This window comes from Nuphar pumila, chromosome 17 (genome assembly GCF_984573655.1).
Source record: "Nuphar pumila chromosome 17, dmNupPumi1.hap1.1, whole genome shotgun sequence".
NCBI lineage: Eukaryota > Viridiplantae > Streptophyta > Magnoliopsida > Nymphaeales > Nymphaeaceae > Nuphar > Nuphar pumila.
The window spans coordinates 21,245,961-21,534,318 of record NC_143265.1 but is presented as its reverse complement, the minus strand read 5'-3'; the positions used below and the strand labels follow the sequence as shown (position 1 = coordinate 21,534,318).

At 36.3% G+C, this 288,358-nt stretch overlaps 2 protein-coding genes across 4 annotated transcripts; both read left to right on the top strand.

Annotated features, from left to right (window-relative positions):
* The first annotated feature begins 99,296 nt into the window (after nt 1-99,296).
* LOC149811782 (serine/threonine protein phosphatase 2A 57 kDa regulatory subunit B' theta isoform-like) lies at nt 99,297-169,137 on the top strand. Of its 3 annotated transcripts, none has more exons than XM_089993286.1 (3): nt 99,297-99,552; nt 99,898-101,389; nt 129,508-130,340. In XM_089993286.1, exons 2-3 carry the CDS (start codon nt 100,127-100,129, stop codon nt 129,889-129,891), a joined length of 1,647 nt encoding a protein of 548 aa, XP_089849412.1. In that variant the 5' UTR covers nt 99,297-99,552; nt 99,898-100,126; the 3' UTR covers nt 129,892-130,340. The 3 variants fall into 3 exon arrangements, with proteins under 3 accessions (XP_089849412.1, XP_089849413.1, XP_089849414.1); XM_089993287.1 differs by lacking the exon at nt 129,508-130,340 and adding an exon at nt 168,916-169,137 and having other exon boundaries at nt 99,318-99,552; XM_089993288.1 differs by lacking the exon at nt 129,508-130,340 and adding an exon at nt 111,200-111,411 and having other exon boundaries at nt 99,318-99,552.
* A 29,222-nt stretch (nt 169,138-198,359) lies between these two features.
* On the top strand, nt 198,360-235,746 carry LOC149811781 (putative carboxylesterase 11). Its single transcript, XM_089993374.1, has 2 exons — nt 198,360-199,906; nt 235,002-235,746. The coding sequence occupies exons 1-2, from the start codon at nt 199,029-199,031 to the stop codon at nt 235,537-235,539; spliced, it is 1,416 nt and encodes a 471-aa protein (XP_089849500.1). The 5' UTR covers nt 198,360-199,028; the 3' UTR covers nt 235,540-235,746.
* The last annotated feature ends 52,612 nt before the right edge of the window (nt 235,747-288,358 follow it).

Below are 288,358 nucleotides of genomic sequence, written 5' to 3'. Positions count from 1 at the left end.
GTACAATTATTAGTTTTCAAAAAAGAGCTTTTTGAAACTATCGTATACTTTTATGATATAGTTTTTATGAATGAGTATGTAATATGAAATTTGCATGTTCCTGAAGGTTCTGTTACATATGACTCTAAAGAAGAAAAAAAATCTTCATCTTGAGGTAGCCGATCTCTTCAGTTGATCTTTAGGAATGCATGACTCATCAAGCTTTTTCTTCAAGGAGTATGATTGCACTAGTTGTACTTGAACAGGAAGTCTCCATCCTTTTTGGGTGAGATATCCTTGCATCAAATACTCGTTAGATTTATGGCAAAACATATTCAGTCATAGTATAACATTTTTCAAGAGGACATATTATCATATCATATAAAATCAAATACGACAATGCATCATATTATGTGACATCAAAACAGAGTTTCTCAACATGCTTCAAATTTTTGAGATATGAAAAATCACACCCCTAAGGGGGCTATTTATAATGCCAAATGGTGGCACTTTGGGCATAGGGAATTATGATATTTCTTTAAGTTTTAGGGCTGAGGTGGCAAGAGGCTTACATGGGAGGGTTGGCGCCAACCCCATGTGGGTAATTATGATCATTGCAAACAAAGTTTTCTTTCTTTTTAGGGAAAGAAAAACTCTCTCAAGGTTCACTTGACCTTTTGAAAAGATTTTAAAAAATTACTCGCCTCCATTTTTAGAAAATACGGGAAAATGGGGAGACGAGGCTCGCTCATCGATACGAGGTTCAATCGTTCCTAGCGCCTTTACTAAGGGTAATTGAACCAAGGACGAAATGTTATGCCTTTACTTTGCCTAAATTTGTCTAAAAAATTATTCCAAATCCTAGAAATGCACAAAGAATCATGCTTGTGCTATGATTTTATGCTTGAAAATATGTATACTTTTAGAAATATTAAATATAGATTTTCAAGTGATTTTGAAATGGATTTGAAAATATCCTTTAGGAAATGATTTTAAAGTTTAAAAATTTAATTTGAATTGAACAATTGGAACTTAGATGAATTTGAAATTGAAGTCAAAATTAGAATTTAAAATTGAATTTGAATCTGAAATAGAAATTGAATTTTGAAATGGAAATCAGAGTTTGAAATTGAATTTTAAGATTGAAAATCTAAGGATTGAAGTTCGAAGGTGAAAATAAAAAGTTGAAATTGAGAAAAGAAAGTTGGAGTTTAAAATTAACATTTGGAATTAATTTAAAATTAGGATTGAAATTGAAAATTTAAAATCGATTTTGCAATTGGAATTGATTTTTTTTTTTTAAATCAAAATTGAATTTAGAAATCGATTTTGGAATTTGAAATTGAATTTGGAATTTAAAATTAAAATTGAAATTGAAATTGAAATTAAAAATTAGAACTAGAATTCAAATTGAAATTGAACTTTTAATTTTTAAAAATTTAAAATTGACAAATTAAAATTTGAGATTGAAAATGTAATTGAATTTGAAAGTTAAATTGAAAACTAAAAATCGAATTTGAAATTGGAAAATGAAACTGGAATTTGGAATTGGAAATTCGAATGAAATTGGAAATTCAAATGAAATTCAAAATTTATTTTGGAATTAAAGTTAAAATTGAGAATTGAAATAAAATTCAAAATTGGAATTTGAAGTTCGAAAATGAAAAGATAAAATAAAAATTGAAATTTGGGATTGGAATAGAGAATTGAAATTAATATTTGAAATTAAAATAGAATTTAAAAGATTTAAGAATTGAAATTTACTTTTTTAAAAAAATGTTTTGAAAATTAACTTGGGAAATATTTGAAAAATACTTGGATTTTAAAAATAATTTCGAAAATACTTTGGATTTATAAATGATTTGGAATTTCAAAAATGAAATTGGAAAATACTTTTGAATTTGATAATAAAAATCAAAAATGACTTTGAAATTTGTTTTTGAAATTTATTTCAAAAATTACTTGGAAAATAAAAAATTATTTGAATAATGGAAAATAATGATGAAATTCTACCTTAAATGATGAATGTGTTCTTTTTTTTAATAATTATTTGAATTTCAAAAGAATTTTATACTTTATAGAATTAAAACAAGATTAAGTTTTATATATTCATGACTATGAACACAAATATATTTTAAATTGATCTTTTTTAAAATTCTAATAAAGAAGAAAAGTAGATTTTTGTACCTTTATAGAATTAAAACAAGATTAATTTTTATATATTCATGACTATGGCTACAAATATATCTAAATTAAACTTTATTTAAATTCAAATGAAAGAATAAAAGAGAATTAATTTTGAAAAAATGATGATTTTTGAAAATAACCTAAGAGTGTAGGTCTATTTTTTATTTAATAAAGAATAATAATTTTAAGTATTATTTGTATTTCGACTATGGCCGTAAATATAAACTTTACCTAGCTTTATTTATCCTTTATTAAAATAGTGCACATGCCATTCGATTTTTTTCATAGTGTATTTAAAATAAAATATAAAAATGCAACAATTAATTATGAGAAATTAAAATTAATCTATATACTCATTCATTCTAAACTAAGCATACAGTAAATTTCTCATTAATAGAATTATTACAACCCTTGAATTAATTATAATAATTGAAAAAGAAAATAAAGAATGGAAGTTCTTGCAAAATTAGCAAATATGTTAGAAATAAATGTAGGCATTTATGGATTTTCTTCAATTATTGAAAAATTGAAGAAAATATCCAAATTAGCCTCTTATGCCCCCAAAAAATTAGAAATTTTGAAAATAAGTGCAAATGATGCATGGCCTTTGTAAAAGCATTTTGAAAATATATTTTGGAGTTTTAAAATTTTGAAATTGGGGTTTAAAACATGTAAAATTATCTTAAAACTTGAATTTAAAATAAACTTAACTTTGAAATTGAGGTTTTTATGAAAAATATATTGCAATTTATTGAAATAAAAGGCAAATAAACTCCAAAATTTGTTTTAAATGAAGTTATGACATTCTAAGTTGATAAAAGATATTTTCAATTCGTGAAATACATGAATTATGTTTGAAAATTGAATTTAAAAGTGTTAAAATGCCCAATTTAACTTCATTTTAACCAAACAATGCCTTTTACAAAATTGGTTTTTGACAAATGTAATGGATGAAAGGTCAAATGACCACAAAAATTTATAAAATTTGGTATGGAGACTCCTAACAACCTTAAAAACACTCTAGAATTAAAAAATGTAAAGTAAGTTTGAAAAAAAATCTGAATTAAGGCTTTTTATCCAATTAAAACAGGAGTTTATAAAATCAGGATATACAAACAGACCTTGTCAGAGTATTTTGAATGAATGAAGGTCTAAAACAGCTCAAATAGAACTCAAAATGAATCCATGGATTCATGACACATCAAAAAAATATTTCTTATTCACATAACTTCAAAAACATTTTTAAAACTTGAGATATGATTGAAACATTAGAGAATTAATTTTAGAAACAAAGAATTAGATTTTGACAGACAAATTTCTATAATTTTAGAGTTTCAGTGGCTAAACCGATTCAAATTCTTTCAAATTTATGGGAGAAGTTGCTCAATTTAACCAATAAATAACTCCAATTTACAGAAGAAAAAAAATCAATCCTGGTTTGGAAATGGTGACTTTGGGAAGTCACTATTTTCAAACAGGAAATGGTCATGTTACAAAACTTGAAGTTCTGTAACCAGTCCCGATTTTTAGCCAAATTGAAATATCAAATGAGAATAAAAGTTTATGAAAATACTTTTTATAGATTTTGAAACTGAATTTTCATTAGAGAGAGCTAATCTAAATAAGTTGAGATAAAATTTAAGCAAGGCTTAATGAGGCTAAATGACAGGGTTCTGATTTTTTATCAGAATCAGATATGAAAAATCCATAAAAGTTGTGAATAATTTGCAAAGCTAAATTAGACATGCAAAAAAAAAAATATACAGTTTACAGATCTAGAAAATGATCTCTCATTGGGGAGATTCAATCCAATCAAGTTGGGTCAAAACTTGAGAAAAGCCTGTGAAAGAAAATCGACAAGGTTCTAGTTTTTTATCCGAATGACAGATAAAAAGGAGATGAAAGTTTATTAAAATTTACATGCATAAAATAAACTTTTTAAGAAAGAAACTCCTTTTTATAAATCTAGAAAATGATCTCCCATTGGGGAGATATGAATGCAACAAGTTGATCATGGGACTAAGCAATGCCTGGGATTGCAAATGGATATGGTTTTGACTTAAAATGCAAAAGAAATAGAAATACTCCATAGAAATGGTGGAAGATTTATATATATAAATTAGACATTTAGATGAAGAAAAAACTTTTTATAGATCTCAAAAATGATCTCCCATTAGGGAGATATGACTCTGACACAATGGGCTAAAAACCGAACCATAAAAATGAGATAGTATAATAGGGTTGCGGTTTTTAACCTAAATTGAGCATGAAAACACAATAGAAATTAATACAAATTGGCATGGATAAACTACATTCAATAATGAAGATATCCCTTTTTACAGATTTGAGAGATCATCTTTGGTTAGGGAGAAATCATTCTGACAAGTTGGCCCAATTCCAGGGAAAATCCAGACGACCTAGAATGATAAGGTCTGAATCCCAATTTTTTTTTTGTGAATCAAACCAACTCAGAATGATCTTATTTTTGGTGAAAATCCCGAGAACACATAAAGAAAGCTGCAGTAAAAAAATCAAATTAAAATAAGACCTAATTATATGCAAATTGATGAAATAAAAAATAGACCAGAATAAAAAATATCTACACATGATTGAATGAAATAAAACCTCATTAATGAATTGATCTAATGATCAAGCATGAGATCTATCATTTCAAATCATGGATGATGATGAAAGTGATATAAAAATAGAATTAAAGCATCTAAAAATGAAATTAAAAACATTGGGACGTAAATTAAAATTGATTTAGCCCATTGACTATTAGATTTGATCTATTGAAGATCAAATCTCATAATTCTAGATGGCTAGAATGAAAATGCACAAATCAATTAATAATTTGAAAAGCATAAAATAAAAATTAACATAGAAAAGAAGTAGATCTACATTGCTATTCATGGAATTAGAAAGAAATTGAAAGAAAAGATCTAACTAAAAAAATTGAAAAATTATAAAAGAAAAGAAAGAGAAAAGAAAAAATCAAAAAGGGAAAAAAAGAACTTAACTTTGGCTGAAGAGGGAGGCCTTGTCCTCCTCAATTGGTGCCAATCCCAAGGAGAAAGTAAGGAGAGAGAGAGAGGGAGAAGAGGAGAGAAAGAGAAAATTCTTTTTTATTCTCTCAATTTCTCAATTTTCAAGTTATAGAAAAGAGACCCCCAAGGGGTCTTATTTATAACCCATCTTGGGGCCTTTTTAGGAACTTCAAAATATAGATATTTTGGAGGCCTAGGGCTGAGGTGGCAAAAGAGGCTCACATGGGGTTGGCTCCAACCCCATGTGGGTAATTTGAGATTTCTAAAGTGGGCAAAGTTGCCCTTTTGCAAGAAAAGTTGACACATGGCACCCTCTTGCAAGTGGGTGCCCATGTGTGTCTTTTTCAATTTTTTAAAAATGGGCAAAAGGAGTATTTAGCTAAAGCTTTGACACATGGCATCACCTTGCAAGTTATGCCCATGTGTGTTTTTAAAAGTAAAAAGGAGTTTTTAAAAGTGGATTTAAGAATGACTTTGGCTTGTTTTTTTTAAATGCCAAGTGGCGCCCCTTATTTGAAAATATATATTTTTTCTTTTTGATTTTGAAAGAAAGAAAAATAAAAGATGAAAGACAAAAGGGGAATTTGAAAATAATAGATTTCAATTGGATCCAAAATCCAATTTGATTTTTGAAATCCAAATTGAGTTAAAACCGGATCCAGATTGAATTTTGAGAAATCTTGCAAAAATATTGAATTTAGATTTGAAATTCAAAGATTATTTTTGAAATTGGGATAAAAATTGGATTTTGATTATGAATTTGAAATCCCCAAATTGATTTTGAATAAAAATTGGATTTTGAGACTGGATCTGGGTCCATTTTGATGTTTCAAAATCCAAATTGAATTATGAATTGGATCCAGGGTAATTTTTAAAAGATTTTTGCAAAATGATGGATTTGAATTTGAAATTCAAAGATTGATTTTGAATTTAGGATAAAAATTGAATTTTGAAAAAGAATCTGGATCCAAAGTTTTGATAAAAATTGGTTTTGGATCTCGATTGGGGGAAATTGGTCTGGAATGGCAATTGAAACCTGAATATGGATTTCTGAAAATTGAACTGAAAAATCCAAATTCATGATGAGAATTGGGATTTGGGTTTGGATCTTGGATCCAGTTCATAGAATGGAATTGGATCTGGATCAGAATTCAAGAAGTGAAATTGAATCTCAAATATTAGATAAATCTGAGTTTAGAAATTGATTCAATTAACCTTCTGAATGGATCAGGAGGTGGATTCAGATTGAAATGGATCTGAAATGATTAATTGGATTCTGGATATTTGATGTGATATTCCAGGTTCAATGAATAAATTGGACTCTAGATATGTATTATAGAATGAATCAGATGAAAAATCCTGGTCTGGGATGGAAATCAGACACCAGATCCAGCATTGGATTCACTATCCAAATTGAAATGGATTGGATATCGGATATTGATGAAATATCAGATGAAAGAATTGATCCGAGTTCAAATTTGGGACTTGTCCCAGTTCAAAAATTGTTAGAAACGCTGTTCTGAAAAAAAAATATTTTTTGGTTTTCGCCCTACAGGAGTAGAAACACGGTACTAGACTGGTTTGAACTAATTTGAACTGGACTGGATCAGAATGAACTGAATCAACATCCAGTTATACTCAGATGAACTAAATTCAGAGCTAAGACACTAGCTCAACCAGTTGAGGTTAGCTCAATTTGGACTGAGTTGAGCTTAAATAAGCTAAAATGAGTTGAAATAAGCTAAAACGAAGGTTCGAGTATATAAAAAGTGACTTTGAACTGGACCATTCAAACTCTTAATGAACTCGGATTAAACTCCTAAGGATAGGATCTACTGGATTTGGCTGACTTGGAGTCAGTCTGGCTAAAATTTAAGCTATAAATGAGCTTATTTCGCGAGTAATAAACTAGTTTTAGCTGAAATGGTCAGAAATGATCAGGATTTGCTCGTCGTGAGCTCAGGGGAGCTAGAAATGTTAGACATTCTAACTATTCTGAACTTAAAAATGAGCTTGTCTAGGTCTGACTGACAAAAAGGCTAAGGGTGACTTAGGGGTAAAATGGTAATTTTATTAACAAGATGAGGACAGACTGATCTCTAGACTGGGGTGGACCTAGGGATGAAACTTGACACTGTTCTGCAGGGGATTGGCATCTGTGAAATAAAGGTGTTCGAAATGGACCTAAAAAATTTGGGGTGTTTATAGATGCCCCTCTTTGCTGCTAAGCTGGTTGAAAGCCGAGCTTAGTGGCAAAGAAAAACACACCAAATTTCAAAAATAAAAATACCCCAGTTAAAAAAATCTGACTGGGTATGAAAGAATTGATTGTGAAAATGATCCTCACGGAGTGAGGTTGCAAAAGGTAAAAAAATGAAACTTCCCTAAAGCTTGGAAAAGAGAGATTGATAGAAGACATGTCTCGTGATTAAGACAAAATAAGCTTTTGACATGACTTTTTGACAGAAAGTTCAGGTTTAGCCCTTAACCTAGATAGGACAAAAATACCTCATGGAATGAGGCTCAGGTTTAACCCTTACTTGAACGGGAATGAAAAATACCTTGTCAGAATGAGGCTTAGGCTTAACCCTTACCTGAACGAGAATGAAAAAATATACCTTGTCAAAATGAGGCTCAGGTTTAACCCTTACCTGAATGGAAATGAAAAATATGGATTCTTCGAATGAAGAAACCATGATGGGACTTCTGAATTTTGCACAAAGAATCCGAAAGGGGTTGCAAAAGGTAAGAAAAATGAGGGTCCCTGAAGCTTGAAAAAGGATTGGAATGGGGCATCTCATGACTAAGACTAAAATGAGCTTTTGAAATGACTTTTTATGAAACCCGGTTCGATCTCGAACTTGAAAATAATTGTCTATGGTATGACAGTGGGGAAAGTAGGAAAATATGCAAATCTGAGAGCCCAGGTACTCAGACTAAATAGAAGGGAAGGATCTTGAAAACTCCTGTTATCAAGTCCTAAAGAGGAATGAAATGGGGTGCCAAGATATATCAAAGGGAAATCAAGTTTTTTCTTTATGTCAGGATAGCCAGAAAATATTGCCGATAAGATAAAACTATAGCTGATTCAAATATTGAAAATACGCATGTATGCGTAAAAAATATTCTCTCTTTTACCTAGAGTATTTCCTCCAACGAGGTTAACTCCATTGATTTAAGGGTCAAATTCAAATTTTGTTGCTATTGGGCTTCTTCAAGGAAGCTATCAATTTTCTTGATATGAAAAGAGAGAAATTATCCTCAGTTTCATAAAAGCAAATGATGAAAAGACATTAATGAAAGAATTTCACATAAGTAAAGATAATTTTTGGCAATTTCAGCAATTTGATATCTGGGGTTTTCCCATGATGATCTTTTTGCACTATTTTTGAGACATAGAAATTGAACTCTTCTGGGGTTTGGCAAAAAGTTTATCACATCATTCTTCATTTCGAAGATGTTCTAATTTTCTTTAGAAGGGTATGTCACATGCTCCTTCAACTTGGAGGTGATTCGAGTCTTCTTTGTCCCCGGGAATTAGATTGATGATATTGTCTCTTTGATTGAAAATCTTTTGACGATAACATAAATCAAATATCTTTTAGGGTTTGTTGGGAGGTTCATCACATCAGCCTTCAATTTGGCTATGATCTGAACTTTTCCTGGAAAGACTCATCACATGCTCCTTCAACTTGGAGATGATTCAAGTGTTCTTTGTCCTCGGGGGTCTAACTCGCTTATCGATCTTCAACTTGGTGATAGTAGAGAGATCCCTTTTGTAGATAATTAATTATGCTTGCATTATTGAGAAAATTGAGTGGATTCTTTATCGTTCAGGATATTTTCACTGCCTTATTGCCATAAAATTTATCTTTAAAATAATACGCCATGGCTATGATCAATATCAATTCATTTCTGGCTTTTTAAAATCATTGAATATTCCTTTGCGGTTATATCAAGGATTTTTTCTTCATCCTTTCGATTGACCAACAAGAAATTAATTGAATTTTGCTCTTTTTTGTAAAAAGTTTCACTTTTTGAGAAATAATACTAGAGGTAATTTGAGGTGATTCTTTTGTGCAATAAAATTTTTGAAATCAATAGATAGTTTTAATAACAAATTGGCAAAATGTCCTAGAATCTTTAGTGAAAGAATTTCCTGATATCAAATTGATAAATTCATGGCTAGAAATTACTTCTCTTTTTCCCAAGAGAAGTTCAGGTTTAACCCTTGGCTTGATGGGGCGGCAAAAAATGCTCTTATTTTCCCTAAAGAGGAGGCGTTTGCAAAATAGAGTTTTCGAAGAGAAATTAAGTTTTCATCAAAACTCTCTACCCTTAGGCTTCTCTTCTGGAAAGGTGGCCAAAAAATGGGGTCGGAAATTATCATAGAAGAGCGAGTCTATCACATTCTTCCTGGAAAAGGATCCTCTATGACAGGGAGGCTAAAATGAAAAATTGGGGAGCCACAAAAGAAAATGAGCTTTTGTCAAAGCTCTCCCTGTAAGAAAGGGTTTCTTTGTGTAAAAATAAGAATTGTTGTTTTGCAAACAGTTCGCGAAGAAACAAGTCACTTCAAACTCTCCTTGGAAATAGAGTTTTTGCGAACGAAAGAAAAGAAATGGGTTGCCTGAGAGGAACGAGCTCCCTTGAACTTTCCCTGTAAGAAAGGGTCCTTCGCAAGCAAAATGATTGATTGAGATATTGGGCCAACTTGAAAAATGGGTTCAATTCGAATGTTAAAAAGCCATCATTGGCAAAATTACAACCCGAAGGTCAGAAAAATGATTGAAATTGATAAAATTGCAGCCCAAAGGTTAGAGAATGATTGAAATTGATAAAATTGCAACCCGAAGGTTAAAAAATGATCAAAATTAATAAAATTGCAACTCGATGGTTAAAATATGACTGAAATTGATAGAATTGATGACCTAAAGGTCTGATTGTAAAAACATGGCATTAAGCACAAAGTTGAATTTGGGAGTTCGACCAACTCAAAAGTTGGATTTTAAAGAAAAGTATTCCATCTAAAGGTTGAATCTTTAAAAATCGCCAGTGCGAGGACTGGGTTTTCAGAAAAAAAAGGGTTTTATCTAAGATCAAAAATTTTGAAAAATGACCAGGGTTGGGATTGATTTTTGAAAGATGGTTCGATCTAAGATCAAAATTTTTGAAAATGACCAGTGTTGGGACTGGGTTTAGAAAATGATTCGATCTAAGATTGAAATTTTTTAAAATGACTAGTACTGGGACTGGGTTTAGAAAATGATTCAATCTAAGATCGAAAACTTTGAAAATGACCAGTGTTGGGACTGATTTTTGAAAAATGGTTCGATCTAAAATCAGATACTTTGAAAATAGTTCCATCTAAGATCGAAAATTTTGAAAATGACCAGTACGAGGACTAGGTCTTGAAAAATGGTTTGATCTAAAATCGAAAAATTTAAAAATGACCAGTGCAAGAACTGAATTTTGTAAACGGGATCGACCTAATGATCAAAATTTTGAAAATAACCAATGTGAAGACTGGTTTTCAGAAGAGGATTTGATCTGAGATCAAAAAAATTGAGAAAATCGATATTATAAACTGAATCTGGAAGGTACCAATTTTCTGAAGACTTTTGATGATTAAGATGAGAGCTTCATGAAAATTCTTGATCCAAGATAGTTCATGATTTGAATAGAGTCGCCTTGTTCATGTGGAATGATTTCAGGATTATCCCTTATCATGAATGAGAATAAAAAGAAATTGATCAAGATATGATGAAAATCGACGGTGAGATAACCTCTTAATCCTGTATGAGCACAGGATGTTATGGGTGAAAATAATGTTTCAGGATTGTCCCTTATCCTGAATGGGGTAGAAGAGGATATCGATGAAAATTAATGATGAAGAATTTTATTTGGATTTTGCCTGCATATAGAAATTTTGAAGTAAAATGAACTTCCATAAAAGATGCCTCAGTAAAGAAGAGAAGAAGGTTGGAAATAAAAGATCATTGTTTATTGAAGAAGACACTTTGAAGGATACTATAAACACCTCAATTTTTTCTCGTCCATTCTTAAACACCCCCTCTCGCAGATGCCAACCCCTTGTAGGTCAGTGTAGGAGTCTAGCCCTAGGTCGATTCCAATTTAGGTGTTATTTCACCCCCTTTTCATTAGGAAAATTACTATTTTACCCCTAGGTCACCTTATATCTCTATCAATCAGAGTCGACCCAACTCATTTTTAAGCTCAGATTAGTTGGAATGTCTGTCATTTCTAGCCCACCTGAGATCATGATGAGCAAATCTTGTTCATTTCTGACCATTTCAGCTAAAAAAGGTTCATTTCCTAAAAAATAAGCTCAATTCTAGCTCTTTTTATAGCCAATTGTCTCTGAGTCAGTTAATCCCAGTTGACCCTATCCCCCTGAGTCTAACCTGAGCTCACCAGAAGTTCAAGTGGCTCGGTTCTAGTTCAAAACCATTTTCCATAGTGTTAGAGCTCATTTCAGCTCATTTTAGTTGAAATTGAGTTGAGTTCAGTCAGTTGAGCTAGTGTTTGATCTTCAAAATTAGTTCATCACAATATTACTGATCTTTATTCCAGCTCAAACCCTGTGTGATCTCGTTGTGCATTTCACTCCAGTGGTCATTTCTCACCATTTCTCTGAGAATTGTACCATTTCTCTGAGAATTGTACCATTTCTTAATCATTCAGCCTGGAAGTTTAGTTGAGTTAGTGTCATTTTAGTTCACCTGAGTTCAGAAACCTTAGGATTCAGTTTAAACCTCGTCTCCAGTGTCACTCTATGCCCTGCAGGGGAAAAATCATTTCTCAGATCATTTTGTCCACAATAGCATTTTTATTATTTCCCAGCTGGTACAACCATTAATCGGAGCTCAGATCAGTTTCTTTCTTGGAAATTTTAGTTATATTTGAGATTTAATTTACATTTGGATCGGATCTTGTGTCTAATCTAAATCCAATTCTCAATTTTCATCCTCGAACATAAATGTTCAACTCTTTATTTCTGCTAGGGGTCTGGGACTTCAAATCCCTCACTCAGGGTTTATATTTTGCAATCATCTCATATCATTTCTTGTCATTTTGTGACATTTCATCGCATTGCATGTCATCCTCGAGATCCAATATCCTGGTTTTTCAAAATCTCTAATCCAGATTCGAGTCTTAAAACCTTATTTTCGAAATCAATTTCAAATACTTGGGTTTTAGATCAATATTTTACCATTTGTCAACCCCCGGGATCTTATATTTTAAAATATTTTTCTTAGAAAGCGATCTGGATTTGTTTTAAATTCATTTTTTAATTGATCTCAATTCCTGGATGAGACCCATCTAGGTGGTGTCGCTTCTGGATCACTTCTTTCATCCATATTTCTCAAATTTCAGAGTCCTAGTCAGATTAGGACTTCGTCTTTTCACCTTTTTAAACCTTTTTCAAAATTTTATTTTGGTTTTAAATTAGAGGTAGCCTTACCCCTTGTCCATTTCTTTCATTTTGGCCAAAATTTTAGAGTTTCAGTCAGACCATGACTCTATCTCAGAGTTTCAGTTGGATTAGGACTCTATATTTCATCTCTATTTTTACCTGTTTTCAAGAAAATCTTTCGAAATCAATCAGATTTTTAGAGTTTCAGTCAGATCAAGACTTTGTTCTAGAGTTTCAGTAGGATTAGGACTCTAATCCTGACTTTATTTTTAAGAAAATCTTTCAAAAAATTCTTCATTTATCTTTTAAAAAATCAAATTTCAAAATTCTAGGACTTTATTTTAGAGTTTCAAAATTTTAGGACTCTGCCCCAGAGTTTCAGTTGGTTCAGAACTCTACTTTGATTTCATTTTTTACTTCTATTTTTACTTGTTTTTCGAGAATAGACCCAATTTTCAGAGTTTCAGTTGATTTAGGACTCTAACCCTGATTTTGTCTTTTTGTTTATTTTCACTAATCTCTGAGAAGATCTTTCAAAACCTCTCTGTCTGTCTTTCAAAAACCCAAATTTCAGAGTTTCAAAATTTTAGGACTCTAGTCAGGAGTTTCAGTTAGTTCAGGACTGTGATCATGCAAAATTTTTCCTCTCGTTCATCTTTTCCTTCTCTTCGCCTTTCTGGCCTCTATTCCCTTTTGAAGGGGAATAAAAGACAGAAAAAAAGAGAGAATGAGAAAAGAAAGAAGAGAGAGGAACTCTTTTGCAAGGTCGCATTTGACCAAAATTTTGAAAATGTTTTAAAATTACTCGCCTCTGTTTAAAAATTTGCCGAAAAGGGATTCGCTCGTCGGTACATGGTTCGACTGTTCCTGGCGCCTTTACCAGGGGTAATCGAACCAAGGATCGAATTCATGCTTTTTTGCTTTTGTCTTAATATTGTCTAAGAATTTATTCTAAGTCTAGAAAATGCACAAAGAATCATGCTTGTGCGATGCAAATGCAAGGATGTATGCTTTTGAGAAAACGATCTGGAAATTTGGGATTTTCTAAGTGGTTCTAAAATAAATTTGATAATGGAGTGAAGAAATGATTCAAAGATTTGAAATTGGTTTGAAAAAGTTAGATTTTGAATCTAACTTAGAATTTGAAATACATCTGGAAAGAGAGACTTGGATTTCCAAGTCTTAGAGTGATCAGAATTTGGAAAGATAAGCCTTCAGGTGAAGAGAAAAAGGAGTTTAGAATTGGAATTTTGAAATAAGAATGAATTTTCAAAGTCATAATATACTTTGAATTTGGATCGATTTTCAAGAATCGATTTAGAATTCAAGACCTAAAACAAGAATTTGAATTTGAATTCAGATTTGAGAAATAAGTTTAAACTTAGCTTTGGAAATGAGAATTGGAAATAGAAATGGATTGTAAATCTAGAATGAAATTTTGATCTAAAATCTGAAATGGATTTTTGATCTGAAATTTGGCGTCCAAGATGGAACTGAATTCGGAATCTGGAATCCTAAATGGAATTTGGATCCAAAGTCTGGAATCCAAGATGGAATTGAATCTGGGATCTAGAATCCTAAATGGAATTGGATCTGAAGTTTGGAATCCAAAATGGAGTTGGATCCGGAATCTGGAATCCTAAATGGAATTGGATCCGAAGTCTGGAATCCAAAATGGAGTTTGGATTTGGAAGTCTGAACCCAAGGTGGGACTGGATTCTAAATCTAGAGTCCAAGATAGAGTTGGATTTTGAAAATCCAAATGAGACTTATTGATGGATCTGGATTTTGGAAATCCAGATTTGAATTTAAAACTTAGAAAAATTTGGATTTTGAGATTCAGAATCAATCTTAAGACTTTGATTTTGAATTAAGAATCAAGACTCAATGAAAAATAAAGGATAGACTTGATTTAAAGCTTGAGTTTTGAAATCAAAAGATGAATCAGGAATTGAACTTTGAAAATTGGATCCAAAATGCTTAAATTGACTTCGATTTTGAATCCTAGAAATGAAAATGAATTTAAACTTTCAAAGTTGAATTGAACTTTTAAATTGGATTTAGATTGAAAATTGAATTTTAGAATACAGGAATGAATTTGAAATCTCAAAGTCAAATTGGACTTTGAATTTGAAATTTGAATCTTTGAAATGAGATAGAAGGATGAATTTGATTTGAGAAATGAAGAAGATACTAAAAAATAACTTGAATTTTTTGAGAAAGGATTTTGAAAATATGATGTAATTCTATCCTAGATGATGAATGAATTAAAGGAATTTAAAATTTGGTTTTGAAAAGCATATTTCATTCTTTAAATGAATTGAAATAAGATTGAAGATATAATACACCCCTGACTATGGTCATTGAATGTATTATATAGTAATCATATTTAAATTTAAGTGAAGAATAAAATACATTTTGGTGCCTTTATAGAGTTTAAAATGAAATTAACTCTCAATATATTCTGACTATGACCATTGATATATATTTTGAGTTAATTTTAAGTTGAACTCTGATAAAGGAAAAATATTTAAAAAAAATATGATGATTTCTAAAAAAGATCCAGTGTTATTCCATAAAAGATGAAAATCCTAAGTTTTGTTTACACCCTGACTATGATCATTGATGCAAATCGTCAACTTAGTATTTAATCACCTTTTATTAGAATTGTGCATGTGTCATTTGTGTTCCCATTCGTGAAATTTTAAAATAAAAGGTAAAATGAGATGAAACAAGCAATTTCTAAGATATATACATGCTCACACATTCTAATCTAGTGCTTGAAATGTAAAGAATTTTCATTATATCTAACTATTACATTTATTGAAATAAAATGACCGAGTCCTAATCTAGAAAGAAAACTTGATATATTACATCTTTCTTGCAAAACAGGGTTAGTAGGCAAGGGTGCAAATATGAGACAAAATCTAAGCATCATGTTTATATTGAACAGGAAAATATTTATATGAATACACTTATCTAAGTGAATATGGGAATATAATGGAAATGCTAGGTATGTAAATGGTATTGCAGAATCAGCAGATTACATGTGGATGTAAACGTAGTATGGGGTTGGGGATATGGGTCTATTTTGAAAACTCCATCCAGCATAACAATTTCAGAAATATTGGATAATGAATTATCAACACATATCCCATAAAATGAGACCATGGATTATAACAACACTTTGATTTCAGCAAGGTGAGATTGGCAACACAATATCATAAGGATTTCATATATCCCAATAATACATCGATTTTAACAAAGTGGGATCAACAACACAACTGTATGTTTATTCTTAGCAAAGTAAAGCAATGATCCTTATAACAATACAATTACTCCAGCAAGATGAAGGCAGTAGGTGCAGTATATACTGTGTGCTGAAATATGTGGATGAATGTGCACAGTGGAGCAGGTATTAGGTGGTTGTAAAACATATTGTGAACAGTGTTGTTTTGCAAGTGGAGTGACAGTGATGTGCTAAGTGGTGAATACACATGAGGTTCCTAGGTGAATGATATAGGAAATGGATATTGATGAAACATAGTGCAGCAAATGAATGCTATAATGGGTTTGAAATAGTAAGCAGCAAATGAAAATGCAGTGAATATTGATAGTAAAGTACAACTATTAAGAGGAATTAATGTAACAGATGAGGTGTGTTGTATAACAGGTGGCGAATAGTACAGATTGCAGAAAAAAAAGAAAGAGAAAAAAAAAAAAACAAATTTTATTGTCACATATTATGAGTTGCAGCCATATCCATGTGACAAGATTCATGAAACATGAAAGATAAAGAAACAGGAGCTTCTCTAGCAGTTCAGTCGAAAATGAATCAATCGGGGAGATCATTACCTCTTCAAACACTTGTTGTTAGTACAGGAACAAGAGATATGGTGCTCAGGTGAAATACAATAGGCAAGTATGTGCTGATGGTGTTACAGCAGGAGATTCATGGAAAAGCACTGCTAAGGCTGAAGTCTGACCATAATACAAAACAGAGATGTATCCTAACAAAGGGAGAGGTATAAAGGTAACAAGGATCGGATGTATATACAGAATGACTGACACGTAACTCCAACAATGACTCAGCGGCATAAGAAATGACAGGGGATTATTGAAGGAACTTTGTTAAAGAAAAAAAAACAGAGATAGCCACATCCCTATGATGCATTCCAAGTGAATAAAAAATTGAAGCATAACAAGCTTGTTTCATATATACATATATATATATATATATATATATATATACTCCCAACCACAGGAGCTGGAGCTTCTGAAGATGTAACATCGTGTATTACTGATTGTACAACCAAATTGCCAGATGCCAATTGAATGATCGAACATGACGCACAGATGATGCTACTGGAATATTTGCATCAGCAATACTAATTGGTACAGAGACAACATCTGTTGCTTCCCTACTTTCAGATTATTTTTTTTTAATATGATGAACCACTGTGCTTTCCACAAGATACAGGAAATGAGGTGTGTGTGTGTGTGCATAATGAAAGTGAAACAAAAACAAAATAAACAAACCAGGAAAAATGCCTAACATTTGATCACTGATATAGGTTGTTTTTACAGATTCAGTAGAACACAATGTTTCATCAGAACATGCCTTTGCTTCAAAATGCTTCAGCATTATGGCTAGCAACATAAATCGAGAAGATTTTTACTTCTGATGGATTTCCAGACATGGACTCAAGAATAATTTGAGGGGCTTCATTGTTCTATAAGTGGCTGGGACCTAATTTCTCCCATAGCCTGGATCGGGAAACCGGTCATTCCTTTCTGATTCAAGATAAAGTCGGGGAGGATCTAAAATCTCAGCACATCATCAACCGATTTGGAGTCTGGGCATTCCAACTCACCCCAGTTAGATTGTTTGCTTCATTAATGCAGTTTGATTTAGAGTTGACTCTCGAGTGATCAAAGTAGAATTAAACCATTTTTGTTTTATTCTTTCTTTTCCTTTGGATTATTTATCATCAGACAATAAACCTATTTATGACCTTGGATCTAGCAACATAAGATCATTATAAGGCTGATACACAAAATATGATGCAGTCATATATAACGCTACTATGTATAAAATGAAATGAGTATAAAATGGTCAAAAGTATAACGAAGCATCTCAATTAACGCATATGCAATGAAGCACTTCAGCAGATGGACATACAAGGAAGCAAAATCAGTCAGATAAAGGCTAATGCAAAAGAAATCACATGACGTTGTTCCGAGTTATTGCCGACGTTTTGTAACCTGATTACCACAGTAGCCAAGCTTCCAGATCGTTTTAGCAGATGAAAAATCAATAACAGCTTGTTGCTGAATATGAAGATGTTGATCATACGAATTGCAAATAAACATAACTCGGATGACGATCTTGTAAACCACTCAAGGAAAAACATGATAAATCTAAAAGGGAAATTATAATGAAACGGACAGCCCTAGAATGAAAGGAAAACACAATGACGTGCGATGATGATGTAGCAGATTACCTAGCAAATCCAGATTAGACACTGGATTTCACTGTGGGCTAATTCTGCCTTTAGATGCTAATGACGACTCTTATGCCGATGACGTAAATGGAAGGAAGCAGAGAGGATTGTGAATGTTGAATCACAAATAGATCGAGAAACGTGAACAAATGACGAGAAATAAAAAAAAAGATGGTGATTCGTCTACAACTAATGTGCAATGTAATGAAAATTCGTAAAATGCAGAATATCAAAAGTCTGTAAAAAAAAAAATAAATAACAATGAAGTAGATATAACCCAAAAGAGGGTTGAATTTCTTTTGTAAAATGCAAATCGAGGCTGCTATATGCAGATCGATACTACATATGATGCGTCAAATGAATGAAAAAAAATCTGATGAAAGAAGGAAGGAAAATGTGAATCAGAAAAAGGGGAATAATCCTTACCTTGGCTTGACAGAGTTTGAGGTCGAAGAAGTGATTTCTCTTGTTTATTGTTGCTGAATTATGATTTCTTCACAAACAGGGGGAGCGTTGAACCGTGGCAGGAGAGGGGACCAGGGGAAGCAAGGAGGGAAGAAGGTGAAGAGGAGAGGCGAATCAGTGGCTTAGTGAGTTGAAAACGGATGTAATCTTTGATCGAAGGGGAGGATGCGCTAGTAATGGATGATCTAGGTTGATCCCTTGCAGTTGCTTATATAGAGGATGGAGGAAGGCTCGAGAAGGAGACAGTTAAAGATCAGTGGATGAGGCCTGAAGGAAGAATATTAGAGGGTAGATGAAGGAAGGATGCACATGGGGGAGGCTAGGGAAGGATCGAGAAGAAAAAGGGGGGGGGGGGGGGGAATGGTCGACGAAGCCCCTCCCACGGCCTCTCCTCTGCAACAAGGGGCCATTGGGAAAATTTCTCGTTACGCTTAAAATGTTTAAAAAAAATCTTTGGAAAGAGGCACCTTTTAAGAGTTTTTCTAAAAAGTGGTTTTTCATAAAATGATTTTCAAAATGGGCTTTCAAACAACCATTTCTTTTCCTTTTGTTTTCGATTTTTTGCTCTTTTTCTTCATTTTTTGTATTTTTGAAATAAAATTCTAAAAACTATGGGAAAATAAGAGATTTAAAACTGTTTTTTTGTATTTTTGAGAAATATTTACAAGAGAGGGGTTTTTTGAGAATTCGGGTTTGAATTCTTCAAAAAATGGGTTTAGATCCGACTTTTGAGGAAATATTCAAGTTTTTAACCTTGAATTGAGAATTATGGAGCCGTGGATCCAAATGGATACCGGATGGATCGATCTGAGCTTGTTAAAATTTATTTTTGATATTTTTGTAAATTTTGGTTTAAAATTTGGATAATGAGGCTCAGATTTAGATTTTGATACTAGATCCGAATCCGAAATTGAGTCAGATATAGAGAATGAACTTGATTCCCATAAATCTGAGCAATAAACTGGAATCTTGAGTGAAAATGACTCAATTTACTCAGAAAATGAGGCTTCAGTGGCAAAGAGGAAATATTTACAAGATTTTGAAAAATTTGGGGTATTTACAAGGACTCTAATTTTCTTGAATTTATTCTTTGCTTTTATTTTCATCTATTTTAAAAACTCTTTTTAACCTTTATTCTAACCTTTTTAAAAACTCAGACGTGGGACCCACACAATTGGCGCCACTTTTGAGAGAGTTACAACTCGTTTAGGACTCTAGTTGATTTAAAACTCCGGTTTTTGTCTTTTGTTTCAAACCCCTTTTGAAAACCTTATTTTTAACCCCTTTATTTTCAAATTTTAAAATCGTTTTCTAAAAAATCAAATGAGGCCCACAATAGGTGGCGCCACATTTGAAAGAGTCTAGGCTAATCAAAGTTTAGTTAGTTTCCTAATTGAATTAGAAGTTCAAAAAAGCCAAAATTGATTTTAAAACTCAACCTTTATTTTGACATTTTAAAAACTCTGTTTTTAAAACTTGTAATTAGGGTTTTAAAAACCAAATGTGGGCCCACATGGGTGGCACCACATTTGAAATTTACTAAAGCTAATTAAGAGTCTTAATTAAGGTTAGTTGTTTAGAGTTTGGTTAGGCTAAAACTCTCAAGAAAAAACCGCCCCCCTTAATTGGATTAATTAAAGAGAGTTTAAAAAAATCAAACTCTTTAATTAAGAGTTGAAAAAACCTATAAATAGGGGCTATAGGGAGTCAACCAAGCATGTTCTCACATCCTATCTCTCTCTCAAATTCGTGACTTTCTCTCTCTCTCTCCTTCCTCTATTGCTGCAAAAAAAAGGGTAAGCCTTCTCTTCTTCTTCCTTTTCTTTGCTTTATTTTTTTCATGAACTTTCACCATTCCCACCCCTCTATGCATGAGTTCTTTTTATTTTTTTTGTTCAAGCCCCATGCTACACGATTCAAGATGATAATCCACTGATCATCCATGATTCTTTTTATATTTTTGATCCATTAGATTTGTTGGAAATATGTTTATTATATTAAATGCCCAAAAAAGATCAAGATTTGACCTTTCGATAGGTCGAATCCCTCTTTTAATGGCTAAATCAAATTTTTAACCAAGCTTCCCTGATTTTTTTTGTTTATTTCATTATATATATGTTTATTTTAGTTATTTAAGTATCAAATCCTGATTCATTGCATTATTTAAACATTTTTTTATATTTTTAGCATAAATAATTTATGTTATTTCGTTCTAGGGTTTTAGATTTGTTATTTGTGATTTTGTCCATTTGTTAATATATTTAGTTTGCAGGTTTATTTTCACTAGAAAAAACAGATTTTTTTATGGTTGAATCATGCATTTGTCAATGTTTTTTAATAAAAAAAATGAATTATTTTGAGTTCTGTAACCCTACTTAAAAAATCAGAAACCGAAACCTGATTCCTGCACTGTGAAAATGCTATGCAGAATCAAGGACGGTTTGTCAAGGTCATATCTCCCTCATCAGAGATTCGATCGATAATCCATAAAAAGCAGTGTGTTCGTCAGGATGTCTAAAATATTCTTTGAAATTTTAATATTTTTATATGGTCATTTCTTATTTTACTTTATCAGAAATCAGAATTTATTTCTCAGAGACCATTATACATTGTTTAAGTTTTGGGTCAACTTGCGTAGATTGTATCTCCCTAACCGGAGATTGTATCGATGATTCGCAAAAATAAGTGTCTTCATGTTCATGTCTACTGTCTCCTTTAAAATTGTTATAAATTTTGAAGTTTGTTTGTTATATTTTCATATACCCAAAACCAAATCTGCGTGTTCCACATCATTATGCATAAGCTAGAATCAGGTACGTATTGTCGAAATTGTATCTCCCGAATCATAGATGCTTTTTCTGATCTGTAAAAAGGGATATTTGTGTTCACTTGTCTAGTTTTTCTATGTGAAATTTTATAGTTTTTTATTACTGTTTAATACCCGATTCAGGTCCGACACCGTGACAAATATGTGACCGCATGCAAATTGCATATTTTCTTTTCTTTATTTAATTTTATATCAAAATAATCCCAAAAATTTTATGTTTTAATTTCATTTTAATTTTGGGGTTATTATAAGTGTCCATGTCAATTTTTGTGAATTTGGAATTTATTTGATACATTATTTAGTTATTTCATAAAAACAGGATGCTCGTGGAGTCCTGATTCAACCAAAATACGGGCAAAAATTGTTTTTTTATAATATTTCATTTTTTTCATGAAAAGTTTCATATTTTTAGGGTTTTATCATGTTCATAATCATATTAGGGTGACCTCTACCCGATTTTGCATTGTTTTGAATTTGTTTGATCCCTGAATTAAGCTTTTTACAAAAATGTTTTCTGAAAAAAACCCTATTTTGTAATAAAGGTCAATTTTCAAGGGTATTTTGGTCATTTTCTCAAAATTCCAAATTTCAAAGTTGTTTATTTTTATTATTTATTCAATTATGCATCATCTTTTATTATCTTTATTTCAAGAAAATATAGAAAAAGACTTATATCTGGATAAATCCCTCAATTCTAGATATTGTTGGATAAATCTAGAAAAGTTGACATTTGTCTACTAACAAGTTTGCTAATTTTGCAAGGACACTCAAGATTGTATTTTTTATTTCATTTTCCTTTATTTCAATTCAATTATTGATATAAATTGTAAATTTGGAATAAGAATTTACTTTTTATGCTTAGAATAGGGTTGCATTGCATATAGTTTATTTTTTAATAATGTCAATGTGTGATGGATGATGATTCATGCATATTCAAACTCACAATGGTCTACACGAATGGCACGTGCACTTGCTTCTAAGGAGTTAATAAACTCGATTGAGTTCTTATTTGTGACCATAGTCATAATACGAACAATATCCACATTTGTTATCTTCATCTAAGCCACAAACGGCCTACACTCTTAGGCTATCTTAAAAAATTATTGCATATTTTCAAAGTTTTTCTAAGTATTTCTCCCTTTTAGAATCAAATGAGTTATATTCAAAGCATATTTGTGGCCATAGTCAGGAATATGTGCTGGATCTATTTCATCTAAATTCTATAAGGCACAAAAATCCTTTTCCAATTGATTTTCTTTAAAATTCTTTAGAAAATATTTTCTCAAATTGCATTCATGCATCACTTAGGTTTAGATGACACCATAAAAGGATTTCACAGAGCCACGGCCCACTCTTCTGAACAATTCAAAGATCCTATCTTAGAGAAATAAACTTTCTCAAAGTCATTTGAGCTTTCTTTAAAATATATTTTCTCAAAACATCTGACTTTTCTTCAGAAGTCAATTTTCCTTTTCTTTAAAATACTTCCCAGATGTGGTTCATGATTTTTTAAGTGTCCTCTTTTCCAAAGAAATCACAAGTATTTGAAGCAAACATCATGTTTTCAATCTACATTTTTTTTCAGAATTTCATAGCACATGCTTGATTCTTTGTGCATTTAAGAATAGAACATCGATTTAGACAAGTTGAGCAAAGCAAAGCACTAGATTGATCCTTGGTTCGATTACCCCTCGTTATGGCACCAGAAACAGTTGAACCTTGTACTGACATGTGAGTCTCATTTCTTGGAATTTTCCCGTATTTTAAAACAGATGCGAGTTATTTTCAAAATCTTTTTCAAAGGTCAGTTTGACTTACAAAAGTAAAATTTTGCAATGATAATAGATACAAAGGATAAAATAAACATCTTTAGGTGTAAAATTTCTTCAAATGTAAGGCATTGATAGGATCCGACAACTCCGCTCCATTTGCGTTTATCAGACGATACAAATTATGGGGTAATGCTTCCTTAACTACGTAAGGGCCTTTCCAATTAAGTAACTATTTGCCACACGAACGGTGCTTGAGATGAAACATTGACCTGAGGGCCAGATCATTAACTCAAAATCTTCTCTCGATGATAGATTTAGCATAATGTTGGGTTATTCTCTAACAATAAGATTGAGCATATTCAGCTGCCTTGAGCCTTCTTTCATCTAGCAGATCAAGTTGTACTAACCTTTTTTGTTGATAGTGATCAAGCGACAATTCCAAGAATGACACAAATTTGAGGGCAGATTTTGAACGTGAAGAGGTAACACTACCTTAGTCCCGTAAACAATATATGAAGGAGTAGCATTGGTTTGAGTCTGAATAATAGTTCGGTATGCTCAAAGTGCATCATGAATTTTCTCGTGCCAATCACGGCCTGTTTCCATAGTTCTTTCCAAAATGCGAATCAAGATCTTGTTGGTGGCTTCTGCCTGACCATTCCCTTAAGGATAATAAGGGGCTGAAAATGATGATGAATCCTGAATTTTGAACAGAAGACTTTCATCCTTTCATTTTTGAAGTGGCTACCATCGTCTGAAACAATGTCATGGGGTATGCCAAAAGGGCAAAGAATGCTTTTGTGAATGAAAGAAACCATGTGGTGGCTTTCTACTGTACGTAGTGTGTCAACTTTAACCCATTTTATAAAATATTCGGTGGCAGCAAGGAAATATTTATGACCATTGGAAGCAGAAGGAGTGATTGGGCCTATGACATCGAAAGCCCACATATAAAATGGCCATGGAGAGACAACAAATTGCAAATATGTGGCTGATGCATGAATGTAAGGTATGTGCATCTGACATTTGACGCACTTCCTTACAAAGCGGTAGCAGTCTTGTTGCATGGTCTTCTAGTAGTACCCTGCTCGAATGATCTGCTTGACAAGAGTATGGTAACCAACGTGGCCACCGCAAATACCTTCATGTGCCTCTTGTATAATTTTCATGGCTTCATCCCTGTCTAAGCATCTGGCATACTCAGAAATGAATCCACGGTGGTAAAGGACATCGGCAAGGATGAAATATCGGGCGGACATGCACTAGATTGCTTGTCTCTCCTTTTTTGGCATTTTCGGTGGAAAGTCACAAGTCTTAATGAAATTCTTGATATCTTGATACCAAGGCTTCCCTTTTTGTTTGACTTGGTTTATCCATATGGTTGAAATGAAGATAGGTTGATCAAGTCTGCAAACTTCAAAAGAATAGCAGGATTCGCCTCCTTTAAAAGACATGATGGAGCCCAGGCTGGCCAAGTTGTCGGCTATTTGATTGTATTCTCTTTTGATATGATTTAGTTGAAATTTCTCAAAATTGTCAATGAGGGCTGAAACAATTTTTTGATAGAAAATTAATTTGTGATCTTTCACTTGTCACTCAACCTCGACTTGACTGGCGACGAGCAATGAGTCGCCAAAAGCATACACTCTTTTGACATTAAAATTTTGCAGAATTCTTAGGCCTTGTATTAGAGCGTCATACTCGGCCATGTTGTGAGTACATTGAAAACCAAGCTTGAGAGAATAAGGGATCATTTCTTTCTCAAGTGTGACTAGTAAGATTCTGATCCATATTACAACCATGTTTTTAGAGCTATCGAAAAATAAATTCCAAATTGGAGATTGTTGGATATTGTAGATAAGGTCATCAGGAAAATCATCTTCTGCTTTAATTTCTTCTGTCAAGGGAAAATTTGCCAGTTGATCTGTAATGGCTTGGCCTTTGATCGACTTTTGAGAAACATACTCTAAGTCATATTGCATCAGAAGAACTTGCCATTTAGCAATTCGCCCATTGAGAAATGGTTGTTCAAGAATGTACTTGAGAGGATTGAGCCTTGATAGAAGCTTGATTTCATATGCCAACAAATAATGTCTTAATTTCTGGCACATCCATATTAGAGCTAGACATGTTTTCTCTATCTGAGAATATTTTTTTCCATAATCGACGAAGGTTTTGCTCACATAATAGATGGCGTGCTCTATCAGACTGCCTTCTTTATAATGTGCCAAAAATCCATCACAGGCATTTTGATTGACAGAAATGTATAATAAGAGCAATTTTCCCAATTATGATGGCTTTAGAACTGGTGGATTAAGAAGATATTGCTTGATGCGCTTAAATGAATGATGACACTCTGGTCCCCATTCGAACTTCACTCCTTTTCTAAGCAAATGATTGAAAGGTTTACATCTCATTGCCAAATTGGATATGAACCAACGAATGAACTGAATGCGCCCCTGGAGTCTTCGTAGTTTCTTAAGATTGGTTGGAGGTGGCATGTTAATGATGGCTTTTGCTTTAGCAGAATTCACCTTTATTCCTTTTTTGCTGATTATGAAGCCAAGTAACTTACCAGACTCCACTCCGAAGACACATTTCTAAGGGTTGAGTCTCAACTTGTAGAAAATAAGTCTTTCAAAGACTTAACCAAGAGCATCAAGATTATCCTCTTCTTCTTTGGATTTGACCAGAATGTCATCCACATAAGTGTTCATGATCTTATGCATTTGGTCATGAAAGATGATGGGCATCGCTCTCTGATAGGTTGCTCTGACATTCTTGAGTCTGAATGGCTTGATTGTGTAGCAAAATGTACCCCAGGGTGTGGTGAAGGAAGTTTTTGACTAGTCGCGAGCAGCTAGTTTGATTTGATTATAACTTGAGTATCCATTCATAAAAGAAAACATGGCATGAGCTGCCGTGTTGTCGATCAAAAGATCAATATTGGGGAGTGGAATCATCTTTTGGAGTGGCCTTATTAAGATCTCTGAAGTCAATACAATTTTGGATTTTTTCATTCTTTTTAGGAACTGCCACAATGTTTGCCAGCCAATCTGGATAATCAATAGTTTGAATGAAGCATGCTTTTAGTCAATCTTCAAGTCCTTCCTTGACTTGTTGCTTAATTTGGGGATCCAATTTCCTTAGTTTTTGCTTGATTAATTTAGAATCCAGTTTTAGCATGAGACAATTCTCAACCAATTTGAGATCCAAGCCTGGCATATCCTCATAAGTCCATGCAAAGACTTCTTGGTGTTGTTTGAGAAAATGGATGAGCTTTGCCTTCTCATCTTTATTCAGGTTGAAACCAATTTTGAGGATCTTAGGATTGTCTTCTGAGCCAATATTGATATCCTCTGTCGAATCTTGAACCAAGGATGATGGTTCATCCTGCTTCTAAATGTGAGCAAACTCTGGCAATTCTTGAATAGCTGAGTCAAATTTTGCAAGCTCTTCAACTTGCTCTGTTGGTTTGCTAACTTTTGCTCTTGCCTTTATCTTAAAGATCCTGGTTGGTTTTGAATTATTTGAAGAAAATCTTGGATTGAGAATGCGCCTTCTCATTGACTTGGGAGGCATGTTTTAGTAGTCTTGAAAATGAAAAGAAGGGTTTTTAGGAGAAACTGCAAACCTCAAATTTATTGGAAAGCAAAGAATATGACATAGAGATAAGAGAAATGGGGCATCAAAATATGAAGAAAACATCATTCTTTCATTGATAAAAAAAACTGATAACAAGGATTGAATATTTATAGGCATTGACCAAAGGACACAAAAGATTGTGACTGATTTATCCCTACAAGATGACTGGAAAAAAGGAAGAGAGGAGAAAAACTTTGGCATTTATCTTTCTCATTTTGCTCCTTTGACGAATACGGTTCTTTTGTTGGATCTTTGACCTTTGAATCTCAACCCTGCATTGGTCGAGTGTCGAGCAAGGATGATTAGATTTACTCTGTCATCTTTATTTTTGCCCATTCCTTGGAAAGGATGATAATTGTGCTTGAGCAGAAGATCAAATCCCTTTTTAGCTTTTAAGAACCAAGGAAATAGGGGATGATCTTTGAAAAGGTGATAGTCGATATGTCCTCCCAACTTGAAGAATTGCGGTCCTTGCAATTAGACTGTTGCTGCAACATTTTTTGTAGGTTGCCCCTCTTTTAGCTTGAGCATCTCCAGGCTCTCGCTAAGATTGATTTCATCACTCTCCCTGATGCTGAGAATATCTGCTGTGAATGTTGAGCGAGGAATCATCGGTTGTGGCAACCTTTCTTTGGGGTCCTTACCCATGATAGTGGTGATTGTTCCTCCTCTCAACCACTTGATGCATTGATGCAGAGTTGAAGGAACGACATTGGTATTATGGATCCAGGTGCGCCCAAGTAAGAGATTATATGTAGGCAACACATTTACCACTTGAAAGAGGATGGTGTGAACTGAGTAGTTAATGAAGACCTCTAGAAAAACTTTTCCTCTTGTCGCTTGACCATGATTGTCAAATTCGTAAATGGTAATCAGGTCTGGTACATATTCCTCTTCTTTTAGGCCCAATGCTTTTACAGTTATTTTTGGGCAGAAATTGAGGTTGTGGCCTCCATCGACAAGCACGTGTGGAACCGTCATTCCTCTGGTTCTCACCACGATGTATAAAGCATTATTATGGAACATGTGAGGTCTTGTCAAGTCATTGTCTGAGAAAGTGATGGGCGCATTGGTCATCGCCTGATTCACTATTTGTGTCATGTCCTCTGGAATCGTGCTTCGCTTCACTTTGATTTTTCTTAGTAAATCATCCAGAGTTTCTTGGTGCTTTACAGAAGCATGTACTAATTAAAAAATAGATACATTGTACAGGGCTGTGAGCGGCCTCTGAACAGCGTTCGCGCATTCTCCTAATGTTTCTTGCTTCTTGATGAACTTTTAAGGGAAGGCCAGAATTCTTTTGGCTACACTGGTTGATGCTCCAACGGGATCAACTGCTGAATTTACCTTGATCAAGGCCAAAATAATGTTTAATTTTCTCCCAGTGTGTTGAGATTGGAGGACCAAGACTTGATGTTGGGACAAGATGTCTTCATGGGAACACGACCGAATGTGGTCTTGGTGTTGGAAGAGCTATTTAGTAATCACTGCAGTTGTATGGTCTGAGAATGGTGCTGCTAAGATGGCTGGCTTTTCTTCTTCCTCAGCCTCTACTAGAAGATTTTTGTCAATGTAATCTTGAACAATGTTTTTTAGGACAAAACAATGTGCAGTGTCATGTCCCATGGCTCTGTGAAATTTATAAAACTGCTCCTTAAATTTTCCCATTACCAGCGGGGGATCAACAACTCTAGGGAGTTTGATCATTCCCTAGCTTAACATATAGTCCATGAATTTTTCCAAAGGTTGGTCCAGGGGTGTAAATTTTAGATTGTTACCCTAATCCTTGTGCTTTGGTCTTTCAGGAATTTTGTCTTTTTGCTGGGGGTTGGCTTGTAGAGGCTTGTTGTTACCTTTGAAGAACTTCCCTTTTTGACCCTTGAATCCTTCTGCATTGTTGATATGGTTATTCTTTTTGCTTTTACTGTTGAAAGAATTGGCAGAACAGGTGAAGTGAGCTTTCTTCTTGTCATCCTGACTTCCCTTTGCAATAGTGATGCCTTCATAGACTTCATTTTCCATCCCCATCTCAAGCCATTCAGCTTGTTCTGTCAACTCGATAAAAGATCGGGAATGGATGTATTGATCAAGCTCCTCAGCGGTTAAGCAAAGTTATTCAGAATGATTTGGAGTGCATGTTCTTCTAAGATCGGGTTCCTCATCTTGTTGTAGATAGACCTCCACCTGCGGATGAAATCATGAGCTTTCCCATTGTCCTTCTGCTTTAAATTACACAGATGGTTCAGAGTGGGCAAGGCCTCTATGTTGAACATGAATCTTTTAATGAACACTAACTAAACCTAAACTAACCTAAACACCTTCAAATGTGGCGCCACCTACTGTGGGCCCCATTTGACTTAAAAAAAATGATTTTAAAAACTTGAAATAAAGAATGGTTAAAAATGATTTTTTTTTTGAAAAACTTCAGAAAGACACCTAGACTCACTAATATTTTTATATTTTTGAAATGTGTAAGACATGAAAATGAAATGGAATTGGATAAAAGATGAAAAATTAGGGTTTGCGCCCTTGCAGGGTGGGCCTCACTTGAAGAAAGTTGTAAAAATTGGAATTTTTTTTGAAAAGCGAGTTCAAAATGAATCCAGCTCATTTTTCTAAGAAAATTGTTTTTGAAATAAAGGAATATAAAGCCCTGGGGGTTAGCCAAATGACAAATATCAGTTTGAAACCCAGGTTTTTGAAATTGATTTCAAAATAAGGTTTTAAAACTTGAATCTGGATTGGAGATTTTAAAAAACCAGAGTGTTGGACCTCAAGAATGAAATGCAATGGCATGCAATGCAACAAAATGACATAAAATGATACGAAATTATATGAAATGATACGTAAAATGCAGACTCTGGGTGAGGGATTTGAAGTCCTAGACCCTTGGCAGAGACAAGGAATTGAGAATTGGATTCAGATCCGACACTATATCCAATCCAAATATAAATTGAGTCTCGGATATAACTAAAATTTCAAAAAAGAAATTGATCCAAGCACCGATTAGTGGTTGTACCAGCTTGGAGGATGAGAAAATGATGTTTTTGACATAATGATCGAGGAATGATTTTGCCCCTACAGGGCATGGAGTGACACTGAAGACTAAGGTTTGAGCTGGTTTTGATAGAATCCTAGAGTTTCAAAACTTAGATGATCTAAAAAGACACTGAATCAACTAAAATCCTAGACTGAATGATTGAGAAATGACATAATTCTCACGAAAATGGTGAGAAATGAACACTAGAGTGAAATGGGTAACAAGACTGCATTGTATTTTAGCTGGAACAAAGGTCATAAATACTAAGGTGAACTAATTTTAGAGCTCAAACACTAGCTCGACTGACTGGATTTAGCTCAACTTCAACTAAAATGAGCTAAAATGGACTTTGACACTATGAAAAATGGAATTGAACTGGATCTGGGCCACTTGAACTTCTGGTGAGCTCAGGTTAGACTCAGAAGAATAGGGTCGACTAGAATTGACTGACTTAGAGACAATTGGCTACAATTCGAGCTATAAATGAGCTCATTTCTCAGAAAATGAACCAATTTTAGCTGAAATGTTCAGGAATGAACAAGATTCGCTCATTGTGAGCTCAGAGGAGCTAGAGATGACAAACATCCTAACTATTTTGAGCTTAAAAACAAGCTTGGTCGACTTTGACTGACTGAGATCTACGGTGACCTAGGGGTAAAATGAAAATTCTACTGACAAAAATGGCAAAATGACACCTAAACTGGATTGGATCTAGGGTTAGACTCCTAAGAGGATTGGCATCTGCTGAAAGGGGGTGTTTGAAGATGAACAAAGAAAATTTGGGGTGTGTAAACACCCCAAATTTTCCACATCCATTCTCAAACAACCCCCCTCATGCAGTGCCAACCTTGTTAGGTCAGTGTAGGAGTCAAACCCTGAGTCAGTTTCAGAAAATCACCATTTTACCCATTTTCACTAGGAAAATTACCATTTTACCCCTAGGTCATCCCAGACCCCAGTCAGTCGGAGTCAACCAATCTCATTGGTGAGTTCAAAACATTTAGAATATCAGTCATTTCAAGCTCATTTGAAATCATAGTGAGAAAGCCATTTTCATTTCTGACCATTCCTGCCAAAATGGGATCATTTCTTCAGAAATGAGCTCATTTCTCACTCAAATCCAAACAAATTGTCTTTGAGTCAGTCATTCTCAGTCAGTCATGTTCCCCAGAGTCTAACTTGAGCTCACCAGGAGTTCAAGTGCTCCAGTTTCAGTTCAAAACCATTTCCAAGTGTCTAGGAGCCCATTTTAGTCCATTTTAGCTCTTTCAGCTGAAATTGAGCTGAGTTCAGTCAATTGAGCTAGTGTTCAAGCTTTAATTTTAGTTCATATCAGTATTACTGACCTTTGTTCTAGCTCAAACCCAGTTCAGGTTCGTAATTCACTTCACTCTAGTGATCATTCCGTACCATTTCTCTAAAAATGGCAACTTTTCTTGAAAATTCAGTCGGAAAGGTCAGTTGAGTCAGTGCCTGGTCAGTTCATTTGAGTTCTGAAACTCTAAAACCCAGCTCAATCTAGCTCATCTCAGTTCAATCCAGCTCGAACCCCAATTTTTAGTGTCACTCTGACCCAGTAGAGTCCCGAAAACCATTTCTTGAGCTATTTTGCAAATTTTATCAATTTTAATGCTTTTTAAACTGGTACAAGTGTCAATCGGGGTGTGACATCCAAAATTCTTTATTCAAGGTTAGCATTTCGCATAACATTTCATGTCATTTCTCATCATTTCATATCATTTCTCAGCATTTCATAACATTTCATCACATTTCATCACATTTCATCACATTTCATTTCATTTTCGAAGTCCAGAACTCCAGTTTTATAAATTTCAATCCAGATTGAGTTTTAAAAGTTTTCAGAAATCGATTTCAAACCCCGGGTTTTCAAAATTGACATTTTTACCCCTGGGAGTCTAAATTTGGAAATATTTTCTCAAGAGAAATAATCTGGATTTATTTCAAACTCAAATTTTTGAATTCTACACTGGATTTGCTCCGCAACGGGATATTGAACTTCAAAATCCAAGCTCGCTTCAAAAACTGCCAAAAATAGCTTGTTTTGTTGGAAGCATTTTCTCGAGAAAAACAATCTGGATTTCTTTCAAAATTACATTTTCAAATTCTACACTGGATTTGCTTCGCAACGGGGTATTGAACTTCAAAATCCGAGCTCGTTTAAAAAAACTGCCAAAAATAGCTCGTTTCGTCTGGAAACCTTCTGAAAAGACTATTTTACCCCTCTAATCTTCAAAATGAATTTCAAAATTGAAATTTGGACCCGCTCTGAGATGGCCCATTCATTTGCATTTTTTATTTTATTAAAAAAAAAAAGATGCTTCTTTTTATTTGTTTATTTTTGTTTTTATTGATTTTTATTTATTTTATATTTTTATTTTTTTAGAGAGGAGGTGGGACCCACAAGGTGGTCACCCAAGCCTCCAGCCCCACTTTCCATTTTCTCATTTTTTTCTTTCCTTTTTCCTTTTTCCCTCCTTTTCTTTCTTTCCTTTCTTTTTTCCTTTTCTTTCTTTTTCTTCTTCCTCTTCTTTCCTTCTTCCCTTCCTTCCTCCCTTCTTTTCCCTCTTGCCCAGCCATTCACGTAGAGGCCCTTTCCTTTTCCTTCCCTAATTAAAACTAAAACTTAGGGAAAGATAGGATCTTTCCCTAAGTTAAGAAAACCAAAAAAAAAAACAAAAGAGGAAGCTACGGTTGATCTCAATTCACGTCTCTCTCTCTCTCTCTCTCTCTCTCTCTCTTTTGGGTTGCAGTCTCCATTGCTGCACTTTGAGCATTCCTTCAAGCAGTCCAGCAACTTCTTCCAGCCAAGGCAGCAGCCACCGGAGGGGAGCACCAACCAGCAGCCACTCCTCTCACTTAGCACCACCGCAGGCCATTATTCCAGCCACATCTCCATCATTGCCCAACCAAAGCAGCCTCCCTTCCTTGACAGCCTCCATTGCAGCCCATCTCCAGCATCAAGGCAGCCACCAAAGGGGAGCACCAAGATGCAGCCACCTTCAACACAGCTTCAGCCACTTCCTTCACGTCAGCCACCCTTCTTGGCAACAAGGCAGCACCACTTCTCCTCTCTCCCAAACGTTTGAGTATTTGGTAGCAGCAACATCCTCCAAGCCACACCTCCATTCACGACGGCAAAACCTCCATCTTTTTCAAGTTAGCAGTAACACCATTGCCATAGCTTACCTTCAGCCAGCCCAAGGTAAGATCTTCACTTTTTTTTTTTTACTCTTTTATTTCCTTTATTTTCATGCTTAAGGCTACGTGGAGTAGGGAATCCGCCCAATGAATGGACTGGATCTTCCTTTTTCACAGCAACATCAAACATAAGAGTTCATGTATCCCCTCGTAATGGTTTTGATTTTCATATTTTATATAATTTCATATTAAAAAATTGCATTTTCATTATGCATTTTATTCATTTTATATAGATTCATTAGTAGTTGATGTAGAATCCATAGAATTTCAGTTTTGTGCAAAGTCTATACGTTATGTCATATGAGTTATTGCACCAGTAAATTCTGTAAATTTTAGAATAATTGGTTTTACATGTCTTTGTTTTTATGCCAAAAACCCAGGTTCGTTTGGGTTTTGGAACCCTATCAAACAAATCAAACCCTAAATCGTGTTTTCTGTCATCCAGAAATTCCAATTCCTGCTTTAGCAGACAAGAACCTCCGACACCACCCTTGTAGAAGATCCGAATCGTCCTTCAAAAATCACAGTGGATTCATAATTGAATCTACTTGTGATCTGGAAATTTTTATGTTTTTCCAAGCAGTTTTGCCCTCTTACAAAAATCGGATTTCCCAGACCCCTGGGAAAATCTCGATTTTCCTTTGTCAGGGTATAGACAGGCCCTAATGCACAGACTCCTCCAAATCTGTAGTCTGTCTGCAAAAACTTTCAACATGAAAGTTGTTCCTAACATGATTTCCTGTCATTTCCCAAACTTTTGGAATTTTTGGATCTGTTTCATTATTTTTCCCGGATTTTCTCTTTCTTTCTAATAGATTCCAATGTCCAGAAATTCCAGAGATTTAGGTCTCTGATAACAGTGTGGTCTTTTCCAAACCGTAACCCTAATCCCAATAGTGTCAAAAGATAAAATCTTCCTATGTTTGTCAGGGACCTTTTCCCACAATTTCAGCCATTTTCCCATCTGTCTGCTATTTTTACCACATTTTCTACCGAAACCTGTCTGTTTCCTTCATTTACTAGAGTCGCCGGATTCCGATCCGATTTGCCGGAGTGGTACAGCTCCGACCATAGGTCAAAAACAGAAAGTATAAAAGGCACAAATCCTTGCCTTACTGTCCTATGTCATCCCATAAAATTTGGGAAATTTTTATGAAAGTTTGATATCCTAAATCCCCTTTAGAATCAATATTTTAGGCAAAAATCATAAAATTTAGGGTTTTTATTTGAATTTTCATATTTAAAAGTACAAAAAAATTAGATTTTCGAGCTCCATTCTATTTTTAGGGTTATTTTAGGTGTTCATGCCAAATTTGGTTTAATTCCAAGTTCATTTGCTCCATGTGTTAGTTTATCTTTAAATTCAGAAGCGAAAATCAAGTTAAATTTGATATTTTATGATATTTTCGCCATTTTAGGGTTTTTATCATGTACATAAGCATGCAGAATCATATTAGGGTTCATTTTAATCTCATTTGCATTTCATATTTTTCCATTTTGCAAAATTTATTTTAGAAAACCCTGGTTTCAAGGCCATAGTCTTGTTATCAGGGGTATTTTGGTCATTTTGACCTAAATTTCGAAATTTCAATTTATAATTCTCCAAAATTTCATGCATATCATCATATTTTATCATATTATGTTTGATTTATTTCATTTGATTTTCAAAATTCCAAAATTTATAAAAATTCTTTCATAAAACCCTGATTTCAAGGTCATTAGGGGTATTTTGGTCATTTTGAACCCCAATTTCGAATTTTCAAGTTTATTTTCGAAATTTATTCATTATTCATCATGTTTATATCAAAGGGGGTATGATTTTGGGTTTATATCTGAATAATATCCGATAATTTCCCATATTTTCGGATAAATTCAGAAAAACCTACATTTTGTGCTAACCTTGTTTTCTAGTTTTGCAGGAACATTCAAGAAGAAGACTTAGATTTTATTTTTTTTTATTTCAATTCAATGTAACCTCAAATATAATAATTTGGAATAAGAGTTACTTTTCTGCTTAGAATAGGGCTGCATTGCATATAGTTTAATTTATGCAAATTTCGATATTTGATGTATGATTCATGTGCATTTATTTCAAATCCACTATGGTTTACACGAATGGCACGTGCACAAGCTTTTATGGAGTTTATAAACTCGGTGGGATTCGTATTTATGGCCATAGTCAGAATACGAAGAAAACCAAGATTTATGATCTTCGTATTAGCCACATTCAGCCTACACACTTAGGCTAACTTCAAAATGCACTGCATTTTTCAAAGTTTTAAAAGGATTTTCCAATTCCTCAATTGAAATTCTCTTTTAAACTCATATTCATTCATTCATATCATTCAAATTGCATTATTTTCAAATTCATTTTCCAATTTCAATTTTAGATAAATCAGTTTTCCCAAAAATTTCCAAGTTTCTCAGGATTGGATTTTCTCAGAATTCCAAATTTTCAAATGAGATTTCAAGGCATTTCCCAAGTTCAAATCAAGATTTTCCTATGTTTTCAAATTCTCAAATTTCAAAATCCCAAGTTTTTAGAAATCGATTTTCTCATATTTTCCAGTTTTCCTAAGAATTCATTTTCCATTTCAAAAGTCATTTTCCAATGAATTTCTTAGATTTTCTCAGAATTCTCAAATCTATTTTCTCAGAAAAGCAATTCCAAATTTCAAAATCGATTTTCTAAAGTTCAAATTTTCCTGAGAAATCACTTTCCAATGCAAATTTCTGATTTCCAATAAAATTCAATGATTTTCCCAAGAATTCCATTTTCAAGCATTTTCCAGTCCTTTTCTAAATGCATTTCAATTTTCCAAAGCAAACATCATATTTTCTCAAACTTGCATTATTTTCAAAATTCCATAGCACAAGCCTGATTCTCTGTGCATTCTAGGAAAAATAGAGCATAATTTAGATATTTGAGTCAAGTTAAAGCACGTAATTGATCCTTGGTTCAATTACCCCTGGTAAAGGCACCAGGAACGGTTGAACCTCGTACCGACAGGCGGATCCCATTCCATGGAATTTTCCCGCAAATTTTCAAAACGGAGGCGAGTAATTTTCAAAACCATTTTCAAAACTTTGGTCGAGTTTGACTCGCGAAATTCGTTTCTCTCTCGCAAGGGAGGAAAAAAATTTTGCGATGATAACAGGGTGTTTACAAGTCCGAAAGGGGTTGCAAAAGGTAAGAAAAATGGGGGTTCCCTAATGCTTTGGAAAAGGGATTGATTGGGGCGTCTCATGATTGAGACTAAAACAACTTTTGAAATGGCCTTTTGCTAGAAAACAAGTTCAACCTTGGACCTGAAAATAACTGTCTATGGTGGGACTGTGGGAAAAAATAGGACATATCAAACTGGACATCAAGTTCTTGCCTTGTGTCGAGATAGCCAAAAAATATTGCCAGTGAGGTAATATTGTAGTTGATTCAAAATGCTTGAAATATGCACATGTGTGCAAAAATTATTCCCTTTTTCTATCTAGAGTATTACCTTTAATTGGGTTGATTCCATAGAATCAAGAATTAAATTCAAATTTATTGTTGTTGAGTTTTTTCAAGGAAGTTATCCATTTTCTTGATATGAAAATGGAGGAAATATTCTTAGTTTCATGAAAGCATTTGGATGAAATGATAATGATAAGAGAATTTCACATAGGTAAAGATGATTCCTAGCAATTTGGTAGTCTGATATCTGAGGTTTTCCCATGATGATCTTTTTGCACTTTTTGAGACACAAAAATTGAGCTCTTTTGAGATTTTGGCGAGAAGTTCATCGCATCATCCTTCATCTTGGAGATGTTTTGATTTTCTCTAGAAGAACTCGTCACATTCTCCTTCAACTCAGAGATAATCAAAATCTTCCTTGTTCCCAAGGATTAAATTGATGATATTGTCTCTTTGATTTGAAATCTTTTTGATAGTAACATAAATCAAATATCTTTTAGGGTTTGTCGCGAGGTTCATTGCATCAACCTTCAACTTGGAGATGACCTAAACTTTTTTTGGAAGGATACGTCACATGCTCCTTCAACTTGGAGATGATCTAAATCTTCTTTGTCCCCAGGGGTTTAACTCGCCTATCAACCTTCAACTTGGTGATGATTGAGAGATCTCTTTTGCAGATAATTGATTATGTTTGCATGACTTAAGGAAATTGAGTGGATTTTTTTACCGCACGAGATATTTTCATTGCTTTATTGTCAGAAGGACCGTCTTTAAGAATGTGTCATAGATATGATCAATATCGATTCATTTCTTGCTTTTCAACATCATTAATTTTTTCCTCTGCCAGTCATATCGAGGATCTTTCTTCATCCTTTTGGTTGACCAATAGAAAAAGCTTGATTTTTTGTTCTTTCTTTGTAGAAGTTTTGCCCTTTTAGAGGGAATATTGAAGGTAGTTCAAGGTAATTCTTTTGTGTAATAAATTTTTGGAATCAACAAATATTTTTGGTAGCAAACTATCAATATGTCTTGAAATCCTTTGTGAGAAAGTTACTTGATGTCAGATTGATAAATCCATGACTAAAGTTTGGACCTTGAAAGTTCGACCAGTGCGAAGGCTGGATTTTGGATTGATCAACCAGTGTAAAGACTGGATTTTGGATTGATCGACCACTTTGATGGCTGGATTTTGGATTGATCGACCAGTGCAAAGGCTATATTTTGTTTGATCAACCAGCGCGAAGACTAGATTTTGGATTGATTGACCAGTGCAAAGACTGGATTTTGGATTGATCGGCCGGTGCAAAGACTGGATTTTGTTTGATCGACCAGTGCAAAGACTGTATTTTACATTGATTGACCAATGCAAAGATTGGTTTTGGGGTTGATCGACCAGCACAAACACTGGATTTTGATTGATCGACCAGTGTGATGGCTGGATTTTAGATTGATCGACCAGTGCAAAGGTTGGATTTTGTTTGATTGACCAACGCGAAGACTGGAATTCAGATTGATCGACCAGTGTGATGGCTGGATTTTGGATTGATCGACCAGCGTGAAGACTAGATGTTAAAGAAAGTCCAACTCGAAAGTTGGATTTTTGAAAGAAAGTCGAAGTTGAAACTCAGTTTTAAGAGAAGTCAGAGTTGAAACTCATTTTTTGAAAGAATTAGACCAACTCAGAAGTTGAATTTATGAAAGAAAGTCTGAGTAAAAACTCGAATTTCTGAATGGAAAAGTAAACCAACTCGGAAGTTGGATAGTATTCAATCTGAAAATCGAATTGCCAGTGCGAGGACTGGATTTTTTGAAGAAGGGTTTGATTTAAGATCGAAGATTTTGAAAATGACCAATGTTGGGATTGGGTTTAGAAAATGATTCGATCTATGATCAGAAATTTTGAAAATGGCCAGTTCGAGGATTGGGTTTTGACTTGTAAGCTGAATTTGATGAAATATTGGCGCTCTGAGAATTTTTTTATGATTGTGATGATAATTTTGTGAACATTTTGGGCCCAGGAAGATTTTCAATTTGAATGAACCATTATAGAGAACTGCGTTACTTCTATGAACGGTCTCAAGATTATCTCTTATCCTGAATGGGAAAAAGGTTCGTGAAAATTCTTGGAAATTGATGAAAATTAGATGAAATATTTTTTATCATGCATATATTTCACATTTTATTAATCATTATTTATGCATGATCCATGTTAAAATCGTCTTAAAAACCCATTTTTATCGTTAGTTTTGAGAAACCGCATTGAATTGAATTTTATCAGAAAATCATGTTTTTCAAAGCTTTTCCTACATTTTTAGTATTTTTATTAGATTTAGAATTTTTTAATTGTAGTTTAGTTAGTTTTGGTCTGTATTAGCTAATTTTTAATTAGTTTAGTAAGTTTCAATTTTTAGAAAAACATATTTTCATAAGAGACCTTGTTTTGAAAATTATCAAAAATATTCAGACTCTTTTGAAAACTTTGTTTTAACCTAATTAGGCCCATAAATAGGATTAAGAGGGCTGGAGAAAATGTTTTTCCAGCAGCCTCTTGCCTGCCTTGCTTCTTGCCTCCATCTTCCTTTGTCCCTTTTCCCTCCTCTCCATAGCCGATTTCTGCTTCTCCTCTATTTTTCCTTCGTCTTCCTCTTCGTATGCTTATTTCATCTATCTTCTAAACCTTGCCTTCATCGGCTCTTCTAATCTACGTCATTGGGGCAGCGTGTGTGCAGCTTGGATCAACCACTTTCTCCTCTCAACCAGTCCGTCGGAAGTGATCTGCGAGGTGAGCTTCTTCTCCTCCTCTTTACACTTTTCTGCATCATTATTTCTTTTATCGTTGGATTTGTTTTGTTTCTCATCTTGCATCGTGTTTGCATTCAGCTTAGGGTTAGGATCAACTTCATATAACATAGTTTAGTTGTTTCATTTTGTTATTCATTGCATTCGCATTTAGTCTAACGTAACTGTCTCCAGCTATTCCTAAAAGAAAAGAACAAAAATATATGTTAGTTCATAATATGCGTGCTTCATTGGTCTGCGTATTTTAATATTTTTTTTAGCATGAGCATTTTATTTGTTTAGTCCATAAACTACATGCTGGTTTTTTTTATTCAGTAGGTGTTTGCTTTCATCATTAGGTTCAGTCGTTCTTCACTATCGTTTTAGCGTTTTGTCAGCGTCTCTTGTTTTTTTTGTTATTAGTCGTTTGGCATCAACATATAGCGTCTTTAGTTGTTAGTGTTTAGATGTTTTCAGCTTACAACACTTTAGTTTTTTTGTAGTTTTTTATTAGACGTTCTCAACTCAGCGTCTTTTAGCAAATAGGTTCAACGTTTTTCTTTACTATTTAGGTCAACGTTTTTTGGTGTTGTTTAGTTATTAATAGTCTTCATAGCAGCAGCATTTATGAATTTGTTTTTTTCTCTATTTCTTTTGATAGTGATTGTTTCTTCTTGACAATAGATGGTTATTTCATTGCTTAGATCGTTGAGTCCATGTTTTATTGTTTACTTTATGTTATTAGTTGTTTTTATTTTAAGTAGGTAATATTATATGGTTTGAGATAGTTTAGCACTAATTAGTTATAGGTATTCTGGTTAGTGTTTTTGTTTTAGATTAGTCAGCATGAGTTAGTGTTTGTTTCTTATTTCACGCCATCCGTGAATTAGTTTTGTGTTCACTATTAAATTAGAAATTCTTTTAGCTGATTGTTTATTCAATGTTTCTCTTCTTTATACTTTTTTATCATCATTAGTAATGGCTTCTTGTAGCATTTAAACTTATTTTCAGCAAGTCGTCAAGTATTTCATAGTTAAATTAATTATTAGTAATCTTAAGTGTAATTAATTTGGATTCACGTTTTTTTATTTATCACATAGTTGTTGCCTTGTTTTAATATAATTAGTTTGAGCTCATATTTTTCTTGCTTCAATTTAGTTAGCGTTTTTAGTTAATTCATGGCCAGTTAGTTCTTTCTTGATTCAGATTAGTTAGTTTGTTATGTTATTTTGTCTTGTAGTTAGTTTGTTATTAATTAGTTAGATCTTTGTTTTGCTGATTTTTTTTAGTCATTAGCTATTAATTTCTTGTCTAGTTTTCATCGTATTGCTTTTTATTTTGTTTTTGTGTTTTGCAGGGAAGCGTTGAAACGTGCGGTAGAGCCCCTTTTCGTACCATAAAAGTACCCTCTGAGGTCTCCTCAGGCCCTCATGGAGCCCTCAGAAAAGCAAAAGTTCAAGAAAACATGCATTACCTCAAGAAGGGACAAGAAGACTAGAAGCATTGAAGTCTTTCCTTTTCTTTTTAGATTAGGGTTTCATTTATTAATTAATTGGGTCTGTATTAAGGCACTTAATCATTTGTTTAAGCCCTCTACGTAGCGCATCACTATCGTAGTTATTTATTTAATTAATTCCTTTTATTTTGGCAATAAAGAGTAGTTTAGCTTGTGTGTTTGAATACAAGTATTTCCCGTTCTCTAAGATCGACCCGGACTCCACCACTCGTGCGAACCGGTTTTATAATTTTGGTGTTTGGCTTTCACATTGATTTTCATACAAAATATTGTTTTAAAAACTATTTTCATAAAACTCACACCAATTTTGATCCTGCTTGCAAACATGATGCTTGAAGTGAAAATAGAGTTTCATGATAAAAGATGCCCTAGTGTAGCAAAAGAAAAGAATTTTGGACAAAAAGAAAGGAGGATAAATGATCATTGTTATTGAAGGAAGCTCTTCAAAGAATACAAAAGATAGAATTGACATTCAGGCATAAAATTTATTTAGGTACAAAGCATTGATAGGATCTGGCAACTCCACCCCATCCGCATTGATTAGACGGTATGCATTGCGAGGTAGTGCTTCTTTTACCACATAAGGGCCTTCTCAGTTTGGTGACCATTTGCCACGCAGGCGGTGTTTAAGGTGAGCCATCGACTTGAGGACCAAATCATGAACTTGAAATCTTCTCTCGATGACAGACTTGGCATAATGTCGGGCTATCCTCTAACGATCAGCTTGATCATGTCCAGTCGCCTTGAGCCTTCTTTCATCTAGTAGATCAAGTTATACCAACCTCTGTTGCTGATATTGATCAAGTGGTAGCTTGATAAGTGATGTAAATTTGAAAGCAGATTTTTGAATATGAAAAGGTAATACCACCTCGGTCCCGTACACAAGCTCTGCAGGAGTGGCATTGGTTGGAGTTCGAATGGTGGTTTGGTATGCCTAAAGTGCATCATGGATTTTCTCGTGCCAATCATGGCTCGTCTCCACGGTTCTTTCCAAGATGTGAATCAGGATCTTATTGGTGGCCTCTGCATGGCCGTTCTCTTGAGGATAGTAAGGAGCTGAAAATTGGTGATGAATCCTAAACTTTGAACAGAAGGTTTTCATCCTTTCATTTTTGAAATGATTGTCAATGTCATAAACAATATTATGTGGTATGCCAAAGCGACAAATGATATTCTTATGAATAAAAGATACAACATGCCGGTTTTTCACTGTACTCAAGGTAACAGCTTCAACCCACTTGGTAAAATACTCTGTTGCGGCAAAAAAATATTTGTGACTATTAGAGGCAAAATGAGTAATTGGACCCACGACATCGAAGGCCCACATAGAAAATGGCCATGGAGAGATGATCGATTGTAAATACGTGGCTGTCACATGAATGGAAGGTGCATGTATCTGACATTTAACGCATTTATTCATGAAGCGATAACAGTCTTGTTGCATAGTCTTTCAATAATATCTTGCTCAGATGATTTGTTTGACATGAGTTTGGTAACCAATATGGCCACCACAAGTACCTTAGTGTGCCTTTTGAATAATTTACATGGCTTCATCTTCATTCAAGCACCTGACATACTCAGCACTGAAACCATGTCGATAAAGAACATTGACAAGAATAAAATATCGGGCAGACATGCGCTAAATCGATCGCTGCTCTCTTTTTGTCAATTCTGGTGGAAAATCACTAGTTTCAATAAAATTTTTGATGTTTTGTTACCAAGGCTTTTTCTTTTGCTCAGCCTGGTTTATCGGCATGATTGGGATGAAGGCAAGTTGATCAAGTCTACCAACTTCAAAAGAACGATAGGATTTACCATTTTTGAAAGACATGATGGAGCTCAGGCTAGCCAAGCCATCGACTATTTGGTTGTACTCCCTTTTGATACAACAAAGCTGAATTTCTTCAAAGTTGTCAATGAGGGATAAGGCAATCTTCTGATAAGGGATCAACTTCTGATTTTCACTTGTCATTTGGCTTTGACCTGACTGACGACGCGCAATGAATCGCCAAAGGCATGCACTCTTTTGACATTGAAACATTGCAAAATTCTCAGGCCTTGTATCAGGGCTTCATACTCGGCCAAATTGTGAGTACATTGAAAACCAAGTTTGAGAGAATAAGGGATCATTTTTTTCTCGGGTGTGATCAGCAAGATCCCGATCCCTATGCTTGCCATATTCTTGGAGCCATCGAAAAACAAATGCCAAACTGGAGATTGTTGGATATTATAGATATGCAAATCAGACAAATCATCCTCTGCTTTTATATCTTCTGCTAGAGAAAAATTTGTCAATTGATGTGCGATGGTCTGGCCTTTGATTGACTTTTGAGAAACATATTCTAAGTCATACTGCATTAGTAGAACTTATCATTTGGAAATCCGTCAGCAGAGAAATGGTTGTTCAAGGATATATTTGAGAGGATTGAGTTTTGATAAAAATTTGACTTCAGATGCCAATAAGTAATGTCTTAATTTTTGGCACATCCATATCAGTGCTAGACATGTTTTCTCTATCTGAGAATACTTTTTTTCATACTCCACAAAGGTTTTGCTCACATAGAAGATGGCGTGCTTTACCAGACTACCTTCTTCATATTGTGCTAGGAGTCCACCATAGGCATTTTGATTGACAAAAATGTATGATAAAAGAGGTTTTTCCAATTTTAGTGGCTTCAGAACAGGTGGATTAAGAATATATTTCTTGATGCGTTCGAATGACTGCTGGCACTCTGTTTCCCATTCAAGTTTTACTCCTTTTTTTAGGAGATGATTGAAAGGTTCGTATCTCATGGCTAAATTGGAGATGAACTGACGAATGGACTGAATACATCCTTGGAGGTTGTGCAGTTTCTTGAGATTAGTAGGAGGTGGCATATCAATAATGAATTTTTCCTTGGAAGGATCCACTTATATTCCCTTTTTGTTGATTATAAAACTGAGCAGCTTGCCTGACTTTACTCCGAAAATGCATTTCTAAGGATTGAGTCTTAACTTGTAGAGGATGAGTTGCTCGAAAACTTGACCAATTACATAAATATGATCCTCATTTTCTTTGGACTTAATCAGGATGTCATCGACATAAACATCCATGATCTTATGCATATGGTCATGAAAGATGGTTGCCATCGCCCTTTGATAAGTTGCCCCAGTATTCTTGAGCCCAAATGGCATCAATGTGTAACAAAAAGTTCCCCACAATGTAGTGAAGGAAGTCTTTGCCTGATCATGAACAACTAGCTTGATCTGATTGTAACCAGAATATCCATCCATAAAATAAAATACGGCATGACCTGTCGTGCTATCGATCAAAAGATCAATGATGGGTAGTGGATAATTGTCCTTTGGGGTGGCCTTGTTGAGATCTCTGAAATTGATGCATATCCGAACCTTGCCATTCTTTTTGGAAATTGCAACAATGTTTGCCAAGCAGTCAGGATAGTCAATGGCTCAGATGAATCCTACTTTCAGCAAATTCTTAAGTCCTTCTTTAACTTGCGGCTCCACTCAGAGATCCATTTTCCTTAATTTTTGCTTGACTGGCTTGAAATCTGGTTTCAAAACATGACGATGTTCGACCAATTTGTGGTTCAAGCCTGGCATATCTTTATAATTCCATGCAAACACTTGTTGGTGTTGCTTGAGAAAATTGAAGAGTCTTTTCTTTTCATCTGCATTCAGACTGGTGCCGATCTTGAGGATTTTTGAATCATCTTTTGAACCAATATTGATATCCTTTGTTGGGTCTTGAACCAAAGATAAGGGTTCATCTTGTTTCTGAATATGAGCAAATTCTGGCAACTCTTGGATGGTTGGGTCAAATTCTACACACTTTGTTGACTGCTCTGCCGCTCTGTTGACTTTTGTTCTTGCTTTTACTCGGTGGATCACTATTGGCCTTGGAACCACTGAGGGAAATTTTGGATTGACAACGAGCTTCCTTATTGTTCTGGGAGGCATTCTAAGAGACCTTGAAAGGAAAAAGATTTTTAAAAAAAGATCGCTCAACATAAAAAGACATATTGCAAGAGAAACAAAGGATAATAATAAACCATAAAGAAGATGGCACCGAGATAAGGAGAAAATTGATGATTTCATTGATGACTGAAATATTTACAAGAGAATGACCAACTAAGAAGAAGAAACTAGGATTGCAACATCCTTACAAGGAAAGAAAACAAAAGAAGAAAGCAAGAAAATATTGGCATTGTCGCTCTTAATCTGCCTTCTTGACGAAAATGGTTCCTTTATGCGATTCCTTGCCAATGAATCCCAATCTTGTTTTCTCTAGATGGTGGATAGGAATGATGGGCTCTAGCCTGCCATCTTCGTTTTTGTTTATGCCTTGGAAAGACTGATAACCATGTTTCAGTAAGAGATTGAACCCTTTCTTAGCTTTGAAGAATTGAGTAAATAGGGGATGATCCTTGAAAGAGGTGCAATCCAGATGCCCTCCCAATTTGAAGAATTATGGTCCTTGCTATTGAACCATTGCTGCAATATTCTCAGTGGATCAGGCCTCATCTAAGCTTCAGCAATTCCAAACTTTCACTGAGAATGACTTTCTCACTTCCCTTGATGTTAGGGATGTCTGTCGTAAAAGTGTGGCACGGGATCATCGACTGAGGCAGCCTTTCCACAGGATCTTCACCCAAGACTGTGGTAATCATGCCACCTTTGGACCACTTGATGCACTGGTGAAGTATTGACAGGACGACATTTGCATTATGGATCCATGTTCATCCCAGAAAGAGATTGTATGTGGGTGGTACATTGATGACATGAAAAACACATTGTGCACTGAGTAATTGATGAAAATTTTGAGGAAGATCTTCCCCTTTGTTGTTTGTCCATGATTATCAAAACCATAAATGGTAATAGGGTCTGGCAGGTATTCTTCTTCCTTCAGTCCCAAGGCTTTTGTAGTTACTTCTAGACAGATGTTAAGGTTGTTGCCTTCATCAATGAGTACATGGGGTAGGAAGATTCCTCTGGTCCATACTATAATGTATAACGCATTATTGTGAAAAGAGTGAGGTTTTGGCAAATCTTCATCCCAGAAAGTGATAGGAGCATTGGTCATGGTCTGATTCACTATTTGTGCCATATCATTGGGGGTTGTGTTTGGTTTTACCTTGATCTTCCTTAGTAAATCATCCAAGACCTCTTGATGTTTCGAGGAAGTATGAGTCAGCTCAAGGATTGACATATTGGAGAGAGCGATAATTGGTCTCTAAATCAGATTGGCACTTTTCTCCATGGCTTTGGCGGTTTCTATTTTCTTTTGCTTGACTCCTTTGATGAATTTCTTTGGAAATCCTGGAATCCTTGCAGTGACTTCAGTTGATGCTCTGGTATGCTCAACTGATGAACTCATTTTGCCCAACGCTGAGATAATATTCATCTTCTTTGAAATAGGTCGGGTCTGATGCAAACCATGACTTGGTGTTGAATGAAAATGTCTTCATTGGAGCAAGGCTGGATGTGGTCTTGTGGCTGAAAGAAACAATCCACAATGACTGCCGATGAATGTTTAGGGAATGGCTGAGACAAGATATCTGGTCAGTCTTCTTCCTCTTCTTCTATGAGGAGGTTTTTGTCAATCCAGTATTGAACAATATTTTTGAAGACAAAATAATGTTCGGTGTCATGACCCATTATCTGATGAAACTTACAGAACTGATCTTTGAATTTCCCCATGATCATAGGAGGATCAACTATCTTTGGAAGTTTAACCATCCCTTTAGCTAGCATATATTTAAGAACTTGTTCGAGTGGTTGTTCCAAGGGAGTAAATTTGCAATCGTATCCCTAACTGTCATGCTTTGGTCTTCCTTGTCGTTTTAATTCTTGTTGGACATTTGAGGGGGTAGGATTGTCATTCTGCTTGCCAATCTTGTCCTTTTGACTTGTGTGGTTACCTCTGCTGGGGTTTGGGTTTCTTGAGCTACCATTGTGATTGTTTTTACCACCCCTTTTGTTGTTGCCATTGTTGTTTCTAGTGGTATTTGCAGAGAAAGTGAAGCATGACTTCTTCTTTGAATTCTAATTGCTCTTCATAAGGGTGATACCATCATAAACTCTATTCTCCATTCCCATTTCAATCCACTCAGCTCGTTCTATTAATTCGATGAAGGATTTGGAGGGAGAAGTAGAGATACGACTCCTTAATGGTTGAGAAAAATTATTGAGAATAATCTGAAGCGTGTGCTCCTCTGAAATGGGAGTCCTTATCTTGTTGCAGGTGCCCCTCCACCTACGAATAAAATCTTGGGCTTTCTTATTGTCTTTATGCTTCAGGTTGCAAAGATAATTCAGCGTCGACAATGCTTTAGTATTGAACAGAAATTGTTCAATAAAAAGGTTAACCACCTTATTGAATTTCTTCAGCTCGATGACATACCATTTTGTCATTGTGCCTTCTATACTGCGCGGAAAGCATATGAATAAGGCCCTGTTGTCTCTTTTGAATCGACTGCACTCTGCGAAGAACATGACCAAATGAGCCTTGGGATTACCAGTTCCATCGAACTTAATGAATTTACGAGGAAGGTCTCCCAGGCTGTCATCCCCTTCGAGGCCATCATAGAAATCTTCGTTGATATAAACTTTCTTTCCCTTATCCCGAGCCTGTAAATCTTTGACCATGCAAGTCATTTCCTTCAATTGTAGATGGATCAGATCTTCTATCGGGATCTGAAACTTGGGTTTGTTCACTGATTCAGGCTCCTCATTGATTTTCTTAGACTAATGTAGAGGGTTTTGAAAAAATGCAGGTTGCTCTTCCTCTGAGTTTTCTTTCGCTAAATCTGTCTTTTCGGAAGCGATGTCTTGCTGATTTTTCTTTCTACAAATTCTAACATGCTTCTTTACGGGCTTTCCCCTTGTTCTGTTTTTGGAAGACAACTTCCTTGGATTTGTCCCAGCCTGTTCTGATATCATCTTTGCCATCATTTTCTGAAATAGACTGCACATGGCTAGATTGATATCATCTTCCACTTCTTGGCCATGTCCCCTGGATGATCTGAGGGAGTTCATTTCTACTGCACCACTATCATTGTGTTGCGATGAAACAGTCTTTTTCCCAGTTTTTGTCTGAACCATGTCACAATGCCAATGTTTTCTCTGCAGAATAAAGTAATGGTTAGACCACAAAAGAAGATTAAGGATAAAGAATTATAGATTTAGTTGATAATTTAGAAAGATTGTCCCATTACCAGAGATTAGGTCGTCACAAGAATTATGACCATTACATTATTATTTTTATAATAACTAAGAATGTGCCTTATTACCTAGGCGAGGTCATCAACCATGATAAAGATATTGAAGAAGAAGAAGAAAGTGTGGAAATTGATTTGACATTTGGAAAGAATATCCCATTACCAGGGATGAGGTCGTCAAAAAAATCATGACAATTGCAAAAGACATTGAGAGAATATCAAAGATGAGAAAAGTAATTTCATTAATGATAAATCAAAGACAAAGAGAGGGTGGACAGACAGTTTGACACCACTCTTGATAATCAGAAGATACATTGTGTCCCGAAAATATGGAAAGAGTAATAAAAGAATCATAACTGTATTTAGCTGCGTGGTATGCTCTAGACCACTGGTCTGACCGTAAATCAAATTCTAGCATAATACCCATTGAAAAATGAGTGTTGACATGGGTCTATCATTGTAAAAACTGTCGGACGCACCTTTCTGGCTAGTAATCGACACAGAAGAATGTACCAAGTAGTTTGTAGCACTTGCCACGTGCATAGATGTAGCAAGGAACTGACTCTTGCCTGTTAAGATAATCCCAAATGATCTCATCTTGATGCAGACTCTCCATCAAAGTTCGATATCGGGGAGTAGACTATGGTGCTTTGCCATTGAATCTGAATGAGCTAGCTTTGATGAAACGTGTCAAAGAAACCATGACTATAGAGCATAGATGCATCCTTCTACTAGAGTAGTTTCTCCAAGGGCAAAGCGGGTCAAACCACGGTAGAGGAAGGCTAAAGCAGCCATGGAAATCGAAAGATGACGAGTCTGCTAACTTCCCCATCTTCACAAGAGTTGCACTACTTTGATATCGATGAAATTTTGGCCATCTTGGAAGAAAGCTAATCCCACTGTGCATAGGACCATGGAATGTTGAATCCTTTCTTTGGCTGCTCGGGATAGAGTGTCAATCTCCTAATATGCCCCATACTTGTGATAGAGCTCGAATAAATCAATGAATTGGCTCCCATTTGCTTCGATGAGTGGCCAAGATCTACTCTCGGTCACTCTGACTAAGGCATCTGGAATATCCAATCCTTTGACATTGATCAGGAATTATTGTTCGATGGGATCATCTGGCTGACCAGCTGATTTTGGTAATCCCATGATGCCATTAAACTCAGCCATTAGCAGAGTCATCTCTCCTCATGGAAACCAAAATGTGCAGGTACGAGGATTTCATCGTTCTGACAGTGAATCAGATTTTTGTTGACGGTCTGCTTGCTCATTGTTGATGCTAGCTCTAATCCGCAGTCATCCAGGTGGTCTGGGAACATACGCAAGAAGTTGGTAAACCAAGAATAGTACCAACATGGGAAGAATAGACAGGTGTGAATGACATGGTGATCCAAGAACCCTTGCCTTATCTCATACGAGATATGGTATTTGGGAAAGATGGTGTCGAGCGAACTGGATGCCATTGAATAATACTGAAGAAAATAGTAAGGATCAGAATGATGATAAATATAGGACTTTGAAGAAAGTAGAAGGTAGAATTGAAGAAAATTGAGATCCAAAAGGGAAGGAAAAGGTATTCACCTGGAGTTTTGGAAAACAAAGGAGATTTGAGAAAAGATTTCCAGGGTTTTTGAGAAAAAAATAATCTAAAGAAGTGAAAGACAGAGGAAATATACACATGAGTTTTGAAAATAGCAGATAAATTTTGAAAGAAATGCCTGGGGTTTGAAAAAATTTATTCTGAAGATGTAAAGAAATATAAGAAACAAATAAGAATTGCAAAATTACAGCCAAACCATACAAACAAGGATGCGTAAACAGCACTCCTTAAGAAGCTGACTCTAACATGCAATATTGAAAAAGTTTGTAGGACCTTAATCCTAACTCTAAGGTTTAGATCATCTGAATTCAATCAAGATATGCTGATATACCTGAGCCGAAGCTTGAAGTATGTATCATAAGAATATCTCTAGTTTTAAGGTAATGGTATTCCAAGATCCTTGACCGCCTGTCGATATACTTTGGACTATGGTCCTTAGTACGTGGTAGGGGGTTATTAGCCCAAATAATTGGCCTAATTGTGAGGCTTTGTCCCGAACTATGGTTCAGTGAGAAAGCCTAGCAACGCGAAGACCAGGACAACATAGGTAGGGGATGTTTTTAGAAATATAATCAACATGCAAGAAAATCAGATGTCTCTAATGCAAAGTCCTAAAGAGGTAGAATTTTGAAAATTTGTAAGAAGCATACACTTGCATACATTGTTTGCATTCAATCCCTAGATTGAGGAAAGTTGTATTAGACCTCAGTCTTAGTGAACATGAATAAATCTCCTCAATTTGGTCCTACCAAACCATACTTAAGCCTATATGCATCATGTCAGCTGAGTTAGAATCTAGGCTCCTAAGGTTTACATAAAAATGAAGTTAATATTTAGGGAATAACAACTTAGAAAATTTGGACAAGGCAAAGGCATTTAATTCGATCAGACGAAGACGAGTCCCATCTTGGTTGCCAAATCTGTGATCGCTGCAAAAATTTTCCACCTTTTCAAGAAGAGAACTCTCGCAAGGTCCACTTGACATTTTGAAAAGATTTTAAAAAATTACTTGCCTCCATTTTTAGAAAATGTGGAAAAATGGGGAGACGGGGCTCGCTCGTCGCTACAAGATTCAACCGTTCCTGGCACCTTTACCAGAGGTAATTGAACCAAGGATCGAATTTATGCCTTTTCTTTGTCTAAATTTATCTAAAACATTATTCTAAGTCCTAGAAATGCACATAGAATCTTGCTTGTGCTATGATTTTGAATTTGAAAATATGTATGTTTTCGAAAATGTTTTAGAAATTTGGATTTTCCAAGTGATTTTGAATTGAATTTGAAAATATCATTTAGGAAATGATTTGAAACTGAAAATTAAATTTGAGATCGTATGTGAAATTGAACCTGAATTTTGAACTTGGAACTGAAATGAATTTGAGTTTGAATTGAAAAGTTTGAACTTGAATTTGAAGTTTGAAATTGAAACTGGAGTTTGCAAATTAGATTTGATTCTGTAATGGAATTTGAAATTGAATTTTAAGATAGAGATCTAAGGATTGAGGTTTGAAGGTAAAATTTAAAAGTTGAAATTGAGAATAGAACTGAGAAAAAAAAGTTGGAATTTAAAATTAGAATTTGGAATTTGGAATTTGGAATTTGGAATTTGGAATTTGGAATTTGGAATTTGGAATTTGGAATTTGGAATTTGGAATTTCGAATTTGGAATTTGGAATTTCGAATTTGGAATTTGGAATTTGGAATTTGGAATTTGGAATTTGAAATTTGGAATTTGGAATTTGGAATTTGGAATTTGAAATTTGGAATTGATTCAAAATCAGGATTGAAAAATGAAATCGATTTTGAAATTGGAATTGATTTTGAAATTAGAATTGAATTTAGAAATCGAATTTGGAATTTGAAATTGAATTTGGAATTTAAAATTGAAATTAAAAATCAAAATTTAGAATCAGAAATTGAAATTGAATTTTGAATTTGAAAATTGAAATTGAAGAATTGAAAATGTAATTGAATTTGAAAGTTAATTGAAAATCGAAATTGAAGAATGAAATTGGTATTTGGAATTTGAAATTCAAATTTATTTCAAAAATTGAAATTAAAATAGAAATTGAGGATTGAAATGAAATTCAAAATTAAAAATTGAAATTTGAAAATGGAAAGTTAAAATTAATATTCGAAATTGAAATGGAAAATAAAAATCAAATTTTGGAATTTAAAAAATTGAATTTAATACATGAAATTGAAATAGGATTTAAAAATTTAAGAATTGAGACTTATTTTGAAAAATGTTTGAACATAAATTGAAAGTAACTCAAAAAAAAATTTGAAAATGCTTGGAATTTAAAAATAATTTCAAAAATATTTTTAATTTACAAATGATTTTGAATTAGAAAATGAAATCAAAAATTAATTTTGAATTAGAGAATAAAATAAAAAATGACTTTGAGTTTTTAAAATGAAATTTGTTTTTGAAAATTATTTTGAAAATCACTTGGAAATTTTAAAGATAACTTGAATAGTTTAAAAAATGCAATTCTATCTTAAATGATGAATATGTTGTTTTTTTGAAAATTATTTGAGTTTTAAATAGAATTTTATACTTTTATAGAATTAAAATAAGATTAATTTTCATATATTCATTACTAGCTTGTTGTCATTGCAAAATTTTACTTTTGCAAGTCAAACTGACCTTTGAAAAAAAAATGAAAATGACTCGCCTTCATTTTAAAATGCAGAAAAATTCCAAGGAATGGGACTCGTCTGTTGGTACGAGGTTCAACCGTTCCTAGAGCCATAACCAGGGTTAATCGAATCAAGGATTAATCATATGCTATGATTTGCTTTGCTCAACTTGTCTAAATCGATATTCTATTCCTAAATGCACAAAGAATCAGGCAGAGAGAAAATGAGAACAGGCCAGTAATGAAAACATGATGTATGCTTCAAATATTGGAAAATACTTGAAAAAAGGACACTTTAAAAATCATGAATAAGGAATTTGATAAGGTGGTGAATTTATTCATCGAGCGATTTATGTTCAACACGGAGGCGCTCCCAACATTGAGTCATCTTTGCAACCTCAGGCAGAGAGAAAATGAGAAGGCTAGGGATTTCATTCACCGATGAAGGTCAGCTTGCAATAAAATGAAGGATCCAATATCAGAGGGACACACATTATCACTGATCCTCAACAATTTTTCGCAGCCTCTGAGAGGTTTAATCTTCACCTCACCATCTAGAACTTTCATTGAGTTGACAGAACGAGTCGAATGGCTCGAGCTAAGCATGAAAAATGGAGTTTATGAAGGCTTTGCTTTTACCAAGAACAGCCACCAGAATGAGCAGAAAAAGAAAGCTCATTTCACTTACTCTGCCAGCAATAACAGTCGCAATCATTATAAGGGACAAAAGAAAGATTACTGCTATGGTGTGAGCAACTCAAATTCCAAGGGCGATCAGAAAGGAAAGCCCATTCCTCATTTCAACAAACCCCCACAACAAGGTCAAGGACTAAAGCCGCGGGAGAAAACTAAGCATGAAGGGTGGAGTTACGAAAGAAAGTTTACTCCTCTCAATCAATCACTCGAGACTGTGCTCGAGTACATGATGTCCAAAGAAATGGTCAAGTTGTCCAGGTTGGTTGATCCCCCTGTACCCATGGAGAAGTTGAAGGATGAATTCTGCAAGTTCCATCGGACAGTGGAACACAATACTGAGAACTGTTTCATTCTCAAAAACATTATTCAGGACTATATTGACAAGAATCTTCTGGTAGAGGGTTCCGAAGAAGAAAAAATGGACATTCTAAATCAACTATTCCCTCAACATTCTGTGGCAGTCATCTCTGAACAGCTATTTCAGCCACAAGATCACATTAAACCATGCTCCAGTGATGATATTCAAGTCCAGCACCAGGTCCTAGTATTGCACTAGGTGCAACCCAATGCCAAAAAGATAGATCTTATCTTAGCTTTTGGTAAGCTAAAGGTATCTGTTGATCCTGCAAGGGCATCCCCAGAAGTTGCCAAGGGAATTCCCGAATTTCCTAAACACTTTATTAAATCCATTCCGAAAAAGGGAGAGACATCAACGCAAAAGCCATTAAGTACCCTATCTAATGTCTCAATCCTGGACTTAGCACAAGCTTCTACCAAGCATCAGTAAGTACTGGATGACCTACTCCGGAAAATCAAAGTAAAACCCAATACAACTCTTGAAGATATGGCCCATATTGTCAATCAGGCCATGACTAATTCATCGATTACATTTTCAGATGAGGATTTGTCAAAACCTCATGCATTCCACAATAATGAGTTGTATATTGTCGTCAGAATCAGGGGAATGATTGTGCCCCACGTGCTGGTTGATGGAGGCAGCAACCTCAATATATGTCTCGAGATGACTGCCAAGGCTTTGGGCCTCAAAGAAGAAGAATACATTCTGGACCCAATCACTATCTATGGATTCGATAATCATGAACAAACAGCTACAGGAAAGATCTTTATCAATTATTTAGTCCATTCGGTCCTTTTTCATGTGGTCAATGTGCCACCCACTTACAACCTGCTGCTAGGAAGGACATGGATCCATAACGCGAATGCGGTGCCATCCACTCTGCATCAATGTATCAAGTGGTCCAAAGGTGGCATGATCACAACCGTATTGGGAGAAGATCTAGAAGAAAGGCTTCTGTAGCCTATGATTCCCAGACCTATCTTCACTGCAGATATCCCCAACATCAGGGAAAGAGAAGAAGTCAGTCTCGGAGAAAGTCTAGAGATACTCCAGACATCAGAGCCATCGATGCACACTGTAGCCATGACCCGATGGAGGGGACCTCAATTTTTCAAGATCGGAGGTTGACTCGACTATTGTTCTTTCAGAGACCATCCCTTATTCCCACAATCTGTGAAAACCAAGAAAGGATTTGACTTACTGCCGAAAGCATGGTTACCAACCCTTCAGGGGTTTGGGCAAAAATGAAAATGATCAAATTGAACCAGTGATCCCCAAGCATCATCCTCACAGAGCATGATTGGGCGTTTTCGGCAAAAGATCTCTGAAGAATATTGTCTTCATCAAAGGGGCACATTAGAAACATCATTTGTCATTCTTTTACATAAAAACAATGTTCCATTGTTATTTGATTAACTCAATTCAATAAAATTCCAAGTTTTCTTTGTCTATCTGGATGCCATCTATCTCTTCGCTCTCTGTTATCAGTCTTTATAAACTTATTTCATGTACTTTTTCAACTTTTCTAAATGCTATGCAACTTACCTCATGATTGGCGATTTTCTATGAATAAAAGTTTCTTCTCCGATTTTCAGAATGTCGTCTTGATCAATCAAGAGGCTTCTTCTCAATCCAAATGTTTTTCCGAAGTCGGCAGTAATCCACCGAGTCAAAGCCAGAACAGAGGACAGCAAGGCTATGAAGCAGTCAGATGAGCTCGCAGAGTTTGATCCATCTCTTCATGAATTTCCAGAGTTCGCCTCAGTTTAGAAACAAGATGAGCCCTCATCCTTAGTCCAAGATCCAACTGAAGATGTCAACATTGGTTCAGAGAAAAGTCAAGGAAGGCCTTGAAGAACTACTCAAAGAAGGATTCATTCAAACTATTGACTACCCAGATTGGCTAGCCAATATTGTCGTTGTTCTCAAGAAGAATGGCAAAGTGAGAATTTGCATAGACTTCAAAGACCTCAACAAAGTAACTCCGAAGGATGGTTATACACTTCCAAACATCAATCTTCTGATTGATAGTACAACAGGACATGCTATGTTCTTTTTTATGGATGGATATTTTGGATATAATCAGATCAAGTTGGCTGCTCGCGACCAACCCAAGACATCTTTCACTACTCCATGGGGCACTTTCTGCTATATCATTATGTCATTTGGGCTTAAGAATGTTGGAGCAACATATCAGTGCGCAATGGCCATCATTTTTCACGATTAGATGCATAAAATCATGGATGCATATATCGATGATATCCTCATGAAGTCCAAAGAGGAAGAAGATCACATCAAAGCTCTTGATCAAGTTTTTAAGCGGCTCATTCTTTACAAGCTGAGACTTAACCCCCAAAAATGTCTTTTTGGAGTCGAGTCAGGCAAACTGCTAGATTTTCTACTCAGTAAGAAAGGAATAGAAGTAGATCCTACTAAAGCCAAATCCATCATCAACATGCCATCCCTGACCACTCTCAAAGAGTTGCGTAGCCTTTAGGGATGCATGCAATCAATTTGGCGATTTATATCCAATCTGACCATGAGGTGTGAGCCTTTTAACTACTTACTCAGAAAGGGAGTAAAATTTGAATAGAGACTAGAGTGCCAACAATCATATCTTCTCAATCCTTTTGTCTTAAAGCCGCCAGAATTGGGGAAACCCCTTTTGCTATACATCTCAGTTAATCAAGTTGCCTGCGGTGGATTTCTGGCGCAGTATGAAAAAAGGTAGCTTGATTAAGCATGCCATCTGTTATGTGAGTAAAACTTTCATCAACTATGAGAAGAAATACTCTCAAATAGAGAAGACCTGCCTAGCTCTGGTCTAGATGTGTCCGAAATTCAGGCACTACTTACTGGCATCTGAAGTTAAGATCCTGTCAAAATTAAATCCTCTCTAGTACATTCTCGAGCAATCTTTTCTCAGCGAACGGATCACCAAGTGGCAAGTCCTACTGATGCAGTATGACTTAGAATATGTCTCTCAGCAATCGATCAAAGGCCAAGTAATTACAAATCAATTAGCTAATTTTCTTTTAGCAATGAAGTGAAAGCCGAAGATGATTTCCCCAATGAGCAGATATGCAATATCCAACAATCTCCAATCTCGAGTTTATTCTTCGATGGCTCCAAAAACATAGCAGGAATAGGCATCAGGATCTTACTGATCACACCTAAGAAGGAGATGATTCCCTTTTCTCTCAAGCTCAATTTTTCATGCACTCACAATATGGCCAAGTATGAAGCTCTGATACAAGGTCTAAAAATTCTGCAAGACTTCAATGTCAAGAGAGTGCATGCTTACGGTGACTCATTGCTCATCGTCAACCAATTCCAAGCAGAACGGCAAGTAAAAGATCAAAAACTGCTTTCCTATCAAAAGATAGTTTCAGCTCTTGCTAATAATTTTGAAGAATTTCAGTTTTTTCACATCAAGAGAGACTTCAATCAAGTTGCAGACAACCTAGCCAATCTGAGCTCCATTATGTCTTTTAGAAGCAGAGAATTTTGTCACTCTTTTGAAATTGGCAGACTTGATCAACCTGTCTTCATGCCAGTAGAACAAGTAAATCAGGCTGAGCAAAAGAAGAAACCCTGGTATTACAATATCAAAAATTTCCTCCAAAAATTGACAAATTTCCTCCTTACTATCCCCAAGGGAATGGCTAGGCAGAAGCTACCAACAAGATTTTGATTCGAATCCTAGAATGAACAGTGGAAACAGGTCGTGACTAACATGAGAAGATCCACGATGCACTATAGGCATACAGGACCACCATTCACACTCCAACTAATGCTACTCCATCAGAATTGATCTATAGAACATAAGTAGTATTGCCTCTGCATGTTCAGAAACTCGCTCTGAAGTTCGCATCACTTCTAGAGTTACCTCTTGATCAATACCAGCAGCAGCGACTAGTACAGCTTGACTTGCTCGATGAGAGAAGGCTAAAAGCAGCTGAGCATGCTCAATCCTATCGTCAGAGGATAGCCAGACTGTACGCAAAATCTGTCATTGAAAGGAGATTCTGAGTCAATGATCTAGTGCTCAGATCCACCGCTTATCTCAAGCATCATCCAGGCGGCAAATGGTCACCAAATTGGGAAGGTCCATACGTCGTCAAAGAAGCGTTACCCCGCAACTCATATAGGCTCATCAATGTCGATGGGGTAGAATTGTCAGATCACATCAATGTCAGACACTTCAAAAAGTTCTATGCTTGAAGCATCAATTCTTCCTTTTGTAATCTCCTATTTCCTTCAATAATGATCAAAATTCTCTCTCCCAGTTACACTGGGGCATTTTAAATTCTTGTCTCTATCCAAAAATGTCCTGTATGCAGGCAGGATAAACAAACATCTCCTTTTGCACACAGGTGCACCCATGTGCATTAATTTGCATTCATTTGCATTTATTCATATTCATTTGCATTCAAATGCATTGATCAATGTTAATTTACCCATTCAGGATAAGGGTTAATCCTAAGACCCGGGCAATCATTCCCGTCGTAATTCTCAAACCTCTTTGGAGCGCCAGTCTTTTTTTCAAAATTCAAATCCCAATTGGAAAACAGTGTCAACATTTTTCAAAAATTCAGTGCTCATACTGGTACATTTTGAAATCCAGTGCTCGCGCTGGTACATTTTTCAAAATCCAATGCTCATACTGGTACATCCTCAAAATCCAGTGGTCGCTCTGGTATATTTTTTAAAATTCAGTGCTCATACTGGTACATTCGCAAAATCCAATGCTTATGCTGATACATTTTTCAAAATTCAGTACTCGTACTGGTATATTTTTCAAAATTCAGTGCTCGTACTGATATATTCTCAAAATCCAGTGCTCATGTTGGTACATTTTTTAAAATCCAGTGCTCGTGCTGGTACATTTTTAAAATCCAGTACTCGTACGAGTACATTTTTCAAAATCCAGTCCTTGTACTGGTACATTTGCAAAATCCAGTGCTCATACTTGTGAACACCCCAAAATTTTCAAAGTTTTGTAAAAATGACCCTTTTGCCCCTAACCCCATTTTCTGAGAAAATCAAGTCAGTTCTTCAGATTCTCTGAATTAAAATTCATATTGATATATTCAAAATCAACTCCGGATCCGAATCCAGCACTTTAAATCCATATTTCCTCCAAATCCGGATCAAAAACCCATTTCTAAAGAAATCTTCTCAAAATAGTTTCTAAAATTCTCAGAAAAACTCCTTTTGTAAATATTTTACAAAAACATCAAAAAAATTAGTTTCAATCTTTTGATTTCTTGTAAAGCTTTAGGGTTTCATTCTAAAAAATACAAAAAAATAGAAAAATAACATGAAAAAGCAAAAATTCGGAGAAACTACAGGAAAAACAAATGATTTCAAGCTTTGCAAAGTTGTCTTTTGCTAAAAACCTCATTTGAAAAGCCATTTTACAAAAAATTTCTTAAAAGGAGTCTTCTCTTTGGAAAAAGAGAAAATCCACAACAAACTCCTCCCGCACTCCTTCCTTCTCCTCCTTCCCTCGTCCAATCTGCAACGGCATGCTCTCTTCTCCACCTTCAATCCTCAACGGGTTTTCTTCTCTCGAAGCTTCCATTTCCTCTTTAAGAAGAGGCCAGCTCCTGTCTTCTGGCATCGATTTTTTTTACGCCCACATCCATTGTCAAGTGGATCAAGGACTCTCTGGCTCTCACATCCCTTCTCTATTTCTCCTTCCCTCTTTTGCTGGTTTGCATCGATCTCAACTGAAGGAACTCAATCGGTTTCACCGTTTCAGCCCTCCTAAATTGAAGTTCAACAACGAAGGCACGATCTGATTTCCCCCGATCCTCTCCCTCTTCCAGCTTTGAAGTTCTAGAACAAAAAGAAGGAAAAAAACAAGGCAAGAACTCATCCTCCCTCATCTTCTTTATTTGTCTCTCTTTGGGTTCTTAGTTTTGTGCGTGGTTTAATGGCAAATCTCACGTATGGTGCCAGGTTGCATATAGCAACCATCGGCTCATACAGAGTAACATCAACAGGAATCCTTTGATTCCGATACTTCCCCTTATTTCCTTCTTTTGTGTTACTAATAACTTTGGGTTCATATAATTCGGATGGGCATTCAGTTGTCATTTCCGCGTCTTCTCTCTTTCACAGTCGACTCCTACTTTCTTTTTTTTTGTTATTTTGTCTTTGATGGCCGGTTGATCAGGAAAATCGTAATGATCTTGACTTTCTGCTTTCCTCTGTTGATCCTCTATCGATTTTATTTAGCCTGATTCTGTTATTGGTTCAAGTCAGGATATTGTAAAAAAAAAAAGGGGAAGGAATATGGCTATGATGAAGTGATTTACCTAGGAGCCTATGCTGAAATACATGGATCCACTGTCGTTAAGATCAATCGTCTCACATTGGGGGAACGTATTTTGCAGAAGATAGTCTGCTACTGATGAGAGTACCCCTGCTCCCTCAACCCCAATTCATCTATAGATCACTTTTATGTCCTGTGATATGCCCTGGGATCTAGTGAAATTGATACGTTCTTAGAAGATGTCAATAAAACTGATTAATAGCATTGAGCCGCTAGTGACCAGTAACTATTTTTGCGTTAGATAGCCTACTAGCATTCATGTATTCATTCTCTGTTCATTTTTTTTTTTTTAATGACTGATCTTTAATGATTCATTGCCCCTTTTACACTTCTGCATCTTTATCATATATGCGTGAACAACATGGGAGTGTTGAAAGTTCATAAAAAAAGGAATATATAAAAATCCTTCTTGCTTCTTCATGGAGACTAAGTTTCATTCTCAGATTTTCAGGTATTCAGGAATCTCCTGTATTTCCATAACATCTTTGAGATTAGCAATTTCGGTAGTTCCAGTTAGCAAATTCTTTTTAGAATCCATAACTTTGTTTCTTTCTTTTCTTTTCTTTTTTTTTTTCCTTTTTTTTCATCTTGCCATTAGATTGATCGTTGTGTTAGTATTATTAAACAGAGTTATATAAGCATTATCACATCAGTATTTGCTTATGATCATTTGGACACCGTGCTCCATCACCATCCACAGGCTTACTTACACAGTTGAAACTGGGTGATCTTGACACAGTGGGTCAGAGAGAATCCTGCAGAAAAATCAAGGCCAAGTTGGGAGTGATAATAGGTATATTCATGCCTTGTTCGGGGGGGTATGTTGAGAGCTCTTTGTTATGTCTGATATTCATGGTAATTGCCATCATGAAAATGGTGAATAAAACTTTTGATTGTGAATTTTTGGGCGTATAACGGTGCGAATCTCAGGACTATTGTAGGCATCAATCAACATTTTCCCAAGAAGTTGATAAGAATCAGGCAATCTGATCGGATCATGACAGTGTTTTTATTACTGTGGGGATACTATTTGCATTCGATCAATAGATAATTCTCATCTTATTGGCTGCAAATCTTATTTACTATGAAGTCATATCTCACTTACTGTAAAATTTTGTCAGGAGAATGTTTATTTTTATCAGCATCTACAATAAAGCCTGCTTATATCCATCTGCTGAACTTCCTCTCATACCTGACACATCACCTCTTCATTTACACTTCACTATTACACTGTATTTCTTGGTTGTATTGCACTGTTCACATTATGTCCACCTGTGGCTTCATTGGCTACAGCATATAGCTTCCATCTTCCAGCCAAAGTGCCTATATAATCCATAGTCACAGATAGGCACGAAAGGTCTCTGCTAGATCTTGTTAAAATACAATTACCCATACCTGCTGACACGGATTGGTAGTCCAGCGGAGTCCAGCATGCTGCTAAACTCAGTCATAATTTCAGATACTCCTTCAAAAAGAGCTTCCAAAAGGTCTGTTCTGTGGCCATCAACTTTACTGTCTATAATAGGAGTTATAATTACCAGACTCAATCTTGAAGCTGACCACCCTTCTGTCATATGTGCGAATTAGGATCATTTTTTTTAGGCCAGTTGTTGTCGTGATTCTATGCTAAGTAACCCCTCCACAGCAACACCATCAGCACACCATTGTCCCACCATTTGCACCAGCCATTGCCTTCAAACCTTTCACGCACCTATCCTCTGCACCTATCCACCTAGACATTGTTGATATGTCTATCTTTTTTTTTTTTTGGATTTTCACTGTGTTGTATGTGTTCACCTTGATGTCACATTTCTGTCACAGCATAATTTCCATCCCTTCCCAGCTGCATTACACCTACTGCTCCTTTTAGTTGCAATAATGGAGTTAAGACTATCCCACTCAATGATGTAGAATGTGTTGGAGAGGCTTCGATCCTACCTGCAGAATTTTGTAAATGTTGTTACAATTCCAGATTTAGGAAATTTTAGGTGTTTTAGCTGCAAGGTTTTTATATATCTCATATTTATTGTCACATACAAACATATACATATATATGTAGGCATGTTGATATATATGTCATTTTTATTCTTCCCATTATAAATATCTTGCTATATGAGCCTCTCTACCATCGATATCCACATGATATGTGTAGATTTTTCTTCCCTTTTCATACTAACCCGGTTGTTTTGTAGGAAACATGTAAAAGATATCATTATTTGGGGTTGTACATTCGATTTTATCCATTGTAATAGTTAGGTTGGAATAAGAATTTACATTTTTGCTTTAGGTAGAATGAATGAGCATTATAGAATACCATGAATGGTTTATTCCATGCATTTTTCCTTTATTTCTCGAAATCCCCACAATGGTGAAACACGAATGGCACGTGCACCATTTCGTAAGAGGTAAGTTAATTCTAAGTTGACGATTTACATCAACGGCCATAGTCGGGGTGTGAACAAAACTTAGAATTCTTATCTTTTACAAAATAACATTGGATCCACACTGGATCCACTTTCAAAATCCATCATATTTTCTCAAAATATTTTTTTCTTTTATCAGAATTTAACTTAGGATTAACTCAAAATATATACCAATGGCCATAGTCAGGGTATATTGAGGGTTAATTTCATTTTAAATTCTATAAAAGCACCAAAAGGGTATTTTATCCTTCACTTGAATTTAGATATGACTATTATATAATACATTCAATGACCATAGTCAGGAATGTATTATATCATTAGTCTTGTTTGAATTCACTTGAAGAATGAGATATGATTTTCAAATTCCAATTTCAAATTTATTCAAATTCATTCATCATATAGGATAGAATTACATCATATTCTTTAAAATTCTTTTCCAAAATCCAAGTGATCTCAAATATCTTTCTCAAGTCTGTAGTTTAATTCATTCATTTATCTTATCTCAAAGATTTAAATTCCAAGTTCAAAGTCCAATTTGACTTTGAAATTTCAAAATTCCATCTTTATATTCTTGACTCATTCCAAATTCAAACTCCAAATTGACTTTGAAGTTCATTTATAAATTCAAATTCTCAAATCAATTTTGAAATTCCAAAATTCCAACTCAATTCAACATCCAATTTCAAAGTTCAATTTAACTTTGAAGTTTCTGATCCATCTTCTGATTCAAAATCAAGTTTTCTTCAAGTTTTAAATCAAAGTTGAGATTGATTCTGAATCTCAATCCAAACCTTCCTAAAGTTCAATCTGGGTTTTCAAAACCCAGATCCATCTTCAAAAGTCCCATTTGGACTTTTAAAACCCAAAATACAAAGTTAATCTCAACTTGGACCCAGATTTCTAAGTGTAAAACTCTATTCCATTTTGGATCTCCCATCACAGATCCAAATTCCATTTAGGATCCAAATCCTTATTCTACTTTGGATCTCCAATCACAGATCCAAACTTCATTTAGGATCCAGACCCTCATTTTATCATGAGATCTCAGATTCAGATCCAAATTCCAACTCTTAGGGTCCAGAATCCAACTCTACTTTGGATCTCAGACTTCAGATCCAAATCCATCTTAGGGTCCAAAATTCCAATTCCACTCTGGATCTTGAATTACATATCCAAATTCCCTTTAGGATCTAGAACCCAATGCTACTTTGGATCTTAGACTTCAGATCCAAAATCCATTTAGGATTCAGATCCCATTCTACTATTGGATCTCAGATTCAGATCCAAATTCCAATTCTTAGGATCCAGAATCCAATTCTACTTTGGATCTCAGACTTCAGATCCAAAATCCATTCTTTAGAAATCTAGAACCCAATTCACCTCGGATCTCGGATTTCAGATCCAAGTCTAGTTTAAGGATCCAGAATCCAATTCTACTTTGGATCTCAAACTTCAGATCCAATTCCATCTTAGGATCCAGAGTCCAACCCTATCTCGGATCTCAAACTTCAGATCCAAATACCATCTTAGATTCCAAATCTTGAATCCAATTCCATTCAAAATTCCAAATCCAAATTCCACTTTAAATTCCAATTCTCAAAGCCAGTCCCATTTTTCATTCAAACCAAAGTTTCTATTTCAGATCCTAAATCCAAAAATCAACTCAAAACTCTATTCAGAATCCATAATTTGGATTCGGATTTCATCTTGAAATTCCAACCGCTCCAAATCCCATTCCTTTAGATCCCCCATATTTCCTTCTAACTTCAAAACTTCAAAGTTAGAATTCAATTCCATTCCAAATATTCATCCAAGCTCAAACTTCCAAATTCAAAGTCCATTTATGACTTTGAAATTTTCTTTCTTTCAGTTTCAAGATCATTTCTCCCAAAGATCCAAATTCATTTTCCTAAGCTCTGATTATTCTAAAAACTTAGAACTTCAAATCTTAAGTTCTAAGTTAGAAAACATTTCTTCACTTTATCTGATTCACTTGGAAATTCTTCAAAATATTTTCAAAAAGAGCATACATCTTTGCATGTGCACAAGCATGATTCATTGTGCATTTTTAGACTTAGGATAAATACTTAGATAATTTCTTAGCAAAGCAAAAGGCATTAATTCGACCCTTGGTTCGATTACCCCTGGTAAAGGCGCCAGGAACGGTCGAACCTCGTACCGACGAGCGGATCCCGTCTCCCAATTTTCCCGCAAATATTTCAAAAACGGAGGAGAGTTATTTCAAAATATTTTCAAAATTAAGGTCAAGTGAGACCCGCAAAAGAGTTCCTCTTCTCTTCTCTTCTTTCTTTTCTCTTCTCTCTTTCTTTCCGTTCTTTTATCTTTTCTCCCTTCAAAAAGGAGGAAAATAAGAGGTTGGAAAGGAAAAGAGAAGGAAGAGAGAGAATATTACGAGAGAAATTTTTTTTGCGATGATCACAATGCTGGTACTCTTCCAAAATCTAACCCTCGTGTTAGTATCCTGTCTATCGGTCGCATTAGTTGATCTCTCAGGTTCAGTCTTCGTACAAAACTCTCATCAAAATTCAATTTTAAATTTTGACCTTCGGGTCAATCAATTCTCAATTTCGATCTTCGGGTCAACCAATTTCAAATTTCGACCTTCAGGTCACCCAATTTCGACCCTCGGGTCAACCAATTCCAAGTTTCGACCGCCAGGTCAGTCAATTTTAAACCTTTAGGTTATCAATTCTATCTCAATCATTTTTGACCCATGAGTCACATTTGTCAATCATGGTCATGTGTGGTTCGACCTTTGAGCCGGATTCATTCCACAATTGGCTCAATATCTAATTTCAATCATTTTCTCTTGCAAGAGACCTTTTTTATAGGGAGAGTTCGAGTGAGCTCATTCTTTTCACATGCTATCATTCTTTTTTCACTTAGCCCCTTTTAGGGAGAGTTGAAGGGACTCGTGTCTTTTTGAACTGTTTGCAAAACAATCTTCCAATTTTACACAAGAAACTCTTTCTATACAGAGAGACTCGATGGAGACTCGCTTTCCTTGTGGCCACTCAATTTCCATACAAGGCCATCTCGTCATGAAGGACCCTCCTTTTGAGGAGAGTGTGATGAACTCGCTCCTTCATGACCCAATCATCGACCTCACTTCTATCGACCCCCTTTCCATAAGAGAAGCCTAACATTAAGGAGCTTTGACGAAAGCTTAATTTCTCTTCAAAAGTTCATTTTGCAAACACCTCATCTTCAGGGAAGAGAGGAGTATTTCCCATTCCCCATTCAGGTAAGGACTAAACCTGAATCTTCTCCTTTGGGGAAAGGAGAGAAGAATTTTTGTCACAGAGGCGTTAAGTCAGACTTCAAATGCTCGCTTTCATCAAGGATTTCAGGAACATTTTGTCAATTTGTCGTCAAATACTTGTTGATTTCAAAATCTTTATTGCATAAATCTTTACCCTAGACTACCTTCAGCATTACTTCCAAAAAGAGTGAAGCTTTTGCGAAGAAGGATTCAAAATTCAAATTCTTTCTATTGGCCAACCAAAAGGATGAAGAATAAATCCTTGATATGGCCAGCAAAGAAAATTCAATGTTGTCGCAAAGCCATAAGTGATTGATATTGATCATAGCTATGGCACATCTTTAAAGACCATTCTTGTAAAAATGAGGCAGTGGAAATATTTTGAGCAATAAAAAGGGTTCACCCAATCCATATCTCCTCAATCATAATAAAGCTGCAATTATATATCTGCAAAAGGGATCTCTCAATCATCATCAAGTTGAAGATTGGTGGATGAGTTAGACCCCCTGGGCCAAAGAAGATTTGGATCATCTCTAAGATGAAGGAGTTTGTGATGGATCCTTATAGGAAAAGTTCAGATCATTGTCAAGTTGAAGGCTAATGCGATGAACCTCCCAACAAACCCTAAAAGATATTTGATTTTCGCTATCATCATGAGACCTCCGACCAATGAGCCAATACCGTCAGTATACTTCCTGAGACAAAGAAGGCTCAGAACATCTCCAAGTTGAAGGAGTTTGTGACGTACCCCTTCCAAAATGAAAGATGATATAATAAACTTCTCCCCAAAAACCCAAGAGAGCTCAATTTCTAAGTCTCAAAAGAGTGCAAAAAGATTATCATAGGAAAGCCTTAGGATATCAAACTGCCAATTTTGCCAAGAATTTTTTTTGATTTTGTGAAATTCTATTATCAATATTCTTCCACTATTTGCTTTCACAATGTTAATTCTTTCTTTTCTGTTCATATCAAGGAAATTGATAGCTTCCTTGAAGAAAGCCATTCACAAACAATTTGAATTTGAATCTTGATTCCACGAAGTTAACCCGATTGGAGGTAATACCTCACGTAGAAAAGAGGAAATATTTTCGTACCAATGTGCATCATTTTTAATTACTTTGAATCAACAACAATTCTCAACATATTGACAATATTTTCTGGCTATCCTGGTGTGAAGCAAGAGCTCAATGTTCGGTCTGACGCATCCTGACACCATTTCCATCCTTCTTTAGGACTTGATAACAGAAGTTTTCAAGATTCCTTCCCTTCTTTTTATAATCTGAGTGCTCGGGCTCTCATACTCTCACACTTCCCTGTGTCTCCATTGTCCCGCCATAGACAGTCCAATTTCGGTTCAAGGACAAACCACCAATCTTTTTCTCGCAAAAGGCAATTTCAAAAGCTATTTAGTCTCAGAAATGAGGCACCCAAAATCAATCCCTTTTCAAGCTTTAAGGACCTCTATTTTCCTTACTTTTGCAAAACCCCTATCGGATTTATTGTGCAAAAATTCGAAGGTTCCATCATGGTCTCTTCTTACGAGGATTCCATTCTTTTTCCCGATCAAGCTAAAGGTCAAACGTGAGCTTCGTCCTATATGAGCTATTTTCTCCCCGATCAGGTTAAGGTTCAAACCTAAGCTTCGTTCCATACGAGGTATTTTCATCCCATCTAGGTTAAGAGCAAAACCTGAACTTCACTCCCGCAGAGTGAATCTTTCCTCTTCACTCCAGCTTCTTTTTACCCAGTCGGATCCTTCTAACTGGGGCATTTTTTTATATATAGCCCAAATTTTGTGTGTTTTTCTTTTCCACTAAGCTCAGCTCTAAACCGGCTTAGTAGCAAAGAGGAGCATCTGTAAACACCCCAAATTTCCACTCACCTCCCACAACACTTTCATATTGTCATCAAGACCTGTTCTCTGAGATCTTCAGGGAGCAACTAAGTCAATTTCTGAGTCTGGACCTTGCAGAAGTCCAAATTTCATTTACAATTCTCAAAATTTTCACATTCTGGCTCAAATCTTTACTTTTAGTCACAAATTTTCAAAGTCTTACTCATACCAGGAGACTAGAATATCCAATTCCTTGTTCAGAATTGAATTCCCCGAAACATGTCATTGCATGTCATCGCACAACATTTCATATCACTTCAGTGCACAACATGTCATTTCGAGGTTCAGAACTCGTGATTTTAAAATTTCCAATCCAGATTCGAATTTCAAACTTTTTTGAAATCAATTTCCAACCCTTGGACTATGAATTTCAAACTCTTTTCCCATTTTAACCCCCAAGACTTTGAATTTCAAAATATTTTCTCGAGAAAATGATTTGGATGCTTTTCAAACTTGATTTTTAAATTTTGTAAACTGGACAGACTCTGCCTAAAGAAGGGGACGAGGCTTTGAACTTAGAATTTCTATTCCAAATTTGCAAAAGGACTTTGAATTTTATAAAATCTCTTTATTTACCCTCTTTATCAACAATTGCAAAATCGTTTTCATAAAAGTGCTTTGAAAAGCACCCTCTTTTAAGATTTTTTGTAATTAGGTTAAGCATTATTTTATAATTGCTAATTAGTTTAGAGTTTTATGAAAAATCCAAAAAGAGGTTTTTAAGTTTTGCTTTTTCCCTTTTAGTCATCATTTTTTAATTTCAACCAATAAAAAGGCAATGTGGGGTCCACCATGAGGTGGCGCCACATTAGCTCTTCTTTAAAATTAGGTTTTTGCTTAGCTTTTTGAAAAGTCTAAAAATGAGGAGTCGTCCACCCTGAGGTGGCACCCCTCCCAAAAAGATTATTATTATTATTATTTCAAAAAAAAAACAAAGTGGGCCCACCCTGAGGTGGCACCACATCTAGAACTTTTTTCTTTTATTTTGTTTTATTTACTTTATTCAAAATCATGTGGGGTCCACCCCTAAAGTGGCACCACTTCAAAAAATTTCAAAAGTTAGGTTTTGGCCTCTTGTTTTAGCCTTTTGAAAAAGTCAAAATAATCAAAGTCGTTTCCTCTGAGGTGGCGCCATCCTACAATTTTCCTTTTTTTATTTTTATTATAATTACTCAAAAAGCAAGTGTGGAACCACCCTGAGGTGGCGCCACATTTGAATTCCCTCAAAAATAGCTAGGACTTTAGTTAGGTTTTTGAAAAAGCAAAAAATCTCCAAAAAGCAAAATCGCCTCTTTGCTTTTCCTAACTTTTAGCCCAAACTCTTTTTAAACTCCACCTAACCGACCCCCCTAGGGCATCCAACATCTTTTGAGCTCTTATTTTCTCTCTTGATCTCTCTCATCGCACACACCCTCTTGGGATTTTCCATCTTTCCTTCCTATCTTGATCACACGCCCTCCCCCTTTGACCTCCTTCCTTCCTCCTCGATTCGAACACTTAGGTGGCAGCAGAGTAATGAGAGAGTCGACCCCCATCCGATCTCCTTCAACCTTTTATCTAGTGTTTGAGAAGCAGTCGAGCAACAAAGAAGTCTCATCTTCTATTGCTACGAGCCCCACTAGCACGAAGGTGATCCCTACAAGTTTGAGCCAAGCACAATAAACGACAAGGTAAAACCCTTGTTCTCTCTTCGTCTCGTACATGCATTTTACAAATTCATGTGTCAATAGTTCCTTTTATATATAAGATGTCCTGAAACCGAGTTGAAATTAACATCAATGTCATCTTACATTTGAGACATCATCCAAAAAGAGAGGTTCGTCCAAATGAATGGACCGAGCCTTCCTCAGGGATGATATATATTAAATAAATAATCAGCTTTTTTGATCTATTTTTCACATCATATCATCATAAACATGCATTCCTCATGTTAGATACAAATTTTTTTATTTATTAGTAATGTTTTTTGTGATTTATTTTGATATATCATGCATATCATTAGTTTCTGTTTCATCTCTCAAGCACTCTGATTTTTTTTTATTCATTCCACTTGTTATTTCATGTTAATATTTTCTTCAATAAATTCTGGAAAATTCACATGACATGTGCATGGTTGTTCCTGATGTTCTACAATAATTTTAGAATCATTTCAAATCATTTGCTTTATTCAAAGTTCAAAATACCAAACTAGATTTTAAGGCCGAGAAAATGCTGGGCATATCAGGTCTTGGATTGTAAATTTGAGATCTCCCTCATGGGAGATCCGATTACCAATCCGAAAAATGCACCAGTCTTGGGATTAGATCTAGTATTGGATGTGATTTTATCGAAGTTTTATGAAAAGTCTTACTATCTTTCAAAAATCAAATAGCATGGGCCACATGTCAGAGCCTGATATGAGTTCCTAGAACTTTGGATCGACTTGAGTCGATTATAGCTCTCATTTTGTGACTCTAAAGTAGAGTCAGTAAAAAGATAAGTCCATGTTTGGGATGTCTACTATTTGAGTTTAAATTTTCAGAATTTTTAGAACATATTTGATATCTTTCTAGTAATTTTAGAATAAGTTTGTAGTTTAGTTGTTCGTTCCTGACTCTGTAATCCATATATTTGTTATCGTATTTAATTTTCATTGTCAGTAGGTCAAATGCCAAATCTGTCAAAATGAAAGGTGTTTATTTGTGCATTATCAGTGTTATCTAAAATTTTCAGGAATTTTGGTCACATTTTACTATTTTTTGTTTATTTTACAGAAAATCCTGTTAAATTTATGCGTGTTAGAGTTTGACCAGTGCTATAGAAGTCGTCATAGGTTGGATTCCTGAACTGTAAAAGCCAAATCTGATTGTAGCATGAAAAATTTTATGAATTTCTATGATGAATTGCACAACTATTGGGTTGAAAATCGTGCTTGGTTCGTGCCCGTGAGCAAAATCTGCATGTTTTAGAACTTTACTCAAATTTTTGCATTAAAATAACGTCATGAAATATGGTTTTTTATTCTATTATGTTTTTGAGGATAATATGACTGCCTATGTCAAATTTGACAAGAATTTTGAAGTTGTTTGATGTGTGATTTAATCATATCATCCAAATAGGATCCCGATTTGCATAAAAAACAAGTAAAATTCAATATTTTTGGCCAAATTCTCAAAAAAAAATCTGATTTATAGTTTTAGCATGCTTATCATCATGTCATCATAGTCCACCTTTGATTTTATCATCATTTGATTCAATTTGAATTTCAAATTTCCTAAATTTTAGTAAAATTTCTTCTAAAAACCCTAATTTCAAAGTCATAACCTTGTTATTAGGGGTATTTCGGTCAATTTGACCACAATTCCAAATTTTAAAATCTTTATTATCCTATTTTCTTGCATTTTCATGATTTTAAATCACATTTATATCAAGGAGGCATAAGATTGGGTTTACATCCAAATAAATCCGATAATTTTTTGATATTATCGGAAAAATCTGGAAATAACTACACATCTATAATAACCCAATTTCTAGTTTTGCAGAAATATCCAAGTAGAGAAGTTCAGCTTGCTTTTTTTATTATTTTATTTTATGTTATCAATGTAAAAATAAAATATAAATTTGGAATAAGAGTTGCTTTTATGCTTAGAATAGGATGCATAGCATATAGTTTATTTTTTGTAATACCTTGATGTATGATTCATGCATTATTCTTTGAAAACCACTATGGATGAACACGAATGACACGTGCACTAGCTCTTAGGGAGTTGACAAACTCGGAGGAGTCCGTATTTATGACCATAGTCAGAATACAGATGAGACCTAGATTTGTCATCTTCGCATTAGCCACATCGAGCCTACACTATTAGGCTATTTTAAAAAATCATAGCATATTTTCATTTTTGCAAAGTATTCTAGAAGTGAATGAGTTAAATTCCAAGTATATTTGATGCCATAGTCGGAAATATATAATGAATTTACCTTGATTCAATTCTAAAATGCACATTTTCAAGTGATTTTCTCAGAATTTCCCAAAATATCTTAGGCAAGTTGCATTCATTCATTTAAGCTAACTTGCATCATGGAATTATATGCATTTCTTTGGTAAAATCAAGAAAATCCTTTTTCAAGAAAATTGATTTCTCAAGGATACCCTGAAGTTCCTTCAAAAATTTCTTAAAATTTGAATTTTCCATTCTAAAAAGGGTTTTCCAGGATTTCTCAATGATTTTCCAAAATCCAAAGTCAAATTTCAAATCATCCAAGTTGAAATTCTTAGGAAATACCTTTTCTCACAAAATATTTCTCGAAACCTTTTTCAATTTTCCAAGAAATTTCAACTATTTTCCAAATCCAATTCCTGACTTTCCAAATGGCATTTTCCAAGGATAAGAAAATCGATTTTTCTTAAATCCTCAGAGTTTTCTCAAGATTATTTTCAATCAAAATCCTTTTATCAGGGTTTCATTAGGAAATTGATCCCTCTTTCTTTTCTCAAAAATATTTTTCATCCTTTTCCAAGATATTTTCAGAGGCAAACATCATGTTTTTCAATGTGCATTTTTGCAAAATTTCATAGCACATGCCTGATTCTTTGTGCATTTAGGATAGAACATCAATTTTGATAATTAAGTTAAGTTAAGCACATTTTAGATCCTTGGTTCAATTACCCCTGGTAAAGGCGCCAGGAACGGTTGAACCTCGTACCGACAAACGAGCCCCATCCTACAGAATTTTCCTGCTATTTTCAAAATGGAGGAGAGTATTTTTAAAATCATTTTCAAACTTTGGTCAAGTTTGACTCGTGAAATCTTTTCTCCACTCTCTCACAGGGAAGGAAAAATTTTTGCAACGAAAACAGTATATCAAGAAAGTGGCATCAGTGGATGTTGATTTTTTTGATGTCCTGATATTAGATATTGATTTCTAATATTTCGATGGATGATGCTGATTCTTGATATCGGTCGAAGAACAAGTGTGGAACCCAATAATAAAATACAAATTGTGTGTTAAGTTATAACTAAGAATCTAACTTAGACTTCGAGAATTGTTGTGCATGTTTTGAGTGTCTGCGGGTTTAATGAAAAGTGGAACTAAAAATTATGTGCATTTAATAGAGATATAGATGCAAAAGAAAACTTTATTAATAACTTAATAAGTTATTCATGCATGTGCATTAAATCATGCATCTTTACTATTTTACATTAGTTCATGCATCTATACTTATTCTGTCATGTATGAAAATTGTTATTGCATGGTACTTTCTTTAAATGCTTGAATGGTAAATTGATTGTGAAATTGTTGTTATATTTCTCTGAATTTATACATGAATTTGGTTTATGATCTTTTCCTTATGTTTGGATTTTTAGAGAAATTTATATAAAGAATCTCTAGTTCTTACATGGTATTTCAAAATGTTTTTCAGGACCAGGAGCTTAGTGATGGGGGTGACTGCCACATGGAGCCTGCGAGTTTGCGTGACTTGTTTCTAATATTCTTGACAAAGTGGCTCTATATTATAGACTTTATTTACTTCTGTTTTTATGACATTCATTTTATTGGTTAATAAAGTTGATTATTTCATTTATTGATTTAATACATGATCTCTTGTGGTTTGGTAATTATTAAGTCTGTGAGGCCCCGGACCCTTGGGTTTGGTTTATGCAATTGTTTAAAAAAAAAAACACTTTTCACGAGGATAAGTTGGGGTCATTACACCCCATCATTGGCTAGGATCTCTTTTTCTCTAGGTCTAAGATAAGGCTCCACAAGCTCAATTATTCCTCCAACCTTTAAGCCTTGAGGGTTATCAAAGTCATATCTGTAAACACCCCAAATTTTCCTCATCCATGCTCAATAATTCCCCTTCGTGCAGTGCCAACCCGGTTAGGTCGGTGTAGGAGTCCAACCTCGAGTCTGTGTCAGAAAATCACCACTTTAACCACTTTTATTAAGAAAATTACCATTTTACCCCTAGGACATCCCGGACCCCAGTCAGTCGGAGTCAACCAAGCTCATTGGTCAGTTCAAAACAGTTAGAATATCAGTCATTTCAAGTTCATCTAAGCTCACAATGAACAAACCATTTTCATTTCTGACCATTCCTGCCAAAATGAGATCATTTCTTCAGAAACGAGCTCATTTCTCACTCAAACCCGAGCCAATTGTATCTGAGTCAGTCATTCTCAGTCAGTCATATTCCCCAGAGTCTAGCTTGAGCTCACCAAGAGTTCATGTGCTCCAGTTTTAGTTCAAAACCATTTTCAAGTGTCTAGGAGCCCATTTTAGCCCGTTTCAGCTCTTTCAGCTGAAATTGAGCTGAGTTTAGTCAGTTGAGCTAGTGTTTGAGCTTTTATTTTAATTCATGTCAGTATTACTAACCTTTGTTCTAGCTCAAACCCAGCTCAGATTCGTAATTCACTTCACTCCAGTGATCATTCAGTACCAATTCTCTAAAAATGACAGTTTTTCCTTAAAATTTAGTCGGAAAGGTCAGTTGAGTCAGTGTCTGGTCAGTTCATTTGAGTTCTGAAACTCTAAAACCGAGCTCAATCCAGTTCAATTTAGCTAAAACCCTAATTTTCACTGTCACTCTAACCCAGTAGAGTCCAAAAACCATTTCTTGAACCATTTTGCAAATTTTATCAATTTTAACATCTTTTGAACTAATACAATTGTCAATCGGGTCTAATATCCAAAATTCTTCATTCAGGGTTTGTATTTTGCAGGACATTTCATACTATTTCTCATCATTTCATATCATTTCTCAACATTTCATAACATTTCATCAAATTTCATTTCATTTTTGAAATCCAGAACTCCAGTTTTATAAATTTCAATCCAGAATGAGTTTTAAAAGTTTTCATAAATCAATTTCAAACCTTGGGTATATAAATTGACATTTTTACCCCCGAGAGTCTAAATTTGGAAATATTTTCTTGAGAAAAACAATTTGGATTTATTTCAAACTCAAATTTTCAAATTCTACATTGGATTTGCTTCGCAACGAGGTATTGAACTTCAAAATCCGAGCTCGTTTCAAAAACTGCCAAAAATAGCTCGTTTCATTTGGAATTTTTCTGAAAAGACTACTTTACCCCTCTAATCTTCAAAATAAATTTCGAAATTAGAATTTGGACCAGCTCTAAGATGGCTCATTCATTTGCAATTTCCTTTTAATATTTATATATAGAAAAGAAAAAAATATTTATTTATTTATTTAAGTGGGACCCACAACGAGGTCGACCCCCTCAGCCCCCTCTTTTTCCTTTCTTCCTCTACTTCTTTCTTTCCTTTTCTTTTTTCCTCTTCTTTCTTCTCCTTCCTTCTTTTCTTTCTTTTCTTCCTTTCTTTCTTTCCCTTTCTTTTTCTTTTCTTCTTTTTCTTCTTCCTTCTAATCTCCCATTCATGTATCCTCCAGCCCCTCCTTCCTCTTTTCTTTCCTTTTCTTTCTCCTTTCTTCTTTCCTTCCTTCTCTTTCCCTTTCTTTCCTTCTTCCTTTTCCTTCTTTCTTTCCCTCCTCTCTTTTCTTTCCCCTTTCCCTATTTCTCCAACCCATTCACGTAAACAGCCCATCTTTCATCTCTCTTTTTCATAAAGCTGATTGCTTTCATTAAAACTTAGGATTTGATTTTTATCAAATCCTAAGTTCAATACAAAAGGAAAAAAAGATACTGCACGGCCCATCCATCTCTCACGCTCAGCCCTCTCTTTCACATTTCTCTCTCCTCTCCTTCTAACCCTCTCTTGCTCTCCCTCCTATGGTTCTAGCTACACCCCTTGGCAGCACAACAACACCACCTCTTCCTTGGCAACCATCTCCACCAAGCACCTTCTTCAGCCTTGGTAGCAGACACAGCAACAAGTGGTGCAGCAGCCTTCTCCATTGGTTTAGCTCCTCCAGCCGCAGCACTACCTCCTTCAACCTTGGTGACTCCACTACAGCAGCTACCGGTGCAGCTCCTCCTTCAACCATGGCGACTCCACTACAGCAGCTATCACTGCAGCCTCTTCATCGACCTCAAAGCAACTCCGACCAACCCTCTATTGGCTCCAGCCTACCAAGCCAAGATAATAAGCTCTCTCTTCTTCTTTTTTTATGTTTTACATGAACTTAGGGATATACGGATCAGCTGGTCCATCCATTTAATGGATGAAACCCCTCATTCCAAATAGCTAAAACAAATTTCAAGCATGCCTCTCCAAATTTTTTTTCTGTTTTCTTATTTTCTATCATATAACTTTCATGTTTTAGACAACATGTTTAGTTTGTTTTTCATTCATTTAGTTATCTTTTTAATAGTTTCATTGATAGTTTGTAAATTTAAATCCATGAGTGTAGTCTAATTATAATTTCGTGTTTAACATTTTCGTTTAAAATTTTTAGAAATTTTATGGTAGTTAGGTTGATCTGTCTGTGTTATCCTTCCAGAAACCCAGATTGATTTGAGTTTCAAAACCTCCTCTAATAAATCAAACTCCAAATCGAGTTTTGAACCATCTAGAACTTTCAAGTTCTGTTTTAGCAGACAAGAACCTTTGAGATCTCCTAGATGGATGATTCAAATCCCCCCCTAAAAATTACAGTAGATTCACGGTGGAATCTACTAATTGTCTGAAAATTTTGGGATCTTTATAAGCAGATTTGACCTCTGTCAAAAATCGATTTTCCCAGACCCTTGGAAAAACCTTGATTTTTCTTTGTCAGGGTATAGACCGGCCTTAATGTGTTGTGTCCGTTTAATCCATAAGTTGTCTGTCAAAGCTTTCAACAGGAAAGTTGTTTTTAACTTTTCCCCCCGTCATTTCTCAAAATTTGGGATTTTTTTGGATTGTCCAAGTATTTTTCCCAAAATTATCTTTTCTGTCTAACAGATTCTAATATCCAAAAATTCCAGAGATTTGGGTCTCTGATAACAGTGCGCCCAATTCCAAACCGTAACCCGAATCCCAATGTTGTAAAAAGATGAAATTTGACTCTATTTGTCAAAGATATTTCCTACAATTTCAGCTAGTTTACCGTCAGTCTGCTATCTTTCCATGTTTTCTCCTGAAACCTGTCTCTTTGCCTTAAATCCTAGAGTCGCCGGATTCCGATCCGACTTGCCGGAGATGTACAGCTCCGACCATAGGTCAAAACCAGAATGTGTAAAAGGCAAAAATCCTTTCCTAACTGTCCTCTGTCACCTCATAAAATTTAGGAAATTTTTATGCAAGTTTGATATCCGAAATCCCAATTAGAATCTGCATTTTAGGCAAAATTTTAATTTTTTTAAGATTTTAGCTATTTTCCATATTAAGAAAATATAAAAAATTAGATTTTCAAGCTCCATTCTGTTTTTAGGGTTAGTATAGGTGTCCATGCCAAATTTGGCTCAATTTCAAGTTCATTTGCTTTATATGTTAGTTTATCTTTAAATTTAGAAGCGAAAATCAAGTTAAATTTGATATTTTATGATATTTTCGCCATTTTAGGGTTTTATTCATGTAAATAAGCATGTCATGTCATGCCATATTAGGGTTAATTTTAATCTCATTTGCATTTCAATTTTCCATTTTTGCAAAAGTTATTTCAGAAAACCCTGGTTTCAAGGCCATAGTCTTGTTATCCGGAGCATTTTGGTCATTTTGACCATAATTTTGAAATTTCAATTTCTAATTCCATAAATTTTCATGCATATCATCATATTTAATCATATCATGTTTGATTTATTTCATTTGATTTTCAAAATTCCAAAATTTATAAAAATTCTTTCAAAAAACCTTGATTTCAAGGACATCAAGGGCATTTTGGTTATTTTGACTCCAATTTCGAATTTTCAAACTTATTTTCGAAATTTATTCATTATTTATCATGTTTGTATCAAAGGGGGTATGAATTTGGGTTTATATCTGAGTAATGTCCAATAACTTCTAATATTTTTGGATAAATTCAGAAAACCTATATTTTTGTGCTAACAGGTTTTCTAGTTTTGCAGGAACATTCAAGAGGAAGACTTAGCCATTTTATTTATTTATTTTATTCAATTCAATGTAAAAAGCAATATAATATTTGGAATAAGAATTTACATTTCTGCTTAGAATAGGACTGCAATGCATGTAGTTTAATTTCAGCAAAATTTCAATATCTGAATGTATCATTCATGCACATTTTTTCAAATCCACTATGGTTGACACGAATGGCACGTGCACAAGCTCTTATAGAGTTTATAAACTCGGTGGGATTCGTATTTATGGCCATAGTCAGAATACGAAGAAAACCAAGATTTATGATCTTCGTATTAGCCACATTCAGCCTACACTCTTAGGCTAACTTCAAAAAAATGCACTGCATTTCTCAAAATTTTAAAAGGATTTTCCAATTCTTCAATGAAATTCTCTTTCAAATTCATTCATTCATTCATTCATTCAAATTGCATTATTTCCAAACTCATTTCCCAATTCCATTTCAGAAAGATTGATTTTCCCAAGAATTTCTAAGTCTTTCTCAGGATTTGATTTTCTCAACAACCCTAAATTTTTAAAGGAGATTTCAAAGTATTTTCCAAAATCAAAATCATGATTTTCCAAGGTTTCCACATTATCACTTTCATTTTCAAAACCCAAAATTGATTTTTCCAAAGTTTCTTGAATTGTTTCAGAAATCTATTTCCTTAGAATCCTCAATTCCAATCTCAAAAATCGATTTTCTTAGATTTCCCATTTTCATGAGAATCCATTTTCCATTTCAAAAAATCATTTTCCAATGAACTTCCTGACTTTCTCAGAACTCTCAAATCTATTTCCTCAGAAAAGCAATCCAAATCTCAAAATCAATTTTCCCAAAGTCCAAGTTTTCCTAAGAATTCATTTTCTGATTTCCAATGAAATTCAATGATTTTCCCAGGAATTTAATTTTCAAGTACTTTTCCAATCATTTTCTAAGTACATTTCAATTTTTCAAGCAAACATCATATTTCTCAAACCTGCAACTTTTCAAAATTTTATAGCACAAGCTTGATTCTCTGTACATTCTAGGTAAATAGAGCATAATTTAGATGATTTAACTTAGTCAAAGCACACATTTGATCCTTGGTTCAATTACCCCTGGTAAAGGCGCATCCCATTCCACGGAATTTTTCTGCAAATTTTCAAAACGGAGGCGAGTAATTTTCAAATTCAATTTTCAAAACTTTGGTCGAATTTGACTCGGAGAATCGTTTTTTCTCACTCTCGTAGAGGGAGGGAGGAAAATTTTTGTGATGATAACAGGTTTGCCGACCGTGATGGGACTTGTCTCTGTCTGATCAATTTTGTGCTTTGACTTAGCTCAATTATCAAAATCATGCTCTATGAACTGTCAACTTTTAATTTTTGATATCATGTGAACCTAAGAGCCTAGACTTGAACCTAGCTGACATAGATTGCATATAGACTAGGCATGGTTTGGTAGGACCAATTGAGGAGAATTATGCATGCTCACATAGACTTAGGTCTGAAATACAACACTCATCAATCTAGGAATTGTATGAAAACAATGTTTGCTTCTTCAAATATTTCAAAATTCTAAACATAAGAACCCGCTCTTGAATCATCCGATTTTGATGCATAAACATGATTTTTTTAAGGTTTTAAAATCAATGGCTCATTTTTCATTGAAAATACATGATCCAATGGTTGATTCCTAGCAAATTCACCATGCCAAACACATCCACATGGTTGGATTTGCAAAAAAGTGTTGGACATGCCCATATTTCTAGTTCGCATTTTATAGTTTTCATATTTCAATTCTCATAATAGAGTAACTAGAATATGAGAATTGAATTATGAGAACTATAAATATGGGCATTTCCAACACTTTTTTTGCAAATCCAACCATGTGGATGTGCGTGGCATGATGAATTTGTTAGGAATCAACCATTGGATCATGTATTTTTAATGAAAAAGTGTGATTTTTGAATGCTTGAATATTTATGAAGATTATGAGCCATTGATTTTAAAGCCTTAAAAACATCTCGTTTATACATCAAAATCGAATGATGCAAGAGTGGGTTCTTATAAAACCACGCATGTAGATCACATTTGTATGGTTAGATTCAAGAGAAAAGAACAAAAAATCTATGAAAAATCCAACCATGTGGATGTGCTTGGCATGGTGAATTTGCTAAGAATCAACCATTGGATCATGTATTTTCGATGAAAAAGTGTGCTTTTTGAATGCTTGAATATTTATGAAGATTACAAGCCATTGATTTTAAAGCCTTAAAAAAAATCGTTTATGCATCAAAATCGGATGATGCAAGAGTAGGTTCTTATAAAACCAAGCATGTACATCACATTCTTACGGTTAGATTCAAGAGAAAAAAACAAAAAATCTATGAAAATCGCAATTTACACATTAGTTCTCATATTTTCAGTTTTCATATTCTAGTTACTCATATATATATATATATATATATATATATATATATATATATATATGAGTAACTAAAATATGAGAACTAGAATTATAGGCATTTCTAATACTTTTTTCTCAAATCCAACCATGTGGATGTGCTTGGCATGGTAAATTTGCTAGGAAGCAACCATTGGATCATGTATTTTTTATAAAAAAATATGATTTTTGAATGCTTGAATATTTATGGAGATTATGAGCCATTGATTTTAAAACCTTAAAAAAATCACATTTATGCATCAAAATTGAATGATTCAAGAGCAGATTCTTATAAATCCAAACATGTAGATCACATCCATATAGTTATATTCAAGAGAAAAGGAAAAAAAAATCCTGATGTTGTGACTGGTTATATATATATATATATATATATATATATATATATATATATATATATATATATATGTGTGTGTGTGTGTGTGTGTGTGTGTGTGTGTGTGTGTGTGTGTGTGTGTGTGTGTCAGCTTATGCCTGTCCTCACGATGTGATCAATTTTATCGAGTTGGGTCTGGTTTGGGATCATTTGACCTACATCTCACAATAGAATATATATATATATATATATATATATATATATATATACATAGAGAGAGAGAGAGAGAGAGAGATGAACATATTAGGTCTCATTTCTTGTTCTGCCCCATTCTACTCCATAGTTTTGAAGTGTTTGATGATAGATTTGAACCGTTAGATGTGTTTAACATGCTCGATTTAGTGGGAATCGACTCTTGGATAATATTTTTCAACTAAAAAGCATGTCTTTATGAGCCAAAAAAATTGGTGTCTTCTGTTTCCTGTCAGATTCCAGTGATCCAAAAACAGGTTCCCACTAAACAAAACCTATAGATCACATCTATGGTGTTAGATGTGAGAAAAAATTCCAAAAACAATGATTTTTGAGGTGGCAGAACGAGAAGGTGGGCAGAAGGCGTGCATTATTTATATATATATGCCCCCATCTTAAACTATTCAATTAAATGATCAATGGTCAACAACGCTCCATAATTGTGATTTGCATAATTTGGTTAATAGAAAACATGTTTTTCATCATTGTGATGTGTAAGAAGGATTCTCGGAGTTTCAAAAATCAATGGCTCAAAAATGCACCAAAATTTTGACATAAATAATCATAATTTTATTTCAAGAAAACATGATCCACGTTGTAATTCCCAGCAAATAAACTGCCTAGCATTCCATTGGGTGGAAGAAATCTTCTTGACCTTGGTGCACGCCTACCACATCACAAACACACACAAAGGGAACCATCCAACCAAAGGCCCAAAATCTATAATTAACAATCATCATATGACATTTTTTTTCCTAACTATTTAGTTTTTCATTGTTCAAACTCTACATATTGGACTTTTATCATTTATTTAGTAAGGATCATGTTTTAAACAATGGACTTTTGATATTTAGATGTGTTTTTTAAAGTGTTAAAAAACAGATGACCCACGATACTTTGTATTTTCAAATTTTAGATGCAATGTGAGCCTCAATTTTTCACATCTTGAAAAACATGTCGAGATCTTGTAAAATATCTATGTAAAGCATATTTTTTAAATATATTATAAAAGCAAATATATAAAATCTAATCTATGAAACACTCAAACATTAGAGAAAGAGAGTCGTTCAATCATTATTGGTTGTAGATTTTAAGCTTTCTTTTGGTTGGATGGTCCCTCTTGTTAGCATAAAATGAATCATGGAAGAGCCATTTATTGGATGCGGCCTTAGACGATTTGATCGACGTTTCAATGGATGCTGGTGGTTGGCGTTCTCCTCAAACAATCGACACTTTCAATGCCCCCAAGCCAGAATGTTGAGAGGTGAGTAGGACTCTTGAATTTAGAGAGAGATCACACATGAATGTGGCACTCAACAACCACGTTTGCCCGCATGGTAGTCCTCATCAAGCTACCACGAAACTCTCCTATTTATAGAAAGATCTAGAGGAGGCCCATAATATATCCATAATGGTCACTAGTGGAGGTTCTTAATAGGCATAAATGGATAATTATGAGACCTCATAACTGTCCAGTAACCTCCAAAATCCAAGAGCCACACCCATATATGTCTTTTGATGTGCCCATGTCAATATGTGTTATATCCAAGTTGGATCTGATTTGATCCAAAATCCAACATTCTTTCAGTTGACTCATCGACATGAAAAAGCACATAATCAAGGTTCTTTATCATTATCTCGATTTAATTTTCATGTGGGTTCATATGTTATCCTTTATCACAAGAATGAATCATACGAGTCATAGAGATGAATACTTTTATATGAGATATCGTATTTTCATGTACTACAATATTATTCATTTTTAGTGTTTAGTATGTTAAGAATACCTTTATGAATGAGTTGGTCTCTAACCCATTCTATTGGTTCTTTTAATATTGTTATTATGATATTTTCTCACATATAACAATAATGCATTGTCATACATCAGAAAAAATCAAATATACTCATTCTCATTACATGTTGAGATTATAATCTTGGTGCTAACCTCTTAGTAAGAGGATCCATAACTATTTTCTTTATACTGATTATATCAATATACACTAAATGATTCTTAGTCATTTATTTAACAACAAAGTACTTTAACTCTATATATCGACATGAGGTAAAACTTTTGTTGTTATTCGAGAAGGATACAACTTCATTATCAGATAAGATCTTTAGTGGCCTTTCAATGAAGTCCACTATACCAAGACTAGAAATGAAGCTTTTAATCCATATGGCCTAAGACAAAATCTCGTTTAAATTAATAATTTTTACTTTAATGGTTTTTAGAAATTCCTTCACTGCCCTGTAGTGCGAGATGACACCTCGAATATTCTTAGCCACTCATGATTGTAAAAGTAGCCACTTACCAGATCTAGCCTTAGACGATCCAAACGATTCTTCGGGGGATGCGGGTGGTTGGCATTTTTCTCAACTAATCAATGCCCTCAATGAGCCCAAGCTAGAGTATCGAGAGATGAGCCGGACCCTTGAACCCAGAGAGAGATCACACACAAATGTATGCTTTCATGATAATCCATATCAAGTTACTATGGAGCTCTCCTATTTACAAGGAGATCTTGGGAGAAGCCCATAATGAGTAATAGTGGAGGTTCCTAATAAGCATAAATGAAGAGCCCTCTTAATTGTCATGTAACCTCTAAAACCCAAAAACCATACCTATATATGTCCCTTGATGTGCCCATGTCAATATAAGTCACATCAAAGTTGAATTTGATCCGATCCAAAATCCAACATCTCTTCTCTATATCTATATATCTATATATATACACACACAATGATGCAAGCATGCTTAATGAAATATGTTTAATAAAACATGTTAAATGTTTTTTTTTTTTTTGCTTTTTACAGTATTCTTTTCATGATTCTAACCCTAAAGATGCATTCAAGATAGTCAAAATTTAAATAATTTTATCCCATTGATTTTCCGAATCCTACAAAAACTCACCCATGTGTTGGAATCTAACACTTCCCTATAAAATCTCTAAAATCAAGTATATAGATCACAGTCAGAATTTAAAAATAAAATGAAAATAGCCCAACAAACTCATTTAGGATGTTTGCATCTGAGTGTGTGTGTGAGAGAGAGAATAGTCAATGAACTGATGCAATTAGTGGTTGCTAGCAGTGGTGGTGCTAAAATTGGATCCAGTTGGTACCTCCTTTTAAAGGGAGGCGGTTCTTCACTTTATATGGCATGTTTTTTGTGCATGTCCTTGCGGTACGTATGCGTCTTGGACTCAGGTTTGGATCTAAGCTTTATTGTATCCGACCCAACTGGATGCAGCAAAATTAGATTTTGATTAGGATTTAGAGTTGACTAACGAAAAAGTAGTACCAAACTTGAATCTGATTAAATATATATTATATAAGTAATCATGTGAAATTATCCACTGGATTCCATTGAGAACCTTCATACAATTTCTTAAACGGATTATTAATCAGATTCTATTTGCTTTACCAAATCTGGCTACTAAGATTCAGATTCAGATTCAGTCAGACATCCGACAAAAAACTCAATCCATCGGCATCCTTACCTTGCCATTGTTAGGTCAATTTTAGACCCTTTGTGACCAAACAAAATCGCCTCATTTGGCTTGCACCATTTCGGCATTGGGTTGGCCGAGTCCAGGTCCAATCTGATGCAGGCGTGGTGTAGGCTGACCGTGACCCAGCTAGTTATGGTCCTTCTCTGTGTAAATCCCTCTTATTTTCTCAGTCCCACGTAGAGACAGTTGGATTCATGACCTGATATAGAACAATGGGTATGGATCTAACTTGAGCTCAAAAGTTACTGATCCAACAACTCGTTAAGCATGAAAAAGTCCAACTCAAGAACCCATCGGGTCATGCTGGTTAATGGGTCAGCGTAATTCACAGCCCCATCCGGGACGTTGGTAGCAGGGAGGGAAGGAGTCAAACAGGTAATGCCGTCAGGGACAGCTTGCCTGTGCTCTTTTTACCAGGTTCCTGGTTGACCCAAATCTGGGGCGCATTTCAGCAGCCCCATGGGCCTAAAGTGATCACAACTACCATAATCTATGTCACAATAATTTGGGTGAAATAAAATTTAAATATAATAAAATATGATTCAAAAATATTAAAATAATTTTGTACATGTCAATGTTCGAGTCAGAGTGTCCGCTCGTTGTCACCAGGGACATGCAGCCAAAATGGTGTGTCCTTGTAACATAAGCCATAATCCTAGTCCACCACCATCTGCCAAACACTATGCTGTAATACTAATACGGCTGCAAATGGATCAGGTTCAATCATTTCTTATTTTACATGGATCCCAATCTAAGATCCTAATGAATATTCAAATTGGATTTGGACTTGATCGATTCAATTCTGTTGGGATACTCACCAGTACTGGCAGCCCAATTAACATTTTTTAGGGGCCCAATCTTGGAACAAAGCCACCTTATTTGAGAACCAAAGAATTATTATTATGTTTGTAATTACTTTCTTTTTTTATATAAGAACAAAACAACATGGTTAATTATAGTAAATGCTGAGGTTAACTTGGGGAAGAAAGAATACCTAGAGATGAAAGTGTATGAGAGGGTTGCATGGGCTCGACATATACCATCAGACATAGAACCCAAAAGGATCCATTTTGTTATTTGGCTTGCAATTGGGTCAGCATGTGTTGCGCTCCATTTAACTTCCCCACTTTTTGATGCAGAAACCAATGAACCTGTCTTACAAGGCATCCAAGACCCTACTTGGGGCTGGATCCACTTGACCTTAACTTGGATATGAATCCGGAACCCTTAATCTTAAGGGCCTGTTTTGAGATCGGTAGCTGGGATGGGCGTTGATGGAGTTTATGCATTTGAGGAAGGGGCAGCTGCTTGCATTCTAAGGGTAGTAGCTGCCAAATCCATCCTTTAGTATAAATACAAAGGAGAAAAGGTCTCACTTCCCATCCCAAATGCATAAACCCCATCTTAGCGCCGAGATTCCAAAATAGACCACCATGGGCGTTTGACCAGTATTTTGCCTCGAGAACACCAAATGCACAAACGCTCATCCGAGCGCCAAGATTCCAAACAGGCCCTAAACCTACCTGTCTCATTGTGACCCCTAAAATCGGCTTTAGGCAATGTGGGAGATTAGAGATGGGAGGGAAGATGAGAATTCACTGAATTCCAACCCGCTGTTGTTTGCAAGCTCAGACATGGGAACATGGTCACATTTTTTTCCATATTAGCTACATGCTCATCAAGATATAGTTGACAAACTATCAAACAGAACATTAGGGCATGTTGGAAATCTCGATGCTAGGATGGGCATTTATGCATTTGGTGCTCTTTGAGGCAAAATCTTGGTCAAACACTCATGATGGTTCTGTTTGAAATCTCGGTGTTAGGATGGGCGTTTATGCATTTGAGGTGAGAAGTGAGACCCTTTCTCTTTTGTCGAAGCAGGTTATATGTTATTCCCTGAAACACGCAGGTGTGTGTTCTCGGGTCTGAATGAGCGCCACGTATGCAATCATGTGGGGCTCATTTCCTCGTGTGTGTCGGCATCACTTGGCATCGGAGTCTGGTGCGTTTGCAAAGACTTAAGTACCCTTTCCCACCATTAGCGTAATAAAATGATGTTTCAAGAAAATGACAAAAATATCCTCCCATCAGAAAGGGTTAAAATAAACATCGTTTTCGCCCTAAGGAGTAAACTCCTCTGCTTTAATAGGAGCTCCTCGCAATATGTCACCCTAAACGTTCTAGATCACCCTTTGACGATATACCATCTGCTGTAACAGGAGCTCCGATTGACGATGCACCCTTTGTCATCATCTGCTGCCGCCGAAGCACCCTTTGTCGTTGTCTATTGTCGTCGGAGCACCCTTTGTCATCGTCTGTTGTCGCATGAGCACCTTTTTCCATCGTTGTCGTCTATTATCGTCGGAGCACCCTTTGTCGTCGTATGTTCGTGAGAAATAGTTGAACTACTAGAAAAACAGTATTTTGTCTATCGCTCATCATGATATCAAGGTGCAAGCGTTGAACTGAGTAGATAGAGAATAATGATTTACAATAGAGATAATGGTGACAACGTCAAACTGAGTAGAGTAGCGATTTACAATAGAAATCAGATAAGAGAGTAGCGATTTACAGAAGAAATCAGATCAGAGAGTAGCGATTTATAATAAAAATCAGATCAGAGAGTAGCAATTTACAATAGAAATCAAATCAGAGCGTAGCGATTTACAATAGAAATCAGATCAGAGAGTAGCAATTTACAGTAGAAATCAGATCAGAGAGTAGCGATTTACAGTAAAAATTAGATCAGAGAGTAGCGATTTACAATAAAAATCAGATCAAAGAGTAACGATTTACAGTAAAAATCAGATCAGAGAGTAGCGATTTACAGTAAAAATCAGATCATAGAGTAGCGATTTATAGTAGAAATCAAATCAGAGAGTAGCGATTTATAGTAGAAATCAAATCAGAGAGTAGCGATTTACAGTACAAATCAGATCGTCACTCAATTTGCAACATCCTTCGGTAAATTGTTGTTTGATTTGTAGTGTCCTTCAGCAAATCGTCATTCGACTTGCTACTTTCTTTAGCAAATTACTATTTCGATTTGTGGTGTCGTTCGACAAATCGCCATTGCGATTTGTAGTCTTCTTTAGCAAATCATCATTCGATTTGCGACATTGTTCAATAAATCGCAATTGCGATTTATATTTTTCTTTAGTAAATCACAATTGCGATTTACAGTGTCTCTTAGCAGAGGCGTATCTCCCTAACCGAAGATCGTATTTTTGATCCATAAAAAATGATGTCTTTATGATTGAATCTAGTTTATTTTTACTAATTTTCAACGATTTCTATGGTTATTTCATGCCCCATTTTGATTAAAAATTAGACCTCTATCATTTTGCATTATTTATATTATACATATTTTAGTTTATTTTCCTAGAGTCATATCTCCCCAATAAAAGATCATTTTTCAGATCTGTAAAAAAGGTTGTCTTCCTTTATGTGTCTAATTTATTTTTGTCAATTTTTATAAATTTTTATAGCTATTTGTTATTTTAATTTTATTAAAAATCAGATTTGATTACAAAACTTCAGGTTCTGTAATAGGTTCATTTCCTGAAATAGAATGGTGACTTTCTGAAGTCACCATTTCTAAACCAGAACTGATTTTTCCATTCTATAACTTGAGAAAGTTTTTTAATCATGTCAGAAAACTTCGCCCACAAATTTGGTATAATTTCAATTTGTATGGCCTCTAAAACATCTAAATTACAGAAGTTTGTTCACTTTTTCTTAAATTTCTGTTTTTGACAAAAGGCCTTCAATTTCGAATTTTCCTTCCATGATTTCTCAAAAATCTTTAATCTTAAATAGTTTTAAGATAAGTCTAGAGTCTTCATAACGATTATGAGCATTTTGATACAACATTTATTTCATTTTGTTTAATTTTCCTTGTTTTGGAGCTTGAAAGGCCTATTTTGGATTATTTCCTTCAATTTTCTAATATTGAAGGAAAATCCGACTAAGCCTACATTTATTATTAATATGTTTGCTCAATTTTGCAGGTATTTATTATCTTTGTTATTTTCCTTTTCAGTTGTTGTATTCAATTCGAGGGTTGTAATTAAATACTTAATGAGAATTTTTACTTTATACTTAGTCTAGGAATAAATGAGCATTTACTTTAAGCTTAATTTCAAGATTACCATATTCTATTTCTTTTTATTTTATTTCAAATACATAATAAAAAAGCATTGATGGCACATGCATCATTCTAATAAGAGGTAAATAACCCTAAATAAATGATTCACATTTATGGACATAGTCAAAATGTGAACAATACTTAGGATTTTTATCTTTCATGGGATAAAATTTGACCTCCACTTCAGGTCCCTTTTTTTAAATCATCATACTTTTCTAAAATAAATTTTCTTTTCTTCCTTTATAAGAATTTAAGATATAAATTAATTTGAGATATATTTGTGGTCATAGACATGAATATATTGAAAATTAATTTTGTTTTAAATCCTATAAAGGCCCAAAAATTATTTTATTCATTGTTAGAATTCAAATGAAGATTGGACTAGAATATATTTGTGACCATAGTCACAAATATATTGAAATTTAATATTTATTTTTAATTCTATTAAAGAATAAAATTTGCTTTTAATTCCAACTTTAAATAAATTCTTTTAATGCATTCATCAATTAAGATAGAATTGCATCATTATTTTCCATCATTTTTAAATTATTTCAAGTTGTTTTCAAATTTCCAAGTGATTTTCGAAATAAGTTTTCAAAAACAAATCTCATTTTTAAATTCAAAGTCATTTTTTATTTTCAATTATAAATTCAAATTTATCTTTTTATTTCAATTTTCAATTTTATTCAATTTGAAGCCCCTATTGAAAAGGCTTCGCCTTTACGCAAAACTACTTTTTCATAAGAACTAAATCACTTGTGCATGGCCTGGATATGGCCCAAGGTTCTATCGAACCTTGATGGATGCAAAGTACGTACAATGGTGTGCATCCATTTCTGAGTTAAAGTGTAGTGATTTCTCTATCAAAGAGGGAAAGCGCTGCTAAAATTTTGAAAAGATGTTCACCGAGCTTAAAGGAAACACACGCTTCCTTAGATAAAGAGAGAGAGTGCTACAGAAAATTTTAAAGCCCCAATTAGAAAGGCTTTGCCTCTGCACAAAACTGATTTTTCGTAAGAATTAAGTCACTTGTGCATGGCCTGGATATAGCCCAAGGTTCTATCGAACCTTGATGGATGCAAAGTACGCACAACGGTGCACATCCATTCCCGAGTTAAAGCGTAGCGATTTTTCCATCAAAGAGGGAAAGTGTTGCTGGAATTCTGAAAAGATGTTCACCGAGCTTAAAAGAAATGCACGCTTCCTCAGATAAAGAGAGGGAGTGCTACAGAAAATTCTGAAATAAAGTCAAAAATTTGGAAATTGAAAAATAGATATTTGAAATAGGATTTAAAATTGAATGAAATTGAAAAATGAAATAAAAAGATAAATTTAAATTTATAATTAAAATAAAAAATGACTTTGAATTTAGAAATGAAAATTGTTTTTGAAAACTTATTTTGAAAATCACTTGGAAATTTGAAAACAACTTGAAATAATTTGAAAAAGATGAAACATAATGTTGTAATTCTATCTTAACTGATGAATGTATTAAAATAATTTATTTGAAAATTGAATTAAAAGCAAATTTCATTCTTTAATAGAATTAAAAACAAAACTTAAATTTCAATATATTCATGACTATGGTCACAAATATATTCTAATCTAATCTTCATTTGAATTCTAACAAAGAATAAAATAAATTTTTGGGCCTTTATAGGATTTAAAATGAAAGTAACACTACAAGAAAAATACGCATTAACGTTTAGTAGGGGTGGCAATTTCTGACACGACCCGCCAACCCGCCTCTTAGGCGGGTTCGGGTTGGGCTTAAGCCAACCCGTTTAATAAACGGGTCAACCCGCGTAACCCGTTTATTAAACAGGTCGGGTTCGGGTTGGGGGTATGCCAACCCGCCAACCCGGCTGACCCGTTTAATAAACGGGTTAGGCGGGTGGGTCAACCCGCCAACCCGTCTGCCAACCCGACCCGCCAACCCGTCTGCCAACCCGCCAACCCGACCCGCCAACCGACCCGTCAACCCGACCCGCCAACCTGACTACCTGCCAACCCGATCCGTCAACCCGCCAACCCGACCCGCCAACCTGAAAACCCGTTTACCCGACCCAACCCATTTATTAAATGGGTTGGCGGGTCGTGTCGGGTTATCTGTTTATTAAACGGGTCGGGTTCGTGTTTGCCACAGCCAACCCGTTTAATAAACAGGTCGGGTTCGGGTTGAGGTATGCTGACACGCCAACCCGCCAACCCGACCTAATTGCCACCCCTAGCGTTTAGCAATGGATTAGCGATGGCTTTTCGACGGATATAGGCCATCGCATATTCTTAGTCGCTAAATTGCGATGAAATTTATCTGTCGCCAATCCATCGCTAATTAGCGATGACTTATGTCCATTGCTAATTTGCGACGGATTGGCGATGGATTATATCTTGATATAATCCATCGCTAGCTTTTGGTCAGCAAGTGAGCAACGGATTAGCGACGAATCACAGTCCGTCGCAAACTATCGTCTGATAGAAATTGGCGAGGGCTTGGCAACGGAAGTAATCTGTTGTTAATCCATCATTAATTTAAAAAAAAATTGAATTACGAAACTCGAGAAAAATTTCTCGTAATACAATTCATATAACCTGCTTATAGAAAATAAAATACATATGCAGGTGAAACAAAATTAACATAGGTACTAAGTTAAACAATAAAATACAGTTTTTGCCAAGTTATAATTAATTACAAGTACATTAAACAAATTAAATACATGAAACTAATCATCGTCAAAATTCAGGGCATCATCCTCTTCATTTTCTCGATCTACCCTTCCCTCCATACCTCCTTCAGCTCCTCTATGTTGATCATCTCTAGCATCCTACAAGAGAACCAAACTGTTAATATTTATAAACAAAATACCCATATGTGTAACAAAATAGTCAAAAACTTGCATATTAATTCAATTGTGCTCATATATGTTCTAAGGCAGTAAAAAAACTTTATATGTGATTTTATCATGTTCATATGTTTTCTAAGGCAGTAAAAAAACTTGTATATTGATTCAATCATGCTCATATGTGTTGTAAGGCAGTCAAAAAACTTTATATGTGATTTAATCGTGCTCATATGTGTTCTAAGGCAGTAAAAAAACTTTATATATGATTCTATCATTCTCATATGTATTCTAAGGCAGTCAAAAAACTTGTATATTGATTCATTCATGCTCATATGTGTTCTAAGGCAGTCAAAAAATTTTATATGTGATTCAATCATACTCATATGTGTTCTAAGGCCGTCAAAAAACTTTATATGTGATTCAATCATGCTCATATGTGTTCTAAGGCAGTAAAAGAACTTTATATGTGATTCAGTTATTATCATATGTGTTCTAAGGTAGTCAAAAAACTTTATATGTGATTCTATCATTCTCATATGTGTTCTAAGGGAGTAAAAAAACGTGTATATTGATTCATTCATGCTCATATGTGTTCTAAGGCAGTAAAAATTTTTTATATGTAATTCTATCATGCTCATATATGTTGTAAGGCAGTAAAAAAACTTTATATGTGATTCAATTATGCTCATATGTATTATAAGGCAGTAAAAGAATTTTATATGTGATTTAGTTATGCTCATATGTGTTCTAAGGCAGTAAAAAAACTTTATATGTGATTTTATCATGCTCATATGTGTTCTAAGGCAGTAAAAAAACTTGTATGTTGATTCATTCATGCTCATATGTGTTCTAAGGCAGTAAAAAAACTTGGATATTGATTCGATCATGCTCATATGTGTTCTAAGGTAGTAAAAAAAATTTATATGTGATTCTATCATGCTCATATGTGTTCTAAGGCAGTCAAAAAACTTTATATGTGATTCAATCATGCTCATATGTGTTCTAAGGGAGTCAAAAAACTTTATATGTAATTCAATCATGCTCATATATGTTATAAGGCAGTAAAAGAACTTTATATGTGATTCAGTTATGCTCATATGTGTCCTAAAGCAGTCAAAAAACTTTATATGTGATTCTATTATGCTCATATGTGTTCTAAGGCAGTAAAAAAACTTGTATATTGATTCATTCATGCTCATATGTGTTCTAAGGCAATCAAAAAACTTGGATATTGATTCAATCATGCTCATATGTGTTCTAAGGCAGTAAAAAAACTTTATATGTGATTTAATCATGCTCATATGTGTTTTAAGGCAGTAAAAAAACTTTATATGTAATTATAACAGACTCATATGTGTTCTAAGGCAGTCAAAAAACTTGTATATTGATTCATTCATGCTCATATGTGTTCTAAGGCAATAAAAAAACTTGGATATTGATTCAATCATGCTCATATGTGTTCCAAGGCAGTCAAAAAACTTGCATATTGATTCAATCATGCTCATATATGTTCTAAGGTAGTAAAAAAACTTTATATGTGATTTAATCATGCTCATATGTGTTCTAAGGCAATAAAAAAACTTTATATGTGATTTTATCATGCTCATATGTATTCTAAGACAGTAAAAAAACTTGTATATTGATTCAGTCATGCTCATATGTGTTTTAAGGCAGTAAAAAACTTGCATATTGATTAAATCATGCTTATATATGTTCTAAGTCAGTAAAAAAACTTTATATGTGAATCTATCATGCTCATATGTGTTCTAAAGTAGTCAAAACACTTGTATATTGATTCATTCATGCTCATATGTGTTCTAAGGCAGTCAAACAACTTTATATGTGATTCTATCATGCTCATATTTGTTCTAAGGCAGTAAAAAAACATTATATGTGATTCTATCATGCTCATATGTGTTCAAAAGCAGTAAAAAAACTTGTATATTGATTCATTCATGCTAATATGTGTTCTAAGGCAGTAAAAAAACTTGCATATTGATTCAATTATGCTAATATATTTTCTAAGGCAGTAAAAAACTTTATATGTGATTTAATCATGCTCATATGTGTTCTAAGGCAATAAAAAAACTTTATATGTGATTCTATCATGCTCATATGTATTCTAAGGCAGTCAAAAAACTTGTATATTGATTCATTCATGCTCATATGTGTTCTAAGACAATAAAAAAAAACTTTATATATGATTCTATCATGCTCATATCTGTTCTAAGGCAGTTAAAATTTTTTATATGTGATTCAATCATGCTTATATGTGTTCTAAGGCAGTCAAAAAACTTTACATGTGATTCAATCATGCTTATATGTGTTCTAAGGCAGTAAAAGAACTTTATATGTGATTCAGTTATGCTCATATGTGTTTTAAGGCGGTTAAAAAACTTTATATGTGATTTTATCATGCTCATATGTGTTCTAAGGGAGTAAAAAAAACTTGTATATTGATTCATTCATGCTCATATGTGTTCTAAGGCACTAAAAAAACTTGCATATTGATTCAATCATGTTGATATGTGTTCTAAGGCAGTCAAAAAACTTTATATGTGATTCTATCGTGCTCATGTCTGTTCTAAAGCAGTAAAAAAACTTTATATGTGATTCAATCATGCTTATATGTGTTCTAAGACAGACAAAAAACTTTATATGTGATTCAATCATGCTCATATGTGTTCTAAGGCAGTCAAAAAACAAAAAATTAATAAACTAACTAGCATAATATCTAACCATTACTCCTCAACATGATATACAAACATATAAGGTAACTAATAACAACTGAAAAACTAAATAAACTAAATACTTAATCTACCTAATCTAATAAATTATGCAACTACGGATGAAAACAAGAACTCGACAACTATGCATTAATTAACGACTATACAAGGCAAAGAAAAATCAACTCTGCATTAAAACTAAAACTAACTATGTATATCAGATTAAAACTAATTAACTAGATAAACCTGGAAGTAATTTTAAAGCCACAACAATTTACTTATTATGGAAAATATTCTATACTATTCTAACAAATGACAATTGCAATAAATGGAAATTTGGCTGAATTAATTAAATGATTTATACACAAATTGATCTAAATTAATTTCTAACTACTTACTCTAATCTAACTGATATGAAAATCAGACTTGGCAGTAATTAAAACTAACTAATTAGAAATTAAAAAAAAATGATAACTCGCTATTTCTAAATCGACTAAGTTAAACTACTTAACTAAAAACGCTAATTGAATTAAAACAACTATTTCTAATCTGATTGATAAAAAGTAATTTCTGGAAATCAATATTAATTTTAACTAACTAATAAGAACAATAAATAACTCTATTCTATTCAATTGAATTAAAAGAATTAAAATAAATAAAGATTTCTACTACCGATTTCTAATTTAAGCTAGTAACTAAATGAAAACTAATTAAAGCTAATAACATTTGAGTGTTCATTATATTCTACTGTTTGAGAGCAACAATTTTGATAAAAAAAATGTATCGAATATCAAATAACAATCATCAAGCATCAAACATCGAATGTGTAGGAATGCTATTTTCTCTTTTTAAGACTAAAAAGCCTAAAAATCAAATATTCATTAAGTGAACACCTTTTCAAACCAATCAAACAACAAAATTGGAAGAACCCAAATTCACAATCCAAGAATCAAAACACATGCAATGTTCTGTTATGTGACCTTCCCATCCATGTAAAATCAACAACATTTATGTCAGAAAAAATACCAGAGAGAAAAGGTGAAAAGAGCTTCGTCGGGCCTCTTGTAGGAAAAAAAAGGTGAAAGGAGCTCCTGCTGGCATGCGCAAGAACGCCAGAGAGGGAGGGGGCGGTCTCCGGAGAGAGAGAGAGGGGACAGGGGAGGAGGCGATGGGTCACCAAGCTCGGAGGCCACCGACGGCTTCAATCGCCAGCTTCCGCAAGGAAGGGGGCCGGAGACGAGAGGCAGAGCAGAGGAGGGGGCAATCAATGACCAGAGAGAGGGAGGGAGGGGGCGACAACCGGAGAGAGGGAGGGGGCGGTTGACGGAGAGCAGAAGGGGAGCGGTCGTTGGAGAGCGGGAGGGAGGGGGCGGTAGCCAGAGAGAGGGAGGGGGCGATCGACGCAGAGCGATGCGGGTGAGAGAGGAAAAGATCGATTTCGTGCCCTAAATGGGCGTTTTACATCGACATTTAGCGACGGATAGGCGATAGAAATATTTTGTCACCACTCCGTTGTTACCTAGCGAGCGCAATTAGCGAAAAAAAAATTTTGTCGCAAACGTCATCGCTAACTAACGACAGAAAATTTCCGTCGCCACATCCGTCGCTACGTGTGACGGGTTTTGTGACATAAATTTTATGTCGCTAATCCATCACTAATTAGCGACAAAAAAAATCATCTCTAAGTTCATAAATATTTTGAGTGTTGACGACAGATGGTTTTCTCTCGCTAATCCATCACAACTTTGCGACAGAAAAAATCCATCGCTAATTAGCATTTTTTTGTAGTGTAATTTTTAATATATTCATGACTATGACTACAAATATATCTCAAATTAATTTATATCTTAAATTCTGATAGAAGAAGAAAAAAATTTTATTTTAGAGAAGTATGATGATTTTCAAAAAGGGACCTGAAGTGGAGGTCAAATTTTATCCCATGAAAGATAAAAATCCTAAGTATTGTTCACATTTTGACTATGTCCATAAATGTGAATCGTTTACTTAGGGTTATTTACCTCTTATTAGAATGGTGCACGTGCCATTCATGTTTTTTTATTGTGTATCTGAAATAAAATAAAAAGAAATTGAACAAGGTAATCATGAAATTAAACTTAAAGTAAATGCTCATTTATTCCTAAACTAAGCATAAAGTAAATTTTTTTATTAAGTATTTAATTACAACCCTCAAATTAAATACAACAACTAAAAAGAAAAATAACAAAGATAATAAAATACCTGCAAAATTAAGCAAACATATTGGTAATAAATGTAGGCTTAGTCAGATTTTCTTTCAATATTAGAAAATTGAAGGAAATCATCCAAAATAGGCCTTTCAAGCTCTAAAACAAGGAAAATTAAGCAAAATAAAATAAATGATGTATCAAAATGCTCATAATCATTATGAAGACTCTAGACTTATCTTAAAACCATTTAAGATTAAGGATTTTTGAGAAATCATGGAAGAAAAATTCGAAATTGAAGGCCTTTTGTCAAAAACAGAAATTTAAGAAAAAGTGAGCATAGTTCTGTAATTTAGATGTTTCAGAGGCCATACAAATTGAAATTATACCAAATTTATGGAATAAGTTTTCTAACATAATTAAAAAACTTTTCCAAGTTACAGAATGGGAAAATCAGTTCTGGTTTAGAAATGGTGACTTCGGGAAGTCACCGTTCTGTTTCAGGAAATGAACCTATTACAGAACATAAAGTTCTGTAACCAATTCTGATTTTTAATAGAATTAAAATAGCAAATAGATATAAAAATTTATAAAAATTGGCAAGAATAAACTAGACATATAAAGGAAGACAACCTTTTTTACAGATCTGGAAAATGATCTTCCGTTGGGGAGATACGACTCTAAAAAAATGAACTAAAATCTGTGCAATATAAATAATACAGAATGATAAGGGTCTAGTTTTTAATCAAAATGGGGCATAAAATGACCATACAAATCACTGCAAATTGGCAGAAATAAACTAGATTCAATCACAAATACACCACTTTTTACGGGTTGGAAATACGATCTTCGGTTGGAGAGATACGCCTCTGACAAGTTGACCATGATTTGAATAGCGATTTGCTGAATAACACCATAAATCACAATAGCGATTTGCTGAAGACACTGTAAATCACTATTGCGATTTACTGAAGACAATTGTAAATTACACAACGATTTAGTAAGAGACACTCTAAATCACAATTATGATTTACTAAAGAAAATTATAAATCGCAATTGCAATTTATTGAAGAATGTCGCAAATTGAATGACAATTTGCTAAAAAGAACTACAAATCGCATTGGTGATTTGTTGAAGGACATCATAAATCAAAATATTGATTTGCTAAAGAAAGTAGCAAGTCAAATGACGATTTGTTGAAGGACACTATAAATTGAACAACGATTTGTTAAAGGATGTTGCAAATCGAATGACGATCTGATATGTAATATAAATCTCTACTCTCTGATTTGATTTCTACTTTAAATCACTACTATCTGATCTGGTTTCTATTGTAAATCGCTACTCTCTGATCAGATTTTTACTGTAAATCGTTACTCTCTGATCAGATTTTTATTATAAATCGCTACTCTCTGATCTGATTTTTACTGTAAATGACAACTCTCTGATCTGATTTCAATTATAAATCACTATGCTTTGATTTGATTTCTATTGTAAATTGTTATTCTCTGATATGATTTTTATTATAAATCGCTACTCTCTAATATGATTTTTACTGTAAATTGCTACTCTCTGATTTGATTTTTACTGTAAATCACTCTTTTCAACAGAGAGAGAATAAAAAAAACAACAATCGCTCAGAGAGAAATCTTATTGCTCTTTTCAATATTTACAAGAGAGAAAGAAAAGAAAACATTTATATAAGGCAAGAGCGACAACCCTAAACCTAAACAAGTTGGGTCTGATCCATAGGAAACCGAGTCTCAAACATAAGCCCCAAGAAAATTTCTTTTGGGGGGGCGCTGCCTCCCACGACCCTCACCTGCTGACCACGCAGTGAGACCCACGCTGGGAGGAACTCTCAAACCCCCTTTCTGTAAGGAAAAAAACTATGAATCAGGTTCTACAACTCATCAAGCAGGAACGAGAAGGCAGCCATGTGTTATAACACACGCTAAAAACAAAGGCGAAACATGCAAATCTATTTACGGGAGTAGGAGAACCTTTTTATCCAACGCATATCTATCTTACGAGAGGATATTTCTGTCAAAAGCATATCTACCTATTTTAAATGTTATTTTATTATAAAGTCATTGTAGGCAACATTGACATATGAATTATCATGGGTCCCAAGATATTCCTCCCTACACATAGGAACACACAAATTTGTGTTTTGGGGAGAACACACACCACCCTCTCATTGTATTTACAGTAAAGGATGGATTTGACAGCTACCACCTTCTAAAGGAGGTGGCTGGCAAAGCAGCTGCCACTTTTTCAAATGCATAAACTCCATAAATGCCCATCCCAGCTATTGATCCTAAACACGCCCTTAAGGTGAGACCAACATTGGAAGTACTCGCCAGTGGGCTGGAAGACCTCAAGGTTAAAAAATGCATCCGCGTAAAATGTGCATTTTCTGAGAAATGAGGTCAACTAAACCTCCATGTGGATACTTTCCACGAATAAAAATGTTCTGCCTTCATTTATAGGGCAAAACGAAAGAGCTTTAAATGAGGAGCCTTTAAGTAATGCCCTTAAGGGTTGGCTGTTGTGTTACCTTTTAGGTCAGATAGACCTTCCTGACTTTTTCTTTTTGAAAGTCAAGCTTGGGGGGTTAGGCATACCCCTACCAGTTATACAACTATACCATTGGGTTTTGCAACAACGTCCCAACTCAAGGTGACGTCCACCAGCTGCTCCTACCAGACAAGCGGAGTCCCTCCCGTTGGTTGGTTAGACCTTTCTGACTATGAGATGCACCAAGTTGCTTGTTCAGCTCTTTCTGAAGCCTCACACAAGCTAAACACACGTAGGAACACATGTCTGCCTTTTACAATCCTGTGGGTGGATAGGCCGATTGGGAAGTCAAATAAGTTGGCTTCACAACATTAGACTATGGCATGTTCTCTGACTTGTTACTACCCTACCCTACAAACCCCAACCACCCAAACAAACCCACACCTCTCTCTCTCTCTCTCTTACGCGCTAACCATGCTAACTTTAAAGACTGATAAGACTTTCTAACCATGCTAGATCCAACCATCACACTTTCTCTCTCCTTCCCGAACCCCTAACCACCCCCACCCACCAAAACGATGCTACGAGCCGCTGAGGTTAGACTGTTAAAAAGTTTAGTGCGGGAGAGGGAGAGATGAAGCTATCAATACGATGACTATGTCACCATTTCTCTCTCTCAAGGCATGAGCTTGGTAAAAGGAATATATATATTTGTTACTATATGATATATATGTACAATCTAGAAAAATCATAGAGGCAACTTGTGTCTACTCGGCATCATAGATGCGTTCAACATGATTTGTTTGTTAGGGATCGGATCATAATTTATTGATGAAGAATATGATTTTTTGAGTTATAAAAAATTGGATACATTGTCTGTGTTCAAACCACAGTAAGGCAGGGATGTGGAATGAGGTTACAGATAAAGGGGGCATGCTATATACATATATACACAATACAACCGGGTAAGGAAGACTTTGTACATTGATGACAATAAACAAATGCATAATACTACATCAATAAATAAATAAGGAAAGAAAGAGATAAAAAGAGGTCGTTTTCAGAGATTGGAAGGGACGGGACGGGTTGTCTTAAGATTCATCCTGGGTGGTCTGTCCGATCATAGATGACTAGAGAGATAGAGAGAGGCAGCCATCTTCTCCCCTCGAGGCCGTGACATAAATATCACAAAAACTCCCCCCTTCCCCATCTCTCTCTATCTCTCTCTAACTTTTTCTTGGTGCGTGCGTGGGGTGGCACTGTGCGTTCTGTTCCTCTATCTGCAGCCCTTTGGAAGAAAACGACCGAGTGAGTGAGACCCATCATCATCTTTCTCCCTCTCTCTGTTCCTTTTCTGTTTTCCTTTTCCTTTTGTTGATAGAAAAAGCGCGCCCCGTTTTTCTTTCCATATCTGCATTGTTTTTATCTCCGATTTCATCAAGAATTCACGAGGAAAGGAAAATATTATTATTTTTTTGCCCTCTTTTTCTTTCGAGCCGCCTCCCTGTGTGTTGGTGCTATCTATCTGTATTATTGAGGTCATTCTCATCTCTTTTCCTGGCTTTTCTGTGCCCATCTCGATCGATTAACGGGTACCCACCTTATTGTGTTTTATTTTTTTTTATTTCGTTTTTGCCTTCTTCATCGTTCCAGGAATTGGAGATTGCGAATTGTAGAGGTATATTGGGCGATACCCATCTTCTGTTTTGCTTTTGTGCCTGCATCTCAAGCGATTAAGGAACATCCACTTTGGGGATTTTGCGTTTTCTGCGCTATTTCATCATTTTAGGAGCTGGGGAGTAGGAAATCCCCATCATGAATAGATCTTTTAGTTGAAGTGATGTTTTTTTGAGGTTTAGGTGGGGAGTGAGAGCCGATAGTTATGTTCAAACAGATACTAGGTAAACTCCCCCGAAAGTCGTCGTCAAAATCGGCGGAGAGCAAAGAAGCAGGGGGGAATGCAGCGGTTCCTCACACCAATCCATCGAAGACCTTGGGGAGCAATGATCCTGTCGGGGCCCGGCATGGAAATTCAGGTGCAGTTAACACTTCTTCTTTACCTCGAGCCAGTGACTCTGTCTTGAATCGGGACCCTGGTGCAAATTCTGAAGCAAATGTGGGTGGTAAACTGCCTTCTGTTGATCACATGAATCTTAGGAAGGGGAATGATTACTTGAATGTCGCTAACTACCAAGCTTTGCCGGGCTTCAGGGATGTCCCGAACTCTGAGAAGCAGAACTTGTTCATTAAGAAGTTGAGCATGTGCTGTGTGGTGTTTGATTTTTCTGATCCTGCCAAGTTTACGAAAGAGAAAGATATCAAGCGGCAGACACTGCTGGAACTCGTGGATTACATTGCATCAGCGAATGGGAAGTTCACCGAGCCTGTAATGCAGGAGATCACAAAAATGGTTGCCGCCAATTTGTTTCGAACACTTTCTTCTTCGTCTCATGAAAGCAAACCAGTAGAGTCTTTTGAAATGGAAGAAGAGGAGCCCATGATGGATCCTGCATGGCCACACTTGCAGATTGTATATGAGTTCTTTTTAAGGTTTGTTACATCACCGGAGATGGACGCAAAATTGGCAAAGAGGTACATTGATCATTCCTTTGTTCTTAGGTTGTTGGATCTTTTTGATTCTGAGGACCCTAGGGAAAGGGAGTACTTGAAGACTATCCTTCACCGAGTCTATGGTAAGTTTATGGTTCACCGACCATTTATTAGGAAGGCTATCAACAACATATTCTATTGCTCTATTTTTGAAACGGAAAAGCACAATGGGATTGCAGAGCTGCTGGAAATTCTGGGTAGTATTATTAATGGGTTTGCATTGCCATTGAAAGAAGAGCACAAACTATTCCTTGTACGTGTTCTGATACCACTTCACAAGCCAAAATGCATTGCCACATATCATCAGCAGTTGTCTTACTGCATTACGCAATTTGTAGAGAAGGACTGTAAACTTGCAGATACAGTAATAAGGGGGTTGTTGAAATACTGGCCAATTATCAGTAGTTCTAAGGAAGTGATGTTCTTGGGTGAGCTTGAGGAGGTGTTGGAAGCAACTCAGGAAGCAGAGTTCCAGCGCTGTATGGTGCCATTGTTTCGCCAAATTGGTCACTGTTTAAATAGCTCACACTTTCAGGTACATTGGTCTTTATTTCTCTGGTTATTGACCATTGTTGTAGATGGATTTTTGTTGGTTGATGATTCCTAATTAATTCATTATGCTTGCTTCAATATGTCCATTATGTTCTGTTTTTTATTCTCCTGGTTTATAGTATTTTGTGCTTCTATGCTATTTTCTGGTGTATTTGAAATTTTTTTGTAAGAATCAACAGGTTTTTCTCCCTTCCTAGTCTTTGCTGTTTCCCTTAATGTAGGTTTGTCTGCTTACTTCCTGTTACCCTATTCAATTTGACTTACGTCTCTGTATTGTGCTCCTTGTTGTATGAGCATCATTTTTTCTAAATAAAATGTGAATTTAGGAACAAATTCTTAGCAATGCCTGTTTCAGTGTTGCTTTAATTTTTCTTGTTAATGCTCCTTGTCTTGGGTATTCATTTTATTCATTTTGAAATTTTGTGAGAATAGGAATCTTCTTGTTTATATATATATATATATATATTGTATGTCATGGCTTTAACTAGGTTTGGTATTTTTCTCGTTTGTGTATGTGCCTCTGTTTGAAGTATTTGGGAAATTTATGTTTGTCCAGAAATTTCTGGAAAAAACTCTAGGAATATATTTGTCCTTTCAGGGAACTTTTCATTGTTCTGCATCATACTGTTGCAGTCGGAACTATTCAATAAATGACTTTATAAGCTTTCCAATGCCCAGAACTAGCTCTGAGATTATGCTGAACGGAACTATGGATTTACTTTTGTCCCTAAGAAGCTTGAAGTATGTGGTGTTTGTTACTTGATGGCCTGACTGTACATATAAACACGTGCACATTTATATGGACACACAAAAATACAGATAAATGCTCGCATATGTGAACATTTGCATTTCTATTATTTAAGGATGTTTGCCGATTTAAGCCTTTCCTGCCTTAAAAAAACTCTTGTTGGGAAAAGATCCCATGTTTGCTAAGTTCTAAGATAGAAACTTGGGTGTATTATGTGATTGATTCCGATGAAGGCTCACTTTACTCTCCCTGAGAGTGCAGAACTGTGTAGGATGCTTGTTCTGTGACTTCTGTCACAGATATTGACACTGACAATATGACAATCCTTTGCCAAGATTTTCCAAAACTAGAACTGCTGCCACACTTCCAAAATACAGCAGGCTAACTATACAAGACAACTTGAAAAATTGAAATCTCTTTTTTTTTCCTGAATCATTTCCAACTTTTGATATTTTCCATGCTTTTAATGTATTTTTTAGAACAATTTCTGAAATATCTACATACTGAGAAATGATTGAATATATCTATATATATCTATATATATCTATATCTATCTATATATATATCTATATATCTATCTATCTATCTATCTATATATATATATATATATATATATATATATATATATATATATATATATAGAGAGAGAGAGAGAGAGAGAGAGAGAGAGAGAGAGAGAGAGAGAGAGAGATGGTCCTACCCCTTTTTTCATTAGGTCCTGTTAGGACAATCCAAAAAGCTTACTTTCAGGTATTTTTTGCTTGATCTGAGCTGCTAGATGTGTTTATTATTGTTTACTCAATAGAGAACATGTATTTGATTAAGATTTTTATGCGCAAATGTGTATTTTAAAGAGGTAAAAAAGCATTGGTTAATATTATACTACAATTTGATGATAAAATATTTACATTTCTCCATCAAATCAATTTGAAAGAAAGCTTGTTTCTTAGTAAATTAGCAATGCTAAACACATCTAACGGTTAAGATCGAGTAAAAAAACTTCACAGTACAATTTTTAAAGGGTTCTAACTGGACCTAACGAAAAAGGGGTAGGACCATCCCCTTTCTCATATATATATATATATATATATATATATGAGAATGTGGTAGCTGCTAACCACCTTTAACACACTTTAAAAAGGGCCAAATCGTATTTTTTGTTTTTTGGGTTTAAAGACCTCTTGAGGACCGACTTCCTCATTTGTGTAGAGCTCATTAGAGGGGTATTCACGCATCCTAGGAGTCGTGAGAGTGATTTAAGGGCCGATCCGTGCGCAAGAGAGAGGGTTTTTGTGGTTTGCTCAAGTAAGAGTGCATTTCCATCATTTTTCCAATCAATAAAGTGGTTTAAGGTAAAAAATTCTTATTTTTTGCTTCTTATCGAGGTTTTTGGAGGAAGATTGCATCAGATTTTTTTAAAATTTTTGTTATTTTTTTCTAATTTTTCTTGTTTTTTTTGGAATTTTTGAAAAAAAATTCTTAAAAAATTATGATTTTTTATGATACGATACGCTATGATACGTAGCTTTTTTTGGGCCTGACCGATGCGAGTAACGATACAATACTTACAACCTTGTTGTGCTAACCGGGCTTTCAAAGGGTTTTTTCCCATGCATTACTTAAATTTGACCATACCAATGTGTTTGACATGGTCGATTTACTAGGAAACATGACTTGGATCATGTTTTTTCGATGAAAAACATGATTTGTTAAGCCTTGAATATTTAGAAAATCTTAGACCATTGATTTTTTAAACCTACCTACGTATTGAAATCAGATGATCTAAGAGTCAATTCCTATAAAATCAAGCATGTAAAATGCATCTGTACGGCCAGATTTAAGGAAAACATAAAAAAACCCTTCGAAAGCCTGGTTAGCACAAGAATTAGCTTGAAAAGTGGTAAACAGCTACCACCTTCTCTCTCTCTCTATATATATATATATATCATAGTCACCTGTATCGTTAAAGGTAGTTTCTTGGAGAGATTTTCAAAAGTTGATAAATCTCGGGAATATATAAAATTCTAAAAAATAAGTAAAAATGGTGAAAATAGAAAAATAAAAGAAAACTAAGATAAAGACCTTAAAATAAACAAGATAAATTGATAAATGAGCAACTAAGTTAGCAGCTAAAAACTAACAAATAATAAATTAGTAACTAGATAACTAACAAGTAACAACTAACAACATAACAAATAATTATAGCATCTATCTAACAATAAGAAAAAGAGAACAATTTAGAACTTAGAAGTAAACATGAAATGACTAACAAATAACAAGTAACAAGTAACACATAAACAACTCCCCAAAAAAATTATAACTCATAACCCATAACTCCATAAGTCATAGCCTATATAACACTAAATTAAAGTTCAAGTTTCAACATCATAATTTCTCAAAAAAAAAAAAAGATCAGTCATCATCTGATGCAAAAGCCAAATCAACTGCTCTACGGCTTTCACAAATATTTCCTCTATGCCATCATCAGCAAATGGATCCACGTGATCGATGAAGATTGGATTTGCATTCTTCGTCTCTATTTATGGAGCTTATCTTTTTCATAAGCATATTCACCCTAATAAACACCAAATCAGTTAGCCTTGCGGGTCTAAGATTTGATCTCTTCTTGGTATTAACTGCATCAAATGCACTCCAAATCCTCTCACAAGCTGAAGCACTGCATTGTTGGCTTAAAATTTTGATTGCTATTCGTTGAGGCACAGTAACAGAGCTTCCAAACATCTCCCACCAAATCCCTATTGTTAAAAAGTAAAAACAAAATATAATAAATCAACAGTAGAGCATAAAATAAGGAACCATAGAGTAAGCGAGAGCAAAAAGAATACTGACGTGGATGTGCAGAGTGAATAAGATCCATGGCTAACCCCTCGTGAAACAAAGAAGGATCCTTGGCATGATATTTCAGAGATCTTTGGCCATTATCTTCCCATCTTCTTAAGAAAAAAACTTATTTTTCACTACATCCAAGCCCTCATGAACTTCATCATCCATCTTTACCATTCTTTCCCAAAACAAATGGTGATTTAGGTAAGCAGCAACTGCTGCATGTATAGGGTTATGAAACTTATGGTTTTATCTCTTATCAATGATATTCCAATATGACATGTTTTTCTTTCTTATCCCCGTTAACACACTTAATGGTCTCTTTAGCTCTATCAAGTGCCTCATACAAATATCCTATGGTAGTCCCATCTCCATCTACCATTTTCAAAACTTTTACCAATGGCTCAATGAACATGATTGCTTCTTTTCCACCCTTCCAAAAAGCATCACCTTGAATAATGTTAGTTACCTCTTTTCCTTATTGTGTTTTAAATTCTTCTAATTGCCTCCATTCATTGGAAGCAACCATAAACCTAAGGTTCTCTTCTTGCTTCAAAATAGACTCTAAACAAATAAATTGAGTTGCAAATCTTGTCACACACGGTTTCTTTAACTCTCTTCTCTTTGTGTGAGCCCTCATCAGATCCAAAACTTGTTGCTTATTATATAAAATTCTGCAATCCACATTGCATTATTCATAATAGGTGATACATGTTCCAAATAATCAATATCTTCAAGCACTAAATCAATGTAATGAGCAACACATGATGTAGTGAAAATATTTCGATAGCGCTCTTCAAGAATACTTTTTGTTCTTCTATAATTGCTTCTATTGTCAGTTACAATTTGAACAATATTTTCAAGTCCAATCTTCTCTGTTGTAGAGGAAAGAAACTCAACTACAAAGTCTGCATGCATATGAGTACGTTCAAGTATGTCATAGGGATTCGGCCAGACAGGTGCCGCACCCGCGTCGACGCGATGTGGGTGCGGTCAACCCGACCCTGGGTGCGTTGACCACACCCAGGATCATTTTGGTCCAATATTTTGATTTTTTTTAAAAAAAAATAAAATTTCCCTATGAAATGGGCTGCGGAATTTAAAAAAAAAAATTTCTGCTGACAGCTGACCGCGCAGCGGGAACCGCCCCTTGCTGGATTTTGATTTTGATTTTGATTTTGGCCTTGATAGCTTCTGTCTCTTTAGAGTTGCCTATTCCCTGACGAGGACTTCCAGATTCTTCACCTCTCCCCACCCCTTGCTGGATCCTTGCAGGTAGTGATGAGAGAATGAATGGACGGAACAACCGAAGCGTGGATGCCTGCTTGCTACCGCTTCTCTTGTTTTATAAAGGGGCACTTGTGTCCACAACATCTGACGAGCTTTGTTGGCATCCCATGCTATTCCTGCCTCCAAACAATGAATTCGCAGCGTTGGAAAACATACTGTTAACTTGGAAATGATGATCCATCTTCCTCAAAAATTAAAACCAAAATTCAAGAGCCTTTTGAAGTCTTTATCCTTCAACCATCCAGATCTTTCTTCGTCAAGGATTTTCTCTCTCCATAATAAATGATAATGGTGGCTATTAGTATTCACTTTTCTCTTGACGAGATGGGTGCTCTAGCCGTAGCCTGGTGTAGACCTCTCTTTTCCACATGTCAAATCCAATAAATTTTTTTTAGCTGTCATCCAGAGTCCAGGCCGGAAATCTGGGTGCAACTGTATATAAAATGAAATTTGAACAACCCTAGGCAGTGGCGTGGCAGTGGCGGTGGAGCCGTAGGCCTCGTGAAGACTCTCTCTCCAACAAACCACATCAAACCTTTCGCTTATATTTTTTTCGTGAAGACCAGGGAGTTTTAGACATGATTGAAACATGACAGTCAGCAGAACGCAGCAGGCTGGGTCGATCAGATTGCCAATCCTTTCGGTTCATCAATTTTGTCCCGTTGCGCCAAAGTACACAACAATTTTGTCCCGTTATAAGTCCTAGGAATATATATATATATATATATATATATATATATATATATATATATATATATATATATATATATATATATATATATATATATATATATATATATTTGCCGCACCCCCGCACTCGGGGTTTTTGGAAGTGCTGCATCCCCGCACCCGCACCCATGTGACATAGACATTCAACATTCTCTGCTTTTCAAAATATAGTGCCCTTTGGGGAGCTCACTATCAAATTTATATATGGTCTATTTCTAGTTGTATTTTTTCAAATATCGGACATAATGATACTGGTTTGAGACCATATAGATTTCATTTCATCAACATATGCTGTGATTTTATTTTTTGCATCAAATAATCTTGTTCTTGCCAATTCACTACTATCTGGTGAAAAGTATCTTGGACCATGATTTGAAACGACAATAACAAAATTCTTAAACTCTTCAAACTGAAGCAAATTAAAGGACAAATTGTTCATTGCAATACAATTAAAAAGAAGAGAATCAATGCTCTTTTTCTTGCTTTCTAAAGAACCCAAGAGCTATTTGTTGTTTTGTTCGATTATCAAACTCTTGAATTGCTTTCAATGCCATTTATGTCACAATAGGTGGCACTTGCTTGCATGGTGCAACATCCTTGCATGCTATGTCACATGGGTACGGGTACGGGTGTGGGTGCGACGCAATTTCAAAAATTTTGGACACGGGGACACGGCTATATATATTTAAAAAATATATATTTGAAAATATATATATATATATATATAAAACAATAATAAGATCCGACCTCGATACCGTCTTGGATCCGGGTCGGGTTCGGATCCGGACCCGACTCGAGTCCAAATTAATTTTAATAAATGGACAAAAATAGACTCGGTCAAAGTTAACCGATTCCAAAATGTGGACAAAATCTGCCCTGGTGTGTTGATCGAGTCCGACACTTAGTTGACCGTGTTCGCCCCGTGTCCGCACCCGTGTCGGTGCGTGTCGACGTAGGTGCGTCGACCTTTTAGCCGAGTCCGTGTGACTTAGCTTGCATATTATGCTCGCTAAATGATATTTGAAGTGTGTGGTTCCTCTGGAATATTCTTTTTCACAATAGTAGCAACATGCTTTCCCACCTTTACGTTCATCTACGTGACTCCAAAAAGGATCTTTTTCCTTAGGCATCTTCTCTTTTTCCCTTTCTTTCTTTCCTTATTTCTTTTTCTCCCTTCCTTTTTTTGTCTTTTCCTTCCTTCCTTACTTTCTTTCCTTTTTTTTCTTTTCCTTCTTTCCTTTCTTCCTTTCCTTCTCTTACTGCGGTCGATCGTAACTCACCCAATATCGAGCTAGTCGAGGTCCTCATATGCCTCTTAAAAAACCTTTTAAAACCTAAAACACGTTTCTACTTTTATTTCCTATTTTACCCTTTATAACTTTTTATAACCCCACATTTTAAAGTTTTGAATAATCCCCAAAATGCCCTTTTTTAGAAACAACTCCTCACGACACTTGATTTGGGGATTTTTTCAAATCTCACTCAATACTCGAGACTTTTTGGAAATCATTCCATTTTTATTAATAGAAATTAATAGTATTTTTTTTTGTTTTTAAAATCCTCCAATTTTCATATTTTTTGAAAACAAGATCTTTTGAAAAAAAATCATGAAATTTGCAAAACTCATTGATTTGATTTAGTTTTTGAACCAAATCAAACAAAATTTTGAGCCCAAGGTCATTTTTTTAACAAATTATAGTGATTTTTCCAAAAAAATTGGGGATTTAAAAAAAATCAAAATCTGAAAATCACACAGTTTTCTGTAACGATATATCTTGCGATAATATTGTGATAATATCGCGAGATATATGATTAGCCAAGAAATTGAAAATATCGTGATATATTCCCGATATTATCAGCTACCTTGAAATCCCTGATAATATCGTGATATTTTCAATTTCTCGGCGATATCGGTGATACCGATATATATAGTAGAGAGTAGCTGCCTACTCCATTTCGTGCTTATCGTGAGCAAATGGGTGGTTTCTGGGTTGTTTTTCCCAAATTTAACCCCGAAAATGCGTTCGCCATGGTCGATTTTCTAGAAAACAACACTTGGATAATGTTTTTTAGATAAAAACGTGATTTTTTAAGCCTTGGAATTTATGATATTTATAAAAGTTTTACACCATCAATTCTCAAATCTCATAAAAACCTACCCATGCATCGGAATCAGATGATGCAAGAGTTGATTCCTACAAAATCAAGCACGTAGAACACATCTGTATGGTCACGTCCGAAAAAAACACAGAAAAGAACCTTTCAAAAGCTCCATAGGCTGTATAGATCGGTGTAGACAGTATATATATGTGGGATTATGTTTGTTCAGGTCACCATGACCTCCGAATGAGTTTTCTTTTTCATTTTTTAATTATTTTTTGTGTCATTTTTCACGAAACTAACCTTATAGATGTGATCTACATGTTTTGGTTGGAGGGAATCGGTTACATGTTTTGGTTAGAGGGAATCGGCACATGTAAGCACAATTTTCTGTCCCTTGAAAAATCAATGGCTTACAATGTGTGCTATTTTTTCGGCTTGCTAGAAGCTGGTTCCTAGCATTTAGACCATGCTCAATTGATTCATTCAGATTGGGTCAACATGACCCGTGCATGTGATTTCCAGCTCATTTGGATGGTCAGATGGACATTACTAAATGTTACCCATATATATATATATATATATATATAGAGAGAGAGAGAGAGAGAGAGAGAGAGAGAGAGAGAGAGAGGTAACATTTGGTAATGGCGGCATGAAGTACAATTTTTTTTTTGTTTTTCATGAAATCAACCTTACAAACGTGATCTACATGTTTGTCTTAGTGGGAATCAGCTCTTAGATCATCCAATTATGACATGTGGACAGGTTTTTATAAGGCTTCAAAAATCAACGGTCTAGAATGTGCAATACTTTCTTGGGTCATAAAATCATGTTTTCATCGAAAAAATATGATCCAAAAGCTGGTCCACACTATTTTAAGTATGCTGAATCCATCCATAAGGTCAGATTCGATCAAAACAACTTGTGCCATGGAGATCCAGAGGTGTTTGTAAGTTTTGGTGCCATTACCAAATGTTACCCCATAGATATATATCCGGGTTCATCTCTTTCTCAAAAGTTTCAGGCTGATTCAATTACTACATTCTCCCTTCATCCTGTAGCCAAATGGATTAACTTATGGGGATAGCTTTGAGCAAATAGCGGAAAAATGTACTGACCACAATGACATCATGAAGTTAAGTTTCACTTTCTAAACATTTGTTCTGATGAGTGAAATTAATTAACTTTGATGGTCAGGGACAAATATAGGTTTTCTTGATCACCTTGGTTGTGTTAATGGAAAATTCCAGGTGCATGGTTTATATTGTGTCATTTGATATTTTTGAAAGGTATCAGAAGGAAGTTAGGGATCGTGATGTACATTTCATTTGGGAATGACTCGTGGATAATGGAAACACTCTTATTGAAGTCATACATATGGTTGGCCTCATGCATGTGTGACCTCAATCACAAGGTTAAAAACTGTTGGTTTGGTGAGGGGCAATCATCTTCTGATGTGGACTCAAAGAATAGGAACCTGAAGAGGGTGGTAAATGTTTGATGGACGCGTTACAGGGTGGGAGTTCTTTGTATATCATGAAACAGATCTCTTTATTTGGATGTGGATCAAAAGATCACAATCTTCATTGAAATGTTATTACAAACTTCTAGTACATCCTTTGAGACTTTCAATTAAAGCAACTTAGGGTAAAGGAGCTTTTTCTAGGGCCGTAACTTTTGTTTAGTTGGTCTTGGATTTTGAACCACTAGGTATGCACAGCCTGGAATTGTTAGGGCATCACTGTCACACTACATTACATGGAAAAGTCATTGCCTCGTTGTGCCTATGTCATCCATATGACATGATGTTGAGCGTACTTTATGGGTAAGGTCAGACATGCTTTAGAGATGGCCATCATTGTCCATGACTACCTTTTTTTTCTTTTTTTTTGTGATGTGGTGATTTTTGGTTGTTGCTATTTTTCTTTGTGGTTGGTGTTAGTATGAGTGTTCATTTTATTTAATGATCTTGATGCTTGCAGATGAGGAATTATTGCCTTATGCTCATGTTCATACACACACATATACACATGCATGTACAAATATGGTTGTATTTATCTAATGATTGAATTGTATTCACAGGATTGCGATGCATATTTTATGCATCTTTGTGTTGTTTGTATTTGTTCCTACTTCCTGTGACATATCCTTGATAGCCATAGCTGACTAGGTGTTGCATGTATTTGGCCATTACCCCTTTTGGCTTGCATGGCCTAGAAGCTGGAAGAGCGTCATGTGTTCACGTGTGTGTACCTGTTGACATCAGCAACCATATCAGCATAGAAAGGAATGGTTGAAACATTTTGACATCAGCAACCATATCAGCATAGAAAGGAATGGTTGAAACATGTACAATCTTTGGTTTGTGTCTCTCCAATCTGCAATATGTTCATTGATTGATTTGAACGTATGATCTGTTCTGTTTTTACCCCATTTTACCCAAGCCTTATTGGGCATCACCTATGTCACATGGATGTGGGAGTGGGATAAGATGCAGATACACTTGGTACAATTCGATCATTTTCAAAAGGAAAATTTAAAAAAAGGCACCTAAAGTTTTAGTATATTGATAAAACAAGGCACCCAAGTTTTGGGAAATTTTAGAAATGCACCTAAAAAATATTGTGGTTAATTAAAAAGGCCCAAGTGTTTACTACCATTAAGGTTGCTGTTAAATGTGATGTAGAATTACCATTTTACCCTCAACATCATGTTTTAAAAAATGCATCTAAAAAAGAGGGAAGGAGTCTTTGAAGGGTTAACTAGTAAATTAACTTTCTTCACTCATCTTGGGTTAGTGATAACCTAGGTTAAATGGATGGAAGTTTGTTTTTGGTTAACAGTGCAAAAATGAGGTGCCTTCTTAAAATTTTCCAAAACTTAGGTGCATTTTTTATTAATGCCCAAACTTTAGTTACATTTTTTGAAAATTTCTCTTTTCAAAAATTAGGACATGGGGATACGGCTGTACAGACATATAGATGTATGTGTGTGTACATGTGTAACATAACAATTCTAAATCACTAAAATTAAGAACATCAAGTACTGAAACTAAGTTGAAATAGAAATATAATGTAATTGATGACAAATTTTAAAAGAAAAAGAACTCTAGTGAATATGAAATAAGTAAATAAGATTATAATATATATTTTAAAGTGAAAGAGGCAATTTTTAAATATTTATATATTTTATATGTTGGGTTTAGTCTCCCATTTTCCTCATCCAACATATCCAGAATCTGAATACATGTTATCTTGGTGAGTTTGGATGCACCCTAATGGATATCCTACCCTTTGACAGCCTATGTTGCATAGACATGGAAAAGGGTATGGAACATGGCGTGGATACTCTCGATATGACTCAAGAGTTTCATACAACTAGGATACGGGGACACACACACACACACACACACACACACACACACACACACACACACACACACACACACACATATATATATATATATATATATGTCCACGGTTGTGCTCCTGTATGCCTTGGGTTCAAAAACATCTCTTACTCAATATAGCCCTATGTCTATATTAAACATAACTTGTTTGCTAGGAATCAGGCCTTGGATCATCTTTTTTGGAAGGGAAATTTTAAAAAATGTACCTAAAGTGTGGGCATTAATAAAAAATACACCTAAGTTTTGGAAAATTTTAAAAAGGCACCTGATTTTTTGCACCGTTAATAAAAAAGACTTTCATCCATTTAACCTTGGTTATCACTAACATAAGATGAGTTAAGAGAGTTAATTTACTAGTTAACCCCTATGTCACATGGATATAACTGTAGATACAGGGATCCAACCATTTTTATGAAATTTCCAATATGACACTTGTATATAAAGGGATATGGAATGACAATCAAAATGGAGTATCCGTGTGACATAGGTTAACCCTTCAAAGAATTGTTTCCTCCTTTTTAGTTACATTTTTTGAAAATATGATGTTGAGGTTTTAATGGTAATTCCACATCACATTTAACAGAAAGTTGATTGTAGTAAACTCCTGGGCCGTTTTAATTAACCATTATATTTTTTATGTGCTTTTTTTTAATTTTTCAAAACTTAGGTGCCTTTTTTATTAATGCCCAAACTTTAGGTGCCTTTTTAAAAATAAAAATGATGATTTTTTAAGTCATGAAATTTTGGTAATTTTTGACACCCTTGAAAGTCTGCTCAGGCTTGGCCTGTTTAAGCTCGGCTGGAATTTATCTAAGTATGTAAATGAGCCAAGCTTGAACACAAGCACAGGCTCAATATATGTAAATCAGCTGAGCTTGATCAGGTAAAGTGAGCCCACTGAAGCTCAATTAATATATTTAAATTTGTATGTAATCTTTTGTTTTGTAAAAAGCAAAAAACCTTGTCCTACTATACATATCATTTTTTAATTAATTCAGTCAGCTGGAGCCAAGCTGACCTTGATTTGAGCTGGTTGAGGTTGACCTGACCCGAGCATGATTTCAAGCAGGGTTGTAAAAAACGTATCATAACCTGTATTGGTCGGGCATAAAAAAAGATCATATGTTTTAAATAAAAAAAAATCAGAAAAATTCTTAACACAAGAGGCAATATTGAATTGCATAGGATAAAACTATAATATCACATATCAAAACAATTCTATGCTATGAATGACATGCATAAGTCGTTGGACATTCAATAATCAAGATAATATGCTATGAGTGGCATGCATATCTCACAAGAAAAAAACAAACTATGAAATAATATGCATATTAAACAATGAATTAAAACTAAGCTAAAGAGTCACTAAAATTGGAATTCAAATCTCAATTTGAATTGAAAAAGAGGAGAGAGAAGCTTTGCTAAGGTTTTTCTCCTCTTGGGTTCCCTTTCAAGTCGGCCGGGCCATGTGATCGCTGTCCTTGCGCTGACGATCTACACTGGATTTGTGCGCCGTGGAAGAGCCTACTGGCTTGCTCCTCCTGCTGGTTGCTTTCCTTCTTGGTAAGAGGGCTAAACTGGGCAGCATTGTGGGCTGCTCCCTTGCTATTGCTGCAAGGTCGAGCGGCCTGCAAGCAGCAGCCGGCCTGCCGTCGAGATGGTGGACGGTATGGATGCTGATATCGACCGTGGTGATGACTCACACCACGTTTCTGGCATCAAGATGTCGTCGGTGCGTTAAGAGAATCCGCTTCTTGTGCACCATGATAGCATGTTCGAGATGCTTTGGGAGCAGGCTGTTAACGTAGTTCTCTCTCCCTGCCAATCGTTACCCTCCATGACAATGGTGGGGAGAGTGGCGTTCCCCAGACCGTGGGAGCAAGATATGATGGCCATGGGAAGCAGATTGCGGTTTTATCACCCGTTAGGTCAGAGGGGATCGTCCCCCCCCCCCCCCCCAATGATGTAGGTGTTGCTGATCGGGACAGTGTTTTCCAGGCTGCGGATGCAGGACATGATGGCTCGTCAGGGAACAATAGCATGGGATGAGATCGGCTGGGCACTAAGGATCAAAACATTGATGAAATCTAGATTCCTCGTTTGTGGGCTCAGATCGTAGGGTGCAACATGATAAAAGCGAATCTAGGTTCGCTGGCCCTCTTGATGACAACAGTAAAAAATCTATTCATATTTCCCAATCGTTCTACGATAAAAAACGGTGAAGGTTCTCATATTCTTTGGTTTGTAAGTGGGATACGCATCCCATGGGGAGGGAGTTCTATGTGGTGGAGCTCTGCAAGTGATGGAAACTGAGCTCAAAACCATCATTTTCCTTGCTTCCAAATAGTGAGTTCTTAGTGCAGTTTGATAGTCAGTAGGTTATGCTTTCGGTACTTCAGAGAGGCCCTTGGATGGTTGTGGGTAGGACCTTGTTGATGTAGCAGTGGGATGGTGCAGGGATTCCAAAGTTTCATGGACTGCGTACTGTTCCAGTGTGGATTCAGGTTTTTGGTCTTCCCCCTGCAGTGTGATGTGATGCTGTGTTTTGCTTGATTGCAGAGGCATTGGATGGAAATTGATTGTTACGGATGATCGCACATCCTCCCAGGTTAGATTCCACTTTGCTAGGCTCCTTGTAGAGGTCCAAATTACTTTGATCAAGTGGAAGCCATACCAATCACCTTAAGTGATTTGTTCAACAGGGATCTCCAATTTGAATATGAGTTCTCTATGAAGGTTTGTGGGCTGTGCCAATCACGTATGCTGTGCTAATTACATATGCATGTGTCAGACCACTGCCCTAGGCATCAGTCCAAAGAAAGTGTTCCCAAAAAGATTCCTGGCATTGGATGGCAGATGGCTTGGAGCAGGACAACTAAGGTATGGGTCCCCAAATCAGTGAATAATAGTAATATTAACTCCTTTGCTTCATTGAACAACATGCAAAATGATGAGGATGAAGTGAGATCTCCCTCTCATGATGATATTATGGTCTCTACACAGAACAATAACATTAATATAGAAGTTCATGCTAGTACCCACCAACAGGGTGGTAGTCCTGGGAAGACCCCCTCTCCCCATGATCAGGAAGTTGAGGTTGTTGAGGAGGTGGCTACTGAGATGGTCAACATAATGGACTGATTTGGAGGTCTTACTCCAAGAGGAATTACATTAGAGACATAAATCACGAGTTCAGTGGCTTTGGGAGGGGGGACAAAAATACTCGTTTCTTTATGGTATCTGTCAAGGGGAGGAGGCAACTTAATAATATAAATAAATTGTTGATAGATGGTTCCATAGTGCTTGATAACCAGCACATTGAAGATGAATGCTTCTTTCGGAAGGGGTGGCTAGAGTTGAGTCTATGCCATGTTAAGGGGATTTGGTTGTATCACAATCAGAGAATGATGCTTTGTTGGCTCCGGTGTCAGATGATGAAATTAAAATTGTTGTTTTTCAGGAAAATGGCAAAAAGTCCCCAGGACTGAATGGCTTCCCAGGTTTGTTTTATCAAAAGTGGTGGGATATTGTAGGGGCTGATATTATAAATGTATTAAAGGATTTCTTTATTAAGGGAAAGATCATTAAAAATGTGAATTCCACTCTTTTGGCTCTTATTCCGAAGGCTCTGGGTGGGAAACTGGGAATCAGTTGAGAGATGTCATGGTTAACCAAATGAGGGGTATCCTCACCAAAGTGATCTCAAAATATGAAGGTGCTTTCTTAAGGGTAAGGATATTCATGAGAGTATTTTGTGTGCACATGAAGTAGTAGATTCCATTGCTAGATTAAAATTTTATGCTTTTTTGCTTAAAATTTGATCTTTCGAAAGCTTATGGTAGAGCCTCTTGGAGTTTCTTGGGGAGCTCTCTTCTTCTTTTGGGCTTCCATTCTATATAGGTTCAACGTGTGATGCTATGTGTATCTATAACTTTATTTTGTGTGGTTGTTAATGGTGTTCATGGTAATAAATTCATGAGTTCTCGTGGCATTAGACAAAGAGATCCTATCTCTCTCTATTTATTTTTGGTGGTTATGGAAAAGTTGTCTAGAAGATTGAATTTGGGCATTGATCAAAATCAGTTGGAGATTGTTAGATTTCATTCTATGATCACCATGTGTTTCACTTATTCTTTGTGGATGATGTTCTTTTTTGCAAACCGTTAGAGGAGCAAATGCGGAATCTCAAAGGGATTTTAAAGAAGTTTGAGGCTGCAAGTATGGTGGTAAATGATAATAAATTTGTCATTATCTCCTTTAGTATTAAGCAGGACCTTCACTTCGGTTATCCCTCGTACTTTGTTGGCAGTTGCATAAGCTACCCATTAAATACTTGGGTATTCCTTTGTGTGTTGGTAAGATGAATGCAAATATGTGCTAACATGTTATTTCTAAAGTCCAACAACGCATATAAGGTTGGCAAGCGAAATTGTTGTCTTATGCAAGAAGGATTTTACTCATCCAAAATACTCTTTCAAGTATTCCAGTTTTTTTGTTCTTTTCTTTTAGATTGCCTAAGAAAATTATTAATCAATCGGAAGCTCTTTTTAGGAATTTCTTGTGGCAGGAGTTTGATTCTAGGAAACGTCCTCATCTTATTTCATGGGAGGTTCTTTACAAGCCTAAATTGGATGGTGGTATTGGTATTCATTGAATTGAGGAATTGAATATGGCATATTTGGCAGAATTAGCCTTGGATATTTACTTTAGTTAGCTCCATGTGGGCTGATTTCATGAGGGACAAATACCTCTGTAATAAGAGTTTTTGGCAGGCTAATTCCTTGGGAGGGTAAGGTGCTTGGAAAGGTATTATGTGGGGATGGTCGAATATTGAAATGTTTATCTCTTGCAAGGTTTTGGGTGGATCTCAAACGAAGTTTGGACTGACCCTTAGAATGGACCGTCTCTTGTTTCTCTTATCTCCAAAAAAGACAAGATGTATTTATCTAATCTTAAGTGGGTTTTGGTTCAGGAAGGACTTGAAGTTTTTGGGTCATGTGTTTGTGCTCCTTTTCCTATGTTGGATATACTATTTGGCATTGATTTTATCATTTCATACCGTGCAAGGAAGGGATAAGTTATGGTGAAAAGGCATATGTAGCGTAGAAAGTGTATCCAAAAGACATGGAATTATGTTCGGAAGGAAGTCTCATCTTATCAGTGACACAAATATGTTTGGGCTAAGAAGGTATCTCCGAAAGCTTCGTGGGTGGTTGTTATCATCGCAAAAATTTCCCTTCCTCTGCGAGTCAAACTCGAGCAAAGTTTTGAAAATTGTTTTTGAAAATTACTTGCCTCCGTTTTGAAAATTTGCAGAAAAATTTCGTGGAATGAGATCCGCCTGTCGGTACGAGGTTCAATCGTTTCTGATACCTTTACCAAGGGTAATTGAACCAAGGATCAAAATTGTGCTTTGACTAAGTTCAATTTTCTGAATCATGCTCTATTTTTCTAAAATGCACAGAGAATCAGGCTTGTGCTATGAGATTTTGAAAAATGCACATATTGAGAAATACGATGTTTGCTTGGGAAAATGCTTGGAAATACTTGGGAAAAGTGATGATTCTGGGAAAATCATGAATTTCATTGGAAATCAGGAATTGCATTGGAAAATAACTTTTAAAGGAAAAATTGATTCTCAGGAAAATTGAAACTTTGAGAAAATCGATTTTGAGATTTGGATTGCTTATTGAAATGCAAATCAATTTCTGAAGAGGATTTGAGAATTCTGAGAAAACCAGTTTCAGAGATAATTCAAAGATTTTGAGAAAAATCAATTTTTGAGATTTGAATCTTGAAACGGAGGATGTTGGAACATTGAAAAATCATGATTGAAACTGTGAAAATGCTTGAAATATCATTTGAAAGCTCAGAGTTCTGAGAAAATCAATTCGTGAGAAAGACTTAGAAAATTCTAAGAAAATCGATTTCTCTGAATTAAATTGAAAGCATATGATTGTTTGAAATGATTGAAATGAATGAATTGCATGGATATGGATTTGAAAGATATTTCTTTGAGGAATTGGGAAAATCATTTGTATTTTTGAGAAACGCAGTGCATTTTTGAAGTTAGCCTAAGAGTGTAGGCTGAATGTGGCTAATATGAAGATCACAAATCTGGGTTTCCTTCGTATTCTGACTATGCCCATAAATATGAATTTCACCTAGTTTGTCAACTCCCTAAAAGCTTGTGCATGTGTCATTCGTGTCAACCATAGTGAATTTGAAAAAATGTGCATGAATCATACATCTGATATTTGAAATTATACGAAAGCAAACTATATGCAATGCATCCTATTCTAAATTTACAACTTGATATTACATTGAATTGAAATAAAAATAAATAAATGAAGTCTTCTTCTTGAATATCCCTGCAAAACTAGAAAACAAGTTAGCACAGAAATGTAGGTTTATTTGGATTTATCCGAAAATATTGAGAAATTATCGGATATTATCCAAATATAAACCCTTATTCATACCTCTCTGATATCAACATAAGAAATAAATGATGAAAATAGATTGAAAATTCGAAAATAAGATTTGAAAATTCGAAATTGGGATGAAAATAACCAAAATGCCCCTGATAACAAGACTATGGCCTTGAAATCAGGGTTTTCAGAAAGATATTTTGCAAAATTGAGATTTCAAAATCTAAATAAAGATAAAATCAAACTCAAGATGACATGATATGATGAAAATACGAAAATTAAAGTTTGGAAATTCGAATTTGAGGTAAAAATGTACAAATACCCCTGAGAGCAAGACTATGGCCTTGAAATCAGGGTTTTCAGAAATAAATTTTATAAAAATGCAAAATTTGAAATTTCGATGAATGCAAATGATATAAAAATCGACTATAACATGATATGAGATGATGATATGCATGTTAAAACCCTAAAAATGCAAAAATATCAAGAAAACACTGAATTTCGCCTTTGCTTTTAAAAGTTAACTAACACACAAAGCAAATGAACTTGAAATTGGCTTAAATTTGACATGGACACCTAGACTAACCCTAAGAACAGAATGAAATCCAAAATTTGATTTTTTTTTGGCATTTTCTAATATGAAAATTCAAAGAAAAAACCTAAAAATGGATGATTTTGTTTTTAGCCTAGATTTGCCCTAATGGAAACTGAATTTCGGGTACTAACCTACCATAGAAATTCAGTAAATTTTATGGGGTGACAGAGGACAGTTAGGCAAGGATTTTGCCTTTTACAGATTCGAGATTTGACCTATGTTCGGAGATTTACATTTCCGGCAAGTTCAGTCAGAATCCGATGACTCTAGAATTGGGGGCAAACTGACAGGCTTTCACAGAAAATCGGGAAAAATGGCAAACAATGTCCAAAATGGTTGAAATTTTAAGGGGATGTCCCTGACACACAGAGGAACTGGTCCTCTTTTGGCAGTTTCGGCATTAGACCTATAGATTGGGAAGGCACAAGGGATTATCAGACCTCTAATTCTGATAAACTGGAATTAACTGGGAATCGACATATGAGTTTGTAAAATCTAGAAATAATAGAATCTAAATCCTAAAACTCATGAAACTCTGGGAAATGATAGAGGATATTAAGAGAAACAATTTCTCTTTTGACAATCGGAGCATCTGACCTACAAATTGGAGTGCCACAACAGACTAAGGTTGATCTAGACCTTGCCAAGGATATAACCAGATTTTCACAGGGTTCTGCAAAACTCGAATTTTAACAGTGATCAAACCTTTTTATAAAATTCCTATAAAATACAGGAAATTAGTAGATTCCACCATGGATCTATTGTAATTTTTAGAGGGTGATTCAGATCTTCCATCTAGGAGATCTCGGGCCGACAACTCTGCTAAAAGGAGATCTTGAATTTCCAGAGGGTTGAAAACTCGGTTAGATATGTGATTTTTCTAATGGGGTTGCAGACATCAAATCGATTCGAATTTTTTGCATGAGATAAAAAACAAGTAACCACAACTATCATAAAATTTTCAGGATTTTTGAACAAAAAATTTCACATGAAATCATAACTGGATTTTATACATAAATGAAAACCCTGGGATTCTAAGTTAAATATTAATAAAACTATGTAAAATGAACAAAATGACTATGAAATAATAAAATTAACCTATATACAACACTTAAACACGACATCTACATGGAATACGAAAATAAAATAAAAAGCCAATCAAGGGGCATGATTCATTTTTTTTGCTTTTGACTCTCAAAATGAGAGATCCAATCCATTGAATGGATGGATCTCATCACTCTTTTAGTCCATACGCATGAGATGTATGTTTTTATTTTTTATTTTTTTTAAGATCATAAAAGAGGTCCTCTTGTCATCTTGGGTCCGATTGATTTTGGCTGCACATCACATTCATGGAGATGAAGCTTGTGGACACTGCATTGAGAGGTGGCAAAGTGAAAATCGCATAAGGGAAAGAAAGAAAATAATGGAAAATCTAATGAGTCAAAGGGGTTTACCTTGGATCGGTTGAAGCAAAGGCTAAAGGGGATCTCCTTGATGTTTGCTGGGATTGACCGAAGGAGGAAGAGCCTTGGAAGGCTTATATCTGCTGGGAGCAATGATAGTTGTAATGGAAGGCACCAAAGTGGGTGCTAGTGGGCTGCTGCCAGGCGTCACCTTGGAGATGGTTGGGCTGCACCTTGTGAACCGACTGAAGGTGGTGGAAGGTTGAAGCAAGGCTGTTGCTGCCTTGGCTGGAGAAGATGCTGCTGAAGGGTGGAAGGAGGCTGCTGGTGCTGTAGCTGCAAAGAGGAGGTGCTTGGAGCTGGAGCTTGACGTGGTGCTGAGCCGATCAAGGAGAAGGCTGGTTCAAGGTCTTGAAGATGGTGAAGGAGGGGCTGAAGGTGCTATGCTGCCGCTAATATGGAAGTGGCTTGGAGGTAGAGATGGATACCAAGGGGAAGGTCTGATGGCTAGAGGCAAAGGGGAACCAAGAGGGAGCTGGGCGTGAGAAGGGAGAGAGATAGAGAGAGAAGAACTCAAGGGGGGGGGGGGCTTGGGCGTGTAGTGAATGGGAGATTTGGAAAGGGGCTGGAGTAATAAGGAGAGGAAGAAAGGAGGGAAAGAAAAGGAAGAAGAAAGAGGAAAGAAGAGGGAGAAAAGAAAAGGAAAGAGAGAAGAGAAGGAAGAAGGAAAGAAGAGGAGAAGAAAAGAGGGGGTGTCGACCAAGGGGGAAGAGGAAGGAAAAGAGGGGAAGGAAGAAAGAAGAAGGAAGAAAAAGGAAGAAGGAAAGAAAGAAAGAAAAAAGAAGGAAAAGGGAAAGAAAAGAAAAGAAAAGAAAGAAGAGGAAGAAGAAAAGGGAAAGAAAAAGAGAGGGGAAAGAAAAGAAAATCAGAAGAAGGAAAAGGAAGGTGGAGAATAAGAGGGAGAGGGGGTCAACCCCTCTTGTGGGTCCCACCTCTCAAGAAAAGTTGAAATAAAAAATAAAAAGAAAAAAAATAAAAAGGGAATAAAGAAACAATTTTTTTTTATTAAAAGGAAATGCAAAATCAATGGTGGCACCACCTTGGTGTGGGTCCACATTCAAATGTGAAATTCATTTTGAAGGCCAGAGGGGTAAAATAGTCTCTCAGAAAATTTCCGGATGAAATGAGTTATTTTTGGCAGTTTTTGAAATAAGCTCAGAATTTGAACTTCCATACCCTGTTGCAGAGCAAATTTACTTTAGAATTTGAAAAATCAATTTTGAAAAGAATCCAAATTGTTTTCTCGGGAAAATATTTTCAAATTTAGAGTCCTGGGGGGTAAAATGTCAATTTTGAAAACCCAGGGTTTGAAATTGATTTTTGAAGATTTGAAAACTCGAATATGGATTGAAATTTTCAAAACTGGAGTTCTGGATCTCGAAAATGAAATGAAATGTGATGAAATGTTATGAAATGATGGAAAATGATGAGAAATAATGAAAAATGCCATGCGAAATGCTAATCCTGGACGAAGAATTTTGTATATTACACCCTGATTGACAGTTGTACCAGTTCAGAAAGTGATAATTTTGACAAAAATGGGCCAAATGGTTCAAGAAATGGTTTTTTATCTCTACCGGGCCAGAGTGACATTGAAAATTGAGGTTTGAGCTGGATTGAACTGAAACAAACTGGATTAAGCTGGATTCTAGGGTTTCAGAACTCAAAGGGACTGACAAGACACTGACTTAATTGGACTCCTGAACTGAATTGTCAAGAAAAATTGCCATTTTTAGAGAAATGGTCACTGGAGTGAAGTGAGCTGTGGACTAGAACTGGGTTTGAGCTGGAACAAAGATCAGTAATACTGAGATGAACTAAAATTGAAGCACGAACACTAGATCAACTGACTGGATTTAGCTCAATTCCAGCTGAAAGAGCTGAAATGGGTTTCTAGACACTTGGAAGTAGTTTTGAACTGAAACTGGAGCACTTGAACTCCTGGTGAGCTCAAGCTAGACTCAGGAGAATATGATTGACTGGGAATGACTGACTTGAAGACAATTGACTTGGATTTGACTGAGAAATGAGCTCATTTCTGGAGAAATGATCCCATTTTGGCAAGAATGGTCAGAAATGAACATGGTCTGCTCATCGTGAGCTCAGGTGAGCTTGAAATGACTGATATTCTAACTTTTATGAGCTTACGAATGAGCTTGATTGACTCTGACTGACAAGGGTCTGGGATGACATAGGGGTAAAATGGTAATTTTCTTAATGAAAGTGGGTAAAATGGTAATTTTCTAAGACAGACTCGGGATTGGACTCCTATACTGATCTATCAGGGTTGACATCCGCACGAGGGGGGTTGTCTGAGAATGGATGAGGAAAATTTGGGGTGTTTACAGTGGTCTATTTAGCTTGCTACAAGAGGTTATTAGCCCAAGATAGGCTTTACGTTTTTAAAGTGTCTCTTCCCAATAGGTGCCCATTGTGTTGCAAGGAAGAGGAGAGCCATACTCATCTATTTTTTAATCGCAGGATATCTCAAGGTATATGAAAATTTATATGCAGCAAGTTTGGAAGTAGAGTTCTCCACATGGATGTTATTTCGGAACTCATGTGGTGGATGTTTGATCAGTTTTCTTAATCATGGCTCAAAAAGTGCTGGGATGTGGTTTTATAGAGAATTGGCACTTAAGGAATACATGTTATCATGAGGGAGAACACTCTAGAAAACAAACAATCATTAATGGTGTTGGGGCTTCTTGTATCGAGTAGTTTTCTTTGATGGAGTGGCCAGTGGACTTGGTTTTGGCGGTGAGGCTTTTTGTTTGAGTTGATATAGTGGCAGAACCTCTTTTGGTGAGTGACCCGAATATGGAAACTTTCAGATTTAGGTCTAATTCGTTTAGAGGATTTGATCTGATATATTTTGCAACTTATGACCATGAGAGGATTCTCTTCATTGGAGGATTGAAACGATCTCATGATAGTAAGCCGGTGGAAGAATGCAGCCATTATTTTAGTGAGTTCCCTGCGGGGACTCGAGTGTAGGTAGTGTCTAACAGCAAAAGATGGTGTAATATGGTTTCAGCTGCTTATGAGGGTTGTGGAAATTCGTCTTCAGCATGAGCTTGCTCTCATAGATTTACTTTTGATAGTATCTTTTGTAAGGGTCCGTTCTTGGCCATGGGCTATATTCTTCTATTTTTATGCACTTGTAACTCTTTGTTTTGGATGGATAAGCCACTGGATTGGCTACCTACTCTGGGTGATTAAATGTAATTGATTCTTTTAATATTAATAGCATTTATCTCTCAAAAAAAGCTAGTCACAAGATTCATAATAGCGTGTGTCTACATAAATAAAAACAATATCATAAAGTGTTTTTCAATATTTAAAATTTTTACGTAACCAATGTGTTCAAAATTCAAACAAAAATAAACTAGATAATTTTAATTATTATTATCATCTTTTTTTTTTTCCAAGAAATCTCCCCCAAATCACTCTCAAGCTATGTCAATGCGATGCAGGTGTAGATACGGGTGCGGATGTGGCAATGCGACACTTTTAAAAAACTTTGGGTGCGGGTGTGCGGGGAGGGTATATATATATATATATATATATAATTTTTAAAAGTTTTAAGTTAACACTACGTGTAAGTGTGTGCATTTATGTATTTATATATAATATAGATAAAACTAGACTTGGTCAGGGTTAACTGAATCTACTTTTGGATAGAAATGAACCTCAGTGTGGTTGACTTCACCTAACACAAAGGAAGCCGTGTCCAAGTGTTTCACCCGCATGGGTGAAGGTGCTACGTGGGTGCGGTGCCCTGTTAGAAAAGCACATAGCTCTCAAGCTCTTTAGGAACGAGCATGAATTGGCCCCAAGGGGCTTTATATGTTAAAAAAAGAGTCAAAATAAGTGCAACATAAACTGCATTTATTGTATATCGTAAGATACACATTGTATCGGGGTGTATTGTAAGATACGGGGGCATATCATAAGATACACCCGACACATGTATGATATACACTCATATTGAAATACAGGTGTATCGTATTGGGACACCCAAAAGATATGACATATGCTACAATACTTACAACAATGATTTCACGGGTGTTGAAGTTTGGCTTGAGCTCAAGCTGAGCTTAAACTTGTGCTTTTTCAGTGGAGCTGATCGGTTTATGTGGAGCCCTCTCAGCACATATTTGATCCATGAAGTGTGATGATGTGCCTATATCGTGTTGTGTGAACATGTGATAGACATGCTAAGTGAAGTGTATAGCTGACATAGTTGATAGCCTTAGTTAATAGTAATTTTAGGTTTTTTGCCTCTGCATTTATTTTTTCTGTGATGATTTTACCATATTTTCATCAAATCCTTCACTATGTGTGTCATCTAGGGTAATTTTCCTTTTTGTTTTTTATTTGACCCATGTAGCATGTGTCTCTTTGCTACCCACCTAGTACAGCGAGGACTGTGAGGAATTCTTTTTACATCTTACTTCAGTTTTGTACTGTTAAAATTGTGCCCTTTGTGGATTTGATTGTTGTCAACTCTATCTTCTTCTTCTTCTCCTCTTCTCTTGCTGAAGCTCTTCTTTCACAAGTTCTTTTTGTTCTTTTCTAGATGAGGCCATACTGGTCCTTACTGGGAGTTGACCTAGTTACTGTCTGATACAAATCTTTCTAGTTTTCATTATTATCCTTTTAATATCATTTTTTTTAACACGAATATGCATATTGGCTGTTAATGTTTCACATGATGCTGATGGGTCAAATATGAGGAAGTATGGTATGGGTGAAATATGCAATAATCAGGATATATCTGTTTCTTGGCATGGTTAAGGAACGGTTCAGAATTTGGTTGGGAGCCATTTGGCCAAGTTTATGATTTTCTGGAATCATGAGATTACCTTTCTGGTGCATATAAACAAGCATGGCGTACCATTATCCTCTTAGGCAGATTCTGTCTTTGAAGCAAATTGATAGCATTAATCAGAAGCATTTTCCTGACTTCCTTGCGGCATGCATTATCCCTTATCTCAGATCTTGAGAGTTTTTTTCCACCAATATGACTTTTAGGTCTGGCTGCTTTAATTCCTGCTAGAGCTTGAGGTCACAATTCTTCATCGTGCACTGTTTACTGCTTTGGTTGGGGTGGTCTCTGGGATGATGCTTGAGGGGATTCTTCTGCAACTTATCTTTATTGAATATCTTGATACCACTTAACTTAGTTCTAGATGCTGCAAGACCAGGCCTTGCTATTTAATCAACTGCATGCACTTCTTCTGCAGCGACAAGACATTCAATTGATGCATGTAATTATTATGTATAACTACACGAGTTGGAATATTATACAATTCCTGCATTTGTGGTTCTAGCTTCCTTTCCTTGAGTCCTAGTGTCAGACCTTCTGATCCTGCTATCCATCAGTTCAGCTGGGGACTGTGGCACATAGCAGCTCTTTCATGTTAGGTTATGGCATTGCAATTTTAGGTGCTTTATGATGCTTATCAGATATTGCTGCTTCCGAGTTTGGTTATTATAATTCACGAGGTTTAGGTATGCTAATCTTGATTCATAAGTCAATGTCACATGACTCGTTTTCCCTTTTCCTGGCATAATCTCACCTTTATTTGCATAGAATTTCATTCCTCCTCTTTCCAGAACTTGTATGCAGGTTTATAAGATCAGTTCCATGGCTTATTCCTATTATCCATGTGGTAGTTTGTCTGTTCATAAATTTTATCCTCCTCCTCTTTTATTAAAGACTTATTCATGTAAATGACGATCTCATTGCTCAAAATTTCTGCATTTCTTTGAATCTTTAGCACTGTTGTTAAAATCAATTCACCAGGTGAATCTGTTTCTTAAAAATCCCCTGAATCAAATCGTTTGTGAATCAGCAACTTTTTGCCATCAGATGACAGGTGTTATTGAACAATAAAAAATATTTAAAAATATTAAACAATGTTTTAACCCATTAAAAAATATGAAAAGATTAGATTGAAGTGACAGATGAATCTTTTCATATTTTTTAATGGGTTAAAACATTGTTTAATACAACAACAACAACTACGCCTTCATCCCAAAACAATTGTGACATATGTTGATGTGTCACAATGTATGATTTATTTTGTTGCTGTAATGATGATGAAAATAAGACCCCATGGTGAATGTGTTTGTGGTTTCGCCTTGTGATTCTCTAATATCTGCAAGCATTTGACCAAGGTGAACTCGTTACGAATGTCAGTGACAGTGGTTATATAAGTACTATTACCTTGACAACAAGCCTTGGAACTCTTATCTTTTGCTTTGCGCTTGGACTTACATCAAGTGTGCCTATCTATATGCATTCAATGTCCAAATATTATAGGAAAAAGTTCCTAAAGCATAATCAGCTCAAACTGCGGAAACTTTAGAATGAGGCTGTCACGTATCGAAAAGATTTTTTCACTGAAGTCTACATTAAGAATAGTTCAAAACTACTGAAAATGATTCATGATGTGCAGTAATATCTTGTGAGGGTGCTCAGAGCTGCAGTCTGTTTAGGGTTAAAAGAGACCATTCCATGTTGGGGGTAAAATAGAAACTGGCCTTGTTAACAAGAAGAGAACTAGGGAGATGAAAAACATATACTGAAGTGCTGAAGAATGGGCCATTGCTTTCATACTGATGGATATATGCAGCAAGGTTTCTATCATCATCCATTGTGGGTGGTAGGTTGCTGAGTGCCTGAAGGCTATGGTACGCCGAGGGCCTTGTTGTTTTGGACGACTGGCTTGTAGGTTGTGTTGCAGCCCACAGTAGAATACCTGGTAACTATGATATGAAGAGAACATAAATAGGAGGGAGAACAGAAAAACAGAAAGTTGTGGATTTTCTATTACAAAATGAAGAAATAATGGATTTAAGGATTTTAGAAGAGGAACCAGATGAGGGATTTTATGATTGAGGTGAAAAGGTTTGGAAGAGAAAATAATTCATCTGCTTTACTTGAGAAGGCGCTTAGGATGCAGCAGCATGGATCAAGTTGCTCTGGTACCATGGAAAATGGTAACACATGTAACTCAAAATGCTTTGGCTTAAATGTCATGAGAATGTACGATTCGGTCATAACTTTCAGTCTCATTCAGCAAATCACTTGCCTTCAACAATCTAAAGTAGTAAGCTTTCCCCTGTAAGTGATGAAATAGCTCTACATGCTTTTGCCCATTAAACTTTTGATCTTAATCCTTGAGCTTGCATGGCTGTGAGAGGGGGACGTACCTTGTAAGGTTAGTGATTGCTCTGAACTAGGAAAATAGATCCAAGGATTGCCAAATGGAACTTTGATCAGTCGAGCATGGTAGTTAGATCAGTAGGTTGACTCTATGCTAGATGGGGCCCCTTGGGTAACCATTGGCTGTCTAATTTTGCATCAATAAAGAACTTTCAATGGGTGTTATAATGACTTATTTACCAACACTGGCAGAACTAAAAGTTGCTAACCTTCAATTCTTTGGAGTTTCCAAAGATTATGGCATATCAGGACTCAGAATCACCTTCTGGTCTTTAGAGTCTGCACCAACCTACTGCTAAAAGGAGTTTCAAGAAAACCAAGAACATTCCGATCAGGTTAGTCAGATTTCTCAGAACCAATGGACACTTAGCATGTCACATTCCTGGGACATGACATCATTAGCTTGTATTTGTTATATCTCCTAATACTGCACATTTGAATGGTTCCAATCACATCCATAAACCTTGTCTCCAGGGCATGGCTGGAAACATCAATGTTACATTTGATTCCCTAACCAAAAGAATCACATCACGTCCCTGAAATTAATGAAACACAAATATCTCAGAAAGCCAGTTAAAATGTTCATACTAAACCTTTCCTTTACACTAGCAAGTTCCTCGAAGTGACACACGCCTAAAGATTAGAATTGAAACCTCCATAAAAACATTCTACTTTTCTTTTCTTAAGAATAATCTGCCTTTAAGCTTTTGTTTGTTGAGTTTTATGCTAATTTTTTCTTCCTATGTGCTTAGCACATCCTTTTCTTTTTCCTTGTTTCCTCAGATCCTATTAAGTTTCTATCATGTATTTTCAAGGAAAAAGGTTCTGTAAAATGCTTCCTTGGCTACCACATGCATACTTTAGAAAAGCAATATCCATTCTACTTAATGCTAACAGCGTGGGACTTTGTTTTGATTTTTTTTAACACGTCCTTTTTTCTTCATTTGGAAGATAATTTGGCCTATGAAAAGGGATGTTAGACAACAAAATAAATCTTTAACATATTGAATCATTTGAGAAAGAAAGATGTAATGTTTGATGTTTAGACTTTAAATGATATGCTTCTGATCGAGGCATGGGCATCTCCTGTTTTTGTGCTGCAAGTATGAAAGACAATGTCTAGAAGACATTAATATCTTTACTCTGGGATAAGGCAATATGCAATTTTTGCTTGGTTGGAGGGTTCATTGATCAATAAATGCTGCAATATGGAATGCTGAGTGCTTGTTGAAGGAACACCTTTTTGTTTATGCAGGTGGCTGAACGAGCTCTGTTTTTATGGAACAATGATCATGTTTTGAACTTGATTAAACAAAACCGTAAGGTCATACTGCCCATTATCCTGCCATATCTAGAGAAAAATACCAGGAGTCACTGGAATCAGGCAGTTCAAAGTCTGACTCTAAATGTCCGGAAGATCTTCTTGGATCTGGATTCCGAGCTTTTTGAGGAGTGCTTGCTCAAGTTCCAGGAAGATGAAGCAAAGGAGAAAGAGATTCAAGATAAGCGCGAAGCCACATGGAAGCGTTTGGAAGAGGTTGCTGCATCCAAGGCAATCAGTAATGAAGCTGTTCTTGTCCCCCGCTTTCTGTCATTTCACACAGCTTCAATTGGCCAGAGGCCTACTGCTGGGAGTTGAACATTTCCAACAGCTTAAGTGGTCATCAAGCGTGATATCCTAGGGGCAGCTGTGCTTCTGTTTGAGTTATCTGGACTGGAGGATGAGACAACAGTGTACAGGGGACAGACGGATTCAAAGATGCTTGATTTCAATCCTGCCTGCACGCTAGTTTTTCTGTAATCCGAACCAAAACGACTGTATATATTATATATCCATATCGAAGGGGCATCATTTCATCTTCTGTTTTCACGTTGACATTGCAAGATGGTAATAGTAGGAACTTGATGGAAGCTTGAAGGTGTTGCAGTGCTGCTATTTAAAGTGTTGGGTCGGTTAGTTCATTGGTTGCGGTTCTCTTTTTTGTTGTCATTTTAGAGAATGTCTTGGTTGAGGCCACTGGTTTTGCCTCCTTACCATCTACGTTTATTTTGTTTCTTGATTGTCATAATCAAAATACTTTCTTTTCCCTTGTGTGCACGCCTTATATATTTTGATTGCTTGATTTGCTGAAAGCCCCTCTCTCTCTCTCTCTCTCTGTATTAAGTTTGCGCATCATGCATATCAAGGTGCAAATTACAAAAGGTTATATCTGTTATACCTGAATGTACAGTACATTCTAACAAAAACAAAGGGGAACGTTGAAGCATTTTCTAAAGCCTCACGGGGTTTTGAGCTTCAAACCAGGTTTATAGGTAAAACTTGGTTTTGTGCTCTATTTGGATGATACAAAACTAGGTTGACAAAGCTTGTTTTATCCACGGTTTGTTAAAACTTGGTAGCTATTGGATTTTCTAGGAAGCCCCAGGGGGTTTGGTGCAGTGGAAGGGGCCTTGGCCACTAGACGGGTGGTTAGGGTTTCATTCCCATAAGTGTCAAACCTCTCACATTAATGAGAGTAAGGGATAAAAGTCAAGGGATAAGCCCCTGCTTATCCCTTGATCAGCCAAAGCCAGGTGACTCTCTAGGGGCAAGGGGTGCGTTGCGGTTTTACACCATCGGAAAAGGGCAAGGGGTGCGTTGCGGTTTTACACCATCGGAAAAGTGATCGTAAGTACCACAAACTTAGTGTGACTAGGTATTTGATTTCGAGGGTGGTTTTCCATCCTTTATGAAAAATTTGATATTTTTAGGAGCTATTTTTTTATTTTAGGAAAAAAATTGGATTGTAACTTCTTCACACAAATATGTTGTGAACCTTCTACTATGGTTAAAGTCTGAGGAGATTTACATATTTGTACAAACCTCCTCACGTTCGCACAAATATGTTGTGAATCTCCAAATATGATTAAACTCACCAAGGAGATTGGTAACATATTTGTTCAGACTTTCTCACGTTCATACAAATATGTTGTGAACCTTCGAATGTGGTTAAAATCACTGAAAAGATTCATACTTAGTCAAAAAAAATTACAAGTATTTATACAAGGATGAAATCATAAACTATAAGATGTCAAAATATTTTGTGCGAATGTTGAAAAGTTCATGTAAATATCATGTGAATATCATTAGTTTTATTTTAATCTTTCAAAAGTTCACAAGATATTTGTGCGAATGTTGGCAAGTCCGTACAAATATCATGCAAAACTTCTTTGACTAATTCTAATCTTTCATAGGTTCACAAGATACTTGTGCGAAGGTCGGCAAACCCACATAAATATCATGCGAATCTTCAGTTTGATTTTAAACATATTTAAAGGTTTGCAACATACGAACGCGAGGAAGTTTGCACAAATATATTGTGAATATCCTTAGTAATTTTAACCATAGTTGGAGGTTCATAACTTATTTGTGCGAATGTGAGGAGGTTCAAACAAATATGTTGTGAATCTCTTCCATGATTTTAATCATATTAGAGGTTCACAATATATTTGTGCAAACATAAAGAAGTCCACACAAATATATTGTGAATCTCCTTAGTGATTTTAACCATATTTGACTGTTCGCAACATATTTGTACGAATGTAAGAAGGTCTGCCCAAATATATTGTAAATCCCTTTAGTGATTTTAACTATATTCGAAGGTTCACAACATATTTGTGTGAATGTCAGGAGGTCCGCACAAATATGCTATGAAGGATAAAATGGTCATAAAAAGTTGAGAATCAATGATTTTGGACATGCGAAGGATTTTGGTATATTTTTAGGTTTTTGCAAGAAAGACCATTTTTTATAGGATAGTACAATCATTTTTTGTATGTATTATATGTAAATATAATCAGCCCGACCCGGCCCATTAAGCTCACGGGCGGGCCATGAGCCAGCCCAAAATGGGCTTTTGGCCCGGCTGGCCCGGTCCATTAGCGGGCCAGGCCGCCCATTGCCCACCCATACTTCAAATCATGCAATTTCAACGTAAAATCATGATAGTTTTGGTTGTAAAATTTCAGTAGCTTTTTTAATTAGAGCAAAACCACCTCGTTCATTGGCGTAGATCCCATGAGTTAGGCATGATGGCAATGACACACCCATGGGTTTCAAGCTTGTGACATACCATCAACTTGGTGACATTCACTAGTCATCCCTACCAGATAGACATAGTTCTGGTGGGTTCTTTTTTTAAAGTCTTAATAAAAGTTAAGTGATGCCTTTGGAAAACCAATAGGGATGGACTAATTTACCTTTGACATATAAGCTAGGCACGTCTATGAATTGTTTTTTTCTAAACTGAAAAAATACTATTGATTTTTTTACAGCTAGCATATGTTGAAACTTCTTCTTTGGACTATTTTAGAGAGCGCAGACGAAGTCCATTAAATCCTCATTATGATCCTAGGGTCTCGGATCTTAGGATCTCAGCTCATTTTGGATTGCCCACACAATATATATATATATATATATATATATATATATATATATATATATATATATATATATATATATATATATGTGTGTGTGTGTGTGTGTGTGTGTGTGTGTGTGTGTGTAATATATTTGCTATAGTCGATCGTAAATACAATCGACTTAGCAAACGGAAAATGACCGTACAGTACAACAAAAATGATGTGTTTCCAAAATACCATACAGTTTTCAAAAATCCATCTGATGTCCAAAATCACAAATGTTTGGCTTTAACCTTCACATAGTGGACCTCTTGAGGTTCGCACAATGTATCGGTGTGCTCCCCGGGTATCACACCCTCTCACTAAAAGGTAGATTTACACATTTTTTTTTGCAGACCTCATGATGTTCACATTATATTTGTGAACCTTCTATTAAATTGAAACCTTGAAACATCACAAATATTTCACTAAATTCACATAGTATGAATATGCGAACTTTCAGTAACTGAAACCTATAAAAACTTCACAAATATTCTACTAAATTTTCATATATAGTTCAAAGTTTGTATAACCATATATGTGATTTCCTTCATGGTTGAAACTTTGCAAACTAACTTCGCATGCATAGTTAGAAGTTCACGTAACCAAATCTACGAACTTTGTTTAACTGAAACCTCTCAAAACTTGTAAGATCCACATGAAAATAGCATGTTCATACAACTTCATTTCATTCATTAAAAAATAAACCTGCTCATACATATATTCATTTCATTCATTAAAAAATGAACATACTGTTACAATTATTTATTCATTACATTTATTAAAAAATGAACCTGCTCATACAATCATTTATTCTCATTGAGAACTTCATTACAAACTTCATGAAAATCATCATCAACTGACTCAAGTTTTGACATTCACAGGGGAGAAGGATTGGAATGTCGAATATGCCCACTGGGAGGCATATATTTTTTCCTACATGGACTCTTTGTGCAATTGAAAGATCTGCATCCTTAATTCTGAAGCACTCTACTTGAGTTCGACAAACTATGTGGCACAGAGTCATTAATTAATAAAATAGGAAAAGATTTAACATCAGCGGGTTCGATCTTTGGCGTCTTAATGTTAGCTAGATTACTATTTTTGTCTGCAAACCCTCTCTTCTCTCAAGCAAATGATTGAGGTAAAACCACATCTACTACAATAAACTCTTGAGCTTGTGAATCCAACAATCTGACTCAGAGAATGCACTTGCTCCACCAATGGCTCATCTTCTACCTCCTCAGCATCCTCTTGCACACTCTCTATAACCAGGGCTTTCTCCTTTGGCTGAGGACCATCAACATCATTCTCCACCATAACATCTCCACCTCCTATCTTTTCTAAAATCTTCTCAACCTAAGCCATGACAATCATTAATGATATGCTTACCATCATTTTTTAAAGGAAAAAATAAACCATAAAATGCAAAGCATCATTTTAAATATTGAAGCATCACATTCAATGCTAGTAGGGACATTCACAAAAATATGGGGAGGTTCACTTTTAAGTCTTAAAAAAATTAATAATCTTATGTGTAATATTTATGAAGTTTTTACAGGTTTTAGATATAGGAAGTTCACAGAATTAGTTGTACGAATTTCATTCTATATATGCAAATTTTGTAAATGATCCTCAAGGAGATCCACAAATATAGGGGATCTTCACAAACAATATGTTGTGAATTTCATGAAGTTCACACTCAGAAAAGAAGTTTGCAATTTAGGCACTAACTTCACAAATCATGTCATTGCGAATATGCTCTTAATATGCAAATTTCTTATGGAATTTTCAGATTTTTTGATACATTGCAAATGTTAGAGATAAATATAATGCAAAATTTCTTCTTATTAGCATATTTTCGTATGAGAGTTAAATGTGACCTTCATTGTATAAAAGATTGAATGTCACACTCAGGATCATTTTCACATAAACTAAGTTTTTTTTGGTCCCCAACGTGCTTCTTATGGTGAATCATAGGCAGCGATTTATGGCAAAAAATCATCGATGACTAGTTTTCCGGTTAGCACATTTTTAACCACTGAACCTGTTATTGTTTTGAAACAACAACTTCAATCAGTTGTTTTTTTAAAACATTAGCATGGTTTTCGGGTTATCTTTGCATTTCAATGGCCTATTCTATTTTTTTATTTGATTAAATCATTTATGTGTGAGTGTCCGTATGATTATATATTATATATCTTGTATTATACAACATTGTTCCTGCTCCGTGGCCAAAATTTTTTGGCCATATTTCTACGACTATTTTTCAGCAACAATTAATGATGGCCCATGAGAGGGTTAAAGTACACTATAGTACCTATTACACTAATTGAAGATTTATATTGGTCTTCAAAAATAGTAACTTAAATGAATTTATGGCTTTGTTGTCTCATAATATCAGTTATACAGACAAGTTATTGAGCTTTCAGTATAATTAGTTTCTAAATATAGATAGTCAGATAGATGTTTTAGATGGTGATAATGTAGAATTGATGTTATTTAGTAGCGATATTTACTTAATTACTTGCAAAGCTTTAGAAGTTGTTGCTTGGAAAGATGAATACAATGTATGAACAAGTTCAATTTTGAATGAATGATTGTATGGACATGTTTATTTTTAATGAATGAATGATTGTATGAGCAGGTTCATTTTTGAATGAATAAAATGAATGCGATGTATGAGCAAGTTCATTTTTTGAATGTGAAATGAATGTAATGTATGAGCATATTCATCTTTTGAATGAATGAAATGAATGTAATGTATGAGAAGGTTCAGTTTTGAATAAATGGATGATTGTATAAGCATGCTCATTTTTGAATGAATGTAATGAATGCAATGTATGAACAAGTTCAGTTTTGAATGAATGAATGATTGTATGAGTATATTCATTTTTTGAATGAATGGAATGAATGAAATATATGAGCAAGTTTATTTTTGAATGAATGAAATGAATGCAATGAATGCAATGTATGAGCAAATTCATTTTTTTGAATAAAAAAAATGAATGCAATATATGAGCATGGTCACTTTTTGAATGAATGAAATGAATACAATGTATAAGCAAATTCATTTTTTGAATGAATGAGATTATAAGAAAGTTTAGTTTTTGAATGAATGAAATGAATGCAATGTGTGAGTGTAATATCTCACAAAAATCTGTGCCAAATGTTAAATTTAATAAATATAATTTTTATTTAATTATATTTTTGTTGTTTAGATTAATATAATATATAATATATCATAATAGGGGGTTGACGCACTTTGGATCCCGATATGGATCTTAGACTAGTTGGTTGATATCCATGATCCATCAACGTTAAGAGAACAAAATAATTATAATGATAAAAGAATACATAATAATAATAATATAAGATATACATATATTATATCTATTTTTACAAGTTGTTAGGAAGGTACTTCTATTTCCTTAGAGAAATAGAATTCCTTCTATTTCAAGAATAGGGATGTCCCCTCCTTAGTGAGAATCCTATTTGTTTAAATGGGCGTGACCCTCTCCATCTTAAGTCAAGACTTTGAGAGAGAGAGGGTTGTATCGAGAGAAAGAGAGAGCCTCGAGTAAAGAGAAGAAGACTGCAGGCAACATGTTCACCTTTATCGTTTCCTTCTTCTTCAACGTCTCCTTTTTCTTTCTTCGAAGTTCAACCCACAACAAGAAAAGGTACGAGTCTCTCTCTCCCATAACGCAGGAGGTTAGCATGGGTCGAACCACACATGGGGTTAAGAAAGCTAGAATAGAAATCAAAACCTATTTTGACAAGGTTTTGGTTTCAGCAGGCTAGGGAAATTACAATCTTAATGGGTTTGGGTTTTATGACAGGTTTTGAACCCATTAAAATTGTGATCGAAATAAATATTTTTTGGCTCACATGTAAGTTGTTAGTTTTAGGGTGTTGATATTTTATAATTTCTGTAGGCTGCTGATAGATTTGCTTTTGATTAATTATGTTGCTTAGTTCTAGTCTGAATAGGTAACCCTTATAGGTAACGAAGAGCACACACTTTTTGCCTATCAAGGTGAGTTTGACTCTGGAGAGGTTTGCAGACTTGTATATCGATGAGATCAATAGGTTACACAGTGTACCACTTTCGATTGTGTCAGATCGAGATCTTCGCTTTACATTAAGTTTCTGGGCCAGTTGCAGAAGACTTTGGACACCAGATTGAAGTTCGGCACAACTTTCCATCTACAGACCGATGGACAATTCGAGCGAACGATTCAGACAATTGAGGACATGCTGAGAGCAAGTATGCTGGATTAAGCAAGAGATTGGGATAAACATGTGAAACTTATAGAGTATTTATATAACAATAGCTATCACACTAGTATTGGTATGGCCACGCATGAAGCTCTGTATGGTAAACCTTGCAGATCCCTGGTGTGTTGGGATGAGGTTAGTATTAGAGAAGTTGAATCTCTAGAGGTGATCCAACATTATTCAGATTAGATGTGATTGATTCGCCAATGATTGATCACAGCACAAAGCCGACAGAAGAGCTACATTGATCATTGGCGCAAGAAACTCAGTTTTACAGTGGGAGAGAACATTTTTGTATGAATATTGCCAACAAAGAGTGTTTTCAGGTTTAAGAAGAAGGGAAAGCTTAGTCCTCGGTATGTGGGAGCTTTTGAGGTCCTTGAAAAAAATGGAGAGTCGGCGTATCGAGTGGTACTTTTACTTCAGTTTTCTCATATCCATGTCTTTCACGTCTCGATGTTGAGAAAGTATATACCCAACCCTTCACATGTTATTCAATATGAGGCAGTCAAAGCACAACAGGATTTGACAATGGAAAAAAGACCGATGGAGATTGTGGATTGCCAAGATTGGGTGCTTCGAAGCAAAAAGATTTCGTCAGTGAAAGTGTCGTGGCAATATCACGGATTAGACAAATGCATCTAGAAGCTTGAGAATGATATGTGCTTGCATTACCTATACTTATTCGATATGTTATAATTTCGTGAGCGAAATTCTCTTAAGGGGGTAGGGATGTAATATCTCATAATTTTTTTGCCTAATTTTAAATTTAATAAATATTGTTTTTTATTAAATAATCATATTTTTGTTGTTTAGATTAATATAATATATAATATATTCATAATAGAGGGCTGACACACTTTGGATCCCGATATGGATCTTGGACTCGCTGACCAAGATCCATCTATGTTAAGAGAAAAAAATTGCAATGATAAAAAAATAAATAATAATAATATTGATGATAACAATATATATATATATATATATATATATATATATATATATATATATATATATATATATATATATATAGGTTGTTAGGAAGGGACTTCTATTTCCTTAGAGAAATTGAATTCCTTCTATTTCAAAAAATAGGGATGTCCCCTCCTTAGTGGGGAACTCTATTTCTTTAAATGGGTGTGACCCTCTCCCTCTCAAGTCACAACTATGAAATAGAGAGAGAGCATCGAGTAAGGGGAATAAGGTTGTAGGCAGCGTGCTCACCTTCATTGTTTCCTTCTTCTTCAACGCATTCTTCTTCTTTCTTCGAGGTTCAGCCCACAACAAGAAAAGGTACGGGTCTCTCTCTCCCTTAACGCAAGAGGTTAGCATGGGTTGAATCACACATGGGGTTGAGAAAGATAGAATAGAAATCAAAACCTATCTTGATAGGGTTTTGGTTTCAGCAGGCTAGGAAAATCGCAATCTGTATGGGTTTTGGCTTTTTAAAATTGTGATCGGAACAAATTTTTTTGGCTCACATATACGTTGTTAGTTTTAGGGTGCTGATATTTTATAATTTATGCATGCTGCTGATAGATTTGCTTTTGATTAATTATGTTGTTTAGTTCTGGTCTGAATGGGTAACCCTTATAGGTAACATCAGGCCCCAAGAATATATATATATATATATATATATATATATATATATATATATATATATATATATATATATATATATATATATATATATATATATTGCTTTGTTTATGTTTGATTTCTGTTGGGTTCTTAAGTTAATCCCAAAGAATCTGTCTAAGAATCATATTCATATTTGGGATTTATGGATTGAGACCCATTAGAATGCAAAGTTTTGAGCTATCACATGCTTTGGACTCTTTTTTCTTAGGATCAGATTAACATGGTTTTGAACTTTATCCATATACAGTATATCATGTGTTCAGAAACTCTATTTTGCATAAGTCGAGTTGAAAATATATTCATATCCATAGCCTGACCACATTTAGGTTTTGTTTTTCTTGAAATCTGCCTTCTTATTTCTATTTATATTAATCCTTGATATGATTGCACATTACGCAGATTTTTACCATGCTTTAATGTTGCGTTAGTATATGATTTAGTCAGCTTCTTTTGATCTTTTTCGTGTTCTGTCATGCCCTATGCATGGGCGTTGGATGTATGGTAAGAATCAAGCATGCTGTTGGTGTTTTCCGTTAATTGACAGTTTGAATAAAATTGAGTTTCTCTTATTTTGATAAATCTGATCACCAGTGATAACCAAAATCTCAGTCTTATTCTTGGTTTGTTAAATCCAATTTCTTTGATTTCCCATATCTCATGATTTTGCTATGAGAAGTCTTGAATGCTTTCATGGTAAATCTGATTATTAAATTGAAACTTTTATTAAGTATGTAACGCCCCAAAAATTCAACTTGTGATTTTGAAAACATGGATGAAAAACCTTTCAAAGATTAGGATTCTTGACTTTTAAAATCGACAACGAGAGCAATTTAGAAAGGACCACAAATTGACAAATTTCGGGCACGTTAGCTTTAAAATCATCATCATTCATAAAACAACTACTCAAAAGAAGTGATGAACAAAATCATAGATTTATTAATAGAATTTGGAGTTTATTACAAAAATAAGAATTCTTTTCACAATCCAAAAATCTAAAGGAAACCCAAGACATAGAGCCAAGACGCTAGCAAAAAAGAAGGAAATCTTGAGCCAAACTGCATCGCGCCATCGACCGTCTATAAGGTCCTATTCGTCACCTGCCCATGAAATGGGTCAGTTTCATAACAAACTTGTAGGTGCATGAATAAACAATTAAGAATAAATAAGGTAGTATAGTCATACGATAAGCAATTAATCTCATTAAGTGCAATAATAGCATATATAATTGAAATGCGAGAAATTTAAATCTATTCTAACACTCAAGCATGAGCATTATGTGCAAAGAACTATTATACTGAAAAGAACATGCATCACAAGATATAAGCAGTATCATAAGCAGTATGAATCTTATTAATCTACAACTATTGTGAACAAAAAAACCTTTAAGTTCTAATATTTAACTGACCAGTGGGTACGCACAGACGTGAAATGTAGAAACAACTGAGACCGATCTGGGGGTTTATTATGTCAAGTATTTTTCATTAACCCGGATGACTGACATAGTCTGCTCCTAAGGAGACGGTCAGTGATCAAGAGAGTAAATCCCCAAAGGCATTCGTGGCCCATGTATGCATTCAACTTTTGCAGAAGTAGTTGGGAGTTACCACCTAGGATAATTTATGGTAATCTCAATTTTCCTAACTCCGATGACTGAGGAAGCCGAGTCTTTTGCCTGTGGGGTGGTTGTTAACAACCTATTCATTGAAGTTTTTGTACCATTCATCCTCTCTCTTGATGAATTGTGAAGGTCGAATGGTCACGACGGGGGTTTCTTAACCGTCGCCCCATTCCACATGCTCTAGTCTGCTAGACCTACTCGAGCATCTTGTCTCTAAAGATGAATTGTCACCATTTATGTGATCTCAACATTATGCTATATGCATGCTTTGAGGTTGCCACAACCTTATCATCCAAACATCGTAACACCAACATGACGTACTTGTTTAAAAGTACAGTTGTACCTATTTAGAGGTACGAATATGATGAGAGGGTAAACCTATAATATGTTGCAATTCATTTATTTCAAACTTGACATGCATTACTCTTTGAGCATTTGGCCTGTGGAGGCGAATATCATTATTTTCATTTATTTCAACAGAGCGTGCATTGCATACTTCAAGGTGCTCAACGACCTCTCATACTACTTATCATAATGTATATATCGTACCTGTCTCAAGGTCCGACCATGATAGTAGGTCATGGGTCTCTCGAGGGATAACCCAACACAACATTTTGTATGACTAAAAAGCATTAATATAATTGGCATGCTCAATCACTATGAAACCAAAAATCTCAAACAAGTCTTGGGATCGCCGTAGATCCAATCATTCCTTCCGAGTAACCGACTCAGAGTACAATTAGTTGCATCTAGAAATGCATAGTGGAACACAAGCTTTATAAACATGATTTTATACTCGAGAAGTCGGGCCTTGTACAAGGAAGATCCTCTTCTCGAGCTTGTAGCGCCTATACATAATGTCACACCTTTCTGAAAGGCATGAAATATGGTATGTGCACTCGCACGCCCCTCGAGGCTTGCCTGAGAGAAGCAGCTAGAACAAAAATGTAATATCAAATCTAAGCATATTTAGTACAACGACAACAAGAAGCAAGTAAAGAAGATTACTGACAGAAAACTAACTGCAAAACTAATACTATGCATGCAGGACATGGCGACTACAGGAAACATGTAATTTCAGAGAAATAAGGACAATGAAAGAACATGCCATCACCAATCATATTCATCTATATGTACGCATGCATGAAAATATCAATTGTTCTTATCTGAGGATTCAACTACTTTATTTAATTCATCCAGACTCCTCGTGCGGCTTTCCCCTACCTCGGGAGGTTGCGTCGCTGTGAGCGCCTACGAGTGTAGGTGATGTGGGGCTCTGGTTGCAGAGCACGAACGAGATCTGTCGCATAAACTGAAAAAGGTAATAGTACTTAGCATGATATAGCCATAATAGTGTTCGGAAAAGGGCAGGGGTACAACCCCTACACGCCACTCTGATGGCAACATAAAAGGAAAGGGGGCAGTGGTACTGCCCTTGCCCACTGTTCTGCCCGCAACAAAGGCAGGGGCAAGGGCAGCGTGCCTTTGCTAGCCTAAGGACAACAAAAGGGAAGGCGGCAGGAGGTGCATCCCTGCCTGCCGACAAGACAAACAAAGGTAGGGGTTGCACCCCTACCTTCAGAAAACATGACAGAGGTAGGGGATTGCGCCCCTGCCTTTTAAAAGTTGAGCATCGGTAGGGGCCTTGCCCCTGCCGACTGGGAACACACAGCAGTAGGGGCGTGCCCCTACTTTCTAGGAAGACAAATGGCAGCAGAGGCGTGCCCCTGCTTGCCAGGAAGAGCCACAGTAGCAGGGGCATACTCCTGCCTGCTGAGAAGCGACACAACAACAGGGGTGTGCCCTTGCCTGTCGGGAAGACTCATGGCAGCAGGGGTATGCCCCTGCATGCTGGGAAGAACCACAGCTGTAGGGACGTGCCCCTGCCTACCGGGAAGCGCCACGATAGTAGGGGCGTACCCCTGCCTGTCGGGAAGACCCACGGCAGCAAGGGCGTACCCTTGCATGCCGGGAAGAGCCACAACAACAGGGGTGTGCCCCTGCCTGCCGGGAAGCAAATGGTAGCAGGGGCGACTGACCCTACCAAAGCCATGAACATGCGACAGAGAGAGAGCGGGAGGGCACGACAGGGGGCCACTGGCCTCCTGCCAGCCCTCCAACAACAAAGGGAAACGAAGGAGGGAGAAAAAGAAGACAAGGGGAGAAAGAGAAGGGGGAGGCACGACAGGGGGCCACCGGCCTCCTGCCAGCCTTACGACGAACACAGAGCGTGAAAAGGAGGTGCGACAGGGGCCGACGACTTCCTGCTAGCCTTCCAGCAAACAGAAGAAGCAAAAGAAGATGAAAAGAAGGGAAGAAGAAAAAGAAAAATACATGGAAGAGGGAGCACCATCGTCGCACGTAGGGAGCGAGAGAGGGAGTGGAGGAGGCGGTGGCGATGTGAGTCCTCCCTCCCCTCTGTGTTGCTCTTAAAGAGCTCGAGGGGGGGGGGGGGATTCGGGAAACTCTTAAAGGGTTTCCCTTTTCAGTCAAGGGAGAAAGCGGTGCGGGGGAGGAAGAGGGTTTTTTTTAAAAACCCTCGCCTCCCTGCATCGGGTGTTATAACCCTAATGGGTTATCGGATCCAGATCCGACCCAGGTCTGATTTTTTTTAACTCATGGGTTTTACATCCTACCCCTCTTAAAAGAATTTCGTCCACAAAATTTTATTACATTCAAGACACAAAGTATAAGTCAGGGTATTTTTTCCTGATATCATTCTCAGGTTTCCAAGTACATTCATCAATCTCGTGATGTTGCTGTGATCGTTGTAAAATTTTTTCCTTTTCCTCTTTCCTTCTTTTCCCTTTCAGTCTTTCTTCCTTTTTTGAAGGAAAAAAAGGAAGAAAGAAAAAAAGAATAGAGAGAAGGAAGTAAACACTTTTGCAAGGTCTCACTTGACCTTTAATTGAAAAAGATATTGAAAATTACTCACCTCCGTTTTAAAATTTTTGTGGGAAAAATGGAGAGACGGGATTTGCTCGTTCGTACGAGGTTCAACCGTTCCTGGCGCCTTTACCAAGGGTAATTGAACCAAGGATCAAATTAATGCCTTTTTGCTTTGCCTAAATTTGTCTAAATGATTATTCTGAAATCTTAAATGCACAAAGAATCATGCTTGTGCAATGATGATTTGAAGTCTGATGCATGCTTTTGAGAATATTTCAGAAATTCGGATGTTCTAAGTGATTTTGAAACAAGTTTGGAAAGTATCCTTGAAGAAGTGGTTCAGAAATTGAACTTGATTTAAAAAACTGAAATTTGAATCTAAACTTGGAATTTGAAGTGGATTTGAGTTTTGAAAAGGAAACTTGAAATTTAAAGATCAAAATTTGAGGAGGATTTGAAATCCAAAATGAATTTTGGAAAAGAGTGAAACCTGAAGAATAAAGATTGGATTTTGGAGTTTTGGATTTGATAAATCAGAATTTTGAAATTGAAATAGAATCTTGAAATTGAAAATTTTGAATCTGAGATTTGGAATTAAATTCTAATTGAAATCTGGCTTTGAAATTAGAATTCAAGATTAAATTTAGAATTCAAGATTGAATTTAGGAATTGGAAATTGAAATAGAATTTGAAATGGAAATCGAATATAAATTCAAATTGGGACATTGAATTGATTTTGAAATTGAAATTTAACCTTGAACTTGGAAATTTGAAATAAAGTTTAGAATTCAAAATTTGAATTTGTAATGAAAATAGAATTATAAATTTGAAGTTTTGAAAAGAAATGAAGAATTTGAACTTAACATTTGAATTTGAAATGAAATTTAGAGTTTTAAAATGTGAAATTCAGAAAGGCGAAATCCAGAAATAAGAATTGAAAGTTGGAATTTGAAATAAGATGAAATTGAGAATAAAAGATGAATTTGAATTTATAAATAAGAGTTGAAAATGATTTTGGATGAAAACTGTGTTTTTGAAAGTTTTTTTCAAAAATCACTTGGAATTTTGAATATGCCTTGAAATAACTTGAGAAAGAATGCAATTCTATCCTGAATGATGAATGCTTTAAAATTTATTTTGGAATTTAAAAGCATATTTTATTCTTTAATAGCATTAAAATAAGATTAAATCATAATATATTCATGACTATGGTCACAAACATATTATAATCTAATCTATATTTAAATTCTGATAAAGAATAAAATAAATTTTGTGCCTTCATAGGATTTAAAATAAAATTAACTTTTAATATATCCATGACTATGGCCACAAATATATCTCAAGTTAATTTATATCTTAAATTCTGATAGAGGAGGAAAAAATATTTAGAAAAATATGATGAAAATCAAATGTTATTCCATAAAAGATAAAAATCCAAAGTATTGTTCACATTTTGACTATGGCCATAAATGTGAACCATTTACTTAGAATTATTTACCTCTTATTAGAAAGGTGTACGTGCCATTCATGTTCCACCATTGTGAATTTTTGAAATAAAAATAAAGATAAAATGAGATGTCACAAGCAATTATAAGAACTATATGCTCATACATTCTATTCTAAGCTGAAAATGAGAAATTCTCATTAATATCCACTTATTACAGTCTTAAATTGAAATTGAAAGATCAAAATCCCTAGTGTAGGAAAGGAAATCAATATTTTCTATATTTTTCCTGCAAAACGAGTTAGCACGAGGCAAGATGCAAGATATAGAAGAAAAATGGAAAATACTATGCTAGGAACCAACATGCATATGATCATGCTTATGCTAAATGAGAGATGCATATGGCATGCCTTATGCTAATGAGAAAATGTATATTAGAATGCATATGTAATGCACTACACTAATGAGAAAATGTATATTAGAACGCATATGAGAATGCAATGCATGAGAAAATGCATATAAATATGCATGTGCAAGGCTAATATTAATGGAAAATGCAATATGAGAGTGCATTATGCCTAAGTCCTTTTTACAATGAACTGCAACAAAAGAGTTGACAAACATATATTGTGCAAGCAACAAATGGCAAATACTATAAAATTTCAACCTCTAGCAAATATTAGTTCAGCAATATCACAATAAGTTCTTCAATTTTAATCTGTCTACCCATCAGCCAAAGCTAAGAAATCTAGGCTATCCTATTTCAAAGAGCCAAATCATTTGAAAGGGATAAAATGAATAATTTGCCTACTGTGTGAGAAAAGAAAGATGCAAAAGAAGTGATGTCGGGCATGCGGGTGCAAGTGTAGGAGGTGGATAGTGCAGGTGGTGCTGAGATGAATACAGAAGATAATGGGCAGGTACAACAAGGGTGATTCAGTGAACGTGCATAGTGAATGGTGTATAATGCAATGAGGTGTTAGTGAAGAGGTGATGCTGGGTGTGAAGAGTAGAAGTGCAGGGGATGTGAATACACAACAACTTATAGGCTGTTGTGAACACTCATAACAGGGTGTTGTGCTGTTGGTGGTGCAGAGACAATGTGCAGGTGATGGTGCAAAGACAAGTAATGAGGTGTTGTACATGTGATGCTGTAGGTGCCGCAGGTGAAATGCATGTGTAGGTGAGGTGGCTGGAAGCATAGAGATTGATGTGCAAAATGCCACAGGTGACAGTGGGTGTAAAATGGAAAAGTGCAAAGTGTTGTGCTGTGCACAAGAAATGATGATGGAAGTGCTGCATTGATATACAATGAAGTGAATAAGTGAAGAATGTGTTGTGTGCAAGTGACAACGTGAGTGCAGTGAAGATTGTAAGTGCGAGGGTATGATTGGGTGTTGTGCATTTGTGAAGTGTAATGCAGAGAATGGTATGCAGTAGTTGCATAATTGGAGATGTAGGCAGGCAATGTCATACGGACAACATGAATTGGCTTCACAACAATTAAAACAGAGTAGGTACTCTGAAATAAGTCATAACTACAATGTTGCACAAGAAACCAGAAGAATAATGGTGCTATGCAGTGGATTGGATGCAAGGTGAATGAATCACATTAGATGGGACAAATAATGCAAGTGAACTAATGTAAATATGCATTGGCTAACATAATATGAGATGCAAATGACTAATGTACAACACATGCAGGTGTATAGAACGAATGGAATGTACAGGGAAACAACTATAAGCGCTGGGTGATACGCAGACAAAATACATATAATGTATAGGTTTTATCTGATCAAACTGTGCCTGAGGCTAATCCACTTTCGCCATGCCTAGAATTCTGCAAGGATGAACTTCCATGAGCTCTTCGCTACTCAGGAGCACTTTGAGTCATCTCCTGACAACCACTTGAAATGGATGGATCAAATCCACTTAGTGGCCATTTGCACATATCCAGCTCACAGGATGATAGCAAAAACTCTCTTGTGTATGAAAATTTCATGCGTTTTTGGTGATTTGCAACATCAGTGCTCCCAACTGACAAGGGCAGGTCCCGATTTTCTATTATCATATCTCAAATAACCCAACAGAGATAAGGAATGGATGAAGCTAAACTAAGCTTTCGCTACTGCATCGAATCACCAACAAACCAAAATCTAGCTCGAACAGGAGGTCACTATGAAAGTGAAATGGAGTATTGACAAATGAATAGCATAGTCCAATTGGTTTATTCAAGGTTCAGCCACAACATTCATATCTAATATTACTTTCTCTGAAATTCCTAAACAAAAACTAACGCTTCAAATCCACAACCCAGCACAATAAACCAACCAACCATAATCTTCAATTCGAAACTGCAAAGATGAGTTGTGAATGCTCGGGCTACAATATAAAAAAGAAGAAGAAATGGGATGCCATGGGGGTGAGGCACGGTGATATCAAGGTGTTGGTAAGTATGTTGTAATATCAAGAACCCATGTATAAAAAGTCTCTGTTAAAGATAAAAGGACACAAAATCTTTACACAATATCAGAGAATCATAATAAGTTTCACAATAACGACGACAAATCTTTGGGAATTCTCAATTTCAATGAGTAGAATTAACACAATATCAAAGAGTCATAATAAGTTTCACAATAAATAAAATTTTACAGCAAATCCAAACCAAGGATTTAAATCAAACAAGCAATTCATAGCAAAATGTAAATGCTGGGAAGGGAAATGCTATGAGGGATCCAATGGCATGCCGTGGATCGAATTTTCTTCATAAAATAAAGAAATGTCCATTCGCCCTTCTCTCCCATTCAGAGTATGCAATGATGATTGTAGGAAAGATAAATTTGATATGGTAAAAAGCAGTAATTCAGCAACAGATGCCAAAGATACCAGATCTAATAACTTATTGCTGTTTGCAATAGCACACCGTGACCTCTTGATTCCAACATTATTAGTTGGGGTGTTTTGAGGCTAAAATGCAACCAACTTGGGATATATTCCAAGATTAAGCGACCTGAGCCCCATTGGGCAAAATGACACACCCTCGAGATGATCACCACCAAAACTTGCTGAAAATCGGGATAGCCGAACTTGAGTTTCTCTTTTTTTTTTTTTACATGTCACAACAACCAACTAGTGAAGGGTTTAGACAATGAGGCATTTGCTGAATCCCACTTCTATCAAGTTCTTACACAAGTAAGGCTTATCTTTTGCAACACTTGCAATAAGCTCTTACAGTAAGCTCTTACAATAAGGCTTATCTCTTGAAACACGATTTTGTATCCGCTTGAAAAACCATACGCATTGATTGCTGAAAAGCCATTAGAGTATTCCGAAAGATAAACAATTTTCATGATTTTCTCAATAAGGTGAACAAAAAACTACCCAGAACACAGATGTCAGAGTTAATCTTTATCAGAACTCGGGTGTGCGTGTGGGTGTGGCCAATGAACTACAAAGGAGTACTGAATCTGAATAGCATAAACAGATATCTAGACTTACGTAAATCGAAGAAATTCAAAAATAAATTATAAAAACAGAGAGAAGATGTCGGAATATGAGCATTCCCAGTGTTATTGCGCATATGTAGATCGATATTTCTATAAGCAAATTGATGCTACAAAGGGTAATGGAGCGATGAACAGGAAAACATCGAGAAAACAAAATTCGAAAGAGAGAAGAAGAGGATTCTTACCGTGAATCGGTTTGGATTGGGAGGAGAGGATGGTCCCTTCTGAGTGATTATTGCTGCTGAATCGATTCCTCCCAATCAAAGAAGCTAGAGGGAAAAGAGAAAAGAGGGAAGAAAAGAGGAAGGAGGCGATGAAGAGGTTGAAGATGGATGAAGCGAGATGGGGAGGTGAAGAATGGATGATGATCGACCTCCCTTACGGCTTCTTTTATAACAAGAAGCCGTTAGGGATTTTTCAGTAGGGGTCCTTTAACTTTTTAAAAATTTTCAAAAAGAGGGTCTAAAAAGGAGAGTTTTTAAAAATGAGGGTAGAACCCCTTTTCTGAAAGTTTTCCATTTAAGTTTTTTGAAGGAAGACCTTAAAAATTCGAAAGAGATGATCCAGATGAGGCTTTTAAGAAATTTTATAAAATATTTTTGTTTTAAAATTTAAGGATTTTTTTGAAAAAGAATTTTCTGAAATAACAAAATTAATTTTAGAAATTGAGTTTAAAAAATGGATCTGGATATGAGATTTTGAATAGATATTCGAGTTTGGATCTCAAATTGAAGAAAAGAGAGGAGTGGATCCAAATGGATATCGGATCTGGATGAAATATCTGAGCTATTCAAAAAATTGATTTTGTATTTTTAAAATTTGAAAATAGGGAAATCTAGCACAAAATTGGATTTGGATATTTGATCTAGATCCGAAATTGGGCCAGATGTACGAAATGAAATTGGATTTCAGATCTTCAACCAGTGAATCCGAGAAATGAATGGAAATTAACACAATTGCCCTTCTGAATATCTCAGAAGGTGAATGCTAGGGGCAAAAAGGAAAATTTTTAATTTTTTGAAAAATTTGGGGTGTTCACAGCTGCCACCGAACCTTAACAAACAAAATGGTCTTTGATCTTAGTACTTGATCACGACGATCGATGATCTCCATTGGTCTTTCTTCGAACGTAAAGCCCCCTCGAATGTCCACATCATCATAGTGAATAATGTGTGATGGATCGTGAACGTACTTCCTCAGCATGGACACGTGAAAAACATTATGGATTTGAGCGTACTGAAGAGGTAACGCTACATGATAAGCTGTTTCTCCAATTCGTTCCAAGATCTCGAATGGTCTGACGTATCTAGGACTTAGCTTTCCCTTTTTCTTGAATTGGAAAATGCTCTTCGTCGGGGATACCTTAACGAAAACCATCTCACCAATTGCGAATGTAAGCTCTCATATGAGTCTATCGGCATAACTCTTCTGCCGACTCTGAGCAGTATAGAGTCATTCCCGAATCATTTTCACCTGTTGAGTATAGTGTTGCAGAACTATGGGTGCCTCCAGCTTTCGTTCGCCGGCCTCGTTCCAGTAGATAGGCGATTGATAAGGCCTCTCATATGAAGTTTCGTATGGATCCATCCCGATACTAGCGTGATACCTGTTGTTGTACACAAACTCTGCTAGATTGATGTGGGAATCTCATTCCTCCTTCTAGTCCATCATACAAGCTCAGAGCATGTCGTTCAAGGTCTGAATCGTACACTCACAGACTGCCTGTCAGTCGGAGGGAGAAAGGCAGCATTGATCTTCAACTTTGTGCCCAAAGCTAGCTAAAGCTTCCCCCAAAACCTTGAAGTGAATCTCGGATCACGATCTGAGATAATCAACATCGGAACACCATGTAGTTTTACAATCTCTCTAACATAGAGATCTGTGAGACTATCTAGCGACTGCCTGAAACAGATAGGCAGAAAATGGGCAGATTTGGTGAGCCTATCGACGATCACCCAAATTGCGCTGTGCTTCCTTTGCATACTTGGTAGACCGACTATAAAGTCCATGGTGATATCTTGCCACTTTCATAGTGGAATCTCCATCTGTTGCATTACCCCACCGGGTTTTTGGTGCTCGATCTTGATCTGCTGGCACGTCAAACATTTCAAGACGTACTCAGCCATGTCTCGCTTCATACATTTCCACCAATAACTCCATTGTAGGTCCTTGAATATCTTCGTGCCACCAAGATGAATAGTATACATGAATGTTATCATTGCAAAATTTTACTTTTGCAAGTCAAACTGACCTTTGAAAAAGATTTTGAAAATAACTCACCTTCATTTTAAAATGCAGAAAAATTCTGAAGAATGGGACTCGCCTGTTGGTATGAGGTTCAAACGTTCCTGGTGCCATAACCAGGGGTAATCGAACCAAGGATTAATCATGTGCTATGCTTTATTCAACTGTCTGAATCGATGTTCTATTTCCTAAATGCACAAAGAATCATGCATATGCTATGAACTTTGGAAAATGCAGATTGAAAACATGATGTATGCTTTAAACATTAGAAAATACTTGGGAAAAAGATACTTTAAAAATCATGAATCACATTGGGAAAATACTTTTGAAGAAAAGGAAAATTTATTTCTGAAGAAATCTTGATGTTTTGAGAAAATCGATTTTGAAGAAGAGCCAGGTGATTTTAAGAAAATCATTTTTTCTAAGATTGAACCCCTGAATTGACCAAAAGGATGAGCATGTAGCCCTGTGAAAATCTTTTCATGATGCAATCTAACCTAGATGATGCATGAATGCAATTTGAGAAAGTATTTTTTGAAGAATTTTGAGGCAAATAATTGATAAGAAGGATTTTTGTGTCTTATAGAATTTAGATGAAATAAATTCGCCACATATCTCTGACTATGGCCACGAATATGTATTGAATATACTCCATTTGATTCTAAAAAAGGCAAATACTTAGAAAAACTTTGAAAATATGCAATGATTTCTGAAGATAGCCTAAGAGTGTAGGCCATTTGTGGCTTAAAAGAAGATGATAAATCTAGATATTGTTCGTATTCTGACTATGACTACAAATACGAACTTAATCAAGTTTATTAACTCCTTATAAGCGAGTGTACGTGCCATTCATGTTGACCATTATGAGGTTGAACATGCATGAATCATCATCCATCACAGAATTATATTATTATGAAAAATAAACTATATGCAATGCAACCCTAACCTAAGCAGGAAAAAAAAATTTTATTCCAAAGTTTACAATTCACATCAATAATAAATTGAAATAAAAAAAAATAAAGAAAATACAGTCTTGAGTGTCTCTGCAAAACTAGCAAACTTGTTAGTGAACAAATGTCGACTTTTCCGGATTTATCCAACAATATCTGAAATTGAGGGATTTATCTAGATATAAGCCTTTTTTGAAGCTTCCATAGACTAAGAAAATCATGAATAAAGTATTGAATGCATACATGATTGAATATAATACAAAATGAACTTTGTTTGAAAGATTGAATTTTAAAATTTGGGTAAAATAACCAAAATACCCCTGAAAGCAAGACTATGGCCTTGAAATCATGTTTTTTTTTTAAATATATTTGAGATATCTCTTATTTGGGCATTTAATAATTTAATAAAATTGATTGTAAAGGTGATTGACATGTTTGAGAACATGTTTGAAGTATTGAAATAAAGAAATATGGCCCAAAATTAGAAACATTAAATGAAAATGATGATTTTACCCCTGTTTTAGGGTTTTTCAAGAACTAGTTTTGATAAAATACATGCAAATCGACTTTAAAAAAGTCTCAAAATTATTTTGAAGACTTCTAATAGCCTTAGAGATATCCTAGAATCTAAAAATCAGGAAGACGTTTGAGAAAAATTAGGAAGATAAGGTATTTTGCAAAATAACTTGATTTTTTTGACAAAAATCAAACATGTTGAAAAACCGGTTATGGTATTTCGGCCAAAAGGAGTTAAAAAAGAACTCAAATTGAACTCAGATTGAGGCAAAAGATTCTAGACACGTTTGGGAATCTAATGAAATTGATAGAGTTGAAAAATATTTTATAAAACTTGACTTATGATGAAAACATTGGAGATGAAATATTTTGAAATAGGAAATATGATTTCAAAATATGTTTTGGTATTTTGGGTGTTTTAGGATGTAAAAGTATTCAATCTTTTCCAAAATTTTGGGGAACAATTTTAAACATCTCAGGAAACACACCCCAGTTCAGAAGGTTGAAAAATATTTCTTTGTTAGGGCTTAGTGGCTTCGGGAAGTCGGGTTTTTTATTTTTGAAGGAGGTCTATTATAAAATCTGAATTTTGTATCAGTCTTGGTTTTAAATCCGAAAATGGGGTCAAAACAACTCCAATAATTTTTAAAAATTCAAGGTAAATACTATACATGTAAACAAAAAACTTGGTTTTTACAGTTTTGAAAAATCATCTGCCGTTAGGGAGATATAATTGAAACACATTGACCCTGATTTTGTATTCGGTTTGACAGCCTACAGAAACAAATACCCGACTTCTATTTTTAAAAACTGGATCATATAACCTTAAAAATTCCAATTTTTTTATTGAAAACCGGGAGGACATACATAGATCTACTCTAAAAAAATGAGATTTTTATGATGAACATAAACAAACAAAATAAATATAGAAACAAACAGATAAAAATAAAGACGGAATTAAGATAGCATCACATGAAATAAATTTGTTTTAAGCATTATAAGTAACTATAAAATTGAAACTAAGGCTATTAGGCATGATTCAACGTATTAATCAATGAAAATATGTATGAATATGATTGAATGAGACATAAAAATAAAGGAAGCATGAATACGAACTTGATTTAGCCCTTGAAAGAGGGATTCAATACATGGAAGGGTCAAATCTCATCTTTCATTTGGCATACACCTAAAAAATAATAATCTAAGCTATTTCAATGTTTTAAAATCATAAAAAACACGTGAATACAACATTAAATGATTCTTGAATGAAAAGAAAGCTAAAATCCAATACCAAGGGGGCGGCAAGAGCTAAAATACCAAATAAAACAATAAAAACTAAAAAAAATAATAAAAGAAACCTTACCTTGTGAGGTGCTGCTGCAATGGAGGAGGGAGAGGCTGCTGGAGGAGAGAGAGGGAGCAAGAAGAAGAAGAGAAGAGATGAGGTGGTCGACCAAGAGAGTCCCCTTTTATAGAATTTTTTACCTTGTTAATTAGAGAGTCCAATTTACTTGGAACTTCTCTTAATTGTTTAAGATAAATAAAATGCGGGGCGATTTTCTAAGAGAGTCTTAACCTAACCAAACTCTAAACAACTAACCCTAATTGAGACTCCTAATTAGCTTTAAGAAATCTCAAATGTGGCGCCCCCCATGTGGGCTCACATTTGGTTTTTAAAAGCCCTAATTACAAGTTTCAAAAACAAAATATTTAAAAGGTCAAAATAAAGGTTGAATTTTAAAATCGATTTTGGTTTTTCAAACTCCTAATCTAATTAGGACACTAACTAAACTTGAGCTAACCTAAACTCTTTCAAATGTGACTCCACCTACTGTGGGCCCCATTTGAGTTTTCAGAAAATGATTTTTAGAGTTTGAAGATAAAGGGGTTAAAAATAAGGTTTTCAAAAGGGGTTTGAAACAAAAGATAAAAACCAGAGTTTTAAATCAACTAGATTCCTAAACGAGTTGAAACTTTCTCAAATGTGGCACCAACTGTGTGAGCCCCACTTCTGAGTTTTCGAAAAGGTTAGCATAAAGATTTAAAAAAGAGTTTTTAAAAGAGATAAAAATAAAATCAAAGAATAAATTAGAGAAAATTAGAGTTCTGAACCAACTGAAACTCCTGATTAGAGTTTTAAAATTTTGAAACTCTTAAATTTTGGTTTTTAAAAGACAAACAAGGAGGTTTTGAAAGATCTTCTTAGAGATTAATGAAAATAAACAAAAGACGAAATTAGGGTTAGAGTCCTAATCAACGGAGACTCTAAAATAGAGTCCTAAAATTTTGAAACTCTGAGAAATGGATCTGTTTTCAAAAAATAAGTGAAATAAAAGTAAAAAATAGAATCAGAGTAGAGTTCTGAAACAGCTGAAACTTTGGGGCAGAGTCCTAAAATTTTGAAACTCCGCAATAAAGTCCTAAAATTTTGAAATTTGATTTTTTGAAAGTTAAATGAAGAAGTTTTTGAAAGATTTTCTCAAAAAATTAAGTCAGGGTTAGAGTCCTAATCCAATTGAAACTCTGGAACAGAGTCCTGATCCGACTAAAGCTCTAAAATTTTGGTTTCTTTTGAAAGATTTTAAAAGATTTTCTTGAAAACAAATAAAAATAGAAATGAAAGGTAGAGTCCTAATCTGACTAAAACTCTGTGATAGAGTCCTAGTCTGATTGAAACTCTAAGATTTTGGCCAAAATGAAAGAAATGGACAAGAGGTAAGGCTACCTCTGATTTAAAACCAAAATGAAATTTTGAAAAGGTTAGAAAAGGTGAAAAGACAGAATCCTAATCCAACTAAAACTCTAAAATTTGAGAAATTTGGATGAAAGAAGGGATACAAAAGTGACACCACCTAGATGGATCTCATCTGAGAATTGAGATCAGTTAAAAATTATTTTTAAAATGAATCCAGATCGCTTTCTAAGAAAAATATTTTGAAATAGAAAAAATTAAGGTCCTGAGGGTTGACAAATGACAAATGTCGATTTAAAACCAAGGTTTTTAAAATCGATTTTGAAAGAGTTTTATAATCTAATCCGGATTGGAGATTTTGGAAACGAGAGTGGTGGATCTCGAGAATAACATGCAATGACATGAAATGCAATGAAATGCCATGAAATGATACGAAATGATATGAAATGGTATGAAATGAGAGACATTGAAAACGAGGTTTGAACTAGTTTCGGCTGATTTAAACTGAATCCTATGGTTTCTGAACTCAGGTGAACTAAAATGACACTGACTCAAACAAATTTCTAAGCTAAATGATCGAGAAATGGTGAAAAATGCACACTGGAGTGAAATGGACCACAGAAATGCTGGGTTTGAGCTAAAATAAAGATCAGTAATACTAAGATGAACTAAATCTGAAGCTCAAACACCAGCTCAACTGACTAGATTTAGCCCATTTTCAGCTGAAATAAGCTGAAATGGGCTAAAATAGACTCTAACACTAAGGAAAATGGATTTGAACTGGAACCGAGTTACTTGAACTTTTGGTGAGCTCAGGTTAGACTCAAAGGGGTAGGGTTGACTGGGATTAACTGACTTAGAAACAATTGGCTACAATTCGAGCTAGAATCGAGCTCAATTATGATGAAATGACCCATTTTTAGTCGAAATGGTCAGAAACGAATAGGATTTGCTCATCGTGAGCTCAGGTGAGCTAAAAATGAGATGCATTCTAACTGTCTTAAACTTGAAAATGAGGTTGGTCGACTCTGACTGGCAGGGATCTAAGATGAAAAATGATAATTTTACTGATAGAATGGAGGAAATAACACCTAAACTGGACTGAACTCCTACACTGACCTGTAGGGATTGACTTCTGCGAGAGGGGGGGGGGGATGTCTAAAAATGTATGAGAAAAATTTGGGGTGTTTACAGATGCCCCTCTTTGCCACTAAGCTGGTTGAAGGCCAAACTTAGTGGCAAAGAAAAATACACCAAATTTGTGCTATAAAAATGCCCTAGTTAGAAGAATCTGACTGAGTATAAAAGAATAGATTCATATGATAGTGGTAAATATTGCATGAAGAATGGAGAAGAAAATTCACTTCATCGGAATGAGGCTCAGGCTTGGCCCTTACCTGAATGGGAAGACGATAATACCTCGTGAAATGAGGCTTAGGTGTAACCCTTAACCTAAACGAGCATGAATAATATGGAATCCTCCAATGAAGAAACCATGATGGAACCTTCGGATTTTGCGCAATAAATTCAAGAGGGGTTTGCAAAAGGTAAGGAAAATGAGATTTCAGGAGGCAACTCGGAAGATGAATAAGACAATTCTTTCGAAGAAGTATAAGGTGAATTTTTTCTTAGTGCAAAAGATGAATAAGGCAACTCTCTCAAAGAAGGGTAATGGTGATTCTTTCGACAACACGAAAGATGAATGAGGCGACTCTTTTAAAGAGAAACAAGACAATTCTTTTGATAACGTGAAAGACGAATAAGGCAATCTTTTTTTAGGAGAGCAGGATGATTCTTTCGACAATGCGAAAGATGAATGGGGCAATCCTTTCGGAGACAAGTGAGGCAATTCTTTCGACAATATGAAAGATGAGTAGGGCAATCCTTTTAGAGCGGAGTGAGTCAATTCTTTTAACAACGCGAAAGATGAATAGAGAACTCCTTTCGGAGAGGATTGAGGCAATTCTTTCAACAACGCGAAAGATGAATAGGATGACTCTTTTGAAGAGAAGCAGTCAATTCTTTCGACAACACGAAAGATGAATGAGGCGATCCTTTCAGAGAGAAGTGAGGCAATTCTTTTAACAACACGAAAGTTGAATGAGGCGACTCTCTCAAGGAGACATAAGGTGATTCCAGGATGTGTCAAAATGGACATCGAACTCTTGCTTCATATCAGGATAGCCAGAAAATTTTGCCAAAATTATAAAAATTGCAGTTGATTCAAAGTAATTGAAATGTACACATTTGTGCGAAAATATATTCCCTCTTCTACCTAGAGTATTACCACCAATTGGGCTAGCTTCGTAGAATCCAGAAATGAAATCAAATTATTGTTGTCGTGTTTCTTCAAGGAAGCTATCCATTTCCTTGATATGAAAAGAAAGGAAGATATTCTCAGTTTCATAAAAGAGTTTTATGAAAAGATATTGATAAAAGAATTTCACACAAGTAAAAAAGATTCTTGGTAGTTTGATATCTGGGGTTTACCCATGATGATCTTTTTGCACTCTTTTGAGACAGAAATTAAGCTTTTCTTGGGGATTGGTGAGAATTTCATCATATTAGCCTTCAACTCGATGATGTTATGATTTTCCCTGGAAGGACACATCACATACACTATCAACTTAGAGATGATTCAAGTCTTTTTTGGTCCCAAGAATTAGATTGATTATATGGTCTCTTTTATTGAGGTCTATCAATGATCTTTTCCATTCTTTTGAGACATGAAAAGCGATCTCTCTTAGGATTTGACAAGAATTTCATCATATCAACCTTCAACTTGGTGATGTTCTGATTTAATCTGGAAGGACACGTCACATGCTCCTTCAACTCGGGGATGATTCGAGTTTTCTTTGGTCCCAGGAGTTATATTGATAGTATGGTCTCTTTGATGAAAATCTCTTGATGATAACAACGATCAAATATCTTTTAGGGATTGTCGGGAGGTTCATCGCATCAACCTTCAACTTGGCGATGATTTAAACTTTTCTTGGAAGGACAGGTCACATGCTCCTTCAACTTGGAGATGATCCGAGTCTTCTTTGGCCTCAGGGGTCGAACTCATCCATCAGTCTTCAACTTGATGATGATTGAGAGATCCCTTTTGCAGATAGTTGATTGCAACTTGATTGATTGAAGGGATATTGGGATTGAGTGGATTCTTTTTATCGTGCGAGATACTTCCACTGCCTTATTACCAGAAGAATAGTCTTTAAAAATGTACCATAGTTATGATCAATATCAGTTCACTTATGGCTTTTCAACAGTATTGAATTTTCTTTGCTAGTCATATCAAAGATTTTTCTTCATCCTTTTTGTTGACAAACAGAAAAGCTTGAATTTTGAGTCTTTCTTCGCAAAAGCTTAATCATTTTGGAAAGAATACTGAAAGTAATATGAGATAATTCTTTGTGCAATAAAAGTTTTGAGATCAATAACTATTTTTGACAGCAAATTGGCAAATTTTCTAGAAATCCTTGGTGAAAGAGATTACTTGACATCGAGTTGACACATCTGTGGGATTATGGAGGAAAGTCCAACATGAAGCTCAATTTCGAAGGTAAATCCAATACAAAGTAGGAATTCTAAAGGTAAGTCCTGACACAATGCCAGATTTTGAAGGTAAATCCAACTTAGAAGTTGGTTTTGAAAGAACGTCTGAGTCAAAACTCGAATCTTGCAAGGAAAACTGGAAAATTTGAGTCAGAACTTGAGTCTTCAAAGGAAAACTAAAAAGTTTAGATTTGAAGGAAAGAAAATTCAAATCAGAACTCAAATCTTGGAAGGAAAACTAGACCAATTTGGATTTTAAGGAAAGAAAATTTGAGTCAGAACTTGAATCTCTGAAGGAAAAACTAGACCAATTCAGTTTTAAGGAAAGAAAATTTGAGTCAGAACTCGAATCTCTGAAGGAAAATTAAACCAATTCAGGTTTTAAGGAAAGAAAATTTGAGTCAGAACTCGAATCTCTGAAGGAAAATTAAACTAATTCGAGTTTTAAGAAAAGAAAATTCGAGTCAAAACTCAAATCCCAAAGGAAAAACTAAACCAATTAGGATTTAAAGGAAAGAAAATTCGAGTCAGAACTTGAATCATGAAGGAAAAACTAAACCAATTACGATATAAAAAAAAGAAAATTCGAGTCAGAACTCGAATCCCAAAGAAAAAACTAAACTAATTAGGATTTAAAGGAAAAAAAAATTTAGTCAAAACTTGAATCTCGAAAGAAAAACTAAACCAATTACGATATAAAGGAAAGAAAATTTGAGTCAAAACTCTAATCCCAAAGGGAAAACTAAACCAATTAGGATTTAAAGGAAAGAAAATTAGAGTCGAAACTCAAATCTCTGAAGGAAAACTAGACCAATTCAGGTTTAAGGAACGAGAATTTGAGTCGGAACTCGAATCCCGAAGAAAAACTGTACCAATCAAAGGAAAAAAAATTTGAGTTAGAACTTGAATCTCAAAGAAAAAACTGGAAAATTTGAGTCAGAACTTAAATCTTCGAAGGACAACTAGACTAACTTGGACTGAGTTTGGAAACATTGACCAGTAAAAAACGGATTTAGGAAAAGGCTCAACCCAAAGGTTGATTTTGGCATGACCAACAAAAATAGTTTTGATAAAAGACTCGACTCAAAGGTTGAATTTGAAAAAGACTGGTATTTTGAAAGTGCCTGATGATTGTGATGGGAGATTTTCAATCTTCACCCACATGATGACCTGGACAACTTGTCGGGGTCTCAGGATTATCCCTTATCCTGAATGGGTAATAAATTTGTTGCCAATTGATACAAATAGACGCAAATGAATGCAAATAAATGCGAATGAATGCAAATAGATGCAAATGGATGCTGAAAGATTTTGTTTGATTCTACCTGTATATAGGACATTTTTAAGGTAAAAACAAATTTTCAAAGGATGCCCCAGTGTGACTAAGGAGTAAAACATTGAACAAAAGGATAAATAATTGATATTTGACGAAATTTCTCTAAAGGTAACAAGGTAATCAACTTCTTGATCGATTCCGAAGGCACTCTTAAAGAGGTTACTTCTTGCAAAAAAGGCATATTGCAAAGAAGGAGAAAGAGAGGCAATATATAAAGAAGATGGTGCCAAGCTATGAGGAAAGTTGATAATTTTATTAATGCATTGAAGGGAGAGTGACAAATCAAGAAAAGAAAAACGAGATTACATTATCCCTTCAAAATGACAAAAACAAGATGAGAAACGGGAAAGGATTGACATTGTCAGTTTCTTGAATGATCGAGAAAAAGCTCGGTCAGAACAGTTGACTGGTGTCTTCTTTATCTTCAACAAGGAGATTCTTGCCGATGCAGTATTGAGTGACATTCTTGAAGATGAAGCAGTGGTCAGTGTCATGTCCTACTGCCCGATGAAATTTGCAGAACTGATTCATGAATCTTCCCATGATCGTGGGAGGGTCTGTGGCTCTTGGGAGCTTTACTAGTTCCTTGGTTAGCATATATTCAAAGACTTCATCGAGTGACTGCTCTAGAGGAGTGAACTTGCGATCGTTACCCCAACTGTCATGTTTTATCTTTTCTTTCTGCTGAAAATTGGACTGAACAAGTTTGTCGTTCTGCTTAGAAGACTTCTCCTTCTGACCTGCGTGGTTGTCCTTGCTACCTTTGCTATCATTGTTGTCGGAGGTGGGAGAGAAGGTGAAGTTTGTCTTATTTTTTGAATCTTGGTTGTTCTTGGCGAGGGTGATACCTTCATAGACTCCGTTCTCCATCCCCATCTCGAGCCACTCGACTCATTTGATAAGTTCAATGGAAGACTTGGAAGGTGAGGTGAAAATAAGGCTTCTTAGGGGTTGTGAGAAGTTGTTCAGGATAATTTGGAGTGCGTGCTCCTCTGAGATGGGGTTTCTCATTTTATTGCAAGTGCCCATCCATCTGCGGATGAAGTTTCTAGCTTTTTCATTATCTCTCTGCTTTATATTGCAGAGATGATTGAGCGTTGGCAGTACTTCTGTGTTGAATAGGAATCGCTCGATGAAAAGATTGACCACTTTATCGAACTCTTGCAACTCGATTGGATTAATGTGCTTGGAGTACCACTTAGTTGCGGTGCTTTCTAAACTGCATGGAAAACATTTGAACAAAGCCTGATTGTCTGTCTTAAATCAGTTGCATTCCGTGAAGAACATGGCCAGGTGAGCTTTGGGATCGCTAGTCCCATCAAATCTGACAAATTTGTGAGGGCGATCTTCCAAACTATCATCCCATTCAAGGCCATTGTAGAAGTCCTCACTTATATAGGTTTTTTTGCTTTTATCGCGAGCCTGTAGGTCCTTGACCATCCTGGTCACTTCCTTCAGCTGAAGCTGGATCGGATCATCGACTGCTAGGGTCTGCTTCTTCAACTAGTTAACAGATTCAGGCTCTTGAATTCAAGGTTGTTAAATGCGATGAGGCAAAGTGAGGCGTTGAGCCTGTTATGAAGCGAGGCGTAAGCCTCGAGGCGTTGAAGCGTAAGCTTTATGATCAAAATAATAAAGGTCAATCTCTAGAAGGTTCTAATCAACCAACCAGTCATTTATTAACCAAGCAACATAAAACCAATGCCCATGCAGAAGTTTAATACAATAGCATGTTAAATCAGTAGCACAATTCAACACAACAAACAAATGTCAGTAATCTATCCAATCTACTCAACTCTAATACTAGTAATACCATAAAGAAAAGAAAATAATAAAAAAATATAGTGATTATAATCATATACATTGGTATCGAGAAAATAAAATACTTCCAACGATATTAATGTGATGCTAAATTAGAATCTAACCCAATTAAAGCAAAATGGGAAGGCAGACAACCTTTAGTAAAAAATCTCTGGTGGTGGGAATGGAAAGCAGCGAGACATTGCGCATGATCCTTAGATCAGCAATGGACTCTCCTTCCACCGAGCAAACAAATGCAATTAACTCCAGATAATGTTGTTCCAAATGAGGAACGAACCTGCACTTGTGATCTTGTTCATCCACCATGTCCCCGGTTTCATTTCCAGCTTCAAAGAAGCTCCATTTTCATCTCTTTTTGATACCCACCACAGAGCTCAGTGATGACAAATTAAAAACTCAAGTGAATATGAAATAAGTATATAAGATTATAAAATAAAATAGATAAAGTTAATGACACGATGTTGACTGAGCATGAAACTGGTTGACTATGTCAATGAAGTGTCATATTGCAACGTGTTGATACGAGATACACAAGTGAAGTGTCCATGTGATAGAGAAACCAGTCTGTTGAAAAAAAAACTTGCACAAAGATATAAATGATACCACTACAAGCTTCAAAACTCAGTCAAGAACTATAGAGAAAGGAAGAAACTAAAATCAACTAGTATCAAGACACAATACACATCATAGAACCACCAGACCAAAAAAATAGATGTATACAACGCAATTCCCACATGATCATAACCGTGCAGACAACTATTTGGTTTAACTGTCACAGCCACTCATAAATCATGTAAATAATGATTACTCTTTTAAATAAAAGTTGATCTTTTAGACAACAAACCAAAAACTGACCTCTAACTTTGAGATGAAGTTCCAAATCTTCTTCAGTAATAACAGGGGACCAGGACCTTCATCCCTCTTCCCTATAAATATAACAACATAAATATAAACCCTCAGCTTGCAAGAAAACAAAGCATAGCAAAAGGTGCAATAGAAGCCCAGTGATGCACATAAAACATCAAATAAGCTGGACGATACTAAAGAAAAGTAAAAAAACAATAGTATTCCAACAATGCATTGAAGATTACCATGTTCATTTACAGTTGTTAAATACCATTTATGTAAAATAAAAATTGACCACATCACCACATAACCACTGCCATTGTATAATTGATATGAAATGCATTCGTGACACATACATTTGAAAATAATATAGGTGCTTGCACATACCTCTATGAGCGATCTTGGGGGAAATATCTGGACATCGTCATCATCATCATCAATGGTAATTGGCTCAGAAAACCTTATAGCACAATTGGCAGTCATGGTACTGCCTTTTGAAAACAAAGAATGGCCTAGTCTTAACTCAAGATCCTCCTTCGGAAGTCTCTTTGATCTTAACTGATGCACAGTAAGCCAATCAATTTGTTCCATGCACCTAGGGAAAACAATGTGTGGAAGACATCAACAAACTTGACACAAGATTTTCCAGATTCAACTATCTCACAAAGTAAAAATACATTAGGTGAAATGAGGAGTTCACCAAAGATATTGGGTTTGAGAACCCAGAAAGAAAGAAAAAAGGATTAAAAAATTAAGCTACCGAGAGCCTAACAAGCAAGAACCATCTCAACAGTATTACCACAATAGGGTATGATATGCATAAAACCAAGGAAGTTTATTTAACAACCAACAAGCATAGCCCTCATCAGAACAAGACACCAGTATCACACCTGAACAAGATAGAAACCAAATTCATAACATCCAAGTGACTTTTGTAGAAGGATATCATGAAGGAGAAGTAGAAACAAAAAAACAGGTCCCCATTATAAAATTCTTCAATGATCTGAAGCATTGAGTAACTCGGTTTTCATAAATCAATGTCACAATTAATCTACATTACCATGTTGAAATGTGGATTTTCTGAAAGAATTAAACTTAAATCATTGTCACTGATTTGAAAACCAACCAACATTCATGTTATGATTGCTTTAGCTAGCAGAGATGGAAATACATAACAAGCCACAAAAGGAGGTGCATGAAAATTTATAAAGAATATGAAGCTTAAACAATACTTTTGGATGGTTCCACTATCTTATATCACTAAACCCTCGCAAACCAGGCTCTCAGAGATCGAATCCTAAAACCCCCACACCGACCTCCCCGTTGCATGCAGGATGTGGGAGAGGGAACCAACTTCTAAGCACAACATGTTCTTGGTGACTCCAAAGCCCAGCCTTTCCAACACGTCATAAAAAAGGGGCACTTCATGAAATAAAACCCTAGTTACTCAAGCTTCTTGGTGATCCAAAGCCCCGATCAGACCTCACAAAACAGCCATTCCAGTGAGCTTCGATGCCAAGCGAAATAAACCCTAATTACACAACTCCTCAGTTATCCCAATATCTTATCAAAAGCCAGAACAATTCAGCGCTATACAAAAAGGCCGAACTGAGGGAAATAAACCCCAATTCCCCAACCGTACCCACAACCAAAAGCCTAAGTTTTCCAACGAAAACCCTATTCCTCCATGCATGCCTGAAACAAAAAATGGGATCCATAAAAAAAATAGGGAAACCAAAATTTGCATGAAGATCCTAACCATGCGAGAAAAACCAAACATAAACCATGCCAAAACCATCCACAGAATACAAAAGAGAACACACCCGAAACCCTAGCTTGAATATCCAAAAAAAATGCAAAATAGAAGAAAAAATTGAACCTTTTCGCCTCCGGTGAGAAAATCGAAGTTGCTTCCAATCCGAATTAGGGTTTCCTCGCTCGAGAATCGCAAAATCGATCGAAGAAAAAGAAAGAAGTGAAGGTATGAGTACGAACAACGAACCAGAGAGAGAGAAATGCGGATTACATCCATGTAACATAATGTGTATGCCTTAGAAGCGAAGCGTGCCTCGATGCGAGGCGTGCGCTTCGAGCTTGCAAACGCCTCACTACAACGCCTCGGTTCCTTGAGCTTGCGCTTCGCCTCTGAGGCGTATGCTTCAGGTACTGAGGCATTCACCTCTCACAACACTGCTTGAATTAACAACTCTTGTTCTTCTTCAGAATCTTCTTCTGCTGAATCTGCCCTTTCAGACTCGTTGTCCTGCTGAACCTTCTTCCGGAGGATTTTGATGTGTTTCCTGATGGTTTTGCCCTTAGTTTTTTTCTTGGATGGCACCTTTCCTGAGCTAGCCTCAGCTTGCTCTGATTGCATCTTGGCCATCATTTTCTGGAATAAGGTATACATGGAGGGATTGATGTCATTGCCACCTTGCTGACCCTGCCCTCTGGCTGCACTTGGGGAACTCATCCTTTCTTGCTCGTTGCTAGTATCGCTGATGTGCTGATATGATGTAGTTTTCTTGCCCGATCTAGTCTGAACCATTCAACAATGTTGATACTCGCTGTAGGACAAATGAGATGGTCAGGATGAGAAAAAAATTTGAGGACAACAATTTGAATGAAAAAGAGAAGAGGAAAATCTGACGAGATCAGGTTGATAATTTTGAAAAGATATCCCATTACCAGGGATTGGGTCGTCCCTAGAATCGTGATAATTGCATCGTTACTCTGACGAATGAAGTACACAACTAAAGTAACCCAAAAAGTAGAGGTGGGCAGATAATTTTCCACTGCCATGATCATGGAATTCACTGAAAAGTATGGTGAAGAGATTTTGAAAACGAATAACAGGATTGAAATCCATGAGAAAAACACATGATTTTTGTTGAGGAAAATAGTAGGCAAGATCAAAATAAAGTTGGAAATTTGAGATCCAGAGGAACAGAAGGAAGAAAATCACTTGGAGTTTTGAAGAAAATAAATGATTTAAAAAAAATCATCTAGGGTTTTGTGAAATCCTTGTAAAAATAAAAGGGAATGTAAGAAAATATATGGAAAATAAGGGATTTTGAAAATCGTCCAGGATTTTTTTATTAAAATTATGGAAAAACATAAGGAAATAAAGGAAAATAACTAACAAAGCATTCAATCACATCCTGCACAATCAAGTATGTGCATACAACATTCCCTAAAAGCTTACTCTAAATGCACAAATTTTGAAATGGGTGTAGGACCTTAACCCTAACTCTAAAGTTCAAATCATCTGTGTCCAATCATGCTATGTTGTTATACTCGAGCTGAGGCTCGATGTATGTGTCATAAAAAGAATTTTTTCTGGTTCTAGGCTTATATTTTCCAACATCCTTGAGCGTTTGTTGATATACTTTGAACTATGGCCCTCGGTACGTGGGTCAACCCAAATAAGTGGCCTAGTTGTGAGGCTTTGTCCCGAACTATGGTTCTGGAAGAAGGCCGAACAACATGGTGGTCAGGTAAAAGTAGGTGGGGTTGTTTTTGAAATATGATCAACATGCAAGAAAATAGAAGGCTCTAATGACCTAAAGAAGTAGATTTTTGAAAAATTTATGAGAAGCAAACATTATTTTCAATTAAACCCTAGATTGAGGAGGATTGTATTTGACCTAAGTCTAAGTGAGCATGAATAATGCCTCCTCAATCAGTCCTACCAAACTATGCCTAAGTCTATATGCAATCCATGTCAGTTGAGTTTGAGTCTAGGCTCCTAGGTTCACATGAAATAGAGCTAACATTGTAGAACATGATTTTGACAAGTTGAATAGAGCAAGGCACAAGATTGATCAGGTGAAGACATGTCCTATCATGGTCGCCAAACCTGTTATCATTGCAAAATTTTACTTTTGCAAGTTAAACTAACATTTGAAAAAGATTTTAAAAATAACTCGCCTCCATTTTAAAATGCAGGAAAATTCTAAAGAATGAGACTCGCCTGTCGGTAGGAGGTTCAACCGTTCCTGGCACCATAACCACGGGTAATCGAACCAAGGATCAATCATGTGATTTACTTTATTCAACTATCTGAATCAATGTTCTATTTCCTAAATGCACAAAGAATCAGGCATATGCTATGAACTTTGGAAAATACAGATTGAAAACATGATGTATGTTTCAAGTATTAGAAAATACTTGGAAAAAGAACACTTTGAAAATCATGAATCACATTGGAAAAATAGTTTTGAAGAAAAGGAAAATCGATTTCTAAAGAAATCCTGATGTTTTTAGAAAATCGATTTTAAAGAAGACCTAGGTGACTTTAAGAAAATCATTTTTTCTAAGATTGAACCCCTGAATTGACCAAAAGGATGGGCGTGTAGCCCTGTGAAAATCTTTTCATGATGCAATCTAACCTAGATGATGCATGAATGCAATTTGAGAAAGTATTTTTTGAAGAATTTTGAGGCAAATAATTGATAAGAAGGATTTTTGTGTCTTATAGAATTTAGATGAAATAAATTCGCCACATATCTCTGACTATGGCCACGAATATGTATTGAATATACTCCATTTGATTCTAAAAGGGGCAAATACTTAGAAAAACTTTGAAAATATGCAATGATTTCTGAAGATAGCCTAAGAGTGTAGGTTATTTGTGGCTTAAAAGAAGATGATAAATCTAGATATTGTTCGTATTCTGACTATGACTACAAATACGAACTTAATCAAGTTTATTAACTCCTTATAAGTGAGTGTACGTGCCATTCATGTTGACCATTATGAGGTTGAACATGCATGAATCATCATCCATCACAGAATTATATTATTATGAAAAATAAACTATATGCAATGCAACCCTAACCTAAGCAGGAAAAAAAATTTTATTCCAAAGTTTACAATTCACATCAATAATAAATTGAAATAAAAAAAATAAAGAAAATACAGTCTTGAGTGTCTCTGCAAAACTAGCAAACTTGTTAGTGAACAAATGTCGACTTTTCCGGATTTATCCAACAATATCTGAAATTGAGGGATTTATCTAGATATAAGCCTTTTTTGAAGCTTCCATAGACTAAGAAAATCATGAATAAAGTATTGAATGCATACATGATTGAATATAATACAAAATGAACTTTGTTTGAAAGATTGAATTTTAAAATTTGGGTAAAATGACTAAAATACCCCTGAAAGCAAGACTATGGCCTTAAAATCAAGGTTTTTTGAAATATGTTTGAGAACATGTTTGAAGTATTGAAATAAAGAAATATTGTCTGAAATTAGAAACATTAAATGAAAGTGATCATTTTACCCTTGTTTTAGGGTTTTTCAAGAACTAGTTTTGATAAAATACAAGCAAATCGACTTTAGAAAAGTCTCAAAATTGTTTTAAAGACTCCTAATAGCCTTAGGGATATTCTAGAATGTAAAAATCAGGAAGATGTGTGAAAAAAATTAGGAAGATAAGGTATTTTGCAAAATAACTTAACTTTTTTGACAAAAACCAAACAAGTTGAAAATCCGATTATGGTATTTCGGCTAAAAAGAAGTTCAAAAAGAACTCAAATTGAGCTCAGATTGAGGCCAAAGATTCTAGACACGTTTGGGAATCTAATGAAATTGATAGAGTTGAAAAATATTTTATAAAACTTGACTTATGATGAAAACATTGGAGATGAAATATTTTGAAACAGGAAATATGATTTCAAAATATGTTTTGGTATTTTGGGTGTTTTAGGATGTAAAAGTATTCAATCTTTTCCAAAATTTTAGGGAACAATTCTAGACATCTCAGGTAACACACTCCAGTTCAGAGGGTTGAAAAATATTTCTTGGTTAGGGCTGAGTGACTTTGGGAAGTCGAGTTTTTTATTTTTGAAGCAGGTCTATTATAGAATCTGAATTTTGTATCAGTCTTGGTTTTAAATCCGAAAATGGGGACAAAAAAACTCCAATAATTCTTAAAAATTCAGGGTAAATACTAGACATGTAAACAAAAAACTTGATTTTTACAGTTTTGAAAAATCATCTTCCGTTAGGGAGATATAACTGAAACACGTTGACCCTGATTCTATATCCGGTCTGACGGCCTACAGAAACAAATACCCGACTTCTATTTTTGAAAACAGGGTTACATAACCTTAAAAAATATATTTTTTTTATTGAAAACTGGGAGGACATACATGGATCTACCCTAAAAAAATAAGATTTTTATGATGAACATAAACAGACGAAATAAATATAGAAATTGACAGCTAAAAATAAAGATAGGAAATTAAGATAGCATCACATGAAATAAATTTGATTTAAGCATTTTAAATAACTATAAAATTGAAACTATGGCTATTAGGCATGCTTCAACGTATTAATCAATGAAAATATGTATGAACATGATTGAATGAGACATAAAAATAAAGGAAGCATGATTGAATTACTATAAAATTTTCCTTAGAACACATTTATCCATGATTGAATCAATATGAAAGTTTTTTTACTGCTTTAGAACACATATGAGTATGATTGAATCACTATGAAAGTTTTTTGACAACATTAGAACACATATAAGCATGATTTCATAACTGTGGAAGTTTTTTTACTATGTCTTGTAACACATATATGCATGATTGTGATACATAACACATTTATTTGACAACCTTATAAACCATATATGCATGCGTGAATCACTTTGACATTCTTTGACAACCTTAAACCACATATCTGCATGATTGAATCACTATAATTTTTTTTTCTAGTCTTATAACACATATTTGAATTTTGTTAATGTCCTTCAGTTTATGGCTATTCTATGTGTCATTCAGCCATTTACTTTGTTGCATTAGATTAGGTGCATTGCATATAATTTATTTTATTATATTTTATTTATAAATACTAACATTTTTGTTCTCTTGTAGGATGCTGGAGATGATCAACGTAGAGGAGCTGATGGAGGAATGGAGGGAGGGGCAGATCGAGAAAATGAAGAGGATGATGCCCAAAATCTTAGCGAGGATTAGATTCATTTGTTTAATTTGTTTGACGTACTTGTAACTAATTATAACTTGGCAAGAACTGTATTTGGTTGTTAAAGTTTGCTTAAATTAGAACTTGTGTTAAATTTGTTTCACCTGTGTATGTATTTTTTATGTGTACTTTATTTTTTATAACCAGGTTATATGAATTGTATAACGAGAAATTTTTCTCGAGTTTCATAATATTTAAAAAAAATATATATATTTTTTAAATTAGCGATGGATAATATCCGTTGCCAATTTAAATCAGTCAGTGGTTTGCGACATAATTTAAGCCATCGCTAATGTCTGTCGCCAAATTGGTGATGGACATTAACGACGGATACATATCCGTCGTTAAATAGTAGCGACTGATTAAATTCTGTCGCATAACCAAATCAGTCTCTATTTAGCGATGAACATGATTTGTCGCTAATCTATCGCTACTTAGCGACGGATTGGCGATAGATAAATTCTGCAGCAGTTTACCAACTAGGGTTATGCGACGGATGCTATCTGTCGCTAATATGTTGTAAAATCCATTGTTAACATCTTTAGCGACGGATTAACGATGGCTTAGCGATGGATAACGTCCATCGCTAATACACATTTTTCTTGTAGTGTAACTTGCGTGTAGAGATGAGATTCATGCGCAAATCTGGTATATGATGCACATCCTTTAGTACAAGCTTCATTTTCATGCTAATCTCAACACAAACATCACCAATACCAACTATATTTGAAGTGCCTTGGTTGCCCATATGAACAACCCCAAACTTTCCCGACTTATAAGAAATAAACAACTCCATATGTGGTGTGGCATGATAAGAAGCACCCAAATCAACAATCCAATCGGAATCAGTGTTCCCAACTTGGAGACCATCATTTCTCTCTTCTACTACAACAAGATGATCTTGGCTTGCCAAAGATGTCAAAACTTCCTTTTTTTCTTTTGACTTCCCTTCTTTGTTGTCCCTTTTGAACTTTCTACAATGCTTCTTAAAGTGTCTGGCACCACCACAGTAATGACAAATTACTTTGCTTCTAGATTTTGATCTAGACTTAGAGTTGCCTCTTCCATGTGACTCTCTATGATAACTTCTTTCACGATCTTCATTTGATAAGATTTATAGAGTAGAGAAACTGACAATTTTTCTTCTTACTTCTTCATTCATCAAACTACTAGTAACATGGCTCATGGTCAACACACCATCGGGAGCCGAATTGCTCAAGGAAACCACCAATGTTTCATAACTTTCTGGTAAGAAATGAAGCAACAAAATGGCTTGCAACTCATCACTCAATGTCATCTTCATTGATGTCAATTGGTTCACGACATTTTGCACCTCATTTAAGTGCTCCGCCACCAAATATCCTTCCTTGAACTTCATATTTACTAGTTGCCTAATGAGAAATATTTTATTCACCGCGGTCTTCCTCTCATACAAATCATGCAACTTCATCCATAGAGACTTTGTTGTAGATTCAATTGATACATGACAAAATATCACTTCATCTAACCATTGCCTAATGGTTGCAATAGCTTTCTTGTCAAGTTTTTTCCAATCTTCATCTAAAGTGGTTACAGGTTTATCTCCTTCAATGGGTCATTAAAGAATGTCTTCCATCTTAGCCTTCCATACTTGTCAATTTTTTTCATTGAGACTAATCATCCTTTGTGTTGTATTTTTTATCTCAATCCACACGAATATTAAACATAAACAATGCCAAATCGCGTTGATACTACTTGTTGGAAAAAAACTCAAAGGTGCGGAAGACTTCTCCTCTATGTAGATCACTTAGAAAATTCAACAAACACTTGTCATGCACATATAAGAATGCCCTCACTATACCAAATCTTGTGCAACCATCATCACAATCACATAACATATATTGAAATAAAAGAAAAAAAATATAACAGATATCAAGTAAAAGAAAGAACACACCAATTTACATGAAAAAACCTCTCTCTTGAAGAAGGAAAAACCACGAAGCCACCGCAACAAGTCCACTATGTGAAATCGGTTACAATGACTTTTTCTCAAGCCTTCAACTTGAGGAATCACTCGCTCTTTGCATACAAAATCATTCATTTGCTCTCTAGATGAAGGAATAAGCTTTCTTCTCTCACACACACCCACAAGCATGTAGAAGAATCACACACCAAAACAAAAGACTCAAAAACTCTCGTTCTTTTACAAAATAAAAGAGATATAAAAGCCTAAGGTACTGCACAAAACATGAACAAATATAAACCTCTCAGTCAAAGTTCACATGTGACTTCCTACCACAAAGAGAAACAAGGGATAAATGGATCCTCCCATATAAGGATGGACCCATATCCAACACTCTGATACTGATTTACTTGGCATAACAAGCAGTTTGTGTCAAGCTTTCATGCCAGCAAGTTGGACCAATGCTTCATAAATGATCATTGGCTTTTAAAGTTTCCTGTTACATCAATAATGGCCCTCCCTAAGTCCATCTCAGATCATAATGTGCTTATGGTTACAACTATCCCACAGCCATTTAAGTACTTTCTATCATGGGCGTTCATCAGTGTAGCTATTTCCAACTTGCAGGTTCAGATGGATATTGGCAGCCTTGCAGCCATTAAAAAGGAATTCATCTTTCAAGATGAGTTATCGGATATCCTTCGTTTAGATGAAGCTAATTGGCACCAAAAATCTCGGTGTCGATGGCTCAAAGAGGGAGACCACAACTCCCGTTTCGTTAAAAACATGCAACGAAAACAGATCCACTGGTTGCAAAAAGAATATGGCTCTCGTGTGTCAGACAATTGAGTCTATTTTTAAAGATACATCTGAATCTTTTTTCTAAGCTCTTCACTAAGGCTGATGTGCTGCTTGCTAGTAGTTTTGATGGTCCTGTGTAGCCCAGTGTTAGCTCAGCGGAGAACATTAGCCTTCTTAATCCTGTCATAGATGAGAGTCACCAAAGCTATTTTTGAACTTGGCCACAACGCTCCTAGTCCCGATAGCTTTCAAGGTAACTTCTATACATCCTTCTGGTTTATTGTAGCTAAAGATGTTTGTGTGGCTATCAAAGATTTTTTTTACCAAGGTAAAAATCTTTTCAAGCATCGACGCCACTCACATCATTCCGATTCTAAAAGAATAAGGTGACCACCCTCTTGAAATTTAGACCTATTAGTCTGTTTAATGTTGTTTTTGAAATCATTACTAAGATAATGGTGAACAGCATGTCTCCCATGCTTCAACGTATTACTACCCAGAATCAAAGGGCTTTTCAGAAAGGGTGAAATATTCAAGAAAGCATCTTGATAGCCCATGAGTTGTTGATTCCATAGCTCATAGCAAATCCGCCTTAATCATTTTTCAAAATGGATCTTGCTGAAGTCTATGATCAAGTTGACTGGTATTTTTTAGGATACTCTGTGACAGTTTGGCTTTGCTAAGATGTGGATACATGGTATCATGCAATGCGAATCCACCCTGAAATTTGTAGTGGTGATTGATGGGGAACCAGGCTAGAAGAGAGATTGAGCCGAAGACCTCATCAAGCGGAAGGTGAGTGTCTTATTGCCCCGATTTCTATCAATGGATTTTGTTGTTATCATTCTTTGTTTGCTGATGATGCGTTACTTTTACTTCGTGACAAAGGGCAATCAACTCACAATTTCTTGAATATAATCAATGATTTTAGAGCCAAAACAGGAATGCAATATATAGTGATTAGAATTATCACAAATAGTTTTTGCCCTAAAAATTTGTAGGCATTATTTTTACATGTAGCAATTTGAGATTTACACTAATCACAAAAAGTAAAATATTTGTTTTTCTAAAAAGAGTTAAATATGCGACAAAAGTGATGGGTACAACTTTTAAAAGATTACAATTGTACAATTCAATATCATCCAAGCAAAGCTAACATAGCCGCAGATGCCTTGAGTTGGAAAAGCGTTAGAATAATGGCTCATATGAAAGGAAATTTAGAAGTCCAACCAATGCTAATTCAAAGAATTAAAGAAGTACATAAAGTTGATCCCTACTTAAGGAATATAAAGAGGGAAGCTGAAAAAAGGTTTAAAACCAAACTTAGATATTCATAAAGATAATATATTAAGATACAAGGGTAGACTTTACGTTTTTAATGGTGCAAGCATAAAGATGGAAATATTAGAAGAAGCACATCAAACTCAATATACTTTACACCTAAGCATTACAAAAATGTACCAAAATCTACAAAGTGTTTAGTGGTGAAACAACATGAAAAAAGAGGTTGACCAATTTGTATTAAAATGTCTCACTTGCCAACAAGTTAAAGCAGGACACAACCCTTGCCAATTCCTGAATTGAAGTGGGAACACATAGCAATGGATTTTATTGTTGGCCTACGAGGAACTCCAAATGGTCATGATACAATTTGGGTTATTGTAGATATATTGTCCAAATCATCCCATTTTCTAGCTATTAAGAAAACAACATTGAACCATCTAACAAAGTTGTATATCCAAGAGATCGTGATACTGCATGAGATCCTGTAACAATTGTATCTTATAGAGATTCTTGGTTCACATCTCGACTTCAGACTAGTCAGCATGAGGTTATGAGGTTATGGGCAGTAAGTTATAATCTAGTATAACTTTTTATCACCAAATTGATGGACAAACTAAAAAGATGATAGGAAGATATGCTTAAAACCTGTATAATTGAGTTCAAGAAAGATTGAGATGACTACTTGCCTCTGATAGAGCCAACTGAAAAAGATTCTTTGTGATTCTCTGGTGGCTAAGTTTTGAAAAAAGACTTGAGAGCTTGAGAGTTGAAGTTACAGGGCATTATCTATGTTAGGTAAATTAACCCTTATCAAGCCAGTCCGTCATGTTTCTTATTGTCAAGTCCAGTGACTTCCCAACTGGAGCGTATCATGAGACAATTTTTATGGTACGATTCATCATCAAAGAGACACATTCATTTAATGGCCTGGGACACCCAAAGATGAGGGAGGGTTGGGGATAAAATCCTTTAGTGGACATAACTAGGGATGGCAGTGGACTGGGGGAAAGCGGGGCCCCGCCCTGCCTCACCCCGTTTGGACCAGGGATGAAGGGTATGAAACGGGGATGGAGGCGGGGACGAAGGTTAAAATCCATCCCCGTCCGGGGGTGGAGGTGGGAATGGACCTGCACTTTTCCCCGCCCCTCCCCGTCCCCGCCTCATCCCCGCCCCATCCCCGCCCAGACCACTTTTCCCCGCAATATCCCCGCCCCATCCCCGTTTGAACCGGGGATGGAGGATAAAATCCATTCCCCGCCGGGGATGGAGGCGGGGGTGGAGGATAAAATCTTGAGGCGGGGCGGGGGTGGAGACCTTGTCCCCCGCCCCGCCCCACTGCCATCCCTAGACATAACGTAGCTAAATTGGGCTGGGCGGTTCTACAAAGGAATCCAAATCCGTGTCCTATGCCAAGTTCGGTTATAACAGTTTGGTTTTTCTCTGGCTAATCGATGTTATGTATGCGGTATAAGGGAGGAAACTGCAGATCACCTGTTCATGAATTGTCCGTTAACTCAGACGGTATGGTATTATTATATGTGTCATCTGTTCGGCCAGAGAACTATTTCAAACAGATCAATCCATGGTGCCTTGCAAAAGTGGAGTTGTTGCTGATCCCCTAAACTTGTAAAACATTCATGGTTGATAGCCTTTTTAAGTGGTCATTTGAAAATTTTGGGGCATTTCTAACCAGATCATAAACGTCCAACAGATTCAAAAGTTGTGTTTTCGTGTTGTTAAAGAACACATCTTTCATATTTTTAAAGAGGTGGGTGCACCATCTGACAATATGGAGATGGTGTAATGCTGGCCAGTGGAATATCCACCTCCTGTCCAATGGATCAAGATTAATATTTACTTCATCTACTGTAACAGATGGTAAATTTGGTATGTGATTCGCGACTCACAGGGACTCTTCATAACAGCAGGATGAATGGTTGATACATCCAGTCTCATTCGAAAAGGTTACTGGAAGTTGGGTGCAAAAAAAAATGATATTTCATTTCAGATTCATCGTGCATTGTTCTCATCAAGCTTCTAGAAGAGATCAAGTTGATCTCATCAACAGGTAGGGGTCCGCTTACCACCCTCAGCTTTCTCTGTGTAAAGAAAAATAATAATTATGCTCGTATTTAAGACAAATAATAGATTATATGCAAATTATTTGTCATCTTCTTCATCATCATTATCAACAAGCCTTATCTTATCCTATGGGTCCCTGTAAAGTAATGAAGCCCAGTCAAGTAATGAAATCTTGTTTGTGTTGGGGTTGAGTTCCAACTTTAACCCATCCTATTTAGGACATAATTTCTTGAATTATTAGTATTGGTTGGTGGTGGCTAACTGGTTGTTCCTTTTTCCTCATGTTAAATAATTTTCACTACCAAAAAAAAAAATTAAATGAAAGGTCATTTTCAAGTACTTGTGTGATGACTTGGGTATTCATCAATGTGTCAGACGTTTGCTTTCATCTTTAATAAAAAAAACGCCCTTTTTTTCTCTCTCAATTCTTCTTAATGGGGCGCCCCCTTTGAAATAAAACCCGAGTGACATTTATAGAATCTACCAAGTAAAGGCACCCACATGACATGACTGATGAGAGAGTTGAACCAAGGACAAAAGGACAAAGGGGATTTCTTCCTCTTTCTAGGCCTGCTGCCACTTAGGACGACCCAGGCAGGTGTCAGCACCTTATCTCTCCACTCTATTTGTTGAAGGCAACTGCCACAAGGTTAGAAAAACTTTTCACAACATGACAATGGTGAAGAACTGTCAATGGGTCCGGTATGATCTGATCCAGCTGCAGTCAAGTGGACATTTATGGATCTAGCCAGATGCCATTTAAGACCCAGATCTTAATAATCATACACATTACACATAAAGCCTACTATATAGTTTGTACAAAAAATAAAGCTCGTTAGCCCACAAGGACTCTGCTCATATGCTAGGGGCAACTTGGGACGTCACAAGTTCAAAACCCCACAGGTGGCATCCCTTGCCGTTAGGTTGAAGCTGGGTGTACTCCTCGGTGGGCAAGGGGGATGCAAGGGTTTTGCCAATTAGAGGCCAGCCAATGTGCAGTTGGTGACAAGGGGTTTTCCCCTTGGTTTATCAAAAAAAAAAAAAAACTGTTATATAGTGGTGAACACCAAACCCATCCGACCGAGTCCCTGACCCACAAAAATCTCTCAACCTGACCCTTACTGGATTCAGCTTTGGCCAGGGTTTTATCTGGTTAGATTTGGGTCAAGTCTGGTTGGTCCTTTTTATACCCGACTATCATCTGATCGGGCTCCATGCCGAACCTTAGCTCATTTACGACTTGGGCCGGTTGGTCAAGCAGCCAAAACCTAATCTATCTCAGGTTGAATACCCGACCCAAGTTCACGGTGCTTTCTTTTAGGGGTCATTTGTTTCACCCTGAAAATGGAGGTTTACCTATGAAACCCTCCATTTTGGTATGCAGGTCTATTTTCCTATAGAGCCCACAGTCATCATGGGTTTCTACTATGCATTTATTACCTAAATCCATACAACCCTCCCCACTCTCAACGGACTTACCTATGCACTCTTTCACACATGGAATGACCTTCCCATGGGGATGCATTTCGAATGGAGTCTTTTCTTATTCGTGAGAATGAAACAAACGACCCCTTAGTTTTTTTGTGAAATAGTCCTTGTGGTATCTGCAATTTGAAAAAAAATCTACCTTATCCTATTTTGCAAAATAGTCTATACCTTTTTTAATGTTAGTGCAAAAAGGACTTGTTAAAAGGGTGTTCAATTAGTTATGGTTAGACAGTAATCATGGTTTGAAATTTATATAAAAGGGTGTTAAATTAGTTATGATTAGACAGTAATCATAGTTTGAAACCTATATAAGATGACTCTTATGCCCCCCCATCAACTAAAATAAATGCATTTTAAGGGTAATTAACTGGAATACCTAAACTAACAAAATATGTAAACTGGTATGCACCTATATTTTCACAAGGCTTTTTATTTTTTTTCTAAAATTTTATCATACAGATGAGATCTAGATGTTTAGTTTTATAGAAATACTCTTAGATCATCTGATTACGATGTACAAGAATTCTTTAAGGCTTGAAAATCAAGCATACAAAATCACATGTATTGATTAAATTATGATGATTCAATAGTCGATTCCAAGCAAATGGACCATGGTGAATGTATCTGCAGAGTTAGATTTGCCAAAAACCTTATAAAAATCTTGTTTCATACTAGTTTACATATTTTGTTGGTTTATATATTCCAATTTTCCTGCAATTTAGTAATGTTTCACAAAAAGCCCTTTAATAAGAGAAAAATCATCATTTTAGAAGTATTTAACAGCTGCCATTAAATGGTAGAGACCTCTCACGTCTCTTAACCCAGGGATGACTTTGCAAGAGTTAAGCAAAAGAGAGGGGCTAATTTGCAAAATTGCATAATGCAGGGACCATTTTAGAAATCCACCAAAAGCAATGGCAGGGACCGATTTGTAAAAAACCCATTTTTGATGTATCCAATCTGTTCACTGTTTGGTCTGATAGAGTGATCCAACAAGGCTGACTTTAGGTTTATTGCATTTTTTTAATCTACTAAAACTAGGTTTAGACCATATAGAACAATATCAGAAAGATGCCCTCAGTAGACTTTGGATATGGATTCTAGGTCTACGTGGGTCAAACTTGGGTCAAGCCAATTATGAAACCCACTTGCCTATGGCTCTTGGCTGTATATTGGCTGTATAAGGCGTGCATCAGGTCAATAAAGTAGCTTCCATTTAGAGCATCTTAGAAAATAATGCATAGGACTAATAGAATTACGATGGCTTTTGAATATGTCCCTGCTTTTGATATGGTCAAATAAGACACGCCAACTTGACCCAAAGATCCATATTTGATTAATTGACTTGTTCTTAGGTGCATCCACATCTTGTCAAGCCCTATTCAAATATGGAAACCCTGGTCAATAGCGGTGAAATCATGGAATTAGTGGTTGAAACTAGTTAGCCATGGACAGACATGCAAACGGTTCCATTAATCCGGAACATCTATATACATGGGGAGTCGAAGGCGCCGGATGGGATCTATAACCGTTAAAAATTGCAAAACCTCCATCCTGGATCCAACCCATTTGCATTCCTAAACACAGAGCGGCTTGTGGTAGATCTGAATCTGAATTAGGTTTCAAATAGTAATGGTTTTTTTATTTTTTATTCAGAGAAACCACTCCAGACACAGAGACCTAGCCGCACTGGCTCAGCATGCCATACTTAGCGTAAAACTCCGAGGGCTTACCCCTCGACCCCAGGGAGTCACCAAGCTTCGGCTTACTCATGGGGTGACGCCCTGAATGTAGATTTGATGAAATGCATTGATCTGAGTCTGGAAAATGTCCGATCAAATGAGATTTAATATGATCCAAATATATAAGTTTTTATAGTAACATCTATGTCGAAGTCGGAGAATAATGAGTTGGATTGAGATTAGAGATCAGAGTGAATCTGATCCATTTACACCAACGGGTCTTAAGTCCTAATAATGGCTTTTTAAAATTTTGAATATGGTGGCCCACTTTGTGTCTTTACTGTTTACCAATGTTAACATCTACAGGCCAACGGTTTGTCATTAATGTAAAAAATGGACCTCGCATTTTTTAATTTCAAAATATCAGCCAAAGTTTCCTGAAAAATTACCAAATTAATATAGAGCTGAAGTTAATGTTCATTGTCTTGGAATACCTAATTTTGTTTTAGTTTTCGATATTATTCTTTGGAGTTGAAAATACTTTTTTTTTTATAGGCAAGCTGGGGTTAGTTTGATCCCACCAGTTTTACAAGGTACCATTGGGTTTTGAACTTGCAAAGTCTCAACACAAGGTGACGTGCACTAACAGCTCCTACCAAACAAGCTGAGCCCCCTTCTTTGAAAATTACTTATTAATCCTCTTTAAAAAGAGAAGGGTAGTATATATTGTCACTTGATGCAATTTAAGCCAGATTTAATTTAGTTAATGGATGATGGTAATGATATGTTTTTGTTTGGCAGTTATAGGGAAAAGCCAAATCATCAGGAAATTAGGAAAAATAAGACTCACTTTTGAGATTAGGGTCAAAAGTTTGGCCGCTAATGAAAGTTTCCTAATAAGAACTACAGTGGTGTGTACGTGTAACTAGGGATGTAAATGTTTCGGATTCGGATCAGTTGTGGCCAATATCATATCCGACAAGTCTGATGCTGGCTAAATGGATTCGAATTCTGTGTCGGATTTAGACCATGAAAAATTCATGGGTTCGAATTCCGTACCAAATCTGTTTGTTTACAAGTAACATATCCATCAAATTCGGATATTCGTTGGATTGGGTAGTAAAAAGTCAAAACCATATCCGCATCCCATTATGCTCGGATATGGTTTTGACTAAACAAATACAACTAGATGGAGCCGAATTAAGTCAAAATTTAGATAAAATCCTATCCATTGGGAACCCTACGTGTACCCTTAGGATGTGTTTGGTTTCATTGGAAAACAAGTTCTTCAATGTGGATTTTAACCAGAAACTCACTTTGATTCTTGTTGTGACAAAGCAAAGAAATTAAGAATACGCCCATCCAAAGGCATTCGAACTTGTCTGTCAGCATGATTTGTCTTCTCAAGCAAACTTTCTAAGCAAATTTTCTTTTTCCATCACAAGGAACGAGCTGTTGCTTAATGCATTGGTAAAGTACTCGGTCAAAAGTTAGAGATTTTTTTTTTCTCAAGAATGAAGACAATATCACAAGATTTGAACTCGAGACCTCTAGATTACAATAATGCAACTTAAACATCCAGCTATCTCATTCAACCGCAAGGAAGAGCTTTTGCTTATTCACAGCTTGCCTCTGCCACCACAATGTGTTGGAGCAGCAACAACAACACTACTCACTTACCAACGGGGGCCTGGTATCAGCTGTCAGTGCACATCTCCTTGTGGTGGGATGTTGCAGGTTCAAAACCCAGTGGTATGTTGATTAATAACTGGTGGGGGTCTGCCTAACCCCAGCTTGCCTTTCAAAAAAAAAAACACTACTCAGACTTGCTGGGTCTGGACTGGGTTTCAAGTTTATTTATGAAAACTGCTCCCTTACACACTTTTGTCAGATCTAGATCAAACATGCTCAATTCCAAGTCTGTCTTAGATCCAATAATATCCATCATGGAGTCACTAATTTTTCCCATTTAACTCTTATTTGTAAAGGGAAAGAGGATTATCTTGATCTTTTTCCAAAAGTCATAGTTTTAGATGTTTTATTCTAGATCTGAATCATTAGATATGTTTATCATTGCTTATTCAGGTGAATCCGTAACATCAAGAGGAGAAGTTTGATACCTCCTCTTTTATTAAAATTTCCCCATTTTCTTTGTGCAACAAAGGACATGTTTATAGAGTTGTCGTTTTTTGAGATTGATAGAGATTCGTGAGTGTTATGGCTCTAAAGCAATAACACAATTTGCTTGTAAGCAAGAATAGGGGGGGTTTGAGCATGTCCATAATAAATGATTTACACTTCTGCCCTAGAACATTTAGAAGGGATAAGACGGGCTCATGTTTATCAATGGCCACCAGTTTAACACATAATTTTGAATGAGATGATGTATTATCCATACTTTGATTTCTCGCAACAATGAACATTCATGCTCTTGTGAATCAAGAGTGAAGGCTTCTTCAAGCATGTTCCACACTTAGACAGTTGTTTCAAGCCCAACGACTAGCTTGAGGACCTCTTCTGACCTATAATCTAGCCACACAAAAGATAATCAGATCTCCTTCATTGGGCATTATCAGGGTTCTCGATCTTGAATTCCTGCAACTATTGGCTTTCGACCAAGCAAAGCATCTGCGTCTTCCAAAGTAAGTAGTTGGTGTGTTTTAATTTTATCAAAACAAAATTTGTAACATTTAGAGTTGCAGGATAGGGGTATTTAAAAGAGGACAACATGAGGGTTGAGCTTTTCATGAAAACCAGTAAGAACACAATGAGGCTCTGATACCAAAATCAAAAAAGATAAAGAAGAAAAAAATGACAAGCGTAATTACATGGTCTGACTAAGAAGCTTAAATCCATGGAAGGTAAGATGTTTCTCACTTATTGAACTTTTTGTAAGCAGCTACATCTTATAGATGCGTACAATTCAACATTGTTAGGGAAATGATCTATGCTTTCTCTTCTCTCCTTGTTTTTGAATACAAGTAGACTTACTCACTTATCTTTCTTCTTTTTATTAGATTTGCATGAGTTGGTAAGCTTGGACTCTCCATGAGTGTCCTTTTCTTATAGTTGTCATAATCTTTATGGAGACTTAATAGGATCACGAGTATGGATTAATCTTTTTGGTTAATAACACATTGATAAGAGAAGATTTGAAAACTTGTTACTCAAATCCTCATCTTGAATAGATGGCATCTTGGTATGCCCTGGAAGCTTTAAGTTATGAGGATCATTCCTATCTAGATTCAATTGCTAGAGTTATCTTGCGAACTTTGGACTCCTAATTTTATTTATGGGGGTTGCTGAGTATCTCAAGGGTAAGTTGTGATTGACATCAACCCATGTACCAAGTCTTATGAATATGTTTTGTTTGCTTGTATCTGCATATAAGTTCTATCTTCTTTTAGTTTGATTGCGGAGCTTGAGGGATAATGGATCTTTTCTCAAATAATCAAAAATGAGAAAATGGTTTTATACTATTTTGTGTATGGCTCTACCTAGAATAGTGATGGCAGGTGTACAAGAACATATAATCAAGATCCTATGAAGTCGATCAAGATGATTCAAGATAAAGATCTAAAAGATGGTTGACAATCATTGAAGAGTACTAGGGTTTGGCATAGGAAGCATGATAACGACCCAAAAAACAATTTTGTAAACAAGTTTGCCATTTTTGCTAATAATTATGTGGAGGTAAAGGTTTCCTCCTCCAAGCTCGTTGAATCAAATGTGGCTAGTGCAGAGGCAGAAGGCGCACATGATCCCTTTTGACTGACTACATAAATGAGAGTTTCATTAAAGGCTCACAAAGCATGTACAAAATTCTTGAAGCATTGTGCTTATACTTGACTTGCTTTTAGAATATCGAAGTTCTTGCCTTTCTTTTTAATCTTATTTTGGAAACTTCTTTTCCTGCTAAATGCCTTCTCCTGCAATCAGACAATGCCTTTAACTAGATTAGGCAACAAACAAGAGAAATCACACAGACAATAATGTTGACTAAACTCGAGAACTGACTTATGAAAGATGATTTGGTTATCTTTTTGGCTTCTGAAGAGTTTACTGCATATATACCTCTCTCTCTCCCCTAGTGTGTGTGTGTGTGTGTGTGCGAGCATACACATACAAGGATGCAAAATCATGGTTGAGGGTAAGCATGTGTGAGTATAATTGTGATTGAGCATAAACCATGCACATGCATCACTTGTTTTGCTTGCGTATGTTCACCTGAATGCATGTATATGTGTGTGTGCACACTTGTGAGTCTGAATTCTTCTTCTCAACCAAAATCTCATTCTAAAATTTTTCCTTGTTGAAGTTATAAAAAGATCAAGAGAAACAGATTACCACTGGTTGCCCCAACTTCTCTACCTGACCAACAGCAGCCACAAGATCTTGATTGGATCCTGTATACAAGCTTGTTACAAGTCCACATTGACCTGCCCTTGTTGTACGCCCAACTCTATGCAAAATGTCAATAGCTGAAGTTGCAATGTATAACAAGGATGTGATCTGGATGTTTCATTGATTCAGACCCTCTCCGAGGTAGGAGAAAGTTGCATACGAGAATAAATGATGAAATACTTCTAACTTATACGTAATACATATATATATATACACTTTTAACTCAAGGATACAGTTTTGCGTATTCTTGTCCATTTAAATTATGTCATTTAGATTGCCACTGTGCTGTAATGTGCACAGGCTTCTGCTTACGCAATTTATTTAGCTGATGTACGGTTTTGTACATCATGCATCACTTACGTAATTTATTTAGCTGATGTATGGTTTCGTATATCATGCATTGCTTACATAATTTATTTAGCTGATATATAGTTTCGTACATTGTGCATCGCTTATGCAATTTATATAGCTGATATACAGTTTAGTACATCGTGCATCGCTTATGCAATTTATTTAGCTAATATATAGTTTTATACATTGTGCATCGCTTACGCAATTTATTTAGCCGATGTACGATTTCGTACATCATGCATTGCTTATACAATTTATTTAGCTTGATGTATGGTTTCGCACATCGGGCCTTGCTTTATGTCATTTACTTTTTCACTGTGTTGTAATGTAGGCAGACTTATGTTTTACTACATGTGTATTCTATATACATATATAACTTTATAAAGTATGTAGATTTGCAAACTCCTGCCTACTTTAGATTACACGTGCATATATTTAAAGAAGCAGATTTGTGTATCCTCGTTGAGTCTCTATTTTTAAAAGAATTTTATATGCGAGATTTCAACTCGTATTATTCGCTGTCTCGAAAAGCAAAATAGGTATTTAGCATTTGCGTATTCGCAATCAAGTTTTTTCCCTCAAACCTCTGTAATGGAATGACTTTGACTACGTAGCCCTAAGTGATATGTACGTCCAATCCTCTTTTTTGATATCCATAAGGACTCTAATATTCTTCAGCTTAAATAACAGGACTTTGAAATTTCTAAATAATGTTGAGGTTTCTTTCCAAAAAATTGATATTTCTCTCATCGTAGTAGTACTATCAGACATGCACGGCATGTTAGTAATACGATGATTAGATAAGAGGTTTATGATAACATCAAATATGTTTAACAATCATGAGGAGAGTGACCACCAGTATTGCATATTGATGTGTGCTTAAGCCGAGGGGTTCAAACATAAAACAATGTCTTAAAGAATTCTTGGATCCGTGCTTATGTGAGATGTGGCCCCCATGTCTAGACACCAACCGTGATCTTGGTTGTTCAAGACTAATATAACCATAAGCACTTGAGGGATGTCATAGGCCTGGTACATTTTATTAAAATGATGGTAACACTTCAGGGCAGTGTAATTCGACTTGAAGTAAATCTGGCACGTAACACCCTTCTTTTTTTTTACTATTGGTTATGTTGATGTTTGTTCCCTTTATTATTGGTACTATTTTGATTGGATCCTTAATGCATTTGACGAGTAGAAACATGTTTTATTTTATATTGATTTGATATAAAAATGTGAATATTTTATCATAAAATTTTAGTATAATATCAACAATTGATTTATAATTTTACCTCTTTAAAATACACATATGAGCATAAAGATGCTTAATCAAATACATGTCTCCTGTTGACTGTAAGCAAAGGCTATGTTTGAGACAGTTTTAGGGTTGCAAATACCAAATCTATGATTCGGGAAATCTAGGATTTCAAAGCCATTGGATTTGCCAAATTACTTGTGTTGTTTGGGAGCCAACTGCTGGAGTTGGCATCTCTTTGCTAACCATCAACTCCCAAAAATCCAAATACACAAAGAGTTGCCAAAATACAGGTGCATACATATTAGATTTTGGATTTGGTTCCTTCAAGTAGATTTGAATGTGTACTTAATCATATACAGATCTATCAAAGTGGATTGTTTTTCAAAATTAGATTGGATTCAAATCAATACTATAAATCTTATCAAACTCAGTTTTGGATCAAAATTTGGACCATTTCTGTTTACCTGCAAATAGCTTTGCTATTTTATGTTTTTACTAGATTGAGTATTATTGCTTCTGGTTTGGGTCTGTATTCTAACATTAATTCATTGGATCTCGTTTTGATCCAGTGTCAAATTATGATCTACTTAATGAACTGTCCTGAATCCAATCTGTTTGCACCCTATAAATACAAATAGCTGCACCTTGTTCACAACCATGCTAATGACCACCTGTATGTTCATTTTTGAACATCATTCTCTCTCTCTCTCTCTCTTTCTCTCTCATACAAATAAAAACAGTAGAAATACATTTTTACATATTACATCAGTAGAACAACTAAAAAAAATCAAGCAATAGGATAATACAAAGCAGAGGATACTATTAGAGATTGTCGTTAATGGTTCAATATTTTGGGCGGGTTGAGGAGAAAAGAGGCTGGAATACACTGAGACCTTTTAAGAGAAGGGTTCCAAATATACCTTGTAAGATGTGATAGAAGAGTAATGGCGTTATGTAATGGTAGGAAGGTGGGGGTTGGGTAGCGTTGAGAGATGGGAATGGGAGGGTGGAGCAGGTTATATGTTACCCCCCGAACATGGCAGTTAGCTACATCTCATGTTCGGAAGGTCCCAATGAGTGCCACGTATAAGATCCAGCCTGGCTCGTATCCCCATGTGTGTTCGCACTACATAGCATCGTAATTTGGTGTCGTTGCAAAGACTTAAGTACCCTCTACCGCCATTCTCTTCCTTTTCCTAGAACGGACATAAATGCCCTCCATCTAGAAAACTGAATCGGTGGTTCATGAAAAGGACAAAACTGCTTTCCATCGTGATTGCGCCAAAATTTTCAGCAAAGTTTGCGTATGTAGCAAGCTTTATGTTGTAGGATTTAAATAGTTCAAAACAATCCATTTTTGCTCTAAGAAAAAAAGTCTACCGGAGCATACTTTGCCTTCATCTGTTGTCGCTGAATCATCCATTGCCTTCTTCTGTTGCCGCCGGAGCATCCTTTCATGTCTTCTGCTACCGCCAGAGCATTCGTTTTTGTCTTATGCGTAGTCGCATCATCGTTGCCACCATTTGTTGCGTATACGTTTTGAGTGTTTCTTACTCTACAGTTGGACTACCCAAACTCTTATCGTATCGGTGAGTTTCGTGTAAGCTTTCGTTATGCAATCTGAAGGTTGCAATTTATACAACGATTTGTAAGTTTGAATCTGCGATGATTTATACATTCAAAGCAATAGCAATGTGTATTTATGAAGATACCTCGATTTGTACATAAGTTTGCTAAATCTTACAACGATGTGTACTTATGAAGCCAAATATTACGACGATTTGTAATTATGATGATCGTTTAACAAATGTGATAATTTGTATTATCAATGTGTTGTGAAGGTTAGTAATGTCTGCGACTCATCAGAGAAGAAATACCCCGTCGTTTTATGGGTTGTGTATTAGAGAAGTGATCCGCCAGTCTCATCTATCTCAGTTTTTTGAAAGGTACCAAAATATACTTAAGATTGAGAATGATAAAGACAAGGAAAAAGCATTAGAATTGTATTATGCGGAGGATTATTCATCAGATATTGAGGCTGCGAACCAAAGGAAGAATGCTGAAGAACTAAAGATGCAGAAGAAGGATGACCAAGAGAAGGCAAAGCAAAGAAATAAGGAGGAGAATGAAAAGAAAAGGCAAAGGAAGAAGGCAGATGAGAGGGAAAGGCAAAAAAAGAATGGGGAGGATAGGGAAAGGCAATTGAACAATCTAAAGGAGGAGGCTAAGATGAAAGCGTGAAAGCTGTTGAATGAGCATAAAGCTATGCGAATGAGGGTAAAGCAAATGAAGGAGGCAGAGGAGAGGCGAAGGCAATTGAATAAGGAGGAGAAAGGGAAGGAACATAATGAGCTTCAGGATGAGGAAAAAAAGAAAAGACGAAGGATGGAGAAAGAGTTTGAGGAAGAAAAGGAAAGGCAAAGGAAGGAGAAGGAAAGGCAAAGGAATGAGAAGGAGGACGAGGAAAAGAAGGAAAGAGAAAGGAAGGAGAAGGAGGAGGAGGAAGGAGAAGGAAAGGGAAATGAAGGAAAAAATTGAAAATCAGATGATACCGATGATGGAGCTAGGGATGGTAGAAGTGGAAAAGCAGTGGGAGGCAATGGACAAACCAGAAAGGCCTAGGTTGGAGGGATTGGTTGAACAAGAGAAAAGTGCGACCAAGGTAAATAAATTTGTCCTGTCTGTGAAGATTTAATACTATGTTTAGCGATTTTTGGATAGCGATTACTGTGTTAGGTATTAATATGTATAGTGATTACTGTGATAGTGTGTGTGCAACCAATATTATTTATAGCGATTAGTAGAATATTATTTATAAGTACAAATGGTATTAATTTATAATTGATACGAATAATATGTTATTGTGTGTTACAGGGAGGTCAGAAGAGAAGTAAAGCACCAGGTAAAAAGCTCGAAGGTCGGTGTCAGTGGCCTGTAGTTATGTCGTAGTATGGTCAGCTGAGTGCATATCAGAAGGACCGATTACGAAATATGCACTTCGGTGGCCTTTTGGACCAGCAATATTTTGAAACTTGCTGGAAGACCATGACCCACCTGGTAAATAAGTGGAATGATAAGACGAACACATTCCAATTTGATTCTTTTGAGATCACCATGACCCTAGAAGATATGGCACGGATAACTGGCCTTAATTGCATTGGCAGTGTTGTCCTATTACGGGATTCAAACTAGAACGCAAGGAAAAAATGCACGGCCCTTCTAGGAATGTCGATGGACGAATGAAGTCAATGTATTTCTGGTGGAATCAATTCCACATCAATGAAAGTCTCATCTTTTCATAATAAATGGGAAGGCCGCTCTGCTACTTGTGCATCTGAAATAGTTGACCAAGAGTTGCACGACTTCCTTCTTTATTTTTTTGGTCTTACTTTATTTTCTGATTGTTCTGGTTCGAGAATAAGTTACATGTGGCTGCAGTACCTGTAAGACTTAGACGCAGTCAACAACTATGCATGGGGTGTCGCTATGCTCGCACACTTGTACAGTCAACTCTACCGTACGAGTAAGGGTACGAAAACAGTCGGGGGATTTTGGCCATTTGTTCAGGTATTTGTTTATTACATACTTAGTACTTGTAGACTAAGCTCATTGAAGGTTGTAGTGTTACTAATATATTGTTTTTGTTAGGCTTGGGCGTGAGAACATATTATCCCATTGCATCCACATTGTGGCCCTGCGATTTGTGGTTTTCCAAAGATCGGTCGCTGGGCTAGAATAAACGTCACAGTTCATAATGCTAAGTCCATTTTAGATGGACTGCAACTAAATGAGGTAAATGTTTTAAAATTGTTTACAATAGGTTCAGCATTTATCATTCAGTATTATAAATCGTTGAAATGTTTAGCATTCTTAAGTAATCATCGTTGTAGGATTTTGTCTTCCTTAGCACAAATCGTTGTCGCCATAGCATTCTTAAGTAAATTGTAATATATTTTTCACTCGTTATTAAAAAGAATTACCAATGTACAGGTTTTGTGGAGACCATATGGAGATGGGGAGGACGATGACCAAGACGTTATTGCCGAGGTTGCTAGATTGTCTGACCGCGATATGTGGTTGTTTTGCAATTATGAAGCCGAGTTGCAGCATGGTAGTCGAGTTCTCCTACAATCTGGCTTGGGGCAGTCTATCCCAAATAAGCCTTTGGAAGTGAGAAGGAAGATGAATAGTGGTGGGGGCAGGAACATGAATTGGCACGAACACTACAAGGATGAATTATTAATTTGGAACACAGGTGGTGTCTGTGCCGTAGCGTATGATTATAAAGGACGACAATTTGATCCCTTCTATTTCCAAAGGTATTGGGAACCTATGCGGCAAAATCTAGAGATTGAAAAAATTGGGAACCCATGCCTTCCAACTGTCCCCTTTCATGTTGCATCCCAACATCTACAACCCGTCCGTCGTCCCTCTTCGCCTGCAACAACGATTCCCTTAGTAACAAATTGCGACGAAGAGTGAACACATCTTACAAACGAGAACGTTGTCTCCGCCGCAAGGTTCGAACTGATGGAGAGGGAAAATAAGAAATTAAGGACGGTTGTAAGTAGTATGGGGAGACAATTGAACTCACTGGTAGAGATGATGACTAGTTTTTTTAATCAAATGAATGCAACCAAGATGACACCGAGGATAGACAGTCCACCAAGAAAAAGAAAGAGACGAGTTCTCTATCATATTTCATCTGATTTGTCAAGTGTCATGGAATAAACACTAGGTATTCTTTTTTATCACGATAATTATTTGTTGTAATGCTATAAGTAATTGTCATAACGTGACATTCTTTTATTGTTTAATACATTTTTATTACATCTAACAAACATGTTTCATCTATGGATCTCGTAAATAAATAAACTTTAATCGAAAATAGATGTCCGTTGTTCAGAAATCGTGGCATTTCCTAACCTCCTTGATTAAAAATCGCAAAATGAGGTTTGCGATTCATTCGGACAACAAAGGCTTTTAATGGTCGTTGTACGTAAGCGATTAAAGGCGTCAGCGATAAGAATTTTTTGATATTCAGTGATCGCTGTATTGCGTTCCTTCCTTGAAAGAAAATCTCACATGAGATTTCTGATGTATGCGGTCAAAAACATCTGAACAAGTTCGCCAGTCTTAAATGATAATAGTAAACAGCGAAAAGAAATGTTTGTTGTTCACAAATCACAATCTAACTCATCGTTATTGAATGAAAATCGCAGAACAAATATGTGATTTATGCGGTCATCAATAGGTTGTCCATGTAGCAAACAAAACGTTTGTTGTTTAGAATTCACAATTTTCCTCGTCACCAATGAATAAAAATTGCAAAACTCATACGTGATTAATGGGGCCAAAAATGGCTATTATAGCTCAACCTCCTTGAATGCGACGTATATTGTCAACAGTCGTTGTACACGGTCGCCCGTCTTAAACGATAATATTTAGCAGCGATAAGTAACGTTTGTGGTTCAGAAATCGCTATATCACTCATCGTCATTGAATGAAAATCGCAAAACTAATCGGCGATTTATGCGGTAAACAATTGCTTGTTTGTCGCTTCAAAATCGGTCATGTACTGATCTACGTAACTGTAAATCGCATAATAGTTTGTGATTCATGCGGTGAAGAAAGACTTGTAATATTGGCCCTTTGAAACACATTCAGTCACCAAGAGTATTAAGTTACAATACATAAGGACCAATGGTTTGGCTTTGATACAATACATTAACATGATCATCAACAACATCAACCGACGTCTATATAATGATGTTCTTCGAAACAGACATCATCAACATTATCATCATCATCAGCAGCAGCAGAAGCAACACTTTCAGTTTACTCATTGGCCTTTGCTAGTGACTGGGAACGAAAGAATGCCGATCAATCTACCAATGACTAATGTTCAGTGATCACTGTATTGCTCTCCCTCCCTAAAAGAAAATATCGCCTGACGACGAGTAATATTGTTAACAAATCGTAATATAACTCATCATTTTTTAATGAAAATCGCATAACACATATGCGATTTATGCGGTCAACAAGGTCCCGTAATCGACGTTAGAAAATGATTAAGGTCAAAATCGATATAATAGATCATTTTTGTTCAGCAATCGCTGTATTTCTCTCTGTCTTGATAGAAAACCGCAAAAAGGATTTGCGATGTATGCGGGGAACAATGATTGAAGAAGTTCTAACGTCGTAAATGATAACAGTGAACAACGATAAGAAAAGTATGATGCTCAGAAATCGCTTTTGATGATCATCAAGAAATTCAAATCGCGCAATAGGTTGGCGGCCAACAACGGCTTGTACTATTCGCCCTTCAAAACTGACGTCATTGTTAAGAAAAATTTGACGTTCACAAATTGATGTATTTGTCAACCTCTGCATATGAAAATCACAAAATAGTTTTGTGATGTACGCGTTAAACAATGGTTGGCCAATTCTCTAGTCATAATGTGGTCAACAGAGGTTGTATTAAATTTGCAATGTATGTGGTAAACAAAGGTTGTTAATGTTCGGCCGGCTTAAATGATAAAGGTAAAAAACGGTAAGACATGGTTCTTGCTCAGAAATCGCTCATTTGCAGGGACACCTTAAATGGAAACCGCGAAATAGGATTGCAATTCATGAAGTCAACATCGGCTTATAATATTCGACTTTCTTAAATGAAATCATCGATAAGAAGATTTTGATGATCGCAAATGGCTGTATTGCTCAACAACGTGCACAAAGCAGTAGTCGAGGTCATAAGGCATTCTCATCCAAGCTTCGTACTACTGACACGCCTCGCATGTTCTAGAGTTCAACTTTTGTTATAATATGCAATCAAAATGACATTTTTTAATTTATTTAAAACGCAATCAATTAATTTACGTGCGGTTTTTGAAAAAGGGTGTTATGTGAAACGACGTTTCCTTTATATTAGACTGACACGTCGATTCCGTAGCTGCGTCGCAAAGGGGTCATCGATATGTTCGTAGTAGACAATGAGAGCAATACGACCAGGCATGGCGCCCAAGAAGAAGATGACAAATACACAGTCAGCGTCAACGAAGGAGAAGACAACCACATCTACAGGACCAACACTAGTGCTTAAGGCGTATATTTTTGAACCTCATGACTAGTTTAGGCAACATTTGTCGTTTTATGTCGTATATTGGATTTGTGTTGTTTACTATAGGAAACAATTACAATGTTAAATTCTGAATACTATGCTCATGTTGCACTCAGTGTAACATCCACAAAAAAAGGTGGGAGACAACGCTCTAAAGAGTTCGAAGACAACATCAATCAGATGCAAGATGAATTTCCAGAAGGGAACACTATAAGTAATTTTGTACGTATGTAACCACTATCATTTTCTAGGTCATCATTTTTTTATGTTAACAAGTTCATCAATTTTTGCTACCAGACAATGTGTGATTTCGTCAATTATATTCAAAGCAACGCAGCAGGCAATACCGTACGCATCATCACCCCTTATTTCATGGTAGTAGCAGTTCTGCTATTGTTTTATTTGCTTTTATGACTTACGTTTCTTGGTAGTTAAACCTTACTATTTCGTTCAACAGACGTACGTCCGGTGAAAGCCATACAATAGTGGATTCCTAGATGCACTACCATGTTGGAATACCGAGGATCACTGCGTAGACGTTTGGAATTTTGAAAAGGTTAGTGAACAAACCTCTTCTCAAAGGTTTAGTCCTAACATCTTCATCACGATATGTCAATCGATTTATAAAATATTGTATCGATTCACAAATTTTACTTCCTACACACTGGCAAAATCTCGAACATTGGGTCTTATACAAGATGAATTTACATGAAAAACAACTATGGTGCTACAACTCATTGGACTGTCACAGTGGTGTAGAACGTGACGCTATGCATTTGGTAAGCAACTGTTCATAGGTGTATCGTATCCTTTTTCGGTGGACCGGATTTTACTATATTCTCCATTTATCACAGGCGGGATTCCTAAACAACGTTTTGGGTGTCGACATTGCCGAGTGGATGTTGCTCTGTGCTGACGATGCTCCTTTACAAAGTAATGGGGTCGATTGTGGCATATTTGTAATGAAGCATATTGAAGCAATATACAATGGAGAAGAACCTTGTTTCAACGCTGTATGATCTTTGTATCCGCTGTTATTGCGGAATCTCTTTATATATTGGTTTCACATTACATATTTTGTTGCAGGAAGATATACCGGAATTACGCAACGAACTATGCCGAAATTTGATTGAGTTTAAAAAGTCGGCAGACATAAATAATCAGACAATAAGACTACTTACAAAGGAAACAAACAACACAATCCAGAAAAGTTGAAAAGGATGTAAATAGATTTGTAACAGATTTTGGAGACTGTCTACACCAATTTCCGTAGGCAAATTTTGTAAATCTGTCTTGGTTGAAATAAAATTTGAACTTTACTGAACACGCTTGTAAATCGTTGTACTGCTTCATCTACGAAAATTAAATCGCAACGAGAAATAGTTTTGTGTTGTATGCGGTGAACCAAGGCTAGTAATGCTGCTCTTCAGTAATTAAAAATATTGCACAACGATAAGAGTTTTTTGTTGTTCCGAAATCGTTATATAACTCACACTTCGTGAATGAAAATTGCGGAAATAGATTTCCGCTATACGTGGTCAACAAAGGCATGTAATGTTCGCCCTTAACAAATGACTAAGTAATTATCGATAAGAAAGGTTTGTTCCTCATAAATCGCTGTATTGCTGAACTTACGAGAATGAAAATCGTAATATATTTGCCCGATTTATGTTGCAGTTATGTGCGCCCATCGTGAATGAAATAGTGCATAGCTAGAAGAGATGTTTGATGCTTAGAAATCGTTCTATTGCTCAATCTCATTGAATTAAAATCACAAATGACGAACCAGTCTGAACAATGTCTCGTTTTCTGTGATGGGTTTAGTTGGGAGAGTGACGCGGGCCGACCCATTGTCGACTTGTAAATCCCTAATCTAGACCTAAAGCGATTTGTTGGGACGAGGGTGGACGAAGTTATGGACTTATATAAGACCAAAAAAAAATCTATAATCAGACCCACATGATACGTGTTACCGTGATTTGAACTACTATGTCCAATCACATTGATTAGTTTTGTATACAACTATATGAAATGACATTTGTAATTTCATTAATGCGGAGTGTATTTTATTTGAGATTTGTTGCGCTGTTTTTGAAAGTTGTCGTATTTATTTGAAAACTGGCGGAGGGTGATAGGACGTTTTATTTATATATGAATGACACATCACACAGGCTAAAGATGTGTTCCACTTTGCTTCATGAATAAGGAACTAACAAACCGACAATTCTTGCATAAACGACTTGTTCCTGAATCGAGTGTATAACCGGCTTCGTCGCAATTGAGGTATCCATCTAGACTTATTTCAGATGTCCGCAAACTCATAATTAAAGGAAACGTCGTTTCATGGACCAAATTTTTTCAAATTTTTACACAAGATTTCATGGTAGTAGCAGTCAAAATGACGTTAGACCACAATTTCTGAATAGCAAACATGTCTTATCGTTGTGTAATATTTCTAATTACGAAAGCGACATTAATGACTCTTATTGATCGTATTCATCGCGGATCTCTTTTGCGATTTTCATTCATCACCATTTATGTAGGCAAACAAATTGTATGTCTTCCTTAGTGCAATGCCGGCGCTATCGGCTATTTCAGCCATTGCAGCATGCGCTACAGTTACTTTACGATGTGACCTTAACATATGAGTAATAAATGATGCAGATAAATCATGATTGTGATCACTGATTAAAGTACGAACTAGAAATTTCTCATTCGGATGTCTTCTCAAAACCATTCTCGCTTGACATCCACATCTTGATTCTGACATGCTCCTTGTTGGATTTCTCATTGATTTCTTCCAACCTTGCTTGGAACAAACATATGTCTTTCTCACCACGACACCCTGTGCATTTTTTGACCAAGAAAACCTTCTCACACTAAAGCCAACTTTTAAGGCATAATCATTGTAAAATTTATATGCAGCTTCCTCATTATTAAACTGCATTCCTTTTACCAGAACATAGTCAAGTGTACTTCCATATACATTCCTAGTGCCTATAATTTTATCATGTATACTGTCATGATAATCTTCTTCATTATTGAATTGCAGTTCTTCTACTGGAACATTCAAGTCAAGAGTGGGTCTAATGCCTGCACCTTTCTTATCATGTGCATCATTAGTGCAGATGTTCAATTCTTCAGTTGCGTCATTAGTATATATGTTCAATTCTCCATATCTTTCAATTGATTGAGCTAGATCATCTTCATTACAACCTGATGATAAACTCAACAATGTTATAAGCAATATATCAGTTTGTGTTGCCAGCATAATAGCAAACAAATCGATATTAACTAACAAAACAATATCTCACAAATCAGTAGTTTGTTACTAATACAGCGGTCTGAGATACAATGCATATAATAAGTGAATGTAGGATACCTGATGGGGTAGAGGCCCTTCCTAGCATTTGTAAACAAGCATTCTTGTCAACAGGTCCCAGCGTCTTACGAATATCGAAAGTTTCCAACCATCGTAAGAACAAGATCTACCTGCAGTAACAAAACAATGCCTTAATGGCACACAAGACGACATGCGTTCTTCAGCGATAGCATGATGAACGGGAAAGCTACTCACGACGCTTTAATGACACTGGTTGAAATGTTTGTGCGTCATTGCTTTCTTCTATAATGCCTAACGACAACGCAAAAGAAGAGAAGACACGAGAATATTTTGTAAGCAATATATCATATTGCGTTAGCAAGCGCATATGTTTACTACGATTTAATCAGGATGCATATAACAATGGATACCGATAAGGGTTAGCAAGTCAAAGAAACGATTTAATGAGTCACAGTAGAAAAGCAAGTGCGGTTTGATATTTGCTTATACTGAGCATCGAGTTGTCACTTACCATGCCAATAAAAGACACGAAATGTCGTACATGTGTGTTGACGATAACGTTGTCATTATATCCAAGAGGCTGTGAACCGAGTTCAATAGAAATCGCTGACAGAGCAACAATTTGAATGCGAAAATCGCCACCGCATGCGTGTAACAATGTGTTTCTACACACACACGTTTTCAAAGTTTGTGTACAAAAATCTTATGAATACATATTACAAAACATATAATAGCTTACAAATCGATATACATATCGAATAATATATTGAAAATCGATACGGCAGTTCAGCATAATAACTTACAAATCGTCAATATAAAACCATAATATCTAAAAGGTCAATAAATATACCGCACAATAAATTACAAATTGATACGGAAGAAATTAAGCATAATAGCAAACAAATCGATATTAACTAACAAAACAATATCTCACAAATCGGTAGTTTGTTACTAATACAACGGTTTGAGATACAATGCATATAATGAGTGAATGTAGGATACCTGATGGGGTAGAGGCCCTTCCTAGTATTTGTAAACAAGCATTCTTGTCAACAGGTCCCATCGTCTTACAAATATCGATAAGTTTCCAACCATCGTAATAACAAGATCTACATGCAGTAACAAAACAATGCCTTAATGGCACACAAGACGACATGCATTCTTCATTGATAGCATGATGGGATAGAAAGCTACTCACGACACTTTAATGGCACTGGTCGGAATGTTTGTGCATCATTGCTTTCTTCCATAATGCCTAACGACAACAAAAATGAAGAGAAGACACAAGAATGTTTTGTAACACAAGGCAGGCACGAGAATGCGACAATGTGTTGTAAAACAAGATGAAAAATAAGGTGAAAACCTCGACTGGAGATGAAGGCAAAGTTTGCATTGACAATGGGAGCTACTGTTACAACAGATGGCGCAAGAGTTTAATGAATAGGGAATGTCTCCATTTTAAATAGTTAACATCAAACTTTCTGGATGGAGGACTTTTTTGTCCTTTTCTCGAACCGTAGTTTTCAAACTTTTGAATGAAGGATATTTTTGTCATTTCCTCCAACCGTCATTTCAGGGGAAGAATAGCAAGAAAGGGTGATTAAGTCTTTGCAACAACACCAGAGTCCGATGCAAAGTTATGTCAACATACACGGGAATATGAGCCCCATGTGCGTAAATACATGGCGCTTATTCGCCCCCCCGAGCACAGACGTGGGATTCAGTGAATCATCGGGGGAGAGCATACACCACCCTCCCAATGCATGTACTTGAAAGTGGGAGATGAATGGGGATTTGGGTCGGCCAAATTGTCACCCATCTCCTCAACTTTCTCATAACTGGGACTCCAAACAACGGAGGTGCGAGGGGATGGCTTCTGACTCCCATCAAAATGGGATAACAAATAGGTGGAAGTGTTTAGGGTATTGATGGCTTGTCAAAGATTAGACAGAACCAAAGAACAAATCAGACAAAACACATGTTCTGTTTTGGTGGCTTGTTCACAGAAGCTGTGTTTCTTATGTCCAACGTTTGTTAGATTTGCTTTGGGGACAATATGAACACAAATGGATAATGGGCCAGGTAATTTCAATTTGAATTATACGACCCACCCAACCATGTGAGTGTTTTGACATGTTTATTATGTATTTTAACTTTATTTTTTTAAATTTAAGAACGAATAATAATTGATATTTTTTTTGATATATAAATGCTTTAATTAATGTTATATTAGATCTAATTATGAAAGTTTATCAAAAAATTATGGATTTTAGCCCGAAATATGGATCTCAAACTAGATCACAGTACTAATTTTTTTTTAAATTTTGGATAATTTGAGAAAAAATAAGAATTCATAGTTTTTATATACAAATGTAAAAACTATAAATAAATCACAAAACCTTAAAATGCAACAAAATAAATCATAAATGAACCAAAAAACCTTAAACTACAAGAACAATAAATCATAAAATTAAATTAAAAAGCCCTAATTTAAACCCTAATAATAAATAAATAAAAAATAGCCCTAATCAAATACAAGAAAAGCCCTAATCAAATAAACTATAAAAATCTATTATTTAAAAAAAAATGATTCAAAGCCCTAATCAATGCAAATCAAGGAAAAAAAACTTCAAAAAAATTAAAAAAACTCTAATCAAATTAATTATAAAAAGCCCTCATTTAAAAACTTGATTCAAAGCCCTAATAAAATAAAATCAAATAAAAAACCTAATAAAAAAAAATGATGAACCCTAATAAAAAAGAAGAACAAGAATAAGAGAGAGAAAGACTAGGGTATCATCACCCACAGTGAGGCCATCGGCGAAGCTATGACACCTTGATCTCGTCACCTGACTGCTGCACAGGCGAGAGAGTCGGGGGCTCCCTCTCTCGACTTTTTTTTTTTTATATATATTTTTGATCTTTCTTTTCATCCTTGTTCTTTTAGTAACAAGGGATAGAACAATATTTCACCATGAAAACAGAGGCGGTGGACCTGTGCTATATGCACGGGACACGCCATCAAGCAACCCTTAGTGTCCTTTTTTTTTTTCTTGTTTCTTAAAGTCAAAAGAAAGGATAACTCTTTGTGCTGTTTTATGTTCTCAAAGAAAAATTAGAAATAAACACAAAAAGTGTGTTGTTCGTTATACTAGGAAAATTTTTCATAAGAGCCAGCTGTAGTTAGCATAGAGTTCTAATGGTTCAAATGAAATATAAAACACCTACAACTATGACTTTAAATGGTCATGCCAAAAAAAAGGAATAATCATAGTTCTTGTTAGTAGAAATCCAAAAGGGGACCAAGACAAGTTGGGATGTAAACCCGTTTACGCCTCCAAATATGTGAGACTCTAACCGACTTGTAAGGGTATTCCAACTTGTTCTCGTGTCGTGTCTTATTCTTTTACATGGTATTCTTCGATGAAAACTTTGGCAAATTTGACGTGTCTCGTGTCCTTTTTGTTTGTGTCCTTGTGACGGGGCATCGGACTGACCGGACCCTTTGTTTGCTGCCCCCCACGAAGTTACAGAACAATGTGGGCCCAGTTAAAGAAGGGACGATTTCCATGTGAACCGTGAGAACATGACGTCTCGCCGCCCCCATGCACAGGTGTAGCGCTGAACCCTTCTCTCTCTCTCTCTCTCTCTCTCTCTCTCTCTCTCATCAGGGCCATCCTCCCCTCTGCAATGCCTTACCAAAAACCCTCATCCCGTCGTGAAGGATTTCATTACTCCTCCATAACCTTCCCCACTCCCTCAGATCAGAGCTCCGTCCTCCATTTTCTAGAGAGAGAAAACGTGATCTAGAGAGATAAATAAAGAGAGGGATATATAATTACACCGTTAAAGATTACGCCTTCCCCATCTTCTCTAATCCCTCGAATTAGAGAACTTGGCCTCCATTTTATGGTTGGGAAAAAATAAATAGAGAAACACGGCTTCTCCATTTCTAGAGAGAGAAGCGGAATTTGGAGTTTAGAGAGAGAAAGAGAGAGGGATGGGCAACCCAGCATGAAAAATTAGGCCTCCCCATCTTCTTCCCTGTCTCAGATTGAGGCTCCTGACCTCTATTTATGGATAAGAGACAATAGATGGAGAAACACAGTATAGAGAGAGAAAGAGGTATTATAGATGATCCCACAGTGAAGGATTAGGATTCCCGCCCTTCCCAATCTCTCAGGCTAGGGTTCTGCCAGCTCCATTTCTAGAGAGAGAAACAAGATTGGTAGAGGGAGAGAGTTTGATAATGCCAAGCGTCGCAGTAAAGCTGTACAGCGTCTTCTTCAAATTCCTTCTAAAACACAGGCTCCACAATCGGACGCAATCGCCGGAGGAGGGCGGCGACCCCTTCGGCGTCACTTCGCGGCCGGAGGAGGAGTCGACTGTGCCAGCCAACTCCTCCTTCACGGACGGGGTCGCCACCAAGGACATCCACATCGACTCCTTCACCTCCCTCTCCATCCGGATTTTCCTACCAGACTCTTCCCTCCACCCCCACTTCGACCCCCTATCGAGGAGATCCGATCCCCGCCCGCACCTCTCTTGCCGGAGCAGCTATGGTGGTGCCACCACTTCCTCTGCCTCCACGACACCAGACCAGACCCGGAGGAGCAGCTACGGTGGGGATTCTGGCGGTGTAGGTGACGCGAATGGTGCTGGGGTGTTTGGATCCAACGGCCATTTGAAGGATACCAAGAAGTGGCAGGATGGCGGGGGCATGTATAGAGGATACCTCCCGGGGAACTCCAATTCCCCAACTATTCGGAGGTTGCCCATCATCTTGCAATTCCATGGTGGGGGCTTTGTTTCTGGGAGCAAGGACTCGTATTCAAATGAATTCTTCTGCAGGCGGATTGCGAAGCTTTGTGATGTGATTGTGATTGCGGTTGGATACCGATTGGCGCCAGAGAACCAGTACCCGGCTGCGTTCGAGGATGGCTTAAAGGTTCTAAATTGGTTGGGGAAGCAGGCGAACCTTGCTGAGTGCAGCAAGTCGCTCGGCAATGCCCGTGGCGGTGCGAGTGCCGGGGATCTCCGCAAATATGATGTTCATAGGCATATTGTGGATACGTTTGGGGCATCGATGGTGGAACCGTGGTTGGCTGCTCATGGAGATCCTTCCAGGTATTCCGTTTCCCCACCTTTTGCCCTGCCTTCGCTTTGTGCAGAACATGCCTTGGGAATTTGCCGCTTTGAAAGTTCCATGTTTTTGTCTGAATCATTGTGCATTTGGATGTTTGTTCTTCTTGGAGTTATTTCATAGCTTGAATGATGCATGAAATTGATTGAATTCTGAGATTCTCAGTCACTTGGTGAAGGTCGAGTCCTTTTTCTCTCTGACAAGGACTTTGGAGGGATTCACAAAGAAAATCTTTGTTGGCAACCTTGAAATAATCAAAATATTATTCATTTTCATGGACAATTCATGACATCATGCTAAACTCTAAAACGTTTATTCTTTGCTTAGTGGCTAGAAAACCTGTTTTAATATCAGAACGTTGTATATATGGTACATAAAATTGTGTATTGCTGTGTGGATTGACATGTTGCTGAAATTCACTAATAAAGGCTCTGCAGACTAAACACTGACTCGTGTTGTCTAAAATTTGTGATATTGTTTTGAGTAGCCATTTTTACAGTTATTGCATTGAGTATATATTGTTCACATATTTAAATTGTCAGAGAAAGTTTAGTGGTTATTTGGTGGACTAGAGCCCACTAAGGCTTTGATTTTGGAAATTGTTAGAATTATGAAAAACAAATTTTTATGCAAATAGATATGGAAACTTGATTTGCATGTTCAATCGAGGATTTTGCTTGTTATTTGAACTAAGTACTAGTTCAATTGTTATTTTGGTCATTTGGGGGCTACTGGGTGATGAACTTGGGGTACCTAGGAACTATAACAACTAGCATCTTTTAAGGAGTTCGTATTGTAGTGGTGGGATTGGGTTGGTGAATGTTTGGTTAAATTATGTGTCTATTTTTCTTTTTTTGGAACAAAAGAATCGTTACACTAAAAGATTGTGACCAGTCATCACTAAGAGCAGTATTACAAGAAAGCAGAAATGCTTATTAGTATTAGTTTATAACCTATGTCATAAGAGAGATAATGAAGGACCTGTATCTCGATACTGGATAGCTGTATTTCTATGGCAACTAGCCTTTGAACTTTTTAATACTTCTAATACCTGTGTGTTTGATTTTGACTTCCTATCTAGTGGTTGAAAGATTTTTTCAATATTTTCTAAGCTACTAATGAAGGTAAGGAACTAATGAGCTAGAAATCATAGGTGCACATTGTATCGACTCAATCTAACCACATAAATATGTTCAGCATGGCTTGTTTGCTAAGAATCAAGCCTTGGATCGTGCTTTTCTGATGTAAAAATGTGATCTTTTGAGTTATGAAATTTTGACACGTTGTGGGCCGTTGATTTTTAACCCTTTTTAAAAACCTAATTACTTGTCATAATCACATGATTCAAAACAAGTTTCCTACTAAACAAACCATGTAGATCACATCCTAACATTTGATCTACAAAAAATTGGAATATTTTGAAGAAAAGAGTGATTTATACTCATTAGTTCCTTACCTTCGTTAGCAGCCAATATATATGGGGAAGGGGGACAGTCCAACCAAAGGAAGGTACAAATCGTCCAAACCACTTTTAAAAATCATATTTAAAAGCATTTTTTGGCAAATTTGACCACACAAATGTCATCTTTATGCTAAAAAATCTAAGAACTAACTCTTATTGCGATCTTTTTGATGCATAGATCTTAGTTGTCACGGGTGCTAGGCGGAGCCTAGGCGGTGGCCCCCCTAAAGAGCCTAGGCGGGGCCTAGACGGTACCCCAAATAAAAAAAATAAAAAATATAGAAATTTGTAAAAAAACTACTAAAATAATAACAAACATATATAAATATAAAATCAATCAACAAGAAGCAATAGCAGAACAAAATGTCATTGAATAATAAAAGACAATTATATTAAATAACCTGCTCAATACATTGTTCAACACAAAACATTTAACATTTAACAATACAATACATTTAACTAAACATAGAGTTCAAAAACATGTCTATATATGAAAACAAACAAAAAATACAAATTTGTAAACAAACTACTAAAATTAATAACAAACATGTATACAACATAAAATCAATCAATAATAAGCAATAACAGAACAAAATATGTCATTGAACAATATAAGACAATTATATTAAATAACCTACTCAATACATTGTCCAACACAAAACATTTAACAACACAATATATTTAACATAGAGTTCAAAAACATATGTCTATATATGAAAGTCATCTTCATTCTTCAGTTACAAACTTCATACCTCTGACAATTTCTGTCCCACAAATGCTGCATGTACTTGTGTCTTTCTCTCATCATCTTCTCTAAGACTAGTAAGAAGCTCAACACGAATATCCAAATGAATGCCATGTGTACATAATTTCACAGTGGAGTTGATATGCCCCACAACATGACATTTAAATCTATACAATCCTCCATGCATTATAATATCACAAAAGTTACACTTTACTATTCCTTTGAAAGACATCTTTAAGTCAACTGGTGTATAATATTTAAATACAGGATCTTTTGAGAGGCATATTCTAAGATTTCTACCCTCCATCGACCTCCTAAAACACAAATTAATAAATCTAATCACTACAAAGATGTAAAACAATATAACTGCTAACCATGTTAAAAAATGAAACAAAGAACAATTGAATAAACAAACCATGCAATTGATGACTTATACAAAAAATTAAAACATAACCAATTAATCACCAAATAAAAATATAGGCATTCAAATATTCGACAAATGTACACATACATAACATAACTAACTTTAAGTTTTTTCAAGTCTAAAATAGTTAAAGAACCCCAACAAGTTTATAATAAGTTTACAATAACAACTTAAATTTAATCCTCAGATGATGAACTTGAAAGTCCGTCATCATCATCATCATCTTGAACGATATATTGCTCTTCTTCTTCAGTTTCATTTGTAGGGCTAGCTTCTTCCTCTTCTTCTTTCATGCTTACCACCTTCTTTCCTTTGTCGGACATTTTCTTTCTTAGGTCTTTATTAGCATGCATTCTTGCCCCTGCCTTATGCCTTGATGCTCTGGATGCCTTATCAACAAAGTTCCCATGTAAGTGACATGTCATTTTTGAAGATTGCCTCATCTTCACTTGGCTACAAATCGTTATCATCAACTTCTCTTAAGATGATGGGGTCGAGATCTCCTTTGCTTCATTCACTCATCGTATCTTCGCTTCAATCTCCGATTATATTGCACAAAAACCAAATCATTCAACTTATTGCGTAAAAGTCAGTTTCTTTTCTTTGTATGAATCTGAAAAAAAAATAAATAAAGTTCAAATACGTACAAACGGACAAATACTATTTAGTAATTACTAATTAGTAATAAAAAATATTTTACTACTTCAAAAGTACTCCAGTTACGTTCGCAACTAGATGCACTGCATATGAGGCCCAAGACTCGAATAACAAAGGTCTGGAGTTGGGGACAACCAATGGCAAAAGAAATCTACCAATCCACTAAAAAACATCAAATTAGATGCAAATAAAATATATAAGTTATAAAAATAATGTAAAGCGAGGTATATAAAATTCAATCATCTTACCTGGCGTTTGCACTTTTCTCTTCTTCTTTGCTAAGTCCATCCTAAAAGGCTCACTAGCAGTTCTATATCTTATCAGTTGGTCTACTAGTGCATCTTGATCCACCTCACTTCGAACAAGATGATTGATGCAATCATATAAGCCATTTTTTATCTTCTCATTGGACTCGATATTTTCATATTCATAATATATGACTGGATTCAAATATAAGCCTGTTGCATGCAAAGGTTTGTGCAATTGATTGCTCCATCTTTTATCAATTATCTCCCAAACAGGGCCATATCTTTCTCCATCATTGCACAAATTTGCCTATTAAGTAAAATAATAAAAAGTAATCATTATAAAAGCTAGGTTAAAATTTTAAAACAAAATTTACAATTAGTAGAATACAAAAAAATAACTTATACCTTGATTTGTTCCTTTGCACGATCTATTTTCTCGTAGATGTAACCCATAACAGGCTTTTCATCGCTATCAACCAATCGAAGCACGTCAATCAAATGGGCCATTGTTTTCAGAGCACGACTTACTTCCTTCCAAAATTTTGAACTCAAAATTATGCTTTCACATCTTTTACCAACTAATGTTTTTGAGAAACTACGTTTTGCCCAATCATTTCCAACAAACATGAACCTTAGGCCTTTCTTGGAATTATATATGCTTTCTAGAGTAAAAAATCTAGTAGCAAATCTCGTCACTGCAGGCCTATGTAAGCTCCTTTGTGTGTCTGCTCTCATCATACTCAACAATTGAGTATGTTTGTCTATGAATACTACCAATTGCCTTGCTTTTTAAAAAATGTTCTTCAATTCTTTCAATTATCCTATATCTTCCAACATCAAATCTATACAATGTGCAGTACAAGGAGTCCAAAATAAATGTCTTCTTTTATCCATCGACAACTTACTCACTTTGATGTAGTTGGAGGCATTATCGGTAACAACTTGAACCACATTCTCCTCCCCAACTTCTTCAACAATGTAAGCAACAAATTTGCATCTTTTACTTCATTTGATGCATCAATCAATTTTAAAAACATTGTTTACAAAGGGAAATTAACCAAAAAATTAATAAGTGTACGCTCTTTTGTATCAATTTAGCTATCTGACATTGTGCTGTATTTATATTTGGATTAATGCACTTTGTATTGGTCCAAAAACGCCTTTGTTTTCTTTATTCAAAAATAGTTCTCGCAGCTCGTGATATGATAGAGGGTTCATCCCTGGTCCAAATTGGCCTATAACTTCAATCATATTGTAAAATAAAGACAATTTCGCTGTATTAAAAGGTATTCCACCATCATAAAACCACCTACTAATATACTCACACACTGTTTTCCTTTCTTCTTTTTTGAAGCGATTTTCTAACGTGGTTTATTTGTTTCCTTCCTTTCTCTGCTACATCACTTCAGAAGTACAAATCCATAGGCCCTTTTGCCTGTGATGGTCTCAAGCCGAATGTACTACTCGGTTTTCCCTCCATATGCAAAACTGCAGCATGTGATTCGCCAGAATCAGAAGCTGAGAACAAACTTTCACTTCTTTCAGACTCTTATTTTTTTCATCTCTCTTCTTCGATTCCTCTATGTACTTATAAAGTACTTGCTTGCTTTCTGCCGTTGTTTTATCATAAGCCTTCACGTTTCCTCGAATCCCAGGTTGATCTTGCTTTATTCTATATACGCCTGTCACAGAATTCTGATCGTGTTTATCCTTAATGGAGGCCCACTCTCATGCTGAATCACTTGATTTTCTCTTGAAGTTTTGCGTATCTTTTAAATTTGGAAATGTCTAGCTTAGAGTAGACCTGCTAGCACTTGCAGAAGAAGCTCCTTTCATCATTGTTCTAAAAAATGATAAGAATCAAGTAATGTCTTCGATCAGTAATAAGAAAAACAATTTAATAAGCAAAGCAAACAACCATCAACAAATGCCAAATAATTTAAAAATAATCTAAATTCTTAAAACAAAGTGCTAAAACTAACAACAAACATGTATCCTACATAAAATTAATCAAAACTATAAACCTGGCGAGCCTGGTGCTAGATCTATGTGAGAGTAATGCAGCAGCTGCATCAGTGGAAGATAGTTGTGCCTAAAACCTGGCAAAAGGAAGGTGAACAGCCCTACCAACCTAGAGAAATCAAGGGCGAGTATAGGTCCTAGTGACAAGTAAAAATAGGCTGTACGAACAAAACCATTTCACAATTATGCACACTTAAATTGAGAGAGTAACACAAACCGCACGAGCTAGGGGCAGATAAATCAAACAAATAATAACCTACCAAAACTTCAAACATAATACCTTAATTTCACCAGGACATGCAAACTTCAAACTTAACTTCACCACAACAAAGGCCAAAAGATGGAGAAATCAGCAGCATGATGACACAGTATGTGTTCTTCATGCTTTTCCCACGTGAAATCTCTTCTATGTAGAGGATATGTTGTTCTTGCAACAATTCAGACTAATGGTAAACACCATCCCCAACTTCACCTGTTTCATATTATACTCTTTAAAAGTTTCGTTTGGGCTCTTGATATGGGGTTCTTAGTTTTCCATGGGGGACAAAGATAACAAAGATCTTAGGGAGGCCAAATAAACAACATATACATCTAGAACAAAGGTGGTTAACTACATGCTTTCAAAACAAACGGATGACCATGCATAATGTGATACTTCATAAATTGGCCAACTATATCCAACATGAGTTTTTAAGATCTCATCAGTCTACATCATCTGCACTAAGGGATCAAAGCTTACATGATACATATACATAAATTTTGCTGAAATAAAAGGAGCTATACTACTACTAGAATCAAAGGAAGCACCAGGAAACTACTTGATGAAGCTTTGTAGATTTGGGGGCCCAACTTTACCTGATTCAAGCATAGTGTAGTAAGATTAGATGCATCATTTAGTAACACATAAATGACGAACTCTAGAAATTGTTCCTGAAATAATATCTTTAGAAATGATTGTTCTCAAATCAATGCAAAGATTGCATTATTTCAAAAGAAAGTTGCCAATGTTTTCAAACCATCCTATTAACATTTCAAAAGAGAGAGAGGCTAGTGTAATGAAATAAGCGGAAGTAACCAAGAATGCTAAAGCATTCACTATGTCCCACACGGACAAGTGCAACAAGCACAAGAGAGAAAATCCACTAAGGGATATACAAAGGGCCTTATAAAAAGGCTACACACATGAAAAATAATATCACTATTATTGAAGAGGAGCTCTCAAGAGTAATACAACATACATGGGGGGTTCCCCCTATTTATAAGAAGAGGAGACCAAAGGGGCTCCCAATAGAGTCGTTGGGAGCCCCCAACGGTCACATATGTGACCGTTGGGGGGCCCCAACGACTCCATTGTGGGGCCCCTTTTCGGTATCCAAAAAATACAAAAATAAAATTAAAAAGAAAAATAAAAAATAGTGAAATACGAGAAACAAAATAAGTACCCCTATGGGGTACTTTGTGAAATGACCATAATACCCCTATCGGGTATTATGGTATTATTACATATGTTTTAACACCCCCCCTCAAACTTTACGGGGGAATGACCGAAAGTTTGCCAAGGAGGAACAAGAAGCGAGGAGCAGGCAGGGCTTTGGTGAAGAAGTCGGCAAGTTGATATTCTGAAGTGACATATGGCAGTGTTACTGTCCCACGAAGATATTCATCACGTACATAATGACAGTCCATTTCAATATGTTTCGTCCTCTCATGGAAAGTATGGTTGCTGGCAATGTAGATAGCACTTTTGTTGTCGCAACAAAGCTTCGAAGCCCCGGTAATTTCGACTCCCATATCTTGAAGAAGACTTCAAAGCCACACCAGCTCCATTGTAGTGGTTGCCATAGCCCTGTATTCTGCTTCAGTAGAAGACAATGAGACTTTCTGCTGTTTCTTGCACCTCCAAGCAATTAGCGAATCTCCTAGGAACACACAAAAGCCAGTAGTTGAGATTCGATCATTTGGGTTTCCTCCCCAGTCAGCATCAGTATAAGCTAGTAAATCTAAGGAAGAGATTGAGGATAAAAATAGCCCTTTAGTCAAAGTATTTTTAATATATCAAATGATCCGGAGCACAGCACTCATATGCACAGATGTAGGAGCATGCTGAAATTGGCTTGCAGAGTGCACAGCATGAGCAATATCGGGCCTGGTGATAGTCAGATAGGTGAGGGAGCCTATGAGTTGCCTGTAGGGCGTAGGATCGTCCAGCAGAACTCCATCCTCCAGTCGTAGTTTAGCATTGATAACCTCGGGAGTCTCCACCTTTTTATCATCTGAAATCCCAGATTTGGAACATATGTCGGCAGCAAGCTTCATCTGTGACAGTATATACCCTCGAGGAGAGTATGCAACTTCTATACCAAGAAAGTACCTGAGAAAACCCAGATCAGACATATCAAAATTATGTTTTAACATATTTTTAACTTTAAGAATACCGCTTTCATCATTGCCAGTGATGATCATATCATCAACATAAAGCAGAAGGATGATGATACTATTACCTGCATTTTTAACAAAAAGAGCAGTGTCAGTATAACATGAGCGAAATCCCAATTGTAACATGATAGCACTAAATCTATCATACCAAGCCTTAGGGGCTTGTTTAAGACCATATAAGGCTTTTAATAACCGAAGGGTTTGACCTTGGTTAACACTGATTCCCGGCGGAGGGTCCATATATACTTCTTCATTCAACTGACCATTAAGAAAGGTATTTTTAACATCTAATTGGAATATAGGCCATTTCTTGGATGATGCTACCGCAATTAAAGTTCTAACGCTTGTCATGCGAGCCACGGGAGCAAAAGTCTCCTCATAATCGATGCCATATTCTTGTGAGTATCCCTTAGCAACTAATCTAGCTTTATAGCGCTCTAGGGAACCATCACTTTTTGTTTTGACTTTGTAGACCCATCGACATCCTATAGCTTTCTTATTTGGAGGAAGGTGAACTATTTCCCAAGTTTTAGCTTTATTTAAAGCATCTAGTTCAACTTTCATTGCTTCAACCCAATGAGGTATACTTTTTGCTTGATTATAATGAGAGGGTTCATAGTAAGAATGCAAGGCTATTAGACAAGCTCTATATTTAGGTGAAAGAGTTTCATATGAGACAAACCTATTAGGTGGAATTGATTCTCTAGAAGAACGCCTAAGGGAGGTTTCTTCTAGGGGTTCATTAAGCCGCAAGAATTTTTCTAAAGCACTAATAGGTTGGGCTTCCTCACGCCGAGTGTATACTTGGAGATTATCACCATTAGTTGGTGATACATCATCATCATGAGAATCATGAGTATTTTCTAAAATTTCCGGATGACTCAAAGAGTCATCATTTGAATCTTCTAAAAGATCATTGATAAACATATAATCAATTTCATTTGATTTTTCCAATATGTCAAATCCATTTTCATCTTCTAAAAAGGTTACATCTTTGGAGACAAATAACTTATTGTTTTTATGATCAAAGCATCTATAGCCTTTTTGATTTTCACCATATCCTAAAAATACACATTCTATTGCTTTAGGTGACAATTTATCTCTTTTATGTAAAAGAACAAAGCATTTACACCAAAAAATCCGAAGACGATTGTAGTCGGGTGTCATATTAGAAAGTTTTTCATAAGGAGAGATATTACTCAATTTTGAAGATGGCATCCTATTGATTAAATAGGTGGAGGTTAACACGGCTTCGGCCCAAAAATTTTTAGGAATATTTTTAGAAATGAGTAAGGATCTAGTGGTTTCCAAAATATGCCTATGTTTTCTTTCCGCTAGACCGTTTTGTTGAGGAGTTCTTGGGCAAGATTTTTGATGACAAATGCCATGTTGTTTTAGATATGCTTGAAAATCATTTGATAAGTACTCTCCACCCGAATCGGATCTAAGAATGGATATTTGACTTTGAAATTGATTTTGAATTTTTGCATGGAATTCTTTAAAGAAGTTAAAAACTTCCGATTTAAAGTTAAGAAAATAAATCCATACATATCTAGTATAATCATCAATAAAAGTAACATAATATGAATAACCACCTTTAGATAGAACCGGAGATGGCCCCCAAACATCGGAATGCACCAATTCAAAAGGTCTTGTTGTCACAAAGGATCTAATAGGAAAAGGAGTAGACTTCATTTTGCCAAAAATGCAATCTTTGCAATTGATATCTTTTTCTTTACAAAACTTGTGTCCAAAAGGAAAAAGATACATTTTAGAGTAACTTGGATGTCCAAGCCTTTTATGCCAAGTTTCAATATTTTTGTCTTGGACATAAGTACAAAATGAGGTATTTGGAAGTATTAAATTATCCATAAAATAAAGGTCTCCCTTCCTATGGCCTTGCCCAATCCGCTTCCCGGACCGGAGATCCTGCACAAAGCACCCTTGGGATGAGAAAGATATTTCACATCCATGGTCGGCTATTTGAGAAACGGAAAAGAGGTTAAGATTTAATTTTGGAACTATTCTAACTTTTGGAACAAGGAAATTTTGAACATTTTTAGAATCAAGAGTTCCAACACCATTTATTTTGAGAAAAGTTCCATCGGCCGTAGAGACACAAGACATTTTTGAATTGGTGTGCACATTGGTTAATGCATTTTCATGAGGGGTCATGTGAAAAGAAGCTCCGGAATCTAAAATCCAAGAGTACGTACCGGGAGGTGATGATGAGGCAATGGCGGCACCGAAGGTGGAAGAAGTGACCTTTAAAATTTGTTGAAGATCCAAGGAGATTTGTCCAAGAGTGTCTTTGAGATCCCCGTTCTTGCCGTCATCTTCTTTGGTGGTGGATTCTTCAACGGAAGCCACCTTTGGCTTGAATGCCCCATTTAGCTTTGGGCAAACGGGTTTAATATGTCCCGGCTCATAACAATGGTGACATATAATCATTTTTCTTCCACCACTCCCTTGCTTACCAAAATGAGGTGGTTTGTATGTTTTAACATGATTGCCGGGTTTAGATACGGCAAGCACTTCCTCTATGCTTTTTCCCATGCTATTCCTAGTCTCTTCTTGAGTAATCTCGGCAATAGCTTCTTCTAAGGGAGGAAACGTGGATCTATGGAGAAGTGAGGATCTCACTTGTTCAAATTCGGGACGAAGCCCAAATAAAAATTGAAACAATCTATCTTGTTCCATTTGTTTTTGTCTTAGAACCACATCCTCCATAGATACCCATTTAGGCTCTAAAAGAGCCAATTCATCCCACAAAGGATTTAGAGCACTATAGTAATCTTGTATGCTCATGTCACCTTGTTTTGTGGTTCTTACTTTTTCTTGCAAGAAATAAGCTCTTGCAAGATCCTTTTGGGTAAACATACCCTTCATAAAAAACCAAGCTTCATTTGCCCGGCGGAATTTTGCAATATTTGCACATACCTTAAGTTCGACATTATTCATAAACCATGCTAGGATTTTTGCATGGTTGCTCTCCCAATCTTCCATTTGATGATTATAATCTTCAATGGCCTTGAGACGAGCATCGCCTTCAAGTGCTTTCTCTTGATCTCCTTCCATCTTTGTGAGCTTAAGTTGGGGTTCCGGAACGGTTCCCATTACATAACCCCAAAGCTTCTTGCCTTTGAGATTATTCTCCATTGCGGATGCCCACATCATGTAATTTTTTCCATTGAGTTTGAATGATAGATCGATCTTGACTTCCATTGCTACACAAGGAAGATGTGAGAAAGAAAGGAAGTAGAGAGAGACAAGATTTTACCTTTAGAATATCTTATGGCTTTGATACCATGTAATGAAATAAGCGGAAGTAACCAAGAATGCTAAAGCATTCACTATGTCCCACACGGACAAGTGCAACAAGCACAAGAGAGAAAATCCACTAAGGGATATACAAAGGGCCTTATAAAAAGGCTACACACATGAAAAATAATATCACTATTATTGAAGATGAGCTATCAAGAGTAATACAACATACATGGGGGGTTCCCCCTATTTATAAGAAGAGGAGACCAAAGGGGCTCCCAATAGAGTCGTTGGGAGCCCCCAACGGTCACATATGTGACCGTTGGGGGGCCCCAACGGTCACATATGTGACCGTTGGGGGGCCCCAACGACTCCATTGTGGGGCCCCTTTTCTGTATCCAAAAAATACAAAAATAAAATTAAAAAGAAAAATAAAAAATAGTGAAATACGAGAAACAAAATAAGTACCCCTATGGGGTACTTTGTGAAATGACCATAATACCCCTATCGGGTATTATGGTATTATTACATATGTTTTAACAGCTAGTGACAAAGAGTGACTGAGCGAGAGAGAGAGAGAGGTGAGTGACAAAGAGAGAGAGAGACCGAGCGAGAGAGAGAGGTGAGTGACAGAGAGAGACCGAGCTAGTGACAGAGAGAGAGAGAGAGAGAGAGCATACCTTTTTTTTTAAAGTCCTTTTTCTTGCCCTAAGGGGAGAGAGTCCAATGCAAGAGCAAATGAAAAGAAAAGGGAAAAGGGCCCCCCTTTTATAGTCGTTGACACTTGATCAATGACTATAAACCGCCTAGGCTAGGCGGCGCCTAGGTGGAAAATTAGGGCCCCACCGCCCAAACTGCACGAGCTAGGGCAGATAAATCAAACAACTAACAATCATAGCATCGATAACCTTTTTTATTTTCAACATACCCAAGAAAAACACATTCAATAGCTTTAGGAGAGAGTTTGTTGTATTTTTCAAGAAGTACAAAACACTTACATCCAAAAACTCTTAATCTTTTCAAATCAGGTGAAATCTTGAAGAGTTTTTCAATTGAAGATTTGTTTTCTAAAATTTGACAAGGCATTCTATTTATTAAATAAACCGCGGTGAGGGCGGCTTCTACTCAAAACTTCTTTGGAACTTCTTTTGAAACTAGTAAAGTTCTAGTAGTTTAAATAATACGCCGATGTTTTCTTTCAGAAATTTTATTTTGTTGGGGGGTCCTTGGGCAGGATTTTTTATGTAGAATACCATGGATTTTTAGATATGATTGGAAATCATTTGAAAGAAACTCTCTCCCCGAGTCAGAGCAGAAGGTTTTAATATTTGTGTTGAATTGATTTTTAACAAGATTATGAAAATTTTTAAAACACGAAAAAACTTCGGATTTGAGTATAAGGAAGTAGATCCAAGTGCGCCTACTAAAATCATCTATGAATGTAACATAGTATGAATAATCACCTTTTGACATAACGGGATATGGTTACAAAAAAATTCTTTAGGTAGACATAAAAAGTTCGTATAGTAAAGGTCTCCTCTTCTATGGCCTTGCCCAATCAGCTTCCCTGACTGGAGATCCTGCACCCAACAAGCCTTAGATGAGAAGACTACTTTACACCCATAATCAAAATTTTGAGAAACCGAAAAAAGATTTAAATCAAGTTTTGGAATAACCCTAATATTTGAAATAATTTTTTTTTTGAATTATTTTTAAGATTTCCTATACCTTTAATTTTTAAAGAAGTACTATCGGCGGTTGACATACATAAAAAATATGAATTAATACAATCAGATAGTAGGAACTCATTATGAGTTATATGCAAAGAAGCTCCTGAATCCAAAATCCAAGAGGACTTACCCGAAGGAGAAGAGTAAGAGATGACAACACTCGATGTAGAGGGAATGACTTTTAGTATTTGAAAAACGGCCTCCACAATTTGAGCAATTGATAAATCATTGAAGTTGCTCCTTTTCTTTGATTTTTGGGACTCTTCGCTTATTGTGGCCACTTTTTTGACTTTGGGACAATTCGGTCTTATGTGTCTCGGTTCTTTATAATAGTGACAAACAATCTTTCTTCTATTATATCCTTCCCCATTATGTTCTTCTCCATTATATCCTCTATTATTTTTTTTTTCTTAAAGTAGGGAGGTTTATAGGTTTTTATAAAGCTTTCGGGTCTTGATACGGCAAACACTTTATCACTAGACTTGTGTTTTCCAAGTCTAGTTTCTTCTTGACATATTTGGGCAAGAGCATCACTTATAGAAGGAGTCAAGGTCCTATGAAGTAAAGATGACCTAACTTACTCAAATTCTGATCGAAGACCATATAGAAAAGAAAAAAAAATTCTCTTTCAACTTGTTGTTTTCTCATTTTAATAGTCGGACCTTCTCATTTTGGTTCAAACATAGTCAACTCATCCCAAATAGGAGATAAAAGACCATAAAAATCTCTTATGCTCTTATCCTCTTGTTTGGTAGTACGTACCTTGTTATGGAGATAATATAGTCTAGCTATATCTTTTTGGATGAATGTGCTTCTTAAGAAGATCCATGCATCACAAGCCTCTTTGAACTTGATGATGTGAGTTGCAATCTTGAACTCTATGATATTCATAAACCATGAGAGTATTTGAGCGTTGTTGGCCCAATCTTGAACTCCATTTTTTCTTGTTATTCTTGCAAGGCTTTTTCCTTTTCTTCTTCAGAGAGGACTTTGACTTGATTTCCTTCTCTCCTCGTTAGCTTTAGTTGAGGTTCATTAGTGGTTTCACTAACAAAACCCCAAAACTTTTTTTCCTTGATATGTTTTTTCATTGCAGTAACCCACATCAAGTAGTTGTTTTTGTTGAGCTTGTAGGAGATGATGGAGGCAGATTCTCTTTCACCCATGTTGAAGAATATAACTTATGGTCGGAGAACAATGTTTGAAGATGACCACCACCACAAAGAGAGTACACCCAAGATAATTTTCAACACTACAAGAGCCGAGCTCAAGGCTCTGAGCCCATGAAATGAAACAAGAAGTGCACAATCACAATGCCAACAAAGGGCTACACAAGTACACGATCACAATATGACCTCTAATGGACCAAATACAATCTCACAAAAGAGAACAAACCTCACAAGAACATAATATAGAATAAGTGCTTTTTATATTCACAACACATGCTAAAAAGCATATTTTAATCCTGCAAGAGGCTCTATTTATAGAACAAAATACATAGTAATTAGCAAAGAGGACTGAAAAGGGAGACTGCCTTTAACGGTCAGAAATATGACCGTTGGGACTGCTCCCCAACAGTCAAACAAAATTTAAATGAAAAAAACAAAAGGAACAATGACTGTATAACATATACAATGACCAAAATACCCCTGACATACCCATATTTATACAATATACATATATATATATATATATATATATATATATATATATATATATATATATATATATATATATATATATATATATATATATATATGTGTGTGTGTGTGTGTGTGTGTGTGTACAATGTATTTTAACAAGTGGGGCATCAGACAACTAGGTCTCTACAACCGCCTACTTGTTACAATTAGATCAGTGTTCTCAGGACCGTGTAATGATCACGCATTGGCAAAGATAAAATGATATGAAGACTTTTTGTATGATGATTCATCATTAGCTTAAGGCATGTCATGTCTGCCATCACCAAGTAACAGGTCAATTTCGTGAATAATTTCATGCTAAAGTTTGAACTACTCACTTTTTATATGAACCAACATATTCCCTAAGATTGAAGCCATCCTCAATATATTAATTAGGAGAAACATAGCCAAATTGTTGCACTTTTTCAGGTTTGAGTTGTTTAAAAGGGTTCCTTTGCTAGGAAAGGAGGAGGCCACGATGTACAGAGAAGGAAGCTCAAGAGACGAGGAGGGTGGGCGGTGGTTGGGGTACAAAGATGAAGGGGGAGATGTTGACATTGCTGCTTATAAACCAGGCGGGGATCATGGAGAGGGCGGATGAGGCACTGTTGCTGGGCATTTATAGGGAGGTAGGGGTGGTGCTGCACGCTCTTCACCCTCTTCGGATCCATCGTCCAGTCCTCCTGGTACCCACTCGTTACCTACCTCACCCTTTTGTTCAGAACAAGAGAGGAAAGAGGGAGGGTGGTTTGCGTGGAGTTTAGAGGTAGGTGGGGGTAGGTATGGCTTTATCATGGGAGATGGTGATGGCGTCGGAAGATCGGTGTGGGCGTCGACGTGGGTGTTGTCAACTACCACTTATCCATGGTGGTAGTCAAATCGTGGAACTGGCTTTGGCTTTTCCCACGCCAGTTCCACGATTCGACGCTTTTCCCTCGTCCCAAACAGAGGAAAAAAGTGTGGATTCCACGAATTTACTTTGGTCAGGAGATCCCAAATAGGGCTTAAGAATTTTCGGTTGTAAATGTTTTGTTTGAAAGAAATGTCAAATTATCACCTAAGGCCATTGAATGCTCTTTTCTTGGTTATGGGGAAAATCAAAAGGGTTATAGATGTTATGATTTAAAAAATGGAAAACTTTATATTTCTAGAAATGTCACTTTTATTCAAGATAAAAATGGATTTAGGAAAGATGTGACTAAGAAAAATATTGATTACTTTTTCTTGTTCGATTTATTGCCTAACGAAAAGTATGAATCATCTAACATTGATAAAGTTTGTGTGAATGATGTTGATGATGATTGCATTTATTAATGATCCTAGCAATGATAATGATGATGATTGCATTACTAATAACCCTAGTAATGATATCTTTCTAAAAATGAAGACAAGGTTAACAAAGCCAATGATATTCAAGGGTTAAAGGTCTATTCTCGCCGTAACAACGAGGAACATCCATGTGCACTTGATAAGTTTATGCAAAACCAACATAAATGAGACCAACCTTAGGAGATCAAATCATATATTTAGGGCCTCTAGTAGATTTTGTTAGAACTTGAGTTCTCACCCGTGCTGATCTGCAATGAGGAAAAAATAAGAAGAAAAGGTAGCAGAAGAAGAAGACGCTGAAGTAGAGGAAGGGGATGCCGAGAGGTTTTGGGTTGCACAAGTTCACGCTTTCATCAATCGTGCGTGACCTGATGATACTTCATATTTATGTATTAGGTTACAAAGTAGTTTGATTATGGACATATCTGTCCTACAACAAAATATAAAATTACACACGTGTCCTAGTAAACACGTCAATCACGCAAATCTCAGTTCGGGTCTGGATCAGACCCAAACTAAATTTACGACACTTAATAGCCTCCCTCAAGTTGTGCATGGTCTTGTACCATGGACAACTTGTTCTTCAAGAACCAGAATCTGCTTTTCGTCAAACCCTTTGTAAATAAATCTGCCACCTGGTCTTCCGTAGGGATGAAATGAGGCTCAATCTCTTTGTCTTCAACCTTCTGTCGAATGAAGTGCTGATCTATCTCAATATGTTTTGTCTTACTATGAAAAATAGGATTAAAAGATATTTTGATGGCACTTTGATTATCATACAATAAGAGAGATTTTGAGATCCATTCCTCCAATTCATTCAACAAATGCCTTGTCCAAGTAGCTTCAGCAGTTGCAACAACCATTGATCGGTATTCAGCTTCAATATTTGATCTAACTATTGCTTTTTGTTTGCTACTGCTCCAAGATACTAAATTTTCCCCAAGAAAGATGCAATACCCGGAAACCGACCTCCTTTCATCAGGATCTCTTGCCCAGTCCGCATCACTGTAGACCGTGACATCATGCATGCCTCCTCTTTTCCAACTTTTCTTATATACCAACCCATCTCCAGTGGTACCTTTTAAATACCTCAACACTTGCTTGACTGCATCCATGTGTCCTGATCGCGGCTCATGCATGAACTGCGATACTTGATTGACAAAATAAACAATGTCAGGACGAGTAAAGGTAAGATATTGAAGCATACCAACTACACTTCGATATCTTGTAGGATCTGGGTACAAATCTCCATCCTGTGAACTAAGCTTTTGATGTAAGACACTCGGTGTAGACAAAGGTTTGCAATCTTGCATACCAAATTTCTTCAACAAATCTAGTGTGTATTTATGTTGTGTCAGTGTCAGACAACCATCGTTCCTATCTACCTCGACTCCAAGGAAATAACGCAAATCTCCTAAGTCTTTCATCTTAAACCTTTGACTTAAGAGTCTCTTTATTTCTTCAATGTGGCTCATCGAGTTCCCTGTGACAATAATATCATCAACATATATCAACAACAAGGTGGTGATGCCTTTACCCATGCATATAAACAATGAGTGATCCAAGAGAGATCGACATAACCCATGTTTTTGCATTTCTAAGGAGAAACTTTCAAACCACGAGCGTGTGGCCTGCTTCAAACCATATATGGCTCTTTTTAGTCTCCATACATGTGTGCTTGGGTATCCCTCAACATATCCTGGAGGTTGTTCCATGTAAACTTCTTCCTTCAAGTCTCCATGAAGAAATGCATTTTTTTGACATCTAACTGACTCAATGTCCATTCATGTTTGATAGCTAAAGACAATATAATTATTATTGTCTCCATTTTAACCACGGGACTAAAGGTTTCATCATAATCCTGGCCATATTCCTATGTAAACTCCTTTGCAACAAGTCTTGCTTTGTATCGTTCTATGGTGCCATCGAGTTTGTATTTAATTTTATAAACCCATTTGGAATCAACAATATTTTTGTTAGGAGGTCTGAAAATAATTTTCCACGTCTGACATTCATGAAGTGCTTCCACTTCTTCATTCATGGCCTCAATCCATTTGTTTGATTTCACGGCTTGATGAAACCCCATGGGTTCATCATGCTTATCAACCTGAGATAAAAATAGTTGAAGATCCATAGAAAAATTATTGTAGCTGACCCACCAGTCAATAGGATGTCTGATTCTATTTGAACTCCTCAAGTTTCTAACAGGCACATGAGTATTTGGTTCAACGTGAGAAACAGGAGCGCCTTTTTCTTTTCACACATACACATACCCTTTAAATTTATCAATCTGATGAGATTGTGGGTCTGTCCCTTCTTCATCATATGAAGCTCCACCGACCTGATCACCAGATTGAGGTAAGCATGCTTGGCCTGAGTCAATGTCATCTTGGTCAGCCGACTCTGTTTCCTAAGTACACTGAGGTGAGCAATCACCATAAACACTTGAAAATAATTTTGCATTCATCCATGGATGATAAACTTCTTCTCTTGGGAATTCTTTGACAGGTATTAAATGATGCATTTTCAAAATTATTCTCATCAAACAAAACATTCCTAGAGATTTTAACACGTTTAGTCATAGGATCATAACACTGATACCCTTTGTAATCATCGGCATATCCCACAAATCTACACTTGGAAGCCTTTGGTTGGAATTTATTCCTGAGAGAATCATCAATATGAACATAGCAAGTGCATCCAAATACACGCAGAGCATCATAATCAGGCTAAATGTCGAAAAGAGAAAAATATGGTAAACTATTTTGTAAAACTGTCATGGGCAGACGATTTATAATATAGACTGCTGAATGGAATGCTTCTGTCCACAAACTAATGGGAAGATTGCTATCATGCATCATGTTCATAGCCATTTCAACAATATGCCTATATTTTCTCTCAGTAATCCCATTTTGTTGTGGCATATGTGGACAAGACACTCTACGCTTTATTCCATTACTTTGGAGAAAATCAATAAAATCCTTTGATGTATACTCACGACCTCCATCACAGTGAAAATGCAGAATATTAGTAGAGAAATGATTTTGAACAAAGGCACGAAAGTTACGAAATATGTGAAAAGTTTCATACTTATGCTTCATAAAGAATATCTAAGTATAACGAGAATAACTGTCAATAAAGATGAGATGATATCTGTTGCCAGAAGAAGAACAAACGGGCGCATGACCCCAAACATCAGAATAAACAATTTTAAAAGGTCTTGAAGCTCTTTTATTTATAGAATCAAAAGGAAGAACATGACTTTTACGCATTTGACAACTGGAGTACTTTTTATTATTTCTCTCAAGAGTTAAACTTGATTTAGGAATTAATTTACTTGATACAAGTTTCTCAAGAAAAGAATAACTGCAGTGACCAAGACGATCATGCCAAAGACTTGGCTTATTACATTTAGAAAGGCTAAAAATAGACTCAGGACCTGACACAGATAATTCAGACTGAAAAGACTTAGACTTCAATAAGAGCTTCAAGACGAAACTTGTATGCGCAAATGGATCTTCCTTGAAGATGTACATATTTCTTTTTCGCTTCCCTTCAGCGAATGTCTCTCTCGTTTGAAGATCCTTGACATACACAAAAGAGGGAGTGAATTCAACATAAGAATGCATATCATCAACAAGTTTGGACACATAAATAATTTTCTTTTTTATGTTAGGAGCATGAATGACATTTGACAAATTGAGAGAAGATTTTGACAAAGGAATGATTGCATCACCAATGTGAGAAATACGATGGTGAGATCCATCTCCAATAACAATATTATTTTTACCAAAATAAGGAACTGAGCTCGAGAGCTTACCAACATTCTCCGTAACATGGGTCGCTGCTCCTGAATCAACATACCATAATCCTTGATCATTCTGCTTCAAATGCAACCCAGACAATGTTGCCAGCAAAAGTTGTTTCACCTCCTCATCAGTTTTGGTAACATTATCTTCCTTTTTGCTTTCAATGTTTTGCAACTTTTCTTTATTTTGAGGATTAAACCAGCAATTTGCCTTAATATGTCCCTTTTATTGCACAGGTAACATGTCGGGACAACTCTTTGATTTTGGTTCTTCGCATTGGAGTTGAACCGTATATTGGGTGTAGGAAGCAAACCTGGACCTGCAAATCTATCACGACCTCTTCCTCCTCTGAAGCTATTTCCTCCACGACCACGATCGAAGGAGAACCCAGTAGCTAAAACATCTTGGGAATCAGATTGAGCACCAGAATCTTCAACAATGCCTTTCAACGCCATTTTGTATTGAAGAAGTTTTGCCTGGAGGTCCTCAAACGTGGGAAGCATGGGCTAGCACAACAATGATGTCACCAATACATGATAATCTGGGCTCAAACCATTCAATGTCTATTGTACTTTATCCTTGTCCGGCACTTCACATCCAATAATGGTAAGTTGGTCTGTAATGGTCTTCACCTTATTCAAATAATCCATAATAGATAGGTTGCCTTTCTTGAGAAGCTGAAATTCACGCTTGAGAAACAAAACTCTGGCTTCAGATATCTGAGAGTATGTTTGTGTCAACCTGTTCCACAATTCCATCGCTATGCAGTCGTCGAGAATAACAACTAGTACTTCCTGAGACAAGGTAGATGTGATATAGGCAATTAATGCCTGATCTTTTCTCATCCAAGAGACATAATCCGAGTTTCGAACAAGCTTAGTAGATGCAACCCCTTGCACGTCTGTTTCCTCCTTTGCGATGAACTCTAGTGGGGCTGGAATTGATCCATCCAAATGACCAAAGTGATCTTGGCTCCTGATAAAAGGAACTATCTGTCTCTTCCAGGTCAGGAAATTGGAATTATTTAATTTCTCAGAGACAAGTTGATTAAGGAAGTTTGATGACAAACCGGACTGGGTTGAAGAAGGATCCATGATTATGAGATACGTGAATATAAAGTGGAAAATACTCTAAGAAAGGAGCAATTGAATGGCTAATCATACTTTGAAATAATGTGTCTGTTTAAAATCAATCTAAAAGTGAACTGGTTATAACAGATTTCGGTTCTGCTGTCTTTTTTTTTTGAACAGATATCAGATCACTTGAATACTCAAATAATCAATTCAATATTCATGAATCAAGTCACCTGAACATGTCGTGTTCGATTAGCGTTAATAGGCAAAAGAAAAATTGTTATACCAAGATCACGATAAATGGTGTTTTCAGATTGATCAAGGATCAGTTTTGGGATAAGAGAACAAGAAAACAGATTCTAGAATGAAAAATCAAAGTTTTTCTTGGAATATGGTAATGATTCAAGAAGGTGGGTCACGATTCAAGAAAATGCCTCAAGATGAAAATACGATAGATTTTAGAAGCCCGTGAACAGACCTTTAAGAAAAAGACGTGTTTTAGTCTTTCAAATGAAAACACGAAAACTCTTTCAAGAAGACGTGGTGGCAAGAAGAAGAAATCATATTTTTTTTTGGAAGAAAATACGATAACACAGAAAAAGAAACATTGAGGGAAGGATATTTTCCTGACTGAAATCAAATATTCTCTATGGTCATACCTTTTTGGAAGCAATACCGAGCCCTAGATCCAACCTTGCTTTGATACCATATTAGAACTTGAGTCCTCACCAGTGCTGATCTGCAACGAGGAAAAAATAAGAAGAAAAGGTAGCAGAAGAAGAAGACACTGAAGTAGAGGAAGGGGGTGCCGAGAGGTTTTGGGCTGCACAGGTTCACTCTTTCATCAATCGTGCGTGACCTGATGATACTTCATATTTATGTATTAGGTTACAAAGTAGTTTGATTATGAACATATCTGTCCTACAACAAAATATAAAATTACATTCGTGTCCCAGTAAACACGTCAATCACGCAAATCTCAGTTCGGGTCTGGATCAAACCCAAACTAAATTTACGACACTTAATAGATTTGTGTCATATAAGTCTTTTTCCCCAAAATATAGAGCTTGTCTATTAGCTACTCATGTTTTTTATTAACCTTCTACATATATAGAAGCCAAAGACCATTCCCATTAGGTAGAAGCAATGAAAGTTTAGTTGGATGCCTTCTATTAGAGCTAAAACTTAGGAAACTGTGAGTGTTCTCTTAAAAAAGAAAACCATAGGATATATGTGGATATTTAAAGTTAAAACAAAGAGTAATGAAACTTTAGAAAGGTATTATGTTAGACTTGAAGTCAAAAGGTATGCTTATGAACATGGGAATGACTATGAATAAACTTTTGCACCCGTAACTAGAATGACCAGTTTAAGACACTCACAATTGTAGCTTCTATTAAAAAATGGTCGGTTTATCAATTAGATGTCAAAAATGCATTTCTTAATGAAGATTTTAGTGAAGAAGTGTACATAGACCCTCCACTCAGACTTGATGTTGAGGAAGGTAAAGCTCTTCAACGTAAGAAAGCTTTGTATGATCATAAACAAGTTCCTAAGGCCTGGTATGACCTTTTTAGAGAAGGCATGATCGGTTTTGGTTTTATAACTTGTTATTACTGACACCAAGGTTGTAAGTATCATATTGTTACCCATATCGGTCGGGCCCAAAATAAGATACATATCGTATCATAAAAAATCATAATGCTTTAATAATTTTTGTTCAAAAACTCTAAAAACCATGAAAAGTCAGAAAAAATTCTAAAAAAATCATAACACATGAAACAATGATGGATTGCACAAAATACAACCATAAAATCATATATAAAACATTTATGTCTCTATGACCTGCAGAAGACATCATCAAACATCAACTATCTCACAAGAACAATACAAGATATTAAATATCTTGTAATTAAGAACATGCCACAAGACTCTTACTTTCATATTACATAAACAAAAACAAAATAACCAAGTTTATGAACACTTAAATGTTAAATAACCAAGTTTTTTTAAAATATAACTTCAATCATCATCACCATTGTCATCATCATCTTCTTCTTCTTCTCTTCCTCCTCCTTCGACATCCATATCGTCTTTAATATATGTGGGCTCTTCATCATCTACCTCTTGTGCTCCTACTACGTTGATCCACTGAATGTCATTCAAAATGCTTGCTTCTTCTTCAACCCATGCATCTAATGCATCAAAATTTTTCAAATTGATGGGATGAAATTACTCTTTGTGCCTCATTGAAAATAACTTTTTCTATTTACCTAAAAAAATATTAAAAAATTTAAATTAGTTAAGTTTTGTATGATATAATTTTTTTAAACAAACACATGAAAATGACAAATAAACTTTATAATTTTATATACCTCTACCTCAGTCGGAAGTTGTAGCGAATATAGAGTCATAGACAAGGTCATTGAGCATTTTGTACTCCAATCAATTTATTTTTTTTGTATGGATTTGCTCAAAGACAGTCCAGCTTCTCTCACTTCCACTTGCACTACACGTTTGGCCAAGAATGTGAATGATAAAAGCCCTCAATTTTTGAACATCACTTCCGAACCTAGTCCACCATATGTTTGGAAAAAAACAAGAAAATGAGAAATCAATAAGACAATAACAAATACAATCATACAAAACATCACAACTAAATAACAATATAAAATTAAAATTGAAATAGACAAAAATAAATTACCTCGACACATCGTAGCACGGTTTCGCACTATTGCAAGTCTCCCAATATCATACGATACATTATCATAAATTTTTATTTCTTTATGAATTTGATCAGTGAGTGATTGTTGACATTGCTATTTCACGACATCTGGCAAAGTCCTTGACATGCATGCCGCAACATTGAGATGTGTCTTGGCTAAATGATACTTTAACCGAGAGCACCCAAAAAAATATTATGGCAATAGTTGCACTCAATTTTCAATTGGTTTCCACTCATTACTTGAGTGCCCCATTGCCATATCAGATAATTTGATGCCATCTTCTCCCAAAAAAATTCAATAAGAAGCAAAAAATAGGGATCTTCTCCCTTGCACACTGATCGACCCCCAAATCGCTCTAACCACTCCCAGGGTGCATGGATACCCCTCTAATGGCCTTTAAACAATTAAAACCCAAAAAATAAAAGACAAGTTTCAGCCCTTTTTAAAGTGCGTAAGAGGTGTATCATACGATATACTCTGTATTATATTATACAACACGATACATGGCTGCATCGTATGATACACACGATAAAGATATGTTACACACTCGTATTTGCATAGCGATGCGAGTGTGTATCGTATCATTTTTGTCCATAGTAACGATACGTATCGTACTATATTGTATAATACAGTATAATACTTACATAATTGACTAACATTTCTCTTTGTCAAGAATACATGAACCAACGTCATTATTTTACTTTTATGGGCACGTTTGAAAGTAAGAAAAACTCTCATAGGAAAAACAAATCTTGCCTACGAGAAGTTTTGATATGATCATTTTTCTAAATGAAAAATTTTTACTTGTTTGGGTAGCATGAGAAAAATAAAATGGAAAATCTTAAAAAAAAAATGAGGTGGTGATGGATGGTGAAAAATCATGGGGAGGGCATAGTTTTTTGAGAGGTGGGTGGTGGTGGTGAAGCTTCTTCGGCATAGTTTTTTGAGAGGTGGGTGGTGGTGGTGGTGGTGATGATGATGGATGGTGAAAAATCGTGGGAAGGGCGGTTTTCCAGGAGGTGGGTGATGGTGGTAAGATGGATGGTGGTGGTAGTGGTGGTAAGAGGGATGGTGGTGGTGAAGATAGATGGTGGGTAGTGATGGTAGTGAGATGGAAAGAGCCCACAAAATTTTACTAGAAACATTCCTCCATCCCCTTAGAGGAATGTTTCCTATCAAAAAGTGTACTTTTTAGAAAAACTTCTCTTAGAGGGAAATTTTCTCTCGTTTGGAAGGGTCGGAAAAGCCGTACGGATTTTTCATTTTGTATCACTTTTTATACATCTTTCTCACTTCCAAACATACCCTATATATAGATGATATGATTATTACTGGTAGTGATAGAAAAGGAGTTGAGTTTATTTAAAATGTTTTTAAATTTTTTTTGATATGTCAGACCTTGGTTTTCTAAGATATTTTTTAGGTATTGGGGTTGCCTACTCTCTTCGAGGGCATGTTTTGTCTCAAATGAAATTTTAGGAAGCGGGAAGTGAGACACTTCTAAAATTTTAGGAAACAGGAAACACGAGACGACTTAAAAGCGAACCTGGAATCATCTTAGAAGCGAGAAGCGAAACAAACTGGAAGCAACCTATGAATTGAACTAGAAGTGAACTAGGATTCAAAGGGGAAACGAAGAATGAAGCGACCTAGGATTCGTATGGGAAGCAAATAAGAATCAAAAGGGAAGTGAAAATATAATTATATTTTGTCTAATTTATCAAAATATAAGATTTATGTTTATCATTGACAAAATAAATATGAGTAGATAACATTAAAGCTGATCTATTAATCTCAACATTGAATCATATATGCAAGTGCAACCATTTAACAAATGCTTCTTGTTGCAAACATTTAATAAATAATACATCAAGAAAAATTCATAATTCATATTCCTGCTGCAACCATTTAACAAATGCATCTTGATGCAAGCATTTAATAAGTAATACATAAAAAAACTAATAAATTTGATTAAGAAGCGTACCTTTTTCAAAAAATGAATCAAATGACTTGTTATTTGGGGTTGTGATCTCTGTAAGATAGAAAAATCAAAAAACTAAAAGATTAGATGGAGATATTGTTAAATTTTTAAATGTACAAAACAATTATGTATTTCAGGCTGTAAGCACTAAAAAATAGAATTTAATTTCATGCATTTCAAAGTTTAAAGTATAAACTTTAAACTTTAAAATTAACATAATTCACTACTTCACTTCAATATTAAAACTTTAAATCACCAAAATTAAACCAACAAAATATTACAACTACATGACAAAAAGTCACCGCCAAACGGTCAAAGCAACATAAGAGTTTCCAAAGTTCAACACTCCAACTACATAATCAAAATAAATAAACAAGATTCAAGAGTTCATTTCATAGTCAATCATCAATAATTTGTTATCTTTCTCTTTCCCTTCAGGTCAACAATAAATTTGGAGGAACTTTCTCCAGCCTCTTCACGTCCTTCCACTTTATTTCTTATAATGAATATGTTAAAAACTTAAAATATTCAAAAATCTTAATTTAAATTATAAACACAAGATACATAATGAATACCTTGCCTAAGTTTGTTGCTAAAGAAATGATCAATCCGACCCTGGGGAACTAGCGGTCTCTCTTGTATATTACTAGTCCTACCCCTAGATCTATTTGATTGATCTGAATCCTCTTCAACCTCATTTCTAAGTGTGATTGTCGGAGGCAATAGAGCTCTTGATTGTGCATCTTTGGTTTTCGAAATAGTGCTTGGTTGTTGTGCACTATCATCTAAGTTTATCCAATGCATGTCCTCTAATCTCAACGTATTTTCTTCTACAATAGGAAGTTCTATATTGATATCCCATTTTCGACTAGGTCTTTCTTTATAGCGATTATTGTACCTTTTTATGACAAGAATATAAAGTATGAATGCTAACAAATAATCAATGATACATAAATATTTTATAAGATATTAAAATAAAAGTACAAAAAACTTTAATTATACCTATTAATCAAGCAAAGATTCAAATGGATATACACCAAGGTATCAACATGATAGTGCTCCACACTCTTTCGACAAAAGATATGCTAATAGGTTGAAATAAAACCTTAATGGCTAATGCTCTCCACTCGGGCTTATCACCGCCATAAAAAGGCCACCAATTAAGGATTGACATTGTAGAAATTAATGCATCCATTCTTGCTACATTTCGGCTAAATCTTCCACTTCTCGATGCAAAAGCCACAAGTTGTGACCTGTAAAGTGAAGAGACTTCTTCATTTCCACTAGATATGATATCAAGCGCGAGCATTGCACCATCTAAAGTATCATTGTCTTTTTTTGCAAAAAAGAAAAAGATTGTTATGCTATAACAAGAAAATGCAAATAAAAGAATAAAATAATTAAATCATTAAAGTTTAAACTTTATCAAATAAATCGAATAAAATCTTTACCAGGAAAAACTCATTTGTCTCCTCCTGATGTTGGGATCTTGAGATTCTCTGACTCATAATATTTTGGAGTAAGCATGTGGGCTAGACTGTGGAGGGGTATATTCATTTTATCCCATCTATTTGAGACAACCCTATGAATTTTTTCATACAAATCTAGTTGTCCTTTTAGATTGTCTTTGATCCCTTCAAACATATTATACATGCCTTCATACACTTTACCAATTATAGGGCCTTCTTGATCACATAATTTGATTATCTTATAGATGACTTTTGTGATCAATAATGCTCAATGAACAAAATTCTAATATTTTTCATCAAGAACAATATTTTATGTCATAATAGCCTTTCTTTTCATAGTCTCATCAGTGCATTATTACTTCCACTCACTCCATCTATTTTATATGAGAGTAAGCCTCAAGCTCTTCCTTACATCAAGCAAGCACTTTGGAGTAATGTGAAGTAAGTCTTCTCTTTGCGATATTTATTAGCTCCAATTTTTTATTGCTTCTAAAGATTGCTAATGTTTTTAAATGATTTGTGATATACTTCACAATTTCTTTACTTTTTAAATGTCTCTCCCAACAAATGATACTCACATGTCAAATATTTAAAGATCAAATTGAGGGTGTGCACAACACAAGGTGACTAGAAAATATACTTGTATGTTTGCCTCAATTCTTCACCAGCTAACTTGTAATTTGCATTGTTTGTAATCACTTTCACCCTATGTTACATGGGTGCGAAACAATTTCAAAAATTTTGGACACGGGGACACGGCTATGTATATATATTTTTAAATATATATATATATATATATATATATATAACAATAATAACAAATTGAGGCAGGGGGCGAAGCCCCCTACTGAAAAACAGATCTGAGGCAGGGGCCTCCGCCCCCTGCTGAAAAACTGTGACTGAGGCAGGGGGGCCTTTGCCCCCTGCCAGAAAATCGAACTGAGGCAGGGGGCGGAGGTCCCTGCCAGAAAACCAAATGGAGGTAGGGGGCTCTGCCCCCTGCCGAAAAAACAAATTGAGGTAGGGGGGCGGAGCCCCCTACCAAAAAACAGTTCCGAGGCAGGGGGCTCCACAGCTCCCTGCCGAAAAACATGAACGAGGTAGGGGGCTCCGCCCCTAGCCGGAGGAAGAGGAAGAAGAAGAACGGAAGAGGGATATACTTGAGAGGACCGGTGGCTGGGGTCGCCGGTGTGGTTGGGGTCGCCGGTGTGGTTGGGGTCGCCGGTGGCTACGGTCATCGGGGTTTGGGTCGCCGACGAGCCTGAAGGGGACAAGGAGCGAGGGATGGGTGGGGGAGAGGGAGCGATCGGCGGGGAGGGGTCTGCCGTTTGCCCCTGCGTAGCCTCTTAAGGGTCGAGCCCCGACCCGATACCGTCTTGAATCTGGGTCGTGGACCCAACCCGAGTCCAAATTAATTTTAATAAATGGACAAAAATAGACTCGATCAAAGTTGATCAAGTCTAAAATGTGGACGAACTCGGCCCTGGTGCGTTGACCGTGTCCGACACTTACTTGATCGTGTCTGCCTCGTGTCCGAAGCCACACCCGTTTTGGGGCGTGTCGACGCGGGTGCATCGACCTTTTAGCCAAGTCCGTGTGACTTAGCTTGCACCACATTAGAATACCTCACTATTTTAAATCCAGCCTTAAAAAACTCGGCAATATTTATAGCTGATTATTACACATCAGAAAAGTCAATCGCATATAATAACATTGACCCAAAATAAATTGATGCAAGTATATTTATTAGGTGCTTGTTTTTTATATTTGTCCAACTATCTGAGACAATAGAAACTCCAAAACTCAAACTTTTTTCGAAATTCACTCAACTCTTTGTAAACACACTCATTGTCAAGCAATGTTGTTCGGGCTTTTTCATACGATTGGGGCTTATATCCAAACACTTTACTAAGTGTCGATATCATTCTTCCTAATATGGTGATCAAAGTACATTGAAAGGTATGCCATTTGTACATAAAAACCTAATAACTTTATGATCTATATCGTCTCTTTCTACCTTTTTAAAGGTATCACGAATATCAATAGTGCTTCCACTAGAGGCAAAAGAAGACGTAGGAAGAGTCATAAGCTTCGGTTTATCCGTTCTTGATCTTTTCAACTGAAATGTGCCTGATGAAGCTTCCACTCGTTAAACTTGCCTCTTAATTTTTCTTGCCAACTCTTTACTTTTTGCAACAACAATACAAAAGACAATCCCAACACTGTTTACCTTCGGAGCTCCCATGAAATGTGCAAAAACTTGAGTATATGACCCATGATAAATAGTTTTGCAGTGCCTGCACATAAACACGAGTTTCACCTTGCTTGCCTTGCCTATTCTTTTGTCTCCATACATGGCACTATAATATTATTATTTTATGCATGCTAGGTGGTTCGGGGTCATCTTCATAGTACCTATCTATGTCATATTCTTCTTCATCTTCCTCATCAAAACAATCTTCATTCGCTTCTTCAAACTCAGATGGACAATCAGACTCCTTATCATTTTTGTCATTCCCAACACCACTAGCAGATTCATGCTCTAAATTGCAAGAGAATCGTCCTCATCACCATAACTGTCGAACTCGTCGTTTGTGAAAGTCATTAGTGAAGCAAAAAATAAGCAAAGATACCTGCATCACAAAAGTACATGCATCACTCCAAAGTTCTAACATGAGCACAATAAGATGGTAAATGCCTTTGTGTGCATCGAACATCGCAATTCCACACAAACAAAAAACCAACACAATCAAAGTAGCAAACTATATAAGATAACTAGTGATGAAATCCAAATGATGGTGAACGGTTCATTTGAACAAATTAAAAGCAAACAATGACCACACACACAAAGCAAACCACAAATCTATAAAGTATAAACTAATATCTATGCGTTTGTGTGAAGAAGCAACCACAAATCTATAAACTAATCACATTTACAAATTGCAACTATAAAGAGTTCTAACTTCGAAGCAATTTTCTTAATTAAAAAATTTCTGGTTGGATCATAGGCTTTAACATATATGCATTAATGATTCAATTTCTAGTTTACATTGTATTCATGGAATGTTAGTGACATAAACAAATAATTTTTTAATTTCCCTACTTCTACAAGTAAAAAGCCAAAAATACACTCCCACTGACCTCACACCAATTGACACCTTTAACACATGTATCTCCAACATACTGAAAATATCTGGACAAATTAAAAAATAAATATTATCATGATATTTCCTCAAGAACATATTTTCATTAATTATAAATTTCAACATTACAAATTTGTACTCAACAAATCCTTGAATCCCAAGAAAAACTGCACTAAATTTTTCCCAAGGAAAAAACTTCAGATATTATTGCAGCTATGATACACGTCAACAAATTACATGGCAAAAAAAAAGACTCAATGGGGTCCAATACCATAATCCTAACAGCAAGCAAGGTGCATGAATGTTTGAGTGTGTCAAATATGTTTGATCCCAAGCAAAATTAATCAAGACTCAAGACTATAACATATATGTACACAATACACATGTTGGCAACTGAATATTTAGCACATTTTTTTTCTCAAAAATTGTATAACACAAAGAAGCCAATCTACAACAAATTTGCTGAATAACACAAAAATTGGATTACACAAAAGAAGCCAATCACAAAAATTGGATAACATATTTTTTCGCAACTGAATATTCAACATAACATTTTACAGAGAGAGAGAGAGACGGGAGGGAGAGAGAGAGAGAGAGAGAGAGAGAGAGAGAGAGAGAGAGAGAGAGAGAGAGAGAGAGAGAGAGACACAAAGGAGTGAGAGATAGAGAGAGCGACAGTGAGAGATAGAGACAAAGGGAGAGAGGGTGAGAGTGAGAGAGAGTGAGAGTGAGAGACAGAGAGAGAGCATACCTGAAGACACCCATGGTCACTAGAGATCGCCGAAAGTGCCGAAAGTCACCTAAAGTCACCTAAAGTCAATGGAGAGAGAGAGAGAGAGTCGAAACCCTATTCAACTCTCTTTTATAATGTTATAATGACCATTATACCGTTTTAAAAAGGGAATTTCTTTTATTTTTTTGATAAAAAAAGTTTTAAGGGCTAAAACTGTCCATTACTGGGAAGCTCGCTTCCCTAATATCAGGAAGCTCACTTCCCACTTAAAAATGATGCTTCCCCTAACGTTTTAGAAACACCATGTTTCTTAACGTGTTTTGGGAAGCACGTTTCCCCATGCCTATGGGCGCCTCCAGTAACCCTGGTGAAGATCCATGAGGCCACAATATGGAATATGAAGTCACAGAAAAGGGAGTTAAGTTTGTGAATTCTTGTGGCAAGATGCCCTATACCACGATGACATGGATAAATAGGTCTAAGTGTCCATGTAACATAAGTTGCCATTGGTGGTGTCGTGCATAGAATGCAAGCCTCTATGATTAGCATAGAATAGTTGTGTGCATCCACTCCTGGCATTTGATTTTTGTCAGCTTCTCCATTGCTGTTGTCTGTGTTGATGAACATGACACTCTTTTTCTTTTTTCTTTTTTCTCTTTTGAAGAAGAAATAAATTAATAAAACAGAAATAATATTATGAAACCGAAAAAGATAATGATGTGTCGTTCGTCACCAAAGAAGACACTGAATAATCATAGCAGGCTTGGAGGCCCCATGCCCCCCAGTCTTGACCCAGCCATTATCTTTTACCCACTGCAAAGAGAACTTCACATCTTCTAGTGTATGGCAGTTGATCACTTGCATAAATTTAAAAGATCCTTCTATACTTCTCTTCCCAAGTGTACCATCAAGGTGAAGATGACCCACCATTTCCAAATGAAAAACCATTTCTTTTGTCTTTTGATGCCCAAGGTCGATCGTTATTGTTCTAAAGCACAAAATATCCATCAGATCCTTGTCCTAGCCCCATCATGCCAAGGATATAGCTGAAGCACCAAAATAAATGTGTGTTTGAACTTCTCAATGACATTGGACACAAACATTTGGTAGCTGAAACCTCCGATGCACAATATTCTCTATCGTGGGGACTGCATTAAGAGATAATGAGCATTAAAAAGTTGCCGTTCTCAGATCTGGTCCATGACCCCACAATGCACCACCTAGAAGGACTGCAGTAGGGGTGGCAATCGGGTCGGGTCGGCAGGTTGGCTGGTCAGCATACCTCAACACGAACCCGACCCGTTTATTAAACGGGTTGGCTGTGGCAAACACGAACCCGACCCATTTATTAAACGGGTAACCCGACACGACACGGTTAACCCGTTTAATAAACGGGTCGGGTCAGGTAAACGGGTTGGCGGGTTAGCGGGCGGGTTGGCGGGTCGGGTTCGGGTAAGCGGGTTGGTAGGCGAGTTGGCGGGTTGGGTTCGAGTAAACAGGTTGGCGGGCGGGTCGGGGTCGGATAAACGGGTTGGCGGGCGGGTTCGGGTAAATGGGTTGACCCGCCCGCCTAACCTGTTTATTAAACGGGTCAGCCAAGTTGGCATACCCCTAACACGAACCCGACCCGTTTAATAAACGGGTTAGGCGGGTCAGCCCGTTTACGACACGAACCCGTTTAAGCCAAACCCGAACCCGAACCCGGCTAAGAAGCGGGTTGGCGGGTCGTGTCAGATTTTGCCACCCCTAGACTGCAGCACCAACATGGTTTAAACTGAGAAACTGGTGCCATCTTTGATGTTATACCATTCTCTTCATCTTCTTTGGACTGAAAACTTGGGTAGATATAGCATTAGTGAAGTGCATTCTGCATGTTTGGTCTGTTGGTTGTCAGCTTGAAATCCCAAATAATGTCCCACAACTGGAATTTCGGGGGGGGGGGGTTGTTCTCTTCTATTGTGCTGTCTTCTGTTGAGCAAGAACCATTGAGAGAGAGAGAGAGAGAGAGAGAGAGAGAGAGAGAGAGAGAGAGAGAGAGAGAGAGAGAGAACCATTTGGGGATTTTAAGAATGTTCTAGCCAGTGTTATCAAAAACGTGCTTTGAGGTGCAAAAGGCGCGACCCTCTGTGCCTCAAGGCACAATTTTTTTTTATTTTTTTACAACAGGATTTCTGAGACATAATCAATAAGATTTTTGTAGGTTAATCTCATATATTTTCCAGTTATTTCAGTTATGTAATCAGTTTCTTAGTATATTACTATATTTTAACTTTTGTTGGTTAATCTCGTATGTTTTTCAGTTATTTCAGTCATGTAATTAGTTTCTTAATATATTTGAACTTTTGTTGGTTAATCTCATTTATTTTTCAGTTATGTAATCAGTTTTTTAGTTACTTTTATATGTTAATCTCATATTTTATAGAATAATCTCATATATTTTAACTTTTATAGGTTAATCTCATATATTTTTCAGTTATTTCAGTTATGTAATCAGTTTATTAGTATATTTTAACTTTTGTTGGTTAATCTCATATATTTTCCAGTTATGTAATAAGTTTTTAGTTACTTTTATATGTTAATCTCATATTTTTTAGAATAATCTCATATATTTTAACTTTTGTAGGTTAATCTCATATATTTTCCACTTATTTCAGTTATATAATCAGTTTCTTAGTATATTTTAACTTTTGTTGGTTAATCTCATATATTTTCCAGTTATGTAATCAGTTTTTTAGTTACTTTTATATGTTAATCTCATATTTTTTAGAATGATCTCATATATTTTAACTTTTGTTGGTTAATCTCACATATTTTCCAGTTATGTAATCGGTTTCTTAGTATATTTTATCTTTTGTTGGTTAATCTCATATATTTTCCAGTTATGTAATCATTTTTTTAGTTACTTTTATATGTTAATCTCATATTTTTTAGAATAATCTCATATATTTTAACTTTTGTAGGTTAATCTCATATATTTTCCAGTTATTTCAGTTATGTAATCAGTTTCTTAGTATATTTTAACTTTTTTTGGTTAATCTCATATATTTTCCAGTTATACAACAACAAACAACAACAACTACGCCTTCATCCCAAAACAATTGGGGTCGGCGATATGAACCAACAAAGAAAATCATTTTGGGTCTTCCACATGAATCCTTCTCCTCCATTCATTTCTATCCAATGCCATGTCCTCGGTGAGGTTCAAAGCATTCATATCCTTTCCTATCACCTCCATCCATGTCTTCCTAGGCCTACCCCGACCTCTTTTAACTAATATATTTTCCCATTTCTCCATCCTTCTAACTGGAGCATCATTAGGCCTTCGTCGAATATGTCCAAACCACCGTAAACGATTCTCTCTCATCTTATTTTCAATGGGTGCAATGCCTACCTTCTTACGTATCTCCTCGTTCCGAATCTTATCTTTTATTGTATTTCCACACATCCATCTCAGCATACGCATCTCAGCTACACTCATTTTTTGAATATGATGTCTCTTGGCAGCCCAACATTCCGTACCATATAGTAAAGCGGGCCTAATAGTCGTCCTATAAAACTTTCCCTTCAACCGCAATGGCATTCTACGATCCCAAATATTTTCCAGTTATATAATCAATTTTTAGTTACTTTTATATGTTAATATCATATTTTTTAGTACTTATTTGAGATTTTCTATTTCTTATTGGTTGTTATTTCATCAATAAAGCATTTCTTTATTTATTTGTATTTTTAGATATTTTTTTTAAGTTTTCAAAAAAAATTTTGAGGCTTACGCGCCTCGAGGCTTACGCCTCGCCTCTGTTTTTGGTGGAGCGCCTCGCTATGCCTCAACACTTTTCACAACACTGGTTCTAGCCTTCTAGCTGAAGATTTTGTGTCATTTATCTCCAAAAAGGATCATTAGATGCTTATACTTTTAAGTTCATTCATTTAATGCAATAAGGAATAATAAATGAGACAATTATGTGCTACCTTTTAAGAGGCCACATAGAAACATGTATTTCAATGCATTTGAACAATAGGGTGATGCTTGCTATGTTGTGCACGTGCGTCTTTAATTGTATGTACTGACCCTTTTAAAATCTTTGTGATTGCCTTCTCTTACTGAATCTACCTGATTGTTTATGCTGCGCGAATTATATGCAGATGTGTTCTTCTTGGAGTTAGTTGTGGTGCCAATATTGCAGATTTTGTAGCTAGGAAGGCTGTTGAGGGTGGCAAGCTTTTGGAGCCTGTTAAGGTTGTTGCTCAGGTTTTGATGTATCCATTCTTCATTGGTAGTGTGCCCACACATTCAGAAATTAAGTTGGCAAACTCGTACTTTTATGACAAAGCAATGTGCATACTGGCGTGGAAGTTGTTTTTGCCAGAGGATGAGTTCAGTTTGGATCATCCTGCTGCAAACCCCCTCATACCCGGTAGAGAGCCACCACTCAAGTTCATGCCTCCTACTCTCACTGTGGTTGCTGAGCATGACTGGATGAGAGATCGTGCTATTGCATATTCTGAAGAGCTCAGGAAGGTGAACATTGACGCTCCTGTTCTCGAGTACAAGGATGCAGTTCATGAATTTGCCACTTTGGATATGCTTTTGAAATCACCACAAGCACAGGCTTGTGCCGAGGACATTGCAATTTGGATCAAGAAGTACATCTCTCTAAGGGGTCATGAATTCTCATACTAAATCAGTTCATATTTTTGTTGTGTATGCTGTAAGGATCACATCTTTTTTCTTTTTCTCCTCGTTCTAAATTTTGATCAGCTATGGAGTGCATGGCAATTATGTTTGTCAATTTAGCCATCCATTCTTTTTTCCTTTGAATTCTGGCTTGTTTGTAAAATAGAATGGTTCAAGTTAATAATATAGCTAGATGCAAGCATTTATTAGTCACTTGCTGGTTGCAAGCATCTTTCCATTATTATGTGGGGCAGATACTTGCTGGTTCACAAATCTTGCTTGCATAGGTTCACCAATGGTAAAAAGTTCTTTTCTGGCAAGGCTCAAGTTGTCAAACTTTAACCTAGTAAGTATTATGATGTGGGGGGCATGATCCTCTTTTTGAGGTGCCTGTCCAAGTAATGTGACTCTTGGATTGGTTAACCAATTCAAAATAGGCGAGGAAGAGGAGACTAATAAATAAGAATATTCTTTCTTTGGTTTGTGTTGTAAAAACAGATGTTATTTGCAAAAAATATACCTGGTCCTTTTTGGTATTTCAAATTACACCCTTAAAAGCTTATAATTCTAAATGATACCTAGTTTTGTCTTCAATTATTCAAATTCATACCCTTGGTAACTATTCTCGCTTTAACCGTAGCCAATAGTTAAGAAACTCAAAATTAACCAGTTTTACCCGCATTAGATATACTTCATTTTGTCCATTTTATCCTCATTAATCTCTTTCTAAATATACATCAAATTTTGTCTTTTTTCTTAAGGATAAGATCATGAATTTGAGTGATAATAGGAAACGCTAAACTTAGTAGGTATGCTTTTGGTTAACTATAAAATTAATGATGTATGCGTTTGAAGTACCAATTTTTTTGGGTAAGAATTTGAATTATAAAAAAAAATTTAGGTACATTTTTGTAATAATAGTTGCTGATAAACGTACTTGGGAAGCCGACCCAAGTTGTTGGGATCAGTGAGACAAATATCGTGATATTTATGAAAAGATCACGATAATATCACAAGAAATTACTTGAAAGTTTTAAATAGCAATTTTATGTTTTTAACTGTTTATTGTGAAAAATCATGTGTTTTTATTATATATATATATATTTTATTTCATCATAAAAAAATATTTTTAATCTGTAATTCGTTTATTATTGCCGATATTATGCCAAAAGAACAGTTTTTTAGAAAATTTTCTGTTGCCAGTTTTTGGCAGCTGATATCTTTAAACGTGTCTCACTGTGGTTGGGATAAGACTTCATGATGCTGATGAAGTGGGAGTAACTAATATTATAATTTATATAATCAACAAGGGATTGCTTGGGTTCAAAAGGAGGCTCAACTGTGTTGGGCTTCCACAAAAGAACGATCATAAATAGCACAAATGGAAGTTGAATATAACCTCTGATTTCTCTTTCCTTGGATAACCAAATGCTCTCCATGAGAGTTGAAGCCAAGAACCCTCGCTATTTTGGTTGTATTCGGATCCAAACATACTGATTGGAAGAAATCGTGCCAATGAACAAACTAATTAGTAAGCAAAATTTGGATGGAGCATGTGTATCAGTAGGTTTAAACTGGATTTTGCTATGCTTTATTGGGCCAGTTCATCCCAAACTGTAGCAGAGGGATTGAATCCCCTTCAGTTGGATTTGGTATGATCATGCATACCCAATTAGTTAATCGGCTGGGTCTAGTTGGCTTTTTCTGTCTGGATAAAGTTGGTTGGATTCAAATTCAGTTTCAAACAATTTCCTAAATCTTAGTTTAAACATGCTCTAAGCATGGAAAATTGGACTCAAAGGGGCTCTACTGTAGGATGCAAAGGTGCTGAATGAATCAAATATAGACTTGTCGAGCCGATCTTGAACTGGCTCATTTATGACCAAATCACATTGTGTCAAAGATCAAGTAGCAGAATTTGGACTCTAAAACTTATTTCTTGCATGTCAAACACTTCAAGTATTGGGTCTGCACTATACTGTTTGAAGTTAAATGACTTGAAACATATTTATGACCATTTAACAAGCCAATATGAGCCGACAGAAGTCGAGCACCTGCCATTTATCTTTAACTTGCCGAGCCCATGTTATGAGAGAGAGAGAGAGAGAGAGAGAGAGAGAGAGAGAGAGAGAGAGAGAGAGAGACTATAAACATCAACATTAAGAAAAGGGTCAACAAACATTGAACCCGCCGGCAACGCAAAACAGGCCCCAGATAGGCCGAGAGCACAAAAACAAAACTAAGAACAAAAAGAACAAAAACCAAACGAGATCAGCCTGGTTTAGAGGAGGTCCAAAGCGACAGTAAGCGTTGAAGATCAGGGACGGTAATGTGCAAAATGGCGTACACATCCTCCAAAATACACTTCACTAATTTATTGAAAATTGTCGGAACTTGCCGAAAAATGATATTGTTGCGAGTCATCCAAACAACCCACCAGGACGAGAGAAGCCATGTTCTCCAAATAATTCGCCAGTGCTTGCAACTGTGAACTGGCTGAGGGCCCCACAAAAGGTCTACAGTGAACGACTCCTGGTGCACACTAACGACAGGCTTATTCCAGGTAACCTTAAAGAGGTTCTAAAAAATAGGGCACTCCCAGAAAATGTGAAATGCAGATTCTTCGGCCGCCTCGCATAAAACACATTTACTTGAAAGATGGAAACTGATAGATTTAAGGAAGTTGTCCGTCTGCACCTGTTCATGAAGGATTAGCCATGCCAACAATCGAGGAGTAGGTCCCTTGCTCCAGATAAGGCGCGCAGGGAATCAATCCACCCCCGAAGGAAGGAGAGAAAGGTAGCAAGCTCTTGTGCAGAAAGAGCCGTTGGGGGCGAGAGTGCGGCAAAAGAACTGGGCCTGAGAGTCATCATCGCCCTCATTAGAAAAAGTGACAGACCAACAATGGATCCATGAGCGACGCAACTGCGAAACGGTTGGCCATATCGCGCGATGGTCAACAAACAACGATTCAACCGATCCATATTTAGCAAGAAGAAAGCTTGCACATGGGGACCCCGGTTGGTGTGCAAGCCAACTTTGCTTCACGACAAGAACAATACTTCGCAACCTAGAATCTGGAATCCCCAACTCCGCCCTATTCTGAGGAAGCATTAGAGATTCTCATCCCACCAGGTTGTGCTTGTTGTTGGTACTTCGCCCTGACCAAAGGAAATTTACCAGCAACCGAGATAGCTTCTTGTTGACCCCCATAGGCATCAGGAACATAGACAAAGAATTGTGGTATAGCATTTAAAGCGTGCTTGATGAGAGTAAGTCTACCAGTGATGAAAAGATAGGATGCTTGCCAGGCCGATATTTTAGTCTGAACCTTTTGAAGAGTTGCATTTCAGGCTGCCGATGAGATACGTGAGATCTGTAGTGGCAGACCTAGGTGAGAAAAAGTTTTTTTTGAAATAGTGCATCTAAAAATCCACTGATCAATAGCCAGCATAGAAGGAGGGCATTTATCATGGACATACAACACCTATCATTGTTCATAGATAAACCTCACATCGATAGAAAAAAAAATGATAAGCTTGATTCTTAACATTTGTTGGATGAAGGCACTGCAAAAAATTATCATGTCATCGGCATAAGTAAGGATATGACTAGGAAACTTATGGATTCTGATAGAAACAATGAAATCACACTTTACGATCTTCTTAAAAAAAACCACAAAGGACTTCAAAAACAACATTAAAGAGCAAAGGAGACAGAGACATCTTGCTTTTAATACATATTTAGATAAATTTGTATGATATTGTGGTTGTCGTCCGATGTGAGACACAATTTTATGTTTAAAGCCTTATATGATTTGGCTCAAGGTATTGAGTATCGGAACCAAGAGGTTCTGACTAATATGTAAGATAGATTTGTGAGGTGAATCTATCTTGGTGAACTAAGTATATGTGCCTATGGTGGTCTGAGCAGATACTTAGAGATTAAGTGTCAGTTGATGTCGGTATAGAATTCGCGAACTATAGTGCTTTTACGCTTATGGATATAGTTTCCCAAGCTAGTTCATGTCAACTCCTGTGAGAGTTGAAGTCGTTGATTTAACCTAGAGACCTCTTGCGTATTTCACCTCCTCGTTCCACATTACTTGAGTGAAGATGATGGATGAATCATAACGAATATCGAGCTTTTACACCAATCGTGTTGAAGACAATGTGGTTTTGATAAGAGTCGTCTGATAAAGCTCTAGGTTAGTATTCTCCCTTTTCCAGCTTCATTGGAATTGTTTGTGACCCTGTCATTGATGAAGGGTATGTTTTCGGAGATGATCTTTAGGATAGAAGGCTAAAGCCTTGTTTGTGCCAGTTGAGCCTCTGTGTATTCTGTCGGAGGATACTGTAGATCTCCAGTTGTTCTTGGTGATGAGAATGTGAACGATGTAGTGCGCTTAGCAGAGTGTCTTTGTGTTGTCGATGATGGCACTCGACTCCTGAGAGGGTCATAGTGGGGATAGCATAACATCAGGTTTCTGGTTGTTGTCGCTTTTGAGAGAGCGTTGTGGGAATTCTTGTTTCCCAACCACAATCAGAAGGATTATGGTGTTGTGTTGGCTCAAATGGTGATTCCTGGTAGTGCCAGTGTTTCCATTAGGGTGGTGATTCCCTAATGATGCTACTGAAGTGGTGATTTTTCAGTAATGCTGTTGGAGTGGTGACTCTCCAGCGATGCCGTTAGGGTGGTGACTCTCTAACGATGGCATTAGGGTGGTGATTATCTAATGATGCTACTGAAGTGGTGATTCTTTAGTAATGCCGCTAGGGTGGTGATTCTCTAGCGATGCCATTAGAGTGGTGATTCTCTAATAAAGGTTATTGGAGTGATGATTCTCCAGTGACACCATTGGAGTGGTGACTCTCCAGCGATTCCGTTAGAGTGGTGACTCTCTAATGGTGCCATTAGGGTGGTGATTCTCTAATGATGCTACTGATGTGGTGATTCTTCAGTAATGTCGTTAGAGTGGTGATTCTCTAACGATGCTGTCAGGGTGGTAACTCTCTGACAATGCCATTAGGGTGGTGATGCTCTAATGATGTTGCTGTGGTGGTGATTCTTCAGTAATGCCGTCAGGGTGGTGATTCTCTGACAATGCCATTAGAATGGCGATTCCTTAATGATGTTGTTAAAGTGGTGACTCTTCAACAATGTCGTTATAGTGGTGATTCTCTAACGATGCCATTAGGGTGGTGATTCCCTAATGATGTTGTTGAAGTGGTGACTCTTCAACAATGTCATTAGAGTAGTGATTCTCTAACGATGCTGCTAGGGTGGTAATTCCCTAACAATGTCATATAAGTAATGATTCTCTTTGTTTTGTTGTGTTAGAGTGGTGATTCTCTAACGTTGGTCATCTAGAATGGTGACTTTCTAGCGATAGCGACCTCGTGTGTGTCGCTTGAGGTTGTTCGAGGAACATATTTATATGTCATGTTGTTGCACGATTAAGTTGTAATGTATTATGCTTGAATTGTGTGTAGGGCGCCCGATGATTTTTGAATGATTGATGCGATTATTGTTTAGCGAGCATGGTTGTCAGACCTATCAATTAATTATTACGTCTTTGTGTCATGATAGATGACTTGGAAGACCAGATGCAATGATATTGTGGGCAGTGTGAGCAACCTTGCGGAGGTTGTGCAACAGCATGTAGTTGTGATGCAACAGATGAGTGTGAATCTTCACTTCGTAGCTCAAGGTGGGCAGAACATAAGTATGGTTACCTATAAGTGCTTTATAGAATTGGATCCTTCTGTTTTTGTGGGCAAGACAGATCCTGAGGCTGCAGAATCTTGGATAGGTGAGATAGAACGTATTTTTCATGTTTTGAATGTCCTAGAGGAGCTGAAAGTGAACTTTGGTACCTATCGCTTGAAAGACCACGCCGAGAAGTGGTGGGACTGTGATCATTGCAAAAAATTTCCTCTTGTTTCCCTCTTTTCCTTCTCTTTGCCTTTTTAACCTCTATTCCTCTTTTAAAGGAGAATAAAAGATAAAAAAGAAAGAAAATAAAAAAGAGAGGAACTCTTTTGTAAAGGTCTCACTTGACCTTAAGTTTGAAAAATGTTTTGAAATTACTCGCCTTCATTTTGAAAATTTGCAGGAAAATAGAGATGGGTTCGCTCGTCGGTACGAGATTGGACCGTTCTTGGCGCCTTTACCAGGGGTAATCGAACCAAGGATCGAATTTATACCTTTTTGCTTTGCCAAAATATTATCTAAGAATTTATTCTAAGTCTAAAATGCACAAAGAATCATGTTTGTGCAATGCAAATGCAGAGATGTATGCATTTAAAAAAAATAATTTAGAAGTTTTGGGATTTTCCAAGTGATTCTGAAGTAAATTTGATAATGAAGTGAAGAAATGATTCGAAGATTTGAAGTTGGTTTGAAAAAGTTAGATTTTGAATCTAACTTAAATTTTGAAATAGATCTGGAAGAAGAGACTTGAAATTCCAAGTCTTGGAATAATCAGAGTTTGGAAAATGGATTTTGATTTAAAGAAATAAGGAGAAAAAGAGATTTTGAAACTGAGATGGAATTTTTGAAGTGAAAATGAATTTTCAAAGTTAGAATGAACTTTGAATTTTGATTTTGAATCTAGGATTCAAATTTGAGATGGAATCTTGAAAGGGAATTGAATTTCGGATTTAAAGTCTTAAATTAGAATAGATCTTGGATCTAGGTGGAATTTGGAAACATAATTGGATTTTGAAATCTGGATTTCATGATGGATTTGAATCTGAAATCTGGAATTCTAAATGAAATTGGATCCGAAGTCTGGAATCCAAGATGGAGTTGAGTATGAAATCTGGAATCCTAAATGGAGTTGGATCTGAAGTCTGGAATCTAAGATGAAGTTGAATCCAAAATTTGGAATCCTAAATGGAATTGGATTCGAAGTCTGGAGTCCAAGATAGAATCTGAAATCCAACATAAATTGGATTTTGCAATCTGGAATCTAAGATGAGATTGGTTTTGAAAATCTGAATCCAAGGTGGAATTGGGTTCTGAATCTTGAATCCAAGATGAAATTGGATTTTGAAAATCTAAATGGGACTTTGAAGATGGATCTGGATTTTGGAAACCCAGATTGAATTTAAAAGTGGGCCTTAAACTTAGGAAAAATTGAATTTTGAGATTCAGAATCAATCTCAAAACCATGATTTTGAATTGAGAATCAAGACTCAATCTTTAGATAGAACTTTGGAGATTTTGAAAAATAAAGAATAAACTTGATTTTAAACTTGAGTTTTAAAAATCAGAAGATGAATCAGGAAATTTCAAAGTTTAAGTTAAACTTTGAAATATGATCTGAGAATTTCAAAGCTAAATTGAACTTTGAAATTTGATCTGAGATGTTAAATTGAATTTGAAATTGAATCCTAAAATTGAATTTGGAATTTCAAAGTTGAATTGAACCTTGAAATTTAATTTGAATTGGAAATTGAATTTTGAGTATAAAAATGAATTTTGAAATTTCAAAGTCAAATTGGACTTTGAAATTGAATTTTGAAATGAGATAGAATTGAGAAGACCAGTTTGAATTTATAAATAAAAATTGACTTGAGAAATGAAGAAGGTATTTGGAAAATTATCTCAAAAAGCACTTGGATTTTGAAATAATATGAAAAGAATTTTGGAAATATGATGTAATTCTATCATAAATGATGAATGGATTAAAAGAATTTGAAATTGGGTTTTTGAAAAGTATATTTCATTCTTTAAATGAATTGAAATAAGATTAAAGATATAATACATTTCTGACTATGGTCATAAAATGTATTATATAATAATCGTATTTAAATTCAAGTAAAGAATAAAACACATTTTGGTGCCTTTATAGAGTTTAAAATGAAATTAACTCTCAATATATTCTGAGTATGGCCATTGATATATATTTTGAGTTAATTTTAAGTTAAACTCTAATAAAAGAAGGAGATATTTAGAGAAATATGTTGATTTTGAAAAAGATCTAGTGTGGATCCAATGTTATTCCATAAAAGATGAAAATCCTAAGTTTTGTTCACACCTTGACTATGGCAATTGATGCAAATCATCAACTTAGGATTTAATCACCTTTTATTAGAGTGGTGAATGTGCCATTCGTGTTCCCATTCGTGAATTTTTGAAATAAAAAAGAAAAATAAAAAATGATATGAAAACAGGCAAATTCTAAGATATATGCATGTTCATACATTTTAATCTAGTGCAAAGAATGTAAATTCTCATTATATCTAGCTATTACAAATTTTAACTTAAATTTTACAAGAGTCTCTAATTCTAGAAAATAGCATCTTCCATGTATTTTCTGCAAAACACTTAAATAAAATATTAGAGAAGGATTGCAAATATTACTTTGATATTAGAGTTACAAGTGGTGAGAAACTCATGTATCTAACTTAGGCTTTAAATGAAATGATGTTTACGATCTTAGGTGTGGGAGGATGGAGAATGAGGAGAAACAGGGGTTGTGCTAGGCAAATGGCGTTGCCAGTATAGTGAATGAAAATGCTATGATACTGTTACATAATACAATGAATATATATAGAACCAACAATAAAGGTCGACTAAAAATATCATCATGAAAGCAGTGATGATGTATTGGAGGTGAGGAAGTGGGTAAATAGTGATTGTGGCTGGTGAGGGGAGTACTGGCTGGAAAGTAACTATTGGCACAAATGGGAAAACATGTGGGACATATACTACTACAGACCGCATGTTGGGTGATCTTAAACATCACGAAGGCAAAGGCAACTGCTTGTTGTCTCGCTTAAGTCACAACCTGGTATTGACTGCAACCTCCATGGCTGCATAACATTTGCCAACCAGTTGACCCAGGCTGGAAGCTTGTGCACATCTATTTTTTTTATGGGATTTGTTGCAGAAGTGTCTGCAATTTCTGACAGAGAGATAGCTGAATATCATGGCCATTCTTGGTTTGATTCCCTCAGAATCTGGTTTACCTGGGGGGAGGTATGATGGGGCTGGTACATTATAATTGCAGAGGAATAGGTGAGTAATAGGGTATGTCTGAAAATGTAGGTAGATACCCAGGTGGGCTTCTATGTTAAGGGCTGGGAATAGGCTATTAGTATGGTGACAAATATAAATGCAGAGTAATGAGCTGATGAAGCTTGGCTCAACAAAGCTTGATTTTGCAGAGGATTCAAATCTAATCCTGGAACAGCACGACATCCCACTTCAACTGTGTATCTCCAGTGAACCAGAAAGTAGAACATCTACTTTGAATTCGGCAACCAGTGAATCAAAAGGAAGGAAGTAGGGCCTGTTCACAATGCTCCTTCTTTGTTAAAACAAGGGTCAGATTCACCCAGAGATTTGCTACAAAAAGGAATTTGATAATGAATCATATGATTTATATATAAAAAAAAGGAAAACAACCACTTTCATCAGTCTAACAGATCATCCACACTTAGGTCTATTTTGATATCAAAGTGCCATCCTTCAGGAGTATGCTTGATGCCTGCGTATAAGAGCTACCACCTGTTGAACCTTGAAACCTTTTGGGGCATGCACGAATTGAAAATAATAAATCAATTTACATGAATAACTTTAGAAATAACATGGAGATGGGGAAGAATGAATTGTGTGATAATAACAAAGTGAGAGTATACCTGCATCACAGTATCGGTAACATCCGGGTAAGAGACTGAAAGATTGAGAGCCTCATCACTTATTGCCCCTATTCACTAAGATGCCTACATGCATCGATCAAGGCGGAATCCCATAAACATGGCGATATGATCATTGGTGATGACACACCAGTCCCATGGATATACCAAACTTGGAATAGATTAGCTAGTTTAATGTGATGGAGAGTAAACATATAATCATGTAATGGGAGATGCACAAGGAAATGGGGCTTAGAGTGTTGTGCTGGTTACGAAAATTATGTGAAATGAATGAAAAAGATGCTCAGGGAAATGAGGGAAGATGATGCTATACTTGGTAAACACTATGTAATATAATTTACAGCATGCTCCAGTACATTAATCATGCGACAAATGATACAGGGATAATGATCCAGCCAAAACCAACACGATGTGGTGAATGAGTCATACAACATATAGGACAGGTAAGAACATATCCCTTTATAGGGTTGATGGGTTAGCCAAATGACGCCACGCTCAGTCACACCATATCATGGGTAGATCAATTGGAAGAATTGGTGGTCAAATGTGTTCATGCCATACAACAAACCATCCAAAACAAAACAAGAAGTTCAATAAAACAAGAAAACAGATGCAGAAACAGAATGACAGTGGAATAAAGATCAAAATTGCTATATGTAAACTGATGACGACATGGATTAATGTGTGAAATGAAATGCCCGAATGCAACTCAGATCTTATGATAAAATCAAATGCAGAATGATTAATGCCTTGCTCCAGAGAACTTGAATCAGAATCTGGCTTGCCTTCAACAAACCAAATCTGATTTCATCATTTTTTTTTGGAATGACCCATGCATTATGATGAAGACAGGATTGATGTTGTATGGGTGAAAAAGGCCATGAATCCCGTGAAGCAGGAATTAGGTACAAGATAAGAGATTGGAAGCATAACAAGGCCAGCGAGCACCCCAAAACAGAAAACAATAAATCTAAAATCTAAGGATAGCCAACAGGTAGATTGAAAACCAATGAAAAGAAAATATAAGCCGACAATCAATGGGGAAAACAAATATAAACCGTGAATTAAAGTTAGTGAAGGGAAACTAGTGTAAGATAAAATCTTAACCTAGGATGCACTATGAAACCAAATAACAGGATACAGAAAGAAATGAGGGAAGTATTCTGTTTACAGGGGATATAATGAATGCAGTTATGAGTTGTAACAGTAATCAGAATGAAGCATAAGAACGTATGATGATGCATTACAGATGTTATGGATGAATATGATGAATGTCGATAGTAACATTAAAACAAAGCAGAGAATCGGCTATGCAAAGAACGAAACACAACAAATGATAAATCAGATAGAAAGATAAACAATAAGAATTCAAGGATAAGTTGCAGCCAAGAGAAAATAAATAGTATAAATTAGAGATCCAAATACGAACAGAAAACAAGTTAGAATCAAACGACAATCAAACGAAAACAAAACATCAAAATCCAGAAGGGAATCAAAATGGAAAAGGGAGATTGCCACAATATAGAATGTAATGTAACTGAAATAGCAAAATGCAAAGAAAATAAGGTGTAGGAACGAGATCGTCCCTTTTGCTATAGCACAGGGAGGCATTGAGATTGCTATATGCAACTCAAAACCATCCATAGTGCATTATTGGAAGCCCCAAAATAGAAAATCAATAGACAATCAAAGGGGTAAAAGGGGAGAAGGGGGACTCACCGGATCTTAATGGAGAATTTGATTTTGCAAAAATTCTGGAGAAGGGAGTTCCTTCTTTGTTCTACCGTAGGAAATCCTCTATTGAAGAAGATGAGGGGAAGGACCAGAGGGAGAAGGGGAAATGCTGAAATAAAGAAGCGATGGAGAGGTGGAGGCTGGATGGCGTCAATGGATGATCGAGAGGAGGCCTGCGACTGCCTTTTTATAACGAGAAACCGTTAGAAGTTTTTCAAATCGGATCCCTAATCTTCTAAAACATTTTCAGAAGATGGTTCCCTTTTAAGAATTTTTTCTAAAAGATGGTTTAAGTAAAAAGAAATTTTCAAAAAGGGTTTCTAAAACCCATTTTTTTGTACTTCCTTTTTATATATTTTTTATTTTTTTGGTTCTTTTCTTTGTATTTTCTGATTTTTTTTGTATTTTTGACATAAAAACTTTGAAATTAAGGGAAAATAAGAGATTTAAAACTATTTTTTTGGATTTTTGAAAAATATTTACAAAATAAGGGTTTTCTGAGAATCCAAGTTTGATTTTTGGAAATTTTTTAAAAAACAGGTTTGGATCCGAGATTTTGAGGAAATATTCAAGTTTTGGATCTCGAATTGAGAAACACAGAGTGAATGGATCCAAATGGATATCAGATGGACTATCTAAGCCTTTCAAAAATTATTTTGGTAATTTTTGTAATTTTAATTTGAAAATTGAATAATGAGGCTCAGATTTAGGTTTGGATAATGAATACAGATCCAAAATCGAGTCAGATATAGAAAATGGATTTAATTCTAGTAAAATCTAAGAAATAACTGGAATTTAGATTGAAACTGACTCAATTTATTCATAAAATGAGACTAGGGGCAAAAAAGGAACATTTACATGATTTTAAAAATTTTGGGGTGTTCACAGGGACACAATCTCATCGGTTAAATTAAAAAGTAAGAATGTTATGTGGGATGAATTTGTCGAAGTTTTTAACTCGGTGTATTTTCCTAAGCATGAACGAAGTAAGAAGATGCAAGAATTTCTAGATCTGCAATAGGGGATGACAACCCTGTCCGACTATGTTACTAACTTTCGTTGTTTGGAGCGATATTGTCCAAATGTTTACGTCGCGGAGAAGGAACGAGCAATAAAGTTCGCTCGTGGGTTGAGACCTACTCTGAGAACCAAAGTGTTCACTAGCGGCCCAAAGTCACTCGATGAGACCATCGAGGTGGCGACTCTATTGGAAGAAGACCAAACCGAACAACAGACCCAGATTTATGTGATTGCGAGCGAGAAGTATCCCAGTAGAGAGGAGTCCTCGCTACCTACTAGAAAGCGAAAGCGTTAGGAAGCACATCAAAACTGTCAGTGAAGGCAATCACAGCAACCTGATGCTCAACGAAAGTGTCAACGATGCAACGAAGATCATTCTTTCGAAACTTGCCCTCGCTACGATGGCAAGTGTTTCAAGTGTGAACGGTCGGGGCATATTGCTAAATTTTACCCGAGGAAGTCTACCTGAGACATAGTTATTACCGATTAGGTACCGTCAACGATGATTTGATCGTTACTGAGAAACCTGACGAGATCGTCGATATCAAGTTTTGTGTATCGAGACCCTTTTTGTTGGTCATTATGGGTGTTGGCAATACCATGGCATCAAAAGATGCGCATGGGAGCCTAAGGTACGTATGAGAACTGTTCTGACTGTTTTGTTGTTGATGTATGATTTCGCGGACGAAATTCTTTTAAGGAGGGAAGGATGTAAGACCCGAGATTTTTCAAAGAAAATCTTTCTAATATAAGATGCAAATTTATAATGTGTTGTATATATATATATATGTGTGTGTGTGTGTGTGTGTGTGTGTATTAATGTGCTTTAGTGACGGAAATTTCTTGAGTGACTGCAAGAATTTCTTATAAATTATGTATACTTGACTACACGAGACTTTAAATTTCGTAAGTACAATATACGTGATAGAAGAGCACGATTCTGGATGAATTAAGTCCTAAAAATTTCAAGGTAAATTCATAATGTATATAAGTAGTTTGTCCTTGAATTTGAGACCGAAACGAAGAAAAAACCCCATCAGTGCATGTGAATTACTGGAAAATGCATATCGATAGTATACGGATCGTAACAAAAGCATTTCTCGCAAACGATGGGAAATGTTTCAAAGGAGCTTTGAACATTACATGGCAATCAGGAATTTGAAAATGAAAATATGATGTGATCAAGTTAAATTTTATTTAAAGTATTAAATGAGCATTGTACTATTTAATTATCGTTTTGAATCTGGATCCGACCATTGGTGGCCTAGACCCATTGGGCAACTTTCCATATGGACGGTGGTGGCCATGAGGACCAGCTGGTCAAGGGGTTGAGCAGTCTGGGCGGTGGCAGGGAGGTAATATCCCAGCTTCCTTTTTGAAATATCGACCATGGGTTGGCCAAGTGGGCGGCAGCCCATGGCATTTTCATAAGAACTCAAGTGCAGCCTAAAGGGCTCACTTCTAGTGGCTGAAGTGGGCGGCAGCCTTGGGGCTTCCCCTGTAATTTTTCACCAACTACAATGGCATTTTGAAAGCTTCTTGAATGGCGTTTTTGAAAACCTTTTTGAAGTTTTTGAATAGAGGAATTCGGTTGGAACTGTTGGGCGGCTATGGGGGGCGTGAGCCCCCCCCAACTCTCCATCTTCCCTAGGCTAATCCTAGTCGTTCATTCTAGAACCCTAGGTATTTAAACCTTAGAGAAAGAGAGAGAAAGCCCTAACGAGCGATTTTCCCTCTCTCTCTCTCTCATTCTCCTCTCCTTCCCCAAAACCATGAGGTGTGTGTGTGTGGGTGCTAAGCACCACTTTCGTAGAAGCTTCTCTATGTTTTGAAAGCCTTCATAGGTGAGCTTCCTTCTTACATATCCATGTTTGTAGTTTTCGCATGAGCAAGCTTCCATGATTATTTTTGTATTTTTGTGAGCTACCATTCCATATTGTATTTCATATTTGTGGATTTTGTTGAGCATGCTTTCATGCATTTTTGTTATGCAATGTAGTTGTATGGTGGCATGAGATCATTTTAGATTTCCTTTTCCCTTGTTTTCATTACATTTTCCTTATTAGCTTGTCTTGTGGTAGCCTATGTTCCTGCCTAGCTATGGCAGCGAATCTAGACCACCGAGGGGTCATTTTGGTTGGCAAGGAGGTCGTGAACCAGCTCTAGTCCAGCAACCCTAACCAATTGGGTCAAACCGAGCTCAAACTCCCCTTTTTATTTCTGTTTGATTGGACCAGTCCAGACTGCTGGACGTGTCCAGCAAGTGTGACTCTAGGCCGACTACAACCTGGTCAGCCCGGGTCCACTCTCTCTCCCTCTCTCTTTTCGCCTTGCGAGCCCATGGCAGCGCCCCCAAATCGGGTGGCGGTGGGCCCGGTTCCCTTTGGCTTGACACGGTCTGGACCGAATCTGATCCAGACCCCTTAGAGGCCCTTGGCCGAACCAAGTTTGGTTAAGGGCACCTCCGCCCTTCAGCTCCAATGGCTGACGTTGGTGGGCATGCTACAACCGAGTTGCAGTAGGTGGTTTGCATCTGGGTGCAAGCCGCATTCCTGCAACCTTTGTGTTTCGGTGGTGGTTGAGCCATACTCGGGTCTGGATGCATGGTCAAGACCGTGCTCAGGTCTGAGCAAGCCCAACGTGGGTCTGGACCAGTTGGTCGAAACCTGGGCCATTCTGCGTTGCCGACACCAACTCCAGTGGTCTTTCCATCGAACCAAACCCACTTGGTTCAGGTGGTTCAGCCCCTACAGCAAGCTACTTGTTGTCGCCTTGCAGCTTAGGTTGCTGCCTCCTTTCGGTTCAGCAGTGTCGCCCAACCGGGCCCTGCTATGTGCGTGGTGCCCCATGGCACCAGGGCTAGTGAGCAAACGGGTCCATTCTGGACCAGACCCGCACCCACTTCGCTGGGTTCCCGACCCATGGGAACCACTTCGTGTATGTTTATCTAGCCTTGTTAGCGGGCCTCAAGGCTGCAGCTTTTAGGGTTGCATGTGAGCTTACCCTGATAAATCCATAGTTTTGACTTGTTACATCTTGGATGAAGTGCATGATTACCAAAGTGAATATATATATATATATATATATATATATATATATATATATATATATATATATATATATATATATATAGAGAGAGAGAGAGAGAGAGAGAGAGAGAGAGAGATATGCATAAAATAATGGTAACCAGTGATTACGCATAGTATGGTTTTCACACTCTTACATGTATTTTCACCTTTACGAAATGGAACACATAGTGTTTTGCGAATGACACCTTAGCATGTACGCAACAAAAGCATATAAGGTTATTGCATGAATAAGAAACTTATTGTGTATGTTAAATTGTAACACCTCGCTTGAAATGATGTAATTGTGGCGTTATGTTGGTACGCCATGAGTTATTTAAACAAGTGAATCATCATGCTTAATGCTTTCACACTTAAGTGGAATTATTTGAAAGTATTGGTTCAATGAGTTGGGCATTATGTTTCCCAATAGGCGTTCATACCACTTGATACTGCACATTTTCTCGACGCACATGACTTTTGTTGCGTGGTCATGGAAATTCTTGATATGCAACCTAACTTGCGATAATGACATGTAACGATGATTGATTACGTATTAAGCATGTCGATGAGATTGTAGTACCCGCATCTTTGAAGACTTGTGGGATGGTAGAACTGCTTGGCAAGTTATCATGGGCAATAGACCCACCTCGTGAGATGAGCTCACTAATATCAGTAAAGTGGTGTCTCACGTACTTCCATAACTCGTGTGATATGATTCTAGAGATGTCTTGCCCTGGATGTATATATATACCTTCATTGAATTATTCATTGTTCCCATTAAACAAAAATATTCATAATCATGCTAAATGACTTTTAATGTTTGGTTTTGAGTATGATACTAGAGGCACTTGGTATGGTTATAATGGTCTTATGAGACTTCGTGAATGTTGCAACTCCTTGGTGAGTTTTTTGTGGGCGATGGCCCCACATCATGAGTCAAGCTCACTTATGTATGAGATATGTATTTTCATATACCTTTCCTCTTGTGCACATATCAGATAATGAAATGTTAAGACATGACTCACTTTGGTTAAATATTGTTAATTGTCTTATCACAATGTACGAAGCTTTGCATTGTTACTTGCATAATTCACTTAATTGCATTGACTTATGGATCCTAAAAGCATGCTATTATCTGTTATTTGTTCAGCTTCAGTTTGCTTACTTGTTTATGTTTTTGCAAAACTTGGTGATCAAGTGATAATGTTGTTGGCGTCATGATAGCTTTGCTTTCTTTTTCCACATATTGGTATATTGTGTTTTGGTGTATCTCACCACCTCACAAAAGTGTTGACCCTATTTTATAGGGATGCAGGTGTTTTCTTCTAGGTGTGCGATGGAGCTCGATGTGCGGCGGAGGACATGAACTCACACTTCTAGAATGTCGAAGATCTTGGCAGTGTTTTTGTAAAAGGAAAAGATGTACCCTTTTGTAAAATGTGATAAATAAGATGTTTCATATTCTTGTTGCTTCTCTCTGTGATTCGCCCAGAGTTTTCCGCTTGTTTCCCTTTCTAGTTTTCCGCTTTGCACAATGTTTTTCAAAAAAACAAATTACCCTAAAATCTAAAGGATTTTCCAAGTCAAAATTCTGGGGCGTCACAGTCTATCAGATCAATCTGTACTTCAACTGGATCGACGTACACAATCATCGGTCCAATCTCTCTCTGTTTCCACTTTTTTGTGCCACCTTATTGCCTTTGCATTATCTTTTGACCTAAACAATTGTCTCAACCTAGGCTTAATAAGAAAATATCACAAAACCTTTTGAGGTAGCCTCTTATGTTTACTGATGCAACTTTTTCAATAAAGCATTTTAAAAATATATTTTCAATAAATATATTTGTGCAAACCGTGCATCAAATAATAAAAATCGGTTCACACTAGTGGTGAAATTCGGGTCAAACTCAGGAAACGAGAAAAATACTTTATATTCCACAGAAAACTAAGTTACTCTTTATTGCCTTAAAAAAAATTAATTAACTAAATGAGAGTGCAGCCCTCTACGGAGGGCTTAAATAAATAAAAATAATAAGTGTCTTATTACAAACCCAAATTGAATTGAATTAAATAAAATAAAAACCTAATCTAAAAAAAAATAAGAAAAAGTTTTCGGTGCTTTGAGCTTCTTGTCCCTTCCTTAAGCTTTGGTTTTCTTATTTCTTTACTTGTTTATGCTCTTAGAGAGGCTCTGAGGGGCCTTTTGAGGAGACCTTTTAGGGACCGCATGTCTAAATACTTTCTTGTAAAAATAAACAAATAAAATACAAAGATACTACGAAAAACTATAAAAACATTAAGGGTTAGTTTTACAAAAAATCACAAAAATACTAAATAAACTATAAAATAATGCTACACTAAAAGACAAAATAACATAACTAATCTATAACTAACTAAGAACTAACATGAATCAACTAACTAAAAGACAAATTAGCATAACTAATTAACTAACTAACAATAAACAAGAAAATGATTATGAAATTAACTAATGCAAATAACAAGAAATACACTAAATTAATTAACTAATAAAAGAAAACGGGAACTATAAAATAAACTAAATTAATTTAACTTACACGCTTGTAAACACCCCAAATTTTCCACATCCATTCTCAAACAACCCTCCTCGTGCAGTGCCAACCCTGTTAGGTCAGTGTAGGAGTCAAACCCTGAGTTAGTTTCAGAAAATCACCATTTTACCCATTTTCATTAGGAAAATTACCATTTTACCCCTAGGTCATCCCAAACCCCAGTCAGTCAGAGTCTAACTTGAGCTGGCTTTGAGCTAAAAAAAAGGTCAATAATACTGACATGAACTAAAATCGAAGCTCGAACACTAGCTCAATTGACTGAACTCGGCTGAATTTCAGCTGAAAGAGCTGAAATGGACTAAAATGGGCTCCTGAACACTTGGAAATGGTTTTGAACTGAAACTGCAGCGCTTGAACTCCTGGTGAGCTCAAGTTAGACTCTAGGGAGTATGACTGACTATGAATGACTGACTCAGAGACAAATGGCTTGGATTTGAGTGAGCAATGAGCTCATTTCTGAAGAAATGATCCCATTTTGGCAGGAATGGTCAGGAATGAAAATGGTCTGTTCATTATGAGCTTAGATGAGCTTGAAATGACTGATATTCTAACTGTTTTGAACTGACCAACAAGCTTGGTTGACTCCAATTGACTAGGGTCCGGGATGACATAGGGGTAAAATGGTAATTTTCCTAATAAAAGTTGGTAAAATGTTGATTTTTTGAAACTGACTCGGGGTTTGACTCCTACACTGACCTAACAGGGTTGGCATTGCACGAGGAGGATTGTTTGAGAATGGATGAGGAAAATTTGGGGTGTTTACAACGCTATACTAACTGAATTCTAAAAAGGAATTTAACTAACTAATTAAGTAAGCAATCGACAAATTAACTAATTAACCAAAATTGATAATTTAATTCAATAATGAAAATCGACTAATGTAATTCAAATACTTAAAATTAACTAATTAATTTCTAATTAATCTACTGACATAAACTGAACTTAATTAAATATAATTGATGTAAAAAATCAGATTTAATATGAAAATAAAACTAACTACTTATTGGAATTTAAATCTACCTAAATTGGCTACTTAATCTATTTAACAAAAAATGTTATTTGCACGCAAACAAGATTTCCTAATTTAACCTATTACACATTAATTTTTGAAAGTAAATAATTATTTAACTAACCAATAAAACCGTAAATAAACTATCTATTCAATTGGAATAATAAAAATTAAAATAACTAATCTATTTATCTACCAATTTATCTAATTTAAACTAATGATTAAACAAAAACTAATTTATGAAATTAATAGAAGGCAAGAACATGAACTAAACACTAACTAAAATAATCTAATACTAAAAATAAATAGAAATTATTCAGATCTAATTGACAAAAATAAAAAAGAAATAAAAGAAACTATAAAAACCTTAAATCGATTAATTAAGAAATCCAAATTAATTTAATCTAATAAACACCAAAAATAAAAAAACATGATCTAAATTAAATCTACCCTAATTCTGAACCTAAACTGAGGTAAGACTCACGAAAAACATAAAACTACTCTATGTTAGATCTATAGATTTGAATAAAATAATCTTATTTTATGAGCAAGCCAAGAAAAATGGCTAAACTAGATTAAGCTATATATATATATATATTTTAATATTTTTAGATGTTAAATCTAAACTAATCTAATCTAAATATGATGAATATGCAATGATCAAACGAAACTACATGCAATGCTATGATTCATGATATACAGAAACTAAAACTACTGTGAAACAAGAGAGAAGAAGCAAACCGTGTGATTTACCTCTGATAGAAGGGTTGAGAAGAAGAAGTGGTTTTTCTCTCTGAGTTACATGTACCTCCATCGACCAAGTCAAGAAGAACCGGTGATAGAAAAATGTTAGAAGTAAGATGAATCAAAAGAAGAAAGGAAGAGATCGAGAGAGAACCGGTTGGGAACGAAGAGGAGGAGGAAGAAAAGATAAGAGGGAGAAGAGGCATGTGTTTTCTCAGAAGGGAAAATTGTGGTAGTGTGCTGAAAAAATATTATTTATACTAAAATATTGGGTTCACATGATTTCTATGGAAGTTAAAAAAAATAGAAATTTCAAAACAAGTCTTCCTCAAAAACATATTTGTCAAAAGAGTTTTTTCCTAAACTAATTAAAATTAGTAAGTACTCTCCTAATCTAATTAAACTACAAATTGAAAAATTCTAAATTAAATAAAACACTGAAAAATGTAGGGCAAGCTTTGAAATTGGCAATTTTCTGATAATTTTCATTTCAATGCAGTTTCTCAAAACTAATGATAAAAATGGGTTTTTAATGTGATTTTTCTATGGATCATGCATAAAATAAGATGAATAAAATGTAAAATATATGCATGATCCATCATGACATTGTTCATAGTACCATCTTGTAGTTCTGCACTTCGAGCCTTCGCCGACATTAGCATTTTTCTTCCAAAATAATATAATCATTCTTGCAAGCATGTAATTTTGCATAGCTAAAACTCACATCTTTTTTGTATCTATTTACCTCGTAAAACCACTTTGGCAAGCCAACCAACTTAGGAAATGCATCTCTTAACAATTCAATCAATATGTCAAATAACTTGTTACTCCAATTGTTAAGTGTCTTCAAATGAAGTAGCCTAATGATGAAAGAGACTTTTGAGAACTTCTTACATCCTGAATAAAGTTCACACCAAGACAAGTCTCATAATTTGTCAAACAATCTCCCTTTGTTATCATTGGTTGTTGCATCCGGTGTAGTAGAAGATTGGTCAAGGTTAGAAGACACATGTGTCCCCATATAAACGTCAACCTATAATTCATCCACATAATCATCAATATCCATAGTAACCCTGATGATGTCATAATTTTTGGCATGCTCGTAACCAGCCCTCGATGCCTCTGCTTCACTGTTATAGATCTAATTTGTGTACTCTTGATAAAACCCATGATGAATCAAATGAGTGTCTACCACATTTACTTTTAGGTACAATTTATTCTTGCACTTCAAGCATGGATACTTGAACCTACCATGTGTATCCTTGTGATTACGAGCTAGCTTATAAAATGCCCGAACTCCGTCTATGCCATTTCTGTGAGAATGTGTCACATGCCCCATCAATCTGAATCATCAGTAGAGTTTTCACTTAAATTAGTAAAATCCTCTTTCTCATCATTAAAGTACATCTTTACGAGCCTATATAGGCCTTTTTCTTGACCATCATATGATGTATCATCGTCGGTCCGATCTCTCTCTCTATTCTTAGTTCATGTTGGGTGTTTATCAGGTCAATTTGTACTTCAACCAGATCAATGTGCATATTTGTCAATTCAATCTCTCTTTGTTTTCAATTTCTTGTGTCACTTATTGCCTTTGCATTATCTTTTGATATAAACAATCGTCTTAACCTAAGCTTAATAAGAAAGTATTGCAAAACCTTTTCAGGCAACCTCTTATGTTAGCGGGAGGTTCGTCAATTCTTGAAGCCAAATTTAGGTCCATGTATCCTAAAGTGAATAACTCTATTTCTTTTCAATTCAAAAAATTAGATCCGTCTAAGATGGGGATATTACTAGAACCATAAAACTAGTTTTGTACCGGTCATTTCGAATCAAACCTCGTGTTGATCTTCTTTTTCCAAAAACTGGTTTTGAACCAGTCATTTCGAATCAACCCTTATGTTGATCTTCTTTTGCAAAAACTGGTTTCGAAACAGTCATTTTGAATCAACCCTCGTGTTGATTTTCTTTTACAAAAACTAGTTTTGAACCGGTCATTTCGAATCAACCCTCGTGTTGATCTTCTATTACAAAAACTGGTTTTAAATCGGTCGTTCCGAATCAACCCTCGTGTTGATCTTTTTTTTTTAAAAAATGGTCATCTCGAATCAACCCTCGTGTGGATCTTCTTTTGCAAAAACTTGTTTCGAATCGGTCATTTTGAATCAACCCTCGTGTTGATCTTCTTTTACAAAAAATGGTTTTGAACCGGTCGTGTAACGCCCAAAAAATCCAGGACTTGTAACTTTTAGAATAGTTTAGAAAACTTTGAAATCATACAATAATCAGAGTTTAAATAGTACTTCAGCGAAAAATGATATTTTTAAAACCACAAGTCCATGGACCTTGAGCGCATTACAGCGTAAACTTTCCTTTATCGAATTTCGCACAACTATTGAAATCAAATGGTTTTAAAATGCAATTTCAATAATAGAGCATTTGTTTGTTGAAATTGAGAAGAAGTTTACTAAAACAGTTTTAGTAACTCAAGGTTTAATAAAAAGAGAAATTTTGGAATACCCTTTATACCAAATTTAACAACATGTCCTCAGGAGCGAAACGTCAAGGAAAGAGCTCTATCTTGATCTCATCACGCCATCGTGCCATCGCAGACTGTATTACCTATCCAAAACTTGCCCATAAAATGGGTCAGTTTCACTAAAAACTGGTAGGTGCACAGACAGAACAATATAGAACATAGTTAAGCAGAATAATTTAATATGTCAAGTAGACAGACAATTAAATAACAATTTGCTTTCAATAGAGTCATAGAGAAAATTATCTTGAGCATAATGCTAAAATTATTACAAGCATTTTACAGGCACAAGTAGGCTAACTACTACAAGCAAAGAACTGCATAAGAAATTTAACTAGCAAAATACAATATTTCATCAACCACACACACAATTTCATAAGTATTGAACCGGTGGTACACCATAACTTTCATACGCGTATAACTCAACAAATTGTGTAATCGGATTTAAATTATGTTTCTATATTAACTGGCCAAGTGGGTACGCACAAGGCACGACTCTAGAAACAACCTAGACTGATCCGGGGGTTTATTATGCTATGTATTTTATGATAACCCAGATAGCTGACTGAGTCCGCACCTAAGGGGACGGTCGGTGACCAAGAGAGAAATCCCCAAAGCAGCATAAACAATGGATGCATCCCAAACATGGAGAGCTACCACCTAGGATAATTATGGTAGTCCCATTCCCCTAACTCTGATGACTAGGGAAGCCGAGTCTTTTGCTCGTAACTGTCATTAATGGCCTGTCCATCAAAGTTTTGTACCTTCCTGTCCTCTCTCCTGACAGGAGTCAGTGGTTCGAACGAGTACATCAGGGGTAGTTAACTGAAGACCCATTCTACATACTATGGTCTTTCGACCAACTTGAGTATCTTGCCGGTGAAGGCGAAAACATCACTTATTTAGGTGATCACAACATTTTGTTATTTGCACTCATCGAGGTTGCCACAACCTACTCATCCAATCATCACAATGTAAAAAGATGTACTTGTCAAAAAGTATGGTCGTACTTGTCAAAAGTATGACTACAATGAAACGGAAATGGTTTCACAAAAGAAACCCCAATAGATATTATCTGCAAAAGAATTAATACAACACAGTCTGGCAAGATAAGTCTTGAATTCACTTTAACAACATTTTTCATATTTCATGATGCAGGGTCATCTCAGATCTCTCGCCCGATCAACAAAGTACTTAACATGTTGTGCATGTCTAAAAGTACGCTATACTGAACCAGGGAGGTGTGTGGGCTTCTCAAAAGGAACACCCAACACACAACTTTATAACCATCCAAAGAATAAAGGAGTGCTCATTTGACACGATTCATCCTTAAAAGCCATACTGCCAAATTAAGTCATTCACGCAAGGCACAACACTATCAATCTTGCATCCAAAATTTATCTTAGTATCGACATGTGACACTAGATTGATAAATAAAGAATGGGTCCTTCAAAAGAACCCCACTCATTCATATGCTCATGCCCTTGATCGGGGTTATTCGAATTGGGTCGCAACTCGAATCGGGGTTATAAAATATTTCTCTCAAGTGTGTGGACTTGGGAGGACTCAAATGCAACTTCGAAATCCTGCGATGATTAAAACTTAACTTTGCAAAAGTTGTGCCATTTGAAAAGCACTGGGTTCGCAGGAGGAAACCCTCTTTTAAAGAACTGCAATGCACAAGTACAACTTCTAGTGTTTTGAAAACAACTGAATCAGGATAGGCACAAGACTTCATTTATGTAAGTACATATTTACCATAAATGTGAGCATATGCAAGTTATAACATGACGACAAGCAACTCTCGACTTGTGATGCCGCACATCAAGCGAAAAACACATAAGTAACAGCCGAGGTGCCAAACCATACCTTGACCACTTAGACAGGCAAACACATAAGGTCATAAGTAATACATGAGACATGAAGTCGTACCTCACTCAAAGTAAATATGCAGGCAGAAATGTATACAAACAAACAAACAAGGGCATATGTATTTCAAAAAGTGTGAAACCACCTTCAACACATAAGCAAATACGCAAATTAATACTCGAAGTGTAAAATCGTACCTCGACTCATAAACATGCAGACAAGAATAATACGCCATGCAAAAGCAATATAAATCTAAGTACAACTAGCATGGACATCTTAATTATTTCAACTTAATTAGATCTATTGCCCCTTGTGCGACTTTACCCTACCTTGGGATGTCGTGCATCTGCGTACACCTACGCGTGAGGATAATACGAAGGTCGGGCTGCGGAGCATGAACATGACTTGTTGCGTAAACTGCAAAGGTACGTTATTAGTATGCATTTAAATGAATAGGAAAAACGGTAACAAAGGACTGGGGTCTCGGCTCCTTCCGACTGAACAATAAAATAGCAGGGGCTTCGGCCCCTGCCTGCCAAAATAGCGAATGGCAGGGGCCTTGGCCTCTGCCTCACGAAGGTAACAAGTGGTAGGGACACTGGTCCCTGCGTGCCAGCTCAGAATGGCAGGGGTCTCGCCCCCTGCCAGACAGAATAATGAAGGGCAGAGGTATCGGCCCCTACCTCGCAAAACAGAGAACGGCAGGGGCCTCAGCCCCCTTGCCTGAAGAACAGGGAATGGCAGAGGCCTCGACCCCTGCCTGGCACAAAAATGAATGCAGGGGCTTTGGCCCCTACGTGACAAAAATAGGGAATGGCAGGGGCCCCAGCCCCTCCCTGACGAATCAAGGGACGACAAGGGCCTCGGCCCCTGCCTGAAGAACCAACAAATGGCAAGGGCCTGTTATCGTCGCGAAATTTTTTCCCCCGTCTTCCCTTCCTTGCGGAAGAGAGAGAGGGAAAACGCTTCCGCGCTTCCAACTTGACCGGATTTTGGAAATTGTTTTGAAATACTCGCCTCCGTTTTGAAAATTGCGGGAAAATCCATGGGATGGGGCTCAACCTGTCGGTACGAGGTTCGACTGTTCCTGCCGCCTTTAACAGGGGTAATCGAACTAAGGACCAAAATTGTGCTTGACTTAGCGAAATTATCAAAGTTATGTTCTATCCTAAATGCACAGAGAATTCAGGCATGTGCTATGAGATTTGGTAGAATATAAGTTGGAAAACTATGATGTATGCTTGGAAAAACTTTGGAGTTGAAAACATTTCTCAGGAAAAAGGTCAATTTCTCAGGAAACTCAGATGAAAAGATTTGAAATCTAGAGAAAGTTTATAAAGACTTGGGAAAATCATGAATGATTGGAAGTCCTGAGAAAATGTAAGTAATTCTTAGGAAAAGTGTGAACATTTGAAGGGAAAATGCTTGTCAGGAAAACTCCAGCTCTGAAAATTTTCTTTGGAAAATGATTGAAGATTCATAGGAAAACTTTTGGAGTTGAAAAGCTTTTCTTGGGAAAAGGTGAAAGTCGATTTCTTAGGAAACTCAAATGAAAGGGGTTTTGAAATCACAAGAAAGTTCATAAAGGTGTGGGAAAATCAGAAATAGTTGAAAATCTTGGGAAAATAGAAGTGATTCTTGAGAAAAAGGTGAACCTTTGAAAAGGGAAACACTTCTTAGGAAAACTTGGACTTTGAGAGTTTTCTTAGGAAAATGATGGAGATTCATTGGAACGCCCTTGTGGAAAAGGAAAATTGAAACTTGGGAAGTTGAAAACCTGAGAATCTTAACCTTGAAATACTTGGAGATCAATTTTGGATCTTGGAGAAAGATTGGAAAACTCTTTTGAATCTCTTAAGAAAATAGCATTTTCCAAGGAAAACTGTGAAAAACTTGACTTGGGAAAAACCGATTTTGGAAAATTCTTAGAGTTTCTTGAGAAATCGATTTCTTAAGAAAATCATGAGAAAACCAATGATTTCATGATGCAAATGATATGAATGAAAGAATGCACTTTGAAAGGTTTTCTAAGAAATTTGTTGGAAAAATGTGTATTAAGTCAAAGTAAATCCTTCACATATTCTGACTGTGGCCATGAATATGTTCAGAGTTGATTTGATTTAATGCACATGATTTTGAAAACTTTGGAAATATGATGTGCATTTTAAGATAGCCTAAGAGTGTAGGCTCAATGTGACTAGTAGAAAGATGATGGATCTGGGTCTCGTCCATATTCCGACTAGGGCTGTAAATATGGATTCCACCGAGTTCATCAACTCCCTAAGAGTTGGTGCACGTGCCATTCGTGAACATCCATAGTGCTTTTGAAATAACAATGCATGAATCATATAAGCAGGATATTGCATAAATTCAAACTATATGATATGCATCCTAGTCTAAGCAGGAAATTAACTCTCTTATTCCAAAATTTACATTATTACATCACTAAATAAGGGAAATAAAATAAATTTACAGACTTCAGCTCCTTCTTTTGAATGTTCCTGCCAAACTCGAAATAGGGTAAGCTCAAATATGTGGGTTTTTTCAAGATTTTCCAATAATATTATGAAATTATTGGATTTAATTAGATATAAACCCTATTCTCATGCTTCCTTGATATTTGAAATGATGTAAATGCAGGGAATTCAGTGGAAAATAGTTTGAAATTCGGAATTGGGGTCAAAATGACCAAAATACCCCTAAAATTAAAGTTACACCTTTAAAATTAGGGGTTTTTGAAGGAAAACTTGGTAAAATTGAGATTTTGAAATTCAAATTGAATCAAAAGATGATGAAATGCAGTAAGGGACATGATGACATGCTGATAAACACATTAAGACTGTAAAATCAGAATTTGGCATTTTGCAATTTATCCAAAATAACGAATTTCGCTTGTTTTTCACTTGGATTCGGGTCCTGCGGGACCCTGTTTTGGTATTATGGCTAATCCGAACCTCAAATGGATTTCAAATTACACCAAATTCGGTATGAAGCATCTATTTACTCTGATAAACAACCTAGAATGCTAAAAATCACGAAATGATATGATTTAAATGCTAAAATTCAAAGAAAGTCCTAAAATGGTGGATTTTTCCTATGGATCCGAACCAAATGCAATGCTTAACATGATAATGCAAGATTTACACCATGAAAACTTCTTATATTTTGCAGACTGCTAAAAGACCCAAAATAGAACATTTTTGGTTTTTACAGCCTCAGGATTGGAGCCATAATGAGTTCAATAACAAAGATTTAGTTCTGACAGAGGTAAAAATCATACTAATCTGATGTAAAACGCTAAAAAAAATATCAAACAGCCATGGAAATTTATGAAATTAATCAGAGCTACTCACGACACCTACATAAACAACTTTAATGTTCATGACTTTGGCATTTGATCAACGGAAACACAGATAAAAATATAATTATTTCTGCCTAAATCAAGAGAACAGACAAATGTAGCAAAAACAGAGACCTATTGAAAATGAGCAGAGTTGAAATAAATGCTAAACTAATCCTAATTAATTCATGAAATGTACTAAATGAATGAAATAAAATGCAAATTAAATCTAGCTAAATGAATGAATGTTAAAATCATCAAGGAAGCATAATTAAACATTTTTATATATGTCGTTTTATGAGAATAGCTCAATCCATCTCTCGGATGAGCCCTTTCTTCAAACGACTCCCGAATCGAATCATGGCATCAAATCAAGGGGAAAAGAAGAGCACCTTGCTTCGTTACGCAGCGTAGAGACTCTTGAAAGGGGCGGCTATCACGAGCTTCCTTCGTTCTTCGCTCCGGGTTTCAGATGATTCACCAAAATCGACCTATGCTTGAATCGAATTGGCCACTGCACGAACTTTACTCCACCTTCTCCAATGAGCCAAAGGGGGCGCATTTTCCAAAGTTCAAAATCAGATTTTATGAAGGCTAGGTCAAATTTTTAAGTTCACCAAATGATCTTCCTTATGCTGGGCGTGGAGCCTTGTTTTTATAGATTTTCTGAAAAATTTTGAATTTCAAACAGGCTCAATCTGAGCCCTCCATGTGGCGCCATCTCAGGGGTGCTATTTTGATTTTTGAGAAAATAAAAAAATGAGATTTTTGTGAGTGAGACACCTCAGCAGGATTTGAAATTTTTCAAAATTTTGTTTTGCTTGATTTTCTCTGCAGGAAGCTCCCAGATGGCGCCACCTCAGAGGGTGCTCTCTTGGAATTTGAAATTCAAACTCACCTTTTGTAGGGAGTCCTCAGGTGGCGCCACCTCATGGTGGGCTACTTTTATTAAAAATAAAATAAAAAATCAAAATGGAGCCAAGTGGAGTCCTGGAATGGCGCCACCTCAAAAGGTGTTCTGAGGTGTATGGTTGGAACAGTAGGGGCATGCCATGTGGTGCCACCTCTTGGGGAGTTCAAATGTTTGAAATTTTGCTTTTTCTGCAGGAAAGGAGATTTGGACATGTGGCAGACAAGTGTCAATTGTCTGGAGAGGCTTTCTCAAATGGCGCCACCTCAGAGGAGAATTTGAATTTCAAATGGAGGTTGGCCCTGAAGGAATGGAGGATGGACATGTGGCGCCACCTCAGGGTGGCTCCTACAATGCCATGTGGCAAGAGGGAGGAAAAGGAGGGAAACGACATGTGGCGCCCTCATAGGCCATCTGAAAAAAAATCAGAGCTCAGGATTTGCGCCACCTAGGCTCTGTTTGAATTTTGAATGGTTTGCTTTTTCTGAAGAAAGCCAGGAGTGACATGTGTCTCCTACTTTTCTGAGAAAAGTAGGGAGAAGACATGTGTCCTCTACTTTTTTTGAAGGAGGTAGAAGGAGACATGTGTCACCTGCTTTTTCTGAAAGAAGCAGAGAATGACACGTGGCAGAGGGGATAGAAGGAGGGCCAAGCCATGTGTCGCCATCTCAGACAAGATGAAAAGGTAGAAGCTCAGGATCTGCGCCACCTATGAGGAGATTTGAATATTTGAATTCTAGCTTTTCTGAAGAGAGCTAGAAGGTGACACATGGCATGTGCTTTTTCTGAGGAAATGAGAGATGGACATGTGTCCTCTGCAGGAGACACACTCCAAATGGCGCCACCTCAGAGGAGACAAGCCTACCTTTTCTGGAGGAAGCTAGGAGTGACACGTGTCTCCTACTTTTCTGAGAAAAGTAGGAAGAGACATGTGTGAGGCTACTTTTCTAGAAGGAGGGAGAGGTTGACACGTGTCCCCTGCAGGAGACACACTTCAAGTGGCGCCACCTCAGAGGAGACAAACTCCACTTTTTCTAGACAGGACAACCTATGACACTTGGCATCTTCTGGTGTTCTTTGAAATGACACATGGCGCCTGATAGGATACTGACACATGGCAGATAAATGGGATGACATGTGGCGGCTTCTTAAGGTAGCCCCACACTGACACTTGGCATGGGAATGGGAGGAGAGAGAGAAGACAAGTGGCACCAATCCAGGGGACAAGGCTCCTATATTTTTGGGTTTTTCAAAATTCAAATTTTTCAAAAGAAAAGCTTGTGTGACACCACCTCAGTGTGGGTCCCACATTGCTTCTTTATTGAAATAAGGATAAAACAACAACTTCTTTTTGGAATTTTCATAAAATCTGGACTAATTGGTAAAACAAGAATTTTTGGAAAGAGTTGGCCCCTGTAGGGCAATTTTGTAAAAGGAAGATATTTGAGATTGTCAAAAGGGCAAGATCTGAGGTGAAGTGGCTGAAATCCATATTGAAAACTATCCAGATCGTTTTCTTGAGAAAATATTTTGAAATTCAGAGTCCTGGGGGTAAAATGGGAAGAATTGATAATTTTGAAGACCCAGGGTTTTGAAATCAATTTTGAAAAGAGTTGAAATTCTAATCTGGATTGAAAATTTTGAAATCAAGAGTTCTGGACCTCGAAATGACATGCTGTGCAGTGCAGTGATTTGAAATGCTCATGCAATGATATGCATTGTCATGTCTTATGAAATGCAATCTTGAACCAAGACTTGGAGCTGTCTGTCTCCTGTCAGGAATAAATTTTTTGAACATCTGAGTTAAAATTAGAGAAATTTTGAGAGTTTCAGATGAAATTTGGACTTTTGCAAGGTCCGGGCTCAGAAAATGACCATTTTGCCCTCCAGCGATTTCAGAGGCTGGATGATGATGCTTGGTGGAACTGTCGGGGAGGTGAGTGAAAATTTGGGGTGTTTACAGATGCCCCTCTTTGCTACTAAGCCGGCTCATGGCCGAGCTTAGTGGCAAAGGAAAACACACCAAATTTGGGCTATACATAAAAAAAATGCCCCAATTAGAAGGATCTGACTGGGTGTGAGGAAATTAGCCTGAGAAAGATGGTAGATATGAAGCGAAGAATGAAGAGAAAAGACTCACTCTGTGAGAGTGAAATTCAGGTTTATGCCCTTGACCTGGATGGGACAAAAATACCTCGCATGGAACGAGGCTCAGGTTTGACCCTTAACCTGATTGGGGAATGAAATATCTCATCGAAATGAGACTCAGGTTTGTACCCTTAACCTGATCGGGCGGAAAATGAAATACCTCTTTGGATGAGGCTTAGGTTTGTACCCTTATCCTGATCGGGTGGAAAATGGAATACTTCTTTGATCGAGGCTCAGGTTACCCTTATCCTGATCGGGCGGAAAATACCTCTTTGAATAAGGCTCAGGTTTGTACCCTTATCCTGATCGGGCGGAAAATGAAATACCTCTTTGAGTGAGGCTCAGGTTTATACCCTTATCCTGATCGGGCGGAAAATGGAATACCTCTTTGATTGAGGCTCAGGTTTGTACCCTTATCCTGATCGGGCGGAAGATGAAATACCTCTTTGATTGAGGCTCAGGTTTGTACCCTTATCCTGATCGGGCGGAAAATGAATGGAATCCTCGAAGGAAGAGACCATGATGGAACCTTCGGATCTTGCACAATAAATCCGACAGGGTTTTATCAAAAGGAAGGAAAATGGGGTCCCTAAAGCTTGAAAAGGGATTGATTTTGGGCGTCTCATTGCTGAGACTAAATAGCTTTTGAAATTGTCTTTTGCGGGAAATGATTGGTGGTTCGACCTCGAACCGAAATGGGACTGTCTATGGTAGGACAGTGGGGACACAGGGAAGTGTGCAAATCTGAGAGTTCATGCTCTCAAAGAAGGGAAGGAATCAAGTCCTTAAGAGGGATTTAAAATTGGTGTCTGGATGTATCAAAGACAGATATCAAACACTCACTTCACGTCAGGATAGCTAGAAAATATTGTCAAAATATTGAGAATTTTGTTGTTGATTCAAAGTTTTTGAAAATGTTGCACATTGTTGCAAAGATATTCCTTACTTTCTACCCAAAGCATTACCTCCAAATAAGGTTCACTTCGTAGAATCGAGATTGAACCCAAATTACTTGCAATTGCCTTTCTTCAAGGAAGCTATCAATTTTCTTGATATGAACAGAAAAGAGAATTTGATATTATGAAAGCAGTTGATGAAAGAATATTGATAATAGAATTTCACAAATTTAAAGAAGATTCTTGATAGATTTGGCAGTTTGATATCCTGAGGGCTTCTCTCATGATAATCTTTCTGCACTCTTTTGGCGCTCCGGTGTTTTGGCTACATTCTCCTTCATTTTGGAGATGTTCTGATTTTTTTCTTTCTTTTTTTTTTTTCTTTCTTTCTCTCTTTTGGAAGGGTACGTACAAGCTCCTTCATCTTGGAGATGTTTCGATCCTTCTTGGACGATGGGTTTGGAGATCTTTGGATGATAGCTGAAATTAAATATCTTTTAGGGATTGTCGAGAGGTTCATCGCATCTGCCTTCATCTCGACAGTGCTTTGGACTTTCCCTGGAAGGATCCGTCACAAACTCCGTCATCTTGGAGATGTTTCGAATCTTCTTTGGCCCCGGGGGTCTACTCACCTAATTCGCCTTCATCTTGACGACAGGTGAGAGATCCCTTTTGCGGATACTTAATTGCAGCTTAGGTGATTCTGAGGGGACAGGGCTTGGGTAAATGCTCTCTTTTCTAGCACTCAGGATATTTCCACTGCCTCGTTTTACAAGAATAATCTTTAAAGATGCGCCATTGACTGCGATCAATATCGATCACCTACGACTTTACAATAACATTGAATCTTCTTTTCTGGCCATATCGAGGACTTATCCTTCATCCTTTTGGTTGGCCAATAGAAAGAATTTGAAGTTTTGAATCTCTTTTCACAAAAGCTTCACTCTTTTGGAAGTAATGTTGAAGGTAAATCGAAATAAAGATTTGTGCAATAAAGATTCTGAAATCAACAATTGATTGATTGACAAATTGACAAAATTTTCTTGAACTCCTTGGTGAAAGAGAGCATTTGACATCCGGCTTAACACATCCGTGACGAAAATTGAGTCCCGAAAAGACTCAGTAAAAGATCAATTCGACAGTTGAGTTTTGTTTTGACTTACCAGCTCGAAAGCAGGATTTTATCGAAGTACCAGCTCGAAAGCAGGATTTTATTTGTTTGACCAGCTCGAAAGCAGGATTTTGATAGAAGTACCAGCTTGAAAGCGAGATTTTTGGGAATACCAGCTCGAAAGCAGGATTTTGATTGTTCGACCAGCTCGAAAGCAGGATTTTGATTGAAGTACCAGCTCGAAAGCAGGATTTTGATTGTTCGACCAGCTCGAAAGCAGGATTTGGAGACCGACCAGCTCGAAAGCAGGATTTGGGTTGACCGACCAGCTCGAAAGCAGGATATGGAGACCGACCAGCTCGAAAGCAGGATTTGGGTTGAAGGACCGGCTCGAAAGCAGGATTTGTTGACCGACCAGCTCGAAAGCAGGATTTGGGTTGACCGACCAGCTCGAAAGCAGGATTTGTTGACCGACCAGCTCGAAGGCAGGATTTGGGTTGACCGACCAGCTCGAAAGCAGGATTTTATGACCGACCAGCTCGAAAGCAGGATTTGGGTTGACCGACCAGCTCGAAAGCAGGATTTGATGACCGACCAGCTCGAAAGCAGGATTTGGGTTGACTGACCAGCTCGAAAGCAGGATTTTATGACCGACCAGCTCGAAAGCGGGATTTGTTGACCGACCAGCTAGAAAGCAGGATTTTATGACCGACCAGCTCGAAAGCGGGATTTGTTGACCGACCAGCTAGAAAGCAGGATTTGTTGACCGACCAGCTCGAAAGCAGGATTTTGATAGAAAATGATTGTCATTGATAGAGATGTGACCCGAAGGTTTGAAAATGATAGATATTTGATGAATTTGTAACCCGAAGGCCAGGAAAGTTGGAACCTGAAGGCGGGAAAAATGACTGATGTTGGCAAGATTGTAACCCGACGGCTTGAATTGAGAATCTGATAAAGTGGGTGGCCCAAAGGTTGAAATTGGAAATTGAGTGATCCGAAGGTCGAATAGAGAATTGGGTAACCCAAAGGTCGAAATTGGAAATTTAGAATTATAAATTATAAATTGAAAATTGAAAATTGGCTGTTAGAAATTTGGAAATTGGGAATCTGGAAATTGAAAATTGGATGTTGGAAATTGGAAATTGGAAATTGGAAATTGGAAATTGGAAATTGGAAATTGGAAATTGGAAATTGGAAATTGGAAATTGGAAATTGGAAATTGGAAATTGGAAATTGGATGTTGAAAATTGGATGTTGGAAATTGGGTGCAGAATAAATGCAAATGCACATGACAATACAAATGAAGTGCAAATGGGTGCATATATATGCAAAATGAGAGATTGGTTTATCCTGCCTGCATACAGGATGTTTTGAAGTAAAGATAAATTTTCACAAAAAAATGCCCCAGTGTAACTAGGGAGGAGAATTTTGAATAAAAGAAGGATAATTGGTGAATAAGGCAACAAGCTCCTTGACTGATAGGCGTCCTCAAGATCATTCCTTACAAGAGAGACATTGTGAAAAAGAAGAATAAGCAAATAAGATGGTGCCAAGCTATTGAAAAAAATTCGATGACTTTATTGATGCTTAAAAATCAAGGAAAGAAAATGGGATTACATTATTTTTTTGAAAAGCAAGAGGAGAAATGGAAAAGTGTCGGCATAGTAATCTTCTGGAATGATTGTAAAAAAAAAGAAAACATCTTAGTCGGGATGACTAGTCCTCCTTTTCGTCTTCAACGAGGAGCTTCTTGTCAATGCAGTCTTGAACAATGTTCTTAAGGACGAAACAATGCTCGGTATCATGACCCATTGTCCGATGAAACTTGCAGAACTGATCTTTGAACCTTCCCATAGTCACAGAAGGATCTGCTATCTTAGGGAGTCTAACCATCCCTTTGGCGATCATATATTTCAGAACTTGCTCGAGCGGTTGTTCTAAGGGAGTAAAATTGCGGTCGTATCCCCAACCATCATGCTTTGGCCTCCCTTGGGGCCTTAATTCTAGTTGGATGCTCGCGGGAGAGCTGTCATTCTGCTTGTTGATTCTGTTTTCTTGTCCTGTATGATCATCTTTGCTGGAATTTAGACTCCCTCACCCGCCGGTGTGGTTCTTTCTGCCACCCCTTTTGCTTTTGCCATTGTTGTTGCCAGGGGCATTCACGAAGAATGTGAAGTTTGACTTCTTCTTGATATCTGAATTGCTCTTTGAGAGTGTGAGGCTCTCATATACTCCATTTTCTATTCCCATCTCGAGCCATTCAGCTCGTTCTATCAATTCAATGAAAGATCGTGCTAAGGAGGTAGAGATCAGGCCTCTCAAAGGTTGGGAGAAATTATTCAGGATGACCGACAACGCGTGTCCTTCTGATATTGGGTCCATTTTGTTGCAGGTCTCTCTCCATTTGCGAATGAAGTCTCTGGCTTTTTCACTATCTCCCTGTTTCAGATTACAGAGGTGATTTAACGTTGGTAGCGCTTCAGCATTGAACATAAATCGCTCGATAAATAGATTAACCACCTTATCGAATTCTCGCAGCTCGATTGGATTGATATGCTCGGAGTACCACTTGGCGGCAGTGCCTTCTAGGCTACGAGGAAAACAGAGAAATAGGGCCCTATTGTCTCTCTTGAATTTGGAGCATTCGGCGAAGAACATGGCGAGATGGGCTTTCGGGTCGCCGGAACCATCGAACTTGATGAATTTACGGGGAAGGTTCTCTAGATCTTCATCTCCTTCTAAGCCATCATAAAAATCCTCGCTGGTGAAGACTTTCTTGCCCTTGTCGCGGGCTTGCAGATCTTTAACCACTTTGGCCATTTCCCTGAACTGTGTCTGCAAAAGCTTTTCTGCAACTTGATCTTTTGATTTGTGACTCCTCCTTTGTTCTCGGCTATGTTTCTGAAATGCTGGAGGCACTTCATATTCTTCATCGGTGTCTTCCTCTGATTCTGATTCATCTGAAATTTCTTCTGGCTGAACTTGCTTCTTGGAAGTCTTCTTATCCTTGTGCCCATGGAACTTCTCGCTGAATGGGTTCTTCTTTGCACTGGTCCCAGCCTGTTCACTCATCATTTTGGTCATCATTTTCTGGAACGTGGCATACATCTGCGGGTCTATGCCATCCTCCCCTTGCTGCTGCTCTTGACTCCTGTCGGATCACGGGGAGTCCATCTCTTCTTCTGAGGATGAGGAGTACTTTGGTGATGTGGTTCTTCTTTCTGACCTTGTTCGAACCATCAAATGTTATGGATGCTCTCTGCAGGATGAAGTCTTGATTAGACTCTGAGGGAGTTTTGAATTGGGAGGAAAATGATTATTGACGATATGGTAGACAATTGGAAGAATATCCCATTGCTAGGGATGGAATCGCCGCTGAAATTACGACAATTGTGTTGTCATTCTTTGTAAGAGAAATAACAACGGAAAATGTGCCTTGTTACCTAGGCGAGGTCGTCAACCACGAGGAAAACACCATTTTGAAGGAAAAAGATATCTCTTGAAAAAAAACAATCCACAAACGGATTTAGAGTAAGGAGAAGGCAAGTGGGTAAACAATTTCCACCGCAATGCACGAGGACAATAAGGTGAAGAATTTTGCAAATAGACAAAAGAATTGAAAATCCAATGAAATAAAACATATGATTTTGGAAAATTGCAGGCAGGATAAAAATGCAGCTGGAAATTCGAGATCCAGTAGAACAGAAGAAGGAAAAATCACCTGGAGTTTTGAAAGAAATTGGATATTTGGGAAAATCTTCCAGGGTTTGAGGAAATAAAAAGAAAAGATGAAAATATGGGTATTTGAAAATATTTTAGGAAAAATATAGGAAAATAGAGGTAATATAAGAACAATCACATCCTGCTGTTATCGTCGCGAAATTTTTCCCCCGCCTTCCCTTCCTTGCGGAAGAGAAAAAGAGAGAAACGCTTTCGCGATTCAAACTTTGACCGGATTTTGGAAATTGTTTTGAAATACTTGCCTCCGTTTTGAAAATTGTGGGAAAATCCATGGGATGGGGCTCGACCTGTCGGTACGAGGTTCGACCGTTCCTGCCGCCTTTAACAGGGGTAATCGAACCAAGGACCAAAACTATGCTTGACTTAGCGAAATTATCAAAGTTATGTTCTATCCTAAATGCATAGAGAATTCAGGCATGTGCTATGAGATTTTGGAAAATGCCAGTTGGAAAACATGATGTATGCTTAGAAAAACATTTGGAGTTGGAAAGAATCTCTCAGGAAAAAGGTCAATTTCTCAGGAAACTCAGATAAAAAAGGGGTTTTTGAAAACATGAGAAAGCTTATAAAGATGTGGAAAATTCAGAAATAGTTGAAAATCTTGGGAAAATGGAAGTGATTCTTGAGAAAAGATGGACTTTTTGAAAAGGGAAGCACTTCTTAGGAAAACTTGGACTTTGAGAGTTTTCTTAGGAAAATGATGGAAATTCATAGGAAAGCTCATTGGAGAAGGAAATTCAAAACTTGGGGAATCGAAATCCTGGGAATTTTACCTTTTTGAAATACTCGGAAATCGATTTTGGATCTTGAAGAAAGATTGGAAAACTCTTTTGAATATCTTAAGAAAATATCATTTTCCTGGGAAAACTGTGGAAAAGCTTGTCTTTGGAAAACCGATTTTGAAAAATCCTTAGAATTTCTTGAGAAATCAATTTCTTGAGAATGAAGTTTTCTTGAGAAAATCTTGAGAAAATCAATGATTCTATGATGCAAATGACATAAGTGAATGAATGCACTTTGAAAAGATTTTCTAAGAGATTTGTTGGAAAAATGTGCATTAAGTCAAGATAAATCCTTCACATATCCTGACTGTGGCCATGAATATGCTCAGAATTTAGTTGATTTGATGCACATGATTTTGAAAACTTTGAAAATATGATGTGCATTTTAAGATAGCCTAAGAGTGTAGGCTCAATGTGACTAGTAGAAAGATGATGGATCTGGGTCTCATCCATATTCCGACTAGGGCCGTAAATATGGATCCCACCGAGTCCATCAACTCCCTAAGAGTTGGTGCACGTGCCATTCGTGAACATCCATAGTGCTTTTGAAATAAAATGCATGAATCATAGAAACAGGATATTGCATAAAATCAAACTATATGATATGCATCCTAGTCTAAGCAGGAAATTAAATCTCTTATTCCAAAATTTACATTATTACATCACTAAATAAAGGAAATAAAAGAAATTTGCAGACTTCAGCTCCTTTTTTGGAATGTCCCTGCCAAGCTTGAAATAAAGTTAGCTCAAATATGTGGGTTTTTCCAAGATTTTCCAATAATATTATGAAATTATTGGATTTAATTGGATATAAACCCTATTCTTGTGCTTCCTTGATATTTTGAAATGATGAAAATGCTAGAAATTCAGTGAAAAACAATTTGAAATTCGGAATTGAGGTTAAAATGACCAAAATACCCCTAATTATAAAGTTATACCTTTAAAATCAGGGTTTTTTGAAAGAAAACTTGGTAAAATTGAGATTTTGAAATTCAAACTGAATCAAATGATGATGAAATGTAGTAAGAGACATGATGACATGCTGCTAAACACATTAGGACTGTAAAATCAGAATTTGGTATTTCGCAATTTATCAAAAATAATGATTTTCGCTTGTTTTTCGCTTGGATCTGGGTCCTGCGGGACCCTGTTTTGGTATTATGGATGATCCGAACCTCAAATGGATTCCAAATTGCACCAAATTCGGTATGAAGCATCTAATTACTCTGATAAACAGCCTAGAATGCTAAAAATCACGAAATGATATGATTTAAATGCTACAATTCAAGGAAAGTCCTAAAATGATGGATTTTGCCTATGGATCCGAACCAAATGCAATGTTTAATATGATAACGCAAGATTTACACCATGGAAATTTCTGATATTTTGCAGACTGCTAAAATACCCTAAATGGAACATTTTTGGTTTTTATAGCCTCGGGATTTGAGCCATGGTGAGTTCAATAACAGAGATTTAGTTCGGACAGAGGTAAAAATCACACTAATCTGATGAAAAATGCTAAAGAAATACAAAAAGGCCATGGAAATTTATGAAATTAATCAGAGTTATGCACGACATCTACATGAACAACGTTTATGTTTATGACTTCGGCATTTGATCAAGGGAAACACAGATAAAAATATAACTATTCCTGCCTAAACTAACAGAACAGACAGATGTAGCAAAACAGGGGGCTGACAAGAAAAATCCGAAGCAGGGGTCAACACTGTTCCAAAAATTACAGGATTTTAGATTCAAACAGAGGACATCTCGGACACCACTTTAACGTTTTACAGTTTCGGATTTGGAGCAACACACAAAGAGAAACCATAGCCCTAAGTCGATCCAAGATCTCAGAGGCCCAAATTAGGCTCTGACACGTGTACCGACATCTCGGATTTTTGTCAGACATTAAAAAACATCAGAAAAATCTAAAAAATCATATTAAAAACTAGACATCCTCCCGAGTTCAAAACATCTTTCGGATTGAAAATCGGATCTTCCATGAGGGATATCTTGATTTTACAAGTTGGCAAATGATTTTCAAAATGCATCTCGGGTAAAAAAACCCGACTTGCCATTTTGAATGTTTACCGCAGTAAACAAATTCAAATGGCTCCGAATTTTTGGCAAAATTTTTGGGACACCTAAGGGCGCATTCCGTGATTTTGTTGGGATTTTTAATAAAAAACAAATGCATGAAATGATGTGTGGACTGACTGACAAAAACAGAGACCTACTGAAAATAAGCAGAATTGAAATAAAGGCTAAATTAATCCTAATTAATTCATGAAATGTACTAAATGAATGAAATAAAATGCAAATTAAACCTAGCTAACTATATGAATGTTAAAATCATCAAGGAAGCATAATGAAACATTTTTATATATGTCGTTTTATGAGAATAGCTCAATCCATCCCTCGGATGAGCTTTTTCTTCAAACGACTCCCGATTCGGATTATAGAATCACATCAAGGGGAAAAGAAGTGCACCTTGTTTCGTTACGCAGCGTAGGAGCTCTTGAAATGGACAGCTATCACGAGCTTCCTTCGTCCTTTGCTCCAAGCTTCGGATGGTTCACAAAAATCGAGCTCTGTTGGAATCGAATTGGCCACAGCACGAGCTTTACTCCACCTTCTTCAATGCGCCAAAGGGGGCACGATTTCCACAGTTCAAAATCTGATTCTAGGAAGGCTAGGTCGGATTTTCCAAGTTCACAAGAGCTAAAAAAAATGATCTCCTTAGGCTGGGCGTGAACCCTTGTTTTTATAACTTTTTTGAAAATTTTTGAAATTCAAACAGGTTCAATCTGAGCCCTCCATGTGGCGCCATCTCAGGGGGTGTCATCTGAGGGGTTTGAAATTCGAATTTGTCTTCTGCAGGGAGCCCTCAGGTGGCGCCACCTCAAAAGGCTATTTTGATTTTTTGAGAAAAATAAAAAATGGAAATTTTGTGGGTGAGACACCTCAGCAGGGGGAATTTGGAATTTTTCAAAAGTTTGCTTGATTCTCTCTGCAGGGAACTCCCAGAAGGCGCCACCTCAGAGGGTGCTCTCTTGGAGTTTGAAATTCAAATTCACTTTTCGTAGGGAGTCCTCAGGTGGCGCCACCTCATGGTGGGCTACCTTTATTAAAAATAAAATAAAAAATAAAAATGGAGCCAAGTGGAGTCCTGGAATGGTGCCACCTCAAAAGGTGTTTGACACATGTCAGAAGGTCAGAGCAGTGGGCTCTGAAGGCGCCACCTCAGAGGAATTTGAATTCTACCTTTTCTGGAGAAAGGAGATCTGGACATGTGGCGGACAAGTGTCAGATGTCTGGAGAGGCTTTCTCAAATGGCGCCACCTCAGGGGGAAGTTTGAAATTCAAATGGAGGTTGGCCCTGGAGGAATGGAGGATGGACATGTGGCGCCACCTCAGGGTGGCTCCTACAATGCCATGTGGCAAGAGGGAAGAAAAAGAGGGCAGTGACATGTGTCTCCTACTTTTCTGAAAAAAGTAGGGAGAGGACATGTGTCATCTACTTTTTCTGAAGAAATGAGAAGGAGACATGTGTCACCTTCTTTTCCTGAAAGAAGTAGAAGATGACACGTGGCAGAGGGATGAGAAGGTGGGCCAAGCCATGTGGAGCCATCTCAGATAAGATGAAAAAGGTTGAAGTTCAGGATTTTCGCCACCTATGAGGAGTTTTGAACTTTTGAATTCTAGTTTTTCTGAAGAAAGCAGGAAATGACACATGACACTTGCTTTTTTTGAGGAAATGAGAGCTTGCCACGTGTCCTCTGCAGGAGACACTCCAGATGGCGCCACCTCAGAGGAGACAAGCCTACCTTTTCTGTAGGAATTTAGGAGTGACACGTTTCCTACTTTTCTGAAAAAAATAGGGAGAGGACATGTGTCAGGCTACTTTTCTAGAAGGAAGGAGGGGTTGACACGTGTCTCCTGCAGGAGACACACTTCAAGTGGCGCCACCTCAGAGGAGACAAACTCCACTTTTTCTAGACAGGACAACCTATGACACTTGGCATCTCCTGGTAGTCTTTGAAATGACACATGGCGCAGGATGGATAGGGTGACACATGGCAGATAAATGGGATGACATGTGGCGGCTTCTGAAGGTAGCCCCACACTGACACTTGGCATGGAAATGGGAGGAGAGAGAAATGACAAGTGGCACCAATCCAGGGGACAAGGCTCCTATATTTTTGGGTTTTTCTCAAAATTCAAATTTTTCAAAAGGAAAGCTTGTGTGACACCACCTCAGTGTGGGTCCCACATTGCTTCTTTATTGAAATAAGGATAAAACCACAAAACCTCTTTTTGGAATTTTTATAAAATCTGGACTAATGGGCAAAACAGGAATTTTGGAAAGAGTTGGCCCTTGTAGGGCGATTTTGTAAAAGGAGGATATTTGAAATTGTCAAAAAGGGCAAAATCTGAGGTGAAGTGACTAAAATCCATTTTGAAAACTATCCAGATAGTTTTCCTGAGGAAATATTTTGAAATTCAGAGTCCTGGGGGTAAAATGGGAAAAAATGATAATTTTGAAGACCCAGGGTTTTGAAATCAATTTTGAAAAGAGTTAAAATTCTAATCTGGATTGAAGATTTTGAAATCGAGAGTTCTGGACCTCGAAATGACATGCTGTGCAGTGCAGTGATTTGAAATGCTCATGCAATGATATGCAATGACATGTCTTATGCAATATAATCTTGAACCAAGACTTGGAGATGTTTGTCTCCTGTCAGGAGTAAAATCTTGAACATCTGAGATAAAAATAGAGAAAATTTGAGAGTTTCAGATGAAATTTGGACTTTTGAAAGGTCCGGGCTCAGAAAATGACCATTTTGCCCTCCAGCGATTTCAGAGGCTGGATGATGATGTTTGGTGGAGATGTCGGGGAGGTGAGTGAAAATTTGGGGTGTTTACAGATGCCCCTCTACATTTATACACATACAGCACTCCCTAAAAGGCTGACTCTAGATGCATCATTTTGAAAACAGTTGTAGGACCTTAATCCTAACTCTAGATTCAGATCATCTTTGTCCAATCCAGTTATGCCGATATACCCGAATCGAAATCCGAGGTACGTGGCATAGAATTTCAACTCCGGTTCTAAGGTAAGGTTTTCCAACATCCTTGAGCGCCTATCGATATACTTCGGACTGTGGCCCGCGGTACGTGGTAGGGGGGTGTTAACCCAAATAGTTGGCCCAGTTGTGGGGCTCTGTCCCGAACTATGGTTCTGGAAGAGAGCCCAGCAACGTGAAGACCAGGTAATGATAGGTAATGAAGATTTTGAAAAATGATCACATGCAAGAAATAGAGGGCTCTAAATCCTAGAGAGATAGATTTTGAAAACTTTGAAGAAGCATACATTGTTTGCATTCAGATCCTAAATTGAGGAGAGTTGTATTTAGACCTAAGTCTATGTGAGCATGAAAATTTCTCCTCAATATGGTCCTACCAAACCATGCCTAAGCTATATGCAGTCAATGTCAGCTAGGTCAGAATCTAAGCTCCTAGGTTCGCATGATATCAAAAGTAGAAGAGCTGACATTTTATGAACATAATTTCAATAATTGAACTAAGTCAAGCATAATTTTGACCAGACAAGGACAGGTCCCATCACGGTCGCCAAACCTGTTATCGTCGCAAAAATTTTCCCACCGTCTTCCCTTCCTTGCGGAAGAGAGAGAGGGAAAACGCTTCCGCGCTTCAAACTTGACCGGATTTTGGAAATTGTTTTGAAATACTCGCCTCCGTTTTGAAAATTGCGGGAAAATCCATGGGATGGGGCTCGACCTGTCGGTACGAGGTTCGACCGTTCCTGCCGCCTTTAACAGGGGTAATCGAACCAAGGACCAAAATTGTGCTTGACTTAGCGAAATTATCAAAGTTATGTTCTATCCTAAATGCACAGAGAATTCAGGCATGTGCTATGAGATTTGGTAGAATATAAGTTGGAAAACTATGATGTATGCTTGGAAAAACTTTGGAGTTGAAAACATTTCTCAGAAAAAAGGTCAATTTCTCAGGAAACTCAGATGAAAAGATTTGAAATCTAGAGAAAGTTTATAAAGACTTGGGAAAATCATGAATGATTGGAAGTCCTGAGAAAATGTAAGTAATTCTTAGGAAAAGTGTGAACATTTGAAGGGAAAATGCTTGTCAGGAAAACTCCAGCTCTGAAAATTTTCTTTGGAAAATGATTGAAGATTCATAGGAAAACTTTTGGAGTTGAAAAACTTTTCTTGGGAAAAGGTGAAAGTCAATTTCTCAGGAAACTCAAATGAAAGGGGTTTTGAAATCACAAGAAAGTTCATAAAGGTGTGGGAAAATCAGAAATAGTTGAAAATCTTGGGAAAATAGAAGTGATTCTTGAGAAAAAGGTGAACCTTTGAAAAGGGAAACACTTCTTAGGAAAACTTGGACTTTGAGAGTTTTCTTAGGAAAATGATGGAGATTCATTGGAACGCCCATGTGGAAAAGGAAAATTGAAACTTGTGAAGTTGAAAACCTGAGAATCTTAACCTTGAAATACTTGGAGATCGATTTTGGATCTTGGAGAAAGATTGGAAAACTCTTTTGAATCTCTTAAGAAAATAGCATTTTCCAAGGAAAACTGTGAAAAACTTTACTTGGGGAAAACCGATTTTGGAAAATTCTTAGAGTTTCTTGAGAAATCGATTTCTTAAGAATGCCACTTTCTTAAGAAAATCATGAGAAAACCAATGATTTCATGATGCAAATGATATGAATGAAAGAATGCACTTTGAAAGGTTTTCTAAGAAATTTGTTGGAAAAATGTGTATTAAGTCAAAGTAAATCCTTCACATATTCTGACTATGGCCATGAATATGTTCAGAGTTTATTTGATTTAATGCACATGATTTTGAAAACTTTGGAAATATGATGTGCATTTTAAGATAGCCTAAGAGTGTAGGCTCAATGTGAATAGTAGAAAGATGATGGATCTGGGTCTCGTCCATATTCCGACTAGGGCCGTAAATATGGATTCCACCGAGTTCATCAACTCCCTAAGAGTTGGTGCACGTGCCATTCGTGAACATCCATAGTGCTTTTGAAATAACAATGCATGAATCATATAAGCAGGATATTGCATAAATTCAAACTATATGATATGCATCCTAGTCTAAGCAGGAAATTAACTCTCTTATTCCAAAATTTACATTATTACATCACTAAATAAAGGAAATAAAAGAAATTTGCAGACTTCAGCTCCTTCTTTTGAATGTTCCTGCCAAACTTGAAATAGGGTTAGCTCAAATATGTGGGTTTTTCCAAGATTTTCCAATAATATTATGAAATTATTGGATTTAATTAGATATAAACCCTATTCTCATGCTTCCTTGATATTTGAAATGATGTAAATGCAAGGAATTCAGTGGAAAACAGTTTGAAATTCGGAATTGGGGTCAAAATGACCAAAATACCCCTAAAATTAAAGTTACACCTTTAAAATCAGGGTTTTTTGAAGGAAAACTTGGTAAAATTGAGATTTTGAAATTCAAATTGAATCAAATGATGATGAAATGCAGTAAGGGACATGATGACATGCTGATAAACACATTAAGACTGTAAAATCAGAATTTGGCATTTTGCAATTTATCCAAAATAACGAATTTCGCTTGTTTTTCACTTGGATCCGGGTCCTGCGAGACCCTGTTTTGGTATTATGGTAATCCGAACCTCAAATGGATTCCAAATTGCACCAAATTCGGTATGAAGCATCTACTTACTCTGATAAACAACCTAGAATGCTAAAAATCACGAAATGATATGATTTAAATGCTAAAATTCAAAGAAAGTCCTAAAATGGTGGATTTTGCCTATGGATCCGAACCAAATGCAATGCTTAACATGATAATGCAAGATTTACACCATGAAAACTTCTTATATTTTGCAGACTGATAAAAGACCCGAAATAGAACATTTTTGGTTTTTACAGCCTCGGGATTAAAGCCATGGTGAGTTCAATAACAAAGATTTAGTTCTGACAGAGGTAAAAATCATACTAATCTGATGTAAAACACTAAAAAAATATCAAACAGCCATGGAAATTTATGAAATTAATCAGAGATACTCATGACACCTACATAAACAACTTTAATGTTCATGACTTCGGCATTTGATCAACGGAAACACAGATAAAAATATAACTATTTCTGCCTAAATCAACAGAACAAACAAATGTAGCAAAACAAGGGGCTGACAAGAAAAATCCAAAGCAGGTGTCAACACTGTTCTAAAAATCACAGGCTTTCAGATGTAAACAGAGTACACCTCAGACATAACTTTCACTTTTTACAGTTTTGGATTTGTAGCAACACACAAAGCGAAACCATAGCCCTAAGTCGATCCAAAATTGTAGAGGCCCAAATCAGGCTCTGACACGTGTCCCGAACTCTTGGATTTTTGTCAGACATTAAAAAAAATTATAAAAATCTAAAAAAATCATATTAAAAACTAGACATTCTCCCGAGTTCATAAAATTTTTCAGATCGAAAATCGAAGCTCCCATGAGGGATATCTCGATTTTACAAGTCGGAAAATGATTTTCAAAACGCATCCCGGGTAACAAAACCCGACTTGCCATTTTGAATGTTTACCGCAGTAAACAAATTCAAATGCCTCCGAATTTTTGGCAAACTTTTAGGGACACCTAAGGTAGAATTTCGTAATTTTTTTGGGATTTTTAATAAGAAACAAATGCATGAAATGACGTGTGGACTGACTGACAAAAATAGAGACCTACTGAAAATGAGCAGAGTTGAAATAAATGCTAAACTAATCCTAATTAATTCATGAAATGTGCTAAATGAATGAAATAAAATGCAAATTAAATCTAGCTAAATGCATGAATGTTAAAATCATCAAGGAAGCATAATTAAACATTTTTATATATGTCGTTTTATGAGAATAGCTCAATCCATCTCTCGGATGAGCCCTTTCTTCAAACGACTCCCGAATCGAATCATGGCATCAAATCAAGGGGAAAAGAAGAGCACCTTGCTTCGTTACGCAGCGTAGAGACTCTTGAAAGGGGCGGCTATCACGAGCTTCCTTCGTTCTTCGCTCCGGGTTTCGGATGATTCACCAAAATCGACCTATGCTTGAATCGAATTGGCCACTGCACGAACTTTACTCCACCTTCTCCAATGAGCCAAAGGGGGCGCATTTTCCAAAGTTCAAAATCAGATTTTAGGAAGGCTAGGTCAAATTTTTAAGTTCACCAAATGATCTTCCTTATGCTGGGCGTGGAGCCTTGTTTTTATAGATTTTCTGAAAAATTTTGAATTTCAAACAGGCTCAATCTGAGCCCTCCATGTGGCGCCATCTCAGGGGTGCTATTTTGATTTTTGAGAAAATAAAAAAATGAGATTTTTGTGAGTGAGACACCTCAACAGGATTTGAAATTTTTCAAAATTTTGTTTTGCTTGATTTTCTCTGCAGGAAGCTCCCAGATGGCGCCACCTCAGAGGGTGCTCTCTTGGAATTTGAAATTCAAACTCACCTTTTGTAGGGAGTCCTCAGGTGGCGCCACCTCATGGTGGGCTACTTTTATTAAAAATAAAATAAAAAATCAAATTGGAGCCAAGTGGAGTCCTGGAATGGCGCCACCTCAAAAGGTGTTCTGAGGTGTATGGTTGGAACAGTAGGGGCATGCCATGTGGCGCCACCTCTTGGGGAGTTCAAATGTTTGAAATTTTGCTTTTTCTGCAGGAAAGGAGATCTGGACATGTGGCAGACAAGTGTCAACTGTCTGGAGAGGCTTTCTCAAATGGCGCCACCTCAGAGGAGAATTTGAATTTCAAATGGAGGTTGGCCCTGGAGGAATGGAGGATGGACATGTGGCGCCACCTCAGGGTGGCTCCTACAATGCCATGTGGCAAGAGGGAGGAAAAGGACATGTGGCGCCCTCATAGGCCATCTGAAAAAAAATCAGAGCTCAGGATTTGCGCCACCTAGGCTCTGTTTGAATTTTGAATGGTTTGCTTTTTCTGAAGAAAGCCAGGAGTGACATGTGTCTCCTACTTTTCTGAGAAAAGTAGGGAGAAGACATGTGTCCTCTACTTTTTCTGAAGGAGGTAGAAGGAGACATGTGTCACCTGCTTTTTCTGAAAGAAGCAGAGATTGACACGTGGCAGAGGGGAGAGAAGGAGGGCCAAGCCATGTGGCGCCATCTCAGACAAGATGAAAAGGTAGAAGCTCAGGATCTGCGCCACCTATGAGGAGATTTGAATATTTGAATTCTAGCTTTTCTGAAGAGAGCTAGGAGGTGACACATGACATGTGCTTTTTCTGAGGAAATGAGAGATGGACATGTGTCCTCTGCAGGAGACACACTCCAAATGGCGCCACCTCAGAGGAGACAAGCCTACCTTTTCTGGAGGAAGCTAGGAGTGACACGTGTCTCCTACTTTTCTGAGAAAAGTAAGAAGAGACACGTGTCAGGCTACTTTTCTAGAAGGAGGGAGAGGTTGACACGTGTCCCCTGCAGGAGACACACTTCAAGTGGCGCCACCTCAGAGGAGACAAACTCCACTTTTTCTAGACAGGACAACCTATGACACTTGGCATCTTTTGGTGTTCTTTGAAATGACACATGGCGCCTGATAGGATACTGACACATGGCAGATAAATGGGATGACATGTGGCGGCTTCTTAAGGTAGCCCCACACTGACACTTGGCATGGGAATGGGAGGAGAGAGAGAAGACAAGTGGTACCAATCCAGGGGACAAGGCTCCTATATTTTTGGGTTTTTCAAAATTCAAATTTTTTAAAAGAAAAGCTTGTGTGACACCACCTCAGTGTGGGTCCCACATTGCTTCTTTATTGAAATAAGGATAAAACAACAACTTCTTTTTGGAATTTTCATAAAATCTGGACTAATTGGTAAAACAAGAATTTTTGGAAAGAGTTGGCCCCTGTAGGGCAATTTTGTAAAAGGAAGATATTTGAGATTGTCAAAAGGGCAAGATCTAAGGTGAAGTGGCTGAAATCCATATTGAAAACTATCCAGATCGTTTTCTTGAGAAAATATTTTGAAATTCAGAGTCCTGGGGGTAAAATGGGAAGAATTGATAATTTTGAAGACCCAGGGTTTTGAAATCAATTTTGAAAAGAGTTGAAATTCTAATCTGGATTGAAAATTTTGAAATCAAGAGTTCTGGACCTCAAAATGACATGCTGTGCAGTGCAGTGATTTGAAATGCTCATGCAATGATATGCATTGTCATGTCTTATGAAATGCAATCTTGAACCAAGACTTGGAGTTGTCTGTCTCCTGTCAGGAATAAATTTTTTGAACATCTGAGTTAAAATTAGAGAAATTTTGAGAGTTTCAGATGAAATTTGGACTTTTGCAAGGTCCGGGCTCAGAAAATGACCATTTTGCCCTCCAGCGATTTCAGAGGCTGGATGATGATGCTTGGTGGAACTGTCGGGGAGGTGAGTGAAAATTTGGGGTGTTTACAGGGCCTCGACCCCTGCCTGACAAATCCACGGAGCCGCAGGGGGTGACAAGCCCCCTGCGTGCCGAGAATCAAGAGGCAGCAGGGGGATATCCCCTGCCCTCCCAGAAGCCAAGAGGCGGCAGGGGGCGAGCCCCTGCCAGCCGGGATGGGAAGGCGGCAGGGGCATTACCCTTGCGCGCCAAAACCCCAGGGGCAGCAGGGGTGAGCCCCGCCTGCCGGGGAAACAGGAAACGGCAGGGGCATTGCCCCTGCCTACTGAAGATTGAGAGGCGGCAGGGGGGCTAACCCCTGCCAGAGAGAGAGAGAGAGAGAGAGAGAGAGAGAGAGAGAGAGAGAGAGAGAGAGAGAGAGAGAGAGAGAGATCGAAACAGAGGTGACAGGGGGCAACCGACCTCCCGTCGGTTTCCCTACCACCCACAGGGGTGAGGAGGTGTCGCAAGAAACATTGGTCCTTTTTCGGCACTCCAGCGCACCCTCAGAGGGAAGAGGGGACGACAGGGGCCTCGTAGGCCACCTTTCGGGCCTCCGAAGAGCACAGGAGAGGCGAGAGGATGCGGCAAGGGGGTCGTGCGCCGCTTGTCGGCCTCTCGGCGAGTTGACAGAGAGGGGGGTGAGCATGAGAAGAGGGAGGAGGAGAGGGTGGAGACGGCGTACCTGGAAGGGGCGGATCGCCGGCGGTGGTCGCAACGGCGGCGGCGATCGGACCAGCAGGAGGAGGCATTGGTAGGTTTGTCGGCAAGGTTGTCGCCTGCAGGGAACGAGAAGGGGGGCGGGGCATCGATCCTCCCCTTCCGCAACGCTCTTAAAGAGCTCGGGGAGGGGCGACAAAAGGGGAAACCCCGATGGGTTTCCCTTATCGGGTTGAAGGCGCGGTGGGGGGTGCGGCGCACAGGAAAAAGGGTTTTCTCAAAACCCTTTTCCTTGTGTCGGGTCTTTTAAAAAACCCTAACGATGATGGGCCCGGGTCGGGTCCGGACCCGACCCGGCCCGGGTCAGATAATTTTTTTTTTAAATGCGGGTTTTACATGTCGTTTCGAATCAACTCTCGTGTTGATCTTCTTTTACAAAAACTAGTTTCAAAACTGGTCGTTTCAAATCAACCCTCGTGTTGATCTTCTTTTGCAGAAACTGGTTTCGAGCTGATCATTTTTCAAAATCAACCCTCATGTTGATCATTTTCAAAATCAACCTTCGTGTTTATCATTTTCAAAATCAACCTTCGTGTTGATCATTTTCAAAATCAACCCTCGTGTTGATCACTTTTTAAAATCAACCCTCATGTTGGTCTTTTTTTTTTAAACTAATTTTCGAACCGATCATTTCAAATCAACCCTCGTGTTGATCATTTTTTTAAAATCAACACTCGTGTTGATCATCTTTTCAAAAGCAGCCCCTGGGTTGGACCTTTTTTTCAAAATTTATATTCTACCAGACTTTTTCAAAATCAATCTTTGGGTTGATCCTCTTCTCAAAAATGAGTCTTTTATTGGCTTTTAAACTAAACATTCTCATCTTACTTCAAGGATCCCATATGCGGGTAGGATTAAACAAAATCTTTCTTCAATAATTTTTCATCAATTTTCATCAATCTCTGTTTTTCCCATTCAGGATAAGGGATAATCTTGAAACCATTCATAGGAGCTACGTAGCTCTCTATAATGGTTTAGTCAAATTATGAATCTTCTTGAGCCAAAAAATTTCATAAAATTATTATTACAATCATAAAAAATTCTCAAAATACCAATATTTCACTAAAATTCAGCTTACAAGTTAAAACCTAGTCCTCAAACTGGCCATTTTCAAAAATTCATGATCTTAGATTGAACCCATTTTTAAAACCCAGTCCTCGTACTGATTCCTTTTCTTAAAATTGTTGTTCTTAAGTGAACCGACGTAGTTCCTAGTGAACCGACGTAGTTCCTAGTGAACCTATGTTGTTCTTAATTGAACTAATGTTGTTTCAAGCGAACAGGTATTGTTCTCAATTGAACCGATGTTGGAAAAATAAGATCAACATGAGGGTTGATTTGAAATGATTTTTGGAAAAAGAAGATTAACACGAGGGTTGATTCAAAATGACCGGTTCGAAACTAGTTTTTGCAAAAGAAGATCAACACAAGTTTTATGATTAAACCTAGTATTGTAAGAATGAAAAAAAAAAGACTATATAAATACACATACAAGACTCATATTAAAAGGATAAAATTGAGACCCTTTATTATTCACCTTTTCTGAGACAAGCATAATAGGGTCACTATCGTTACACTTTGGTGGAAATGATGATACTCAAAGCTGTTTCGCCTCTTCAATTCTTAAAGAATTGATTATTTAATAGATGAAATTGACAAATCACGTAATCATAAGCAATTCAGCATTATACCTTTGTGCATAATCCATAATTTTCATAAACTTTTAAATAAAAATAAGAGGTATTTTTATGTAATTTTATTATATTGACCTGAAATGCAAAATAAAAAAATTTTGTATAGCCAATTATACTTATGATGCATATATTCTCAGGGATATATGCTCAAAACATTCAGGAATCCATATCGCACTCATTTGGCTAAATGAGAGAATTTCATATAGACAATCCGCTTCATTTCATTGAGACGAAGAGAATGGCATACTCATTTTTTCGCAAAAAATATTGGCGAAACGTAATAAATGTACAGGCCCCACATAAATATCTCACAAAAATATCTTGTAGGCCCAACATAAATATCTCACAAAAATATCTTATGGGCCTCACAGAAATACCTAGGTGGGTCCCACAAGGAATATATTTGTCCTTATCCAAAAAAGGTAGGGAGAAATCGAGAAGAAGGGCATACTTATCCACTACTACGTAAATAGGGTTTTGAGTTGTAAGATGGATGGTGGAGAGGCTTTGTGAAGAAACGAAGGGCTAAGCCTAGTCAAATCATGCACAAAGGTACACTCCACCTCAAGTGTCCAGCTCTAACACAAGAAAAGAAAGATCCTTTCTCCCAAGCAACCTCTTTGTATGGATTACACATAAAAATATGCATGGCTTTTTCGCTCCTCTACAACTCTTACAAAATTTTAAAAAGAACCAATAGGGTCCCTATCATATGGGCCCCACACAGCTCTACACTCCAACAACCATGAGAATCCTCAAAAACGGGTTGGGGCACGACCCACTATACGGTTGGGTCGGCCCAAACCACTAACTAAAAAAAAAATCTTTAAAGCTAAAAAAGTGCCCAAATATATTTATTTATTTATTTCTTGATAAAAATTTATTTCTACTTTCAAAATTTTTTTATAAAAATCTTTAATTCACACAACATATCATAACATATATAAAATCTAAGATCTAAAGTAGAAATTAAGTATTTTCAATCAATTAATTAATTAGTTAAAACTCAAAAATTTACTGAATATCGATCATCATGCAAAAACACTTACCAGATAATTTCTAACGTTAACTTATATCGTAACAAACCTAAATTATTAATTAGACCCATAATTAACATGCATGTCAATTTCTACTGAAATAAGGCTTTTTATTCAATAATGTAATTTTTGTATAAATCCAGAAAATTTGTGTCTTACAATTTGTCTTAGGTGGTAAGACCCATGTACTTCTATAGAAGGTCAGGTTGCATCCTTATTTTTTCCATTTGAGGGACCCGCCTCTGGGGAGTCTCCTGGTAATTGTATTGTCCCATTTAGAGCAGATTCAACTAGTCATTTAGAGTATTCAAAATACATAACATAATATACCCCCATGATGATCTTAGTTGTCTCTACATATCGTCCTGCATGTACCCACAAGTAGGCTAAATATCAAAACAAAAACTGTTGTTATCACTGTTCCTTGGAATGAAAATATGCCATGTTAAATACAAAACATTGATGATTGCAAGTTATTGGTATCACAATATTTCTGATAAGTCACTTACACTGGCATGGTTGAGAAACGTAATAGTTACAACACAGGTTGATAACACCTGATGGTCTTATGTATGCTTGATTAATGCATATCGTGTTCACATGATTTGAATGCATGTTTTATTGCTTACCTAACTTGTATGTTTTGATTCCCTATAATTATGTGATGTTGTTTTACCTAACAAACTTTTACAAGTCTGATCCATTTTGCAGGTTTACAGGTGATGAGTAGCTCCT

Bases quoted from the DNA above. Each gene is read 5' to 3' on its own strand.
- LOC149811782 (XM_089993286.1), top strand. From the start codon at position 100,127: ATGTTCAAACAGATACTAGGTAAACTCCCCCGAAAGTCGTCGTCAAAA. The intron at 101,390-129,507 runs GTACATTGGTCT...TTGTTTATGCAG, and splicing joins TAAATAGCTCACACTTTCAG to GTGGCTGAACGAGCTCTGTT.
- LOC149811781 (XM_089993374.1), top strand. From the start codon at position 199,029: ATGCCAAGCGTCGCAGTAAAGCTGTACAGCGTCTTCTTCAAATTCCTT. The intron at 199,907-235,001 runs GTATTCCGTTTC...AATTATATGCAG, and splicing joins GCTCATGGAGATCCTTCCAG to ATGTGTTCTTCTTGGAGTTA.